This window comes from Haliotis asinina, chromosome 10, assembly GCF_037392515.1.
Source record: "Haliotis asinina isolate JCU_RB_2024 chromosome 10, JCU_Hal_asi_v2, whole genome shotgun sequence".
Classification (NCBI taxonomy): domain Eukaryota; kingdom Metazoa; phylum Mollusca; class Gastropoda; order Lepetellida; family Haliotidae; genus Haliotis; species Haliotis asinina.
The window spans coordinates 6,770,938-7,002,845 of record NC_090289.1 but is presented as its reverse complement, the minus strand read 5'-3'; the positions used below and the strand labels follow the sequence as shown (position 1 = coordinate 7,002,845).

Here is a 231,908-nt window from a genome sequence, read left to right as displayed (position 1 = left end):
CTTCAAAACACGAAATTTGACATGCTGTTTTGGAGTTTATTTTGTGAGTACATATAACTCATTCAAACATAACATCGTTGCTCCATTGCCCCATCAATTTTCAAGTTCCTAAAACACGATTATCCAGAAAGAAACTGCAGAGGACTATGAAAGTCACTTGGTCAGAGTGCAATGTGAGTAAGTCTGTGATCACCATGAGCATCGATAACAGCTCGGTAGCAGCAGGGAGACTATATATAGATGGAGAAGAAACTACCCGAAAAGCCCCTGAACGTATGTCTCGGGTCGTTACGTAACAAGTGTGAAATGTGAGTATCTGTGTGATCACCATGAGCATCGATAACAGCTTGGTAGCAGCAGGGAGACTATATATAGAGGGAGAAGAAACTACCCGAAAAGCCCCTGAACATATGTCTCGGGTCGTTACGTAACAAGTGTAGCCAACATGGCGGAAACTTAGTATTTATGATTGAGTCCGGTTTATTTTCAGCAGCTGATTAAGTTTGCTGAGTGTTGTGACAACTGAAATCTTACAAGTAGAGGATACGTTAACTATTTTGTCACTTCAGTTTAAGTCAAATAATTGGTATTAGTGTCCGTGTTAGGACAGTAGATTTGTAGTAAAGTTTCAAGTCGGTATGTTATAGCTCACTGGCTTCTATTCTCGATTCACCGTGAGGATAGACTGAATTGTGCCGGTAAAACCGTTGTTTGAGTATTCCTCGTTATCTCCTCAAAACATCTTTCACATACACCTTTAATTCTTATGAGGGGAATATACTTTCAGGTGAAATGTGTTTGCAAGTAATAGTGATAGTTGCATAATCTAAAACAAAGTGTTAGGGTGTGTTTGAGGTGTGTGAAAAATATGACATATCGCCGATCTGAGCTGATCCGCCATTGATGCTTGTGATGCTTGAGGGTTATAGTTCCATGACTTCTTTCTTTCTTGTTGATCTTATTATTTGACAAAATTGGAAAGGTGTTTAGGACGCTTTGTGACAGTTTAACACTTTCTGTTTTGATGGGTCTGCGACAGTGTCAGTTAACATTTTGTTAATGCCCATTCCATTATCCACATGCAATAAGATATCTGAATCAATTATTAATGTAAACAAAAATGCCACGAAGTAGATTTTTTTTACTTTTGCGTTCTTTAATATGTTTTGGGAGAGAAGGCTGCGATGTATCATTTATTCTTTCATTCATTCACATATGTACTTCTTTCTTTTATTGTGTTTCTTTCTTTCATTCATTCATATAATACTTGCTCTTAATTCTTACTATAATTCATTCATTCATTGTAAAATTCCGACTGATACAATAAACTGGCTGAAGTTCTGTTAATCACAGCTGAAGTAGCGCAAGGAACGAGCCAAGTCACTGTGAGCGTTGGAGCACGACGAGGCACACGTTAATTAGTACAAATGGTAAAGAAAGCGAGCGAGTGACCTATCCCTGTTGTAGATTATCCCTGGTAGCAGTGACCCACAGAAGAAGGAGATTCGGAATGCATTGAAGCGCTGTGTGCTGTCCTTGTAGTATCTGAGGTGGGGGAATACGCTGGCGCAAACGTTGATCAAGAGTATGCCATAGATGTTCAATAGGGGACAAATCGAGTGATCGAGTAGACCAAGGTAACACCTGAACATTGTTTTGCCGGAGAAGTCCTGTCAAACAAGTGCAACGTGAGGTCGAGCATTGTTTTGCTCCAAAGATCAACCGTTGATGAAGGGACCGAGGTGACACTGAACTGGTCTTCTCGAAAACATGCTGACTTCCCATAACCGACTGCTCACTGTCTGTCATTCGGCACATTCCAGGGATTTAGATTTTTATGAAATATGCGGCTCTGGTGTTTGAAAGAAGATGTCTCAACCGAATGTAGCGATCTTGGGTGGAGGAGGTAACTCTAGGTCGCCCTGACCTGGATCTGTCATTAGCACTTCCGGTATTGTTGTATCGGGTCCATAGGTTTGAACTGGCCTGTCTGGACACCATGAAATGCCTTGCCACTTCCTGTCGTCCTTGTAAACACCTATGGCGTTGTGGTGTTTAAGTTTCCTTTTCTGTGATATCCTTTCGGATGTCAAGTCCGCTCTTTACTTGGGGGTGAACAAGATGGTATCTAATATATTCTATGTAGCTTCTCACGTGTATGTTAGCATCTCATTAACCTGCTATCAACCTTAATACACCGCTCTTCTGACAAAAAGGATCAGTCGTAAATCTTCAGACAAAACTGGAACAGACAAAATCGACTTACGAGCACAGATGTTTCGAATCCAAAGCGGATTGTCTACTGCCTTTAGGTTCATTTTGACTTGGTGTCGAAATCGAATAGCAGAAAAAATAAGAATGATCGATTGATTCAGGCTAAAAGCATTATGATAACTCTACATGGAATACACAATAGTTACTTTCCTATTATTTCCACTTTAGTAGTGTTTCATTCTTAAATCCAGTTCTGTTTTAAAACTGCCACCTCTAATCGACATGCATCCCAACCACACATCACGTATCTCGCTGTTTAACATCCACTTGTAATCGTTAGTACGGTGTTTGTTATACAACGTTGCATCTCACTACGTCTTCAACAAAGACATGCACGTACAGGCAACGGACTCATACTGAACTACTCACCCCAAAAGTGGCCACGGAGCTTGATCAAACCGTCCTCCACTGTCTGGGAGTGGACCACATGAGCTTCATCACGTCATGACTGCACTGCTTCTGTACCTGCAGAGTACAGTCCACTGTCTGCTTGTAGTCCTTCAGATGGCTGTATGACATAATATTTTACACCTGTGCCACAACTTGTTCACATTGTGATCATTATTTAGCATCCAAAACTGTGTTTCACAGGAGATATCGTTTGTGTGAGATCAGAAGATATCTCCTAGGACATGTTGCTTTTGATAGTAGATACCCTGACATTGCTATGACGTCATTAACGTGAGGACCTCACAATGCTATGGCAGCGTTGCACTGCAAATGTAATGCCAGTTCTGCGTTCAGAGATGTACATTTTTCATTGAACACTAATGAAGAATGATTTTGAATAAATATAATCTCACCCTCGTGTCTACTCATATCAGTTATATCAATACGCGTTGATAAAGGTAAGAATATCCCCGGCAAGCCTCGGATATTTGTTACTTTATCAAGTCGTGTTGATATATTTGACAAATGTGGACACTTGGGTGAGATTCTCTATATATTCTGTGTGTGCAGCACTTACTATAAACATTCTGAGTGGAGTTCTTATGAAATAATTTACATTGTAGTTCGTGTTTCAGTTTGTGTGCACTTTTCGAAAATCATTGGATATGTGTCGCATGCAGGTGGTGTAAAAATATTCATAGCTGGTTGTGTAATAGTGTCGTTCACTTGCTCTGGAATTGTTGGAATGCTTGCATCGGTTATAAGCAGAGAGAAATATCGCATATTGAAAATGAAAACATACATATATGGCTGGTTGATAAAAGAGATGTATTGTCACTACAGGATCACGAGGAGAGAGTAAGGGATTGCTAAAAATGTATATACCTGCACATATTGGCATCCACTGTAATAGCGTGCATTATGTGCTGACTTCATTGGTTAGGTTTTCCATGAAGTAGAACATAACCCATTGTAGATTAAGTATTCATGGTGAATCTTTCGGTGGATCTTATCATTTGTGGAACAGTTCACGGTGGGTGTGTCTAAGCTGTTTGGTGTTAGGTCTAACGAAAGTCATCACATGGATGTTAAATTCGCAGGAGCATGAAGACTGGGATACAATGCCTATACATCTAGTTACATTTATTATCGCTTTTTATAACAGGTATGGGCTAGTGATTATCAATTCTAACCCCAGTATCACCGGGTAGTTTAAAATATTGCTTGGTACAAAACGATAAAGACAAAAAGCTAAATCCAACCCCCAAGGAACATGATTTCAAACCAAGATACAACTGATTTTCGGTTTTGAGAGCTGTGTGCTTGTACTTTTTCTGGCAGTACCACACTGTAGTAAAAGGTAAAGTAGGGACATGCCCTTAAAACACCACTACTGCCCTTTATATGGCTGCTATAAAACAGATATGTACGCATATGTTTGTCAGTCATGACGCCACAAGCCTATAGATACTGACGTCCATTCTGTGCTCTTTGGATTGGGCATTTCGTAGCTATGGCGTGTAACCATAGGTTGGCAGGTACTTGTGGGCACTTTTCTTACTTGATTATAATGCATACATGTATACTGGCAATATGAAGTATGAAATCAACCTTTTATTCACATTAACATTACAATTTGATGAATCAGGATAAATTATGTTTTCCACATTACTGAATGCGATGGTCATGTTCCATATGCCAAGATATGTGGGACTTTTAAGAGGGAAAGGCCTCAAACACTCATTTAATCAGGTCTATGGTAACGTGAATTGCAGTCATCCTTTTCAACACCGAACCCTTTTTGTGAATCAGAAGCTAAAGATACAATTTGATTTTTGATTTCGTAAGATTATGGTAAAAAAGTTGAAGCTTCTCCTATATAGTTTCCATGCCGACAATGATTTTCTTTGTTCTGGTAGCTACCAATGGACTGTAGATGAGTGCACTTAAGTTGCTTGGAGAGAGTGGTCACATCCAGTGTCACATCATTATCTGGAATTCAATGAGATCACTAAACACGTATGTACTATAATTTACGAGCATCTTGTTTATTGGGTATTCTAGAACTTGGTGAGTCAAAAATGAAACATACAACTTTATGGATTTCAACTTCTTGTTTATTACTTTGAGCGACGTTTTGATGTAGATTCTTACATCTTTATCAAGCTAAATGTGAATACAACCACATCGAGAGAAACTTTATATACATGGTATTTTGTGACAAACAGTGGATAAACATTAACAACATCATGTAATAAAATAAACAACTGGTACATAATTGGAAGAGGCCAGTAGGGAATTAAAACAACAAATAGCACTAGTGATGAAGCCAATGACGAGGAAGATTAAGTAGTAACTACAAATAGACACAATGCTTAGATAGTCAATGGTTTTCCATAGGCTGATGGTATGTAGTATCCTTGATCTCTAATGATCTAAGGTTTGTGACAGTGGATTTCGATGGCTTTCAACAGTCCTGGGTTTTGGTTGACAGGACATCGAGTTCGTCGAACTTGATTCGATGAGTGGGGAATGTTTGTGTTAGGTCTGAGATGGCTGATTTGTTGTTTGCCTTGGCAACGGGTTGGAGGTTTGTCAACCTTGCGGAATACACGATATTGCGAAATATTCTTGAAATTATTCTTTACAGAGCACAAGTTTCAGATTACGTATTGTTACCTGTGATGGATGTTGTTGAATGCATTTGCATCGGGTGCATTGCTGACCTTGCATGTACTGTGCGTAATGTACGGAATTGCCCAATCCCGAATTACGCAAAGATATTGCCCCATTCCCATTGCACACATGCACACACGTATCAGACATCGTTACAGATGTGAAGAATAACAGCCGGTAAGCTATGCCGCACAACGTTATTAATTTCTGGAATGAGGCAAAAATAATAATTATCAAAAATACACTTCATCTCATATTATTTATAACATCACATTGAAAGCCAAATAGTTGACTGTTCCTTTTAATGATAAGGGACAGTAATTATATAATTAAATGTTTTTCCACAATTGCTATACGAAAACAAACTAAAAATTTCAAATGTCATATTTCTGAGTAAGTGGGTGTGTGAGTGAGTTTAGTTTTACGCCGCACTCGCCAATATTCCAGCTATATGGCGGCGGTCTATAAACAATCGAGTCTGGACCAGACAATCATGTGACCAACAGCATAGCATCGGTCTGCGAAATTGGGAATCGATGACATGTGTCAACCAAGTCATCGAGCCTGACCACCCGATCCCCTTACTCGCCTCTTACGACATGCATAGTCGCCTTTAATGGCAAGCATGGTTTGTGTGAAGGCCTATTGTACCTCGAGACCTTCACGGGTCGTCATATTTATTAATCTAATCTTAACATTTACTTTAAATATTCAGACTCTTCAGTTCTCGAACCAGGTTTTCGCCACTGGCACTTACACTCTCACTGGATTCATATCAAAACTAAATACACAATTTGTTTCATTTCTTGCTTTCCCATACACATGACACTGACTTGTAGGCAGTTTGAACGTGGTACTGAGGGCCGAGTTGAAAAAATTGAAAGTGAAGTGGGTCACGTAATCATCTTAGTGATCACAAGTGCGTTGGTTTGCAGCCACGCAGACATTGTCAACAGGAAAACGAATCAACATTGCAAGCGTTTAATCAGAAGCCTTCCATGAGTTGGCTCAATGCTGGACAGTGCGGCCATCCATGAGTTGGCTCAATGCTGGACAGTGCGGTTTTCTGTGAGTTTCCTCAATGGTGGACAGTGCGGCCTTCCATGAGTTGGCTCAATGCTGGACAGCGCGGCCTTCCATGAGTTTGCTCAATGCTGGACAGCGCGGCCTTCCATGAGTTGGCTCAATGCTGAACAGCGCGGCCTTCCATGAGTTGGCTCAATGATGGACCGTCAGTTACAGCAGTTGCGCGAGCTCATGAGACAATGAACTTTCTGGAGACCCGTGAGCACCAAATGGGCACCTCTGCATATCGACCAAGCCCTTTGTCACTGCATGTGATGTCACACCAATATGATATCCAGATCAAGTCACGTCATCTCCAGAACAGATTTGCGACATCCACTTGCAACAAGTTGTTCAGATGTAGAGAACGATAGCCAAAATGCAAATGCCAAAGTAAAATAATTAGTAAAAGTACATTCTTGCAAAGAGGTTACAGCATTACATGTGTTAGTTATGACATCACATTGAAAGCCAAATACATGTTGGTTGTTCTCCTTAATCATAGCTGGGCAACAGTTAATCCTTAACTGGTCCGTTAATGTAAAGCCCTTTCCGCCTACATTCCCAACATAGCATTAACAAACGTAAGTAGTCTCTGTTTGCTAAAGTCAACATAAGCGGCAGAGATGTAGCTTGTAATGCGTTATATCTAGGCATACAAAAAAATATTATATATAAACTAGTGTCCAAAAGAAACGATACCAACTTTTCACATTAGTTTATTACTAGGTGAGTTTTTTACAAAACCATGCCAATCCGTATTGCATATCCCAAACAAAGCGTATTTGATGAAAAATACCGGGAACACTTTACCACTTCCGGGGAAAACATAAATTTCGTGAAAGTGACGTTTCTCGCTCTAGCATGTTCTCCACGTGCATAAAAACTGTACAAAACGGATGGGTCTACCAATTGATATCTCAGCAACAAAAAGAGCACAAGACATTCCACGTTTGACAGCCAGAGAGAGAGAGAGAGAGAGAGAGAGAGAGAGAGAGCCGTTGGAATGATCCATCAAGGAGGGACACACGTCGACGTCGCCAGAAGGTTGGACTGCGCACGCATCACCATCACCATCACCAGATTGATGCAGCGGCTACGACAGACAAGTCACACGTCAGACAGGCCTAAGAGTGGAAGACCGCGAGTAAACACACACAGATCGTTACATCCGGGTAATTCACCTGAGGAACGGCACCGCAACAGCGACGCCCATGGCCGCTACAGCACTGGGTCACCGGATCAGTCGACAGACTCTCTACAGGAGACTACGGCAGTATGGTATCCGGTCCCTACTGCGGACCGCACCTTGCGCCTCGACATCGGCACGACAGATTGATGGCTGGCAACGTCGTGACTAGGCACGTGTTCTGTTCTCGGATGAAAGCAGATTCCTCATCTTCAGAATCGATGGACGGCAGCTTGTTTACCGAAGAGTTGGTGAACGTTTGGCGCCTAACTGTGTTCACCAAGTCCGGCCGTTTGGAGGTGGAGGGCTAATGGTTTCGGGTGGCATATTTGGTGACGTCAAGACACGGCTTGTCGTAATTTGTGGAAATCTGAATGCGCAACGTTATCAAGATGACATCTTAAGACCTGAAGCGGTGCCCTTTCTTCAGCAAAAACCTCGTGGAATCATTTTCCAACAGGACAATGCAAGGCCACACACACACAGCAAGATTGACACAGGACTTCCTTAACAACGCCAACATACAGGTTTTGCCATGGCCCGCATGTTCACCGGACATGAATCCCATCGAACACTTATGGGACCATCTGGATCGGCAAATCCGACGTCGTCCTGTACCTCCAGTCAACGTTCAGGACTTGAAACGATTATCTTCTCGAGGAATGGCAACGCATCACTCCCAACGTCATCAGACGTTTGACGTCATCAGTCCGCAGGCGTGTTCTGGCGTGTACTGAGGCTGACGGTGGACATACCCGCTACTGACTTTACTTTGAGACATTTCAGTTGACATTTCATATTGTCTCTCTGATTAGTGCTCTAAGGAAATGTTCATTTTTCGACCCCACTCATCTTTAAAGTCTTGTCAAATTCCGTGTTCAAATGTGACTGAAATGAATTCTTTTACATATATTGAGAAATGATTTATCAAAAGAATAACACCAATGATCTTACTGATTGTTCTGTTTTCATGTTATGTCGTTGCAAACAAGTGGTATGGTTTCTTCTGGACACTAGTTTAGTAAATATCACGTTATAGTGTCTCAAAGCGAAGAAGTTTAAGCACGCGTGTTGCTGTAAGTGATGACCAGTTTTCAATCTGACTTACCCGGGTTAATTAAATAAATTAATAACTGTATGCAGCTTATCTCATTGGCCCTTGTATAATTGCAATGAAGTAAGTGTTGTATTTCAATCAAACCATTGCAGGACTAATGGCCTTCAGGAGCCCTGTCAGGAGTAAAAAAGTTTCCTTGTTAACTTGTTTCACAGATACGCATTTGATGACTGAGTATCGAAAAGCATTATAAGTGATACACTGAGAGAAATTATAACGCGTGATCATTTATTAAATAATCTGATATTTTTATATAGAGACGGAAAAACATAACACTAATTTGCCCCACTCAGAATCAAGAGAAATTTGTTTAACTTTGAAAACGTTGTCAGAAAGTGTCTACTGGGAGATTTCCTTCGCGATGTGGTAAACTCCAACAGTCTCAGGCGATCCTGTTTTCTTAAACGCAAAGACAAGGAACAATGAAAGCTGAGTAAGACGCTTTTCCTTAAATCAAGCGACCAACTTTCTGAACTTTAAGGTATGAACACAGCTGTCAGGTTCACCCTCACTTATCATGAATATGTCAACATTTGCTGGACACCTTCGTCCTAGTGGTGTTGTCCGAGCTTAGATATTTCCGGATGCTCTAGTCACTAGTAATTACTATATTTCCTTCATGTAGACGGTGTTAAGAGTTGATTTTTATCAAAGACGATATCTACATATGCAGATCAACACGTTGTGATATTCTGTCACCCGTATCATTTGAAATAATTCCTCTAAATTTGGTGCGTTATGTATTACAATTACCTAAATATAACATAGAGTAACTTTTCACAGTACCTCTATAAACCAGGAAACAATGGAATAAAAATCTGATACACATTTTCATGTTTACACTTAAATGCATTTAATGACACTCAATAGCAATCCAATCGCGATAGTATGACGATGTAGATTAACCAATCAGCGGTGACCCTGTTGCCTGTTTCAGACACATAGCCGGGGATTGGCTAAGCAGGATGTCCTTGTACATGTTGACGGTCGTCTTGCTGCAGCTGCTAATAGCTGACACCAGACAGTTCTGAGTAGCTGTAGTGGCGCTGAAAACAAGCATACACACTTACGGAGCTGCTACAACAGACAAATTTGAGTGTCTGTTTTGAGTATTGTCATATTCCACAGTTGTATAAGGCAAAAGTAAAACTGATTTGAAATGATAGTACAAAATAGGACGACTCCAGATGTCCGGAGAAGAAGACACGCATCTTGCTCCACCGTCAAAACACGTGTCACAGGAGTGGTCTGTCTCCTCTGCGGAAACATTTCCCAAAGCCTCATATAGTGTTTCCTCGTGGTTAGAACATTCGTGGCCTCAGTAACGCCTGATTGGGGTTGTTGGGGATATTTATAAAAGAACATGCGGACACCCAACGTGCCTTTGCACGTGTTTGTGACGTGTCACAGGAGCGGTCTATCTCGTCGTCAAGAACATTTCCAAAAGCTCAATGTCCCCATGCACGCTAGTATGGTGATCTACCTTCAGTTGTTGGCAGTGGCAGTCTAAAGCCCGTTTTCATACTGCATTGTCCTCTATCGTTAAACGGTTTTAGATCTAATTACTAATTTTAAATGGATGTCTGTGATATACTAGTGGTTTTACTGTTCTTCGTCAACAGGCCGAATGATGACAAACAGATGATGAGGTAGACAGGCGTATACAGGCCGAATGATGACAACTCCAGTAAATCCGTGTGTGTGCGTGTGTGGTCAACACAACAATGAGCCTTTATATACACAGTCACCAATTCTTGAATATTAGGGCACTTTGCGACCAGATCCAATCTTAGAACTTTCTCGCAGACTCCCGGAATAATACACAACTAGTCAAGGGCGGCAACTCTAGAGCACTACCTTAAAGGACTGCCGTTCAAATAATAATAGCACTGAACATTTATGATGTGACCCTGAAACCCTAAATATTGTGACCCCAATAATAACTATCACTTAATCAGTAATACAATTCACAGAAAATACACTCTCGTAACAGACTCATATTTTGTTCCCGCGCTGTTAGAACATTTGCAGCCCCAAATATAGTTTTCAAAGCTACGCTTTGTTGGTACTATTTTTTAAAACAGGCGGACACTTGCATGCCTTTGTGCGTGTTTGTAATGTGTGTTTCAGCGGGACTACTTTTCCATTTGACCATGATCAAGTTTCGCTCTATAATCTTGTGATATCCTATCAGAATATCAAGCGGATCTTTATTTTGTTGTGAGCAAAATGGTTTCTAGTACATTCTTCGCAGCCTCCGATGTATATGTTGGTAACTCATTTACCTGTTGTCGCCCTCAATACACATTTTATCTGACAAACACTAACAGTCCAAAATACCCCAACCGACTTGGAACAGAAAGAATCGACTTACGCGCACAGATGTTTCGAATCCAAAGCTGGGTGTCTACTGTCGCAAGTTCCTTTGGGCGAAGTTTGAAGGCACTTGGTGTCGAAATCTAATAACAAAATATAATAAGAATGATTCACTGTACCTGTGTAAATGCAAAAACATAAAAGAACAAAGAATACAAACTAAAAGCATAATACTATTATAAACGTTAGTAGTTTTCTTTTTAGGTCTATTTCCGGTCGTTTAAACTCCCAACGACATGCATCCCATATACATATCTCATATCTCGCCTGCGTTTCAGTTTTCCCTTAATAAAACATAGAAGTATAGACAACGAGCTCATTCTAATCTACTCGCCCCCAATGTGGCCGCAGAGGTTGGCCAAGCCGTCCTGCACTGTCTGGGAATCGGGCACCGTGGGCTTCATTGCGTCATCACTGCACTGCTTCTGTACATGCAGAGTACAGTTCACTGCCTGCTGGTAGTTCTTCAGATTACTGTGCGACATAGAACGTTACACCTGTTCAACAGCGCGTTCATATAAAATCTGGGTATGTAGCACTTATTATTAAGTAATTTCCCCAATCTTCCCTCATTCTGAAAGGAGTTTGTTTTGAAATAACTTTCATTGTGATTCCTGTTTCAGTTTATGTGCACTTTCCTAAAATCCTTTGATATCAATCGCATGCCGGTAGTGTAAACATTCTCATAGCTGGTTGTGTCACAAGGTCGGTCACATGCTTAATTCGAGACACAAACTCTGGAATTGATCTAATGTTATGCATCAGTTATGCACTTAAAGAAACACTGAATACTGAAAATGAACGCATGTAACAGGTTGATAAAAGATAGAGAGATGTGTTCGTCTCTTTGGGTAAAATTAATTATAAGTTTTGGAGACTTTACTATCCATGTTCCGGTACATTTCTGTCCACATATGGAAATTAGCAATGCCCCACATTCATGGCACGGTGACTGAAGCTATGTTATGGAGGAATATAGGATAATGCTGACGCATTACAGACGTCTACAGACGCCAGAGAGATACTACTGCACTATGTATTGTCACATAACATCGAGACTTCTTATGAAGCCCATTACTTAGATTGCATATTTGCAATTTCCAGTTCTTTTAATAATGAGACGTTGTCGGTGTAGACACTTGTCACTACAGGATCACAAGGAGACACTGAGGGATTGCTAAAGCTGTATATACCTGCACATATTGTCATCCATTATAATAGCGTGCATAATGTAATGACTAGTGTCTTCACTGGTTAAGTTTTCCGGGAACTGGAACAGTATCCCATTGTAGATAAAGCATTGATGGTAGCTCTTTCGGATGTCGTCAGCAGTGAAACAGTCCACGGTGGGTGTGTCTAAGCTGTTTGGTGTCAAGCCTAACGAAAATCAACACATGAATGTTGAAGTCGCAGGAAAATGAAAACTGGAATAAAATGGTGCATGAATACTTTTACATTCATAATCGCTTATTGTGACAGCTAGGTATGGATTCCTGAAAATCACTTCTAACCCCAGTATTAACGGATATTTTTTAATATTGTTTGGTACAAAACAGTTGTTATGCCAATATTTTTCGATATGTAAATGACATATTTTACAGCCAAACTTCACTCAAGAGATATTGATGTTTGGATTTGAGAAATGTCTGCACGTATAATGCTCTGGCCGCAGCACACCCTTGAGTGTCACTATGGATGTACATGTAGATGATTTCAGGTGTGGCTAAAGATCGTGGCATTGTGCTCCTGTTACTTCATTCACATGCTGACATATTTTACAATATAAAACACAGGTAAAGTAAAGTTTAGAAATGCCATTGAAACACCACTACATTCCCTTTATATGACTCCGACAAATCAGATATGTATACATATGTTTGTCAGTCGTGATGCAACAAGCTTATAGAAACCGACGTACATTCTGTCTTGATTGGATTGGCCATTTCGTAGATATGGCGTGTGATTTCGCCACAGGTTGGCAGGTACTTGTGGGCACAGACGGGTGATAACTTTTCTGACCTGACAGAATACACACATATACATATAGCAGTAATAAGAAGCATGAAATCAACTTTTTAATCGCATTGAGATTACTCGATTACATGTACCTGATGGCAGGAAAGCATGAGTCAAAAACAAATTACAGTTTTCACATTACTGAATATGATGGCCATATTCCTTATGCCAGGATATTTTAGAATATCTTTAAATGCGGTTCATGGATATCAACAGGCCGTTCTGAATAACATATACTACTAGAGGTTGAAGGATGCAAACAAGTAAAGCATCATTTAATCAAATATATGACAATGAGAACTGCAGTAACGCTTTTCAGCACCGAACCCTAATTGTGCATTTCCATCAAGACTTCGATCGTCATGACATACATATATGGATGCACACGAGTCATAATGAAACAGAAGGTGAATTTATTGTGAAGATACTCACATACAAGTTTCCTTGTGGTCCATTTCTGTAAAGTTGTTGTTAATATAATCGCTGGTGGTCATGTAGCTGAAGGTAGAGCTGCAATCCACTATTTTGGACGTCATTTCAAACATGCAGGTTATGTTGAATTCTTCAGAAACAAAGATGTAATGTTTAGTTTAATGCAAAACATCAACAAATTCCGTTTGGTATAAAGGACACAATAGCTGCAAAAATTAAATGAATGAATCACTGAAAATCAGTGATGACACCAGGTTTTCGAGAAAACAGTAAAAGTGTCCTGCCCTACCATTATCGGAAACCATTTACATTTCCTTACAACGTAGTTTGTGCTTGATGTCGCAAAGCATAACAGCCAAGGGTTACATTAACAGTGCCAGAAATGTGAATCTGAGGCAGGAGACATATATTTCATTTTGATGTAATATTTTCAAACCTCTTCCCTAGAAGTCTTACTCTGGAAAGTCAGCTTTCTGTTCATATCGAGCAATAGTCATTGGTTGGTGTATACCCGCTATCTTACGCAAAAGTGATGAGCCTGCATTGTTTCGTGAGCTAAAAAAATGTTAAAATGCCCTTGCATTTGTTTGTTCCTAGGAGGAACAGGATACATTCACGTTTCGCTGGTCACCGTGGACGTCAACCTTGACAGTGATTCATAAGGAGAAAACGGCAGTGCAAAGACTATCCATTGAAAAAGGGCTAAAGAATACAATCTGATTCTAGATGTCAGTTATAGTATAACACCGACATGTCTCTAGTAATGATTACACAATGTCATTTAGCAAGCGATCAAATATAACATGTTATATTTGGGATTACACTTTTTAGTGAAGTAGAATTTCTAGTACTTTTGTTGAGTTGAGTCCCATGTGTGATTCGAATCCACTTCCTCGCAGTCTGGATCCCTAATCTCCAGCACTCAAAGTCAGCTGTCTAACCCGCTCAGTCACTGCGACTTCCACAAAAAAACATTATACATGTACTTTAATAAGGAAGCCTAATCCCAAATGTAACATCTGTAACATCTCCCTGGCTATACTACATTAATGACTATCTTTGTTCTTGTAGCTACTAATAGGAAAGTGCAGTGTCTAATTTTGAAGGTTAACATTAGGGGAGACATAACATGTAGGAAATCTTACTTTCAAATTTGTCATAATCAATTCACTTTCAGCATTTTCAGCATTTTCAGCATTTTCAGCATTTTCATATTTTCAGTTTACTGGACTTGCTTAATTGATTGTCTTACTTCCTTGAACTGCCGATGCTTTGTGACACCTGTGATGTTCACTTCGAGTAAATATTTATGTTGTGTTCCACCTGGAAATGAAACCTAATATTTATGTTGTGTTCCACCTGGAAATGAAACCTAATATTTATGTTGTGTTCCACCTGGAAATGAAACCTAATATTTATGTTGTGTTCCACCTGGAAATGAAACCTAATATTTATGTTGTGTTCCACCTGGAAATGAAACCTAATATTTATGTTGTGTTCCACCTGGAAATGAAACCTAATATTTATGTTGTGTTCCACCTGGAAATGAAACCTAATATTTATGTTGTGTTCCACCTGGAAATGAAACCTAATATTTATGTTGTGTTCCACCTGGAAATGAAACCTAATATTTATGTTGTGTTCCACCTGGAAATGAAACCTAATATTTATGTTGTGTTCCACCTGGAAATGAAACCTAATATTTATGTTGTGTTCCACCTGGAAATGAAACCTAATATTTATGTTGTGTTCCACCTGGAAATGAAACCTAATATTTATGTTGTGTTCCACCTGGAAATGAAACCTAATATTTATGTTGTGTTCCACCTGGAAATGAAACCTAATATTTATGTTGTGTTCCACCTGGAAATGAAACCTAATATTTATGTTGTGTTCCACCTGGAAATGAAACCTAATATTTATGTTGTGTTCCACCTGGAAATGAAACCTAATATTTATGTTGGCTGGGTCCATTAAGGATGCGAAAAAATAATTTCAACTGAATCCATAGAAGTGGTACATACATATATACTCTGTACTCACTGTCCAAGTTGGCGCAGGCATAGTTTTGTATCTTCTTTATCATCTCTGTGTCAAGCACCGCAGCCTGGGTACATTTAGAGAGTATGTTTTGCACACACACTTGCGATTTCTGATATGCATCTAGATTCCTGGAAGAAGGTGTATTAAATGACCATGCTATACCACAGACCATATGAAAACAATGCACGAGTATCACGCATTTACTGTTTGCCACATCTTTATGAAATACTCTTTATAATAATGCAGAAGTCCAGAAACATAGCCCCAGTATAACCATATTATTGGTCGAGGAGGATAACTTTCCAGTACCACTCAAAGCAATATTCCAATTTAAATAAACGTCTCACTTCTTGCTGTCGATCAAGTACACGTAATGCTGTTTAAGGTGAGAGGAACGTTTTGTCAACAGTGATTGACAAGACAGGACGAACAAAAAGTGGACATTAGGAGTGAAACACTTGGGAGAAAAACATCAATAGTTCCAAATTGATTTCCATTCCAAATTAAACCTTGAAAACTACTTTGCCTCCTAAGTTAAGTTATCGCCTCTAAACTTTTGAAACGTTAAAACTAGAACTTCTGTAATGTCCGCAGAGTGTTGATTGAGATTACAAGTGCAGCTTTATATGATTAAGTCAGGGTTTACTTTCACTGATTGATATCTTGAAAACGTGCCTCTGCAGTTTGGGATGCGGTGATATGCATGCATAAGTCAGTTAGAAGACACCCTTGTGGTACAGATAAAAGTTGAAAGCCATCGACTGCGAAGTTCTCACTCCCACTCGAGTCCTCATTACAATCGGTAGTATTTTAAATATCAAACTTATCGTTTTATCTTCTATGTCGTTATCAAACACTAGTCGCCGTTCTTGGTAGGATAAGAATATATTGTTACACATATAAGTAGTATTGTAGGCCAGGCCCATACTAACCTACACATATCTGCTAAATACGACGGGGTTATCAGATGTGATAGAAATGAAGGATTTGACGAGTTGGCAAGTTCTTCCACGGTAGGCATTTTGAAGGGGATATTGTATGCATCAAGGCACTTCTGTGAAGCTACGAGCATGGACTGTGGATCGGTGCAGTTGACTTGTTGGGAGAGGGCGGTCACATCCAACGTCCCATCATTACCTGGAATAATATTCAGTGAGTTTTTCTAAACACGCACGTACTGACGTATTTGGAATGTACTGTGTTGAACTGGCGCTTCGCAAACTTATTAAGCATAATATGTCTCTGTTTATAACCGAAACATAGGCAGGAAAAGAAGCAGTGACAGATTAAGTAAAGGTATATTAGTTCTTGGGCGATTTGGAATTAAATGAGATTACTAAACACGTGTGTTCTGGTATGCCTAATGCTGAAGCTAAAATTCATCTGGCTCTTTGCAAAATTATTTCGCGCAGTCCGTCCTGTCAGGGTCATTTGTCTTGGTTTATCACCGAAAGGTTGGCTTACATTACAATACAAACTTTCACAGAATGAAACAGATTTATTAGTTCGACAAATTTGCAAACTGTAAGTAGAACTTGCAGGAGATACCATCAAGTGAGTGAGCAAGATATCGGTTATAGCTTAATGGCTGATTAGCAATTTGGGAACTGTTTGCGGTAGACACAAACAGGACAAATATGATGTTGATTTGATTTCAAGCTTCCAGTAACGACAACTAGGAAATATATTTTATTTTACAAACGCTTCCAGATATGAAAATTATGAAAATTCAACCAGCCCAAACGTTCCAGTAATACTAGAAGTCACTAGGTTGCCAATATTAAGAATACAGTGGAAGCTGTCAAAACCGGCATCTGCCCAATCCGGCAAGTTGTAAACGCCGTCACAAAATCTCATTCCCATCGGTGGCTTGTACATTTATCGTCAGCTCTACAATCCAGCACATTGTCCACACCGGATCATTTCTTTAGTCCCAATGGGTGCCGGCTTTGACAGCTTCCACTGTGGTTACAAGTTGGGATAACTGGTGAACCCAGTTCAGATGAGTATTTGGAATGAACAATATGTAAGCCCATTTTACATTTCAAGAGACACATATATATGTGAAAATACTTACCCGAGGCTAACGAAAACAACACGAACAGGTAAAAGAGTCTCATGATTCCAACCGTTTCTTGACAACTGATTCTTCTGAATGATCATGGTGCTGATTTATACATTGGACTTGATACACTCCCACACTGGTATCTTTGTAGGTTGTAACACCTGGGCTGATCACACAAACACAAAAGATAAAATTGTTGCGAAATATTCATCATAAAACACGTCGATGGAAATTCCCAGATTTTGACTCTTGCTGTATGTTGGTGAATGTATGGGAGTCGGATGCATCTCTGATCATGCATATGTTGTGCGTACTATACGGAATTGCCCAATCCGCCAGTTACACAATGGTAGTAGCCTATTCCACTCAATGCTTGTTTAATCTGCACACACACGCACTCTTTCTCTCACACAAACGTATCAGTCATCGACACAGATATGAATAGTAATAGATTATCTGTGTCTGAACAATGAGAATGAGAAATTAAAAGTGAGATAATTATCTAAAATACAGTACGTCTCATGTTATTTATGACATCACATTGAGAGCCAAGTAGTTGACTGTTCTTTTTCACAATAAATGGACTGTAATTATCTACTATTAACAGCTTGTCCACAATTACTATACGAAAACAAATAAAAAAATTCAAGTGTCAGGCTTTCTTAATCTGACCTTCCTTTAACATTCAATTTAAATATTCAGACTGTTCCGGTCTTCAATCTCGTGTTCGTCACATGCACTTTCACTCTCACCGTATCAAAACTCAAGACACAATGTTGTTGTTTTTTTATTTCTTGTTTTGCAGTACACGTGGCGATGACTTGTACGCAGTTTGAATATGGTATCGACGCCCGAGGCGGATAATCGGAACGTGAAGCGTAAAACACAACATTCACATCCATCGGGTCAAGTAATCATCGGGTCAAGTAATCATCGCCCGTGTTTGGAATACAACCACGCGGATATTGCCCAAAGGAAAACTGATCAACATTTCGAGCCATTTATCAAAACTCTACCATCAGTAGGCTCAATGTTGGACAGTGCTGGGCCGTATGTTGCAGCAAATGCACGAGCTCCTGAGACAATATACTGTCGGATCATGCCCGCCAGCACAAAACTGACTCTAACTACTCTGTTGTGTAAAGAAACACGTTGGGCTGTGTGGGAATGGTTATATCTTTAGTGCTCAGGGATTAGTCGTACTAAGTAAACACAGACTTCAATACAGAATGATATAGTCTGTTTCAGTTTGATATCTTAACCTACACTTCAGACCCCTTTACTTTTAGCCTTTAAACAATAATTTACAAGTGGACATTTATTGAATAGGAAGCAGTATCAGCAAAGACGAAAACGACATTTTCGCCACATCTGTATCTGGTCTTCAGGGTCGGAAGTTGAGTCTGCAAATCTTCTACTTCCTGTACTTTAGTCTACCTGTGGCCTGGAGTCGGATAACTGAAATTTCATTCTTGACCTGCATGGTCTTTGTGACACTGATGAACTTGTACGAATTAGAATGGGGTGTCTTGGTGGCGTTATTGAATTTATGGTGCCACCCTTCAAGATGGGGTCATGGGTGTCAAAGTGGATCCAAGTCTGGCGACCTTCTTCTGCACCCACTGGTTAGTCACACAGTCTGCAAACTTATCTATGTCGGTCACTTCTAAAGCCTGAAACATCATATCGCCTAGTCTGTCTACTAGCACTAATGGTAAATATGCTGCACGTTTTGATGAATTTGCCGGGAATGAAAAGGAAACCCAGACATATGTGTCCTTATGCACTTTCTTAAAGGTCACATGCAACCAAAAGATCAAACATAATTAAAATACAATTATCAATTATTCCTGACATATGATATACATCGCTGCTGGTAAAAAAATAAATAAACAAAATTATATCTGTACAATCGCGATTCAAAAGTGCAATATTTTGTACTTGGGCTTACTTCCCTCGAAACAAGCCTTCGGGAGACCGAACCCAGTCAGAGCGGGTGGGGGTGCACTCAAGTGTAACGACGGCTTCCGATTGGCCGGTTCGTTTGCTGATACGCTGAGGGCTCATTGTGTGTACAGAAAAATGATCAGTTTGAGAGCATTTTAGAAGTATTGCGAGTCACAAGAAAGCAACATTTTTCATAGATAACAACTTCTTTCATTGTACTTGCCTCGTCGTTTCAGTATGGATTCATACAGTGTTGTCAAACAAAATCATATGCACTAGAAGAAGCTGTTATCCATAAAGAATGTATATAGAGATGTTGGGTTTTGTAGATACATGTCATGAGTACAACTATCACACCTGTCTAATTACATAATGTGGCACAGACAGGCCTCGAGTGCACGAGTCATAAATCAATTTATTTTGTTTATGGCGTATGACCTGATAGATAGGTGTTAAGTTCAAATTGTGTGTGGTCAATGGTTGAAGCTGTGTATTGCATATTGTCGTTAGCAGACATGCAGGCAGACATATAGGTGTCAATAAACCAGACATTGAGCTTACTCTGTGACAGAGGTTGCTTCCCACGGTCAACAGGATTTTTTTATGTAACGAGTAGATTATTTACTTGTTTGTGTACACATCCAAGACTAGACTACTACTCACGGCCTCATACTCCAGGCAGGCATACTGTTTCAAGCTCCGCGAACCTATTCACTGCGCATGCGTTATGGGCGCAGCGCAGCACAGCTGTTGAAACACCTTTTCCCCCCCAATGCTGGGGGAAATTTAGTGAATCGTTTGAACACCTATTTCCGGGGCTTTTTTTCATCGCGTTTTTTTTTCAACTTTATAGGTTGAAATGGCATTTTTGATTATTTGTTTCGGTAAGTGCATGCCGAAAGGTATCAGAATCTACAAAATTGTATTTTACGTTGCATGTGACCTTTAACACTTAACTAAAAGCCAGTGTAGACTAAACATTGTCCACCTTTATGGCTATCAGTATATTCAACTTGTACGTTTGCTATTTAGACTGTACCTTTTTATGACAGTGATTGAACACAATAGTGTTCACTCCAGCGAAACAGGCTGTAACTCAGAGCTTTAATCGCTTGTAACAACTTCACAGTTTTGGCTTTGGGCTTGTGCGTTTGTCGTTTTGACTATTTTTTATAATGGTTGATTGAACGCAATAGTGTGGCGGGAATAGGGGTAATTCAATTTTGGGCTAGGAGGCAGGACACCATCATGTCTGGGGACCTGTGAGCAGCACCTGGGCACCACTGCACATCTATCAAACCCTTTGTCAATGCATTTTTCGTCACACCAAGATGGCGCGGTCACGCCATGGTGATTTGCGACTTCCACTTGCAACCAGCTTTTCAGATGTAGAGTATGATAGACATTTATTTTGATCCGCCATACATACATACTTCTTGCAAAGTGGTTAAAGTATTTCATGTGTTTCATCGTAGCTAGACAGCAAATAATCATTTGCATGCTTTACCCACAGTTCAGACACAAAAACAAATTAGAATTTCAGATCTTAATTTCTCTTAATCTCAGCTTTATTTATCACCCACTCCAAATAATCATACTGTTCAGGGACCAAGTGTCTGTAACATTTACAATATATCACATGTGAAGTTAACTGCTCCGTTAACATAGCCTTAAACAAACGTGCTTTATCTGTTTGACAACATAATCGTCATAGTTATAGCTTGTAATGTGTCTAAGTAAAGAGACCCTTAAAGGCCCCGGGGTAGAATAGGCCTTCAGCAACCCATGGTTGCCATGAAAGGCGACTATGCTTGTCGTAAGAGGCGACTAACAGGAGCGGGTGGTCAGGCTCGCTGACTTGTCATCGGTTCGCAATTGCGCAGATCGATGTTCATGTTGTTGATCACTGGATTGTCTGGTCCAGACTCGATTATTTACAGACCGCCGCCATATAGCTGGAATAGTGGTGAGTGCGGCGTAAAACTAAACTCACTCACTCACTCACTCTAAGCATAGAAGAGTTTCATATTTACCTAAATACCACTTTACAGAGTCACAAGGCGAGGTATTTTAAGCACACACGCGTTGCTGTAAATGAAGCCCAGTATTCAGTCTTAATTGATCCGGGCTAATTAAATTAATAGCCAATTACTACTTTATGCAGCTTGACTCATTGCTCTCTATATAAGAGTTAGCGCTGTTTCAACTGTTGAACAACGTTGATAACTTGTTTCACGGAAAACGCATGAACACAACAGTTACATTCAGCCTCAGTAATCTTGAATATGTCAACGTTTGCTGGGCGGCAGTGTCCTAGTGGTGTTGTCCGAACTTACACATTTCCTGGTGGTCTAGTCACTAGTAAATATTCTATTTCCGCTGTGCTGAAGTTGTTAACAGTTGGGTTTTTTCCAAAAACGATATCTACATGTGCATGAGGTCCGGATCAACACGTTGTGATGTTCTATCTCTTGTATCATTTGAAACAAATCCTATAAATCTGGTTCGTAATGTATTACAATTACCTAAACATATAAGAGATAAACATACTGTACATTTTCACATTACCTTTACAGCCAGGAAAGAATGGAATTAGATCTTGTATAAATTTTCATGTATTTACTTTTATTGCATTTATTGTCACTCAACAGCAATACAATCGCGACTGTGTGACGATGTACATCAGCCAATGACGGCTGGCCCTGTGGCCTGTTTCAGAACACACAGTCGGGGATTGGCTAAGTAGGACGTCCTTGTACATACTGCCGGTCGTCTTGCCGCAACTGCTGACCGCTGACACCAGACAGTTCTGGGTGGCTCCAGTGGTGCTGAGAACAAGCATAAACCTTGTCAGAAAGCTACAACATGCGATTTTGAGTAGCAATTTTGAGTAGCAATAATATACCAGTATTAAGTTCTTGGGGAGTTCAAAAACGTCAGACAATAACCAATCTATTTGGAGTATTGACATATTCCACAGTCGTATAAGGCAAAAGTAAAACCGATTTGAAATGATAGTACAAAATCAAATGACTCCAGATGTCCGGAGAAGAAGATACGCATCTTGCTCCACCATCAAAACAAATGTCACAGGAGTGGTCTGTCTCCTCTGCGGAAACATTTCACAAAGCCTTTTGTTTCCTTTTGTTTCCTCGTGTTAGAACATTCGTGGCCTCAGTAAAGCCTTCAAAACAGTGATTTGTTAGGGATATTTATGAAACAACATGCGGTCACCCAACGTGCGTTTGCACGTGTTTGTGACATGTATTTCTGATTTGACCATGATCAAGTTTCATTCTATCATCCCTTGACATCCCGTCAGAATGTCAAGTGAGCTCCAGCTTTCATTGTGAACAAGATGGTGTCTAGTACATTTTATGTAGCGTCTCATATGAATGTTAGTACTTCATTTACCTGTTATCAGTCTCAATGCGCCTTTGACAAAGGCCAACAGACGTTAATACCCCAACCGACTTGGAACAGAAACAATCGACTTACGCGCACAGATGTTTCAAATCCAAAGCTGGGTGTATACTGCTGCAGGTTCCTTTGGCTGCATTTTGAAGGCACTTGGTGTCGAAATCTAACAACAGGTTCATTATTGTATCTATCGTAAAGGAAAGGCATAAAAATATACCAGAACCAGAATATATAATACAGACGTTGGTGGTTTTCTTCTAAGGTCTAATTCTGGTCGTTTAATTTCCCATCGACATGCATCCCATATACATATCTCATATCCACCCTGCGTTTTAATACTCCCTTAATAAAGACATATAAGTATAGACAACGAACCAGTTCTAACCTTCTCACTCCCAATGTGGCCACAGAGTTTGGCCAAGCCGTCCTGCACTGTCTGGGAATCGGGCACCGTGGGCTTCATTGCGTCATTACTGCACTGCTTCTGTACCTGCAGAGTACAGTTTACCGCCTGCTGGTAGTTCTTCGGATTACTGTGCGACATAAAACGTTACACCTCTTCAACAATGTGTTTATATATTCCATGTATCTAGCTCTTAAATATTATTCAGTCACGATCTCCGTCATTCTGAGACGAGTTCTTTTGGAATAATTTTCACTGTAGTCCGTGTTTCAGTTTATGTGCACTTTCCGAAAATAACAGTGACATGCGACTGATGTAAACATATTCATAGCTAGTTGTGTCATAATATCGTTCATCTGCTCTGAATTCTCTGAAATTGTTGGAGTACGTGCATCAGTGATACACACAAAGAAATACTGAATACTGAAAATGAAAGCATGTAACTGGTTGATAAAAGATGGGTGAAAGTAGTAACATGTTTTGGAGACTTTATTATTAATGTTCCGGTACATTTCTGTACACATTTGGAAATTAGCTTGATTTACAAACTGGCTAACAATGCCCCTCATCCCAGGTACACTGACTGTGGCGATTGAAGCAGTATTATAGCGGAGTAGTGGATAATGATGAAACGGTCTACAGGCGCCAGAGAGACACTACTGCAACACTGTGTATTGTCACATATTTGCAATTTCCAGTTCTTTTAACAATGGACGTTGTCGGTGTAGTCACTTGTCACAGGGTCACAAGGAGACACTGAGGGATTGCTAAAGCTGTGTATACCTGCACATATTGTCATCCATTGTAATAGCGTGCATAATGTGCTGACTAGTGTCTTCACTGGTTAGGTTTTCCGGGAACTGGAACAGTATCCCATTGTAGATTAAGCATTGATAGTAGCTCCTTCGCATGTCTTTATCGGTGGAACAGTCCACGGTGGGTGTGTCTGAACTGTTGGATGTTAGGCCTAACGAAAACCAAGACATGAATGGAGGAACATGAAACCTTGAATAAAATGTTGCATGAATGTATGTAGATTCATAATCACTTCGTGTGACACTAATGGGTTCCTGAACATCAAGTCTAACACCAGTATTAACGGATATTTCAAAATACTGCTTGGTATAAAACGATAACGAAATAAAACTAATGGAATTCCCAAATAAGATTTTTTACAAGAAACTACTACTGAGAGAGACATTGATTTTAGGTTTTAAGAAATGCATTCACTTCAGAGTGACTGTGGATATAGATGGTGTAAGCTTGTGGCTAAAGATCGTGACATGAAGCACCTGGTACTGCATTCACCTGCTTACAAAGGTTACAATACAGAGAAGAGGTAAAGTATGGAAATGAAACACTACTACAGCTACTACGTACGGTTGCTATGAATCGGATGTGTACGCTTATGTGTTTGTCAGTCGTGAAGCGACAAGCCGATAGAAACTGACGTACATTCTGTGTTGGATGGGCCATTTCGTAGATATGGCGTGTGGCCTCGCCACAGCTTGGCAGGTACTTGTGGACACAGACGGGTGATAACTTTTCTGACCTGACAGAATACACACATATACATATAGCAGTTATAAGAAGCATGAAATCAACTTTTTAATCGCATTGAGATTACTCGATTACGTGCACCTGATGGCAGGAAAGCATGAGTCAAAAACAAACTACAGTTTTCACATTACTGAATATGATAGTCGTGATGCTTACGGAAGGAATATTTGGGAAATGTGAATATCTTTATAACCTATTCATGATTATTAGTATGCCATTCTAAATAACATACACGACTGGAGGATGCAAACAACCAAACACTCTTTTGATCAGGTCTGTGGCAATGTGAATTACAGAAGTGCTTGTGTCAATCAAGTCAGCGAGTCTAACCACCCAATCCCGTTAGTCACCTCGTATGACAAGCATAGCAGCATGGGTTTGCTGAAGACCTATTCTACCCCGGATCTTCACTGGTCGACAGATATCCGAACGCACACGAGTTGTTTAATTAAGAGGGATATGTTATAACAGGAATACTCACATACAAGTTGTCTTATAGTAAAACTCTGCGTAGTTGAGGTTAAAATCGATGGTTGTCAGATATCTGACGGAAGAGCTGCAATCCACTATTTTGGACGTCATTTCAAACATGCATGTTATGTTGAATCCTTCAGGAACAAAGACGTAATGTTTAGTTAAATGCAGAACATCAACACAACCCGTTTGGTACAAAGGGCACAATAGCTATGAACATCAAATAATTCAATGCTTGAAAATCAATGATGACACCAGGTGTTCGAGAAAACAGTAAAAGTGTCCTGCATTACCATTAGTACCAACCATTTACAATATTTACCTATTTGTATTTGACGCTCCAAAGCATGACAGTCAAGGGTAACATTAACAGTGCCAGAAATGTATTCATTCGGTGGCTATGTTAAAAATGTACCATTGATATGAGCATAATTTGCAAAAACCAAACAGTTATGTAGATAATACTGACGTTATACCTTGAAACCTCTTATCGAGAAAATTTACTGTAAACCCAGCTTTCTTTTCATGTCGAGCAATATTTATGCTTTGGTGTATACCCTCTATGTTACTGTATGTGCCTATATTCTTTGTCGCGAACTGTTTAAATGTCTTTGCATTTGTCAGCAGTGGAACAGCATCCATTCACGTTACGACTGTGGTCGTAAATGGTATTTTACCCAAAATGTTGCGTACAATCGGTTTACGTTTAAAGTTAATAATAATCTTTAAGAAACATTTATATGTGGTTTGGGCTTAAGGCAGGGGTGTATCATGAGCCCGTTTTTATTCAGCCTCTTTGTTAATAATTTAGCTCTCGAAATTGAATCGAGTTGTGAACCAGGTATCCAGTTCCACCCAGATATAATTCAGATTTTCCTTCTGTTATTTTCGGATGATGACATACGTATCAAAGACACAATATTTGGACTTCAGAAAGATATTAATTACCTTGAAACATATTGTGATAATTATAACATATCTGTTAATATGGGAACAAAAAACCAAGGTCGTCGTCTTCAAGAGAGGTGAATTACTATGTAAACATGAAAAGTGGTATAAAAAAGGTCGTAATTTGCAATGTGGTACACATTATACATATTTAGGAGTTGTCTTCTCAAAAAATCTGTCCTGGTCAAAGCATGATGATAATGTATTAATACAAGATTTATTTACTATTTTGAGCTCAATGTCACAAAATAAGCCACTACCTTTGAAACTATTCTTTAATATAATTGATTCTAAGGTTGTGCCGATTTTAACGTATGCGGCGGAGATCTGGGGAATGTCATATTGTAAGCATATTGAATCAGTACACATTCGTTCGTGTAAACGCTTTTTGAGTGTTAAGTCTGCATCTTCCAACCATGCTGTGCGAGGAGAATGTGGTAGATACCAACTTTATATAACCATCTATACAAAGTGTATAAAGTATTGGATAAAGCCCGACTACCGATTTCCCATCAAAATGTATGATATATTGTTGCAATTGTCAGTTAATGGAAAATGTAACTGGACTTCAGCCATAAGATCCGTTCTGTACAAATATGGTTTGGGATATATTTGGGGAAAACAAAAAGTAGATTGTGCTGAAGCTTTTCTTTCACAGTTTGGTTTTCGTCTGAAATGTTCATATGAACAAGAATGGCGTACGTGTCTGGTTAATAATCCCAAATCTATCTCGTATATGGTGTACAGACAGCTTTTTGAAGCAGAATTTTATCTTTCAGCAAGTACGGTCAATAAGTTTCGACTGGCTACTGAAGCTCAAATTCTCTAGCCACTGAGGAAAGTAGATGTCTTAATGTGCCAAGGAATGAAAGACTTTGTAAAATTTGTAACTGTGGCTACATTGACGCAGAATATCACTTTCTATTGCTCTGTACAGGTTTTGACAAGCTACGTCAAATATATATATTGCCACGAAATATCATGAATATTCTACTGTATCACGATTGTATATACTTATGTCTTCTAACCAAACATCTGTTGTCAGAAATTCAACCTGTTTTACTTACCATGACTCGCAGCTCAGATATGCCGTGGCAAAGTGAAATAACTATTTCATACCTCATTTACATCTCTGTAATACATATACATGAATTCTCTGAATAAGACAGATATCTCAATATACAGAGCGAAGAAAGATTACGTAAAGTCTCTGTAACTGATTTATAATTGAAAGAGAGTATCATTTATATTGATCTTACAGTTTTGATAATTTACGGCAATGATATATAAAGAAATATTACAAATATCCTACTGTGAGAAAAGTTGATATACATATGTCTTGTTACCAAACATCTGTTATTAGAAACTCAGCCTACTTTATTTATCATACCTTGCAGTCTAGATATGTTGTTGTAAAGTGAACTGACCTATACCTCGTGTACATCTCTGTAGCACATTTACATGTATTTAGCCACTGACGAAAGCAGTTATCTTAATGTACAAAAGAATGAAAGAATTTGTAAAGTCTTTAATTATGGTGATATTAAGGCAGAATATCATCTTTAACTGTTTTGTACAACAGTAACCTATGTCAACGATATATGGCCACGGAAAACCACAAGTATTCTTACGTGATAGAATTTAACATGCTCATGTCACTTAACCAAATAATTCTTGATAAGAAGATAACCTGTTATATTCACCATTCCCCGTAAGTGAGACATCCTCTAGTAAAGCATGTAATACTTATATGTGATGGACCAATCAATGTTGTACCAGGGGCCGTTGGCCCACATCTGTACTGAAAAAGAGGAAGAGAAACTGTGTTCGTCATGCGTGACAGCGGTCCATGAATAGAAACGTTCAGTGCAAAAGAATGACTGTTTAGTGTTGAAAAAATTATAAAGAATACTATTTGATTCTAGTTTCCATACGATTTTGGAAAGGACGTTTACACTTATCCTATATCGGTTCCATGGCTTCAACGAAAAGAATTTAAGAGTATATTTTCTGAGCTCCGTATGTTTTACTGTATGTAACATGGATATCTCTCTAGTTTGGCGACACTAATGGTTTTCTATGTTCTTTTAGCTACTAATAGGAATGAACAGTTACTAATTTTGAATGTTTAAAGTACGAAAAACGTAGCACACATGAAGTAGTAAAGCTTACATCCACAGTTTCAAAAATAAGTTACTGATGTGTTTGAATTAAAGTATTTTTCATAGACTCGATCTGGTACATGGTCTATGGGACTTGTCTACTTGATTGTCTTACTTCCTGGAACTGTCGACGCGTTGTGACACCTGTGATGTTCCCCTCGTGTATATATTTATGTTCTGTTCCAACTGGAAATAAAACTTGATATTTATGATGGTGGAGAACGATTGAGTATGTGGAAAAATCTATCGAAATGGTACATAAATATATATTCTGTACTCACTGTCCAAGTTGGCGCAGGCATAGTCTTGTATCTTCTTTATCTTTTCTGAATCAAGCACCGCAGTCTGGGTACATTTAGAGAGTACGGTTTGCAAACACACATGCGATTTCTGATAAGCATCCAAATTCCTGGAACAAGGTGTGTTAACTGACAATGCTGTACCACTGATCACATAAAAACGATGCACGAGTATAATATATTCACTGCTTTGCCACACCGTTATGAAACACTCTGCAAGATAATGCATAATTCCTGGCAAATAGCCCAGAAACAACCATACAGTTGGTCGAGGAGTATAACTTTCCATTATTAATCTTTAACACTAAACGATATTCCAAACTTGATATCACATCTCACGTCTCGCTACCGCTCAACAATGATCTCAGCTCATCCCATTTAGGATCAGAGCGACCTTTCGTCAACAGTCATCGACAGAAGACAGGACTAACTAGAAATTATTTCCAGCATTAGTTCAAAACTCATTCCCATTCCAGAATTCTCTTTGAAAACTAGTTTGCAAAGTCCTTGATTCTAAAAATCTAAAACGTAAGATATAATACTTCTGCATTGTCCAGATTGCGCCAGAGAGATCTGAGATTACTGTACCTTATAAAGAGATTTGGAACAAGCCCAGCGGTATAACGGAGTCTTTACATAATTGAGTTGGAACCTACTGGCCATTGATTGGGACGTGGTGATGTGCATGCACAAGTCAGTGAGATGTCAGCCTTTTGATACAGATGAAATGAAATGCCAGAGGCGTAACAAGCCATTTTGTTTCGGGTAAACCCGATATGAAGAATAACATGATTACTGTACATGGTCATCGTATTGATAATGCTTTGTTATTAACGACTCTCGTAGTCAGTATAATTCGTAGAGGCATTGTCATTTCCTACAGTGTTCTGATAACGTGTTTGCAGGTACTTTGGGCAAGAATTAGAAGGAAAAAAACCTTGGCAAAAGTCACTTTAGGTAGGTGGGTAGGTGAGTCTTTGAATGCCGTCCAAAGCCTTCTATACAGTTTGGGATGTGATGACATGCATGTATAAGTCAGTTAGAAAACACCCTTGTGATACAGATTAAAGTGGAATTCCATCGATAGCTAAGTTCTCACTCCACCCAAGTCATTTTTATGTATCAAGATTATCAGTATATGAAATATTGGATTATCGTTATACCTTCTTCATCGCCATCAAACTCTAACCACCGTGGTCATTGGTAGGGTAAGAATATATTGTTGCTACAGTTAGAAGTACTATTGTAGGCAATGTCCATACTAACCTACAGATGTCTGCTAAATACGCCGGGCTTATCAGATGTTATAGAAATGAAGGATTTGGCGAGTTGGCAAGTTCTTCGACGCTAGGCATTTTGAAGGGGGTATTGTATGCATCAAGGCACTTCTGTGAAGCCACGAGCATGGACTGTGGATCAGTGCAGTTGACTTGTTGGGAGAGGGCGGTCGCATCCAGCGTCCCATCATTACCTGGAATTCAATGAGATCACTAAACACGCATGTACAGGTATGTCTTATGCTGAAGCTAAAGCTCAACTGGGTCTTCGCGAATGTATTTAGCACAGTCCGTCCAGGGTCATTTGTCTTCGTTTATAGCGGAAAATTATGCTTACATTAAAATGTAGGTTTACAAAGAAGAATGAAATAGATTTAATGGTTCGCCCAATGCAAACTGGAAGTAGAGTTTATATTTGTGCTGGATGTCGTGGAAATACCATCAAGTGAATGAGTGAGAGAGTGGTTAATGCTTAACGGCTCATCAGCAGTTAGGCAACTATTTGACACCATCCAGACAAACATGTTGAGTTAGGTTCAAGTTTCCTGGAACGTAAAGTGGGAAATATGTTTTATGTTATAAACGTTTCAAAAGTTTGAACACTTCCGTGTTTCATGTATCATTCATCCATAAGCAATCAAAATTCCAACCGGTCTATAAATTCCAGTTCCCCTTGTACCCAGTAGGTTGCGAATATTAACAATACTTAAAATTCGGGTGAACAGATTAACTCAGGTCAGATGAACATCTCGTAAACCTGGTTTTCATTTGAAGAGGCGTACTGTGAAAGTAAAATATGACAGCATGTAAAAATACTTACCTGAAGCCCCCCAAAACAAAGCGAACAGGTACAAGAGCCCCATGATTCCTACCGATTCGTGGCAAAAATACACGTTCGTCTGCGTGATTAATGTGCTCAATTATATACGGGACTTGATACACTCCTTCATTGGTATGTGTGTAGGTTGTAATACATGGCTGATCACATGAAACCAGAAAAGATAACGGTGTTGCGAAATATTGAATTTATTCTTTAGAGATCACGCGGATGTCAATTCCCAGATTACCTATTTTGGCCCGTGCTGTATGTTGCTGAATGTGTTTGCGTCGGGTGCATTTCCGATCATGCAGGTATACATACTCACTCACTCACGCACGCACGCACGCACGCACGCACGCACGCACGCAAACACAAACACTCACACACACATATAATCAGATATCGCTACAGGCCACCTCTAGTCGGTAATCTCTGCCTGATCAATGTTACTAATTTCTGGAATGAGGCAAAACTAAAAGTAAAATATTTATCCAAAATACAGTACGTCTTATCTTATTTATGACATCACACTGAAGGTGCAGTTGATGCATAAAAGAACTAATTTTCTTCCTTGCACACAAATGGTAATATACACAACAAAGTTAGGAACTGAACACTAATTTTGAAGTGGAAGGGAGGTGAAAAGCGAAACACAACAGTCACATAAAGCTGGTCATATAATCATCTACGAGATTGCACGCACACAAGAATAGAAAAACGCAATCACACTGCACGCCACGTTATTATATATATATACACTTCTTTATTTCCTCCAGTAATGAAGATTTACAACAAAGAATGAATCATGAATATGAATTATGTACACCAAACACAAACATTTTGAAAGGGAATGGACGGACAGCTAGAGTAGATGGGTGGATAGGTGTTGTAATTCTGTTGGGAATCAAACCGACGCACCGAGCGAGCAACCTAATCCATAGCCCACCTGACAACTCAGTGAGACAGAGACAGTAAAGAATGGCGTTTATGACAGGCAGATATCAACGTATAGAAGAGGGAAGTTAGACACACACAGTAACTATTCAGGTGTGCTTTACGCGAGTATCATCATGCAATATTCACATTGTAATAGTCGGATATGTCGATGTACCGTCGACGTATGGCTGTCACAAATTTGACAGCTGTTTAGGAGAACTGTTCTTTTTCTTCAGGACATAGTAGGTCACCGTTTTCTCTGGCAGCTAGGAGTGTGCACGGAATGTCCATGTCTGATTTATTGTGCAGATACACACTAAACTCCAGGCTTCCTACATTGGCTAGAGATTATCGCGGAGTGACATTGTGGATTGACAGCCTGTTACTGCATTTACAATCACGTTGTTGAAGAACAGTCCATAGTTATGGCACAGGATATCTGATGTCGAACTCTTCACAGAGGAGCACAATAGAACATGGAACTGTGCAGTGCCTGTAATATGGGGGTACAACTTACACAGTTTCCATGCAGACTGTGTCTCTATTCTTGGATGAATCAGTCTGAATATGTCGAAGTCTCTTTCGTTTGATACTCTATCAGCCCACATCTTGAATTGCACGGAATGGGTAGTTTTTCCTGTTAGCGTCTTCCATGATGGGTGAGTTTGGAAAATAGTTGACTGTTCCTTTTAGTCATAAATGGACTGTAATTATTTATTTGATTGCTTTTCAACAATTACTATACGAAAACAAATTTTGAAATTTTCAAGTGTCAACTTTTCGTAATCTGACCTTTCTTCATTGACAAATATTCAGACTGTTCCGGTCTCCAATCACGTGTTCGTCACATGCACTTTCACTCTCACTGAATCAAAACTCAAGACACAAAAATTAATGTTTTTCATTTCTTGTTTTACAATACATGTGTCAATTACTTGTACGCGGTGTGAACATGGTGTCGACGACCGAGGCGAAGAATCGGGACGTGAAGCGTGAAACACAACAGTCACAGACAGTGGGTCAAATAACCATCGTGGTGATCGCACGTGCTTTGGTAAGCATTCTTGCGTAGATTGCCAAAAGGAAAACTGATTAACATTGCAAGCTTTTTATCAAAACTCTACCATGAGTTGGCTCAGTGCTGGACAGTGCGTTGCAGCAATAGCACGAGACAAACAGAATACTAAACTCGCTTCCGTGAAATACCATTTTCATTAAACTCGTGAAAGATTTAGTATCAAACTCGTTTTCGCTCGTTTGATGCCAAAGCATTCAGTCGTTTAATAAAAATGTTATTGCACGGAAGGTCGTATAGAATCCTTTGTTTACTCTAGGGACACGTGTGCAGCAAACGGGCACTGTTGCAGTTCGACCAAGCCCTTTGCCATTGCAGTGTGACGTCACACAGATTTCTCCACAAGCAGATAGTTGTTCAGATGTAGAGTAAGACAAGCATTTACATTTACAAGAGGCTGTAGAGTGTAAGCAGAGACCATCAGGGTAAGTGAGTTTAGTTTTACGCCGCACTCAGCAATCTTCCAGCTACATGGCGGCGGAGGCCGTCAGGAATCGACAAGGTCACAATGTGTAACCAAATAGGTCATGCACTCAATCACATGTGTAATCATATATTCCGCCAGATGTTAGATTCTCTTGATAATGACTATTTTCATTGTGGGATTAAGTTCAAAACCTGTAAAGATTTGTTTGGTGGTTGGTATTTACTATATATATATAATATGTGTGTGTGTGTGTGTGTGTGTGTGTGTGTGTGTGTGTGTGTGTGTGTGTTAGAAAGAAAGCATAGAACATTCTTGACGGTTACAAACTATCTCATATGTCTAAAGCTATTTATGTTACGTTATAATTCAGTATAAATTGTTTCAGCACAACAGATTCATTGACACAGTGACAGTTTTGACCTGTCTCTTCAGTTGTGTTTGATATCGAAATACTGTCTGAACATACATTTGCTGCACTGAATTAATGTCATTAATTCAGCACTTCATTACAATTCCTATGTTTGAGCCTGTTAATGTCGCAGCTCTTGTGTAATGCGCGGAAACGTTTGTCATACAAAATGAAAACGATACATGTATATGAAAAGTGCGTGGTGAAAAAGTTTGTTGAAAACACTCATTAGTTCATTTCGAAATTAACGACGTAATCGAACATGCAAAACGCCAAGATTGAATGGTCCTGACCGAAATATTGTCATTTGATATTTCGAAGCAGGGTAGTTCCAATCTGTCGTAGCAAGACATGTCAACGTCAACCACAGCGCCAAATCTCGATTATGATGTCAATATAACCACTTCAGTCCGACCAAAGATCGTCATAAAAGTGGAAGACCAAGCCAAGGGGGACCACTGCGGCTCTGGACCGTTTCACCTAAGTCACCGATTTACCACAGCAACGGACACAGCACGACAAGTGCCATGTCATGGATGAATTTCCGACCAATATCACAAATCTTCTGATGAAAGTGGGAGTTCGCGCATATTGATGAAGGGTTGGACCTGTATTGACAAGACTACACCGACAATGACGGATCCGATGGTGGAACAGGGTACTGGCATTGGGAATCGGAGCTATGCTTGGACCGCGTTTGGTTCAGCGATGAAACGCGTTTCCTCCTGTAACGACGGGATTGAGGACAACATGTCTATCGACGTCCACGCGAGCGTTTTGCGCCGAACTGCGTTCGGTAGGTGGACAGATTTGGGTGAGGGAGAATCGTGGTGTGAAGAGCCATGTCCTACATTGGTAGATCAGAGCTGGTCATTACAGCAAATCCCTACATAGACAAAATCCTGCGACTTCACCTCCTCTTAATAGACTGAAGGAGCTGTTTCAACACGATAACGCTCGACCCCATACAGCTTATGAAACAGGTGCCTATCTCACAAATGCAAACGTTAATGTCCTTCCCTGGTCTTTCAAATCGCCTAATCTGAAGCCGATCGACCATCTGCAGGACGAACTTGATGGACGCGTCTGTATGCGTCACCATCGTCCTCAGACACTTGTAGAATTTGCCAACGCGCATACTGGAGGAATGTGGAATCCAGCCTGGGTCTCTTTTTCTCCAGTGTCATTTGTTGCATTTGACCTGGGTTCGATCCCCACTTTTAAGCAATAAAAACTAATTTATTTATTTACAAACTTACACGAATGAACATGACAGTCAATGGATTCCCATCACACTCGCTCCTTCCTCAATCGCATTCACTAATCAGTTATAACGGGTTTGACATACGTCACACTAATGGTTAGGACAAATCATTCCGCAGTTATCTTAGAATGAGTGAGTGAGTTTAGTTTTACGCCGCACTCACCAATATTCCAGCTATATGGCGGCGGCCTGTAAATAATCGAGTCTGGACCAGACAATCATGTGACCAACAACATGAGCATCGATCTGCGCAACTGGGATCCGATGACATGTGTCAACCAAGTCAGCGAGCCTGACCACCCGGTCCAGTTAGTCGCCTCTTACGACAAGCATAGTCGCCTTTCATGGCAAGCATGGGTTGCTGAGGGCCTATTCTACCCCGGGACCTTAACGGGCCAGTTATCTTAGATGAGTCATGGGTTTTGTTTATACTCCAAAAGCTACCCATGATTTTGTTGGTCGTTCTGTACTGCCCGACAGAAACCTCAGAAACTGTAATCAAAGAGGTGAAGTGCCATGTCGAGTTGAGACCTGTCCGGCTGTGCATGGGAAAGCTCTTTTAACGATATACACACGATTTGTCACAGAGAATATCGCAAACCTGCTTTTATTGTCTTCAATAAACCAATTGAAGTCAATTAGAGATTTCCACAGATTCCGTTCTTATGGATTCTCGATTTATTTTTCATGTTACCCCAAATTTGACTTGCTTTAGTACACCAACTTCAAAATGCCTTGAAGACTTTCAGGAACTAATTGAAGGATAAAAGGATGACTTTGCTGACGAATAATCATGCTGGTTTCTTTGTTTCGTTGTGTTTTGTTCTGTTTTGTTTTGTTTGTTTTGTTTTTGTTGGGTTTTTTTTGTTGTTGTTGTTGTTGCTTTGGGTTTTTGTTTGTTTTTGTTTTGTTTTGTTTTTTGTTGTTGTTTTTTCTGTTTTTTTATTACTATTATTGTTTTTATTCAATTATTTTTTTTGCTATAGATTCAAATCTCTTTACGGGCATTGGGACAAGATCTTGGTTTGCTGCCCTCCCTCATATGAATGTCTTTTCATAAAAGATAGACTTGACAGTTTCTCTTCAATCCGGTCTAAAAGTCCCCTGCTTTGGTGATTGCGCGAAGCAGATTCATATTGAAACCATACATTCTCACCTGGTTGTGGAACCATTCTAACCACGGTTTTATGTCGGCAACACCTCCCTTATAACTGCCCGAATGCGTATGTGGCGGATGCCGTGATCAAGCAGCTTTCCATTCGCTGTTATAAACTCATGGACAAAAGAAAATGAATTCTTTGCATTTTGAATGTTTGGCAAAGTTGTTCAAGTTCGTAAAATCTTTTTTTGCGTGCAGAAACGGTTCGCCTACACAGTGACTAATCATGTGCCAAAAGGCAGCATGTTGACTGTGTAGAAGCACGTGAAAAAATGGCAAAACGTGCTTCTCGGAGATTTTGCAAAATACTTGTCGAAAACTGGTATAAAAAGGCAGTGAATCGGTGACCATACATCTCTTCATCTGCGCAATCAGGGCATCACGGCAACGGAAACGGCGGCAACGGCTCTATGTCAACAGTCCACGTACCGTACTAGGACGTTTACGTGCAACGGGCATCACAGCTCTGCGTGGAATGGCTTTCACCCAGGAACATGCTCATAGTAGGTTAAAGTGGGACAGGGGCAGTCGCTGGTTAGTGCGGAATTGGCAGCGAATGATCTTTATAGATGAAAGTCGATTCACCATGTTTCACAACAATGGCTGGGTGCGAGTATACCGTCGCAGGGGAGAAAGAAGTGCATCCTTTTTTAGGAGACGGTGTGATGGTGTTAGGAGGAATTTGTGGGAATCAGCGTACACGTAAGGTCGTAATACCTGGAAACGTTAACTAAGAACTCATCAATAAACTCATTGAAGAAGAGTTTTCTGGCCCTGAAGAATTGGCTGAGTTGAATAAAAGTGACATAGAAAGTCTTAACCTCGAACTCGCTCAGTATAAGCTGCCCGAGAAGACGATGGCGACACTGAGGAGATTCCCAGAGCGAGACGACACTCACCACCCGTGAGCCGGCTAGCAACACAGAGTTCAACATTCTCCTCGATGTTATCAGCTCGTCTACAATGACCGACATCCCACAAACCAACCCAGAACACTATGACCCGGCTCGGCAACAACGAACTGGTGACAGTGTAAAACCACTGTATATCAACAACATTATAACCTAACTAAAATGTTTAGTGGAGGATATTGAAGATTTTCTACATTTACCAGACTGGGGAAGGAAAGTATCAATTCGTTCCGCTGGGTCTAGGATGAAACCAGAAGAAGTCTCGGTTTCGCAGTGGGTATCTGCAAATTCTAGAATACTAATTCATTACAGAGAAGGGCATGAGTCAGTCCAATATTCTCGACTACATGACCTACACGTCCTACATTGGTGACTACCTCCAGCAACACACAACCCCCTCAGTTATGCTATTTGATCACATGCACAGGGGAAGTCAAGCAGAGTTTGCAAAACGCTGGTCGGATATAGACTACCACACAATGTTTTACCATCTAGAAAAGAAAGACATGAATAGGCGAACGTGTGAACCTCATAGAAAACCAGTGTCGGTCGAAGGCAGAGAAATTTGCCCAAATTACCAGAATCAATCCGGGTGTCGATTCATCAAGTGTAAATTTGTTTATGTGTGTATACCGTGTAAGGAACCCCCCACCCGAAGTTCATCGACCACACCCCTACTGTTACTCAAGCAAACAAGTTCGTGCGATGGTAGTATTTAGTGCCAAAATCTCTAACTAATACCGACCGTGTCTTGGACAAAGAGCTACAGGGATTTCATTCTCAGCGATATTCGCAATGGCTTTAGGATAGTAGACGAAGATGTAGATCTCGTTAATGTCGCTTATGAGAACTCCAAATCTGGCTTCCATGTCGACAATGTGCTAAGATACGAGCGAAATTCGCGAAGAACACACAAATGGAAAAGAACTAGCGGTAGTGGGTGGTGCGGCGGAGCGGTGGGCATCTGCATGGAATGGTCGACACGTAGTCGTCTACACGGATAATACTACCACTATATATGTTTGCTAGCAGTGATACTCTTCGCAAACCGTTGTGGTTGTTTGCATCGTATGGGTTCTATTTGACAACTAGACATATACCTGGAGTACAAAATGTTACAAGTGACAAAATCTCTCGATTACATATGCTTGAGAACTGATAGCGGTTGCATAAACGAGGAATTAACGTATTCTGTGATCACATGTTCCTAAAATCCACGCTGTTTCCGGCTACAGCCCCTGTGGGCGAAGGGCTTGTAGGACTAGACAACGAAGTGACTCTGTACAAGCAATCTGCGTATGCCATCTCAGCTATGAAACCATACATGTCTATGGCCATGACCTACTTCCGCTTCTGTCTATACTTCTCCCTAACTTCTTCCGGTGCCAGCGAGCGGAACTACTGTACTGTGCCATTTTGGCGCCTTCTCTCAGCGCAAGCAGTATCCCGGAATATCTCAACATGGTGAGAATGTTCCACCTGGAGGCGGGACTCGACAACCCACTCACGGACTGGACACTCGGGCTAGTTCGGAAGGGTATTTTCCGGCTTAAAGGAAAACCACAAAGTACCTATCATACCGGAGATTTTAGGACAAATATATCAAAAACTTGATATGAGATGAATCTCCACTATACCCTCGATATTACCTCCCTTGGGTGGCTTTTTAGCCAATCATGTGTCACTTTCGCTTTTTGAATTATCTGACTAATCAAACTTGGCAACACAAACCATGCAGAGGTTATCTGAAAGAGGTGAAAAGAATTGTTCTTGGATATATGTTTCCTACGTTTCGGAGCTGACAGTTTGTGTGCATGATTTCCCCCAAATCTGAGTCAAACCTTCGCAGATGCGACTGCTATCTTTGTTGACACTGGCAAGCTCGTTTGTAACGGCGCCTCAGCTGATTGACTACTGTGAGAATGCCGACCCGTAGATGCATCCAGGGCATAATAGAGATTCACCGGCACGTATAATGTGGAGATATCGAAGATGGGGTAAGCTCCAACAGGGATTATCACGTGACGATCATCTGGTCTCATTCTGTGAGGCGGAAAACGTTAACTGTCTCACATACTCAACCTTTGTGAAAGCTCTGAAAAGTGTCTTGAACGGGTGCCGATACCGCCCAGCAGTCTATATAGTGGACTCTCCTTCAGGCGAGGGCGTTATTCTTTTACACTTGAGAGATATGTAACTATCAAAAACAAGGTGCATCATAATTTCATAAGGCGTTCGATTCGGTTAGTAGAGATCTTCACTGAGTTGTTCTGTTAACTGATAGTATCCCAGGTTCTGTGTGCAATATTATTAGAGATATGTATTTTAGTGACAAAGTCCAGTCTTAAGCTATTTGATTTAAACGTTTCGGAATAGTTTGACGGTTTGATTAGGGTTGGAAAAGGGTGTATTGTAAGTCCTCTTTTATGTGCATTGTCTGTTAATGAGTTATATGTGATAATAATTACTTGTGGTGACAGGCGTATTTATTGATCCAGAATTTAGGGAATTGTATCTGCTACTGTACGATGATTTATGTTTCTTTGCAAATTCTGTCGTTTGTCTTAAATGTATTTTTAGAGGATTTTTGTAAGAAACTATGTTTGTAAATGTTGAGAAATCAGAGGTGTTAGCCTTCAGAAATGGTACTTTGGTGATCATAAGTAAAACGTTTCTACATATATGAATTATTTAGATTTATTGTTTCAAATTGGTCTAAATCGGCTCAAAATCACTTACATGAAGCGAATAAGACTTTGACCTGAATTACTGCTTTTGGTGGGAGACTGAAAAATGTTTCCCCAGCCATCTTGTTCGAAATCTTTGACGGTCTGATAAAGCCGACAAATTTGTACGAATCGGAAATGTGGGGATTTCAGAAATGGCATGTTATTGAACAGAGTCATATTAGGCTATGTAAGTATGTACTGAGTGTAAGCTATGAATGCTCTAGCGCTACCTTTTTGGTGTACTGTGGTAGAAAAAATATGTATAATGATAGTCTATTACATGTTATGAAGTATTGGCTGAAACTGTTATATTTACCAAGATGGGAATCCACAGTAGTGTTGAATTATGATACATAATTATTTTGACAAATTTGGTAGGAAAACATGGGTATATTTTGTCTGAAATATTTTGTTCAGTTATGGTTTTGGTTTCGTGTGGGACGCTGAAGGAGTTGACAACGATACACATGGTTTGAAAACTTTTCATGCAAGAGCTGGTGATTGTCAAAAGCAATAAATATTTTCAGATATGCACATCGTCGCATGATGTTTAATCCAGTATCCAATGTGAATTTTGCACTGGCGTAGAATAACAATGTCACGAACCGGTGCACTTCCAGCAGATAAGATACCGGTAGATTTGATGTTGTTCCGTGGCACCAAAGACTTTAAATGTTTGTCATGATAACTTTGTACAAAATTAATTCCATCTCCTACTTGAATGTAACGTTTATCATCATTGCGCTGTAAGTATTTAAAGTATTATCTAATTACACAGATCAGAACCTGAAGTGGTGCCTTTTGCTATTTATAGGATTTTGTGATTTATTTTTTTCTCAGCTTCCATGGAAACGTTTCAGCCTTTGTCTCAAAAATGAGAGGTGTGTTTCGTTTCCGGAGCAGAACTCAAAAACTACTTAATATCTGTCAGTAAAACTTGGTAGATATGTGTTGCAGACTCCAAAGTGGTGCCTTTTGGTATTTTCAGCTTTTTGTTATTTTATTACTTTCTTGGTTTCCATGGACACGTTTCAGACCTAGTCTCATAATGGAGGGATGGGCTTCGTTTCCGGAGCAGAACTCAAAAACCATTCAATATTTTTCTGCAAAACTTGGTAGATACATCAATCAGAACCTAAAGTGGAGTCTTTTGCTATGTCCGGGTTTTGTGATTTATTATTTTCTCGGTTTCCATAGAAACGTTTCGGACGTGAAAGGTGTGTTTCGTTTCCGGAGCAGAACTCAAGAACTTCTTATTATCTTTCAACAAAATTTGGCAGATATTTGAGGCAGACCCCAAAGTGGTTATTCTTGCCATTTTCAAAGTTTTGGTATTGTTATTTTTCCCGGTTTCCATGGAAACAATTCGGACGGTCTCAAAATGGAGGAATGGGCTTCGTTTCCGGAGCACAACTTGAAAACCATTTGTTATCTTTCCACAGATCTTGACAGATATATGAGACAGATCTTGAAATGTTGACTTTTGCTGATTACAGATATATGGCATTTATATTTTTCATGAATTGCATGGACATAATTCAAACTTAGTCTAAAAAAATAAGTAACTGTCAGATGATTCGTCCTTTCCAACATGTAGGGGCCGGTGGGATATGTCATCTTCTGATGACTCTTGTTTTGTATTGCATGTGAACTTTAGATCTCTTTACGAAAAAACCTGTTTGACTGACATTGACATACATAGAGAGACTATTGACAGCAACAAATATACATTCACTGCAATGAGAAAAGACAAAAGCAAAAGAAAATTAAAAGCAAAAATTAATGTTTATTCATAAGTTGGATCGTTTTCAGCCAACGGGATTTGACGTTAATACCTGCTTTGGCTTTAGACACATAGCCGGGGACTGGCTAAGTAGGAGGTCGTTGTACATGCTGACGGTCGTCTTGCTGCAGCTGCTCACAGCGGACAACATACAGTTCTGCGTGGCACGAGTGTCTCTGAAAACAAGCATACACGCGTACAGTGATGAAATATGCAATTTTGAGAACAAATGCTTCATAATGTCCTCTCTGTCATGTATTTGCTCTCAATGGAAAGATACAACATGGATGTCCGTCGTATTACATTTCATTAAATTGAGATATCTGTGATGTCACCTCACACGACGTCATAGGTTTAGGCTATTTACAGATCGATGTTTACATTAATAATATCACAATCTAAGAAACATTGTTCGACATAGTTGCCGTATTGAGCAATATGCAATTCTGAGAAGTCCAACAAATCATACATAACATCATCTCCGAAATTGTTACAAATAGCTCCCGTTCCTCATTCTTCTTTGGTGTATTTCCTTGGTTGATTCAACTGGACAGATCGTGGTTACAACGTCATACATTGTGGATCGTTGATGATGACATACCTCGACTTAATTTCTAAGTATATCTTAGATGGATTACTGCATAATGTAACTGTAATAACCTTGTACTACATGTTATAGGATCATGGCTTGTACTGCGTTATATAGGTATAGGTTATCCTGATACAGGATTTAACACTGCAGTTTGAATACTTCCAATGAAATTAACCCACTCGTACAGATGCCTCATGATTGTTGAAGCCACAGAGCGGCGTCTACTATCGCAAGCTGCTTTAGGTGCCTTCTGAAATCTGGAAACATATCAGCAGAAAGATTCTAAAAAATGTATCGGAGTACCATCAACATACAAGTTCAAATGAACAAGGGTTTCTGCTCAGATATACACGGCTTTTGTTTCTGAATGAGTGAGAATGAGTGAGTGGGTGAGTTTAGTATTACGCCGCACTCCGCAATATAACAGCTATATGGTGGCGGTCTGTTATAAAATAGAATTCTCCACTGTTTTTTAAAAGATAAAAAAAAACAATGTCATGCTTAATACGGCCGATCTGCGAAAACGAACCGATCTGCGAAAACGAACTCATCCTGAACTACTCACCCTCAATGTGGCCACAGAGTTTGGGGGTCGGGCACCCTAGGATTCATAACGTTATCACTACACTGCTTCTGTACCTGCAGAGTACAGTTCACTGCCTGCTGGTAGGCCTTCAGATTACTGTACGACATAAAATGTTACGCTGTACACAGTTATTTTGGCCCTTGGTGATGATGTCTACTTTTACAGAGCTTAATTCTATACAAGTGCATTCTCAAAGAGCATACAAATCACAGTTCATTATTACCCCGCCGGTGAGGGGCAAGAAGGTTCTTCCACCGGGTACCCATTTTCTGCACGCTGAATAGAAGCAATTATGAGCAAATTTGCTTGACTAAGGTGAGGCCGGATATACAACGTGCTGGCCATCGCTACTGTAGAAAGTAATGCGTCAAGAAGTGCACATCTGTTCCACTCTTCAGTAAAATCGTTGCCGAGTTCAAATAGAGTTGCCAAGAGAACAGGCGTCGTAAGATCGTTATATACAGCTCGTTGCAAATATCGTGGATATGGATCAGATCAAGTGAAGGGTTGCGGACAGTGGTCTGGTTGGTTAAGTTCGGCAACAGCGATGAGTTCGTAGGGTACCATCACATAGCCATGTAAACATTCACCATGTAATCCCTGCAGCCACACGGTTGAACGTTTGCAGCTTGACAGTGGTTCAAGCAGGTCCGTACATGCCAAACTCCTGAGTCGTCACGCCGATGGTTTCGTATCACTGACAGTGATAATTAACAAACTACGCGTATCAAATAGCAGTGTTAGATCATTGTTTCCGTAAATCCTGTTTCCGTATAATTTGTGTGCATTTAATTAATTCCTTGTAATAGTTCACCGACCATGTGAATGAAACAATTTCATCTACGAAACATGCAAGAAATACAAAGTTTTCTCAAAATACTTGGTTTGCAAGTAATATGAAATGATGGGTTAAAACATCAAATGCCATCATATTGCTCAGAATGTGTTGTAAAAAGAAAAGGGGAAACGTCATTGCATTTGGAACGAGTCAAATCAAACACAAGCTATGAAAAACAAAAGTTCTCCAAAATGTAGTACCTGCATATTTCTTATCCTGTACAACGAAGGACGGTTAATAATGTGTCACATGTTAGTTACATACTATGAACAACAAACAGAACACATTGTGACATCACAAGTTTTCTAAACTATATACAACATTCATAACAATGTTGTATGATCATTCAACATTAGGTTTTGGTTTATTGTCACTAACATTTAACATTGTTACCAGGAAGTATGTACCTGCACATATTCTTGTTTTGGTCCAGTGTCATAATGTCTAAGATATACTGACTTGTGGCATCGCTGGTTGGTTGTTGCGGAACTGTAAGCGTGATCCGATTGGCCATTAAGCATTGAAGGTATTCCGATCTGATGGTTTGATCGATGGAACAGTCCACGTGGGTTCTGTCAACACTGGTGGCGGCGGAAGAAGGTAAAGTGGGCGTTCCACAATCACAATCAAACATCATGCCACCTTCAATACCCACATTCAAACAGGTATGTGTTCAACAAATTAATGCAAACTGTATTTAAAGTATTTTGTGGAGCTATAGTATTTCGGAATATGACAGTATCATTTATGATGTGACGTAGTGAGTGAGTGAGTGAGTGAGTGAGTGAGTGAGGCGATATTTAAGTTCACATCGGCAATATTTGAGCCATTTTGTGACGAGAACCATTAATATAATACACAATAGTGAATGGTAAATAATCTGTCTACGAAGGACAGTAAAACAACTAGATTATCACAGATACATATTTAAAACTAGTAATTAAATCTAAAACAGATTAACTACAGAGGACGATACAATATAAAAGCAGGCTATAGTCCGCCAACACCTGACGGTAGACCACCTTACCAGGGTCCAAGGCGACTTACAGTACCTTTTCTACCTGCATGAACCCTAGTTGGATTCTCACCATTCCCTCAGGCGCTGGCGATTGTAGGAAAGTTTAGCCAAAATTTTAAAAGAACTGCGTTTAAAGTGAGGTAAGCAAAACTTAAACTGAATGACTTACTTACCTTCTCAGGAAAACGACTTAGTTGAGATCTAGCTTGACAAAACATTCAAACAAACCATATTATATTAATCTAAATTTATATCAATTTTCAGTCATCAATCTCACACCATAAGCCTATGATCTTGATATAAATCTGAGTTTTACCATTCGTTTTCTGGTTTGTCAGCACCAAACCCGTGTCGTGGGAAGCAACAAAGTGGCGAGAGTTTGAGGCCCGCAGCAACTCCGGCTCTTCTCCCCAATAAAGTTGATATGTCGGGATATAACTTAGATGCTGCTAAAGACAGAACCTGTAAAGACAGGACAGCTGCTCGTGTCTGGCAGTGATGATTCAAACATCTGCAGACTGATCTGACCACAGGCCGGCATCAGTCGTCGACCGCACGGTACGGCAAGCTGTGTTGACCTGTCATTATACAACAGCAGATCAATTCATTATACAACAGCAGATCAATTCAAGTGTAAGCTTATGTTTTGTTTGTTGTTTAACGTCGCACTTAGCATATCTCTAACTAAATGGCAGCGGTGTGATGATAATCTGGTCTACCCAGACAACACAGAGACTGACATAAAAAGCACCCATCTTCGCAAGTGGGGTCACTGGTGTCACTGGTGTGACATGACCAAACCAGTGACACTAACCACCACGTCCTTCTAATCAATCGCCTCTTGCCGAAAACCAATTTGGTGGTGGTAATCGTCACTGTATAATGCGCTACAATGGCTGCATTTTGGTGAAGCCTTGGGCTAAGAAAAACAGCTATCCGTTCCTGTAACTGGGTTATAACTGACGTCCAGCAACTGATGCTTGGTGTAAGAGGCGACTGAACGGGTAGTCAGACTGGCTAACTTGGCTGACATTTGTCATAGTTTTCCAATTGCTTGAATCGATGCTCCAGATGTTAGTCACTGCGTTGTCCTGTCCAGACTTGATTATTTACATACCGCCGACATGTAGCTAGAGCCGCGGTAAGCTCGTGATATCTTCCGACCTTGGATTTGTTGTTCCCACATGCAATTTCATGATCTAATTCATTTTGGTTTGGAACTGAAATGAAATTTTCTGGCTCTCAAAGAATAGACAAGAAACTTCTATCGTTACAGTTGTCGATATTTTGTAAATTGGTAATGTCATGACACAACTTTGACAAAACGTTATTATTATATCATTTATAACGTTATGTCACAACGTAATAACGTTGTAGATTTACGTTGAGGAAACGTTATGCTTTGGGTTTCCCACAACGTTATAACAATGTTATAACAACGTTTCGTAAAACTTTATATCACGATAGCATTTTCTACTAAACCTTCCTCTTTGAGATTCTTTCTTCACTATTCAGCAACAGCTTCAGAAACTGCTTTGTTTCTTATGTACTGTTCACTCCCAGGAAAACTATTCAACTATTAACGTTAAATTAAGACAAATGAACGTGAAATAATTGTAACTTGTGACGTAAAAGGACGTATTACTACGTCAATGTGGATCCACATAATAACGTTGTAGCCACGAAAGCATAACGTTGTGACAACGTTGTGACAACGTTGGGGCAACGTGAAACTGTTAGCTACGATCTCTTTGTCACGTACAACGGGAATCGATAGAGGCAAATGTCGGTAGGGAATGGATATGTATAAGGATGTCTGAGTGAAGACAATTCTCATGGCAGAGCAGCATTTGAATGCCGAACCAAGCAGGGTAATAGATTTATTCCCAAGGACCATATATTCTGGCGTTTTGTCCAAACATCAGTTCGTCTACGAGATTGTCCACCAAGCGCTCACCCATATCCGTATAACCTGGAGTACAGACTAGCTATTATCGCAACTTTCGTAACCCTGCGAACTTCTTAAACCAATTCGTAACACATTGGCTACGATCAAAGTTAAGAATTCTCAGGGCTACGAACGTTTCAAGAATAAGAACTCAGGTGTTTTGTGGAAGTACTAGTAACTCACGTGCAGAACACTTCTTGCATTAAAACTGATGTATCGTCTCTGGTGCTGATGAGGCCGGTGACGTTGGCACAGTCGACGAGTTTCCGCAAAACGGCCTTTATACAGGTTTGGTTGACCTCTTCAGCAGCAGTCAAGGAAATTCAGCATAGTTAAGCAACACACTAACAAAGGGCAGTACCGATCGATAGGTCACCTTCAATACTCATCTTTTCCGACATTTTGTCTTGAGAACAACAAGGGGTTATGGGTGCGAAGCCACAAATAGACTTCACACATGTATCCTCATTACTTGGCATTTCAGAAACATTTCCATATTTTCCCCCAGGGAAGCTAAAAGTTAACAAAGAAAACAAAGTTAAAGTAAATATAGTGATTGCCCATATTGAAGTATTGTTGATGTCCCGCGGTTGGTCGTGCCTACTATTATGGAGTTACAATCTATTTAAGAAATCATACATACTGTCGAAGTTAACGCAAGAATTCTCCTCTGTCTTCCGTATTTTGTCTGCGGATGGAAACATATCCTTCACGAAGGGAGCAGGCGGTAGACACTTTTTGGACACACGGTTGCTACAGGCTGTTGATTTCAAGTAGCTGTCAATATCCCTGAAATATGCATTTGTAATGATATTTTTGGGTAGTTTGTTCGGTGCCGGTCTGTAAATAATCGAGTCTGGAGCAGACAATCCAGTGATCAACAGCATGGGCACAGAGCTTCGCAAGTGCGATACGAAGCCACCCACGGTCTGACCACCCGTTAGTCGCCTCTTAGGACAACTCACGAAAGTAATTGGTTGACGAAGACCAGTTCAAAACCGCAAATTCAATGAGTGTATGAACAATCTGGAAATTATTTCAGCATATACTTGCTTTACTATATCGATGATTTGAAATGACTGTGAATCATACTCAGGTTAATCATGATCGTAATAGTTGGGAATGCACGGTGTCACCGGTATATCGCAAAGCATCCTTTAAAAGATATGTATTGCAATATTTTTTTTCGGAGAACCGGTATATCGGATAAAGAACATATATGAACTTTTTGTGATTATCTTATCTTAATATATGCTTTAAATTAAAATCTGCACATTCATCCACTCATAACAGATACTTCCCTTTGTTATTCAATTGCAAAACGGCATACTGTAATGCTATAAATGGTATGAAACAGAAAACTGAATCCATGACTCTGCAACTTAATGTTGGGATTGCTGATATCAGAACCTTAACATACATATATATTTAGGGGCTTATAATGTAGAAAATACATGCACAATTTGTGTCACGCACTGGTAAACGTTTACGCTCCCGTTATATCACAGTGTGTGGGGGTACCTTAAGCGCAATATACATTGAAAGACAATTTATTTGCCACTACTGAGCCCTAGTAATAGTTTTCAGAACTTCATGTGCCCCATACGACCGTGTCAAAGTTGTTTCATTGTACTAGGTGCTTTCCAACTATTAAATACCTTCCGTTAGTTTAAAATAGATGGACTTAGACAATTCAGAAATATGACATTTATGGACTTAGACCATTCAGAAATATAACAGAAACCCTTAAATTTTAATTTGATAAAAAATACAAATTGCAGAAAAGGGTCATGAATTATTTCTGGCCCCAAGTTAATGCTGACCCGATATTCCCTTTCAATGGCATTCAGACCTGTGAAGGTCCGGGGTAGAACAGGCAACCCATACTTTTGCTATAGAAAACGACTACGCTTGTCATAAGAGGCGAGTAATGCAATCGATCGGGTGATCAGGCTCGCTGACTTGGTTGACACATTGACATCGGGTTCCAAATGGGCAGATTGCTCATGTTGTTGATCACTGGAGTGTCTGGTCCAGACTCGATTATTTACAGGCCGCCGCCATATAGTTGGAATATTGTTGAGTGCGGCATAAAACTAAACTCACTCACTCATTCAATGGTATTCAAATTTACTTATATGTGTGCATCAATGATATTTTCTTTTTATTCTCATTTTGAATTGCACGTTTAGGTTCCTTTTCAAGATTTCCGAACTCGGATATGCTTCTCTCACTGTTCTGTTCGTTTGTACTGAGAATCTAAAGACTTGATGACTTACAAACTCAATAACTTGGTAGTTTCCAGTTACGGGTCTAAATAGAGCAAGATAAATATTGTTGGCAACAGGATATTCCCTGCAGTGTCACGCTTTGGCATTGAATACGTTATTCCCAATTTTGAGTCATTTCGCAGCCCTTCGTTCTCATTTGGGAAAAAACGGACTGTATCAGTATGTTTGTCATCACCAACTGCCTCAGTAGTAGACGAGAACAAAGTTGTAGTTAAACACGTTAGGCACTTCCTACATTGTCCATACATACCTACAAATTTTAGCCCTTGAATGTGTACAAGATGTTATTTATGAATTCAGAAGCTGATCTGGACTTCTTGGTGAACACGCTGCTGTCTGTCACTGTCACTGATACATTATACATATCCATACACATCTGAGTCAAGTTAAGCAAAGAAGATGGATCGCTGCAGTTCACGAAACTGGAAAGATCAATGATATTTGTGTCTCCAGTATCCCCTGAAACAGTATGTTATATTACGAGATTAGTAAAGACGGCAAGTAGCAGAGTGTAGCTATTAACGACGGACCTAAGGTTGGCTGTACCGTTGGGTTAAGCAAGCTGTTTCCAAATTTAGAAAAATAAGCAAGAAAACGTTCTTGGTGGTGACCGATTGACTTCATATGTATAGCATAGGACGGTGGATAGAATGGTGGTAATACCGAAGACCTGGATTCGATTCACCACATGGTTGCAACCTGTGGAGCATATGCTTAACATGTCTAACCTTAACATTTGTGCAAGTATAAAACAAAATCCAGAATGCCCATGCGAGGACAAATCTGGAGCAAAAAACAACACCAGACATAAGAATCAAAATCTGGAGTTCAGCGCACGCAATAAAGCTGAAGCCACAAATATTCGTGCTGTGCTCTTGAGTTCTTATTTTTATGATGTTAATAATGAGAATAAGTGAAGTTCTATGGAAACTGTCCCAAAAGACCTGATGCAGCTGGATGCCTCACCACCCATCTTGAATTGGACCAACAAGATGGGTAACTCCTCGATCCCACCGCCACTTAAAGTCTTTGCAGCGTTCAGCAATAATGACGACCTCTTACCTTAATTAGGCGTGTTTAGTCTCTTGATTGAGTCAACAATTGCGTCGGCGTTTTAGTGACGTTGTGACACAAAAACCTACCTGAAACTGCAGAAAGAAACAGGAACAAGAAAAAGTAAAACAGCGGCATGGCTCCTTCTGTCTCCTGACAATGAAAGATGTTGTAAGTAAATAATTTTTATTTACATAGACACGGCTATCTGAAGTGAAATTAACATCTTGCAGACTTTATATTCTCTTAATACATGTCCCTGTACTTACAGATTGTAACCTTAGCAAAAGATTACTGAATTGGGAATCATGACAGCATTTAGAAAACACAATTAAATTCAAAGACATGCTATTTGGAAAAATGAAATCTACAAGCCGTATTTGCATCATCATGGGCAATCTATGAGTATTAAACTGCTGTCGTCCAGGACACAATATAAAGGATGGAAATTAGATTGAACATAATTTTGTTGAAAAATATCGGGTGACAGTCCATTACCAGGATGAGAAATGACAGGCGGTGTGTATGACTGTTGGACAGATTCAGTGCTCAGTCTATTCCTGATACTACTTTTTGCTGTGTGTTAGGACATAACGCGCAAATACTTAAGTGTATGATACCAAATAAATATAGACGAGGGGAAAATGTATCTTCTTGAAAAAAGAATCTGGTGTTCTTGAAAGAAAATCTGAAATAGAACGAATATTTTAACCTTCAATATTCTGCTTAGTTATCAAATAAAAACATTATTCATAACGGCAGTTGAATTCTAACAACATAACATACCGAATTGAAAATAAATAAGTTATGTATTGACCAAAATAAATTTCTTAATGTTACCTGCATGTTAAAAACCACTAAACCAAATTATGAAAAAGGATAAATATTCTCGAATAAATAAATATATTTGCCCTATTTCTTAAGGATGATAACAATTGTCACAATCAGATATGGTCACCTGGACCATGGCAAATGTGATGAAGCACGGCACCTTACAGATGATCACCATGTCAAATAGAATGGGGCACTGTGTCGCATACGATCAAGTTGAAGTCATATACACTTGTCCTGCCGAGGAAATCATTGCCAAATCTGAGGCGTATGGTGCTGCTCCATCCAACCACGTACCTGGTGTCTTTGTTCAAGTAGCTTCAGATGTCTCAAGTGTGGAGACTTGGATGATTGGCCTGACAATGTCGCACTTCAGCAGTCAAGTCAAATTATTTACTTATGTCTTTCGGCGTTAACTAATGTACATGTACATTGCAATGCACAAATCATGCATAATATTTACACTAGTTACATACTCTCCCAAAAAAGAAAGCGTGCATTGAAGAAATTGATCAAACTAAAAAAAATCGTATGTGTAAACAATGTTAACCTGTTCATGAATAAGTGATATTGAACACAAAAACGGTTTTCCCCGTTAAAATTGCGGTAATGTTAAATGACGTGCTGCACGTTTGTGAAAAGGCATGTTTTGCACGTGGAGACTGAAAATTCATGCAGCAATGTGAAACCTTGGGTATTTAAACACAAAAGTAAGGTCTTCCTATCGTTCACATTGAAGCTTGCGCAGCTGTTAAAACGACTCCAATTTAGCATGCCAAGATTGACAACAGATCAACGTCTCCTCGCCCTGGGTATGATTAGAGCTGGCAGAACACGCAGAGAGGTTGCCACCGTAACACTGTAGACAGGCTAGTCCAATGACATGCACAACATGCTGACGTTCGAGACCGACACCGCTCCGGGAGACCCCGAGTTACCACCACTGCACAAGACCGGTATATCCGTGTCACCATCTCGGCAACAAACGGCAACGACGACAGCCAGGAACATCCATAAGCTGAGACGGATACATCCACAAACAGTAATCAACCGGCTGAGAGAATACGACTTACGTCCTCGGAGACCTGCAATACGTCCGATTTTGACGTTACGTCATTGTCGTGCTCGTCTGCAGTGGTGTAGACAACATCATCACGCATCCCTTACACTGATGGCGACGTGTTTTATTCACAGATGAATGTCGTTTCCATCTTTCATCATCAGATGGCCGACAGAGAGTGTACAGACGTCGAAACGAACGCTACGCAGATCCATGTGTCGTGGAGCGAAACCGATATGGGAGAGGATCTCTCATGGTGTGGGATGGCATCACTGCCCGTAACAGAACAGAGCTGGTCATTATTGATGGCAACCTCAATGCAGCCAGATATCGTGATGAAGTGCTTGCACCTGTTGTTGTCCCGTTTCTGCAACGCCCCGGCCCCGGCGTCATTCTACAGCAGGACAACGAACGACTCCTCGCAGCTCGTGTTGTTCAACAGTATCTGCAGCAACAACAAGTGGATGTTCTTCCCTGGCCTGCAAATTCGCCCGCTATCTCGCCCATTGACCACGTATGGGACGAAATGAAACGTCAGCTACTCCGGCTTCCCCATGCATCGTCAACACTTATGGAACTCCAAAGACAGCTTATCCGAATATGGAACAACATCCCACAACACTTCCATTCCATGAGACGTAGATGCACAGCAGTAGTCGAAGCAGACGGAGGTCATACCAGATATTGAGTGTGTGACTTTTGTGTTTGACCCCTAGTGTCTTTGACTCTCAATGGCACCAAGAGTATTCCTCGTAGCGTAATGAAATTTCTCGTGTTGATCACAAATTGATTGATCTTGATTTTATGAAATTTCCATGAAAAAAAATGATACATAATATTTTTTAAGTGTTATTTTTTAGCTTGCACACTTTCTATTTTGGGAGAGTATATATTTAAGGACGTTTGCCTACTTTTAAGACTATGAAACATACATTTACATACATTGAGTATTAGTATATCATTTCCCATCATCATGGGGCGCTTAAACCTGAAGATATTTGGGGGTTTTGGGTATAATTTTCGTAGGTCATTATAATGTTCTGACACAGGTAGAAAATGATATTCTTTTTCTCGTCATATTCACAAAGTGGACATATTGTTAAACGATAATCAATATTAGACTATCCGCCTTCATTTACTTTTAACCTCAGTAAACCAGATCTGAATATTGTGTACAAATTACGATATTTCTTTAAAGTGATGGCAGTTAAGTGATTTTCTAAAAAAATACTCCATATATAATCTATTTTGTGCTATTTTGCAAAACACTTTTACAGAGTCATCAATCTATGTAAAAGCCAGCGAAATCCAGTGACACCTTCCAGAAGGCGTGTTTCACATTGCAACCAAGTCGCTACCACTTTTGCGTTAGACAAGGTCGAATCAAGTATTGAAGATCTTCTCATTGAAAGTGGTGTTTATGCAAGTGGTTCAGTCACTGCACTTCGGAATGACACGTTCTGCAATGAGGGAGTTCAATGTCACAGCTTATGATGGAAGCCCTTTTTCATTAACAAAGGCAATCATTTGTAAACTGGTTAGTAACTAGGTGGTTATTGAACAATTCATTGTTGACAAAATTATATCCGTCGAAGATGTTGCAAAGAAGGCCATGAAGCTTTTAGATGAAACCCAAACAGGCATACTTTACTCACTTTTTATTACAGTGGTTCAGCTAACGCTTCACTTCATCAAGCAGCGAGGACAGGTATTTGCGCACAACACTTATCATCCACAGCTGCACTCACTGAATCGATATTTGCTTTCTGTGAACAGACAGAACTACTCAAGATGGTCACCAGTATTTCGGACATAAACCTCTATCAGAGAGACATCCAAATTTGCATAAAGAGTTCATAAATGGTACCACACAATCAGCCGATCTTGTCAGCCGTTTGCGCAGATATGAAGAGACATGGCACTTGAAGAAACTGTGGGTTTGAATACACAGTACATTGGAGGCATAGTTGGAATAACTGAAAAAAACAAGAGCACTTCGACGACAGTTTCTAATATGAACATGCAACCATCTCAACAGCTATGAAACAAACGTGTGGCATATGTGAATCCGCGACTATGGACACGAGCAGGTAGCTCCAAACAGATTTAAACGGGATGAAGAAGATGTTTTGCCTGCTTGACATCAGTTGTGATGACAAATGAGTGATCATATTGATGATGTTTTTGGTGACGCAATGTCTCTTATCAACATTGCTACAGGAGTTGTGATGCCTCAGGACGCTTCAGCCCATTTGATACAAGTATGCATCTGTTCATCAACTTCAATCCCAAGCCAGTGGCAGAAGCACATCAACAACCCTAAAACCAAAGAGAACCTCTATGATTTCTTGTCAGAAACCTGGATACGTATAGGCAAGACAACCTCAAAGCCACTGAGCAAATAGTTTTCGGTAGGGACATCAGTGATGGAGATAGAGCTGTACTGATAAGAAAGAGTCATTATGAGGATGTCCAGTGTGTAACATCAGACGATGATGAGGCAGACACCCGACTTCTCTTACATGCCAATCATGATGCTTCTGAAAACCAGAGGATTGTGATTCAGTCACCAGATGCAGATGTCGCTATGGTTTTTACGTTTCTCTTTACTGATCTCGAGTGTCAATAACTTTGGTTCCAGACAGGCATCCAGACAAGCTGAGGTTTGTACCAACTCATTCTCTTGCTCAAGAATCAAACCTTTGCAAAGCTCTACCATCACTGCATAGCCTCAACCAGTTCCCTGTCAGGACTAGGAAAGAAAAGCCTGAGCAGTAACGTTAACCAAGTCAGATCATCACAGCTTGGTGAATCCATTGGCTTAGAGGAACAATTAGATATGTGAGGAATTCACTTACGGTCTCCATACAGATTATGACAGAACTGGCAGATGGTGTTAGTATTTTTGCAGCAGGCCTTTTGGGTTGCACCCCAGTCGCCTGTCCTTGGCAATCTAATGTTTATTTCCTGTTCATGAAAGTTCCTATCAGAGTATATAAGGGGCGGTGGGGTAGAGTAGTGGTTAAAGCGTTCGCTCGTCACGCCGAAGTACCGGGTTCGATTCACCACATGGGTACAATGTGTGAGGCCCATTTTCTGGTGTCCCCCGCCGTGATATCGCTGGAATATTGCTAAAAGCGGCGTAAAACCGAACTCACTCACTCAGAGTATATAAAGGATGGTTGTTGTGTTGACGAGCACAGACGGACTCGGAATTACTGGAGTATGTACATCATTCTGCCTACCTTCATTATCTGTAGGCTTCCTGTCTGACCACTGACTTTGTAAACTACCTTCAGTTAGTATATCAGGTCTCTCATGCAAAACTTCTGGTGAGTTAATCCAGCGAGTTTGGAGGCGACGGGGTCGAGCCCACCCGTGACCAGGTGTAAAAAAACTGGGAGTCAACTTTGTGTGCAGACTCTTTCAGTGTTGTCATAACCCCTAGTGCGCAGTACACGAACAACGAATCCGCTGGGAGAAGACCAGATGGCGACCACAGACACACCTAGTTGCGGGTACAGCAACGTGCAGTAAACATAGACAAAGTGCTGTGACTATGTGCCCCAGTCCACCCAGCTGTGAATGGATACCACGTAATGATGGAAAAGCCACATTAACTCAGTACGCCTAGTAGACTGTAAGAGTTGTATGATCTCCAGGGAGTTGAGATTAAAAATACGATGTGCCATTGTCATGAGCATCCAATAATCGGGAAAAAACAAAGGGTCCTTGAGCAGTTTAACTGGCGAACTGGATGCCGGCGCTATACAAATGTCTAGAATAACAATCAGCATGTACCATTTCCACTTCAGAATGGTTAATTTGCCAAATGTCATTCATTTAAAAAAATAGTCGCCATGGCTGCCTTTTGTCTTATATAGAACCATTTCTATTACGAGAAATCTTTCTTGGTCACTGAAGTAATTCTGTGCTTTCATAATACCGTGACACATGTAACAGTTATTACAGATGATGTATCTATCTCACTATGCAGGTATATCTATTATATGGACATAGTTTTTACAATGGGTACCTTCAAGTAAAATGCTTCTAACGTTTTACCTACCCAATACTTTGGGATTACCTAGAACTGTTCCATGTTCAATAGGTTCTCCTGGAACAAATTGTGTAGTCAGACCTGATGAGCAATATTATTTTTTCCTGGCTTAGCCCCTGTATATCTAGCCTCTACATTATTACCTACCAGCAGGTGTTTTCTTTCATTTGTCTGTACGTAAAGACAGACAAACAATATAGGATTCGATGAACTTTCTTAACAGTATGGAAAAACGCATCATGCCATGGAAATGTCATTATCCTTTAACGTACGATACATTCTGTTAAATATTTCACATTTCTTTTATTCGGATTGTCATTATGGAGATCCATCTGCCACTTAATGTCAACGATTTGCACGAGCACGTGGCAGGGATAACTCCTACTGGGCGGGGGTCTCTACAACTGATGTTTCCTAGTGTCTGTATATCATGATGTGTCACCGTTGTTGCCAACACATCAAACATCATGGTGACACTTACTTCTATTACTTCTGAGAAACGTTTCTTTTCATGTGCTTTATATTTTTTTACCCTTTATCAATGACCCCAATTATACGTTGTTTCGGTTTAGAAATTACTGAGTGGAAGGGCCTGTGAGTCCCTTTTATACCAGCAAATTAATCACACACAAATTTGTTATTATTTATTGAATAAACAAGGTTACAATGAATGTCAGTCCTGATTTCTAAAACAATACTATTGGATCATAAATTTAAAATATTCGGTCATAAACCTCAGATATTTACTCAAGCCTCTTACGACAAGCATGGGTTACTGAAGAACTGAAGACAAATTTTAACCCCGACCTTCACATCCTCATAATACTCTCACACTTGAGGATCAATCATCCTGAGATAACTAATATGATAACATGACTAACATGAAAGTACAATAACAGGAAGTACAATAATATAATACAGATACAACCATACAGCATCATGAAGTCATTATGCATTCCAATCTGGAAAGTGCATCAGCACAAACATTGTCTTTGCTTTTTGTCTATGTGTGGATCACAATACAATCTACAACGTGTATCTGAAGAGTAAAGAAAATTCACATTCAGTCAATTAGATTTGGGGTTAATCCCAGGTAAGACCCCCAGATGTTTCTTGTAGGTATTACTATTCCTCTGTTTTTCGAAAGACGATACTTTAGGTAAATGAAATCCGGATTGAAACGTGTGATGCTCCTTCATTTGTACTATGTAAACCAATATTCTAAATCTCATGCATAATTCAACACAATTTCTCAAACATAGTGTCAAATAGAATCGAAAGAATTCACGCATGTGGGTTCACTTCTGTTGGAAAATATTACACTTCTATATACACTGTTAATTAGATAAACAGTGTAACTTTCCAAAATATCTATACACATCGGCAAAGAATGGAAAAATCACCCATATACATTTCGTGTATTTGCTTCAATGTATTTACTATAACGCAACAGCAATGCAATCGCCATTGTGTGACGATGTAGATTATTCAATCAAAGGGGGTCAAGTGGTCTGTCTCATATAGGTCATTTTTTCGAAATATACTAGATTGATCGATATTGACATACATAAACAGAATACTGATTGCAACAAACAAGCAATCACTGCAATGAGACAAGATAAACACAAAAGAAAGTGAAAAGCCAATATTTATTTATAGGCTGGGTCATCTTTAGCCAATGAGATTTGACGTTAATGCCTGCTTAGGCTTTAGACACATAGCCGGCGATTGGCTAAGTAGGACGTCCTTGTACATGCTGACGGTTGTTTTGCTGCAGCTGCTCACCGCTGACACCAGACAGTTCTGGGTGGCATGAGTGTCTCTGAAAACAAGCATACACACTTACAGTGATGAAATGTGCAATTTTGAGAAGAAATACTTCCCGTTTAAAGATACAAAATGCAAATCATCAGAATTCCAGGAAATGTTACATACAATGATCTCCAAAAGACTGTAGGAAATTGTTCCCGTTTACATCTACAATACAATATGTAGATTCTGAGAATTTAAAGAAATATTACATACAATGATCTCTCAAACACCTAAAAATATATTTCTCTTTAACAACTGCACATTCATTGTCTGATAAAGTACTGTCGGCGCGTGATATAGGATTTGACACTGTAGTTTGAATACTTCCAGTGAAGTATACTTACTCGCACAGATGCCGTAGTATAATCGATGCCAAAGAGCGGCGTCTACTGCCACAAACTGCTTTAGATGCCTTCTGAACACATGTGCTGTCGAAATCTGGAAACATATCGGCATAAAAATTCTTAAAAATGTATCGGAGTACAATCAACATACAGATTCAAATGAACAAGAGGCTCTGCCCAAATATGTATGACTTGTAAGTAAAACCTGGTTGCACCGATAGTCAACGTCAGTGTAGTGAGTGCGACGTTTCGGTGTAGGACAAACCTATTACTGTGTAGTCAACCCACTCTCTTCCACTTACTAACTACCACCTCGGTGTACATAGAAATTACTAAACGAGTGTCTGTCAGATACCATTCATCTTACAACGAAATGTTTCAAAAAGTATTAAACGAGCGAAAGCGAGTCTCACTCTTTGCAATATAGAAGTTGACCATCGATAGAACCTCGAACCTACAACTTCGTAAATGCCTCTGCAACAAGTTATGCATGGCTGATCTTCTATTATGTTACGAAATAAAATTCTCGATTCTCGTAAGAAAAAAAATATCATGTTCAATATCGACGGTATGCGACAATCTGTGTCTCCACTGTCAAAGACATACATGTGTACACAACGAGCTCATTCTAATCTACTCACCCCCAATGTGGCCGCAGAGTTTGGCCAAGCCGTCCTGCACTGTCTGGGAATCGGGCACCGTAAGCTTCATGGCGTCATCACTGCATTGCTTTTGTACCTGCAGAGTACAGTTCACTGCCTGCTGGTAGGTCTTCAGATTACTGTACCACATAAACGTTACATTGTATGACATTGATTATGATGTGTATCTTTATAGAGCTAAATTCCATACATCAGGTGCATGCTCAAAGAGCATACAAATAACAGTTAATTGTTATCCGGGGTGACCGAAGCTGCCTGTTAGTCGCTAGAAGGATATAGTCACATAACTTATCTCATCGGCTACCCATATTCTGAAGAGTGAACAGAAACAATTATGAACCAACTCACTTGCCTAAGGTGAGACCATATATGCTTCGTTGTGTGACAGGACTGAAGCCCTAGAAAATCTCACGAGGGAACCTGTCTTACATGGTCACCCATCCAAGAACTCTCAAGTACAAAGAAAGGAACAGCCAGCGGGGATGTTTCAATCTGCATTTGTTCGATTATGTTTTCGTATCATCGGACGTGATAATTAACAAACCGTGAGTAATAAACATGCAGTATTAGATCGCTGTTTCCATACATTCTTTTCCGGAGAATTTGTTAACATTACATTTACATAATTTATTGTGGGTCAGGTCAGTTTTTCATCGACCATGTGAATGAAAAGTATTTATAAAACATGCAAGAAATACACAGTTTTCTCACAACTTGACAAGTTCATATGTATGGTTTGCAAGTAATGTGAAACAGTGGGTTAAACGGGATAGCTTCTATACCATCACACTGCTAAAATTGAGAAAACAAAGAAATGAGGAAACGTCCAAGCCCAGAGAAAGGGCAAGTCAATGTCGAAATTCATTAACAACCACAACAAAGGTTACCAAAAATAAGGTTATCAAAAATTACAACCTGCGTATTTCTTGTCTTGTATATCAAAGTATGAATAATAATGAATCAGATATTATGAATAGTGAACCAAAATAGGAACCTTCACGTAACTAGACATAACAGCGTGATAGGGCCATTCAACATTAGGTATTTACAAGCTGTTAAATTGGTAACATTTTACCAGGAAGTATGTACCTGCACATATTCTTGTTTTGGTCCAGTGTCATAGCGTCTAAGATATACTGACTTGTGGCATCGCTGGTTGGTTGTTCCGGGACTATAAGCGTGATCCCATTGTTTATTAAGCATTGAAGGTATCCCTTTCTGATGGTTTGATCGGTGGAACAGTCTACGTGGGTGCTGTCAACACTGGTGGCGGCTGAAGAAGGTAAAGCTGGCGTTTCACAATCACAATCAAACATTGTGCCACCTTTAATGCCCAAGTCCCTAGTATGGTGATCTAACTTTGGTTGGTGGTGATTTCTAGCCTGTTCTGTACTTTCTCTAGAGATTATAGTACTAGTTTTAAATCTTTATAGCTGTGGTAGTTTTTTACTGTCCTTCGATGACAGGCTTTGATGTTCTAACTTTATTGATTTTCTCAATCAATATAAACTATCGATCTCGTCACGATATGACTGAAATATTGTCTATATGACGCTAAATAATAACTCACTCACTTACTTTAATGCCCAAATCCAAGCAGGTATATGGTTAAAATTATTTAAACAAGTTAATTCAAATTGTTTCTTTTGAAAGAAGTATCTTGTAGAGTTATAGTATTTCTCAAAAGGACAATATAATTAATGATGTGACTTAGTTGAGTGGATCTAGGTCGCCAAAACATTCAAACAAATCATATCATATTAATCTATATCAATTTTCAGTCATCAGTCAATAAGTACATTGCTCACGCCAATATCTCATGATCGTGATATAAATCTGAGTTTTCTCATTTGTTTTCTGCCTTTTCAGCACCAATCCCGTATCGTGGATGGTTTACATGTGGTAAACGTTTGAGGCCCGCAGCAATTCGTTTGTATCTTGTATCATACGGACCTGTAGAGACAGTGCAGCTGCTTGTGTCTGGCAGTGATGCTTCAAACATCTGAAGACTGATCGGACCACAGGGCGGCATCAGTCGTCGACCGCATGTTGCCAGAAGCTGTGATGACCTGTCAGAAATACATCAGCAGATCAAAATCTGGGTGTCGCCTCTGTGCTTGCTTGTCGCAAACAGCGAATCTCTAGCTAAAGGGCAGCGGTCTGAAAATAATCAAATCTGGACTAGGCAATCCGGAGACTTCAAGAGCACTGATCTATGCAATTGGGATACAAGTCAGCAACATTGACCAACAGATCCTCATAATCCTCTTGCTGAAGACCAATTTGGACCCGGATCGTCAGTGGTATACGCTACAAGGACTGCATTTTATTAAAGCTTTGGCCTCAAATAAGGCTGTCTGTTCCTGTAAGATTCACCATAGGACCATCTACAACAGCCCATGCTTGTCGTAAGAGGCGATATGCTTGTCACCTACAACGCGAATAGATAAAGGCAAATGTAGTTTAGGATATGGATACGGATATGGAGTGAAGACAATTTTCAGAGCAAAATTTGAATGCTGAATCAAGCAGGGTATTTGATGTATTCCCAATGACGTTTTGAGCAAAATTATTTTTCTCTGGAGCACAGGTATTTTATGGAAGTATAGTAACTCAAAGTTAAGAATTCTCAGGGCTTCGAACGTTTCAAGAAGAAGAACTCAGGTGTTTTATGGAAGTACTAGTAACTCACGCGCAGAACACTTCTTGCATTAAAGCTGTCGTGTTGATGCTGAGTGGATCGCTGATGCTGATGAGGCCGGTGACGTTGGCACATTCGGCGAGTTTCGGTAAGATGTCCTTGAGGCAGGTTTGGTTGACCTCTTTAGCAACAATCAATCAAATTCAGCATAGCTATGCAACACAATAACAAAGGGTAGTACTAACAGGTCACTTTCAATAGTCATCTGTACCGATATTATGTCTTGAAGAGATGAGAACAAAATGGGTGTATAGGTGAAGGACACAATCAGGCCTCAGACATGTTTAGACACATTTCCATAGTTTATTCTCCAGGGACGCGAAATTGTACGTTACAAAACATAGTTAAAGTAAATATAGTCCACATTCAAGTATTGTTGATGTCCCGCGGTTGGTCGTGCCTACTGTTATGGTGTTACAATCTATTTACGAAACCATACATACTGTCCAAGTTAGCGCAAGAATACTCCTCTGTCTTCCGTATTTTGTCTGCGGGTGGAAACATATCCTTCAAGAAGGGAGCAGGCGGTAGACACTTTTTGGACACACGACTGCTACACACTGTCGCTTTCACGTAGCTGTCAATGTCCCTGAAATAATGATATGATATGATTGTGTGGTTTGTTGTTTCACGTGGGACTCAGCAATATTCCAGATATATGTAAATAATCGAGTCTGGACCAGATAATCCAGTGATCAACAGCATGAGCATCAATCTAGGTAATTTGGATATGAAGGAATGTGTCTATGTGTACATGAAGCTATACACAGTAACAGGTTAATAAACACAGAGGTCATGTAATCCTAACAGGCACTTCATGTGTATTGGGCAAACGTTACAGATATTAAACCTCAAGCACGTTGGGTTTTATATTATCTTTAGTGAGGTGAGTCTACTTTTACGTTTTAATTATCCCACACGTTTTGTATTGTCAAGAATATTCATGTAGCCTTGAATTGTATTGGAAACACAATGCCATTTAGAAAGTGGTCAAATGTAACACGTGTTATATTGGGTCTTACACGTTCTTAGTAAAATATATATTCTAGTACTTTTGTTGGACTGAGTCACATCATTCTTAAAGTTTGTGTGCTGGCGATGGGACTAAATCTAACAAAGGTGCTAGAACCTGTATTTTACTGAGAAAGTTAATCCCAAATACAACATTGAAGTGTTTTGATTATATTTTTAGGATAAATTATCTTTGGTACTTTAAACGTTAAAAGAAACGTTACCCTCCTACCTTTATAAATATATATGTTAGAAGGTATTCGTTTAATCGTCACATTTCTGACAATGATGAAATAAACCAATAACAGTGATTTAAGATGTCCAAAAGAAAGGTTGAAGTAAAATTCTGCTTGGAGACAAAGATAAAACATTCAAAGTCACCATTTTTCAACCATTAAAACAAGAAACAAATGTTGTAGAGTGTGTAAAATTGTAACAGAATCATACCTATGATGTCAGACATTTTCAGCTGATTTGCACTTGTGAAAACAGACCAAACGTGATATTGTGTATAAGTGTTTAGCAACAGCCGAAAGCAATGATTACACAATACCATTTAGAAAGTGGTCAAAGGCAACACATGTCATATTTGGGATTTCACTTTGTCAGCGCCGCTAACTTTGTGTGCTGGCAATTGAGTGCCTGACTCTGAGGGTGCGGTTTCGAATCCCGGATGGGACTCAACCAAAAAACATTAGAATTTGTACTTTACTAAGAAACAAAATATCAAACTGAACATAAGGTCCATGAATTAAGCTATATCTGGCCACAAGTGAACGCTGACCCTATCTTCTCTGTAATTGACGTTCCAATCTATTTATCACTGTGCATCAATGATATATGTTTTAAATTAATTTTCATTCGAAATTGCTCATTTAGGTCCCTTTCCAAGATTCCGAACTTGGATATGCTTCTCCCAATGTTCTCTTCTTTCGTACTGAGAATCTAAAGCGTTGATGGTGATCAGCTGTTCACTTGATGCTGATGCCACCTCCTATGGAAGGTCCATAAGGTCTGTATCGTATCACTTGTGGCTTGCAAACAAACTCAATAACTTGGTAATTTCTTTAACATAACAGTTTGTTTCCAGTCACATGTCTAGAAATAGTAAACAGTAAATATTGTTGGGTACAACAGTCGCTGTCCCCAGTTCTCACACCAACAAATATGTTCGTTGTCACCGTCTACCTAGATGAAAACGCCAGTGAAGCCGTAGTTAAACACTTTAGTGCGTTATCGTGCATTATGCATTGTACATACATACCTACAGATTTTAGCTGCTGCAGTTGGATCGAAGGTCTTCATGATGTTTTCAATCATTTCAGATGCAGATTTCGAATGGTTGCTTAACACGCTGGCGTTTGGCATTTTGAGAGGCACATTATACACATCCATACACTTCTGATTCGTGTTAAGTATTGAAGATGAATCGTTGCAGTTTACGAGGCCGGAGAGATCAATGATATCTGTGTCTGCATTATCCCCTGAAACAGTACATAACGAGATTAGTAAGAACACCGTGCAGCAGAGTGTAGCTGTTAAAGATGAGTCTGGAGGTAGAGGATACTCTTGGCTTAAACGATTTGTTTCACAAGTTAACCAAACAGAAAAATAAGTGAGAAAACGCCCCTGGTGATTATCGAACAAACTTCAGAATAACACGTCACCAGCAGTGTTAAAGCGGTGAAAAATTCACTCACTTATGTCTTACAATTGTGACTCTCTGTCTTAGTTTCGGGGATGCTGGTGCCTCTGTCAACTAGGGTGCCTTCATTTGATTTGCAGAGTTGTGTCCCTTGTATCAAAAACCTCACTCAGATATTCAGTCAGCGCTGCTGATAATGCGCGAGGAAAACCACAGGGTCCTGGGCAACATTACTGGCCTTAGACAAGCGTGCGTCACCCATCAGTCCCCGTATCTGGTTCGCTGGGTTACAGACAGGTAAGTAATATTTCCACATGAATTGGTGAACACACTAGTCATACTGTAGATATGACTCATCCAAGAGGGAGGCCCAGAGCCCGGACAAGAATATCTTGAATACACGCATGAGGTGTCTAAAACGTTCACATATTTGTGGGAGTGAGTGAATATTGCTTACGCTGCATCAGCAATGTTGTATGTTCGCGGGGAGAGATATGTAGGCTCACTGGTTTAAATAGAACTTTTCACATTCGTTTCTTCGTAAAGGTCACATGCAGATTCTGATACCTTTCGGTATGCACTTACCGAAAGAAATCATCAAAAACTCAACCTATAAAGTTGAAAAAAAAAACCGCGATGCGATGAAATCGGAGTTCAAACAATTCACTAATCACGACGCATCAAGTACAATAAAAGAAGCTGTTAACATAAAGTATCTTACTTTCTTGTCACTCGCCATACATCTAAAATGCCCATCAAACAGATCGTCTTTATGTACACACAATGAACCCTCAGTGTATCAGCAAATGAACCAGCCCATCGGAAGCCGTCGTTGCACTTGAATGCACATCTACCTGCTGTGACTGGGTTCGGTCTCCCGAGGCCTTCGTTTCGAGGAAAGTAAGCCCAAGCACAAAATATTGCACTTTTGAATCGCGATTGTACGCTTATAGTTTTGTTTATTTGTTTTTTACACGCAGCAGTGTATATTATATGTCATGAATAAGTGATGATTGTGTTTTAATTATTTTTGATGTTTTGGTTGCATATGACCTTTAAGTCTTGAGTGTCCGAACTCTGTGGCGAGAAATTCCATGGGAGGACCTATTGGTCATCATGTGGAAGGTCGGGTTTATACGTACTGAGGATTCGTTATTCGTTTATTCGTTATAGCAGCTTTCTAGCTATATGACGGCAGTCCGTAAATAATAGCGTCTGGACCACACAATCCAGTGATCAACAGCATCGGCATCGACTCATGTATTGAGGATTGCAGGTTAGAAACCAAGTCCTGAATGCTTATCTAAGATTGAGCCCATATTATTGTTTAAGATTGAGCCCGGTATATTTTCATCAGCTGATTGAATTCGTTGAGTGTTGTGACAACTGAAAACCTATGTGCAGAAGAAAAGTTAACTATTTTGTCACTTCAGGCAAATAATTGTTATTAGTGTTAGTATTGGGGCAGTAGATTTGTAGTTAAGTTTCAAGTCGGTATGTTATAGCTCACTGGCTTCCATTTTCGATTCAATGCGAAGACAGACTGAATTAACTTCTGTCACACATTCGTTTAATTTTTAGACGGGAGACATACCTTTAGTTGAAAGGCATTTCAAGCAATAGTAATAGTTTTATGACTTAAGAATGGTTACGGTGTATTTGAGGTGTGTGATAAATGTGACATATCGCATGACATTTGTCCTGATCAGCCCTTGAAATACTACACAACGTTGTTTGAGTGTTCCTAGTTATTGCTTCAAAAACATCTTTCACATACACCTTCTATTCTTTTGAGGAGAATGCACTATCAGGTGTAATGTGTCTGCATGTAACAGTGACAGTTTCATCATCTAAAAAAACATGTTAGGGTATATTTGAGGTGTGTGAAAAATGTGATATATCGCAGACTTGATCTGATCAGCCATTGAAAAAAATAATACACTGCGTTGTTCCTAGTTATTATTGTAAAACATCTTTCACATACACCTATAATTTCTATTAAGGGAATATACCATCAGGTGAAAGGTGTTTGCAAGTAATAGTTCTAGTTTTATGAATGTAGAAAAATTGTTAGGGCGTATGTGATGTGTGTGAAAAATATGACGATCTGGTTTGATCCGCCACTGGTGCTGGTGATGCTTGAGGATTATAGTTCTGTAACTTCTTTCTTTCTTGTTGATCTTATTGTTTGACAAAACTGGAAAGATGTTTATAACGCTTGTGATAGTTTTAAACTGTCTGTTTTTGAGTGGTGTGTGACAGTGTCGGTTAACATTTTGTCAATGTCCATTCCATGCCATTCCACACATGCAGTAAGATATTTGAATTAGTTATTAATGTAAACAAAAATGTCTCTAAGTCGATTTTGTAAAAAGGCAGCTGATGTTAACACATGTGTTCTAGCGATACGTTTGCATTCTTAAACATGTTTTGGGAGGGAAGGCCGTGGTTGTGTATCATTTGCTATTTCATTCATTCACATAGGTACGTCTTTCTTTTTTTTATTTCTTTCATTCATTCACTTATAATTCTTGCTCTTAATTCTTACTATAATTCATCCATTCTCCCGTTGTAAATTTCTGACTGTGTTACGATTAAATATTTGCGGTGACAAGGGTGTAAGAAATCCCCTTTGAACCAGCACAACAGAACAAAGACAACTCTAAAACATCTCTAAAATCAAAGGCAATGGGTCACACAGTATAACATAGCAAACTCACCAAAGTCTTAGTGCGAGAGAGAAAGTTATACAGAATGTAACACAGCGAGCGGTCTGTCAGCAGTTTCAGACGTTGACGGATATGTTGGCTATGATGTATATACTCCAGCGCCCTTATTCTCGAAACGTTCGCATCCCTAAGAATTCTTAACTTTGATCGTAGCCAATGTATTAAGAATGGGCTTAAGCAGTTCGGAAGGCTACGAACGTTTCAAGAATAGCTAGCCAGAATGTGTCCGTGTCCCCCCTCCAACACGGCAACTAGCATTTATATATACACTCAGTCATTTCCCGAAAGTTCGAGCACATAACCATCGCCACTAACGTGGAGAGATCTAGAATGTCGTCGCCTCGTGTTGTTGTTTACAAAGGGAGATAACTCTAAAGTACTGCCTTAGAGGCGTGCCGCTTCCATACTTTTCTGTAGGAAATGTGATCCATTATAATAATTATTCAAAACATTAAACGTTCTGACCCAAAAATAATAATACTTACTTACTTACAAAATATACAGAAAATACACACTCGTAACAACAGCTACAATAAACTGAAGTTCTGTTAGAAACCGCTGAAGTTGGGCTGGGAACGAGCCAAGTCACTGTGTGCGTTGGAGCTTGACGAGGCACACGTTAATTAGTACAAAAGGTAATGAAAGCAAGGGAGTCATCTATCCCTGTTGCAGATTATCCCTGGTTTGCTGTGTAACGCCGCATTCGGCAATGTTTCAGCAATATGGCGGCGGTATTAATCGAACAATTGTCATGTTGTAGATTATTACCAATAATGTGAGTGTGGATGCTTTTTCAGTGTACAAGTATGAATATAAAACTAAACTGGATTCGTGTATAATTATACCATCAAATCTACACCTTTTGTCACGTAATGTAGGTATGCATCGACATTTTTGGCTTTGGAAAAAACGTATCAAATTTGCTGTTTGTATTATGCCGATACGCAGACGGCATATTGCCCGCAAAACATTTTCTGAACAAGGCGTAAGTACGTACATGTTGCATAATTGTGCACCAGACAATGCAAAGATTGTCATCATCAGCACTGACCTACGATAAGATTGTATGTATGAAACAAACCAGCGAGCTTGACTCCCGGAACCTGCCACTCTAATCTTACGACAAGCATTTGTTGCCATAGGAATGCAGGTTGGAGACAAACTCCAGAATGGACATTCTGGACAAAAGACAATCCTAGGGCAGAATACAAAACCTGACGTAGAAACAAAATCTGCAGTTCAGCGCACGTAATAAAGTGGAAGCCATAAATACCTGTGATGTGCCCTTGCTCTCTTATTCATATCTTATTGACGAGAAAGAAATGTTTTGTTTTATTCCATTGATTATTCGGCTATTTCCCGAAACACTTGGGAGCAGTTATGGTCACATGCTTTATAACCCTGCTTGATTTGGACAAATAAGATGGGCAACTCCTGGACACTACCGCCGCAAATGGCTGTAATATAGCTTATACATGAAGTCCCTCTTTGGCATGCATTGGTCTCTTGTTTGTGTAGACAAATAACGAGGCATTTTAATGACTATGTGACTAGTAAACCTACCTGAAACTGTAGAAAAGAAGAGGAGCAAGAAAAAGTAAAACAGCATGGCTCCTTCTTTCTCCTGACAACAAAAGATCCTGTACATAAGTACATTGTCTTAAATAGACACGGCTATCTGAAGAAAGATTAACACCTGTCAGACCTTATACTGATTGAAAATACTTGACCCAGTGGTTACAAATTCTAACCTTAAGAAAAGATAACGGAATTGTGAATTGGCGTTCATGACAATATCTAGCAAATACAACATATGTTTTTAAATGAAATCTAAAAGGAAGTGAGTGAGGTCAGTTTTACGCCGCTTGTATTCCAGCTGTATGACGACAGGGTGCACCAGAAATGGGCTTCAGTTCCAGTCATGTGGGGAATCGAACCCGGTTCTTCGGCGTGAACGCCTTAACCATTAGGCTACCCCACAGACCCAAATGTGCAAGGGAAGTGGTGATTGCATTATTATGGACAATTCATGTGTATTATACTGTTATTTTGGAGGATACAAGAAGGACGGTGGATCTTGGATTGAAACATTATTATGGACAATTCATGTGTATTATACTGTTATTTTGGAGGATACAAGAAGGACGGTGGATCTTGGATTGAAACATTATTATGGACAATTCATGTGTATTATACTGTTATTTTGGAGGATACAAGAAGGACGGTGGATCTTGGATTGAAACATTATTATGGACAATTCATGTGTATTATACTGTTATTTTGGAGAATACAAGAAGGACGGTGGATCTTGGATTGAAACATTATTATGGACAATTCATGTGTAGTATACTGTTATTTTGGAGGATACAAGAAGGACGGTGGATCTTGGATTGAAACATTATTATGGACAATTCATGTGTATTATACTGTTATTTTGGAGAATACAAGAAGGACGGTGGATCTTGGATTGAAACATTATTATGGACAATTCATGTGTATTATACTGTTATTTTGGAGGATACAAGAAGGACGGTGGATCTTGGATTGAAACATTATTATGGACAATTCATGTGTATTATACTGTTATTTTGGAGAATACAAGAAGGACGGTGGATCTTGGATCGAAACATTATTATGGACAATTCATGTGTATTATACTGTTATTTTGGAGAATACAAGAAGGACGGTGGATCTTGGATTGAAACATTATTATGGACAATTCATGTGTATTATACTGTTATTTTGGAGGATACAAGAAGGACGGTGGATCTTGGATTGAAACATTATTATCATGGGAAAATATCGGTGATGTTCCATGACCGCGTGTGTCTGTGTGTGTGCGAGTCTGTGTGAGTATGTGTCTGTGAGAGTGCGTGTCAGTGTGTGAGAGAGAGAGAGAGAGAACGAGAGAGAGTGTGTGTGTGTGTGTGTGTGTGTGTCTGTGTGTGTGCGAGTCTGTGTGTGAGTATGTGTCTGTGAGAGTGCGTGTCAGTGTGTGAGAGAGAGAGAGAGAACGAGAGAGAGAGAGAGAGAGTGTGTGTGTGTGTGTGTGTGTGTGTGTGTGTGTGTGTGCTATTTTAGGCCGTACCTTTTTCTAGTAATATTGCGACGGAGAACACCAGAAACGGGGAGTCAAATCCGGGTGATCGGTGTGACGAGCGGACGCTTTTAACTATTGGGTTGCCCCGCCGATCCGAACGATTTATGTCTTACTGAACGTGCCGTTACGGTATTAACCAGTTGGTCCTTACAAGCTGATTGAAAGTATACGTAGGGGTAATAATTGAAGTAACAAAAGAAATCTGACAACCGTAATTTTAAAAAAAATAAACACATAAATTAAACTTGAAACCTGTGGTAGGTACTGTGCGACGCTGGCCACTACGATCGGTTGTGGGTGCTCTTCAGTGACGACAGTAGATTGAATCTGTTCCACGCCGATGGTAGAGTCAGGGGTTGTCGGTCCAGATTTGAAGAGGTCATTATGCGACGATGTCGCACTGGTCATACCAGATACATTCATCAGTATTTGTTAAAAGGCGAAGATCCTCCATTGTGTATCCCTTATGATGAGAAAATCACGGCCAAGCATGTCTTGCTTGACTGCATTGATTTTGCCATCACAAGTGATAAATATTTCAGTTTCAAAACAATTACGGATCGTTTTCTTACAATTGTTGGATACATTTTGAATGATATGTTTCGTATATGGACAAATGTTAATATTATTTTGTTAATGGTAGCGTAAATTAGCAACTGCGGTTGTTAGTGGCGGTGTCCTAAAAGGGGGTTAAAATATCGTAAAACTATTGTCCCCCTGAGAGGGTACGTAAGCCCCACAACTTTCAAAGTAAAATTTTCACGTACCAAGTTTTTAAACGTAGTATATTTGTTATTTTAAATTTTGGCTAAATTGTCTCACAGTCGCTGAAGTTATGGCGTAAATCCAGATACGCTCCATGCAGGTAGCAAAAGTAATGTAAGTGCCCATTGTCCCTAGTATGGTGATCTACCTTCAGTTGTTGGTGATCTATAGTCAGTGTTTTATATTATATTGTCTTCTCTGATTACAATGTTATAGTTATATATGTTTAGTTTAATGTTCAGATCTGTGATAGTCTAGTGTTTCTACTGTCCATTGTCGACAGGTTTTACTCTTCCAAATGTTTTCATTTTATTAAATGAATTGTTCTCGTAACGATATAGCTGCAATATTGCCTATGAGACGGTAAATATTAACACACTCACTCACTGGTAGAGTCAGGGTATACAGGCGTAGAGGCGAGCGCCTTGCACCAGCTTGTGTACAAGAGCGTCATACCCTTGGCGGCGGAATAACGGTATGGAGAGGAATTTGTGGCGAACAGAAGACTCCTCTGATTGCAATATAAGGAAACCTGCAGCTCATGAGTAACGAGAACAAGTGCTCACTCCGGCAGTGCTGTCTTTCCTTTGACAACTGGCACATGGGACCAGTTTCAGCAAGATAGCGCTACACTCCATACAGCTACATTAACCAGAGACTTCCTCTTGCAAAACCGTGTTCCATCTGTGTCACAACCACACGCAAACCTAGCCATCAGTCCATCTAAACGCAGTAAATACGTACAATAATCGTAAACGGGGGGTTTTACTGCTGTTCAGTTTGATTGCACCGACAATGCTTCTTAATAAGGAAATGACACTGACACCACTGTCCATTTTATTAATAAATGTTAACCAGGTGTGAAATGCCCCTGTGTCAATACTAAATGCAGGCTGTCACCATTTCAATGTCTAGCACATACTTTCTAATATACTGTGCAAAATAAGTAGGGGATATTCGGGAAAAAATTGAAGTAACCAAAATTGTGGCGAATATATTTGATTACTAATAGGTCGGGACCAGTAATAGACAAGTCTAAAACTAGATGATACGGTGAATAACGGTTCCATGTATGCGCCATTTCCACAAACGGTATGAAGAGGTGAGAAGGGTCCATAAACTGAATTTGACGTTTTTTACAGAAAAGTCAATAACGTGTGAAACCTCCGCGATTGGCCAAACAAGCACGAATCCTCCTTGGCATACTACTTATCAGCCGACCAAGCATGAATTGGGGTATGGCATTCCATTCCTCTTGCAGCGCTGCGCCCAGTTCTTGTACCGTAGCTGGTTGACGTTGACGCTGTCTCACACGTCTCCCGAGTATGTCCCAAACGTGTTTTATGGGGGAAAGGTCGGGGCTGAGAGCCGGCCAGGGCAGGGTAAAGATGTTTTGCCTCTGCATGCAGTCGATGACGATTCTGGCACGATGTGCTCGGGCGTTGTCATCTTGGTAAACAAAATGTCGACCAGCTTGGCGCGCAAAGGGGATAACAATGGCGTCAAGGATGATGTCACGATAGTACTGGCCTGTGACTTTCCTTGGACGATGTGAAGTGCTGTTCTGCCATTCACAGTGATTCCTCCGAACACCATAACAGAACCATCACCAAATCGGTCATGTTGATGAACGTTGGGGTTAGCGTAACGCTCATCCTGTCGCCGCCAGACCCGAGAACGCCTATCCCGGAAGTCTATAGGGAACCTCGACTCATCAGAGAACATAACCCTTGCCCATCAACGATTCCCCCAGCGGTGATAATGTTCACACCATTGACGTCTGTCTCTGATGTGTCTGGCCGTCAATACTGGCGTAACGAGCCCTAATACCACGTGCATGTAATCTGTTTCGAATCGTCTGACCCGAGACTCGAACTCCAGCTGCAGTTTCAAGATGGGAGGCGATCTGACGAGCTGTTTTGCTTCGATTCCGAAGAACATAAGTTCTGACAAGTCTGTCTTGTCCCGCAGTTGTTGACCTTGGGCGACCGGAACGAGTAAGATCATCGACATTTTGGGTTCGACGATACCGGGCCCACAATCTACTGATGAAAGATTGGGAAACATTTAGAGTTTGGGCGACTATTCTCTGTTTTGTTCCGATCTGTAACATGCCGACGGCCCTTAGACGTTCCGCTCGCTGCAGACGTCGCATTGGGGGACCCCCATTCTTGGGGTCACACTAATCAAGAAATGAATGCTAATGTAAAGTGTAAAATCACCAGTTGCACCCCTACCACGTGCAACACACTGTCATGTGACATGCACAGGTGACATGAGGGCTTAAAACATAAGCACACACAATAAAGATGAAACTTCATATTTGTCACCATTTTCCAAGTCATTCAAAATCATATTTCAATATCCCCTACTTATTTTGAACAGTATATAATGGTGCCGTAAATGTGTGCCTGTGTGTGTGCGTGCGTGTGTCTGTGAGCGTTTGTGAATGTGCAAAACTCATACTTGAAATAATGCTGAACATTTAATCATACTTGATCAATAATACTGAATATTTAATTAATCCCACTTCATTACATTACCATCAAACTTCTAAGGGTCCAATAGGTAAAGGCTGGTTTATAAAAAGATCCAAAATGACCCATAACATACATTTCTTAAGTAAAGCGTATTGACACACATGAGTAATGCATCGGCAATTTACCACATTGTTCGACAAACCTGGAAACATAATCAGAGCAAAACGGGATTCAAACCCAATAGTATAGATTTCGAGCACGCCTGAGGGATGATACTTTCCCCAGCGAACTGATCGCCTGACGCGACTGAGCCAAAGATGATGTTTCTAAGACAACATACAACTTAGCTGTCTTAAATATCTGTGAAGGACATAAAACATACGAGAAATAGTGCTCCAGGACCTGGCATCAAAACACATCGTCATTCCACACTCTAATGAAACCTGAACCACTTGACGTGCCATTTCTCACACATTGGATTACTGGCAGAAGAATTAAGTGGAATCTATTTCTTGCAATCCATCTTGTGAACTGGCCAATCCTTTCGCTGGCATTCTCTATTGCAGTAGGCCACTTTCAAACATCCCAGGCATCTTTTGCACTGACTAGATACCTTTCCACAGCTGTTGCAACTATTGTCTGCCACTGTGGTTTTCTGCCTGGGCGTTGCTGAAATGGGACTTCCTGCCTTTGAGTATCCACTATAACCAGGTAGGTGCTTCTTTAAGTTTTCGTACAAGTCGTCAACATTTTCCTTTGAGCTTTCTTTATTGTGCATATCGCTCAGCATCCTATGAATCTGTCGTTTTGCATCTGAACAACAATGAAAGAAGGTGACACTATTTAGCATCTGCATCATAATGAACTGTGATCACTTGATGTTACAAATCTATCAAATGTGATCATTTTATGAAGAAGTAATCTATGTGATCCTACAGTTACGAACTATAAAACTATGAAATACGTTATGCAAAGTCCCTGCATTTCTGTCTATCACTATGTGCTATTTGATTTTTAAAGGAATCAGATTCCTTGCAGCCTTGTAAAGCTTACCTTCTGGGTCTGATGGGAAATCTCCATATTTGGCACTTAGATTCACCTCATTAACCAATATCCGAAATGAGAGGTAGCTGAAGCGAGGTCGGACATAGGTTCTGAGCTTCCAGCGGACCTGGTTGGAGTCTTCCTGTTGCAGACGTGAACTGTTCAGCCTCAGTATCTTGGCCAACATTTGATAACCCTGGGAACAAACATATAACATGCAGCCGGACCCAGATGCACAGCAGTACAACCCTAGCAAGATCGCTGGGAGTAATTGATAGTTCGCCTTTACTAGTATGTGATGGAACATGACTGTGTGGTCTTTTTCTTTCAGTATATTCAATTGGACAGAAATACAATTTTGGACACTGCCTCCAACTTCCATGGCAACACATTGTTGTGTTAATCATGACATTAAAAGCACGTCCTCAGCACAATGAATCTTGCAACGTGTCAGTTAAGCAACAAGAGTAACCAATCAGAAAGTCTGACGTGATAACGAAGCTGCCATTTTGTCATCATCAAAACTGTCCGACGTGATACTTATATTGAGAATGTCACTTAATAACACCAGTATCTGAACAGCCGGGTTAGATTTAGTCTGTGCATCACTAGACTGTCTGGGCCAGACAGGAATATTCACAGACCACTGCTAAATAGTTGGAATATTGCGGAGTGCATCGCTAAACAGCAAAGGTCATCCTGCATTGAAAATACTATGACCCGATCTTCCTTGAAATGGTCAACAACTCATTCTCCATTTGCATTCACTTAAACTAAACTTAAACTACAAACAAACAAGCTATCTCAGTATACACTTACCTGCATGTACTTGTCCACGCGAGGGAGCAATTCGTCCGGTAGCACATCAACTACAACTTTCAATATTTCATCCCGAGTTATCTTCCCTGCTTTCAATAACATCCAAGCTGTTTCAAAGTCATACCATGTGACAAACAAAGCTAGCTTCTCCTCCCATACTTTCATCCCCTCCACACGAAAAACACCTGCCCACTTGTAGATTTGGTCTGCACTCTGGAGATACATGGGGACACCAAGGACTTTAGTCTGGAGAGAGAAAGGTCCCTGGTAATTGGTAGAACAAGCTCTTCTTTGCTTCAAGACATTCATCAATGTGACAGAATATTTTGTGGAAAATCATACTTCATTAAAAGTGATTTAAAAATGAGCCTTCTCTTCCAATTACGTAAATGACGCCAAGCTGTACCAGTTTGTACCTCATCTGTACGTTTAACACCTATGATTTATGAATGTATTTGAATGTATTAATATAACGATATCATACCTGTACATCATCTCGCGGCATTACTGTAACCCCTACGCATCACAGCTTTGTATACCTGTCACATTTTAATCTTAGGAAGCAATTAAAAAAATAAAATATTTATCACACAACCTGATAATTATGCAAATGAGGTCACCGACAGAAACTACTTTTAATTACCACAATGCTTCGATGCAGTTCCTTCAGGTTACAAACAATGCCAATGATCTATAACAATGTTTTGATTCAGGCATCTTAATGTTACCACACTGTTACCATTCGTTTGCACCGGCACTCTGTCCCTGTTGTTGGTTACCTACAGACTAAGCCTGCTCCTGCTGTTGTTTACCTCAAGGCATACCCTGCTCCTGTTCTTGGTTACTACCTCAAGGCGTACTCTGCTCCTGTTTTTGTTTACCTCAGGGCGTACCCTGCTCCTGTTCTTGGCTACTACCTCAAGGCTTACCCTCCTTCTGTTGTTGGTCACCTAGAGACTAAGCCTGCTCCTGTTGAAGGTTACTACATCAAGACTAAGCCTGCTCTTCTTGTGGCATACCTAAGGCTTAACCTGCTCCTGCTGGTGTTTACTTCCTTAAGACTAAGCCTTCTCCTGTTGGTGTTCACTACCTCAAGACTATGCCTGCCCGTGTTGTTGGTTACCTAAAGACTATGCTTGCCCTTGTTGGTTACCTAACGAATAAGCCTGCTCCTGTTGTTGGTCACTACCTCAAGGCTTACATGGCCCCTGGTGTTGGTTACCTCAAGACTAAGCCTGTCCCTGTTGTTGGTTACTAAAGAGTAAGCCTGCTCCTGTTGTTGGTTGCTGCTTGAAGGTTTACCTTCCTGCTGTTGTTGGTTACTACCTCAAGGCATACCCCTGCTCCTGCTGTTGGTTACCTCAAGGCTTACCCTGCTCCTATTGTTGGTTGTCTGAAAACTAAGCCTGCTCCTGTTGATAGTTACTACTTCAAGGCTTACAATGCTTCCGGTCTTGGTTACTACCTCTAGGCTTACCCTGCTCCTGTCGTTAGCAATAACATCAACGTTTAGCGTTACCCTTTCTTGGTGACTTCATCAGCACTTACCCTGTTTCTGTTCTTGGCAACACTCTGCAGGAGGAACTGAATGACACCTTGAAACTGATGTTGTATTTTAGGATTATCCACCTTCAAGATAGACTTGTCTTTGTTGATTGGGTAGATACGGTAAAGGTACGTGTGAATCAGTTGCCTTCCAAAGGTGGAATCTGGGAATTCAGGCAGTCCGGTTACATCAGCAAGGGAGAGGGCCTGTTTCGTGAGTATTCGGTCTCCAAATGTCAGCTCCTCATCTTTGAAGAATGTGCTCGTAATGAAACTACGTTTCCTTGATATTTGGGTCTTGCTTGTGTTCAAGGAAACAGCGCACGAAAAGTTGATAACAGTCTTAAACACAACAATGCTGAAAGAACACATAATTAGTTTATTACACTTACAAGTACAGTGTCTGATTATTGTCACAGGCATGTTAACTTTGAATGCATAGTTTGAGGAGCATCTTCAAAAAAAAACAGTTTGTTCAGCAACGCGACCAAATCATTAATAGTCTGTTAGCAGGGCTTAGCCATCTATAAATGCGATATTTCACAGTTAGTAATATATTCATTTATAATTTGATTTCAAGGAAATACGAATGTGTACAGCATATACCGATGGACAGTCCCTTTACTGGTGAGTGAACAATCCATTTTAACTCTAGTAGTATGACCTTGAAGTATTGTTCCTCGGATGTGTATTATCACTAAGGGAATTCCATACGGACAAACAAAGAATCTTAATTGGGGCCAATGCAAAATCAGTGGTTCTGGTACTCTACGCATGAGATTCTAAGGCGACCCAGTGCCATCCCTAACTTTCACATAATCACGTACGTGTGTCTTATATATATGGTACATGTATATTAAATGGAAGTAACACAATCCTTTCCATTATCATGAGATAAAGTTAACTCTAACAAAGTAATGAGCATGTGACCATACCATGTTACAGTTCTTGGACTATAATATTGCAAAGGGAGATATCCTACTGTGGATCCCTACCCGGAATCTTGGAATGTGTACACGATGGCGAAGTGGTTGTCGCTATTGTAGTCACAGGTGAACTGTCCTTTCATCTGGTCAAGACTGGCATTGACCTCCACTTCATAACGATCCATGTACTCAGTTACGCTCTGGGTCCAAGATATAAGGTAATAAAATATTAGTCAATGAGTCTTCAGTAGATTCACATTAAGAGCATTTTCAAAACTCAGTTTATTAAAACGTTCGTACTGGCAATTCCACAGGCAAGTATACCTGGAATTATCGGTTTAAATGTACAAGGAACAACTCTGGGACGGAAAATCGATTAGAAGGAACAAAGTTTGCTTCACAACAGTTGAAGTGCACGAGAGGCGTGTGTGCCTCCGGCGCTTGTAACAGTAAAAGAATATATAAAGACCTTTTGATCTGACACACTCAACGCCTCCATCGCCCTGTCCACCGTAGCATCAGCAGCAGCGGCCTTCAGGAACCCTAACAACATACCAGAATACGGTCACTTCTCCTAAAACTAATTACTTTCCAACACTTCAGTTACTTCCGGATTTTATTTATTGAGACATTTCACATGAAAACGCAAAATTTACAACTTGACATATCTATTCCCTGAACTCTTAGAAGTTAACTATGCTTTCACGCTTCAATGTATCGAACATACATACCAAATGAAGCAGGAAGTTGTCCCATGAGAAAGTCTTCAATGATCTTTGCAATCTGTTGCCCTGTAAGCATGTTTTACACTTATCAACCAAACAGAGTAAACATTGGACACGAGTGTAAACGAAATCATTGTACTTTTCAAGATAAAGATTCACCCTCCGCTTAGGTGATTCCAAAGCTAAATCCAAAAGAGATGCGATAATAAAACGGATGTTGCAAAGAATGGGATAATGCAACCCGTCAAATCTTTTTAATAATTTTATTACTATGCAAATCTAATCATACAGTGCACAGTCCTGAGTTACACATCTGTGCCATGACTACAGTCGGTTTGATTTCATTTGAGACCGATGGATAGCTCACTAACACAAAAGCTAATAATTACAATGTTTCCAAAGTCACATGAGATCGAGAGATCGACTCCGATGACTTGTCGTAATAAATAATCGTTATTTTGTTGTCACTCTCGCTTCTTTTACGACGGGGGATCACCGGTGTGACTGCACACGCGTGTTGATTATCAGAGTTCGTCTGTCGATCTTCGGTCAAACGACTGTACTTGCTAAATAACGGCAATGGTTAATTCGGTTCTGTTCTTAATATTTTACTGTTCTTAATGAGTTTCACTATACAAAGTAAAACCTGATCCTTTGTAGCAGATTGTTTAACCATAATCTGAGTGACGTTTGTGAGCTACAAGTTCTATCCGAACTGTGGATGGGCCTGCTGGTTGATAAATAATATACACCTCCTCCCTCCACAAACTGTGCCAGCCTTTGCACAAGTCGTATCACTGTAGGGGTGTCAATCATTGTAAAGTCGGCACCCCTGAATTTCATTGGGCCCATGGTCGCCTTGCTATCAGTGTTTGGGCGAATAATTGCGCGAAGACACTTGGACACTTCGTCAGATCCTGAAACAATATTTAATAGTTCTGTAGTCTAATCTAATATTAAATTTCTTAAACTCACTACCATTAAAGCAAAAAAAAATGTTTGATTAAGTTATCCACTTGATATAGGATATACACAAATCGAGTTCTCCTTCAAATTCTTCAAAAAGCGATACATATTCATGCAATAGTCTATGTAAATATAAAGCTTGTAAATAATGGAGTCTCGACTTGAAAATCTATAAGATGATGACTGTGACAAGAATGCCAAATTATGCCTCAATGTTTACCTGTGAGTGTCAACTTCGACGGTTCAGGAGCCGCTTTCCAGTTCAGAATTAAACGTCCACAACCCACGAAGAATCCACTCTCTAGAGGGCGCCTAATCCATAACATAGAAGCTATTTGGCACGGGTTTTATGGTCATGTAAATGTATATGTTTTGCTGGACAGTCTGGATGCCCGTTTGGTGTGTGGCATCCTTCTCAGACAAACGATCATCTAAAGCAACGATCGATAAATATTGTATCATAAAGAAAAATCTAATTCAACCACTGCCGCTGATGAATGTGGACATCAATCTACCAGCTATAATAAACTTCGATGTATTAACTGTCTAAAAAGCTCTGAATGAAATGGCCAAGAAAAAGAAGTAACAAAACTATGTTATGAGTATTTGTGTATGAATCACGTAGCCAAAATGTTTTGAGTGTCAAGATCCAGCTATAGCAAGACAGGCTGACAAGTCAGTTCTTAAACTTGAGAAAATAATAACGGATGATACAAGTAAAACTAGGGAAGTGAATTCGACCTCATGTTGTAACCTCTAGTCATGCAGGTATCACAGGCATAAACATGGGCAAAACAGAAAGGCACGGAAAAAACAAAGTTCTTAAAAATCATTTGTTTTCAGATTCAGTACAGTCATTCGTGGACAAAGTGCAAATCCTCTGCCAGCTGTAAATCTCATAATAAATCAGCAAATCATGACATCCGTACTCACTCGTGACCAAGGTTCAAGTCCTCTGCCAGCTGTACTCCTATAATGGTAGGGTACATGGTGAGCGGAATGTTCAAGCACATGCTCAGTGTGTCCGGCACAACGCTGTAGGACTGGCTGCAGTGGTAACTCTCAATGGCGACTACACCATTGTCTCTGCAACCAAAACAACACACTGAACAAAAAGACAGAAATTACCTCATGGTGTTTCGCGTCTTGATGAAAACTTCATCAGTAATTGTTCGAACAACGCGGGCGATTCGTGGCGGCCTGATGCGTACCTCTTGAGTCGGCTTACAGACGTAACAAGCAGTGGGATAATCCCTACGTTGTCGGCTGTGTTGCTTGTATGGATGAAGTCAAACTTCAGACTCTCTGGTAGGTCATCACTACACACATCTGCACAGTGGCCAAGCCACAGATGGATCTAAAACGGAGTGGGTGAGTCGACGCTATCTCGGCGCTTTGCAAATAGGTCAATCTGGACCAGGTAAACGAGTTATTCACAAAGTACAATATCATATAATCTTACACAAGCACAATTAAGTGGATTTGAATCATTTAATGTCCATCTGTTCTTTTGCATGCAGGCATACGCTCTCGTTTGTACTTTGAAAATGTACTAAAATATAAGCACCCACTCTGCACTCACACGCTTTTATATTCTGAAAAGACCTAAGACAGCAGCACAAAGAAAAGCTATATACACTACGATGTGGTGACGTTACAATATCCGTGTGAGTATGTTTTTACGCCGCGTTTAGCAGTAATTCAGCAATATCACGGCGTGGAAAACAGAAATGGGTTCACACATCATGCACCTGTGGGCACTCGAAACCGAGTGTTCGGTATGACGATTAACCACTAGACTATTCCACCACCCCTAAGAATATCTGAAACGTACGTATCACGATGTTTGGGGTACGGTACCACACATACGGGTATTGTCACCAATATCCTCAGGGCAAAATGGCTTTTACATTTAGATTCCATCCGTCACGCCTGATGCGTTGGTACGTCTGCACCCACTTCCTCAGCGTCTCCAGGAACAGCGCCGACATCGAGATTGTAGTGCTGCCATACCTAACACACACAAAAAGAGTGGAAAGGATGTCCACTTATACCGGACAGCTAAATTCTATGGAAACTAGATTTGCCACCCAGCACGTTATCTCAGTGTCGCTATTGAAGAGTCACGTATATTTAACAGAAATTTAAAGTATTACAAGAGTGCAGTCTAGTTACATATGGTGCAGTGTAGTTACTAAACATTATATACCACCTCTCCAGTTACCTGTCATGTATTACACGTGCATAAGCTAAACCACGTTCAAACGTTTAATTTAGGTAGAGTTTTCCATCACCTTAAGCCTACCATTCCCATCGGGTTTTTTTAGTTTTTCTCTTTTAAATATATTGCAATACGCAATATATCTATATATATTCTGTAGTAACAACACTGGTGGTGCGAACTGACACGAAACCAGTGTGCTAGGGGCATAAACAACATATACTGTTAATCACATTGTCATCATAGTCAGACCAATAGCAGCAGACGTAAATCAGAGAGTTTTTACACAGCCTGGTACTATCCGTTCCAGCTCAGTCAGACAAGTCACAAAGATCAGGTAGGTGTTACAGAGCGCGGTACTAACCGTTCCAGCTCAGTCACAAGTATCAGGGAGGTTTTATAGAGAGCGGTAATAAACTTCCACTAAGACCAGGGAGATTTTAGAGTGCGGGGTACTCACCGTTCCAGCTCAGTCACAAGTATCAGGGAGGTTTTATAGAGTGCGGTAATAAACTTCCACTAAGACCAGGGAGATTTTAGAGTGCGGGGTACTCACCGTTCCAGCTCAGTCACAAGTATCAGGGAGGTTTTATAGAGTGCGGTAATAAACTTCCACTAAGACCAGGGAGATTTTAGAGTGCGGGGTACTCACCGTTCCAGCTCAGTCACAAGTATCAGGGAGGTTTTATAGAGTGCGGTAATAAACTTCCACTAAGACCAGGGAGATTTTAGAGAGCGGGGTACTCACCGTTCCAGCTTGTAGTCAACATTGTAGCACATGAACGGACTGCAGTTGTCCTGGACCTTCCACACGGTCTCCTGTGGGCGATAGAACGTAGGGTTGACGTGGAAAGACTTGAGGATTTCCGGCATGTTCTTTGATCCTAAGTTGACTCTGGTCACTCCACCCAGTATGTATTCGCAGATTTCCATGTGTAGTCTGCGACATATAATACGGTCAGTAAAAACACCTAATCTCATTATAAACAAGAATAGCGTCCTGAGTATCACTATTTATTGAGGGGACGGTATCCAAGGGGCGTCTGTTTCAGCGTAGGAAGAAGGCAGTGGCAAACCACTGGAAACGGGATACAATGCCACTACTAACGTTAGAGGACATAACTATAACGTCCGACCTGATCCAGAACAATTGTGTCTGGAATGTTAAGGGTATCCATTTCCACCTACAAGACCATTCATTCATGCGGCTTTGTGAACAATTTGATATATTTCGCTTAGTAGAAACCATGAAACATGATATGAGCAAACTTGATTTGAACTGGATATGCAGCATACGTCATATTTGGGATTTCACTTTCTTAGTAATGAACTGGTCATGTTTGTCAAACCTCCTCTGTGAGAAGACTGGGCAATTTCGGACGATATTCTGGCGAAGTTGCCATCTATACGTAGTCAAAAAAGACACTTCACAAAATGTATTTTTTAAAAATAATGAATAATTTTTCTCTCATGATACATCTATGTATCCGAAATGGGATCCCTATCTTTCGACTCTGGAAAAATGATAGCTAAATCCACTCAAACCCATTCATTCGTCGTGCAAATGACGTTAGTGCCAAATCAGGTTTTGCACGTGCAGTCAATCACGAGATCTTCGCATCGAAGTTTTCTTCATTTGCACCTGTTTGCGTTGGCCTCAAAAATTGAAAAGAAACACACTTCTAAACCACAGTTCTAACGGTACTTGACTTGCATGACTTGCGAGGTCGTCTACAACAAACTGGCACCACTTCTGATCGCCCAAGGTCGGGTCGTCCACGTGTGACGTCACGAGCAGAAGACTGTCAAATACGTGACACATTTCTACACGAACCAGGGCTGAGATGTTTAGAGGTCGTCTGTCCTCACAGACCATTCGAAATGGGTTGCCAATCTCCATTCTCAACGTCCATATCGACGGCCAATATTGACGCCATTTCATCAACGTCAACGTCTGCTGTGGGTCCAACGTCACCTCCGATTGACCCAGAGAGACTGGAATCGAGTCGTCTTTAGCGATGAATCCAGGTTTACCCTCAGATTTGAGGACGACAGGCATAGAGTCTGGAGACGACGTCGTGAACGGTATGCCCAATGTTGTGTACAGGAAGTCGACAGTTTCGGGGGCGGACGTTGCATGGTGTGTGGTGCTTTCCGTTTCATAACGGCCCAGGTTTTTTAGTTCCAGCATAATAAAGCTCGATCGCATACTGCGATGTTGACACGAAATTCCTTCAAAACGCTGGAATCAACGTCATGGATTGGCCCCTGATCTTAATCCAATACAGCACGTTTGGGATGCACTTGGGAGAAGGCGCCGTGGTCCTAGGAACCAACCTCAGAATTTGCAGGAACTTGGCGCTGCATTGCAAGAGCAATGGAGCAGAATCCCAAACCACGTGTTCACAAGCATCGGGCAGACAGTGTTTGGCAGTGGTGAATCCGCGGGCCGGCAATACGCAATATTGAATTGAGAAATTTCAAATTGTTATTCTTGTGACTTGACATTCTGTATACCCATGTTTTGTACGGCGGTGTAGTCTAATGGAACTGATTGTGGCACTGTCAGTGTATCGAGTACGCAGATCTCAGCAATGAAACAATAACAATGTAACCATCTTACCATCTCTTGTTCTTTTATAGTGCCCTGAAGAAAGAATGTGAAGTTTCTCTTTTGGCGTTTAGCCATTTACACAGGAGAATCTTTTTTCCCTCTAGCTAGCAAAATTGTGTACTTATTAATATTAATAATATTGGCATTGTTGGTTCCGTCTATATTCTCCATGAAAGTTCCCCGCTCTACAATGACCCATATTCAGATGATATGAATGAACTAGAATCAAAACTGGCATCCATTAGAGAAAATAATAATGATGACATACCTACAGTACTCTTCGAAGATTTTAACGTTCGGGTTGGTTCAAATAACGAATACTTGATTAAAAATGATAATGCCACTACTTATCTCCCTTTAGCAGACTCCTACTTACCTGACTATTTAAAGGAATCTAGAACAACTGAAGACAGTGTAAGTAATAAGTTTGGTGTGTCGGTCTCCAAGAACTACGCAAGCTGTGAGGAATATACATTAAAAAGGCAGAAAGCAAGGGGACGGGGGGGGGGGGGGGGGCGACACTTCTATTACCCATAATGGATCGAGTCTTGAAGACTACACACTAGTTTCAACAAATTGATTAGTGCTATTCGAGACATGATTATGCATTCTTGAACAATAAATCTCGGTGTTGTTCCAATGGTAGACGACGACAACATTGATAATGAAGGAAGAGGGGAGCGTTATCAAATTGACAAACACAAGGCACACAAGAGCAAAGACTGTCAATTTGGTGTCAATATCACATCTGATATCGCATCTAATATTGTAGATGACTTTCAACAAGTGGTCAGCGTAAATGTCAGTGCTGCAGCGCTCAAGCTGGTAGAACTACTGCAGCATGTACCAAGCCATTTACGTGTAGATGACGTGCATAAAGTAGCTAAACAAATCCCTATACAACCTGACTAGCTTGATCAAGACTGAGCCTACTAAGAGTAAAAGGTTCTTCCTCGTTTTCGTAGGTGTCGATACAGTGAAAATCTCAACTGTTATATTGACGCAAAGAGAAATTCAGAAGAGCATCTCGACAGTTTAACAGCATGATTGTTGATGAGATATGTGCAGCAACCGCAGATGTGACTGAAAAACGTTTAGGTCAATGAACTGGGTCTGGAGGAAGTAACTGTTTTCCCATTGGTAAATGTGTTACATATTTGAAGGAATTACTTAATCCTGCAACTAATGTAAATGATGAAGGTTTTGAGACAGTGACAATGAAAACTTCTTATCAGATCCAATACCTAGACGTGAATTAGAACAGGCAATCAAATCCCTATGTTTATAAAAAGCACAAATTTCATAATTCAACGCAGTATTAGACACAGGTGTATTTCCAGGCAACTGGAACAACATATGATTATACCACTGTATATACAAGGCAATAAGCACGACCCGAACAGTTATCGTGGCATATCATTTTTGAATATTATGGGTAAATTTTTCACTTCTAACCTTGACTCCAGAATTGGTATCCCGGTGAAAATACATGAGGTTTCATCAAGCAGGATTTACAGCTGACTATTCAACAGTCAGTAACATACATGTCCTTCAATATCTATGCCACAAATATGTAAGAAAACGCTGACATCGACTATGCAGCTTTTACAGACTATAGACTATGGTTTTGTAAATAAACATTTTGTAAATATCCACGGTTTTGAGATGGAAATAAGAGATCTGAAACCTTCAACGCATCATCTGGGGCAAAGCGAGGTTGCATGCCTAGCCCAGCTCTGTCCATATGTTTTATCAGTGAGTTTATGAATGAAATGAATACTTGTGGAGTACGAGGAATATTTCTCAAAGATGGTTTAAATAAGACCTTATTACTGCTTTGGGCACATGACGTCACCTTGCTTGATAGCACTGATATTGGTATTCAAAGAAACCTTGACACACTGTCACGCTTTGATCAAAAGCTTTAGAAGTCAATCTTGACTAATCATGCACAGTAGTATTTAGAAATGGTGGTTGTCTTTAAGAACAATGGTGCCACAATGGAAACGAAATTAATGTTGCATCACACTATAAATATCTAGGTGTTTTTTTTACCAAAAACTGATATGGTCGAAGACGTGAAACACAAAATCTTCAAGCCAAAACTCTTGTTCCCTATATTTAAAATGCTTAAAAGTTTTCCATATATATCTCTTTAATCTGCTTCACAACATTTCATAGTAAAATGACCTCAAAAATATCGTGACATCTGGGGGCATTCACACCGTTCTCATACTTTTCACCTTTTCATAAATTAACTTCTGACTGAAATATAAGACAAATGTGGTCACGGTATATTCGTTACACAAAATCTTACAATGCTACTTTTGTTTGCCGATGACGTCACAATGTTCTCTTATACTGCTTCGTGGTTGCCAAAGCAATTACATGTGCTCCAGTCTTTCCGTGAAAGATGGTAATTTCAAGCCAATTTAGATATAACCAATGTTATTGTATTCAGAAATGGCGGCATTGTTACTTAACGTGAAAACTGGGTTCTAAACTACATAAATCTAAAACATTGTACATATCGTAGGAATTTAGGTATTCTACTTTCATCGACGGTACACTGGGTACAAGCATTCGCGTGCAATATCTCTGTTCACATTGTTTCGAACAAATAGTTGTATATCCTTTCCAGGGGCATGAAAAATACTTGATAGCTAAGCTTCGCCAGTTTAACTGTCTGGACCTGAAATATTGGGGTAAGATACTTTGAAGCCATGAAGCAAGTTCACGATCGGGGTTTAAAAAGTTTCTTACAGGTTGGCGAATAAGTTTCTGCTTGGTGAAACAGAGCGCCATACGATATATGTTCCAACACAGATAAGGGTTATAAAATAGTGGATAAAAATGCTTCCTATGAATTGTTCTAGATATCCATACCGATGCTATATAATGTTAAGAAACAGATGATTCTGGACAGCAACGTTTACCCACGGTTATCTCGGAGTGTGGGTGATTCTATGATGTTTATAATTATATGTTTGGTAATTAAATAAAATCATGTGTGAATGGTGAGTGAATGGTTTGTCTTGTTTCGTAATAAATACACCTGTACCCCACAGATTGCTGCATGTATTCTGACTGAGTGGTTCCCATACTGTTGAGTCTTCACTATAACAGGAATTCAGAAATAAAATTTAAATTACAGAAAATAATAGATCAATCTCAGCAAGTTACGCACAAATCACCTTAGGAAATCCCGCGAGTTTGAAACTATCACTCTTCGTCCTCATGTTACTGCTCCGTATCTGGTTGAAGGAATACTACTATCCAACGCATCACACATGGCCTGAATGGTGGAATGAAGCAGTCTGGATACGCTTAACTAATTATTATATTATAAGACATCCCATAAAGATTTTCCAGTTCAACAAAAAAAATCCACCCAAGAAATCTTAGTAGTAGGTATTTGTAGAACTTATGTCTTGAAAATGAAAACGTTGAGGAACAAAAATATCATTAAAATATTGACACAGTTCGAGAAGCGCGTGCACAAGTTCCTCAGTACACATAGTCTAAGTGTTATTCGTTACACTCCCCCACTGAGTGTAACAAACCCTAGTAGAAGGTCGGGTCAGGTAACCTTTGAGCGACCTATGACCGTCCAATCACACGCGAGACGGTTAAACAGATTTAACTAATCAGACAACGACGACTATTTAGGTATCGGAGGGAAAATATTCTGGTCAATGACACAGATCTCTCCACAAACACAAATCCGCATAAGACACAGTTATTTGAGCTGCAGTATATACGCTTTGGGGTTTCTGTTGACTTGGTTACCATTAGCTAATATTTCCGCAAGATGGTAGTCTTGAATATTGCCAAAAACACTATTTTCTGCGAATATTTACTCACCGTTGTCATGGTTGTAACGTGTGCCGTGTGCATCACCTGGAAGCAAGCGTACGCTAAATACGATTCGGTACGAACCTTTTCGAAATAGTTCAGAAGGTATGTGCGAATGCCCACTATCGCGACTTGATAAGCTGTGTTCTGATTAGTCAATCTCAAAGGTTACCTCCCATAAGGCTTTGTTAGACTCAGTCGTGGCGTGTGTAACGAGAAGTATTGAGGCTAAGTTTACTTATGCTGACAAGTTCCTACAAAGTCATTGATTCATTAACTTGTGCTGTACTGTCTCCATCCTTTCGCATATCTGGTTGTCCCTTTCTTTGCACTCTTCTCGCGTAACAAACAGTGAAGTATGTCAATATCTTGATATTAGTTTGTTAAGCAACTTTTATATTTTCAGGAGGTCATGAAAGTGAGTGAATTACGTTTTACACCGCACTCGGCACTATTCCAGGTATATGGCGGCGGTCTGTAAATAAATGTCTCTGGACCAGACATCAACAACATGAACATCGATCGGCGCAAATGAGAACCGCTGACATGTGTCAACCAAGTTAGCGAGCCTGACCACCCGATCCCGTTAGTCGCCTCTTACGACACGCATAGTCGCCTTCTGTGGCAAGCATGGGTTGCTGAAGACCTATTATACCCCAGGTCTTCGGGACATAAAAACCTCACAGAGCTGGTCAGATGTTTTGATGTTTCGAGATAGATTGTGATTCATCTGTTCACTTTTGAGCCAAACGGACTACTGTAGGAAATTACCTCTGACTAAGCTTCTTGTCACTAAACATCTCGTGCTGTTCTGTAAATCTGGATCCCACACGTCGAGTAGGTGTCTGCGGATATTGGTCTGGGCTATAGCCACCGAAACTAAAGTCCTTTCTTTCACTAATTACTCCTTCAGGGTGGAATTTCTTTCCTGCCCAACACTTCAGTGCTTGAACGATCTTTTCTTGTGTTGTAGAAGAGCCAAACCAGACTCCATGATCCCCAGAACTGACCATCTCGAGATCCTTCATAACCCTCTTCAGTCGTGTCATATGGGTTTTACTTAGGAGTACATCATACCAAACTGCCCACAGGAACTTCAGATCGTTCAAATTGTCCACATCGATAGTGTCAACCAGATATAGTGTAATCAGTGCCCTGGCCAGTATTCCTTCCTCGATGTCATTCAGGTGGAAGTTGAGGGTAGGTTTGGGTCCCGTGTTATGCAGGCGCCCGTGCAGTGCGTCAAGGGTGTGAAGGAGGAACCTCACATCCCCGCACCCCAGCAGTAGGATGTTACAGGGGCTGGGGATGCAACATCCGTGGGTCACATCGCCTGATGGACAGTTCCCAACTGGGTAGTAGTACTGGTACTTGTCGGGAACCACTGGAGTGGATTTACCTTTTTCACAGGTGATCTGTATTGGGCAACCTGTGGAAAATATTGTACAGTTATATTGCAGCTTATGCAGTGTATTGAGTACTATAACCTAGCTTTAAAATGACGTGTTGGTTAAATTCGCCAAGAACCAGGGCCCCCTTTCCACAAAGCGATCTTAGCGCTTCCATGACCGTACGCCTATGTCAAAGCATAACGCGGCGCTGAGATCGCTTTGTGTGTCTTTCAGCCATGTGCGTTATACATTAGTGCCGAGTCTTTGACAAATGTCAAAAGAGTTAAATTCACATTGGTTGATTCATTGATGTATTGACTGATTCATTCCCTCATTCATTTATCACCCTGATGCTCAGCAGGCCGTAATCCATCAGTCATACGCCCATTTCCCATAAGCATATATTTCAGCATATACATAAGCGGAGAGGGATGGGTGCAGGGGTGCACAGGTCCCGTTTTGTCCAGAACGTTTATTAAATGACCATATAAACGTGAAAACGTGAGTATACACCCCTCTTTCTCAAATGGGTGCATCCCCTTTCTAATAAAGACTCATCCGCCCCTGATATAGCGGACACAAAGCCAGGACAAATAAACGTTCACAGCAGGGCTGTCGTTAACTTTTCTCAATAGAGGGGCACTATCAACGTTAAAAGAGCGTTATATCAGTACTTTGATGCATAGAAACTAATCTGTACAAACATTCTAGGGGGCAGCTGCCCCTCTGCCCCCTGGTCTACCTACGGCCATGGACAGCATACTTTCAGAGGAGTATTGATGTTAACACTATAATAATATTTAAATATAATATAATATAATATAATATAATATAATATAATATAATATAATATAATGTAATTTTTGAGTATTTACAAGACTTTGTATACTAACAAGTACTCTCTGAAATAAAAATAATTTACAGAAAGAAATGTTCATGGTCAATAAAATATAGTGAAAAGGAGCCCTGAGACTTTCTTCATTTGAAATCTAGAAACATTTTTGTACTTGCGTGGGCTTTCTTGGATATTCTGTCTTCAGTGTCTATATGACGGACTAATGGCACTGATGCCAGTGGCAATATGTACGTGACGTTGTACGGTTACTTCCGGGATGGTAAAACTGACTATATCGACAAATGTGCCGACACAAATATGGTCCAATACGGGTGAAGAATTGGTAGAAACACTAGCAAGTATCAGTTCAGTGCCATCGACATTAAGTCTATCCGATAGACTAGATCTATCGTGTTGATCATATTGATAAATTAATGCGATTCAAATGTACTGTCCACAAAAGGGCTTCCACTACCCGTGATAGCTATTTTACATTTAGAACACTTACCTAGCAATGACTCAACATCCACAGCTATGTTTGACGATAAAGGTTCCATGATATTCACCCCGTGGGACGACCTGACCGGCTGTCTCGATCCAGTGTCAAGAAAGCGAAACCGAAAGTACGTCTGTCAAAATAACGGTCAAAGGGAGATAACTCTTCACTACTTCTTTCTTTCTAGACTGGTAACCTGACCGTCGACTCCTAGACTGGTTCCCGAATTCTCCTCGTGGTATCACTGCCGCGAACCAGCTTGTAAACAAATGTGATAATTCCAAATTTAAAGAGTTCCCTGTTTCAAGCTTTTCGGTGCGCTTTACTCATAATACTAATTTAGTAATTGTATACGATTTAAACATTGCACCCAAATGTATACATATGCAGCTTCTTCTACGACAGTGTGCACAGTGCATGACATCAAAGCGACCTTTTCGATAGTAATCCTAAAGAGTTTCGAGCGAGTTTAATATTGCGCACCTTTGAGCAATATCCCACCAGTATCACGGTGGGGAACACCAGTCATGAGCTTCATATATTGTAGCCGTGTGGGAATAAAACCCGGGTCTTCGGCGTGACGACCGACAGCGGTAACCACTAGGCTACTCTTCTGTCCCCTAAAGGGTTCGATTACGGCAAGTGGAACCATACACAAACAATATATATATTCTATACACAACTAGGAATGGTAATTTACTCATAACATAATTTCTAATTTACTCATTCTATGACATACGCTTATCTATATGTGTTCATTCTTCAGAATTTATACTGATTGAAACGTTTACTATATCCGATCGATATCGGATTGTATGAGACATGTGACCAATCGCCGCTTGTCGCTCGTGGCATAAATGTCAGACTGGTTTGTATTGAACTCTGGGAAGGAAAGAGAACAACTTCAAACCCAAGCTCCTCATATCTATAGTCTGTTGTTAGAGCTCTCTAAACTCTACCATATAATCCTGTTAAGAGCATAAACTTTTAGCACCCTCCACCGAAACAAGCATAGGGAATTTAGATTGTCATAATACACATAACAGCTTGATCAATACAGAGGAAAGCTGATGGTTCATATCCAACCGTTCCCACATACTGTTGGGCCATTTGCAGCGGCATGCATGAGTTTACATATAAAGCCTATTAGCTGAAATAACTAATTGTCGACAAACGCTCACACAAGCTTATGACGTCTGGACTTCAAGTCTAAATAGATGGATGAATCGACAGAGAGAAGAGTGGGCCGTTGAATGTGATATGATATTGATTTTTTAAATGTTTGATGATCAAGTCGCTGTGTCGATTATTAACTAACATCCTCCAGTGACATACTCCATAGTCATCCCATGTACAACATCAGAGGGTAGCCTACATAGGATATTCTCCTCGTCACTCGCCATGGTTCATTGGGCGCTGCGTTACCTTCCCTTAGGGATGGTACTCGCTGTTCTTGTTGCAACAGGTAAGTCATCTTATGTTATATATACATACCTGTGGAAGGCGTCAAGTGATACTGGATCCAGATATTCGTTCGACCTGGTTTCACCGTGTAGAGACGCTCGATCCGTGAACTGACTCTCCATTAATAATTATGATTATCTGAACCATGCCCATGGACTATGAGGTTTGACTGAATATGTTTGTGTTGTTGGGGATAATGTGCATCATATTACTTATGACAACCGACAATCATGTATCTTTGGATTAGACTTATATATTCATAAGTAATTTTACAACTCGTCGCATTACCTCAGAACTGTTTGTGTGGCCGTTTGGGGGACCTTGGAGCAAATACCTTTGAAATTCAGATATGAACCTTATCGGATATGTTTGTATGTGTTATATATTCATTTTTGTTTCTTCCTCGAGTTATTTGGTAGACCTAAAGGTTGTTACTGTGTGTCGCGCAAAGACAAATATGTCGTTGAAAATTAGACTTTATAAAAATGATAAATGTTATCACACGTATGTAGGCTGAAGTTAGTGTTCTATCGGAAGGAACACACAGATAGGATGTATGTATTGAATAAAAATGAGGAAGAGTGCAGTCAAAATCAGAATTTTACTCGTAAGCTAGAAAACGTAATTATATGTATCTACGCTGATATCAGTTGCCGAAACCCCGCAAGTTGAGTTTTTATCTTCGAATAACCTTTTTTTTTCATTATCCCACATGGTTGCATGTATACTTTCTTTAGTACGACATTATACAATTCATGCTTATCCAGCGTCAACATCCAAACAGGTCCTTGTCTACTAAACTTCAAAAGTGTGGGGGACAAGAAATTTACAACCTCCGACATTTCAGTTCTGATGATTTGTGAAATACCGTAACGTGGCAAAAGTGAGAGTCTTGGCTTCGTTTGCAAACATCTCCAGAGTGAGTGAGTGAGTTTGTATTTACACTGCGTTAGCAATATTCCAGTAATATCTCGGCAGTGGACACCAAATAAGGGTTTCATACTTTGCACACATGTGGGAAATCGAACCCACGTCCTTGGCATGACGACCGAATGCTACGCCACAGCTCCTCGTCAGATTGAGTGAGTACCTGGTGTTAAATGTCGTCTATGCTCTGGTTCTGTCTCGACGCGTCAGCTTTAATGTCAGAAGTAATACATGTCTCAGACAGTTGCAAATGGCGAAACCTCCTCATACGGATTGGATGTTCACAAACATGACCAGATTGAGCCAGAATTCGGTCACCGGTTCCTGGCATGTTCAGGGGACTCGACTCTGCTCGACTTACATCAACGTAGACGACTTGACTGTCTCCGCCACCAATTAAACAGTGTAATTCTGAAATGGCAAAAAGAGCATAGTGAGCCCTATATTCTTACGAATTGTGTTCAGTGCCGCAGAAAAACACTACCCCAGCTATATGATAGAGGTCTGTAAGTAAGAGAAAAAACTAGTGACTGCAGCAACGATCTACAACATCAGTCAGCCAAATACATTGGAGCAAACATTGCTGTTATATTGAAAGACAAAAGAAACGTCGCTGGGCATTGTGTAGACGTACGTCCAATAGCTTGTTGACGTTGATCTCGTTAACCTCGCCATAGCTGCCGTGTTCAGAAATCACGTGCACGATTGCCATTCCAGCCGCCAGTTTGTGCCTGAATGCATGATCCGCATGCATCCCGATTCCTATGTTGCGAACTCTCCCCTTTCCACAAACAAAAACGTTTCTAATTTCAATTCTCAAACAATACTTTATCGGGAAAACAGACTATACGACCACGACTCATGACTTCCGGTGAATAATTTAAACACATGGGAGTTTGTTCACGATTATTATATAAATGGACCTGATTGGTTTTCACATGATATTTTTGCAAGAATCTATCTTGCAGTGTTATATTTCATGAGCCCATGTATCGCTTAAACCTTTGTTCAATACACCAGCCCCCTTGTTGAAATGAAGCACTTGTGTGGTATGCCTACTTGTTAGAATGATGTGCCAGAATGAGTGTTGAAATGATATGATGCATGGACCATGAATCTTGCGTTGAAATTATAGATAGTATAATGTTGTGTCCAGAGATACATATGTGATCTTATGATAAGAGGTAGCTTTAACTTTGTGATTGCAACCATTTGATAGGCTGAAGCAATGAGACAATTAAAACACCGGTTTCATTAACAACAACAGCCAAAAACAACGGAATAGAACTCAAAAACAAACATGTGGATATCGATTCTAAATCTGTCAAGAGTAGTAACTCATACCTTTAGTATTTAATGACTACCGACCGCATAGACAACGTGGAAAACGTGAAAAGTTAAACCAGTGAAGATTCGGGCTATAACTGATCTTCTGCAGACCATGCTTAATATGCGACTAACGGGATTGGGTGGTCAGGGGCGCTGACTTCGTTGACACATGTCATCTATCCCAATGGCGTAGATTGATGCTCATTATGGTGATCACTGGGTTGTCTCGTGACCCGATCATTTACACACAGTAGCCATATAGCTGGAAGACGGTTGAGTGCGTCTTTAAACTTATAGAAATTCACTCACTCACTCACTCACATTTAGCACAGTATTGCCATATGAGCCCGTCAATCTCTGAATCGGCCACTGAGGAAGCAGTAGTCCATAGGGTGATGTGCTCAGACCTTGCTTGGTTAGCTAGTTACACGACATCACTTCAACGAAGCTATTCTTGTATAAATGTCCGGAGTGGAGAGCATGATATATACATTCCTTACAAACTGTTGTGTGTCAAATACAAGAGCGCACGCATACGCACGCACACGCACGCACATGCACACTCACAGTCCGACACATATACAAAAGCGCCCATTTGCACACTCACTCGCTAATATGTTAAGATGACTTTGGATAAGATATTTCATGTGTTAAAATATGTAGTGTTGAAGTAACCGAAATGACTAAACTGACCCTTAAATCGGATCTGGCTATAACATCGTAACCATACTGAATAGCTAAAGAATCGCACGCTTTGGAAAATGTACGCGTTCATGTTTATGTCTATTACGTTCTATTTAAAAACTGACAAAAAGTCAGAGTTGTGTTTCTCTTCTTGTTCAGTATGTATTCATACGTTGTCGTGTGGGGGCGCGGATTGGAGAGGATCTGTCTGAGACTATGCACTTTTCTCATCAGTATTGATTCTGAAGCATGTTCCTTCATCTTTATATGCCACATGTTACGAAGCGATACTCATAAAACCAGGCACACCATTGATCCGTATCCCTCCTTCAATGAGGCTCAGTTCAAGTGTTCTATGTGCTTAGTTTTGCATATGCCATGAACAAATGGACATGACAGCTAGGAAGGGCCATCTGTCACAGACATACTGGAATGAAATGATAATTATTGGAGTGTTTCCTCTTATTTCAAAAGAAACACAGTTCTCTCTGCCCCTATGTATGCTGAAATACAAATGAATACCTTGGAACTCTGACATGTAAGTAAGGCGTAATTCATTTGCTGTAACAACTTCAGAGAGATAATTTACTCACTATCTCGCAGAAAACAACGGAAAGTCTCCCTTTTTGTGCTATCACAATTAATCGCGCTAACATTCAGACCATGTAACCATAGGAACTCTACCTGGGGGGTAACGTACTAATTTGCCCAGACCAAGTGATTTCACTTAACTGAATTAATAAGGTAATTGTGTCCCCATCAAACTCAGCTTGCGTTTAAAGATAAGTAAGTACATTACTTGCTACGTTCATATCGAACAATAACGTATTGTTGAAATTACTTGCAATATATTTTACGTGTTTTTTGTTATTCAGTATAGGTTTCCTTCCTCATAACATCTCAGGAACCAGCACAGAAATGTCAGGCTGCAGCTGAACGACATTTCATAGGACTGCACAGAATATAAGTGTGTCGGAGATTCAGGGCCGTAGGTTATACTTGCAGCACAACGATAATTAGACGTGCTGTTCCTGTTTGGCCCAACATAGCAATGTAATATAACAAACTCTCATTAGAAATGTGACAAAAAATAATGATAATGATAATGATAATGATTATAATCAAGATAGTAACACTTCAGTGTGTTGTAATGACGACAGAAAGGCGTATGGTTTTGTGCCTCACGAATGATCCTTAAGGTCACTCTAGAATGTTTTGGCCTCACAAATGACCCTTGAGGTCACTCTAGAATGTCTTGGCCTCACGTATCGATTACTCGTTTCACTCGTCTCTTCCATTAATTGCTGGTCAGCTCAGCTTGTAATGTATTCGCAAAGGCAGATGCGTACCTCATGACCATTTCCATCTGAAGAGGAATATGTCAGGGCGATTCGTTCAGTCCTTTGCTTTTTCTGATTGTCACGACATTCTTTTACTAAACAAAGCGGAGGGTTTTCATCCTGGACCTTCTCTGCACAGATGCCCATGATCAGGGTGGAATCCTTGACCATCTTATGGAAGGTCAGACCTTTACATACTAAGAGAGGATGTTAAGAGAAAAAACTCCAGACTGCCCTACCTCACGGCAGAATATGATTGTAGACTTATACAATCAGTTATAATCTGTAGTTTAGAGTTCGTTTCAAGGACAGAGCCACAAGTGCCTGTGTCCGTCCTCTCATATTCCTTTAATGTTGTTGATTAGATGACCACTGGCACTCTGATCAGAATTGTCATATCAGACAACAGCGACCACCACCCTTGTTCTCCCCCGATCGTTTCGAATTGTCAATTCTCTTGGGTGGTTTGATAAACTCGGACACTTTTCATGACAGAAATGTATTATACACATTTGCAGGCATCTTTTCGTTTGATTATTTTCATACGACGCATGTACGAATTCAGGAAGAAAATACAGCATTCCGCGGTGATCTAAAACGAGCCAAGGATGTTGGGCAGAATGTCAATGTCAATGTCAATGTTGATGGCTCTGTATTGCTGAGAGGGGCGGAAGTGAGTGTCAACCAAGCAAAGTGCCATGTCACATCGGCAAAGACCCAGTTTTTCAATGGAAAGCATTCTGAACGACCGCTGCCTCCAGTTTACGTGTAGTGTGTTGCGGAGAAAAGCGCCACTGCAGAGTTCTTCCGATGGATAAAGCAATTTGGCCTGAAAAGTGAAACAGAAGGCTATTATGAAAGGAACTATGCTACAACAATTCAAGGAGAAAACTGACTGGGCGTATACACTACTTGCCTCTGGTGATGCTATGCTTTCCAAGTTCAGTAAGCAAAGGGTATAAACGTATATTGGTCAATCACTGGGTGAAACTGTAAAACATGAATGAACCGGTTTTATTCAGTATGTTTTCAACATGTCTGAGTTGATATAACATTGAGAGAAACTTGTTTTATTGTTCATTGTATTCGTTTGGTCTGGTAAAAAGACATGATACGGTGATACCACCGTGTCCTCTTAGCGGCAAGATCGCTTTGTGGAACTTTATTGCTCCCAGTCAATAATTCGGCTGCGATTTGTACAGTACAGTTTCGGACAGATCAGCTAAGATCAACGGTACATTTGAAATTGACAATTTAGTTTTATCATGTTCGTCTTGATTCACTACTAATGCCAGTCTTTATTTACTTCAGTTGTTTACGTTGAGGTCATCCGGGGCAAGGCTGACGGCGGCTCATCTCACCTGGATAGGTCCAAGAGGCGCACGACTGCCCATGGCAGCTCCAATACCAACAAGATACCGCTGGCTGGTTACTCGGGTGGCATCAGCGGCGGGTAGGTGCACACACCAGTTGCAGCTGTATCACACGTGATTAATGCGTCGCTTTCCCCAGTTAGGTTTTACTCCATTTGTCAACATGCTTCAGGAAAGTTCTTCGTACTTTCGGATACCCTAGGACAATAATTCATATTTACTGACGCCCTACTAGGACAATAGCAGTTAATTACTGATGACCTAGGACAGCATTTCCCTGTGCCTCAGCACAATATATGTAGTGACGCCCTACTAACGTACTGTCAGAAATAGGAAAAAACTGGGGTTTTTTCACATTTATCTTTACTTTAGGACTATAGTTAATAGTTACTGACGCCCTTGGACAATAGGTCTAGGTAACTGATACCCAAGGAAAATAGTTCCTAGTTTCCTGCCCTTTAGGACAATGGTTCCTGTATACTGACGTCCGGCTAGAACAATGTTTCCCAGATACGGAAAGGCCTATGGCACGAACAGCACATGGTGCCGGGTCACTGACGGACGCTGTCACTTGTCACGTGGAAGACATTTTAATGAACAAACTGTGTTTTACAGAGGAGCACAGCTGTGGGCGACCCTCGGCGTCGTCTTTGCCTGCGTGGGTTTCATCGTTTTCATAGTGTGTTGTATTAAGGCTTGCACACCCAGCGATAACATCTCGCCGTCTGTATCAGACAAGAAAGAACCAGTCAGCGAAGAAAGGTACGTCCACTTGTTTATCTGAAAAGAGCATTAGGTTTACTTCCTGTATTCTGTATTCAGCATTAGTTCAGCTATTTCATTGCGCCATAAAACCAATCCAGACAGTGACTGATATCATGAGCATCAATCCATGCCACTGAGACAGGTCCATTAAGACACTCATTACGACTATTGCCACCTGGAGTTTCCAACCTAGAACCTGAGAAAGTGAATCGTCCAGAGACTTTTGACCTACTGACATTTGCATGGTTCACGCATAACGGATTCTAGATATATGTTTATCCTAAGCATGGTGTTGGAGAGCCGATGTTCGAATCTGCCTTTCAGGTGGGGTAACGTCGCAAGCCGAATGGACTGATGCACAATTTTCAAAAATAAATCAAACTATCTTGACAACATGTAGCCCAGATTTTCTGTTAGAAGCAAGTATTGTTCTCTTGACGTGTCGTAAAAGTGTTTGTGTAAAATAATATATTAATTTGGCTGGCTCCTCAAAGAAAACTGTCCCCGAAAACATATCTGAGAAAACAAATCATGTTCGGCTGACGATGGTTGATCGTATCATCAGACAGAAATGACTTTCTCCCTGGCTCGACTGACGGAATCTGGTCACCAATCAGGCGCTGTATGTTAAGCAAATGTCAATCATAATTTCCATTGTTGCCAGATGAGGTAAGGAGAAACAATGCTGATAATTACATGTGGCATTTACATTACGTTTTCAGATCGACAACATTTGTTACTGCAGTCAGGTTTGATCCCACATTCCTTGGCTCGGCATGCTTGCACTCGACTTAGATGCTCTTACTTAATGGGTCATGATAATTCCGATATGCACAGTGTCATATATCTTTCTACCATGTCTTTAATAGTACCATCATAGAGGTAAACATGATTAGGTCATTACTATTGGAAATGAAAATGGCAAATCGACCTTTCATTTCATATTCTTACTTTTCAAATGAAAATGTATATAACTAAAATGTCTGTTTAAAAGACAATATATGATACACCAAAATAATGAAAGCCCAACAAATCTGTTAAAAGGGTGTTTTGTATATGTGGTCAGTGTGTACTTTTAATCATTGTGCTTTTATAAGAATCGGAAAAAATCCAGAAACTTTTATTTCCGCGCAAAGCTGTAGTCATCAGAGCGCTTAGGTGAGTAAACTGATACGTAAATGGCGATAAATGGCGTTGTCTAGCAATATTGAATTTGGGAAAATATATCAACAAACAAGTATACTTGGTTCTGACACAAGAAAAAGAAATGTTCAGGGGTAGTCATAGAATCGATGAAATGTGCACAGAGAATCGAAGAATATACGCCAAAGAAAGTACACATATTACAGGTATTTCTTGTATTGAACCTGTTACAGATACAACGCTAGTTGACTGCACGTTCCTCACCCGCCTGCTCTTATGTCACCCTGTCAGTGCACAAACTCTCACAGTAGCACATCAATGCACCAAAATAACGGATTAATTTCCACTAAATCCTGCAATAAGATGTATACCGATGCACTAAATTATGTAATAACATATGCCTCTGTATACCCGATTATGTATTAACGTACGGGACAACGGTAGCTTATCCCAGTCTTCTTGATTGTGTTGAAACGAAGGACACGTCAGGCCAATGACTACCGTGTGTGCCGTCATAAACAATGGATGACGTCATTTTTAATTCTTTATGAAAATGTGCTTATCATTTAACTGTTTCACAAACAATGAAAACAATAGAACAAAAGGAGATAACTAACGGGTTAGAATGGAGCCAAAATCATTACTGAAAAACGGTTACGACAGCCTGCGTGTCATAGAGCATTCCTTCACTGCAACGTGTACGTCTATCTCTTTGTTGGTATCCTAGATGGGACTGAAATGTGAGTGAAAGCGATGTCAGTTGTAGACATCTCTTTTGGTACCACAGAGCAGTCTACCTGGTCTCATTTGTATCATGTGACGAATGACTGAATACTGGTTTACACCCAACCAAGAAATGGCTCATCTGCATATTACAGCATTTTATGGAGTAGGTGGCAGGGTTACCTAACACCTATTAACAATGCGATGTGCCATTTACTCATATAATATTGATCACAACTGCAAACGAGATGACACGCATGTCGACGGTCTGGATTATATAGCTGGCAGTGAAATCATACGTGAACAATCCATGGAGCTTCACATCACTGCCTGGTCGCAGTAGTCGAATGACAACAGCAGTCACTACGGCCGCTACTGAGAAGCAACGGTCCAATAAGCAGTCTGCCTTGACAACTGATATCCTGACCTGTCACAATAGGTTATCCATATCCGCGATGTTTGGAATGCAATCATAAATCATACACAGATATACCATGGCATTAACGTATGCTCACATATTGTATTTCTTAGAAACAGTGAGGGAACTAGTTTCCGTGGTATTTCTTATTCTCATTTTCTTGTGGAACTTTTAATAAGGTTTCTTTACATCACGGGTGAGCTCTTGATGTTGCACGTCATGTATATGTGATTGTAAATTCTACCCACTTGCTTCTTTCAGGCACATCATTGGTCCAGCAGACGGTCGAAAAGAGTACACTCAATGAACATTGTCTTTGTAGACACGTTTTTGTGTAATGTATGACATGTTTACGAAGTATTTTGTATAGTTATTACTTGTTTCACCATTTTATTCTCACCAAACGTCAGCTATTTGAGTAATGACGTGGTTGTCCTGTACATTGTGTTATTATTGTTGACAGTACCCTTGTGTTTACTAAACGTTTGTATGCTGTGCATTGCCGTCTTATTGAACTTTTCTGCATAGAATGCATTTCAAAGCTCTGTATATAGTTGAGTTATGAGACTTATATGTTGTACTGATACTCTAACAATACCGCCGGTAGATTCGTTTCCTTGTCTAGTTAATTGCCTTGGAAACATGGAAAGCCAAGGCCTAAATACTGAGGTGCCTTCTTCGCTGTACTAATTTGTAATTAGCTGTTCAATAAACTGTTCTGATTTGTAGGGGGTTTCGTTTATGGTTTCTCTGCCAAGAGTAGTATTATAGTTAAAGCGTAAGGTGTTAATACATATCAGTTTGATATGGTAAAGACTGGCGGACGAGGGACTACGCCTCGGTAATGACATCTGTATTTGTTGTTTCTCGTCAAAACTTTTATTATTTCATTATTTCAGGGCGAACTGGAGACGGAAAACAAAAAATATATAAACTGACGAAAACAGCCTTAACCAAAATTGTAAACCAAAAGTCACTGTGTTCTGTAATCTGATTGGTTGAAAAACATGATCAAATGGTATTAGATTCCCGGAAACTGCAAGACTATTCACTGCGTACTTACAGGTAAACAATTGTTTTATTGTGTCATCAACAGTGGTGACGTCATTCAAATCATATTGTGACGTGAAGTTAGAATGACGTCACAAATGAGGAACTCCAGATGCTACCATGGGAACCAGCTGAAACGGCCAGCTGATGACACTTTACTGCTGTACTCATACTCGATGTAAACGAGTACAGACAGTAAAACCCCTTTGGTTTACCTTTTTGTTTACAATGTCGATAAACATCATGTGTTGGCCAATTTCCGGGTGTTATTGAGTATTTGAAGCACGGGAATATTTCATTTGAAACCTCCGGCTGACGCCGTCGGTTCCAAATGCATTCCCGTGACGCCGTCGGTTCCAAATGCATTCCCGTGCTTCAAATACTCAATAACACCCGGAAATTGGCCAACACATGATGTTTATCTCCTAAATATATACACGCACTGCTTTAATGGAATACGATTGTATTATTGCAATATTACATAGTGCTCACCCACTATACTCGGGCAAAATATACTGACTACTTTGAAGTAGACAAGTCTGGTTTTATGCCGTTAGTTCCGGGCGCAAGGCAAAGATACAACATATTGCATCTTCCAAGTCTTTTGGTATAAGAGACTGGAACGAACCGCTGACACATCCTCTGCTAGAAAAAGACACCCCACAACAGAATTACATTCAAGCAGTCGTATTGGAATTTCGTCAAAGAACTAAACGTGTGACAGTAGTCAGTAATAGTCTTTAAACGTGCATCGTTATGTTTTCTAAAACGTGTATTACCAAACGATCAACATGATAATATTGTTTAATTCCTCAACAGCGTAAATAGGGTAAAGGTAAATGTTAAAATTGTTGGCATGCTGACTCGTTACTGGTAAAAGAGCCGACCCCCAACTGTTGACAAATGAGTCATATTGTCCGTAACATCCAATATTCACGACATGTTATTAATCACAAGTGCAGCAGTTACAGTTCATTTAGACCACCACGTCATTTTTACCTTGTAACTACCAACATAATTTGTTGTACACACCCTCAAACAAATAAACCCAATGAAGCCCATGCAAGTTTAGAGTGTGTGTCAATATCCAGAGTTTCTGGCTGAAAATGAAGTAAGTCTCTGGGCCCCTTTTTATTGGATTTCATTTTAATGTTGAAACTATTTTCTGTAAAACACGTTTATTTTAAAGACTAGCTGTTATACCAGTGCTTGACAAGCATTGTTACTAAGGTGGCATAATCCCCCGCCGCACATTATCAAATCAAACAAAAGAAATGAAAGTGAAAGTCGTAGTTTACGATGAAGTAAAATATCAACAAAAGCATTACTCTCAAACCCTCGATATCTTGCACTGTAGTTGTTCAAACACAAATTTATTTTCAAAAGTCACTTAGACCTCGCCCAGCGTATGAAACTCCTAAAAGACACAGTCGCCGTGACCTTGAAATTTAACTGAAGGTCACCTGCACTTTCCCAAGATAAAGCTAGGTGTCGAATATGAACAAAATCCAGTGAACGGTTCTTGAGATATCTCGCTGATAAGGTAAAACGCTAAAGTCCCCTTGTGACCTTGAGATGAAAGTCAAGGTCACCAAACCTAAGTGAGACCTTTCTTTTACTGTAATAAACCCAGATACCAAATATGAAAAGAACCTAGTCAACGGTTCCAATTCGTATGTACGGATGACCCTGAAAATTAACTGAAGGTCACCAAAATTGACTGGGCCCTGCACCTTCCCTGGAAAAAACTTGGTGTTGAATATGAAAATACAGTGAACGGTAGTTGAGATATCTCGCTGACAAGCTTAACATGCAGTTTACCATGCTGAAATCTTCAAAGTGTTTCCGTGACCTTGAAATTCAACAGAAGGTCACCAAAATTGACTGGGTTCTGTACCTTCCCTAGATAAAGCTTGGTGTTGAATATGAAGAAAAACAGTGAACGGTTCTTGAGATATCTTGCTGACATGGTAAAACGCTAAAGTCCCCTTGTGACCTTGAGATGAAGGTCAAGGTTCAGCTTGGTTCCAATCAGATACAACCAAATCCATTTCCTCACCTGCCAAGAACACGACTTATCGTTTACTGTGACTGAAACAAATACATGTAGTAGCAGAAAATCAGTTTCAGTATATTTTTAGGCAATTGTTCAAAGCTGATGTCCTCAAAACACACACATACACACACACACATATCAAATAAACAAAATAACAAACAAACAAAACAAAAACAGAAAAGGATTTGGTAAAAAAATATATTTAATGGCCATGATCTGTCTACATTTTCCACTCTGATATAAAAAATATGATTTGTTCAATATGTGCAGTTTTCTGTTCACACAGCAGTATTCAAATCCAAACAATTTACCTTTTTTCAATGTACTTGCTTCATAAGTAACAATATATTTTTGACACTGAATTGTGTAACAACTCATAGGACTAATGAAGAAAACGATGATTGATAACATACAGAGTCACCTAAAGCAGGTAATGTTGATACAACTGTTTATCTGTTTATACACACTCAATCCATGAGCAAACATTTATGACAGTGGAACTATACTGCTAGTTGTAACTGTCTCGATCACTAAACACACACCTTGAAAAGTAATATAATAATATGCACGTTCCTGGAAAACATTCAATGTTCATCTTGGGAGAGAGATATTCTTTACAAAGGAGTTTAAACATGACATAACACTATCAAACATGCTAATGCTTGTGGAAAGATTAAATTAACTAAACACAAAGTATTTCCTTGTATCGCATATCTACCATAAAAACAGACAGGATAACTTTTATTTATTAAGAGTATTTTGTTCACAGGGGTTTTCTTGAACATTCTGAGGACTTAACACAGAATCAACCTGAAACTAATTTGATGCGTACAATTTGGCTCTGTGCACACTGAACAGGAAAACAACACACTAATACAGCGTAAGTGCAATAAACTGACCACAAAAGTACCAGTAGTAACTGGAGTTAAGATGAAGTTATATGTCATTATTTAAATGATAATCACCCTCCTCACATGCTAATATCAACAGAGAGAACATTTGAAAAACAGAATGGAAATATCTGAATGTATAACTTCAGGGAACAGAAGACTCACTGCACCAACAGGACTTTTCAACACTTAACAGGAAGCAACTGATACTCTTCTCTAAAAGTTAGAGCATCAAGTGTGTTCCTATGACTATAGTTATTCTGGCACGACCAGTCCTTATTGTTTGTTAACATGTTTTGGGCAGTATATAAGATAGTAACAGGAACTGTGCAACAAAAGAACAAAACAACTTCCAACGTACCCAAAGACTTTACAACAATGTAAAAGGGATGGTGAGATGCTAGATATGTATGACCTAAGTTTGATCTTCAGTTGGTACAATCAGTCTAGCACCCTGATCAACTTTACAAGGTTGCTTGGGTGTTTGTCAAAGTTTAGCTCCAAGATAATATACAAAAGGACCACAGACCATTAGGATGATCAGGCCAACTGAGCCTTTGTGCATGATTTTGTAGTTTTACACAACATGTACAAAAACATTGTCATCAGACTTTGGGGACTGAGGATCCTGTCTCTTGTACTTGAGGAATTTTTCACCCTCCATTAGACCTTAATCATTAAGTAGTGTCTTGATAAAACGAATTCTCCAAAATTAAAAGTGACCATTTGAAGAAAGTTTTGTTTATTGTATGCCAGCTTCAGTATATCATGGCAACCTCTCAGACAAAGCCACGAAGTTCAAGTGTCAAGTCAATAATCTTACAACAAGCAATAAATAAGGTACTGGGGGGTCTATTCTATTAATTTCTAGCCCTTGTCCCCAAGAAATGGATTTGTTACAGTTAATATACAACTGTCCTGATGCCTCTAATATATTGCAGTTAAACCCGAAACAGTTGGCTACAACTACACCTGTATATCAGTCCAGCCTCATTGATACACAGGAGTGAGTGAGTGAGTTAATATTTAACGTCACATCGGCAATATGATACACAGGAGTTGACTCAGAAATATGTACATATGTTTAGAGTGAATAAAACACATGATCTCATTAATCACAATCGCTGTTTCACAATAATAATTATGTATATCTGAAGTATCTTCCCATGACAAGATTGTCCATCAGCCAATATCAAGCTAAGCATGGAAACTTCACCTTGGCACAAACTGGTGGACATGCTTACCTTGGAAAGAAAGGTGTTCAGGGCCACTCCAAATTGTTCAGCCTTCCCATCAAAGAAACAAAACCATTCTAAAAAATAGCATCCTCACAATTGATGATCCACTAAACACAGAATGAATGATGACATTTCTGTTTTCAGGTGAAAAATGATATTTTGGCACAAGTGTAGCATATAAAAAGACCATTAACCGCACTCCCTTACTAGCAAATCCATATTGGTTGCATACTTCCATTTACAAGTCACAAACGTCATATAAAAACATTAAAAGAAATATTTTTTATGATCTTTTCGCTGGCGTAAGATACAGATTGTCAAAACAACATGAGGCGTATCCTGTTGAAATCAAGCAATACATGTACTTGATGCAACAGAAACTGACTCACTGACTTCTAACTGTAAATTATTTCTTCTCCAGATACATCATTAGATACTACAACTTCACTCTTTTCAGCCCCTGTAACACTGAACACAAAACATGCCACTCCAGTGGGGAAGATCAGGTAAAGGAGATAGCTTATAGGGACTATTTATAATTTATAGATACTTTGAGGTGTAGCAGTGGGTGTGTGACGATTGGTTATTTTGTTTGCATTTGCTTTTCAACTGCTACATTTATAGGTCCAAGAGAGAACGTAAAACGACTGATAAACATATGGCGAGCATATCCATCCTGACAAGCATATTTTGGCGTAACATACAGATTGTCAAAACAACATGAGGCGTATCCTGCAGAAATCAAGCAATACAAGCACTTGATGCAACAGAAACTGACTTCTAACTGTAACACATGGCGAGCATATCCAGGCAGACAAGCATATTTTGGATCAGGTGTAATGGGACTGAAGACTGAGGGAATTTGCAATATACAGTATGAGGATGCATATACACATCATAATAAATATTCTAATTTATACACATAAAGTTGAACTTGATGATGCATGATACTTACAATGAACATGCTGAAACATGCTGTAATATTATTGCTGAAGCCCATAACTGTCGGGGATGATTCCAAAAAGGATTGCAATAATGTATTTGTTGAAAACACATCAAATCTTCCAGATACTACCCTGAGATATTCATATCAGTCACTTTAATGTATTTTGGGGCTATGAAAATACTTCCATACAAATATCACAAGTAACACTTCATGATACCTGTGAAAGCTTTTTTTCACCTGACTGTGGGACACAAACAACTATAACTAAATAGGGCCACAACTGTCAGCCCAATGTACCAATTAGTGAGTTATCCATTTCAAACATTAAGATGAAACAAACTGTGGTCACAACTACATCAAGGTAATGAACACAAAAGTCATTTACTGGCAAGATCAGTCAGCTGAGGCCTTATTCTTCACCCAATGGTGGTGGACAACAAGCACCATACCGGTACATATATTCGCAAAGTAGCCTGTCTCTCACATAAAGCTGAGATGAAAATATGGTGATGCTGATGACTCTTTTCATGAAAGTGAAAGAAAACAAATTGACCTTTAAGGACATTTTCCTGTTTGTTTTTTTCCCGCATAAGATAAATGAGTGAGTGAGTGAGTTTGGTTTTACGCCGCTTTTAGCAATATTCCAGCAATATCACGGCGGGGGACACCAGAAAATGGGCCTCACACATTTTACCCATGTGGGGAATCGAACCCGGGTCTTCGGCGTGACGAGCGAAAGCTTTAACCACTAGGCTACCCCACCGCCCCCTTAAGATAAATAATCATCCATCAGAAACATTCAGAAGAAAGTAAGAGGCCAATGAATCATCTAGGATCTAGGACAGAAGCAGTGGCAAAGTCAGTGGCAATTCACAGGCCTATTTTTCTTTCATTCTCATTGCATCAAATTAAATGTGAAAAGAAGTGACTTGTTCTTATCTTGTTTGTGTCACATTAAAAATAATTACACATAGTGATTTCATTTAATACCCATTTATCCCATTTACCCATTTATCTTGATGTTTGCTGGAGACCTTGGGTCAAGTATCAGGTTCTGAAAACAACCAGTTAAACCCCTGCAAACCAGAACAATGGAGAATATGACTACATAAGGTACACTTGTTAAGATACGACACAGAACAGAACTCAGTGTAACATAGTATCATGATAAGTGCCTGAATAATTGCACTCAAAATGATCGATCATGCTGTTTGATACAAAAAATATCCCACTCTCCTAATGTTGGCAATCGTTATGGAGTGCTGAGACGGAAGTCTGTCTCTGATTCATTGTCGGAGATATCATCTGATGGAGGTGAGAAGTAATCCACTGAATCATGGTCCAACAGTTCTGAGTCAGATATGTGAGAATCCCCTTCCACAAACTTGGCAAATCTGGAACAGAATCAACAAGTATTCATTTTATGTCTCCTTGGCATGCAGATGTTTTGTTCTACCACTACTGTTTCCAATACTTTACAACACCAGTGAGGCTTCTCTTAATCTTGGGGTGTTACCAAACCTGAGTTTGACAAAAAATTATATTTGTAAACTTATCCTACCTCACGTTGTGCAGCTCTCCTCTTGTATTCGACCATATGTGGAACTTGCTATTGCTAAGTAGAACAAAAGTTGTTGGCTTCTGAAAGCCCGACCTCTGTCCTCTCTCTCGCTATAGACAACTGTCAAACATCCTTCATCTCGTGCAGCATGCTCAAACTTCACGTGAAAACCCACAGCTGCCATTCTCTTACTTGTTGCCTGACAGTGAGGATGTGCTTTTGTATCCAATTTCGACATGGTAAAATCTTTGAAGAAACGGAAACAATATGATGGATGTAATTTGAACTTTTCATCAGCCAATCCGCATTCTTTGTGTACTGACTGGGTCGCTGTGATTGGGACTGTAGGTGTACGTATTGCTAACAGCTGAGTGATGATGCCTTTGCAGAATATGGAAGAGTTGCAGCTCGTCATCTTACTGATCGTAATCGGCGGAAAGCGGATGATGGAAGCTCTTCATCTAAGAAGCCGAAAGTTGACCATCGCAAGAAATTAACAGCTAGATGTTCGTAAACTCCAGCAGCGGATGAAGAATTTTCAGCTGAAGCTTCAGACTCTTACTTGAGTGAGAATTTGCATTAATTATTACAGCCATCATCATGAACTATTCCAGCGGATGATCCATCACCATCAAGAGTGGGTGTGTTATCTTCTACAAGTTCTTCAGATCACTCTACATCAGTCCCGGCACAGTCTCATCTCTCCTCCGTGATTGGTGCTTATAAAACTGGACCGGCGATTATGGTAGTTGAATCATTGCCAAATTCGTCTACAGTACTGCCTGGCGATCTTAGATCACATTTATCACTTCATGGAACTGTGGAGGCATGGAGATCTTTGCGTGTATTAAGTGCACCACTCCCTACTTGTGATGACGTCACACTGGATCTCGTCAATTTTAACCCACACAAGTTCTCAAGTTCGGGTGTCACTTAACTGGCATTCGGCAAATACTACCAGTGCGCCACACACCCTGGGTTCGGTGCATGTGTTCGATACAACGCATAGACCTGTTTCCAGTTTAACGTATTCCTTGAGTTCGGCGCTTACCCCTAGTGCAGCGGTTCTATTTGGTGTTCCAGTTCCCGGATTGGTCTCCGCTTCTGTGGATTCAATATGTATCTTTAAGTGGACACTCTTCACACATTGTGACTTTGGTGTTTTCGTCAGTGCCATTGATGAGTTCTACGATCACATCTCAACCGACTCCTACTGTGGTTCGCCTATGCATCCTATCATCCCGGTCTCTTGGTCACCTTCAGTGGATACCTCAGTGGCTCAACCTGTCGGCTGCGCACATACATGGCTTTCCATTGTTGGTTATTTCACCACAGGTGGATGATGACATTTCTTTGCTTGGATTCTTCTGAAGATACTGGATGTCTTCCTGCCCATATTAACAGCACCAGTGAACTGTTGTCTGTCTTCCGGAGTGTTCCCAGATAATCTTAAACAGGCCGTAATCCATCCACTCTTGAAAAAGCCTAGCCTTGACCCTGAGAAGCTAAAAAACTACAGGCCAGTGTCAAACATCACATTCATTTGCAAGGTTATTGAACGAGCAGTGAACATAAGGCTCAAGTGTCACCTCGACTCCAATGCTTTACTAAATGAATTCCAGTCGGCTTACAGAGTGAACCACAGTACAGAGACAGCAGTCCTCAGTGTGGTTGATGCCCTCAGATTTGGCATTGACAAAGGTCAACTTGGAGCCCTGGTCCTCCTAGATTTGTCAGTGGCTTTTGATACTGTTGATCATGACATGTTGCTTGAAGTGCTTGCCCATGAAATAAGGCTAAGAGGTAGAGCTTTAAGCCTGTTTTCATCTTATCTATCCGGTAGATACCAGTCAGTTGCCATCGATAATCACAAGTCAAGCCCAGTATCCCTATCCTGTGGTGTTCCACAAGGGTCGGTTTTGGGACCAGTACTTTTTATTCTCTACACCAACAGCATTTATTGGGTGGTACAACATCATGATGTCAATTAACACTCCTATGCTGACAACACCCAAATGTTCCAGACTTTTAAAAATGATATTACATCATCTGCTCTTAATAACATCACAGCCATAGTTGGATGATGAACAGGATGCTCAAATTGAATGCTGAAAAAACAGAGGCCATTCTTCTTGGCACGAAACAACAACTCGAATGTGTAGAAGAGACTAGCTTGTCGATCTGCTATTCAGAGATCGATTTCATGCCATGCGTCCAAAGCCTGGGCATTGTGATTGACTCAAATCTGACTATGGAAGATCATGTGAACAATCTATGCAGGTCTGTCTACTTCTATCTTCGATCCATCGGTCAAATTCGGAACAGTCTCACTGTTGATATCAAAATCTTCATTGAAGAAACTCCAACTGATACAGAACACCGCCAGCAGGATTGTGACACTTGTTTCAAGGATGAGCCACATCAGTCCATTTCTGAAGGCCCTACACTGGCTTCCTATAGAAGCCAGGATCAAGCATATGATTCTCTGCTTGATGTTCAGGTGCCGTGAGGGCACAGCTCCTCCATACCTTAATAAACTGCTGTGTGAACATCGGCCAGCAAGAAATCGGTGCTCTGGGAGCCTACAACTTCTGAAAGTCCCACCTTACAGACTGAAAAGAGATGGACTTAGGGCTTCTAGAACTGCTGAAACACTGCTTTGGAATGACCTTCCCTTAGAACTGAGAGCAATGAAATTATTTGGCTATTTTAAATTGCAGCTGAAAACTCATCTATTCACCATCTACTATGCATCTAACTGGTTCAAGCAATCTTCGATCAACTGGCTCAATTCCTGGCATACATGACAGCTTTGAGATGGAGGGGTCCCTTGAATTTGTTGTTGTGGGAAGACAGATTCAAAACTGACTTGTTTAGACAACCGTGGTCTGGGAGATGGTTGTTCTCTGGTGCAATTACAGAAGTGGCAGACAAGGTTTGGAGAGATGCTCACATGCAAGTATCAGTGGAATTATTATGTGTTCAGCGTATGCAGGTGGACGATTCACTAAAACGACCTCGGCCTTCTCGTTACACCCCGATGAACCCCGATCTGCACTCTGGTTCATCTGAGCCCTTTTGTAGAAGCGGTTCAAGAGGTTGTGGAGGTAAGCAATGACGTTCTTCCACAGAGCAGTCAGCTGTCAAGTCCACATCCTAGGGGTTTCACAAGGAGGATAGACAATGACTCGAAGGTAATAGTATCAGACTTAGTGCTTCCAGTTCCATCAGATCCTGTTTGCTTATCACCAGTTGAGGGACGTCTTGGCGTCTATGCCCCGAATTGGACAATCTTGGACCAGTACATTCAAGACATCTTAGCCTTGAGATTTCCTCTTCCAGTGATAGGCAATCCTCTGCTTACTTGTTCAGCTGTACTTCAAACTTATCCCATTCAGCAGATGAAGGTCCTGCGCTCTACTAGAGCGTCGCTTCTGGAGAAACTGGCCATACAGTCTCTGGGTCCGTCTCCACTCAAAGAGGGGTTTTATTCGCCGATTTTCTTTGTACCCAAGAAGGACTCAGACAGGCTCAGACTCAGTTTCAACATGAAACTGTTCAACAAACTCTACCTTCCACCTCCACCACACTTTCGAATGATTTCTGTAGCCATCCTTCAGTCAATGATCAAGCCCAGAGATTTTGTGATCAGTTTCGATCTGCAGGATGCGTACCTGCAAATTCCAATCTTGCCAGACCACCGGAAGTTTCTTTGGTTTGTCTTCGACGGGATTCATTATCAGTGGAGAGTCCTTCCATTGGGAATTTCCTTGGCCCCATGGCTATTTATACAGGTAACTAAACCCATAGTCAGATTCCTTCATCGCAGGGGGATTGTGCTCGAGGCACACATAGACGATTGCATTCAAGCTCAGAGTGACTGGTCACTACTTATTCACCATATGGAATTCACCATGCGGTTACTTCACCAGTTGGGATGGTTTGTGAAACATCAGCAGTCGGAACTGGTCCCATCTCAATGGCTATAATTCATCGGAACAGTTTTTGACACGAAAGCCAATAAACTATTTGTTCTAAGAGACTGATTTCTCAAGATGCTTCAGTTCATTCCCCTTGCCTTGAACCAACCAAGATCCCTTCGTTGATTGCAGGAACCATTAGGACTTCTGTCATCTGCACAAGCACTGACACTTTGAGGACAGCTTCAGTTGTGTCCGCTTCAACTGTTCTTGGCACCACATATCAGAGAAGGGGCTGCAGAGAAATGCATTTCACTGCTGATGGAGTTGTATCCTTGTCTCCTTTGGTGGAGTTGAACGTTTGCAGCGGCATTTGTTTAGAGCTGTTCGCTCCAGTGCACAATCTCTACGTGGATGCTTCAGGTCTGGGTTGGGGAGCACAAGTGTCGGGTGTGTGGTCCCTCCGAGATTAAGCAATTCATATCAACATTTTGGGGCTGAAGGCAGTCATTCTGGCCATCTCACATTTGCGGAACATTCTACGTTCAACGTCTCTGATGATTCATTTGGACAACGTAGCAGTCGCGTGGTACATCAATCAGATGGGATAAACAGGGTCATCTCAACTGCTCAAATGGACTCAGCAGTTATGCGATCAAGTAGACTCTCTCAAGATTACAGTGCATGCCAATCACATTCCAGGAGTGAAGAATGTCATCACACACTCACTATCTCAGTCAGTTCATCCGTCCCCAACAGAATGGAAACTACATACAGAAGTGTTCCAATAGCAATAGTTTCACTGGTGGTGGTTGCAATAATTTTCGTACATCCACACTATTTTGAAAGACGGTAATAGAGGTATTTCCCCCACATTTTCCAAATCACTCCTCTTTTTTTCGTGAGGGGGAGAGAAATCCCCTCAAGATTTTCAGTTCTAGAACAGACACTGCTCGAGCGTTGTTTCTGGCGTTCAGAGACAGTCCTCACCTAACACTATCTACAGGATCTATCGGTGGTGGATGTTGAGAGACTTGAGCCCTTTGTCTTGGCACAGCAAGTTTCTTCCTCCAAGAATCGCAGATAAGCGTTTGTTCGCAAGATCGAATAGCTATACATTTAATAAAAGATGTCAATGTTATCTACGTCTTAAGTACTATTTCAACAGGCAAGATCAACTCACCTAGGGAACTAGGGCATGGACATACCATCATGCAGGAGTATGACAGACTGTGGGCTAGTCTGGTATTACATGCTGAGATCAACATTCCACTTGCTCACCTCTACTCTCTGAGGCTGGGGTTTCCTGACAAATCTGCAGGGCGGTGGGGATTACTTGCCAAACTACGTCCAATTGCTTGTCAAAAGAAAGCTTGGCAGAAAAACACAGGTACTCGGGAGCGCCCACTCAATGGAGTTCTGTGCTGTGTAGAGTTAGTATCAAAGGACGGATACTTTTCTTGGCCTAATTGTGACATGCATACTCCTCTTGATGTGAGTTGTCAGGGTAATATGTGGCTCTCCTGCCAATTGTGGGATACTGTAAAACCTGAGATAGGATAAGTTTGAAAATTTGTAAATTTTACGATAAATTGTATGCAGTCGTGCACCATTTATCCGAACACTTGTGTTTTTATTGAAAGTGTCCGGATAAGTGAATTTTAAGACATCTGAACCACGGACCAAATGTACAAAGAAACATACAAAGAAACAAACATAGTACATAATCTTTATTGATTACACATAAACAAATATCACAGCATATATAAAATGTCTCTTGCCTGTTCATGCAGTTATGCTCGCTTGAAGAAATATGTCATAGCTTTTTGCAATGGTTGTGCAGAAAAGCGAGAGAACTTTTCCCAGTCAGTTCGTCACTGTCAACATTCACAAGATCATCAGCAGTAACAGTCACATTTGCAACTTGTACATAGGATTGTAGTGCATCGCGAAGTTCCAACAAGGCCATGTCTTCTTGCGGGTCCTCATTTGATTGGATAATATCCACATGACGAAAGCAGTTAGCAATTATCTTTTCCCTCACAGCTGTCCAGGCTTGCTTCATCATCCGGACTAATTAATTATAGTGACCCACAAATTGACACACCTCAAAATTAACACAGTGTCACCTTGCTACTTAGAGGTAATTAATCTCCTCACTCTTCAAAGACTACCAACTTCTTTCATGTTACGACACGAGAGGCCCTCAGTGATCGTGTGTGTAAACATACAGGTGTTTAGCCATCCAGATATACGAGACAAAAAATGCACATAATTTAGTGTTTTGTAAGTGAAAATGACCATACGGTTATGGAAAACAGATTTCTGGATAGGTGAGTAATTTTACAACATCGTGAATTCATCTTAAGGAATTTTCATTCGGAAGGTGAGTTTTCCGGATATCTGAGGTTCAGATAAACGGGTCATGACTGTATTTGTACACTTATCCTATCCTTATTCCCACCTGACATGTCCTCACTGTTAGGCCACAAGTAAAAGAATGACAGCTGTGGGTTGTCACGTGAGGCTTGAGCATGCTGCACGAGATGAAGGATGTTTCACAGGTGTCGATAGCAAGAGAGAGGGCAGAGGTCGGGCGATCAGAGCCCAACAACTTTCGTTCTACTTAGCAAAAGCATGTTCCACATATGGTCGAATACAAGAAGAGAACTGCATAAAGTGAGATAGGATAAGTATATAAATATACAATTTATTGTAAAATTTACAAGTTTCTCTGATTTATTTTTATTCTTCGGGTGCAGACTTGCAGCTTCAATGAGTTTATATTTTAACTCTGTGTTTAATTGATTGTGGTTTCAAGTTTCTTATCAGTTAACAAAACTGAAACTACTTCAACTTATTTTCACTGCATACAAACCATACATTCATTTGAGAACAGACTTCAAATGAGACAATTCAAGGAGAGAAATGGTATGTTGCGATAGACTACTGCCATCACAATAGTTGTTTCCCCATTGATAGTCATCCGTGCTATCAAGACCTTTAGACATCTAAATCGCTAAGACTTCACACGCCAGTCATGAGGAGCTGATTCCACTTGAATCATATATTACAAGGAACACACGTCCTGGACTATATTCATGAATCAGCACTGACACCATGGTTACCTGGATGGGTTTTTCAAGCGACTGATGACTCTCCAAGAATCACATTCAGGGCTCTGACAGAAGGACCGCAGTTCCTCCAGGGCCTTCTCTGTTTCCACCTGTCCCTGCATAATAAACTCTTCCTCTGTAAGCAGACGAATCTTTGGCCGGAAGAACCTGTACCTTTAAAACAAACATCACATGTCAAGGAATTGGATCACGTTAGATTGTATGGTAACAGTACGAACATGCTGAACTAACTTAATCAAAAGAAACCAATGTTTGCACATGAATGTACAGACTGCAATTCTGTCATTCTTAATTGACCAAATACAATGACGCTATTTATGACCACAACAAATTATTTGATTTGCCAAAACTAGAAAGCCCATATGGAATTGACAGTCTAGTGATCTTGGAGCTGGTCTAATAATCTCAGAAACTGAAAAATCCCAGACTGTAGCAAGAGCAGGGTCAACAGGTTCTAATCAAAAAGATGTGTAGTCTTGTAGTCAACCATATCACAAAACATGCACGAATATGTCTTTACATGTGGATTAAGTTGTCATTGTGCTGTCCTGGTTTATACGTGATACTATTTATATTTATTGCTCTGCTTTGTAATGATATTCGAGGAATAATGGATAACATGTATCACACAATGTTCAACAACAGTTACAGAAGTGTTCACTGTACACAACTTTCTTGTAACAGAACAACTAAACATTGAACACATCACTCATTGTTTCTGAACGGTCCAAAACATGCACATAACATAAACAAATAAAAAAATACATGAGAACATGTTTCTTTGTCAAATAAAGACTTACATCTACCCATTGGTCATTGTTTGTTGTTTAACATTACTCACAGCATTATTCCCTCTAAGTAAATGACAGCAGTCTGTAAATAATCAGGTCTGGACTGAACAATCAAAGGACTTACACTATAAGCATTAACTCATGAAAATGGGACATGATGACCTGAATCACCCAAGTCAGTGAGTCTGACCAGCTAATCCCATTAAGCCTACAAAACTGTTGTGGTTTCAGTTACACAAATGACTCTGGTGCTGACCCTACTGTTTTTAAGCAGTATGAATACAATAAGATTTCAGATAACATTGCTTTTCTTTTCACCAATGGACATTAAATATTCTGAAAATGAAAGCTGACACGATGGCTGCAAGCTTGATTGAAGAAACAATTACACATTAATAAATGTTTTATGAGTTCAGACTTTGCTTTTAAGCAACGGTAAAAAGAAGAAATCCTATCTACCTACCGTCAGATTTTAAAGGTGTAATCGGAACCACAACATTTCTTTTTTTGTGTTATCCTTCTCTTACAACAAGGATTTATTGCCTGATAACACACGAGTCACTGATAAAAACTCAGACAGTCATCTGAAAGGTACAGTCGAACCCCGTTTACTCAGACCCCACATATCCGGAATTCCCGCCTTCCGGATGGTTTTTATGTAAAACAAAACTTGCGACTATTAATTGTACTTGCTTAACCAAGGTGATTCTGGACCCGGACAGCAAATTTTCAAACCATTCCAATTGATTTCCACTAAAAGAGATCTGTGCAACGTGCATGTGTATGTGTCACGTCAATACCGTTTACAGCATGACTATGTGATTTCATTCTTAATCTATCAGAAGGCATTTGGTGTGAGTTGCTTAATTAGCCACCAAAACACTAGTGACGTGTGTCACTTGGCTTGTTCATTAGGATTTGGCGCATGTGAGAACATCTCATCAGTAACGAAAACACATACTACGGATTAAGGTAAACTACACTATAATTGTACTGTATACAACACTTACAAATTGACCACTGCTATCTTTCGCGATGCAAGTTAAAAATAGCTTGCCACATGATCTAAGACATGTGATCCCGTCTGGAAGTTTACTTTCTGCAGACAGTACAAGTTCGACGCAATGTCATTTGTTTACAGGGCATTTAAAATTAAAAAAAAAAGAATATGCAGTTGGCAAAATAGATATGTATTCTCGGTACACATATATCTTAAGATGATTCACTATTACTATTGACTGTTGACTTATTGATATACATACATGAAATTGTTTGCTTTCACTTTATTTGCACGTTTTACTTGCTTGATCCAGTCAATTGGATGTCTCGCTATCCAGACGATTTTCGAGTGAAACCAAAACGTCCGGATAAACAGGGTTCGACTGTAATTGTATGATGCAGCTGGAGAACCTACCTGAAGGATGTGAATTTTGTGACAACCCTCCTCGGGAAGTTATACACAGAGAGCACAATAATGATGATTGCAATAGAAGCTTCTGGAATCTGTGTTCCAATGTAAATAAACAACAGTCCTACAAGTTGCAGCGTCCATCTCACTAAGTTGAGAGTTCTTTGATCTTTGACAGGGCCATATCTGTACACAACTGCAAAGCTTAAGAGCCCTGTGACTAAGATGTAACCTAGTGCAAGATGCCAGTGATTCTGAAGAATTTCATTGAACTTGTGGGTCACTGTTTGAAGGATGAACATGGATGCTGAGCCACTCACAAGCATGAATGCATACCCAATGGTCTTCAATCGCTGAAACAAGTACAAAATATGTCCACTGAATTCTTCAACATGTTCAAGTAGTTCTAAAGACATTAAGAAATACTTTTGCAAAATCACAAATTGACCGGAATTGAGATGCCATGAAGAAAACTGAAACTATATGAACTCATCACCTATTCATAATTTCTTCATTATGGTAATTTTGGTTTGTGCACAAGCACTTAAGCAAAAAAAATATCAAACATATAAATCCAGATACATAATATGAAAAAAATTCAGTAAACTTCCTAGCTTTCTAGAGTGGCAAGGTTGATTATATCAGAACTGGGTCTGTACCCTGTACTACTTTGACAGGCAGCTCTGTACCCGCATGACTCTAATCCCATATGGACAGTTCTAAGTAGACTACCAATCATGTATGGACAGTGCTGTGTGAACTACAATCCTGTATGGACAGTGCAAAGTAGACTACAATCCTGTATGGACAGTACTATGTGGACTACAAAAGTACAATCCCATATGGACAATGCTATGTTACACTACAATCCTGTATGGACAGTACTATGTGGACTACAAAAGTACAATCCCATATGGACAGTGCTATGTACACTACAATCCTGTATGGACAGTACTATGTGGACTACAAAAGTACAATCCCATATGGAAAATGCTATGTACACTACAATCCTGTATGGACAGTACTATGTGGACTACATAAGTACAATCCCATATTGACAGTGCTATGTACACTACAATCCTGTATGGACAGTACTATGTGGACTACAAAAGTACAATCCCATATGGACAGTGCTATGTACACTACAATCCTGTATGGACAGTACTGTGTGGACTACAAAAGTACAATCCCATATGGACAGTGCAATGTACACTACAATCCTGTATGGACAGTACTATGTGGACTACAAAAGTACAATCCCATATGGACAGTGCTATGTACACTACAATCCTGTATGGACAGTACTATGTGGACTACAAAAGTACAATCCCATATGGAAAATGCTATGTTACACTACAATCCTGTATGGACAGTACTATGTGGACTACAAAAGTACAATCCCATATGGACAATGCTATGTTACACTACAATCCTGTATGGACAGTACTATGTGGACTACAAAAGTACAATCCCATATGGACAGTGCTATGTACACTACAATCCTGTATGGACAGTACTATGTGGACTACAAAAGTACAATCCCATATGGAAAATGCTATGTACACTACAATCCTGTATGGACAGTACTATGTGGACTACAAAAGTACAATCCCATATTGACAGTGCAATGTACACTACAATCCTGTATGGACAGTACTGTGTGGACTACAAAAGTACAATCCCATATGGACAGTGCTATGTACACTACAATCCTGTATGGACAGTACTGTGTGGACTACAAAAGTACAATCCCATATGGACAGTGCAATGTACACTACAATCCTGTATGGACACTACTTTGTAGACTACCAACCTTTCTCGACATTACTATGTAGACTACCAATTCTGTCTGAACAGTATTATGCAGACAAAGCCTGCCTCTGCAGTACTATGCAGACTTGAAACAGGGTTGTACAGTACTGACACTCTGGCACACTAACCTGTGGCATAAGCTTGTTAAGGATGAAGACAACTATGAGAAGCGAGGCAAACACGCCCACCGATATACCTGTGCCATAGTGAAGAGCAACATTTCTGGAAATTATGAAAAGGATACCTGTAAATTTATTATATATTAAAGGAAAATATTCTAAAATAAGTTAGACACTGCAACAGTGTACAGTAGTTACACAATAATTTACAATAAACATCCTTATTTATTTTCAACAAACCAGTGGCACAATCAGGTGTGATATGGCACTAGACCATACTGTTATTCCTTACAATTGTTATTGTGTTGGAAGAATAATAGATAATCTGGTTGTTGAATGGAACACATCATCATGACATCCTGCTGGAGTAGACAAAATTCATTCTGAGTTTGATTGTGTTAATAAAATGAAAATCAAACTGGGTAAAATTTCACAATACCTGCTCCAAGATTTAGCATAGAAGAAGATGACAATGCCCAGGACAACAAAGAAGACATACCATAATTCAGGATCTGGATAGAATGAAAAAGACAACTGAACTTGAAACTCATTTACTGGTAACTGATAAGTAAGTGACAGAATAGGCATCAACATGCTTTGAACAGTATTTCACTTAGAATTCTGCACTTCAAAGGTAGCAGATGTCTGTTTGAAAACTGTAACCAGAGGTAGGGAGCTAACATGAGAATCATCACCGATTTATCTTGAGTCCTACATTTGAGGGTCCCTGGTCCTGGGCCCACTTGCACAAAGCGATTTTAGTGCAACAGTGATTGTAACTCCCATTCTCCAACAAAGGCTTAAGATTGTCTTAGTACTAAGATTGCTTTGTGCAAGTGGTGACTGGCTACAAAATACAAGCTGAGAAAATGAGGGGGGTGCCCAGACACTTAAATATGATTATTAATGCTATATTGTAATATTGTTGCAATTCCGATACGGTTATTGTATTGTGTATCATGATCATCACATTGCTACAGTAATTAAATAGCAAACAATACCATACCCCGGGCAGTAGCAGATGCAGTGATAACTAACTGTTACTAGATTGAAATTCTTACAAAAAACATTCAGATTTTTTCTGTTTCCTTGTAGATACGCTAATAAATATTGCTGCATTTATTGTTCATTTTTATGAGTTTTAGACACAGGAATCTGTGTCCCATAAATCCCTGATCATATACTGAATAAATCCAGAAATACAACCCACATCCAACAGAGCCTGGCCTTACAATAAAGGGAGGCAACTCTGCAATGACTCCTTAAAGGACACTCAACAGCTTCTGGCGCCTATGGTCTCACAGTGAAAACTACTACATAAATCATAGACAGAACTGTTCCAGAAATACTAAATTCTGATAACTTGTTAAACATAAGAGAGTTACGGAATCATCAATCTTGACAAATTCACATAGAAACACGCAAGAGGAAAACCATGTGTTTGCTCTTTTGATGACAACCAAGCTAGAGAATACACATTGTCCTTTAAAAAGTGGTCACATGTAACATGTTGTATTTGGGATTACACTCTGAGCAAGGCACCTAATCGCCAGCAACATTAGCCATTTGACCAACTAAAGAACAGCAACTCCCACAAATAAGAAAGTCACAACTTGTAGTCTACATCACAGACTCTGTGTATAGCTCTGACAAAATTGAAATGAGTTCCCTGGATGGAACTCAACCTAGCAAAAGCAGTACGATTTGTACTTTACTGAAAACGTGTAATCCTAAATACATGTATATCATGTAACACAACTGGTGATTATGAAGGTATTAAAGCATACTAACTCTTTATTTTGAACTCAACAGTGTAATTTTTGCTTGAGGCAATACCAAGACAGCTAGTATTGAAAGGTAAGAAAGAAAACTCTTCTTTCATTCTCCACCAGTTCCACAGGCTGACGTAGCTGGACTTAAAGTGCTCCTTCACATCAGTAAGGTTTTCACCATACACATAGTTAAAGTCCTGGTGAAGCTCAGATTCCAAAACCCGGATCTGGAATCACAACAACAGTTATGAACATACATTCTTTTCAAAAGATCTTCATCCACAACATAACTTTAAGAATCTTGCTTCGGGTCTGTGTAAATTTTCATTATTTTGCCCCCAATTCTTAATGTTTGAATGAAGGTTTATTAGCTGGGCAGTATGTTTCACTCAAGTGCTCAAAAATCTTAAGGAAATATATGGATCTCATCAGCCATCACACTATGATTCTACCACGACTCAAGAAAATACTGGATTCTGATTGGTTGTTCAGAAAAATCAGATGGCATCAATTCTGGATTGACACTATCTGATTTTAGGCCGTTTCACCGTGCATTAACAAGTCTTATAGTGAGAACTACTTCCATTTGACCACAATGATGGCGGGTCATAACAACATCAACTCCATGGATTTTGACGCTGACTCAGGAATTTGCCACATATGCAGTTCGAAATTTTTGGATTGAATATGCATCTGATTTCACGGCGCTTCACTATGCATGTATATACAACATTGTCGCGCTACTTCAGCTTGACCACCAACATGACTGACATCAACACAACAGACGTGATGGAAATGCTGATAAGATACATTTATTCAAACTCTAAAAATACAATTACATGACATTTCCTCCACAGTTATATGGGAATTTCACTATCATATTACCCTCTATTATAAAAACATTCAATTACAATACACATCAAACTAACATAAACAATATCTAACACATAAATCAGAATGCCTTGTCAAAATACACCACTATCTATACAAAATTGTGCATCAAAATGATAGTAAACATTTACCTACCCGGAAAATGGTATATAAGTAGTATAGGGAATGACAGTTCTAAAACACTTTCAAGAAAAGTCTCTACAAAGCCTTATTTACTAAATAAGGCTTTGGTTGGGCCCTTAGCTCTTGCTACTATTACCCCTACTACTTAACGTGTGTTGGAGGTAACACTGTGCCGTACAGTACGATCAATAATTCTTCTCTTACAAAACCCCTACCCGGCCCATCCCTCAAGTAGTACAAGTTAGGTTCGTCGGCTTTCATATCCACTTTATCTATGTTGTAAGTTTTGACTGACCATATAGGATCGGTGGCCCGCTTACGACTATCACCCTCGTGTTCCCCCGGCTGGTATAGATACATTACCCCTACTACTTAACGTGTGTTGGAGGTAACACTGTGCCTATGTCACGTTTATATCGATGAAACAGTTTAATGTGAACCGCCTACGATCACTTTGGTGTTCGTAATAAAGGCTTGCTGGGCTTTTTGTATCCCCTGTTCTATGTACTTTTTTTTCTCGTCCTCGCTGATAGCAGACTTACGAGACTTGGACCGAATATCTTGTTTCATTCCGTTATATTTTGTGAGTTCAGAGAGGATTGAACGAAACTCCTCTTCTGAGATCTTACTATCAGAGAGTGCCGTGGAAATACGCTCACTCACTGTGTTGAGCTTTGCTTCGGCCAGAACCCTGATCTCGTCGTGTTTCAATGCCTTACGATGCAGTCTGCGTGATACTAACTTAAGCGCCAACCCTGCCAACCCTGCCACCCCTGCCGTTATTTCAATACCTAGCACTATAGGTGCAGCCACGATGGTAGCTAACAACCCAACGCCTGCCGCCCCTAGTCCCATGCTGGTTGCCATAAGGGTAGTGTCAGCCCCGTCCACGATATTGAAAGCTCTATTATACTTTTTACATAGTGCTTTCCGCGTGTCACGGTCTTGTTCTAGTTGACGTTTCACATCACATAACTGCCTCAAGCGGAACCCATCTACGGTTTCCAGCGTCTTCGCTACTTCCTCTACGACTGGGTACAGACCCATCCTATAATGTATATTTTGAAAGATATTTTAATTGGGTTTCAGTTAAAAGTCTATCAATGAATTTGAAGTCTACAAGTTCTAGACTACTAGTCAGGGCAATAGGTGAGAGGCTAATAGAATTTCCTGTTGTAATAGAAACCCCACGGAGGCTTATTAAGTGGTTTATAGGACCCGTGGTATCCCGTTGTATAACAATACGACAATATTGGTCTATGTAAGACCAGCGTATTGACACCCCGGGTAAAATTTGGTGTACTATTGGGGAGGTTCCATGGAATAAAGACGTAAAGAAGACTTCTATGATGAGGGTGAAAGGGGAGGATATTCTATCAAGATTACTGCTAAATGTTAATTTATTGTTTGGATAAGCACTTAACCCCTTTTTTTCATAACCAGTAGATGCTATGTGTACTAATGCCCTCTCCGGAATGAAATCCCCGGCCCAGATACCGTTGTTCTTAATCTTAGAGACAACCCCATTATTTAATGTGATATAAGGTGAGGTGAATGTTAAGTTGATCAGCCATTTAGGTTCTTTTAAATCTGGTAACGGCACCCGTCTGTACACGTTGTCTTTGAAGTGCAGGATATATAATTCATCTTCCTCACCAGGCTGATCGAATCCCTCCGTATCTCCTAGGTCGTTAAGTGTAGTGTTGGGACGATGACTGGTCATTATTATACTATTACGATATAATTTCCAACTGGTTTTCTGATAATAGTTCAGGGGTGAACTTCATACCCATGAAGTGTATGTTGTTAGGCAGGAAGATATTGATTAGTGATATCTTGTTTTCCACGATCACGTTGACCCCCTGCAGACTGGTCTTGGAGCCGACACCCACCCGCACGTAAACATTGCAAACTTGATACTGATGTTGTTTACCCCACCCGAGTTTGATCCCCTTCACGATCTCGACATCATTCCCCGATGGTTCCCCTAGGTAGACTTTGATGATCAGTGTTGAGTTTGCCGGTAGATCCTCTAGTATAGTGACCACACCTTCGAATTCAGACACCAACTGCAATTTCACGTTTTGTATGGTCGGTTTACTCGATAGCATGTGGGCTGCTATAGTGTTGACTGGGCTGACGACTACGCTACATCTCTGAGTTGGGACGTAAGCCACGAGCAGGGTTCCATTGTTCACAACTTTGTTTAGGTGGTTGTCTTTGTTATCCGTGAACACGTAGGGAGAGACGAGTCTAATATTGAGAAACCAGTCGTCGTTATCGGGTAACAACACCCACTTGTCATCTTCGGTGAAGACGAGCATATATGGTTTGTTTCGGGCGACGGTAGTGCTTTCAACATCGTCTAAGTCGAACAGTTTACCCCCGAACGATGGGTATATTATCCAATTATTATTACCGGTGTTGACAAGGGCGTACTTAGTGTTGATTTTTGCTCTTGTGGTATCTACTATATCACTTAGGGTTCCACCGGAGACTTCAACGCGTTTGTAAATGTTGTTTTTCAGTTGCAAGGCGTATGATTTACCATCTACTCCGGGAGTGTCGAAACCGCGTGTGTCTCCGAGGTCGGAGATCCCGATATTGACGCATTTTTTCACTCCGGGCCCTTGTGCGCTGGTCATTTTACATGAAGCGTTAAGCTGAGGTATCCTATATTTACAGGATTATGATTTATATCTAACACCGATATTGTCAGCTCAGGTATGTTGCCCTGGGTTAATCTCTTATACTGCCGTGGTGAAAACGACTCGGTTCTACCGTCGTTGTATTTCTCAGTTTTCACCGGCACTGCTCTCAGTATAGTGGAAGGGTGACCTCCTTGAATGTTGTACGTTGTGCTCACCTGACCGAGATGAATGTACAGCTCTCGGTACGGTACTAGGTCGGGTAACTTCGTGCCTGTGACGGTTGTTGTTGGTTTTATCTCGTCAGGAGACATACCGAGTATCCTCGCTAATGGTCGGCCGAGCCTCAAGGAGGTTCTTCCGTTGTTGATTAACACCACTGTGCCGTTTGAGTCGTTCATCTTGAGTTCGGCTCCCAGGGGTTTGAAGACCTCGTCGTTTAGAGAGCACACGCTGTAGTAGCCGTCAGTTATCTGACTGCGAGCCCCACTGACGAACAGCTTATTGTTGCTGGCGTTGATGTTAGTCCATTGCGGTAGGTAGGTGATATCGCAGAGTGCGACTTCAAGTTGGCCTGACGTGTTATCGATCGCGTGCGTCAGCTGAACGGCCTCACCGCTCGTTATTCCTGGAAGTATTATGTACATATTATAATATATAAATTATATATTATAATATGGATTTAGCACACTTGAAAATCGTGGTGGAAGGTAGTACGGGGTTTAAAACAACCTTTATTAATATCTTTGAAAACTATGTCGTGTCCGTTAATAACGCGCAGGCGGTGGTAAACTGGAATCAAAACCCAATGCAGTTTTGGCAGAACCAACTAAACTTTGCTGTGTGGTGTGCGACGACAGGGTCGGGTGTGACACCAGACTACGGTATAGACGAACTGAGTAAGGCGGTTATTTTGTTTCATATTTATTATCAAACGAGACGAATATTGAAGGAAATAAGTGCTCCTCTTCCCCAAGATAAAGCGTGGAGTATGACGAATAACCCCTATGATAAACGCGCTTATGAACGTGTTTGTGGGGAGTTTGAGATTCCAACGAATAAAGACTTTCGCCTTCCTGGTGTGAACCATGGTCTCGGTATAGTTCTCGTGTACTTCTACAGGTCCGGAACATATCAGGCCGGTTCTAAAGATGGTTCATACAACCCACACCGTCATACATTTACAGGCCCCACAACGAATGAAAAGATCCATGTCAGCTGTATAAAGCAAACCAATCCTGATGCAGCCACAGCCTGGACTAAAATGATCTCAAAAACATCGAAAGAATTCACTCGTGCTGGTACAATACGCTTGAACGACTCGATTCTAACGTACGTGTGGGCGCTGTTGGGTGCGCAGTCGATGACGCGTTCCAACATCCTAGGTAAGGGAACTGCTTACGACGCTCAGAAACAGTTCGTTTCCAACGTTGAGGATGCTATCAATTCTCCAGTTGATCTCCCGCGGGCCATCGACCGTTACCAAAACGTGTTAGAATATGCCAGATCGAAAGTCAATTACGTGTTTGGCGTGGGGCTGTACATGGCTCCGAGTGATATGCAACTGAGAGTAAAAAAAGTGGTGGGTTATAACAACAAAATAGTCATAGCCACGGCGGATCAAAAGTTGGGTATCAACCCCGATATTAACACCCCCTATATCCCACACATCCCACCACGTGAAACGGGTATAGTGGCGCCACCCCCGGAGTCTAAAGTTCATGTGCACCCCACACACCCCCATATTCATGTGGGGGTACCCCCCTATCAGCAGCATATTGATAATAAAACGGCCCTGGCGGTTGGTGGGGTAGCTTTGGGACTTATTTGGTTAAAAATTTCTTAGCCGCTACGTACACCAGACCCGCCACGGCGACGATGGCTGCCCACATGTTTTGACGGAGCCACATGGTAGTTTTAGCCAGAGCGCCCAACAACCACGAGACGATGCTACCCAGGATACCGGGAAGGGCTTCGGCGGCTTTACCAGCTAGTTTAGCTAGGTGTTCCCCTAGTTTTTTTATCCAGTCTTTAACCCCACCGCCTGTGGGAGTTCCGCCGCCGCCTGCAGGTCCCACAGTACCCCCTGTCAGTGACACCACCAGGGTTGATATGATGAAACCCAATGCAGTCAGAATGCTGGCGATGGTGATCCCTTGCTCCCGGAACAATATCCGAATCCTGTTGGCTAAAGTTGTATCCTCGTTCAGTATTCTATCGATTGTTTCCCGAATGCGACTGATCTGGGATCGAAGCTGTTCACGATTCAAGGAAGCGGCTTCCAATCGTGTACGTCTATCGTCTTCTAAACCACGTAGTCGTTCATTGATACGACGCTTCATATCATCGTTTTTAGCTTCGGTGAGTTTGGTTTTTTCCTTAGCGATGTGCTCGTCGATTTCGTTCAGTTTCCCCATGTTGTTCACGAGTTCTCCACGCACGCGTTTCACGGCTTCGTCTAAGCCGTGCAGTTCCCTTACCGGAAAGTCAAACCCCGGTAACGGTTTGTCCCAGTAGGTGCTCAACAGTTTTTCTATGCTGTCCGAGGCTTCTGTAGCACGCTGTGGTGTCATTTCATCTCTAGTGGTGAGGTGGGATCTGGTAGCTTGCAGATCTTCTTTAACGGCCTTAGGTATTGCACCACCGTAATCATGCATGTTTAGATGTTCACGGATAAATTCGACACCATGGCGTCTGGCTAGAGTTGACAAGGCCAGTGGTTTTTTATTGCTCTTGTTAAAGAGGTCAACCCCGGGTTAGACTTAAGGCGTAGAACACCCTTTGTATCAATAAAAAAATTCTTATGGTATCGACCCTGTGGTTCAACGTAGTTTTTATCTCTTCTTAAACTTTCGTAATAATCATTTACCGTTGTTTCCAAAAGTTCTTGGTTCAATGGTGAACTAGTAAATGAGGTCTCCTGCTCATCAGATGCCTGGGCACTAGCGCCCGGCATCTCCGTCATATCTATGTCTTCATCCATTAGTATTAAAAATATATTTCATTTATATAACAATGTACGGCAGAAAATTAGATCCTTTCAGAAGATTGAGAGAGCCATTAGGAGCCAGAGCCGTGCGCCAGTCGGTGACCATCACCAACAATCCCAGCAAGATTCTGCGTGCCGCTCGACTTCGAGTTGCTCACGGGACACGCGCCGTTTTACCAGGCCGCGCTGGGTGATAGGCTCGAATACGAGCTCACGTTTAACGACTATAGCAAAGTAGTGCGTACGCCGAACGGTGATGAGGCCAGTTATACCATAGACAACATCTCTCTGGAGTTCGACATGGTCACTAGCCCGGAGCTGGCCAGGCAGGTTCGAAGCCAGTACTCTGGGAAGATGGCTATCCTGTACGATCGCGTACTAAGGCATAGATCAGTCGTGCGAGATAAGAGCGACACTGTGTGGAATATCAACCTGAACGTGCCGGCGCGATCGATGAAAGGTATCCTGGTCGTCCCCGTGGAGGATTACGAGCCATTCCGGAGGGACAGCGAGAAGTTTTTCAACCCCGAGATTGAAAAGGTGGAAGTGACCATCGAGGGCGTGCCCAACCAGCTGTTCAGTCATGGTATGAGACCACACCAGCAGTGGGATGAGATAAAAAAGCTACCAGTGGGGACCCAACATTATATAACAAAGGACCTGGACCTAGGCTCCGTGCAGATCGGTGAATACCTGTCCACCAAGTACGCCCTATGGTTGGACATGCGATCCACGGATGATGATAAACTGCACGGTAGCGGGCGCCGTATAGATAACGGCAGCGAAGGGATAACCATCCAGATTACTAAGAAGGCTCAACCCGCTGGTAAGTTGAAATTATATCTGTACGTTATTATGGACGCGCAACTTAATATAGACAATGGGAGATTCGTGCAAGCCATCTACTAGTGGGGGAGACCCCCACACCCCCCAGGGGTACCCACAACTACCCACTGACCCACACTGCGCCATAGTGTGCGGGCAGACTGGCTGTGGGAAGACCGTTTTCGTCTTGGATATGTTGGAGGGTTACTACAAGGATGTGTTCGATAACATCGTTATCATGTGCCCTACTCTGAGCATGAATAAAACGTACGCGCGACCTTGGGTGATGACGGACCCGGACGTACACAAAATCGACCCTGGAACACGCCTGCAGGACTGGTTGAAAGCTCTTCACGAGAAATTTAAAGGGGAACCGACGCTGTTTATACTGGACGACTGCAGCGCTAATCGCGAGATAACAAAAAAGAGAGACATGCTATCGTACCTGGCCTTCTCCGGCCGGCATGCAAATCACAGCGTCTGGGTGCTAACGCAGAAGTTCAACTCGGTGTTGAAAGACCTCAGGGAGCAGACGCGATGGGTGGCCTTATTTCACTGCAAGGACAGGGATTCGTTCGAGGAGTGTTTGAGAGAGAACGATGTGATGAGCAAATTAGAACGGGAACGGGTGAAGAAACAGCTCGCTGAAACTAAACACGCTAAGCTCGTTCTAAAAACCGACCAACCAGTAGCATATATAGTATGCTAAGCAAAGCTAAGCAAAGCTAAGCAAAGCTAAGCAAAGCTAAGCATATAGCTATGATATTTGAAGTGTTTGTTGTGTGCAACTTAACTTTCATTTCTCTGTGTTTTTTCTGCATCGGGTATTATATAGTTAAAACTAAATCTTACTTGTTATATTATAAGATGGAGTGTGAGGAATTGCTCGAACAGTTGGGGGTCTCCCCCACGCCGCCGGCAGGCCCCACTGATGACAAGCGAGAGAAACTGGTGGCGTTGGCTGTTGGCGGCAAAGCCAAACATTACTTTGGAGACTACACTCCGGATAAAATTCACAAAATGTCAGCCGAAGAAATCGATAAGCTGTACGCTAGATATGAGTCCCGGCTCGGAGCAGAAATGACAAAGACAATAGGATCGGCTATGACCCAGATATACACCGGTATTGTGTCATACTTCCTTCCCATTCCACCAGAGCGCCGACTTTACCTGTGGGAGGACCTCGAGAAAGACCCCTTTATCGAACACGCCGTGAGTTCTATCAGCTGCGGGCTGTACCACAAATATGGCATGTTGTTGGCTCCAGTGACGGCGGCGATTATCACGGCAAAGCATTGTCAATTTGAGAGAAAAAATAATAATAATAGTATAAATGGATGCTGCACAGGAAACCCCAGTGGGGGAACTGAGGGAAACCCCTCCCGAGGTGACGGTGGAGACGCCTTCACAGGAACCAGTGACCCCAGTGGGGGTACCCCCAACAGTAACCAGGCAGAAGAATCCTAAGAGAGTAGCTGCCGGTAAAAAACGGTGGTGTAACCAACATAAAGTGACCAACCCCCGACTGTTGTTGGTTGTAGGCGTAACTGCTGCCGTGGTTATAACATGGTTATACGTGGGGGTACCCTCCCACAGTGAGGAAAACCCTGGGGGTGTGGGGGGTACCCCCACGCCGCCGGCAGGCCCCACTGTCGACCCGCATATCATGTTATAATTTAAAATATTTTTATATATACATAATGTCTGAGGGGAAAACGTTCGTCAACGACGCATACCACGCCACAGTGGTCGCCAGTCTAGCAGTAGGGTACGCTCGGTTGACTAAAATGGTGCTTAAACAACCAACTATCAAGCTAGATTTCAACCTGCAGGATATGGGTATGCTCATAATGAACCTTGGTATGGCGATGGCCACAAAAGACATCCTAGTAAAACAAGGGATCATACCTGATAATATAATGAAATAAATATAGGGATGGCCACGATAGCTATGATGGTCGGTGGGGCGTTAGTGAATGCCCTGGCATTTTCCGGGAGTAATTTCCTCTTCTCGAAACTACGAGATGATCACGCGGCTGAAATACAGGAAGAAAGGAAGCGACACGATCTCGCTACTGAGAACTTACAAAAGGCACAGGCCGAGTACGCTAAAAAACGCCTCCAGAGGATCGATTTTATTAACGAACAACTCCAGCGTGAAAACCATGCCGTTCAAACATTCAACGATGTCGATGAAGCAATGAAAGAATACTACCTACTAACTGGTAAACGATTGGAACCGCTCAATAAACCCACACTCACTCAGTACTACACACCATCCAAGGGACAAATGAATCGTGAACTGGGCTTCATAGTGTTGGGTATAGCAGCTACTGCGTTGGTTGCGAAGCAATTAAATTAAATACCTATATAAGTAAACATGAGACCCGCTCCATACCGATGCGAATACATACTTATGGGGAAGACCGAGGCCTGTGGTAGGAAATGCAGGAATCAGGGGTTCTGTTGTTTCCATATGGGAAGTCCTAACTACACGTGTTCTGTGTGTGGTATCGGGGTTAAAGGGCACTACTGTCTATGTAAAGCTCACGGAGCGAATGTAGTCAGACATCAACTCATCTACGAGAATAAAAAGGGCTACATAAAAGAACGTAGGCGACTGCTCAAGATAGACTCCAAACTCAATACCAAATAAATGTTTTACTCATATACAGGAATACATGCACAAGGAACACTATATCCAACAGTGTGTGAAACAGCCACTTAAGGGTTACCTCCCTTTACTGTGAACCAATTAGACATTGGTTCTCTTAGGTGTAAACACTATGACTACTGTGCGCGAGCTGAAGCGGGTCGCAAAACAGAGAGGTGTGATCGGGTATTCTCGAATGCGGAAGTCAGCATTGTTGAGATTACTAGGTTTAGAAGCCCCTCCTACGGTAACACAATTAAAAGCTCAAGCAAAACAGCTTGGATACACGGGTTATTCAAACCTGGGGAGAGCCGGGTTAACAGCATTGTTATCACATGCCCCCGTAGCACGTCCCACTGTAAAACAACTGAAAGCCGAGGCACACGATTTGGGTTTAGGCGGGTATTCCCGTATGAGAAAACCACAGCTTGTAGAATTATTACGACAGAATAGAGCTATTGACCTACAGTTCGTGCGCACTGAGCGCGCTGTAGGCAACTATTTGAGAGGTTGGCGCATGCACGTTGATAGAAACATAGACATTGCAGATATCAAGCCTCTGATAGCTGATAAGGTCAACCAGGAACTAAATAACCTAGGAAGTATCAAGTTTCAGATCACAGTGAAAATGTCGCTCGATAAGCAGGTTGGGGGTCCCACTGAATATGTTCAGCCTTACTTCCGAGGTAAACAAGAGGTTGTCACACATACAGAGACCATTGACACATCAATCGATACCAGTTTTCAGCAGATACGAGAATACCTAGAACGCTACACACACTTGGGGTCCGGGTGGGCTGTAGATAAAATCGATAATGTCTATCTAGACATAGCTAACTACGTGCCGTTCAGAGGCGGGTCATACCTAGCCTTGCCTCCCTACTATAGGAACAAACATGCCATAGTAAGCGTTAAGAATAGAGGAAACGATTGCCTGAGGTTAGCTATCAGGTCAGCCTTATTTCCAGCTGACACTAATCCGAACAGGCCTTCTAATTATCCTCAGGATGATGGGCTCAACTGGGATGGTATAGATGAACCCACCCCCATATCCCAGATCACTAAAGTAGAAAAACAGAATAATATGGCTATAAATGTCTTTGGGCACGAAGGTAACAAAACAATAGTACACAGGGTCAGCCCGGTGAAGGATCGCCAAGTTATCAATATATTCATGATCCAACGAGGTGACAAGTATCACTACACGTGGATAAAACATCTCAGCCGGTTGTTGCACGACCAGTCGAAACACGATGGGGAAAAACACTTTTGTGTACGATGCCTACACGGTTTCAGTCGAGCTGATTTATTAGAATCCCACCGGGATGATTGCCAAGGTGTGGGGCAGACGGCCATACGAGTCGACATGCCTAAGGAAGATAACAAAATCCTAAAATTCTGTAACCACAAGAACCAAATGTCTGTGCCTTATATCATATACGCCGACTTCGAAGCCTTAGTTGTGGGGGATTCCCCCACACCCCCCAGTGGTAGCTTCACCCACAAGACACACGAGCATAAAGCCTGTGGGTTTGGATACATTGTAGTCCGTTGTGACGGGGAAACGAAAGCTCCGGTAGTGTATAGGGGCCCTGACGCGGCTGAAAGGTTTCTAAAGTGTTTGCAGGAGGAAGAAAAAATTATTAGGAATGCATTGTATAAAATCGCTCCCATGCGTCTGACCCAAGACGACAAGCTAGCTCACAAGCGTAGCACTAACTGTCACGTGTGTGACTCACCACTTAACGGTGATTCAGTGAGAGATCACTGCCACATAACTGGTAAGTATAGAGGCGCCGCTCACAGCGCGTGCAACCTCAAGCTTAAAATCAACCCTAAGACAATAAACATCCCCGTTGTCTTTCACAACTTGAGAGGGTACGACTCACACTTGATCATGCAGGCCATCGCGAAAATCGATGGTAATATAACGTGCATCCCCAACAACATGGAGAGATACATCTCCTTCAGCTTAAACGGACTTAGGTTCATTGACTCGTTTCAGTTCCTCCTGTCGTCACTCGACAGTCTGGTCAAGGCCAACAATACCTTCCCTATCACCGATCGATACACAGACGCCGAGACTAGACCCCTGCTTATGAGGAAGGGTGTGTACCCCTATGAGTACATGGATAGTTGGGTCAAGTTCACCGAGACCAGACTACCCCCTATTGACTGCTTTTATAGCAAGCTGAATGAGGCGTCCGTCTCACAAGATGATTACTCGCACGCGACTAACGTATGGAATAAACTGGGTTGTAAGAACCTGGGTGATTATCACGACCTGTACTTGAGGACAGATGTACTGCTGTTAGCCGACGTGTTTGAGACGTTTAGGTGGACGTGTTTCAAGCAGTATAAACTCGACCCCGCATGGTATTACACCAGCCCAGGTCTGTCGTGGGACGCCTTGCTTAAAAAGACCGGAGTTAATTTGGAATTGCTCACAGATTACGACATGCACCTATTCATTGAGAAAGGCTTGCGAGGTGGGATTTCCATGGCATCCAAACAATACGCGAAAGCAAATAATCAATACGTGAAAGGTTACGATCCTAACAAGCCAACCAATCACATTCTCTACCTCGACACAAACAACCTGCTGATGGAGATTCGAACCGAGGACGTGTACGAGGACATGAAAAAACACCTCGATTTATACGACACCAGCGACTACCCTAAGACCCATGCCATACACAGTACGGTAAATAAAAAGGTCCTAGGTAAGATGAAGGACGAGTGTGCTGGCACGCCCATAGCCGAGTACATAGGTTTGAGACCTAAGATGTACTCCATACTGAAAGCCGACAATAGTGAGATCCGGAAGGCTAAGGGGGTTAAGAAGTATGTGGTGAAACAAACACATCAAACACGCCAGATTCAAGGAAGCCCTGTTCAAGACCCGTACCTTTAGACATAAAATGAACACACTTAGAAGTGATGGACATAAGATATACGGACTGACTATAAACAAGACATCCCTGTCGCCTATGGACACGAAACGTTGGATAGCTATTGATGGGATAAACACATACGCGTATGGACATGAAAAAATTTGAGGCTATTTACTACAGCCCGCGTGGGTACTGGAAAGGAGCTAGCGCAGTAGATAAGCTAGCTAAAATAGCGCGAGTACCCCCGGAGGAAGCCAAAGCGTGGCTTGAAAAACAAGCCCTGTGGCAGATCTATTTGCCGGCACCACGCTACGTGCCTAGAAGGAGGTTCGGTATTAACATACCTAATAGCGTTCACCAGGCAGACCTACTGTTCCTACCCCACAACAAGAGGTACAAGTATGCCTTAACCATAGTGGACGTAGCCAGTCGTTACAAGGAAGCCGAACCCTTGACCACGAAAGATTCGGCCCAGGTAGCCAGAGGATTCGAACGCATATACAAACGCAGCCCGCTGACGTGGCCAACAGAGCTGCAAGTTGACCCCGGACGGGAGTTCATGGGTGCCGTGTCACAACTGCTAGCCAAACACGATACAAAGGTCAGGCGTGGCACGGCCGGAGCCCATCGCAGCCAAGCCATAGTTGAGAGATTTAATAGGACTTTGGCTGAGCGCTTGTTCGGCCATCAGTATGATAGGGAGATGGTCACCCCTGGAAAACGATCGACTGAATGGGTCACGAGGTTACCCAAGGTGGTGTCGGCAATCAACCATGAAGTCACCCGTCTCACCGGTAAGAAACCGGCAGACTCTATCAAACTAAAATCAATAGTTGCAGAGTCAGCCGCTCCATTGCGTGGGAAGGAGAAACAGATACCAGATAGGGCCCTAGTGAGGTATCTATACCAGCCGGGGGAACACGAGGGTGATAGCCGTAAGCGGGCCACCGATCCTATATGGTCAGTCAAAACTTACAACATAGATAAAGTGGATATGAAAGCCGACGAACCTAACTTGTACTACTTGAGGGATGGGCCGGGTAGGGGTTTTGTAAGAGAAGAATTATTGATCGTACCGTACGGCACAGTGTTACCTCCAACACACGTTAAGTAGTAGGGGTAATAGTAGCAAGAGCTAAGGGCCCAACCAAAGCCTTATTTAGTAAATAAGGCTTTGTAGAGACTTTTCTTGAAAGTGTTTTAGAACTGTCATTCCCTATACTACTTATATATGTTTCCATTTAGAATGGGAAATTCGCAAGAAAACAGTCTGGCGAATACCAAATTTATGCTACTCATACTCCATCATGTCTCATGCATCATTCACAATAATATATGTAAAAAATTGAACCACCAGGGTTCTGTTCTGCCATCCTCCCTGCAAGGCAGTACACTTTGAGAAAAGCTTGGCCTCAATCCATCCCCAAATGATGAGAACAAAGTTAGTTGCATGTACACACATTTTGACAAAACGGCACTGTAACTCTTTTGCCATATGCAGGGGTGGAGGCAAGTACATGAAAGCACAATCGACACTAGAGATGTGACGATACGCCCATGCCACGATACGATATGTATCACGATACTGGCACTGTGGTAGTCCGATACATAGGATACAATATGTATCACGATAGTTTGTCCCTGTATACAGAAAAATAAAAGTACTGGGAATAATGTGCTGTTATGTTATCATTTCAAGGAAGGTATTCTTCTCCCAAGAAAAATAAACATGTCATCATGAAAAACATTTTATTAAAAATGTTTAGCATGTGTCAGTAAAGTAGTGTTTTCCCAAAAAATGGAACAGCAGGATTCAACATTGGCACAACTGGCTTTTTTGCACAGATAACTAAATAGATTTGTGAAAATTATCTCGGTCGGAGACTGTCCATGGCAATATTTGCCACGAAAATCTAAATAGAAGGGGAGACAGTGTTTTCACAGACTGCTAAGTATGTAAGTATCGTGTTGAATCGATACACGACAATCATATCAATGTATAGTATCGTGCAGCTCTTGAATCGCTGTAACTTGCGTATCCCTTAATCGTTACAACTCTAATCGACAATCGCTGAGCGTAAAAAATCAACAGATTTTGATGAGTTACAGATCGTAGGTCTATCAGAAAAGGATCTATTCTTTGATTCTGGGGGGTTCTGATTCAACATCCAGTCAAGTATTTTCCACTTTCAGTCAAATTTCAAACTTTCGCAAAATGTAAACATTGTCTTGTCCGCCATTTCAAACTGTTGCATAACCCTACTTCCACAAAAATAAGTAGGTCAGACGATTCCATCATTGTGTAACCATGGGGATAGAGTATCATGGCAAACAAAACAATAGACTGGTTTCAGTCGTGTAGAGTTGGGATAATGAAACAAGCTCTTAGGCATTACATTATTTTATGGACAAAAATAGTTGTTTCTTTCCTTTAGACAGAATATTTTTTTATGTTGAAATGTTTAAAAAATACGAAAGGCATGACCTACTCCCTTCACAAACGAGTTTAACTCACCTCTCATCCCTTGCCGGATCACTCAGTGTCCTCCACAGAGCAAGAAAGTTCGATTTTAAATGGGTCATGGTAGAATGGAGATAAACCTAGTGTGTTTGAAAATCAGAGACATGCTGTACTGAATTGATGGCAACTAAATAATACAACTGAAACCTCACGCTGCGAATTCAGTACAGCATGTCTCTGATTTTCAAACACACTAGGTTTATCCCTTAAATTGATCACACAATGGAAACGTCTTTCATCCTGCTTACCTTAGGGTTCAGCCACAGTCTGTACCACTCCTTCTCATAGCCTTGATGACAAAAGACAAACAGTCGATCTTCCAATTCATTCCTACTCTTCTCAACTTTGAATTTAGCATCTTGTTGTCCCAGAACATAACCTGGAAAAATCGTACATCTTATAAGCATGAAAATTCTACATACGTAATTTCATCACCTTCACTGATATTTAACAAATGACTTTTAAAACCTTTCAATTTCGTGTGGCAAGAAAACGTTAACATAATGTTTCCCAGTAATTTGTGAATGTCCTGTTTGATCTACTGTGCTATGTTAATCAAGTAAATATGAATCAGAAATTAGATTAGGTCAACTGTTTTGAAAAAAAATCTGTTTCCAAGAATATTTTGGGCGGAACAAGACCCCTGAAAGTAGATTCATACTCCACCATAACCAGTGTACATGAATAGAAATAAACCATCTCATAACCACTAGCATAGGAACTTGTCAGATAGAGAGATTTTTTTTCAGAGTTTTGTCACACACTGTAAGATTGATACATACTATATGGGTCGTTCAACCTTGTTTAATAGTTTCAGGTTATACATTGTGGCCCGCTCTGGATGCGGCCATGCTGGGCAGACAACTGTTAGGCTTGGTGCCTACTATATAATACTTGATGTGTGTAAATACAAAACATGGAATGTTGTTTGAATAGAATGTGGACTCTACACACATGACAAACAGGAATGGTAATGACAGATCAAAAAGATATACTGATTGCTAATGTAGGACCAGAAAACTTCAATATTTTGTGAATGAATAATGCTGCCAATAAATGGTTTGGAGACTGCTGAATATGATTATTATTTTAATAAATGACAAACATTTGGTTGTTGTTTATACAGTCTATATGATTATCAGTTGATACAATCCAGTTTTCTTCATGAAGTACATGAGTACTTGTTATCTAATTTGGGAACGAATCATACAAAAATTTGGGCACTCATACAAATCTGACGTGATGTTTTAGGTAGTAGTCAGTCATTCTCGTTGGCTACGACTCCTCTACTAGGCTCTAGTATCACTATCAGTACACGTAGTCGTGCACTACTGCATGCCTCTACATGATGCTACAGCCAACTAGAGATAACAATGTTCAAGTCTAACAAAAAGCGCCCCAGACAGAAATGAGGCGGCTTTAAATTGCTACAACTGTTTTAAGCGATTTTATATGGTTTGGGTGTTAGACTGAATTCTCAGTCTGACTTGTAAACACAAGTTCCTGTCCGTTGTGGAAATCCGTCATTCTTACATTCCCTTTGTCCATTGTACGTCGCCGTTTGACACTCCTTTGAAACCTCTGACCAGCCCTGGCTTTGCACACCAATTGTAAAGGTACTTTCCATGCTTAATAGAAATACAAGAAGAAATTTCACCGCATCTACACTCGAGTTGAGCGCCATTATTGATAATCTCTAAGCCCAACCTTATGACATTTTCAATCAAAGAACCGCAAATGAAAGAATGCAGCATTAGTGTGTGTCCCACTGAAACATTAAATTGTATTTCTGGTTTTTGCCATCACAAAACGTTTGGGAAACAATGAACTATAAAGAAAGAGCACATTCTGACATTATTTTAGAGGCTACAGATAATTTGTCTTCCTCCAACGAAAGAGTTCGACTTCCGGCATCAAAAATCCAGTCAGAGACAGTATTGGGTTATTTTCACTGTTTTCTTGACTTTGAACGGATGGTTTAGTACAAAAGGCCTGACATAATGCCCCCCAAGCAGAGACGAATAGCCATTATGGGCTACAGATCTGTTGGTAATTGTCATTTAATAAGCTTTATTAATGCTGGCCACTTTGTTTACAAGTGCTATAAGATCATGCTGTTTTTCTGACCTGGATTCTGTAGTAGTGAATCTACACATCACACTTAACATATCTGTTTAGGAAAATGGTTGGAGTGAACCTAAGGAAGGAACGTAGCATACGTTCATCGATATATGCAGTTTTGTTAAATCGGCATGGACAATTATTTGAACCATGGTACATGTTGACGGTCATGGTATTGGGGTGAGATGCTGGACACGAGGTGGCAGTGTTGGCATTCATCCAGCATGATGGTTTACATGCCTGAAATGTGAACAAGCAGTTTATTTTTGTGAGGGTTACAACACAAAGCATATCATTAATCAGAATTAATGATAAAATAGCCAAGGTCATTTTCAAAGGTGTGTTTGCCTTTTGAGATAAACAGAAAACTGTATGGGATGGATAGCAACCTTAGGTGTAATATGTAGTGATGTTTTGATGTATATTCTTTCATCATTATAAGCTGGTGTGATTCATCAACTTTTAGGATGCCAGTCAACAATTGTGTATTTTGTTTTTGATGCTTTGGTCTATCTTTAGAATTCACCTTTACAAAATTTACATCACCATACCCTTCTGTATGACCTATTTGGTTATGTTTTGTTAATTTTGTCAATACAGTACCAGATGTCAGCATATGGCCACAGGCTTATTTTGGTATTCATCTCCACAGGGAATGTTTTTGTAATGTTGACATATTTACTAAATATAAAGTGCAGTAGTGCAATGTTCAGTGAAGAACCATGGTGCCTATTTTCAAAAAGAAATGTCAGTTTCAGAATTTATTTATGGAGCTAAGGGTGTTTAATCTTTTAAGACCACATTCTCTTTTAGGAAAGGTTGTCCTTGGTACATATATGCATTTTCTGCTGCTGAAAATATCATATAACATTAATAGCAGTGTTAAAAAAAATGTTATGATGCCCCCCCCTGGAATTACCATCTCTACCACACTTGTTCTGTTAACCAGGAGTACTGTGACATGTATTGCAGTGTACGGATGATTCTTTGTTATACTGGTAATAGTTGGCTGTTGGCATAAGGCTCCACCTGGATAGACAGAACACAACCCAGATGTATGTCAACTGTCTACATGGTGTATGGATTTCACTCACAAGGTGCTCTATCTGCATGCAGGCCCTGTGACATTCTCTAGGGGATTCTGGGATGTGGGCGGTGATGTTAGAGTTGAAGTCCCACCTTCCCATCCCGTTAAATCGAAATAATAAAATAATGCTTAATCAAAATCTAAAGGTGGTGAGGCTCTTGATGCGATGGTTATTAGTGCATTTTCATTTATTATGTTGTCAGAAATACACAAATATACAAATCTCTTCCAGCAAGATATGGCATCAATAATGTCTCCACTTCATGATTTGGTTGAAGGCCTGTATCAGGAGTTCATTGCAAAGTAATGAGAAGGGGGGTTTAGGTAGGGTGTGGGGTACCCTTGGCTCTGAATTCCCAGTCCTCTTGATGTCTTAGCCCAAGAGCCAATGTCTTTCCTTAGTTTGCCTCAGGTGACCTTGAGGTCATGGAGCCAACTGTTATCTGAGTACAGGCTTAGATGTTCTGTTGCTGCTAGTTTCAAGAGGTTAGCATTTCCTGGAGCCTTTCCTTCCGATGACAGCCTCAGTTTAGTCTGTTATACAGGTCTGAAACATGGCTTGCCACATGCACCAACTGTGAGCATGAGTCGGCAAGATCTGCTGCATCTCAGGTTGTGGGCGCTCTCATTCGCATGCACCAGCTGTAGGTAACGTCATCCTTTCCTTTTCAGTAAAGCATGACTTTCCACATCCTCGATAATCTCCAGGGTATATGTTACAATAAATCCCCAGTATACCCTGGATGCATCTACAATGATTTTATTACCACCTTTATTTATCCAGTCAAGTGTGTTTGCATGGACCAATCAAAGCTCACTTTTACTTCTTAAATTATGTAACCGATTAACCTTGACAACACAAAGTATGCATAGGTACTCTCAAATATGTAGAAGCAGTTCTTGCATATATTTTTTCAGACTTGTGAATTTGTCTGCATGATTTTCCCAAAATCTGAGTCAAACTGCGAACAAACCTTAGCGACTGCATCCACTATCTTTTTTGAGACTGGCAAGATTGGCAGCTTAGCTGATTGGCTACTGTGATGCATCCAGGGTATAGTGGAGATTGTGGAGACTTATCATAACATATACCCTGGAGATTAGTGAGGATGGACTTTCCAATAACTGCTCTCTTGAAAGATTGTAAGTCCTTTTTGGAGCAGCAACTGCTCCAGTGGTTGGTTTACACCCTCACTGCTGTGTACGGTTCTTCTACAATCAGCTCTGCTGGCTGGTTACAACCTCTCTGTAAAATTAGGAGGCAGAGCCATGGGTAGCTGGAGCAAGGAGCTAATGGAACCCATCAACCTTTACGCAGCAGGGATGGAGTTGACTTTCCTGGGTATTTGTCACAGGGATTCCTACTCTAATTTACCCAGCATCCCCATGGATGGTCACATATCTGTTTACAGCAGAGTGGGAAAAGGTAACAACCAAGTGTTGGGTGCTATCTACCCTTACAGAAGGTCATTTATGACAGCGGAAGCTTGCCTGTATTCTGAGGGATCAAGTGAGCTATGGTGCCACCCTGCTTGGACAAGGCAAGGTGTTTTCACAATTCCTATAGAGCCTGTGCATGTACTTCATTATGCCCAAGAATGATGGGCGCTTCTGTCTCATACCGAGCCTTAAATTGTCCAATCACATGGTAGAGTTTCCATCCTTCAAGATAAAGACACTATGCTTTGTGATCTGATCAGTTCAGCCCAGCTGTTGTTTCACATCAGTCATACATATCTTCATGTGCCAATACACCTCTCATGACCTTTTCTAACCTGGTCTTTCACATTGGGAACCACTGCTTCTACTGATCACCCTTTGGATGTCAGTAATGAATGACAAAAAGGGAACGATAATGGTAGCCAGTTGTTGTGGTAGTGGGAAAGTTGGTGAATCTGCTAGCAAGCAGAATATTTTTCGAAGACTTGTTTCTGTAATTTGTGTGACTTCCATTTTCAAAGGTAAGCCTCCCACTGAGGGGATCAGTGCAGTTGCCACTTTTAAAACAAAATAGGTGGCACTGCCCAAAGAAGATACTTTTATGTCATTTTTTGAGCCAGCCAAGCCTCATCATTCACTGTTACCAACTCATTCTCGTGCTTGGTCAGTTTGTTCACTTCAGCTGGGAAGGGGTTTTATTTGAACAATCCTTTTAATGACAAGGGTTTTATTTGCACAATACTTTTATTAACTGCTGTTACAACTATCACAAGACATTTTCATGAGCAGAAGATGCATATATGTACCAAAAGCAAGAATTTCATATTTGGCAAAATTTTCATTGTCATGCACAGGAACGCAGTTTGTGGATATTATTATTTAACAGGGTAAATAGGCCTTAAGCAATCCATGCTTGCTGAAAAAGGGCGACTATGCTTGTCGTAAGAGGCAACTAACGGGATCAGGTGGTCAGACTCACTGACTTGGTGGACATGTCATTGGTTCCCAATGGTGCAAATCGATGGTCATGCTGTTGATCACAGGTTTATCTCGGCTTATGGTCCAGACTCGATTATTTACAGACTGCCAACATATAACTGGAATATTGCTGTGTCCGGCTTAAATTTGAACTCACTCACCCACTATTTACTGACGCTGCACACATCCAAAGTTGCCACTCTTGTAATGACTATTCATCAAGATGGAATGTCTTTTGAAATAAATCAATTCAATTTTGTCATTGTATTGACAAATAGGCATGCTACACCTGTATGTTATTGTACTACAGTCAGCTAGCAATGTCCAGTTAGGGTTAGTGTCCTTAACAATACAGAGCAACTTCAAATTATTAAGTGAAATGTATAGTGCAAATCACTGATGTTTGTTTCAGGTAAATCGTCATTAACAATTCAGTTTGTGGAGAACCATTTTGTCGACTCATATGACCCAACTATTGAAAACAGTAAGTAAAGTATGAAACTTGTATTTGCTTTTTGTCTTTCTCTATTAATGATTTACATTACCTGTTGTGCATCATTCATACATGCTTCACATGTATAAGGAATAGCGTGCTTGTTAAGCATGGGGATGACCTTTACTGGTTGTGAAGAAATAGCCATGCCAAGGCCCTATATGTGTTAAATACGTTAAACCTGCATAGATCTATCTTGGATTCCAGTCAATATGCTGTGGGTATTTAAAATGGGAAAAATCATTATTTTGTTCATATTTTTGGATTAATTTTAAAGTTCTCATTTTCCAAATTTCAATGATGTTTAAAAATTTTATGTTTATATATATGCATTTAATAAATGATGCTCTACTAAGCAGAGCAAAGTCTCTTTACGTTGGTCCTGTTTATGAGCAAAGTACAAATCATCTATAGAAAACAAATATTGACATCCACTAGGAAATGTTCAGTTTCAGTTTGGGACTTGTTACTGACATTTCCTGCAGGTTAGGACCTGAATATTGGACTCTAAGCAGTGTTTCCAATACTTTACCTTGCCAGTTTGCCATCAGGGCCTGGTTTTGCCTACAGATGAACCTACAGCCCCTGAATGAAATCCACATTCCCATTTTCTTAAATTCAGAAAATGAAGTAGACTACACTGTCCAAAGGTTCACACTGTTTTACAAAATCAATTAGCGAACCCTGTGGCACACAGAGAAGTTTTTGTTTGATAAAGACTGGTGTTAAGATTCCTACGTGCAGAGCACTGAAATACCAGGAAGTGCAGCTGTGAGTTTTTTTCATGTGATAAAAATGTATCTCCAGCTTAAATGTCAAAAGTATTTAAAATGTTTACAGGATGTCGGGGACAGGTACTTGGGTACTCAAGTCTAGGTGGGGTACAGGCAGAATAGAGTCCTACTTCAAGGAATCAAGTACCCGGAAAGGGAGAGAACCCTGTAATGACAAGTGCAGATGACTGTTTGTCTTTTTCAGTATTGATGGAAGACACATTTATATCATTTGTATTGTCTGATTAATAGAGATTATTATTAATGACTAATTTATCTGTGCTTTTGCAGTGAGTAGGCAAGTTACAGTAACAGCAGGAATGAAAAGTTCTGTTTTAATGAGGAATATCAATATTGGTGTTACTCTTTATATTAGTTAAACATTAAATTAAATAGCCTGAGATCAGTTTCAGTGTCTTGTTGCCATGCTTTCAGGTTTTCTATAATAATCTCTGTCAAACTGTGACTAAATATTCAGAAAGTTGACCAAAACGTTATATTTCTTACATTTCCGGGCACTCTGTTCCAATTCGGGTATTCAATTCCATATTACCTGACCTGACCCAGCCCTAGTTTACAGAAAGATAAGGCAACCTGTCTCAATACAATGTGGAAGCTATATTTATAACAAATGTCTGATGCAGAAAGCCCTGATGTTGATTAGATGCATGATAAGGGAAATATTAGATGGGAATGCAAGTTCTAACGGGATTGATTGGTCAGCATCGGTAACTTTGTTGACAAATGTCATTGTGTGCCAACTGCATAGATTGATGTGATGGTCACTGGATTATCAGGTTCTGATTCAGTTATTTAGACACTACTGCCGTATAGCTGGAATATTGCTGAATCTGGCATTTAACAACAAAGAAACACAAATAGATTTGAATTTAATATAAGTAGATTTCAGACCTACAAGTGTCATGATTTGTTGTTGTGCATAACATTGTAATGAATTGAAGAAAGGATTTGGCCAATACCATGAGTTTACTCATTGTCTTTATTCCAGTACTCAGACGCCACAGGCCTATAGTACAAAGTCTGATAACAATAATGGCGTACAATCACAATGTTTGCACATGTTTTCTATGTGCAAAAGCATGGCTGATATGCTTAACTTCCCCTTTCTAGATCCATATGACCAGTGTTTAACATTGTGGCACTACATATAACACTGCCTCATAAATGTAATTTTCTGAATAAAATTGATATTTTATGCTTATCCTGACTCATGCTTATTATGATTATCTCCCTCTTTACGAAAACTATCAACTATCCGGAGCCTCCCCTTCCCACCAATACGATCACATGATCCTCCATACTTCGTCTACTTGGGCACTTTCATAAAGGGCTCCATCTGAAGACGTAGGAATCAACAAGCGATGGAGGCTGGGATGTGTTGTTGCTGATATTTAGTCACTGTGTGAAAGTCTGTAGACAAAAGATGGTACATATTGGTGCATATGTACTGAGACACCTATGGCAGTATTCCGCAACACTATCTCAGTATGGATGAGAGCCTACAAAGCAGCAGGACTCAAGTCCCCGCTAGCCTCCAATCCACACAAAATGAGAACCTTGGCATCAACACATGGTTTATGCAAAAGAAACTGCTCATTATCAACTATAATGGAGGGCTGCTTTTGAAATCGAATGCAGTGTTTGCCAATCACTACCTACAGGACATCACCTTGGAGGACATCTCGGGCATTCACCAGTTTTGGCCACTTGTTGCACATGGCGGAAACGTCAAAGTGTTGATGTCCTCATTATTCATCATATGAAATCCTTCAATCAGGAAACTAAATCCAAACCGTTAATGATCCACGATGTACTCTCCGTTGAGGGAGGTGGACGATGTCCATCTCTAGTGGAGTGCATGCGTAAGTGGGGAGCAATGTCCATGCAGCAAGTGTCATCATGGTCCTCTTGTCTCTGTGTATCCCTGGAATGACTACCATTCCATGAATGCCTTCACTCTTTTCTATCTGAGGCGTATCTGATGAAAACGACGAATGATGACAGCATCTCCAATGAACGAGGGATGTAGATAGTGAATGCTTGCAGCTGTAGCAGGATCTATGAGTGTGAGCACTCGGCAACTTGATGGAAGAAATATCATCCATACTGCAACGTTAGGATACAGACGGTGATGATGTCCATGAACAAGAGCATGCATATGATGCAAATACCCCACCCCCCAAAAATATGACATAATTTAGATTGTAGGACCAAAAGTAAAGCAAAAACTTATCGCCGTATCAGGACCCAAAGTTCCTCCAACCAACCTCGTCGGGCGATGAAGGAGAGAGTGACAAGCATGGCGACTCATATGACCATATTGGTGGGATGGGATGGGAGGTTTCTGATGGGTGAGTGTATTGTACGTCTGCTTCAATTAGAAGGGCACTTCAAGGATTTCAAGTGTTCCACAATCTTCGCATAGAGGGAGGAGATAAGCATAATAAGCGTGAGTCAGGATAAAGAAAAACTGATATACTCTTAGAACTGCACCACCTTACTCATCTTTCAGTGGTACAAATCTTTGCCGAAATTTATTGCATCCATTTTGTTTCAGCTTTTCAGAAAATGATTACTATTCGAGGCCAGGAGTTTGCCCTTCAGCTTGTGGACACTGCTGGCCAGGTACATCATTGTTCTGGTGACAAATGTCATTACATTATGGGTGGATTGTGGCATGCTTTTATATCATTAATAGCTTTGAATTCATGTCTGGATGTTTTCGATGAACAATGTTGAAGTGTCTCGATAATATCAGTGCAATGTCTGAAAGAGATATGAAGCCAACATTTAAAACTCAATTTTAGGAACGGTTCATAAAGGTTGGGCAAGCTATGTAATGCCTTGCTAAGGAATTAAGAATATACATGAAACAGTAAATATAGTGATGATCCAAATGGTTTTATTCCTACGGCAGAGCAAATATTTTAAAGAGATATGAATAAAACAGCCTTATTGTAGAAGCCTTAACTTCAGACTTATGTTACTGGGATCTATTGTCTTCTGTTTACAGGATGAATACTCTCTACCTCCACAGTCTTACTATGTCAACATTGATGGTTATGTTCTGGTTTACTCAACAAACTCCCAGAAGAGGTGAGTGCTCCAAATGCCTGTGTTATAATGCTTTCAGTGCCCCTCTATTATATACTGGAATCAAGATGATTGGTGAAGAAGGGTCCTTGCTTTATCCACATCAGCTTTCCATCCCCCGCAACATGTTTTGGAGGGGTATTAAAATGTGCTCTGTTCATCCGTCTGTGCACATTTAAAACCGTTCAATATGTCTTCACCAAAATTGGCACATAGATGGATCTGATGGTGTACTGGTGCCTTTTGATAGTTTGGGAATTTGAGTTTCCATGGCAACAAGTTTGACAGAAATTGGTGGTAGTGCTCTTTTCTGGAGCAAAACTCTTAAGACCATTCATTATTTCTTCACCAGACCTGACACCTAGATTGTTCTAGTGGTGTACTGGTGCCTTATGATAGTTTTAAAATTCTGAATAATATATTTTTTGCTTTTCCATGGCAACTAGTTAGACTTTGACTAAAATTGATTTTCCAGAGGAGAACTCTTAAAACCATTGAATGTTTCTTCACCAAACTTGGCACATAGATAGATGTGGTGGTTTCCTGGTGCCTGTTGGTAGTTTTGGAATTCTTAATAAAATATTTTAGGCATCTCCATGGCAACAACTTTGACTTAGACTGAAATTGGTAGTAGTGCTCTTTTCCAGAGCAGAGCTCTTCAGACCTGTGCAGAATTTTACTTTGAATTTATATCTCATAATCATATATCTCTAATTACAAATCACAGTACCTGTCAGTGTTTTGCCTGAATATGTTCAGGACTATATGATCATGTGGCTGTGTTACTGTTTGAATTGTCCAACTGTATTTGACAGTGTTGTTAATTATTTTCAGCTTTGAAGTGGTGAAGTTTGTGTATGACAGAATCCTGGACATGAAGGGAACAAACATGTATGTATAGAATTGCGTGCATGCATGCATGCGGAACCTTTCTTTTGAATGACTATTGAAAATGAAGTGTGCACCCCTACTTTTTGTGAATATTGTCCATCCCCTCTCTCAAAAAGCTGTATCTGAGCCTGTGTACTGTGGTACACTCTGTGTAAAACATTGTTGTACCTTCTGTGTAACTAGCAAAGTTGGTACTTTTGGGTACTCTAAACACTATCTTGATCTTTGAGGAAAACACAGCATTCCTATATTTATTCTTATCCTATCTCATGACGTGCACTTCTCTCACTTCCTCACCCATGTGATTACCTTGTTTACTCATTCTCTTTCTTGTCACTTGACGAAGTGGACATGATTTTCTTTTGTTTGAGATATGCTTTTCAAGCTAAGAAACGAATATTTTGGACTCAATTGAATTTGAGACTCTGGAGAGTCACCTCCTCACTTACTGTCCTCTGCTCTTTAGAGCAATTATGTCAGAGAAGTAAGTCATTCCTGAAGTATTACGCTTTGTAGCGTTCATGCTCCTAAGTACCTGTACACATCTATGTGATCTTACTGTGGTAAGAAGTGAAAGTCATAAAGTGATGTTGTGGTACTAAGCGTTCAAACAAATTGTGAGTATTTGCTTCAGTTACCTTTTTTACCCTCCACATGACAGTGTCTTAGAGGTTGCCTGGAAGCAGGGGCTGGCCCAATACATTTCATTAGATTTTTGAGAGAGGTGCAAGTCGTGAGATAGGATAAGTATATAGTCAAAATTTCCACTTTGTTCATATACTACCAAAGATATATGAGGGATGAGCTAACCTCCATGTATGGAGAATGAAGGAAAGTCAAGGAGTAAATGATATGAACTGATCTGGAGATTTTTATTGTTGACATTCTATTGTGTTGTTGATGTTTCAGTGTTCCAGTGGTTTTGGTTGGAAACAAAAGTGACCTTAGAATGGAAAGGTAGGTGTTAAACAGAGTATTATAGGTCCAAACAATTGTAATTTCAACACAGATTTTCTTTGTGTTTTTTTTTTCTAACTTTCCAAAGATTGGTGATTTTGGTTTTGTTTTTTGGTATATTTTTTTATTACAATAGGAAAGAGAAAACTGATACAATATTCGTGCGACTGATTAATATGTATAGGAGAAAACACGCCTCCAAGGTTATGGTAGACAATGTAAAATTGGAGGGGAAGGGATTTCCTGGCCCTGATGGTTTTATATTGTCAACTAAAACTGAGGAGAAGTGTTTTCTCTAACATATATGCCGTCAATGATGGTAATTTCAAAGTAGATGATGATTTAATGAAGCTACATAACAGTAACAGAAGCGTGCATAAAATCAATTAAATGACAGAGACTATAAGTACTCACTTCATGAGTGAGACGTGTTAATTTGCGTCACAGTCAGTACTCATCTGTCCAGTCTGTCAAGGAAGGCATGATGACACACAGTCTATACCAACTCATGTTCAGCATATCCCAGTACCACAGAAATGAGAAAACAGCAGTGAATATGTACATGTCCATCCTGGATCTTCTCGGTCTTCAGTAACCCATGCTTCACATGAGAGGCGACTAATGGGATTGGTTGATCAGACTCACTGACTTGGTTTACAGATGTCATCTTATCCCTATTGTGTAGAGTGATGCTCATGCTGTTGACCACTGGATTGTCTGTTCAATTATTGTTGTAGAGCAGAAACCTGTAGGCTAGAGTGTACTGTGAATGTTATTGGTGTGCTATTTATAGCCGGTTGGAAAATACTGGAAAATATGCGATCTTGATTTTCTGGCATTTTTTTACACCATTATGATCATATGGAAGGGTGGTAGCCTAGTTGTTAAAGCATTTACTCATCATACCAGCTCGTTTTCATATATGGATACAATGTGTGAAGCCCATTTCTGGTATCCCTCACGGTGGCATTGCTAAAAGCAGAGTTAGCTACACTCACTCACTCACTCACTCACTCGTATGGATCAAACACCCTATCAGTGCACAACATCATGAGCCTCACGTCAGGATAGATTGCTCTAGTGCTGTATCATTAAACACTTACCAGGGGAGGCACATGGATTTTTGTCAACTTATATTGAATGAATCACACATTGCACAGGCTAAATAATCGTTATTAGTTATTCTGCTGCAGACAGTAATTACAAACATTCTTTTCTAAGCAGTATGCAAAATCACTACTGGCTGCTGACTGTGGCTAGAAATGATCCAGTCAGACCAGTAAATCACCAGTCACTGGCCCAACTGCCACTTGTTAAGTTAATACACTTTTAAGTCATGTAAGATATGAAACCTGTGTCTACTTTCAAATTTGGGGCCAGTGAATTATGATGTGGATCAGTAACAGGTATAGCTAGTCCGACTGTTTAGCAACATTTTGCGCCCTGTTTCAAAGACACACAATTGTCTGTTTAGTGAAGATTTTTTAAAGAAACTAATATCACATTCATTTGAGTGAAATCAGCATGATGTACATTCTAAATAGAAAAGTTACCTTTACATGTAATGATATTCATGTAATGGTGTCCAGTTGTATGCGAAAAATGGGAAACATATGTATATTCTTGCTGCAGAGAGGTGTCCTTTGAAAAAGGTAAAGAATTAGCAGATTCCTGGAAGGCACCATTTCTGGAATCTTCAGCAAAAGAAAATCAGGTGGGATATTAAATCTGTACATAATCTCATCATGAATGATACTATTAACAGGAAAATATGACAGTTATTGATGCTTTTCATCAAGTAAAACAGTATTAGCCATGTTTTAACTCAAGATTATTCATATTGTTATGGATGATGCCTTTTAGGGGAAAACGACACATGCATGCACCAGTGCTTCATGAGTTTTCATGAGACAATATGTTACCAAGTGTTATTTACTGTACAAGAGGCTACACTTGCTACAATTTAAAAGACTAGGTTTTGTCAGATAAATATTGAAAAATATACTGCAGTTAGCATTTCAGTATCCCCACATATGTAGTGGTCATCTGACATAGTGACAAAGTTTTCAATGCACATCAAAGTATTTGAAGGAAGCTTTCAATGCTACGTATTTTTCATTGTAAGACAAGGTTGACTACAATCATAATTTATCATGTCTAGCACTAGAATAATAGACTCGTTCATTGTAACATAATGTATTGCATTGTTCCATGATGTGCAGAGATGTGACAATAAACCCCTGCATATCCAGATAAATATGTTTCACTTAGTCCAGGATATGCTTGCAGTTTTGTCACTAATTTTAAACTATTCATACGTTTTATGCTCTATGTTTGCACTGAATCATCATATTGCTTTTGGTATTTTTAATGGATGAGATCTGTGAATGTGTCTGGGGTAGAATAGGCCTTCAGCAACTCATGCTTGCTATAAATGACTATGCTTGTCGCAAGAGGCGACTAATGGGATTGGGCGGTCAGACTCACTGACTTGGTTGACCCACATGTCATCGGTTCCCAGTTGCGCAGATCAGTTCTCCTGTTGTTGATCACTGGATTGTCTGGTCCAGACTTGATCATTTACAGACCACTCCCTCACTCCCTCACTCACTTTACTGGATAATGTTTTGAGTTGACATAGAGGATATATTTTGCTTACCATTTCAGAGAGTGGAAGAAATATTCAAGTGCATCATTTCAAGAATGGAGCGTTCCGAAAACATAGGGCAACAGAAGAGTGGATGTGTGTTATCATAGACTACTGGTAGTAATACATTTTACATCATATCACATGCTTCTGCAAAAGACAAGGACGGTCAGAACCAAGGAGGGTCTACAGTTACCATGGCAACATATGTCTCATATACACTATCTTGTCATTTCTTATGGTGTTATATATATATAAAAGAGTATGTAATTTTTCTCCTTTACATTTGTCTGATATGATATTACTCTCTTATTAAATATTTTGATGAAAATAATTGACTTTAAACTCATTGCTATCTTTTGTCTAAGTATAATGTATTTTAATATAATTTTAGTGTGATTTTAATTGTATCTCTTTCATTTTGTAATGAAAAGTGTATAAACATGATACTGAAATGCTAGTTCCATCTTTCATTGAATCCTAAGTAATTATGCTACCTGTGTGTTGATTTGTGAATATCTTTGATTGTATATAACATTTTGTCATCAATTATGCACAGCGCTTCTATTATTGCCTTAGTAATGACAAAATCTTTTTCATGATTGGAAATCCAGAGTGACTTTGTAACTTTTTCAGATACCTTTTCTGAATTGACTTATGTATGAAGGGTTTAATATATCAAACCTTTATCTTCCTAGGTGTTAAGAGATCAAAACATCTTTTATCAAAATCATGAACAAAAACTTTTTTGTTAGGTTTTTCTTAGTCACTGTCAGTGCCAGCTGGATCTCAATAGAGCAAGTTGCTTATGCAAATGTGATGTATCTTATTCAGTATCTAAGACAGTGGGGTAACCTAGTGGTTAAAGCATTTCACTTATCAAGCTGAAGACGGAGGTTCGATTCCTCACATGGGTACAATGCGTGAAACCCATTTCTGGTATCCCTCGCCATGATATTGTTGGAATATTGCTAAAAGATACATGAAATCATACTCACTCATACTATTCATGGTCTAGAGAACAGCAATTTTGGACTACTTTTTTAATTGGGTTCACATTATGTATACTGCTTTATGTCAGATGTAATTCTTGGTTTTCAAATACACTGAGACCCCCAGATATCTGGACACATTCATTATTGCAGAAATCGTCCTAATAACTGAATATCCGGATGTCTGGATATCTGTCTCCCAAGCTTCATTGTTGAAACCATTTACAAGCCTGCTGATAGGTCATGAATTAGGATGAGCAGAGTTTGTCTCATGTCAAATCATGTGGACACTCGCACTTCACTTCACATGGTCAGGCGTATATCAAAGCTTCATGTGGATAACTGAGTCAGATAAGTCCAGAAACAGAAAACAAATATCTAGTAAAGACAGTCACTTATATGACTTAAGAGATTGGTTTTTCAGGAGAATTGACTGGAGGGTGAAGGTGAATTCTTAATATTTGGGGTCCAGGTATCTGGGGGCTCACTGTACATTATTTAAAGAATTTGATCAATAGGCAGTTGATCCTTTGGGGGAAAAGGGGGATGGATGTGAAAATGTCTCTTTGAAAATTCTGTGGACATTGAATTGGTTTGAATTTGTGGAATTGGGAAAAACTTCAATAGAAAATGTTTATGTGTGAGATGGAGAGGCTATGCTTATTAAACAGGAGCTTAGTTCATTGAATAGAACCACTACAAGTTAGATGTTGTGCAGTGGTTGCCATGTGAGAAATGTATATTGTGTTTCGAGCCATTAGCAAGTGATAACTATGCAGAATGGAGGCACACAGCCTGCTGAGTGAACTGCTGACTGAAGCATCATGGGGCATTGGCAGAGATTTCATCAAGGATGATAACTAAATTGTATTTTGTATCAAGGATAATAACGTTGAAATTGTCTGTTGATCAGACTCAATACACGGTGCAGAATTGCTGCCCCTGTGTGATGCACCACAAGGATATGATGTGTGACATTCCATTTCTGGTGAACACAACCAGGATATTGCTGGAATATTGCTAAAAGTGTTGCAAACCCACTCACTCACCCTCTTAAAACATTGTTAACATAAAACACTGTTAATATAACCTGAGCAGTAGTGGTGGTAACCAATGTTTGATCATGCCAGGTAGTGCTAAAGATTGCAAAATATTGTGTATCACTGTAACAGTCCAGGAATGCTACTTTTAAGAAGGTATCACTGTTTCACAATTTGAATATGTAATACTGCATGTTATTGAAGGTCCTTATTATCTATTATCAGTCACATTGTTTGACTTTAATTGAAAAGTGCGCTTCCTTTGAGTTTCATCTTTGACATTCACAGAAGTCTATCATGTTTTCTGCTGTTTGTGACATTAATAACTGATTCAAGTCAAATCAACTGGATATCTTTAATATAACCAGAGGTTTGTCCTTATTAGTGATATTGTACTCCAGATTCCAGTATTCAGTTTCAGAGTGTATGCACCTTCCTGAGGCAAGGGAAGTAACTGACTGTGACTACATTGAATGTCCAGTTTCCTATGCACCTTCCTGAGGCAAGGGAAGTAAATGCCTGTGACTACATTGAATGTCCAGTTTCCACCCTTGCTAAACAAGGCTGAAATTTCAGTTGTATTTTGTCTGTACAAGGCTAACACAGTCCAATCAGAATCATGGCGTTGAATCAACATCTTGTTTGGAAACTATATGGCAGCTGTTGTGTAGATTTTACAGCCAGTTAACTCCCTTACCTCAGGATGATGATGATATTGATGTGGTTTATGGGACCTTTTTTGTGCCCAGACATATGTATGGAAATGTATCATTATTTTTAATGCTCTTTGAAAAGTGTATCAGTTAATGGTTTGTAATAAAGAGCTATGCTGGTTTGTAATAAAGAGCTATGCTAACATAGCAACATAACTCTTCCAGAAAAGATGATTACATGTTTACAAAGTATCAATTTAGAAATGCAAAGACACGTGTTGATTTCATCACTAGTAATAGTTATACACGTAACTATTCTTTTGTTACATTGGTGCTCTGTCATGTGACGTAATTGTCCTTTGTTTAATCTAGTCCTAGAAGGTATTGCAAATTACAGTGCTAAGTTGCCTCCCTTGGGCACGCCAGGAAACTATTATCATGGGTTCATTGTTTCCAGTTTTGTCTGTAGTCTCTCCCAGACAGTTTCACTAAAAGATAGGTCAGCATCACTGGGAGAATTCCTCTCAACATCAACGACCCATGAAGATCCAGATTAGAATTTATCTTCAATAACCCATGCTTGTCGTGAGAGGGATGGGGTTTTCATGGGGTATTTACATGTCATCATGTCCCAATAAGGTGTTTACCTATGGTAAATGGAGTACAACATGACAAGGGTACACTGTAGTGGATGTGGCTTAGAATTGTACTGTGGTTGTGGAGCTGATGATAAAGGATCCTTTCATTGGCTGATACAGTTACCTTCTTTCTTTCATGGATATCCTGCAAGAACAAAGCAAAGGGTCACCCAGTACTTTCGTAAGCCCCCAGTAAATCTTATCTCCAATGACAGATTCACTTCAGTGATGTGAAAAAAGTGGGTGTTCCTTATTTTCAGTAGTATATATCAGTGTGTAAATACTTATGTTATAGAATATAATAATAGATCATGATACATCAAGTGTAGGGTTTGACTCTACTAATCAAATATATAACAGTTAACATGTCTCCAGTTTGCAACGTAAAACAGCTTTGCAGATTCTGATACCTTTCAGTATGCACTTAACGGAACAAAACTGTAAAAATGCAAATTCAACCTATAAAGTTGACAAAAATTGCAATGAAATAAAGCCCTTGAAATCAAATGATTCACTAATTTTCCACCAGTGCTGGGGTAAAAAGTGGTTTCAGCATCTGTGCTCTGCTGCACCCATACGTAGACGCTGCGAACAGGTTCGCAGAGCTTGAAACATTATGCATGCCCGGAGTAAGAGGTCGTGAGCAGTCGTCTAATCTTGGTTGTGAACACAAACAAGTATATAATCTACTTGTTCCATGAAAAAACATGTTGATTGTGATAAGCAGCCTCTGTCAGAGAGAAAACTTAATGCCTGGTTTATTGACACCAATATGTCGGCCTGCTTGTTGACCACATGCAATTTGAAATTAACACCTATCGGGCTCATGCACCATAAACAGAGTGCAGGCTAAGTTTATCGGCAAATGAGCCAGCCAATGAAAAGATTTCATTATACTTGAGTGCACACACAACAGAGTTTTTGGGTTTGATATCCCGGGTCCTTTGTTTCAAGCGTAGTAGATCCAAGTACAAAATATTGCACTTTGATTTGTGATTGTACCCTTATAATTTTGTTTATTAGGTTTTTCATAATTGGCAATGCATATTATATGTCATAAATAAGTGATAACTGTGTTTAATTCATGTTTGATTTTTTGGTTGCATGTGACCTTTAAGTTAATGAAGTTAAGATGGCCTGAGGCATGAATGAACTTCTGTATTATCTTAAAATTTTAGCGGAAGAAAGAGAACTGCTGAAATTTTTTTCTAAGGAAAGATATGTGTGAAATAAAATGTCCCTCACATAAAACTCTGCCACTGTGATATAATATTACCAAATGTGACACAAAACAAGAAACAGTGGAAAGTCAACCGTCAGGACATGGTATGATACATTGTTCATCAGGATTACTAATATTCCATTATTACATTTCTGTATGTGTTACACTATGGGTGAGCACCAGGTAACTGTGGAAGCCATATTTGTGGCTAGTGAATGCTTGTCTGTTGGTCATGACGCCTTGTGTTTCATTCACTAAATTGTTTTTGCGTATATCATATCTAACATTCAATTAAATACATTACGGTTTTCCCACATTGATTAGGAGGAGACCAACCTGAAAGCCATCAAACTGCATTCTTTGTGTGATAGTGCAGTCCAGTGGGAACCAGGAAATGTTCAACAGTTATATGAATGCCAGTATTTCAATGAAGTGATTTATTGTTCATATGTTGATCTTTCAAAGAGTGAAAGCATAGGTTATTTGAAATTCACAGTCTAAATTGCTTGTGGTGCCAGACTTTAAAGTGGAATGCTTGATGCTGAAGTTTGGAGTTGGCCACCAAACATACACTTCTAGGTGATGTGAAACGTTGATGATGAATCACTGGCTTTCCCCAAACATCAGTGTGTCACAGATGGAAGGCCGAACCTATCCAATGAATGTATTAAGGTACCTTACACTTAAGACAAATCATTCAGTGATAATATATGGAGCTATTACAAATTTATACTAGAATTCACTGAAGTAATACAATGTGAATATGTCATGAATAATTATGACCTATTTTTCACACATTTGAAAATTTAGCCACTATATTTCAGGCAAAGATACTTAAAGCCTTGACCTTAAGGGTTTAAATGAGAGTAGCCTCCCCCATTACACAATGGCTGCCACAGAACTATGCATTTTCTGATTTCATTGCTTCATTGTTTTACAAAAATGTTTTGACAAAGAAAAGAGTGTTCCTATCTGAAAGATTTTCTGGTTCCATGAAAAAATTGGGTTACTGTTATATGGCTTGGACTGACTAACTTGACTTTATGACGCTGGTTTTATAAGGCCATCAGATGTTTTCTTAATTGGAAATAATCAAGTGCTATTTTGTCAAATAGTTTTGAAATGGGACATGAACACACCATTCATTGATAGGAATACTACGCATTTGGTTTTATTTTAGATGTTTTGCAAGGGAGAACCGTTAATGCTCAAGTTCCTATTTTTTGTCAAAAGTTCAAATGTATTTGATAGGTAACCATTCTTGCTTTTGTAAATAGAACTCTGGAAAACAAGAAGGATATGCCTCAATACAGTAATCAGCAAGTATGTTTAATTACCTACAGATATTTTGCTTTTATTTTACCTCTGTTAACTCAGTGGCCTTGATGCCATTTCAGTGGGCATGTTTCTAGTGTGCATACATTTTAACCAAAAAAAGATATCCCAATCATAGATGGTTTATCAGCTACCATGTTAATACATATTAACAAACTCTTATCTTTTATTTGAATATAATCCTTTGAAACAAATATCACTTAATAGAATTTAGTGTTCATTTTACACTGTGCAGATTGTGTTTTTGGTTAATTATGTTTCCATGTCATATTTGACAAGTGTAATGATTTGAAAATTGTTTTATTTTCATATGAATGCTTCTATCACTGAGTCAAGTGTTAGAGTAACAGCTGTTGTCAGGATTTGTGAAAAAAAAGAATAGATTAGGATTTACCAGGTTTAATGTGTACCACCAACCCTGTGGTGAAACATTGTTATTAATACCCAAATTATCAACAGACATGCAACATAATGATATATAATGTAAAAGAACTTCGGTACAACATTGTGAATCATTTTGTTTGCTGGTGGATTTTTGCTGATACTAATCATAGTATGTGTGACTCACAGTTTGTTGTAGCAAAGTCACTGACTCTGACATACAACCTATAGGTATCTGTGGTTGGCCAGTTAACTAGGCTGTGTGACTCTACACAGATGGCTTGATGTGATGCTCAAGCTTTCAACCACTGGCTTGACTGGTCAGAAGCTGATTAATTACAAGCTGCAGTGATATGTGGGAATATTGCTGTTTTTGGCTTCAATCAACATTCATTCATTAACTTGAAGTTTGGCAAAAGCGACTTTTGCTTGTTTTCTTCAGGTTGATTGGCAGAATATTGGTGCATGTAGGTCTTAATAAATATATATAATGAACAAGTTAATGTTTTGATGATTTTACCAGTTCTAAAAATGGTGTTGGTGGAATTCCTGAAAGACATACAGTTATGTTATACCTTTCCTGTGATGAATCTAGTATGTACCTAAATCCAAGACTTTGATATCTGTCATAGTGGCTTTTATTGATTGAAGAGAAACCTTGCTTGTGTATGATACACTGATTCATCATAATCCTTGTAAAATTTCCTGTACATAAATTTATGTAGAAGACTTTGTCTTTAGGATTAGTAATAAATGTTCTGAAAGGTGGTCTACTGTGTCCTTGTTCCCTCTCTCTGTTGAATATGGTGGCCAAAGGTGGTTTAAATTTTAATGACAAAGTCTCTGGCTCTATTAGTGCAGTTAAATGAAACCGGTGTTATAATACCAGAGTGTAAAAGCATATTTTTTATGAGACAAGAGCTATTGTCCTTTTGAAGAATTTGTTCACTTAATACTAAAAGATATGAACTTGACAACGCAACCACAGAAAGAAAAGACAGATGTCACAAGGATACAAATAAGGTAATAAGTTGTTAGTAATAAGTGCACATATCCATGCAACTAGGGTTTTCTCAAGGCACTGGTATTTGTTTCCCTCAAAACCATCGGATACTATTATCAATCTCAACTCCCTGGGGAGTATACAACACTTGCTGCCACTAGGCACACTGAGTTTATTGAGGCTCTCTCATCCTATCGAAGTACCCAATTCACAGCTTGGTGGACTGGGACAAAGCACATTGTCCAGGTTTACTGCAAGTTGCTGTACCCACAACTGGGTGGATGCAGGTAAGCATGTGGCCACCATATGGTCATATACCAACGGATTCCTGGGTTCTTTTTGGTGCACAGGGTTGTGTGCTGCACACTAGGGGTTGTGACACAGGGGTTGTTGTCAAAGGGGGGGCTTGATCCGAAACCTTAACATCGCTGGATCACTAGCCTGGCGCTTTAGCCAGCTTGACCACCAGACCCCTGAAAGGCCAATCACCACACACGGAGTCCCATTCAAACCTACTGTACATCAGTGAACGTGGGTGGAGTGTATCTGGTTGTGTAAAGTGTGTCATTTAGTGAAAGATGTTTCTTCATAGCTGCTGCTGGGTGTCTCAGTGTCTGCATTTTACATCCACATAACATACTCCTCCTTATCCTTTGTACATATTGTGCTTGGAAGCAGTGTTTGCAATACTTCAATTTGCCAGTTGGACATCAGGGCCTGCGGCCGCAGGCAAGCATTAAAATCAGCAGGCCCTGAATGAAATCTGCTGACCCATTTTGTCAAACCAGTAAAAACAAAATAGACTACACTGTAGAGTTTCCCACTGTTTCTACATAATCAATTAGCAAACCCTATGGCCCCTGTTTTTATTCGTTACAACCGGTCAAAGATGCACCTATGCGCAAAGCGTTGAAAAACAGTATTTGACACTAAGTTATCGTGACATGATGGATCATGGATCATTCCCGAACGTTCGTAAAGGGAAAAAACAAGGGAAAGATTCCAGTTCAGAAAAAGACAGATAACTTACTAAAGGCAACAAGGACCTGCAGATATTTGAAACTGCCGGCCCGATACAATAACCACCAGCACTGGTCCTCCGGGCCGGCGATTATTTCGAACGACAGCATTGTATCAGGGTCTGTCAATCATTCTGATTTATGACGTCGCCTCGTCAACGTAGGATGTCACCTGTACGTTAGGCACGAGACATTTAAAGTTGACAGTTCTGATCTGACAACGTGTGATTTACTTGAGAGCAGGTTCCAGTTGTTCAGAGCCTACAGCGGAGCAAGGAATTACCAAGATCTGGGAGGAACAACAATTCCCTGGGAGGAGATCAAAATTTGTCAGTGGCAGCTTTATAATGATATGTAGGCTAGCAGAGCACATAGTCTGTTATCATTGATGAATACCCAGTCTTACACTGCCTACATGCACCATATCCCCATTTTGCAAGACTTGTTTGCTACAAACAACGGCAATGTTATGTCATGCACAACCCTTTCAACAGACATGTCATCCATAGACCATCTCTGGGATCATGTGCTCCAGTCACCATATCTTCCAATTAACAGAAAGCAAATGGTACTAACAATGAGAAAGGTGGATATTGGTTCGTGATGCCACCAATACGTGTACCAACAAACCCTTCTCGATGGTAATCCTGTGAAGCCAACATTACCTATCTTTGCAAATTGACGTTCCATGTCGTCATCGTCAACGTAAGTCATGACAATCAGATTCAGATTTCCGGAGACGTCGCTTGATCAAAGAGTGATGGGTTGTCGACTAACCACTGACGACCGCGACTCCTAACGTCAGACCTGTGAAGATCGAGGTTAGAATTGGTTTTGGGATCGGATGGTCAGGTTCGCTGACTTGATTGACGTATCTCTTCGTATCCCAATTGCATAGATCAGTGGTCTTCATGTTGGTCACAGGATTGTCTGGTCCAGAGTCGATTATTTACAGATACTTATTATACGTATTTCCATGTAAGTGCAATACGTCTTTGCGCGGCGTTCAGCAGCAACCAGACAACCAAACGACGGCATTGCATTCATGTACCACCGCATATAAGATCCCACCAGCATATGGTCCCTGGTTTGGAGAATGCCATTTTCAGATTTTAACAACACCACCATCATGTCATCCTGAGATCTGTCTGTTTAGTCGTCATTTACCTCACATGCAGACTGGATGTCCTTGAAGTTCCGGGTTAGAACTGTTCTTCAGCAACCCATGCTCGTCGGAGCTGGAACATTGCAGTGCAGCGCAAAACTGAACTCACTCACTCACTCACTCATACTCACCGGGAGCTGTGGTCGATATATATTCACCAAAGTTGATTATGCCTTCAATTTTTGTAAGAAAGAAAAAACACTTTTGAAACATGATCAGTACACTATCTTATTTGACTTAGTTTGTGTCCATGCTTAATGTAATGTAATGTCTCCACTGATTGTGATGCATGGTTCGCCTACTCCGTTTCGCACAATTGTTTCCCAAAAGAGGTTAACATTTACAAAGTCACGGGACCTATTTGACTTTGGGCCTGAATAATCCACAACAACCTGAGTTGCTCGTTAAAGACGACCGAATGGATACCACGGTCACTTGGTCGATGGTCATTGTACACGTGAATAGTTGTTCTCAATATCATCCACTGGATTATCTGGTCCAGACTCGAGTTTTAATGGGTCTCGGACATATAGCTGTAATATTGCTAAGAACGACGCTGAACTAACATAGTAATGAGCGCAAGTGTTCACGCTAGACTAATGCTTAGCTCTGAATACATAACTTTGATAGTAACAAGCTAACCTACATAAATTGAAAAGGGGACTAGAGTTTCGCTGAGGAAATCTAGACTTCATTTAGGACTTTAGCACTGCAATGAGGACTTGCAAGTTTTGAAAATAATGTGGTTCAGGCACTGGGAGGCAGATGCACTCTTTCCACCCACTGCACAGTCACTGACTAGATGCGGTATAGCTGATATCTCTATAATTGTTTAGGAGTTAGTAAATGGGCTAGTCACCTCTGTAAATGAAGGTCTCCATGGTGTTGTTAGTGTTTGAGTGACTAAGGAATTTACGCAACTTTCACCGGAAGCTGAACCAAGTGGGGACTTACGTTCGAGTACTTGGATACACGCCTTACATTCAGTGGGTAGTGTTTCATAATATTAACCATTGTTTGATGCAGTGCTTGTACGGTGCTATCATACACAGACCCGTATCAGTTATATTCGCACACTTGGGGTAATTTCCATAGTGTTACATGCCGAGCAGAGCACCCCTATTCTATTCCCTACATGGGTAAAATGTGTGAAGCCCATTCTTGGTGTCCATTGCCGTGATGTTGTGGAATATTGCTATAAGCGGCGTAAAGTCATACGTACACACTACTCATGCTAACTTAACCTGGTCAGATGTACGCACACAAATGAAGACCACCCAGCCACACTGTATAATACATAGTAAGTGTCAAAAACTCACAAGTTAACATTTTATTGCATGTATTAACGAAACGATATCCAGTAAAAAGCAAAACATTTTATTTAATAAATAAAAACAAATATTTTCTATATAATAACCAGAAAAGGTAACTGTAGTAAGCAAAGACGGAGAAATTCTGCAGACGAATGTTAGAAGTTCTCTTAAAACTTTGAATGTTCTCTCTAGACAGTCACATAAACGCTGTTTTCAACACAGGTGCGAAGTTCTGATGCCAAATGACTCAACACCAAGAGAATATCACTGACAAAGTTTGTTGTTTTCATGGTCGCCCGTGAATGCTCCAGAATTCTTTGAGAGTAATGTTACTAGCAAGTTGAAATACAACAAGGTCACCTGTGTATAAAGATTATTTGTCTGGCATATGTCACGAATTAAACAATATCTAAGAAAATGTGCAATTGCAGATCATTGGCTCAATGAGAGAATCTTTTGTATTGGTAGATTGAAGCAAGTGGGCGGTGCTGCCATTCCTTTCAGCCAATAACCAGCCGCTATCCCATTAACCGCGGGAGTTTTGGTGCCCAGTGTGTTAACTACAATATCGCACCCTTGCGGGAGACTGGATAGTTCCGTGTCCAGTGTGTGACAGTCCTCTTTATGCAGCTGTTCCAGGTAGATAGTAATTTGGAGACACTCTCCCAATGATGGTGGGTAAGATGGGAAAGAAATTACTTCATTTTTCTGTAAGAACGATGAGAATGAGAGGACATTCTTTAAAAAAAACTCGGCAAATACTAGTTCAGCTAGCTAAACTAGGCAAATACATACTCCCAAATCGCGTGACATGGTCTGCGCATGGTAGAGTGAATGTCGTAGTCACGACTCGCGGTCGATAATATTACAACATCGTGGTAGTCTGAGTACAAATCAGGATCCATGAAATAATATCGGTCCATGCCGTTTGGATTTCGTGAATCGGAATCAATTTGCGGACACAGTGTAATCAAATAGCAGGGACCGACCAGATTGACCTTTTTACTCATCAGTGGCAAGGATTGAGTACCGCACCATGACGTTATCTGGCTTGAATCAACACCGTGACAATTCATCAGTACTGATGCGTGTCTTTCATTTTTCTTCAGATCCACACTGTAGCATTTAGTTAAAGAGCATAATATTGTTAATGTCAAATCTAACTTGTTATATTTGGGATTACACTTTCTTAGTAAAGTACAAATTCTAGAACTTTTATGAGTTAAGTCCTATCCAGGATTCGAACCCACACCCTTAGAGTCAGGCACCTAATCGCCAGCACGCAGAAATCAGCCTCATAATCTGGTCCCTTTGTGTACGTCATGGCCAAGCTATATATACCAATCGTGCACAGCAGCCATTGTGTTCTGATCCTCTTTTGACTGCCTAACCCTGTGCCTACTATGGACAGGGATACTCTACAACAGGGATAGGGCACTCGCTTCCTTTCTTTCCCAATTGTACTAATTAACATGTGCCTCGTCATGCTCCAAGAGCAAGAATTTTGTGAATGAATGAAAGAAATAAAGAAAAAGTTTTTATCACCACAATTTAGTCCATCTTCGAGGTGAATCAAGAATAGAAGCCAGTGAGCTATAACATACCGACTTGAAACTTTACTACAAATCTACTGTCCTAATACGGACACTAATACCAATTTTCTGACTTAAAATGAAGTGTCAAAATAGTTAGCCTATCGTCTACATGTAGGATTACTGTTGTTACAACACTCAGCGAACTTAATCAGCTGTTGAAAACAAACCGGGCTCAGTCTTAAATACTATGCTGCCACCATATTGGCTACACTTTTGCGTAATGACCTGAGACATATGTTCAGCGGCTTTTCAAGGAGTTTCTTCTCCCCCTCTTTATAGGTTCCCTGCTATGGAACGCTTTAGCAGAATGTACTGCATTCCAAAAGATGCATTTTGATTCATGCGAGTAGATGAGTAACTAGGTCAAAGCAAATCCAAGAAGCAAACCAGGTCTAGAGTGACGTAATTGTCTTGTCTGCCTAGAACAGGATTTGCGTAGTCAGTTTTTCAGATCTGTCTCATGTGATGGTGTCATGCATTGTGTTGTCTGAGCTGTAGATGGGACAGCTCCTTATGACAGTTTAAAAATGGTGGGTAGATTTCAGCCCATAACCCACACTGTTTATCATTAGTATTAGTGTGTTTGTAGCTGATGCATACTAAGCCAACCTAGCCCAAACCAGAAAGATTTCCACCTGTAACCCTCACTTAAATTTTGCAGTAATTGGTGTTGGAGGGGTAAGTGTTCCACCCGTAACGCTCACTTGAATTGTCAGTGAATTGGTGTTGTAGGGGTAGATGTTCCACCCGTACTACCCACTTAAATTGTCAGTAAATTGGTGTTGCAGGGTATGAGTTCCGCCAGTAACCTCTATTTAAAATGTCAGAAAATTTGTGGTGTAAGTGTAGGGCTAGAGCTTAGAGTTCCGCCTGTAACCCTGTTCTTGGATTGTCAGGAAAATTGGTGTTATAGGGGTCCAGATAAGAGTCCCGCCCCCAACCCCCTCTTAAATTGGTGTTGTAGAGATGAGTGTTCCACCTGTACTCCCCACTTGAAGTATCAGTGAATTGGTGGTGCAGGGGAAGGGATAAGAGTTCTGCCGTTTACCCCCACTTAGATTGTCAGTAAATTAAACTGGTATTGTAAGGGTAGGGGTAGGTACTAATACAATTCTTCAGTTTTCTGACAATTTAAGTGTTAGTTACGGATGGAACTCTTACTGAAATGACTATTATTCCCTTTCTGTATATGCTGGCCCTAGTTACTTCAGGCAGGACCTTGGAAAATCATTCACTTTTGGAAAACATAAATCACTCCAGTAAATTGTCGAGGGAAAGGGATATCCATTTGATCCTTTGAACATACTGTACCAGAAAATCTTATAACATTGCTATTTGAATATTCAGAGCCCTTTGGTAGAATTCTTCATCTGCTGATACAACCTAACAATGGTAAGAAAGGTAATGGTGTGATTTCATGCTGCTAAGGTAAATGTTTCTATGTGGGATCAAAAGCAATGAAGACTTTACTACTTACACACCAAACATGTTCAAAGTGTCTGCATAAATGGCTGACAAACAGTTAAGGAAAGTTGTGATATCCTGATTCAGATTCAGATAATATTCTGAGACAGTTGGTACGTTTAGATTTGCATGGCTCAGTACTGTTGAGGGGGCGGTGGGGTAGGCTAGTGGTTAAAGCGTTCACTCGTCACGCGGAACACTCGGGTTCGATTCCCCACGTGGGAACAATGTGTGAAGCCCTTTTTCTGGTGTCCCCTGCCATGTTATTGCTGGAATATTGCTAAAAAGCAGCATGAAACAAAACTCACTCACTCAGTATTGTTGGGAAGATTACTGCTTTGTGAAAAACCTTGTTTTCTCAAAAACTGTTTTGCAACCCAACACCATGATGGAGGTAAGCATCTTCCTGATTGACTCCTGGCATTACTTGCTGGGATACTGTACACTGATACATGATGCATGGTACTTCCCTGGAACAAGTCATACTACTGCAGTTTTGCAACCTTTTATGTGTAACTGGTTAGAACACTTATTTCACCATTTCCTTGTATTTGTTAAAAGAGCAGCTATTCGCCCCCAACGGTTTGTCGTTTCTACTGGACCCCTGGAGGTTGCTGGTATGGAGAAAGATGTCGATATTCCCACATAGAGAACACACTACAGGACACAGAGTCTAGGCCCTACTGTAGTTACTTCATGTGAGTAAACATGAATTAATCTCATAGAGTTTTCAATTTCCAATGTCATTGTTCAGACCAATCCTTCATGGACCAGAGTTTTTTAGCTTGCAGAGTTGTGTTGAAGAAAGAGTTCCTTCCATACACTCATGTAATATTACCGTTCCTGGACCCCTATCATACAAAGTGGTTCGACCCTATATGGAGTTATCTATTTCTGGTCTATTTCTAGTTACTTTGTGAGTTCTCTAGTAATGGTTGCATTAGGTTTTGTTAATATTTTTGGTATATGTATTGATTTATGCATATTGTTATTCCCACGCAACGCGTTTTGTGTGTCTGTGCATCCATCCATCTGTTCACATTTATCTTTTCCAGAGCAGAACTCTAAAACCGTTCAATATTTCTTCACCAAACTTCACACATAGATTGGTCTAGTGGTGTTGGTGCCTTTTGATAGTTTTGGAATTCTGAATAAAATATTTTTGGCGTTTCCATGGCAACAAGTGAAGTAGACTGAAATTGGAGGTAATGCGGGTGATATTGATGACTGTGTCTTCTTGTTATTATTTTCGATGGGAAAGGTTAGGAATGTGTTTGTTGATACAGGCCCACAATCTGCTGTTTGATTGAACTGTCTTTGAGCATTTGGTTCCAAGAAGACAAACGTGTCTTTCTAGGTCTGCTTTATGACTGTGACAGTGTTTTGTTTGGAAGCTTGAGTTCTTCACATGTTTTTGCTTCAGAAATCTTTTGTTTTCATAACCAAACAGTGGGGTATGTTCATGAAGCCAAATATCAACTAGGTTGTTTTTGTTGAAAAGTATGAATCGATAATACATTGCTATAGATCCGTGAAATTTGGTTGTTATCTCAAATACAGCTTCCATAGAGTGAAACATATCCTCAAAGTCACTCATCAGAAGTAGCTGCACTTGAACTACTTCCTCAGTGCAAAAGATATTTTCATGTGTAGTGCATATGTATCTACTTCTTTAGTGTTCATCTTAAATTCAATACTTCTTTTATTTTTATGCGCATATTTTGCAACAGTGTGTCCACTTCCTTGGCATGTAGTTTCCTCACACTGTTACAGAATGGTCAGTTGTGCTTTTTCCTTATGTCATTTATTTTAGGCCAGACCAGGTTTGTTTCTTGTTATAAGGATTTACCAGTCATAGTTTCTCAAGAATAAGGAAACAAAATATAGATTAATTTTCACTGCTCAAAAAATAAAATCCTTTTGTTTTGATTGGCCAAAAATGTAAACTTACAAGATTTTTTTTTTTTTTTTAATAAAATTTCCTTCATAACTGGCCAAAACGAATATTACTTCGAGTGGTAATTTTATGTTTACTTTTTTCCCCATCCTGCCGTTAGGTTTTCTCAGGAGAAAAATGTGTAAAACAAGAAATAAAATTGGTCTGGCCTTAAGTATGCTATTACATTGATCTGGGGTTTAGGTAAGAGGTCTTCATGTCATGCTGACCCATGAAGGTACCGGGGTAGAATAGGCCTTCAGCAACCCATGCTTGCCATAGAAGGCGACTAAGCTTGTCGTAAGAGGCGACTAACGGGATCGGGTGGTCAGACTTGCTGACTTGGTTGACACATGTCATCGGTTCCCAGTTGTGCAGATCGATGCTCATGTTGTTGATCACTGGATTTACTGCTGAGTGCGGCGTAAAACTAAACTCACTCACTCACTCATGTCATGCTCACCTGCTCATCTCCCCTAGAATATTGTCTGGTACCCTTACTGCAGCCTGGCAAAAAAGTGTTGCTCCATGTCTGATTGTGCTGTGAGGTGCAGGCCACCTACTCCTGCAGTGACTCTGTCTTCATGTGCAACAGGGTCAATGGGGAAGCTTAGTGTTTTGAAACTTTTGCTTGTTGTGCTTGAATATCCAGTTGAGTACAAAGTGTATATGGAGTGTTAAACCCATTTCTGATGTCCGCTGTGGGTCTGATATTGCTTGGATATTACTGACTCCTGAAACCATACTCACTCACATGTAGCAACTAGGGCAAGGTTTAAACCCATTGTGCCAGTCTTCATACTTCTCCCTCTAACATTGTTGTCTGTGATGAAGAAACCCTGCACACACTCACACCAGCTTTGTCATTGTCTGATGGTATGTTTCGGAGATCACTCTGTTGATCTATGATTCTGACATCCTACTTTTCCTCTGTTTCCAGATGTTTGTCATCCTATTATAGAATATTCCATTGTCATCAGGTTCATTATCTGATGAGATCAGTGTCACACTGTTCATCTACAACAAACATCCTACTTTTCCCTCTTCTTTCAAGATGTTTGTCAATCCATAATCAAAAAATGATTCATACAAACTGGAGGATTATCCTTCCAGCTACAAAGATCATGAGTTACTGTATTGGATCAGTAATGGACTGCCAATTCTCCTTGATTTCTTTTTTCTGCTGATACTCATTGTGTTAAAGGGAAAGATATCAATACTTTCACCATACAACTACTTTATCCAATCTCTCAAAATGGAAAGAGACCCGTGAAGGTCCCGGGGTAGAATAGGCCTTCAGCAACCCATGCTTGCCATAAAAGGCGACTCAGCTTGTCGTAAGAGGCGACTAACGGGATCGGGTGGTCAGACTCGCTGACTTGGTTGACACATGTCATCGGTTCCCAATTGCGCAGATCGATGCTCATGTTGTTGATCACTGGATTGTCTGGTCCAGACTCGATTATGGGAAAGAACATAGATAATTCTGCATTTTGTTCATATTTCTATGTTTTAACTTCAATACAACTAATTATGGAAATAAACATAGTTCTCGTCAGAGCAGAAGGTCCCAAACTATTTCACATTCTCAGGTAAAATGTGTTGTATACAACAGAATAGCAATGAACTGGTGCCTTTTGGTGATTTGGCATGTTTAAAATGCAGCACAGCAATGTTTTCCCCCTTTAAACTGAAGGTAACAGGTGGCAATGAGCCCAAAGTGTGATTACAATGGTCAAAACTCTGAATTACACCAAGCTGTTGACATGTCATCTCCTTATAACTCTTGCTGACCCTTATCATGTTCCTCACTTTGTAAACATCATCTGACACTAACAGAACTCTTGACAGTACAGCTGGAAATTCATGAGCTTGATTCTAATGAATGTTGACATCTGACTTATTTCAAGAAGTTTGAATTCAATGTTCAAATTGACAAGCCCATTCAAGGCTGCTGTTCAGAATGTAATGTAATGTTCAGACATTCTGTGTATTCCTTAGGCCTCAGTATACAAAGAGAAAATGCTTATGTTGTTACAAATTTGTATTTGAATATTCCAACTAGGTGGTTTATCTTCCATAGTAAAGCTTGGTGACATATTTCTGAAGTATAACTTGATGTATTTTCTTTTCAAGGTCTGGTAACTGCAGATTTGGCACATCCTGCTTCAACAGACATGGCCCTTTGGACTATCAAATGAAAACTCAGGTGAAGTATTGGTTACCATATCTGGTTGTCATCGATGCCATCATTTGGTCATAGTTATATGCATGTAATCTCAAACTGCTGCTTTAAATTTAGTGAATGGTTATTGTCCTGTCATTTGGGAAATTTGGAGTCTGGTTCTGTGCTATGATACTTTCAGGATCTCTCTGACCTGGATACTTCCTCATCGAATCCGACCACATCAGAGTCAGATCAGTCCATGCTGTCGAATACAACTCCGTCAACCGATGTCACTGAAGCATCTTCCGATTTCAGCCTCTTGGATGCTGACTTGAGTCGCAGCAGTGAGGAATGTGTGAAACCGAGGCGAAAACCTAAAGACATTACATGTGGTGAGAGCTTTGTTAGGTATTCCCAAAGACATTACATGTGGTGAGAATTTTGTCCCAGGTATTTCCAAAGACATCACATGTGGTGAGAGCATTGTCCTTGGTACACCCAAAGACATTGCATGTGGTGAGAGCAGTGTTTCAGGTATTCCCAAAGACATTACATGTGATGAGATCATTGTCCCTGGTATTCCCAAAGACATTACATGTGGTGACAGCATTGTCCCTGGTGCACCCAGACATTACATATGATGAGAGCATTGTCCCAGGTGTAGCCAAAGGCTGTACATGTGACTGTCCTTTAACCTCAAGACTACCCCACCACCCCAAGTATTTATGAAGACAGTATTTCAATTTCAATCGCTCAGCAATTTTGTTGAGTCTTTGTTGACTATGTTGAGCTTGGAGTCCATGGATGAGTGACTCCTGAGAGTTTCTAGGACTTCTATCCTGCCCCACAAACATGTGATACATGTAGTCTCACCTTAGGCAAGTGAGCATGTTCAAGATTGTCTCCATTCACCCAGCAGAAAATGGGTACCCAGTGGGATAGATCATGTGACTGTAACTTTTCCTGGTTGTCCGAGCTAATAATGTTGAGGGCCATGCACACTTTGAGCATGGCCCTTTGTAGTGTTGAGTATTGTGTGGTACAAGAACTTTCATTATTATTGGTATTATTGTTTTAGATAACATTCAGACATACTTAAGCTTATACCCACCTGTTAAGCCACCTAACATAAGTTGAGTGGAAACAAGGTGTAAACACAAACAACCCCTCCTTTGCAATTACCTCCCCTTTCCTGTTGTCATTGATTTCCAACTTCAGGGACAGCATGGTGTTTTCAGCTTGGAACACCCCAGGCTGTCTCAGGTGTCCACCACCTGCGGCTTTTGCAAAACTTCTTACAGGGATGAACGAGTCATCTTGACCATTTGCTACACCAGGAGTGCACCATCTTTCCCATTAATGGGGAAGACTATGCTGCCCGTCTCTAAAGATCTTGACTGGGCATTACTGTTTCCCACCACTAGTTCTTACATGACTGAAGACAAGTTTTGTGAATCTGTAGACTCTGTGACATGGCATCAACCTTAACCATTAGTCATGGTTTCCACTGCAATGGATTGTCTCAGTGGATTTTACAATTATGAAGATGACCTGATGATGATCGGATGCCGATGGTTACTCAGTCTTGTGTATATAAGTGGGCTTAATGGACACACAAGCACATTCTCATTGATCTTATACAACATCTTTTCCGTTGCCCTCATTGGGGACTCCAATAACGACCATCAACACGTTAGTAGAGAAGTCACCTGGGATCATTGGTGACATAAGCCTCTTTCACACCCCTATCTTCCTTGCTCCGAAGAAGAATTCATCAAATATGTGCCTCATCTTCAGTCTGAAGCATTTCAATGCCATGTATCTCATGCTGTCAGACAAGTACACCATGATTCTCTCAGTTCTCTCTGTTGGATGACTTTGGAAAATGAATTTCTCATATTGATAGACCTGCAGCATCCCTATTTCCATTTCACAATTCACCCAGGGTATCAGAAATATATCAGTTTCATCTATCAAGGCATTCATTTCCTATGGGCAGCCTTGCCATTTCCCATTCTTTTTCATAGAGATCCTCCTTGGGGTACTTATAAGCATTTAAATGTTCTTTAAATTCTCGCGACAGATGTAACTATATTTTTTCAATAAAATATATACAAAACAAAAAACATCGTTTTTGTCTTGTGAGACCACCCCTACAGGGCCCCTGGCCCCGTGACAGCCAAGAGCAGGTAACTCTTCAGACTATAGCCTCCAGCAAAACACTTCCTTTTCTGTCGCCCGCCTATGCAGACGTGCTTCAGCGTTCACAGAGATTCTTGCTTACCAAAGACAAAGACAAGTACTAAGATGAGTACCACAGAGACTCAAACTGTATGTATGGTTTCTTTATTAGACGCATGGGCGCATTAGGAATCATTTTTTACAGTTTACTTGTCAAAATGTTGTAACTTTTGCCGTCCCTGTTGGTAGCCACGTGGTTAGCATAATGGTGGAAGGCAACCCTTTTTTCCCGCCAAAACTTTTCAGTGTTATGGCGGTCTTTTTTAAAGTAAGCTTGTGTTAGCTATACTTTTATGTACTTTATTCATATTATCTCCATATTTACTACTATTTTTATAAAAAATATGTCGTAAACTATGGTGTAGTGGCACTTAGCTTTTACCTTAACTACGTAGGTAGTTTTAGTTTTAGCTTTGCGCCCATGCGTGTCTTGTTTTATTTGTTGTTTACTACGCAACACTAGGAGGTTATTTGTTGCCTTGCAGTTTAAATCCTGCTCAACATGCAAATCCTCCATTCCGGCTAAAGACCTGCATGATGTATGTCTAAGGTGCCTAGTGGAATGTCATCACGACGATCAGTCTTGTGATGTGTGCGCGGGTTTTACCCCTCAGACCAGAAAGTCTAGACACACGGACTTCTTGTTCTATTCCAACCTACTTAAGGCGGGGGGGATATCTGGGCTCAGGACCCTCCATCTAAGCACCCCCACAAAAAGAAAGGCGCAGCTTCCTCTTCGGAGGGGTCGGTTAAGAAGGCCAGGGTGTCTAGGGACCCTTCCCCTTCTGCCGCTGTATCCTCAGCACCTACCCCTACTTCGCAAGCACCATTAATCTCTGTTGATTCAATTAATGCCTTGTTTCAGCAACAGATGTCTTCAGTACAATCAATGATAGATTCGGCGCTGTCTGGTTTCCGAAAGGAACTGGACGCCCGATCTTCATTGAGCGGCCATGGTGGTTCAGTTGAGGGAGGCCGCGGCCCGGGCTTAGACTCGGAGAACGCTCCTCCCTCTGGGTAGCCGTCCTGCGCTTCGGGCGTTCAGGTGGATATGCCTAGGGCAGTCGGCCCCAGCTTGTCCCCAGCTTGCTCCCATCGCTGGTCGGGGAGGTAGTGAATCCGCTCCTTTCGGGTACCCGGTCGTGCTTCGATCTCCCGGAGATTAGCCGCCGTTATCAACTGGATGAGGATTTGCTGTTCGAACCGCCGGTGGTGGACGAGTGTGTGTACGTCTCGGTCACCCTGGGGGGGGTCCTCCTCCTCTTCCTTAGCCTCGGCCAGACAGGGCCGGCGGCTGCCGCCCTTCTCCACGGCCGCTCCAGCGCTAAGGTCCGCCTATCGTTCCTTTGAGGAGCAATATAGGTGTGCGGCCCAGCAGCTGAGAGTAGTGGTCCATTCGGCTTACCTTTCTGCTTTGCAGGGGCAGCTGTTGGATCATGGGAGCACTGCTGACGACTCTCCGTCGGCAGTGTTGGGCCGGCAGCTTACGGACGTGCACTCTCATCTGGCGAGGGACAGCATAAGGTGCTGTGGGGTTGCGTCGGCTATGGCTATCCGTAGCCAGGTACTTCCCCGCTACCCAGCAGGCACTCCTGGCTCTGCCCTACAGGTTGGGATCTTCCCTCTTCCCTGGGGCACTACAGGTTGTGCGGGAGGCCGCGGAGGCTGTTAGCACTTTCAAGGACTCTAAGCCCTTGTTAGAGCAACCCTCCTCGTCTCGCCAACGGCCTCCCACTCTTGCTTCAGCTTACCCTTGGGCGCCGGCAAAGGAAGGTGCTAAGTGGACTGCTCCGCTGCAGCACAAACGTAGCAAGAGGGCGAAAGGCAAAGGCAAGGGGCCTGCGTTGCAGCAGTCGCAGCAACAGCAGCCTTTTCGGGGCAAAGGGAAGCCTGCCCCGGCTTCCCGTTAAACATTTGCCCAGAGCCTTTGGTGTCCCCAACACAAGCAGGCGGAGAACTGCCGAATGTGGGGGTACATTGCCTTGCGCCAGAAGTCCCTGTAGGCGGCAGACTGTCACTATTCCTTTCGGAATGGCAGGCAGCCACTTCAAATCCCTGGGTCCTGTCCACAGTCAGGGATGGCCATATGCCACAGTGGAAGCGAGACCCTCCACGCTTCTCAGGGATTCGGCACACGTCGGTGCCGTTCTCCCGGGAAAAAGCAGAGGTCCTCCGTGCCGAGGTCCAGTCGTTACTGGACAAGGCTGCCATCAAGTTGGTTCCGGAAGGTCAACAAGAAGACAGGTTTTATTCCACGTACTTCCTTGTGACCAAGAAGGACAGAGGGTTCAGACCTATCTTGAATCTCAAGGGGCTGAACAAGTTCATAGAGGTTCCGTCCTTCAGGTTGGAGACACTGCGGTCAGTGATCTCTTCCGTAGAGACAGGGGATTGGCTCACGTCAATCGATCTCAAGGACGCTTACCTCCATGTTCCGATACACTCCGAGTTCAAGAAATACCTTCGGTTTTCCTTCGACGGGAAGTGTTATCAGTTTCGGGTTCTACCCTTCGGCATCTCCACAGCGCCAAGGGTGTTCACCAAACTTATGTTGGTTCCGGCTCAGCTAGCCAGGTCACAGGGCAGGTGTTGTCATCCGTACCTGGACAATTGGCTTTTGAGGGCCCTCGGGCTCCTGTTATCACACAATGCCACACACCAAGTGATGAAGCTCGGCTGGATCATCAATCTCAAGAAATCAGACCTGACCCCCACGCAGGATCTGGTCTTCTTGGGGGCACAGTTCAATACGGCTCAGGGGATTGTTTCCCTAGCCCCAGACCGCATCGTCAAAGTTCAGAGAAATGTTTTTCAGTTTCTCGAGTTCCCCAGAGCCACAGCAAGAACTTGGCTTCATTTGCTGGGCACTATGGCGGCTACAGTGGACGTGGTCTGACGTGCGAGGTTGAGGATGCGACCCATTCAACAGCCGTTAGCCCAGTTGTGGTCCCATTCGGAGAGCTATGAGACTATTCTCGAGACTCCCGCTTGGTTGATTCCTCACCTGCGGTGGTGGACGGAAGTCGGAAATCTGTCCAGGGGGATCCCCTTAGAGACACCGACACCTTCCCTCTCGATTCAGACGGACGCCTCCCTCACAGGCTGGGGGGGCGTCCTGGGCGAACTATCGGTCTCGGGTCGTTGGGCTGAGGACGAAGTTACCCTACACATCAATGTGTTCGAATTGAGAGCAGTCCGCCGGGTGTTCGAGAGCTTTGTGGAGTCAGTGCGGGGTCAAGTGGTTCGCCTAGAGATGGACAACCAGACCGCTATGACGTATATCCTGAAGCAGTGTCTCCGTCCCTCCTTCAGGAGGCGTGGCAGTTTCTGATTTGGTGCGACCAGTTCGACATTCGGGTACTCCCCGTTTATCTACCGGGCATAGACAACGTCCGCGCACGTGCGCTATCGAGACATATACTAGCCCCACACGAGTGGATGCTGCATCGGGGGATATTCGGGATTATTTCCCAGTTGTTCGGGTCGTTCCAGGTAGATCTGTTTGCCTCTGGGGCGACGAACCAGATTCCTGTGTTTTGCTCAAGGATACCGGATCCGAGAACGATAGCCAACGACGCCTTTCTGCTCGATTGGACAGACAATCGACACAGTGTCCTCTCGCACAACCGGCTCGGCTACTTGTGCTTCTAGCACCGCTTTGGTCGGCTCAAAGCTGGTTTCCGGTAATTCTCAGGTTTCTGGCTCAGCCTCCTGTACTATTACCCTTTCGACCGGACTTACTATCCCAGAACTGAGCGCCACACCCCAATCCCAGGATTCAGTGGGTGGCTTGGCCACTGTCCGGAGTCGCCTCCATGTGAGAGGAATTCCTGCACCAGTTGCAGACACAATTCTGGCTTCGCGGAGGGATTCGACGAATGTTCAATATGAGGATAGATGGGCCTTTTATGCGCGCTGGTGTGTCGACAGGGGGATTCTCGATCCCTTTTATGCAGATCTAGTATCTGTGTTGGAGTTTCTGCAATCTAAACTGGAAGCCGGTCTGGCCGCTTCTACAGTTAGAGGTTACTCCACGGCAATCTCTGCCTTCCACATTCCTGTCGATGGTGCATTATTGGGGCAGCACCCTCTAGTTCAGCGCTTCCTTGCAGGCGTGGACAGAATCCGTCCATCTGTCCGGCGGATTTGTCCCCCGTGGGACTTGCCAGTCGTTCATGATTGGCTGTCCGGTCCTCTTTTTCACAACCTGTCGGCTCTGTCCCTCCAGCAGTTGACATGGAAGACTGCTTTTCTTGTGGCGGTAACCTCTGGCAGGCGGGTAGGCGACATACGCTATGTCCGCCAACCCTGAATTAACAGTGTTTCACAAAGACAGAGTGAGCATTCGATTGCCAGATACTTACCGTCCTAAGAGAGATAGCACCTTTCACGTTACAGCGCCTATTGAGCTTCCTGCTTTCACGCAGCCTTCGCCGCCCGGTACCTCTCTTCAACGTGCTTACGTCTTAGAACAAACAAAAGACATTAGGAAGAATGATCAATTGTTCTGCTGTTATGGTGGCGGCAAGAATGGCCTTCCGGCGAACAAGCAGACCATATCTAGGTGGCTTGTCTCTGCCATTTGTATGGGATACACCTCAAAAGGTCGTACGCCCCCTGAGGGTTTGAAAGCTCATTCGGTTAGGGCTGTGGCAACGTCTAAGGCATATGCGTCTGCCTTGCCCATTGAGGAGATCTGCTCCGCGGCTATCTGGAGCCGACCGAGCACGTTCATCCGTCATTATCAGTTAGACAGACTGTCAAGCGAGCGTGCTCGGTTTGGCCAGTCAGTTCTCACCAGTGGGCAGGGCACGAGTGCCCTAGCCCATTGAGCTGCCTTTGCATTTGACGAACGATCATTTGACATTGTAGCTGCAACAAGTAGACTGGGGGTGGTGTCTTACTGTATACTTTCCATCTTTTATCCCGGTGGTGGGCTCTATTATGGTGGTGGTATTTTTTGCTTTACCGGTCTAGACTGTTTCAGTCCTTCCCTAGCACCTTGGCCAGTGTATGAGAATGGACCCTGATATGAATGAAAAAAAAGGGGAGGGCTTTTTATAAGCACCCTACGACTTTCTCATAGAAATGTAGGGTTAGACCGTGTAATAGCCTGGCCCTGGTCCGCACCCCCGTCGCAAGGCATAGAAGGTCACGTGACCAGGTAAGTTTGATTCCTTGTTACTTTCAGTTAAACATAATAAAGGTTATCATCTTATGTCAGGTTTATGAGCACCCGTGGCAAGCCACCTCCTCGTGGTGGGTGCTGGGTAACGCCAAGAGCTCGCCAACATCCCCGTAGTGGACCCGGGGGGATATTTGGTCCACCAACCCGTTTGCCATGGGTTGCAGCCCTGTGTCGGCGGAGGAGGGGATCCTGGTGGTTGAGAGCAATAGGAGCTTGCAACCGTGTTCCTGTTGCTCAATACACCACTTCGGCCCTGACTTCTCCTAGACGGCTGGTCGAATAGGCCCGGTTCGACCAATCAGCTGATCATGCCAAGCCCTGTGCATGGGGCATTATTATATTTATCAATGCACATATATCATTTGGAATCATTGTAAATTTGGACTTGGCTTTATAATCTAAAACATTTTTAGTTTGAAGTATGTTGTTCTGTAATTTGCCTAGAGTCCTATGCCAGAAGGCGGTGGCTCATGGGCCAATCTGGTAGAATTATTAATCTCTTAATTCTTCTGCTGGAGTATATCATCCGGGTATCCTTGGTGCTGCAAGCTGGAGGCCCGCTTGCTTTAGCATTGTCCTTGTGATACTCCGTGGTGGGTGGGGAGCTCGGATGATGAACCATATGACACCAATCATGGCTTATGAAATACCCCCCAAAAAAACCAAACGTCCACTTGAAATTGATCCCATTGATACTTCTCATAGACCGTCTCCATCGATTGAGTATTGGCCACGTTTCCTCGTTATTGAGACTCCGGACAAGACACCATTGAAGTTGAACCCTTTCGCAGTATCTAAGGGCATTCAAGGTATTGCTGGGGATGTCAAGAACATTAGACGCTTGCGTTCGGGTGCATTGCTAATAGAGTGTGGCAAGAAACAGCAGACAACCAATCTGATGAACACTGAATCTTTTGTGGGCATTCCGGTCACGGTCTCTGCTCACAAGACTTTGAACACAAGCAAAGGTATCGTCAGAGATCGTGATCGGTTGTTTGCTGACATGTCCGAGCTTGATATAGCATGCGAAATGAAGGATCAAGGTGTGCTGTATGTGAAGCGCTTTTCCACCCGAAGAAACAATGAAACAATCCAAACAAATACCTATCTGTTTTCTTTTTCATTGCCGAATGCTCCCAAATCAGTAAAGGCGGGTTACTGCAATATCCAAGTTGAAACCTACATCCCCAACCCGCTCAGGTGTTTTAAATGTCAGAAATATGGACACGGTGTATCTACCTGCACATTGACTGTTGTGTGTGCTCACTGTGGTGAGAAGACACACACAACAGAAGATTGTGACAGTGACTTTAAAAAATGCACTAACTGCTCTGGCGACCATTCATCTTCGTCAAAACAGTGTCCAATATGGAAAGAGCAAATGGCCATTAACAAAATAAAGTTCACCCAAAATATCTCTTTTTCTGAGGCAAAGAAACTGGTGAAGAGATCTGACCTTCTAGAAAGTTATGCTACAGTAGCAAAATCATCATCTGAATCCAGCTCTAAAATAACAAAATCATCCACAGGATGCCAACTACCTTGACTTGGGTCAGTTCCGACTCCCCACAGGTTTTATACCCTGCTATATCATCCCAGACTGAGGAATCACTTCCTACTACATCAAAGTCATCTTCACAGTCACGCTCTGAGTCTCATTCAACAGCTGATAGACAACAAATTGTTAAAACTAAACCCAAACCTAAGTCTGATGCTTCAAAACAACAAAGTGGCAGAGCTCCTAAGGGGTCACAAAATAAAATTCAATTGTTTAATAAATATGGGTCTCTTGAAGATATGGACGTTTCTGAAAACGTCCATTCTAGGGCACATAGCTTGTCGCCCTCCAAAAGAGTGCGGGGTAGATCCCCAAAAAATCCCCCCCAAAGATAGTTTATTCCAATAATATTGTACAATGGAACTGCAGAGGTTTGAGGACTAATTTACATGAATTACAGCTATTAGTCCAAGATTTCACACCTTCAGCGTTATGTCTCCAAGAGACATATTTAAAACAAACAGATGCATTTGACCTTCGTCATTTTAATGCATATCATTGTTTTTCACCTCTGGGTGATAGGGCCACTGGCGGATCATCCATTCTAGTCAAACAAAACGTTATTCAAAGCCCTGTTTCACTTAATACTAATATGCAGGCTGTTGCAGTGAGAATTATTTTACATGTAGCGTTTACGCTATGCTCTCTTTATATTTCACCATCTTCGGCTTTTGCCAAAACCGATCTTCAAGCTCTATATGATCAGCTCCCGAAGCCCTGTATTATAATGGGAGATTTAAATGGCCACAACCCACTCTGGGGTAGTGTAAATACAAACACTAGAGGTAAATTGTTGGAGGACTTTTGTTCTGACAATGATTTATGTATTTATAATGATGGTTCCAACACATATTTACACCCTGGAACAGGGACTTATTCTGCTCTCGACTTGTCGCTTACAAATTCAGACCTATTAAAAGAATTTGAATGGTTAGTCCACGATGACCTCTGTGGAAGTGACCATTTTCCTACTATATTAAAAGCTGTAACTCCATCTGATGTTCCTCCATCATCAAGGCGGAATTTTACAAAGGCTAACTGGACTTTATATGAAACACTGTGTGCTGAAAAACTTAAACCCGAACTTTTTATTGACGTTCCTGATGCTATTAAATGTTTTACTGATGAACTGAATTCCATAGCTGATGTGTGTATGCCAAATTCCTCTGTAGTTCCACACATAAGAAAACCATGGTTCAACGATGAGTGCAAACAAGCTAGGAAGGCAAGGAAAAAGGCAGAACATTATTTCCGTCGCCATCCTATGGTACATAATTTAAATAAATTTAAAATTTTAAATGCTAAAGCGCGGCGTACTTTTAAACAAAACGAACGCCAATCTTGGCAAAATTATGTGTCCAAAATAAATTCTCGGACACCCATGTCCAAGGTATGGAACATGGTCCAGAAAATCAAAGGTAAAGGTACTAAATCTACTGTCCATAATCTCAAACATGGAGATCAATTGCTTACTGATAAATCAGATATTGCTAATAAACTAGGTGAAACCCTTGCTAAACACTCTTCCTCTTCAAATTATGTACCAAAATTCCAGCAATATCAAAAACAACAAGAAAAGAAAACTATTAATTTCAATTCTGATAATGGGGAAGATTATAATGAAATGTTTTCTATTCATGAACTCCATACTGCTCTTGATCAAGCTCATGACACTGCTACTGGAGCTGATAACATACATTATCAACTCCTGAAGCACTTACCAGAATCCTGCCTAGAAACTCTTCTCAATATTTTTGATGATATTTGGACATCGGGTAACTTTCCTCCCTCATGGCGTGACGCCATAGTAGTACCCATACCTAAACCTGGACGTGATCATACGGATCCATCCAATTATCGTCCGATTTCATTAACTAGCTGTGTTTGCAAGACCATGGAACGCATGATAAACAATCGACTAGTTTGGTACTTGGAAACAAATAACCTTATAACTGATATACAGTGTGGTTTCCGTAAAAACAGAAGTACTGTCGATCACTTAGTGCGCTTAGAATCATTTGTTAAAAATGCACTAATTTATAAACAACATGCTGTGTCTATCTTTTTTGATCTAGAAAAAGCATATGACACAACCTGGAAATATGGTATTTTAAGAGACCTACATGACTACGGCTTGCGAGGTCGTTTACCTCAATTTATAGCAAATTTTTTAAAGGACAGACAGTTTCAAGTTCGAGTAGGTTCTACCCTGTCTGATCATTACAATCAGGATCAGGGTGTTCCACAAGGCAGTATTTTGTCTGTCACACTTTTTAGCATAAAGATAAACAGTTTATCAAAAGTTTTAAACGATTCAATTGATGGATCGTTATTTGTGGATGATTTTAATATTTCTTGCCCGGGGAAAAATATGCATACTATTGAACGACAACTGCAGTTGTGTTTAAACAAAATAAATAAATGGTGTCTTGAAAACGGCTTTAAATTTTCTAAATCCAAAACTAACTGTATACATTTTTGCAGAAAATATAAACCACATAAGGACCTTGAACTATCTCTAGATGGCACTCCCATCAAAGTTGTAAAGGAGGCCAAGTTCTTGGGCCTAATCTTTGACTCCCATTTAACATTTCTGCCTCATATCAAGTCCCTTAAAACTAAATGCTTGAAGGCTGTTGACTTGTTGAAAGTTGTTTCCAACTCAAAGTGGGGAGGGGATCAAGCAACCCTCTTACACCTGTATCGATCACTCATACGTTCGAAACTCGATTATGGTTCCATCGTATATGGTGGAGCCTGCAACAGCAACCTTAAACTTCTTGATTCTGTCCACCATCAAGGCTTAAGACTTTGCCTTGGGTCTTTCAGAACTTCACCTATTGATAGTCTCTACGTTGAGGCCAATGAACCATCTCTTACTCAACGTCGTATAAAATTGTCTTTACAATACATTACTAAATTATATTCTAATGAATCTAACCCTGCCTATAACTGTGTGTTCAATCCCCTTTATGAGGATTTGTATAACAAAAAGTCTTCTCTTGTTCCACCTCTTGGGCACAGAATTAAACCATTTATTTCTTCTGCCGGTATTGAGCTGGAAAGTATATCGCCTTCCCGTCTTCTTTCTTCCTAACATTAACATTTTTTAAAAAATCAGAAACAAATGACTTACAATATAAACAAGAATATCATCAATTAAAGCATAAATATAGCAATTACAAACCTTTATTTACAGATGGGTCCAAGGACGGTGGAGCAGTGGCTTGTGCCACTGTCATTGGATCCAGAACAATATCTTCTAGATTACCAGATAATAGTTCTATTTTAACAGCTGAAGCTAACGCCATATTAACAGCTCTCAAATATATTCAAAGACACCCGAAACGTAAACAATATATAATCTATTCCGATTCTCTTTCTTGCCTTCAGGCTATTAAAAATATTTCTTGCAAACATCCACTTTTAATAGAAATTATTGAATTGTATAATGATCTTGCTACTGGCCAATACGACATCGTCTTTTGTTGGTTACCCAGCCATGTAGGCATTTCTGGTAACACACTGGCTGACCTTGCTGCTAAAGCAGCACTCAACAAATCTGTGACACCACTTCTTATTCCTTATCGTGATTACAAAGCCACCATTAGATCTTATATCCGTGATCTGATGCAAAAGAAGTGGGACACCCAAGTGGGTATCAATAAATTACATGAGACAAAACCTTACATTGGTTATACCCACTTGGGTTGTCAGTCCAGATTTGAAGAGGTTATTTTGCGACGATGTCGTGTTGGCCACACTAATACACTCATGCGTACCTGTTAAAAGGTGAAGATCCTCCATTTTGTATCCCTTGTGATGAGAGAGTCACGGTCAAGCATATTCTGCTTGACTGTGTTGAATTCTCCATCACAAGGGATAAGTATTTTACAGTTAAAACAATTAAGAATCTTTTTACCAGCGTTAATTCTCATTTAATTATAGGTTTTTTAAAAGAAATTGATTTTTTGGTTGAATTTTGAATAATATGTTTCTGTAAATAGATGTATTTTAATGACTGGTAGTTTGAATTAGTAACTTGAATTGTTGGTGGCTGTACCCTCAAAGGGGGTTGAAGTATTGTAAAATTATTGTCCTCCTGAGAGGGTACGTAAGTCCACAAACATGCAAAGTAAATTCTAAATTTCCACGTTTTTAATGGTAGTATAAGTGTATTTTTATTGTATGGCTAGATTTCTGAAATTGCTGACGGCTGAGGGGATGATGTAAATCCAGCTAGGGTCCATGCAGGTAGCAAAAGTACTGTAAGTCCCCATGGTCCCTAGAATGGTGATCTACCTTCAGTTGTTGGCAATCTATAGCCCGGTTTTATATTGTATTGTCCTCTATAGATAAATTGTTTTAGGCATAGCTACTAGTTTTACATTCATTTCTGTGATGTTCTAGTTTTTTACTGTCCTTCGTCGACTGATTGTTATAATACTCATATATTCCATTTTAATGTTCCGTTCCCGTCACGATATGGCTGAAATATTGCCAATGTGACATTAAATTTTAACTCACTCACTCACTTTGAATAGAGTCCTCCTTGGGGTAAGGCCACCCACCTCCCCACATTCTGTCTGTATTGCTTACAGAACGGAAGTGTTTTGCTGGAGGCTATAGTCTGAAGAGTTACCTGCTCTTGGCTGTGACGGGGCCAGGGGCCCTGTAGGGGTGGTCTCACAAGACAAAAACTATGTTTTTTGTTTTGTATATATTTTATTGAAAAAATATAGTTACAACTGTCGCGAGAATTTAAAGAACATTTAAATGCTTATAAGTACCCCAAGGAGGACTCTATTTAAAGAATCTGCAACCTCTACAGGTTTGTTCGAATATATTTCTACCTAGATGCAGTGTATGAAATAACGTCTGCCTGGCGGCCCACTGCGTGTTAGTTACATGGCTGGCTATAGCCAGCCCTGTGTGCCAATAAATTTTCCAAGGGTATATATTTGACCATGTCATTTCGAAAATAATTTACAACTGTGGTAACAAGATGATGCCTGTATAGTCCATGATCAATCAAACTGTAACTTCCACAGATGAATCTACCCATTTATCTAACACTAAATGTTACTGGTCTAGAGAATGCTTTCAGCCAGTGAATAGTATTGTTCTTTTCTGCTTTTCTAATTCAGATGGCAGTGACAATGAATCAACAGTGACCATCAAGTCATGGTTTTATTAAATTTGCTTTTGCACATGTTTAAGTTTACCTCACTACAAGTATTTTATTTATTACTTTATTTTAACTCCATATCTCAGTTTCCTACCTTCTCAGTTTAATATAGGCTACATGATAACAGGGCCGGTAACATTTTTCAGTTATCAGCCATGTGGGCTTCCTGTCTTTTTGTAGGAGTTTCAATCACTGCTAGATGTCTTGCAATGTGTAGTTATTGTTCTTTCTTTAAGTCTTAGGTAAACATAACCTTCCTAGTGAGGACTGTTGATTTGTTGACGAAAAAAGCATGAGTACAGCTAATTGTAAGCTAAAGCATGGTATTTTTTGGATTAAAAGCATTGTTTTAAGAAGCTTACATTCAGACACACAGTTTACTCACCCATCCTCTCCTCTGGACTTTGGCCTTTTTTGTCGCCCTTATGCAGCTTTCTGTCCTTTAGCTCAAGAAAGACAGACGACAGGGATGGGGAGGTGGTTGCACAGGTGTGGTTGTTTGTGTTTACACCTCGTTACTACTTGACTTACAGTAGGGGACTTAACAGGTTGGTGTAAGCATGATGTGGAATGTTAGCTTGTTAAAACAATGTTGTTAATCTAAGAAACACTTACTATGTGCATGTGAGCTCCACAGGTCACTATTTCACATGCTGCTTCTTCCCAGGCTCAGATTTATTTTCCATTCATATTTCATGTGGCCACAATACTGCTGCCTGCTTTGCACATGTAATCATCTACTCCATTTTGTGTTTTCAGGGCAGTGCAATGTCTACTATGAGGGTTCCGATGCTTACGACAACTTGAAGGAGCATTACTTAGAGAACCTGCGTCGTATGGATGGCAGACATACATCATTCCTTGCTAAGGGCATTTTTCGTAGATTTGCTGTCTGCACAGAATGTGACCGCCATTTCAAAAATGCTCATGCTTTTCTCCAGCATATTGTAGCCAAAGCAAAGGTGACAGGTTCTGCACAGAAGGAACATGCCAATGACTTGGATTGTGTGGCCCAGATGTTTGTTGGTAAAAAATGTTTTTTTGTGGTTGTGATCGTGTGAACATTCTGAAGGAGAGTAGGTTAGGACTATGAATGAGGTGGTTGCAATGTGTTGCAGTCATTCTACCGTGACAAAGATCTTTCCTTAGTCCATTAACCTGTGGTTTACCAGGCAAAACACGGCTTAACACTGTGGAGACTGAAATGGTTGTATGTTGTAGGCCTATAACCACAATAAGTTTATGATTACATAATGATATGGCCGATTCTGTTTCTTAGAATTCATCATATCTCCCTGGTCTCTGAAAAGATTATACAAACTATTATTAAAGCAATAAAAAGGTTAGGATTTCCAGTACATGTATAACAGTGACTATTGCTTCTGTAATGTAGCTGGAATATTTTTGACTGAATGAAAAAGTTTCACAAATTAGGATTGGATTCATTGTATGCGGCAACATCACCGGGACCCTCGATGTGAGGTATAACTGACTTCATTAAGTTATAACAGGCATGTTACATAGTCATATGGAACCTACTGCAGTGCTGCAGTTAGGTCAGTGCACAGGCAATTGTATTCAATAAGTACACTGTGTTGATTTTTTGCTCTCATGTTTTTCTTTGATATCACTATTAATTCAGGTCTTATAATAAGAAGTTGATGACCCACTTTCCAGTAAAGAAAAGACTATCAGTGCCTGTACTATTTAACATTAACTTGACTTTAACATTAACATTCTTAGTGGCTTACTGTCAAGTGCCGACCAGACGTCAAACCAAATTCAACTGATGCTGGCTGAGAACTATTGCAGTGTCAGCGTTTCATTTATAATATGCATGGGTTAGATTCGCTACACAGGTTCAATAAGCTTTGCATTGCCTGGATTTGGCCAGAATATTGGTGGCAAATCCAGCTTCTTCACTCTCTTGTGTTCGCTTTCTTTTGTCATAAGAATCTGAAATTTGAAAAATATTCCTGAGTATTTGGAAACAATGACATGACTGAATATTTTGGTATATTTCTGTGTATTTCTTTGACTGTAACAAACAAAAGCCAGAGGTCCTTTCATTATAACTTCATATTTAATTTTGTCTTGAGTGGAATTACTACATGTGGAGACATCAGCTGCTACTTGACGGTCTTCAGTCTATTGTGATCATGCACCGATATGACATGCTAACAAGCAAGAATAGATAATTGGGGGAAAAGCAGCCAATCAGCAGGAAGTATTATGCCCTGTGACTATTACTGACAGTAACTGTTGCACCAGGAACTAATGGCCGGTGTTTGTACAGATCGCGATGCTGGCAATGACACAGAGAAGGACTTCACCCAGTTCATGTGTGACTACCTGACTGCAGAGGGAGCTGACTCAACAGAGGGGGAGGTGGACCTGGAAGATGAAGATATGAAGTATCTGGGGTGAGTTGCCTCCCTTCTGTCAATCCTGTTAACTGATACCCTGTTCAGCACAAAAACTATATTCAGCTTTCTGTATTTTTACTGAAATAATGTCCAGTAATCACTTATCAAAGCAGTCTTCCTACAAACAATATTTAAAGCACCCTCTTGCCAGAGTTGACATGGATTGGTGTGTAGTTGCTGTTCAACGCAGCACTCAGCTGTATTCCAGCTATATGGTGCCAGTTATTAAATAATCAAGTCTGCACCAGACAATCAATAATCGTCAGCATCAGCATCAATCTGCACATTGGGGATACGATGATGGGTCAACCAAGTCAGTGAGTCTGACCACCTTATCCCTTAAGGAATACTCAAGTAATATTATCTGTGAAGTAGTCCATTAGGAACTGACTGTAAACAGTTTCAGTGAATGAAAGGTAACTTAGTGGATTGTGTCATTCAGCACAGACTCAATGCAATGTGTAATGTTTTTCTCTGGTTTGTCTGGTCCAGGCTGGAACAATACATCATGTACATACCCCAGGGAGCCAATGGCTGTAGGGCCCTGTCTGTAGTTTACCCAACATATATATATTCACATCAAAGAATGTTTCATTTCAGTCGGGAGTTGTCTCTCATGAATCCATTTGATATTGACGAGTGTGAGGATTCCGATGACAATTATGGTGTGCTGGGATTTGATGAAGATGAGGTGTACGAGCTGTTGTGTCAGGGCATAAAGCCTTGGGATCCTGAAGCTGGGGCTGCCTTAGCTGTGCTCAGTGGATATGATGACTTCTACTGACCAACAAACAGCATCAACATCCATATTTTGTGATATAATTTGAATAGAGGACATGGCCCCATTTCAGAAAGCTCTTTCAACTGTTGCAGGCCAGTGTTAGGTATATGATTTACTACAATCAGGTAGTGTTATCATGCTTTGTGAAATAAGGCCCTGATCTTGATTTGAAACTGTGATACCAGTTTTGTCAGTGCTAATTTATTATGTTTGCTAATACAGACTGTATTTGTGGAATTGTAGTAATATGTTGCGCATAGTATCAGTGTTGCTAGCTTTCAAACCTCACCTCTTTTTCAAACCTGTCTGTCAATACACTTTAGTCATTCAGCTTATCTTACCTTGAGGATATCACCAGGCTCCATGATGAAGAAATGTTTGTCAACACTTTTGATAGACTTTATGAAATTAATAAATAAAACCCATTGTTCTGGTAATTAACAAGTGTTGGTATGTCTTTTAGCGGCACTTAAAAGTTGTTATAGATTACTGAGATTTTATAGATGAATCTTTTCCACACATTTTTCAGGATCATTCGGGTGAACTGACATTTGATAGGCTTTTGATAGTTCACCTGATGAAGGGATCTGTGGAAAAGATTAAAGAAGATTAATCCATAAAATATCTTAGTCAAGTTTAGTAATGTTTTTGTTGTATAGCTCTATACCTTGGGACATCACAAAGTTGTGTGTCATTCCGAAGGTCCAGATTCAAATTCCCAACATGGGTACAATGTGTGAAGCCCATTTCTGGTTTTGCCCACAGTGATACTGCTGTGATACTGCTACAAGCAGTGTTTATTTTTAAGGTCTGAATGATATCTACTTACTAAGAGGGTCAGTCATTTTGCACCACTGTGTGTAACAACAGACACTGTACTACAGTCATTTCATTTTATTAAGTTGTGGTGGATAGGGGTTTGTGAGATGTGGCTGCCAAACTGAAGTGCAACAGTCGCTGCCACAATAGTTTTAACTGTTAGTGGATCACTCCTTGTAGAAATTTAAGTGAAATTAATCAGTCATTTCATTTTAATCTGCTTTGAAAAGTATTCTTTCGGGTTTGCTTTTGCCAGGTTCCATCATTAGCTTTAGAATACTGGACCTGTGTATATTGGCACTGTTGCTGAACTAGCCTCCATGACAGAATTGAAGGAAGAAAACACAACCACTGCTCCATCATTTAATACAACACTGTACAACAGCAATAAATAACAATACAGGTACATACAAGGAGTAAGTTAAAGGTTGTAAAAGTCTTGCTGGGAGAAAGATAATTAACAAAAAGCTCAAACTGTCCTAGAATAACAAAACTGATTCAAAGAGCATGATCCCAAAAGATAAGCAATTTTCCTTTATTTTATCTGTACCACAGGTTTCAAAACACATGGTATCTGAATCACAAACAAGCAATCAGCCATTAAAGTGGTTTAATGCTATATTTTTGCGTAAGACAGCAGTTGGTAAATTTTCCAGTCAAGATCAAGGATTTTTGGAAATACAGAGATGCATCAACTAGGTGTCCTGAAATAATAATAATGAAGGATGGGTAGAAGATCTAAAAAGAAAAAAAAACTCCAAAACTCAACATTCCCAGAGACAAATTTAAAACTGGGTTTGAACGTTGACGGTACATCTGATTATGTAATATTCTGTAGTTATAACCATGACAGTACAGACAGATGTCAGATCATGTGTTCAACAGTCATGAAGTAAATTTTAACCATACAAACACCTTTTATATGCACTGAGAGGTATATCTGACATAATACGATTTTACAGTATCACTGCTCTGCTCTGTTCATGCCACCACATAGCTGGAATACTGCTAAATGCAGCAGTTAATTCTTGACATTTCATGCAGTAACCAACAAAAGCAATGTGTAAGCTGTGTGATCACCTTGTATACATAGTGCCAAATTTAGCATATCTGTTTATCCACAAACCAATAGACATTTACAAATATCAGTGTCTGATTATCACTATCATCACAAACTGAGTTTTCAGATCTCACACACAACCTAATGACAACAACAAAAGTCTAATGAACATCAGTTAGAACTCGTTAGTCATTGTTAGCACTGACTCCATGGATAAAGTGATGTAATTAAAACTGTCACCAGACATCTACTCTTCGCCGCCATGGTCAAGGATGTGTTCAAAGGAGAAGGGCTGGAACTTGTAACCTTCACCTTTGTAGAACTTGGACTGGAACTCAACCCTGGGGAAGAGAAAGTGGGTTGTATCACTGTATCATGTCATCAATGAGGCGCGGTGGGGTTAGCCTAATGGTTAAAGTGTCTGCATGTGACTCTGAAGACCAAGAATTCCTAACATGAGTACAATGTGTGAAGCACATTTTGGGTGTCACCAGCCGTGATACTGCTTAAAAGTGGAAAAACTTGACTCTCAGGGTGTTCAAAAGATCATAATATGGGACATCAATGTGAATGACTTTGTATTAATGTAGTCCAGTTACATCAAAATATGTCAGCTTTGTGGAGAGGAAAGTTTAAGGGATCCAGGAATGCAACTCTGCACAAAAAATTGCACAACTGGGCCACCCATGCCCACAGGGCACCACAATATACAAATGATGGGTGCATGGTCTAGTTGCTCAAAATACATTGTTTACCTATCTGTCACAGTAAGTTTCCATTAATGTTTCCGAATGTGTGGGTGTTTCTACACACAACTGTTTACAGTCAGGAGGAAGGAATTTACTAATGATTCTAACGCTTAACTCAAAGCTGCTTAGATCACAGGCATTTTTTACCTGAACTTTCATGATTCTCTACAGTGAAAACAAGGAGTATGTATTTACCATATCTGTATATGTGAGCAAATGACTGCTTCTTACCAGTGGAGACGTAGAGCATGCAGGAAGGCAGACAGTCCCTCCATGACCACCAGCACTGCTACAGTTAGGCTGGACCAGGCCATGAACACAAAGAACATCATGATGCTTCCGAAGTAGCCATTGATAGACAGAGGGATTCGCAGAACCATGGTCCACAGCACTTCAGACAACTCTGTTCATCAGTAGGAAAGTAATATTATTTATGATGGGTTCTTAGGTGGAAATAATATTTCAGCACTGATGAGATAAATAGAGAATACTAAACCATGTAATACCATATTTATGAAACGAATGAATGGTTTGGTATCTAACGAGCAAAAGCGAGTTAGATACAGATACCAATCCCAAGTTTCACAAATGTGGTGTTGCATGGGACATAGTTTAGTACTTTATTTATTACACACCCAACATTAGCAAAATAATATCGAGCAAAGTACTTCTTTCCTAAGAATTCAACGAGTTTGGTGACTCTTAGCTTTCCGTGAATCAAGCAAGGTCTAATACTACTGTGACAGATATTAGGAGAAATAAAAATCCTTTTGAAGGACTTACGAGCATGAGCCAGACTGAGAGCCCAGAGTCGCAGGTAGGATGCAGTGTGCGAGATGCAGCCAAGGCAGTACTCAATGGTGTGGATGGCCTGGTTGATGAACACCTCGGCAAAGTCAAACACCTGTCAAACAAACACATCCTATGCAAGTCAGTAGTTAACAGATCCCTCTTCAAAATCAAAAGCTTTCAGTGCAAGTCACTAGTCAAACAGATCATTCTTCAAAGTCAAACATTTTCAGTGTAAGGACCTAGTCAAACATACAACAAACATATCTTCGTATGACACCTGACAAAAGTCAAACACAAACCCTTTGTCACAAGTATCTGTATATCTTTGTTAACACAGGGTTTGTATATATTTATCTTTGTACTGACAGATACAAACCTTACCCATACTGTGTGCAAGCTCAAAGCTACATACATTTTCACATAAAATACAAGTTACTTTTCAGGGCATTATTAGCATATATATAAATGGAAATTGAAACTTGCAGAAACAGAAGCTGATTGGCTCTTTACAGAAGTATAACCATGCTTGATAGAGTAATATACATACAATATGTGACTAGGACTAAAGGACATGCATATAAACAGCAAGATATCATGCACATACCAGTATGTATATTTAAGTCATACTGAAGGCTAATGTCTCTGATACACTTTGGCAGCCAAAAACTATATCACAAGTGGCTCTCACAGTCCATTTCTACGAAATATCTATATACCTTCAGGAACAATTATGGCAATGAAATAGATAAAAATAAACAGAATAACCCTTCTTCTTGGCAGAGCTTAATCTCATCATGGGTCATTAAATGACAGCAATTAAGATCTCCATTCAGGAAGTTAACGTAGACCTTACCCTTTTTTTCAACCCAACTTTGTTGAAAGACTGAAAGTCCTGGCAGGAAAATCACAGACAATGTATGTGGGCAAAAGAATAATGAGACAATTTATATAGACATTGTTTCCATTTCACGATGGTGTAACAGGCAACTCCATCACCTTGTAGAAAACTGCTAATTCATATTCCCTTGGAGAGTACCGCCTTTTTGTCCCTACAGCTCCATAATACTTTGGGCAAGCCTATTCACCTTTTCTTCCTCCTCCTCATGATGAAGTCCGGACCCCACTTCATTATGTACAACTTCCTGGTCATGGTTGAGAAGGTCGCCGCTGTTGACGGAGAGCTGCTGGTGTTTGAACTGGAAGCAAGACACGACTAAGTCAGCCACAGGACATGCACCAGACACAGGACAGAAAATGGATGCTAGATTTCTGCAAACTACAACCTTACAATCAGATTTTCAGAGGAACATTCTTGAACAATCGATGAAAAGAGTGACAATCCAAGTCCATTCATGCCATGCTGTCACCAAAAGGGAGAGAACTCTCCAATATGTCAAAAAAAAATTTCAAACTTTAGTTTTGCCTATTCTGTTCAAAATATAAAAGGATTAGACAGGGAATTAAGAAATGAATGCACTAATATTCCTGTGTCTAATTTACAAACTGAAATACATGTATCACATAAAAATCTCAAGAATTGTCAATTCAAACCTGTCAAATTTCACAAATCAACCAAAACCACTACCTAAATGCAGTTAATATGGTTAAATTTTGTTCAGTTGACAGATTGATTAGGGAAAGAATCATATGCAAAAACTGAGCAACATACAATTGAGTAAATCTTGTGTAGCAACATGCCAAAAACAACAGTGAGTGAAAAATTGAGTATCAGTTATCCCTCTTCCCATGCAAAAACAGTGTCAAAGTTTGCAGAAACCTCCAAATGCTTAATGCAAATGCAAATCAACATACACTGACCGAATCTAACACATACAGTACTGCTATGAGATAACTCTCGATCGTGCCACAAAATTCACTTGACAAGAAGCAATTAGCAAAAGATTGAATATTTCATGACCTAAGTTGTGGAAAATGCTAGCAGGGGAGCACACAACATCCAGAATGACATCATGCTGTTCAAGGAACTATCACAGTTGATTCTTCGAGTTAATCCTCAGTGACAATCTGTTCTCAAAACTCCAGCCAACAAGATTTGAAAGAGATAATTGCAGACGCGCAATTGTGTGTGGCATGACATGACTGTAAGTACAGTAATGGATACTTTGTGAGAGAATATTTCCTTCATTTTTATTTTGCTTTTTGTTTGATGTCATGAAAAAAAATCTTTAAATGCAAATTATTAAATCATAAAAAAATGTCAGAAATCATACAGTGATGTTGATTTGCAGTCATTAAACACATCTTGATATTCTTCCAGCATAAAACATTAACAATATTCCTGGCCAAAATCCAGAATCAATACACCCTCTCAGTTTAACACATGGTTACCTATTCACACGTATGATCTTAAGGCTGAAACACATCAAACCTTCAACAAAAACAGGGGTTACCTTGAAAGTACATGTACATAAAAACCTTTGGAAGGTTTTCAATATTTACATCCATCTTTCGAACTAGATATGTATATTTACCTCCATGTACAACCACCAAGTTCACACACACTATAATCTGATCTTGCTAAATCTTATCAAATACATATTACATAATTTTTCTGAAGAAAATATGATAGAAAACCATGTAGATACATGTATCATAGCACCTTGTGTGTGGATGTCTACATAGCTGGCTCTGCATGTTAGGGCTTACAAGTTAGACAGTCTGACAGTTAGACAGCTGCTCACCACACAGCCACGAATCCTACATACTGCAGAATAAAACTTGCATATGATTGTTCCAGGCATCCATCCATAAACAGATCTGTGTAAATACTCCAATACTACATAGGATGGTAAATAAGAACTCAACTCCTTGAGAAAAGCTTTAGTTAGCAGGGAGTACAATGATGTTAGCTTGACTTGACTGAGCTAGTCTAGTATTCTTTACATATTAATTAACTACAAGAAGAAACACAAATGTGACCATGTGTTTTAAAACATCTCAAATACATTTATAATTTTTTAAACAAAAATAACCTCCATTCTTATAACCATCCTTGACAGAAACTGTAAATATGTAATAGATGATCAAAAAGTAATACCTACAGAAAATATCTGTCAGTTGTTGAACAGAAGTAAGGTAAAGATAGAGAGGAACCTGCACCTAGAATAGGTAAAGAAAGCCTCCAGGCATTGATCCAGCTGCATCCACAAGCTCAGTCAAGCTATCCACCCTCACCAAGTCACAAAGGACCAAGGATTAACTCGAGAATCACCTGCTGGCTAGGGTTAGTACTTTCCCCTGGTGAATTAAGAAATGACACAAATGCTACCTCGGTGTCATCGGTCTGGCTGCCATTCAGGAATGTTAAACTCTTCAACTGAAATGGGCATAGAGAGCTTGTGCCGAATGTTGACTAATGAAATAATGTTTATTGTCCATGGAACATTGTAGAAGATCAGCAGTGCCTAAGGGCTGGTAAGTCCAACAGAACATTTACAATTCATGATCAATAGTTTCTAAACACACTGCTACTAAAGCTCACAAAGTGGTATATCAAAACTGTACAGGAACAAAATGAGAGTTTGTTTAGTGTGCTTAGCAATATTCCAGCAATATCATAGTAGGGGTCACTAGCAATGGGCTTCACACATTGTACCCATTTGGGGTCTTCGGTATGAAGAGAAAATTCTGTAAACACTAGACTAGCTCACCACCCCATATAAAAACAAAAGGATGTTATAATGTTACAAGAAAACAATTTTCCTGCTACACTGACAATGTCCATAGCTTTCTTACAGCATTATCATCAGCATAGTATAGAAACATGCAGAAACTACTTTTTGAGTTGCTGCACCAACTACTCAAGATAGAAGGCTAGAAGAGAACATTATTCATCAAGAATAAGCAAAGCCATACTGAAAGAGGAAGTAAATTAAGAAAACATGTGAGTGAGTGAGTGAGTTTATAAGTAACTTTTAGCACTATCCCAGCCATATTGTATTAGCTAACAAGAAATGCCTTCACACATGGAACCATGTAGGGAATCCAACCCAAGACTCTGGTTTGACAAGACAATACTTTACACCATGTGGCTGCCCACTCTTAAGTTGTGAACTAACACTTCACTAGAAAGTACATTCTTCCAAAATTAGTTTCCTCTTGCCAGCTACCATACATCACCGCTTATAAAAAGATTGCAGATATAAGGTGACCCCTAGTAAAATACTTCCTAAGTAATGCTAATTATATGTCTGATCCATAACACGACCATGAACAAAGCACATCATCAGGGGACACACAATCCCTACACTTGTAATAAAAATGTGTCTGTATCCAAATTATTTTTGACATAAACCTTCCAACTCAAGGTCATAAACTGAACACAATATACAGATACTGGCCCTGAAGTGTTGGTAATCATGCTTCTGTACTCCTGACTCATTAATTCACAAACTCTGTAATAAGGCTACAGGTAAAAGTGGGCTGTCAGTGGTCACCATGACTACAGGCATGTCAAGGAAGGGAGACCCATGACACATGTATAATGTTTTCAGGACAGATATGAGGACATAACCTGATCACCTTCCATCCCAAAACATGTTGACAGTCGCAGTTTCCAAACACATGCACCCTTTATGCAGTTACTCTTCAAGAAGACTGGACACTTTCAAGGGTAGGCTTTCCATACCACCAAGACACAGACTAAGATTGTGTAGATCTAAGATCACTAAGAGAATGGCATAGGCAATCACGACAATACCTACTGGTATCATCAACACATGCCAGCCATCACTAATGGCATGGACCACAGGAAATTACTTCAGTTTGATAAAAGATGCGGTACATATATACAAACTAACATCTTACAGTTTGCATGGACCACATGAGTCATACCACCTGGTCTATGATTTGGCACTCTATGACGAACTAAACTGTCAAAAGCAGTATTGATCATGTGATAGTGATACCATCTGGGCTACAATGTGGTATACACAGACGAACTAAAACACATCACCAACAGCATGGACCACATGACAGTGATATCGCCCGGTCTACCATGTTGTACACACTGACGAACTACCATATTACAGATGACATGGATCACGTGACAGTGATATCACCCGGTCTACCATGTTGTACACACTGACGAACAAGAATGGCACTAACAGCATTGATCATGCCATCATGATAGCATGTGGTCAACCATGTGCTACATATTGATGAACTACCATATTACAGATGACATGGATCACGATACAGTGATACCATATTGTCTATGATGTGGTACACATTGACACCCTAGAACATCACTGACAGCAAGGATCATGAGACACCAGAAAGGCATGGTACACACTGCAGTATTTACTTCTGTAAGAAGCACACGTGTGGAATATGTTATTCTTGTAGTGTCCATGAGTTCTCACATGTTCTAAGCTATTCACATAAACTGACAAAACGGTTCCATACCTGTCCGTATCGATGCTCGTAGCGGAGGAAGAATGGTTTCACCAACAGCATCCAGGGAATGCATAGTATTGCAACCACAACAAGGAACCCTTGGAATTCTTTCTGTAAACAAATAATAACATAACTCTAGTGCAGGCTGTGTCAGGTTTCTGTGAAAAGCAATACAAACATGATTTTGGAAAGTGTTGTTACACTTCAGGTATGTCAATGAACCATGTTAACATGTTAGCGTATGTTCAAACATATATGCATAAAGATAATATCATACCTGTCCATTGTACAGTGCTATAGTACCATCAGGGTAGTTGAACAGAAACATATTGATTGCTCCTGCAAAACAAACAAAACCTCAATGAAGACAAGAGTCATCAGAAGATGACATATACCCCTGGCCCCTACATATTTGAAAGGGGAAATCATCTGACGGCTCCTTGATGTCCTTTTAGACTAAGTTTGAATCATTTCCATGTAAGTCATGAAAAATATAAATGTCACATATCTGCATACAGCAAAAGGCACCACTTCAAGATCTGTCTCATATATATCTGTCAAGATCTGTTGAAAGATATGAAATGGTTTTCGAATTAAGCTCCGAGAACGAAGCCATTCCTCCATTCTGAGACTAAGTCCGCATGGTTTCCATGGAAAGCAGGAAAATGATAAATCACAAAAGGCTGTAAATGACAAAAGGCACCACTCTGGGGTCTGCCACACATATCTGCCAACTTTTGCTGGCAGATATTAAAAGGTCTTTGGGTTGTGCTCCAGAACACACCTCTCACTCTTGAGACTAAATCCGAAACGTTTCCATGGAAACCGAGAAAATAATAAATCACAAAAACCTGTAAATAGCAAAAGGCACCACTTTAGGTTCTGACTGGTATATCTACCAAGTTTTGCAGAAAAATACTGAACGGTTTTGAGTTCTGCTCCGGAAACGAATCCCTTCCCACCACTAGACTGAGATCAAAACGTTCCATGGAAAGATAAAAAAATAAAAATACCCAAAATCTGTAAATAGTAAAAGGCACAACCACAGGTTCAGATTATTATATCTATCAATTTTCATCCAAAAATATTAAACAGTTTTTAAGATATGGTCCAGAAACAAAATGATTATGGACAGACAGACAAGGCGTCAACTATATCCCTCCGCATTACATCCCTGGGTAATAATAATCAAAGATTGGCCATAGTGGCCAAATGACCAAGCATTCGAACACATTTTCTCATAATCTAACACTAACGATTTTCAAACTACTGTTTTAGTCTTTGAAAAAACACTTGGCCACAAAATATATCTTCAAAGTTGTGTGGGTCTGAAAACTTATTTCTTAGAAAACTGACTTCACTAACTGAAAAGTCATGACTGATCTTGAAGACTCCAGAATGTTTATGTTCATGAAAACATCACCTTAAAGTAGTAAGTTGCATCATGTTATATCTGCAATATCAACCTGGATAGGAAAATCTGAAAAATGATGCTATCCAATTGTTTTTTGATGACTGTTCATTAGTAATGAAGCAATCATCAACTGTGAGACTTCAACTAATTCCCAACACAAGTCGATGGAACAAGATCAAAAGTTTATATGTGCTCTAATTAGAGAAATATATCCTAGGTGGGGAATACAGACTGACCAATGAGCAGGCTTGGTGCTGTGATGGTGGAGTTGTAGTGAATCCACTTGTAGAAGATGAGGATGATGAGATAGCCAAACATACAGAAGAGGAACACAACCTGGGGGATGAACTCACAGAAGATGTTGATGGGTCGTTGAAAGTACCTGATAAGAGAACACGTTTATGATGACTTCACATAATTACTGGATTCAAACAGTCATCAAGATTCTGTCCCACCCACATCACTCCCCAGCTAAAAAAAAATAAAGTGTGAAGAAATTGTTTCGAACATGAAAAAAGTTTTCTTTCTGTGATTTATGAAGTTGTTCCATAGTGAGTCTTATCCCAAAAAGTGAAGGAATGACACTTGTTTTTTGTTTGTGCTGCCTTATAGCTGGAATATTGCTGAGGGCAGCATGAAAGTAAACCCACACCCACACCCACACCCACACCCACACCCACCCACCCACACACACACACACACCCACACACACACCCACACCCACACCCACACACACACACACACACACACACTGAGGTGGTTCCTAAATATTTGAGCATCTAAACACTTCATGATTACTTGGTGGAAAATCCGATTTCTTGTGACCTAACAAAACAGGTGTTTTATCTTGTTACTTAAGTAAACAGGTTTTACATTCAGCTTTTCCTCAAATTATATGTGAAGACATTTGTAGCTGACTGTCATACATACCTGTGGTTGAACAGACTAAGTGTTACCCCAAAAAACATCTGTGACACTCCTAGAATCACAGAGGTTTTCATCTTGAAGGAGTTGGTAAATGCAATCTTGTTTGAGGCCATCTGCCATATCTGAAAAACACAAAAATCAGGACTCAGGAAATTACAAATAACAAATGAAATCTACCAATCTTGACTGTTCAAGAACTTGCAAAAAGAAATACACGAACTTTGCAGGATCGGTTGTGTCATTATGACTTCATAACAGAAACAGGAGATGGATGCAGATGGATATTATGTCAGAACAAACTGTCACATCAAAATTCATTTGAGCAAAACATATATTGTTAAACACTGACTTTAATATCAACACAAATTCACGAACAGTTATAGAAGGAGATTCCACTCTCCATCAGAATATCCTACATTGCATCCTGTCCCATACATGTAAGGCAGACTGACTGGAACTTACAGGATCTATTCCAATGGCATAAGGGTCTCCATTGACAGTTGTGTTTACTGGGTTCAACTGTAGTGAACCTTCACCCCTGACTGTGTATGGTCTGGAACAAAACAACATCCAAATAGTTATCCAGTAGAGGTGTGACGATACAGAAAATTCACAATATTATATGTATCATGGTATCTTGGAGTGAGACGATACAAAATGAAACAATTCAATTCACATCACATCACATACAGTCATTGTCATCAAAAACTTATGTTTTGATATTAAATAACAGTGTAAATGTTGACACTTAAGAAAATTAACAATTTTAAGCTCAACGATAAGTATCACAACATGAAAAAAGTATCGATATATTTATCGTCTGGTAAAGTATCATGATTATTGATGCTACGATATATTGTCACAGCTCTATTATCCAACTGTCTGATTCTTTACGGTGCTGAAAGGGGCCATGAAATTTAACATGCATTATTGCTACTCTTTATAGTAAATACACATGCTTATGCAACTGTTTCTACCAGTTCAGACTTTTTAGTGCCAGTCCTTTGATATCCCTGTCCGGGTTTTATGCCAGACACCAGGCAGGGTAATAGTAAATATCTCCTTTCATTTTCTGTGAGTACGGAAAGACAGGTGAATGGAGCCACCAATCATTACTCCCTGTGCTCCCTCCACTCATTATGGAGGCAGTCCCTGGTTCCTTGGCAGTCAAAGACATGCCATGCAATAAGTAGCTTGTGTTTAACAGTGCTCTGAACATCTTTAAGAATATGATCTCATGGCATGTCAGCTTTTTATTTTATCACCTGGTGAAACCAGCAAGTAGTGTAATGGATGTAGTAAAATTAGTAGCAGGATCAGGATGATTCTGGTAAAATGCACCAGATCCCTGCACATGTAAGGGACACAACTCTTATTAACAAATTGCTGCAATTATTCAAACCAAATGCATTATTCAAACTGATTTGACTCTAACTGAGTTCTGGCAAAACTATCAAAGCATCTCACTTTGGTGGTGGATACCACTTGGATCCAAAGATGTTGAGTGACTTGGAGAAGACATCATTGTAAATAAACCCAGTGTAGATGGAGAAGAGACCCATCAACAATATTATGTACCGACCTCCAAACATTGTGGTCCAAATCTGAAAGAAATTGTAAAGTTCATAAAGGATTTTGTTTGTTGTTTATTGCAGCACTCATCAATGAGGCAGTAATATGGAAACAGTTGGGCCTGGATCAGGCAGTAATAAACAGTGTAACTGTATGAGTAGTACATAATTGGGATACAATGACATGTGTCAACCAAGTCAGCGAACTTGACCACCAATCCTGCTTTTTATGACAAGCACGGGTTGCTGAAGATATATTTTGAACTAGATCTCCACAGCTTTCATAAAGGTACCAATTTGTAGAGATATGAGATTTGGGCCTAATTATACACATGAGCATTAATTAAGCACAACCCATTTTCATGCAATAAGATTGTGTTTAACACAACACACTAGTCATTCATGATATGAAAACCAAAACATGGTTATTATTTCGTTAACTGAACCATCTACAGTCTCAATCCATCAACTACCAACACTGCTACAACTTTCGGCTGTAATTTATTGACGGTCATATGGGGCACTAAAAACGTTATCAATAATCATGTCCAAAACTATGGTCACACAGACAATGTCACAAAGTTCTCAAAAAACGTTCACTGTTCATTCCTGTTCATCCCCAGATGGTCCCACAAAGGCTCAATTGGGTTGAGGTCATGGCTCCTCACAGGCCAAGGTAATCTGTCAACTGCCTTGTTCTGCAAGTATGCGATAACAGCTCTGGAACGATGGGACCGAGCATTATCATTTATAAATACTGGCCAACTGGCGAACGGGTGATTATCAAAATGCAGGACAACAGCAGCTTCCATTACTTTCTGTTGGTATCTCTGACCATTGAGTGTCACTTGAATGGTGATAAGATTCAGCTTACAGTTATCCACTGTTGATAAGACAACCCTTATTACTCCTTCTCCAAGCTCGCCAACAGCCATCAGTAACACAAAGTAGAAAATGACTCATCGGACCAATGGATCTTGTGCCATGTCCTCAGATTGTGGTTTTGCCATTGATTATACCACGTCAAACGTCGAGCCTTGTGTCTATCAGTGAGTAAGGGACATCTGATTGGACAATGTGCACGGAGTCCAGCAGACCTGAGCCTCCTTCAGATGGTACTGGTTGAGAGACAAATACCCTTTCTCCATTGTTCTCTGAGATCTTTGGCATTGGTCATGGGCCTGCATCTCACTAGGCGAACTAGGGCACGGTCATCACGGGGAGTGGTCTTTCTCGGCTTTCCTGATCGTGCACGATCCTTGACGTAACCAGTGGCTGCATGTTTCCTTACAAGCCGACTAATGACAGTGTGATTGATATTCAATCTGGACCCAATGCTGCGAAAATACAAACCAGCTTCATGCATACCAATAATCTGCCATCTGGTATTTTCAGAAAGCCTACGCCTCAACATGTCCCAAAAAGTTCAACTTCAGCACTGTTCACTTATTGATGCGTTGATAAGAAAGCAATGAGAATACTTCATTTCACCTTTTCATAGCCCTCAGTCGCTTGTACCATGACAGAACTTTAGCAAGAAAAGCATGCATTTGAGTCAGCACATGAATTTCATGCTAACTGCACGTGTATTTAGACATAACTGGTTGATCCCTTTTTGTTACAATCGACAATCATTTTTGGTGGTGCTTAATTAATGCTCATGTGTATATTTTAAAAAGAGGCAGGGAGTGAAATGTAAAACAAGGGATCTGTGAACAATGATTAATGACACACATTGACCATATCACTCACTGACAGACATACCTCATTGTCGATCTTCCTGGCCATCAGCTGTTTCTCTCTGACCACTAACCACAAAGCAAATGAGAACATAATCACTCCATGACCCATGTCGCCAAACATCACAGCAAACAAGAATGGGAAGGTGATGATGGTGAACGGTGCTGAAAAGAAACGCACAATGCACCTCAGCAACACAGGTGGTTTGCAATTCCTTGAGTATCATCATAATGGGATAGCTGAGGCCAGCTTAAAGTTACTGGTTTCTCATACAATGTTCTCCATGCAAGCTCAAAGAGCTAACATATTATCAAACCACCCAAACATCTGTATGGACTTGATATTCATTCTCAGCTCAGTATACAACAGCAGCAACTCTCATCCGACCAGTGGGTGAACAGAGGCATAAGGGAAATAGTACTTCATCAATAATAATGAAAAGGAAAAGATGAAAAGCTTTCTGAACTTTCTGCCAATTACACAGCAGAAAGTGAGATTAACATCTTTCTAATACGGATGAAAAATATTCCTGTGTTGGCCCCTCAAATTCAAATGATAGCACACATGGCACACTTGAAAACAAACATTTCAGACGTCTCTTTCTCCTAAGACAGCCACCGAATCCTCACAACAAACTCTACTGCAGCAAAGTCACTGACCTGGGTTCATTTCTCGGTAGCTAGCAACACCATAGGCATCGACAATGGCCTGGAAGCCGGAGGTGAACTTGTTGGTGCGGTTGTACGTCGGTGGTTCTTGTTTGGTGGTCATGCGGTTCAGGATGGACGGCACACTACTTCCACTTCTCTCCTTTCAATACACAATCAACATACAACATATACAATCAAAGATTGACACCTCACTAGGATAAGGATCAGCGTTTGTCTCTGTGATTCAGGTGTTGCTTCAAGGGGGGCAATGTTCCAATGTCTGCTACTCAGTTCTAGTGAATCTCAAAACATCTCACAGATAAGCATACATCAGACTGAGTAACTGTCCATACATGTGTGTTGCCCTTATATTCCAAAACATATACAATTAACCTACCCTTTAATGCACTGACAATTCTGTGATATTTCTACTATATCACTACTGGCAGCCAGGATTTATGTGTGACATAAGCCTAACTCCCATATATCCAGGGTGCCTGATGTTGAGAATTAACTCTATGTACTATAACTGTGCTTTTTGTAAGTGTTTGCAAAGGGTACTCACCCAAACAATCCCCCTCTGAACTGTAGTTCAGTTCATAAAGCATGAGATAAGCCCTAAGACCACCCCTCTCTTGTAATTTTTCAACAATCAATTAATTCCACACAATCTTACCGTGCCTCTCCTGAGAGCCTGTTGGATTCGGTCCAGGTCAACGACTGGACACCAACATTCCGCAATCAGACACTTCTGGGTGACATCCAGATTGAACATGTTGAGTGTGTGGTATATGGCCTTGATCTTCCTGACCTTGATGAACCACACCTTGATGTTCTTGGCTGCTGCCACTAAGACCCGGTGCCGGTGGTCCTGCGTTTGACCCAGCACGGTGTTGAGATCTTCGATCCTCGTCATCACTCCGATAGCCATCTCTCTCCTCTCTGCCTGGGTCTCGGGACAGGGATACAAGGTCGCTCTGAATCTGTGTATCAATATTCAACATCACTGACATACTTGTCATGACATCATATTTACCATACAGGTATGAAGGATGTTCATTTATGACAGTGAAAATAGGCCGAAGCCAGTCAAAAAGTATTCTTCCTAAAACATCTCACTTCCTTCTAATTAAGGTGAGCATAAAATATAAATGTCACTACGATCACTGCATGGATTCTGCTTGGTTCTCAGAGTAATTTCTGGCTATTTTACATCCCATAATCTAAAATTCCTAATAGACAAAGACTTGAATATTCACATACAATCTAAGGGGCCAATAAACGGTCAACATTTGCTATTTCCAGAGAAAATGTTCTCTTCAGTTCAGATTTATATTCTTCTATCAAAACCAAACAATTCAACTCTGTTTTCATCCATGTAATGTCTTCAACATTTTTTTTGTCCGTCACTTAAGAAAAACAAGGTCTTACCCTTCACAAATCTTCTTTACACGACTCTTCAGTTGGTCTCCTTGGAAAAAGATAATGAAGACGGACTTGTACACCTGGTCCCCCTGTAAATGCAGTAAGACACTGTTGTTCTACATAGACCAAACCAGTACACTCAAGGGACAACAAGCTGTCCTATATTGCCCATACTTGTACAGGAAAACATTTTAAGACCTTCTTCCAGACAGTGATGGAGACTAAATATGTCTGTAATACTTCAGTATCAAAGACAATCTAAACAGGATTGATCCTGCAAAATATGAACACATTTCACACCATTTCTATGATCAAACAGTGCTAATATAGTAGTGAACATGGATGACTTGAACTGCTTCCTGATAGCTATCAGACAATAATATGTGTACTTGAATACCTGGCACATCAGATGATGGAAAAGCAATAAAGGGATATGTGTCTTAATCAATCCTGCGATTCACAAAACAAATCGGACCACCAAATCCCGCAAGTCAACTCTAACATCAGGTAAATGCTGCTTAAGACCAATTATAACCAAGGGCCCACTTGCACAAAGAGATCTTAGTGCTACGACTATCTTAAGCCTACATTGGAGAATGGGAGTTACAATCATTGTAGCACTTTGATTGTTTTGTGCAAGTGAGCCCAATTCACAAAGTCTGTGAAACTAGTATATCACCTGAATATTTGGATTTGAAAATTCCCATATAATGATGTGATGGTGACTCTGAGAAACATACCGTGACAGGGTCCTCGAGAGGGGCTTCTATCTCAGCCTGTCGCAGGAATACATTACCGCGGCACGCTCGCCACAGCATCCTCTCAAATGCAGGAATTCTCTCGCGCAGAATCACACCCGCAACAAACCTGCCAAAGTTCAGAGTTATTGTGGAATACTGACATTTTATCAGAGATCCCATATTGCTGTAGAACAGGGTTGGCCTCAAGAATATCCCCTTGGCTCTCATTATATATACAGTCTCAATAGCTCAGAAGTCATCAGGGCCTAGAGTTTCAAAGCTCTCTTAAGACAGTGGTTATTTAATGTTAATGTATGGCAGCTAAGACTATCACAGGCCTAAGAGAGCTTCGAAAATCTAAGTTGGCCCTGATAGTTGAATATCATATAAAAGCCAATTATTTAGCCTACAAATAGTTTAGAATGTGCTCTGGTGACTAAGCCCTTTAAAGATATTCTGGGAATATTCCCACCTTAAGATGTAGTATCTGGCCTCACATGCACAAAGAGATCTTAGCACCACAACTATGTTATGCCTATGCTGGAGAATGGGAGTTACATTCACTGTAGGACTAAGACTGCTTTGTGCAAGTGAGCCCTGGCCTGAAAGGTGCATGAATAACACAACTTAATTTCAGCAGCAGATTATAAAAAATAGAGCATCTATCACTATGAATGGGATCAAAGGAAAACATCTTCAGTACTGTGCTGAATAGTGTCTTTTGTATATCCCCGGTTAACATGACCCTGACTAATGCTGGAAGATAGGTTGAGCTGATAATGTAACATTGTCTTGACAGACATACATATTTTTCATCATAATACACATGCCTGTGTTTCTTCCTATCCTGTCAATGTAAACCAAACACCTACAACAGTACAGTACAATTTGATATGAGCAATGAAACTCAAAATTCATAACTGAGACCAAAAGAATTATTCTCAGTGTTAGCCTTACATCCATTCATACTGATGCACACCTTAGTAGTTAAACTAATACAAACAGAGATCAAAGTGATCTAAAATCGAAATTCCTGAAGTTTGAAGAGCTTGAGAAGTGAAGATTTCAGTTTAAAAATGAAGATTACAACCACAATGAACCACCGTGTTCTGCCGTCTCACCCAAGTCGAAGTGCCTGTCCAGCACGATGTGCTTCCTCGCCCAGCAGACCCATGTTTTCTTCCGCCAAGTAGGGATCATGCATTGCCTGATGGTGATGAGATTCAGCCTAGTACAAGATGAGTACAAAACAATATAATGGTCCCTCCCTGCTACTGTAGCACAACACAACACACAGGCACAAACAACAGGCAACTGTCAAAAAGAAAGTCTTCTGTGGAACTTGAATAAATTTACTGAATTCATTTCAAAATCTACTTTCACAACTTTCTTTCCAAATTGTAACAGTACTGACATAAAGATTAGTACGACTCCACAGAAAACTTTGCTGAAAAGAATGTATATACTTGCATGGCTTTGTAGATCAAATGCCTGAAACACTGCTCAAGACATTTGATGAGAAAACATCACCTCTTATACATGTAATCCTGTCTGCTTTAGTATTTTATACAAGTTCAGTAATTTCCTTTGTGGTCACACTTGCTAATACTTGAAGAAGATAAAAGTTATTTATTAATTATGTGGTAACGCCAAAGACAATAACACAGGAGGCACAGGATGGCAGGTCAATTGTTTCTCTTTCTGTTTGTATAGTATTGCTGAAAAATGAGTTCTGACATCTATACACTATACTTGCATGTTCAGTTTTCAGAACATAAATAACTGGGAATCATAAAAAAATAATAATTACAATTTTATGACTAATATTTGACACAAATTCAACATGGATTGAGTATTTAATTAAGTTGAAAAACTGAGATATCATTCATGGTGCAGATACATTCAAGTTATAACTGAGAAGAATATAAACTTACTTTAAATGAACAATATCTCAGCGTACATTTGGATAGGTTGTATCAAAGACTATTTACTTCACTCATGAGTCATAATTCTGCTGGGTTGTAAAATTAATCATAAAACTAGCAAGCATTGTGTCTACAGTAACTGAACTTGATCATACAGAGCTTTACTGTATGTAAACATTCATCCACATACCATGACAGCTTCCTGTTTTGCTACATATACCTATACAACACAATTTACTGACATATAGACAACAACCTATGGATACTATCATGCAATAACAACTGATGATTTAAGAGTACAGAAAAAACAAATCAATTCAATACAAATCAACTAGTAACACATCAATGCCTCAAAACTCAAATGGCCAAACATTCCTTGAAAGTGCAACATGCTATAGAGCCACATACACATTCTAATCTACACCCGTCATATATGATATATTGTAGCATTACTAACCAAGCCATTTGTTTTTACATTATAATCAACTCAAAAATTCATGTGCCAAACCCACTAAGATACTTCTGTTTTCTGCTTAACTAAGAACAATCTACAGGCTTGTGTTACTTTATTGAGCTGAATGTCTCTTATTTCGTGTAGATGGCAACAGCTCCTATGGTACTGAGTAAATACATTCACCCTTCAAATGTATTTTCACAAGCTTTACTTTAACTTTTTTCCAGGTTTCAGACGTGGAAACAGCATACAGAATACAGTGGGAAAGTCTGAGTTACTATACAAGGTGAGAAGTCGTCAGTGTTTGTGGAGTCACATATTAACAACAGCTTTCATAGCAAGCAAAACAATTGTAATTTTGAAACAAAATCTCAGTAGTCAGAGGGTAGCCAATGTGACCCTGAAAACAGCTTTCTATTGACAAACATTAAGATGCAGAAGTAAGTGACTTCTCAGACCCAGACAAGGAAAGGAACTTCTCACATTTCAACACAAACTACATGTTTAATAAATATGCATCACCTGCTCAACAACTAATGGCATGGATTATGATTTTTTACCAATTATCTATACTATTTTTGATAGAAAATGAAACACTGCAGGATTTATATCTCTTCTTTGATTAATAGACTCTTAATGTCATGAATATTGCTAAGAACAAATTTCTTAACAGAGAACACAAACTTACTGTCAATCAGTTGTCAGTTATATTCCAGCTTTATCATTATTAAATGATTAATCTAACTACAGTCAGAAATAATGAGCTTCCCATAAGTGTATAATGCAATGCAATCCAGCCAACTATTAGAATCAGACCACCATCTTCCCAGTAGTCAGCTCTTGGTACAAGCATAAGGCACATGGGACCTGTCTCTTATAATGGCAGTGCCTTCAAATTGCACAAAACTGCAAAACTCAGATGTTGCCAATCCATCATAAAAGCTGCCTTTCAAAAGCTTGAAGCATGGAATCTGATTTGGAATAATTCAGAACAGAAACAGACAGGTATGTCTAATCACAATATCTAGGTAAACAACAGCCATGCAGGAAAGGAACTCATTCAAATGAAAAATAAAACACCCATCCCTCTAAATCCCCTTTGCCCAATGATATCATAACAAAGACATCAATAAAAGTTATTATTCATGTTATCATTTAAAACATCATTGCATAAGTTTACTGAAAAACTTTAAATACAAAAAAATCCTTAAGATAATGTACAATTACGTAAAGATGCAATATACATTACAGTTACTTGGACTGTATATATTGGAAACTATTGTTGTTACTGCTAAAAAAAATACTGCAAAAACCTATTTACAAAACAACCGATAAGGAGGTGCCCAGTCACATTGGATTGTGTCAACTAACTTTAAGGTACATTGTAACATGTTGTAAAAGAAATTCTCATGTTGCCATGGGAGATTCCCCTCAAAGTCGAAAGCTGCTTAAAATTTCAGTGATAAACCTTAAACTTTAAAACTAATTAACTAACAATAACACCTCAACACCTAATGAACTAGTATGGGGTGAGACAAGTCTGAATGATGTCATCACAAACATTACTTCAACTGCTTGTGATCTAACTGCCATGAAATCAGATTCTAACTGTTGTTACCTGAGTTAAATCTTCTAAACGTATAAGAACAGAGTTACATATTCATCACAACTGTTACTCTAAAGGAGCAGAGATTCACAGCACAGGTGAGTAGTGTTCTGTTGGTACCTATAAAACTGTCTCATGTGATTACCAGGAACTAATGTGTGTTTCAACAGGGGAATGGTGGAATGAAACCAGAATAAACAAGACGAATATGGTTACTATAATAATTGTTTGATACACTTGTGTCAAAAAACTGATTGACCATTGCCTATTTGGAAACGTGTCATGGTTGTCTGGCTCCTCCAATGTGGGGTAAACATGGCATTACGACTGATTTTTTTGCATGCAACTATAGCCATTTTGAGAAGTAGGTATCATGATATAATTGTGCTAACCAACTTTGTGTCATGACTGGGACCTCTTTACTTTCCTGACAACTTTTCTTACCTCTTCAAAGAACGTCTGTGTTTTACGGAGGATGTGTTTCAGCTCAGTCAACTCTAGGAAATTCCGCTTAAGAGCTTCTGAGTTGGCATTGACTTCCTTCATCTCATTCTCAAGCTTCTCAAACGTGGCCTGGAAAACCAGTCATTATCAATATTTGCAGTATTTACAAAAAAATTTTATTGTCATTACAAACACTTAAAAATATCAAAGATAGGATTTCAATTAATTAACTGCAGTTTTATATTCATAGCAAGCACTGATCAAACTGAAGGTCTAAATATGTATTGACAAAGCAATGAAATTTGTAAGAGGGGAGGTACGTCTCACCTCCAGGTCTATCATCTCCCTGGGAGCTGGGGCATCTGGGTTGTCCCCGGTGTCCAACATTGGAATCCCGTCTTTCTTGATCTCCTTCTCCAAGAAGCCTAAACAAGGTGTGTTTGTATAATAGCCTTTGGCCTGACTATGTTGTTGGAAATCTCAGTAAATATGAGGTCATGTGTACTTGACAACTATATACATGAACACATTCCTAGTCACCGTCTTGCTCAAAGAAATTAAGCATATGCCTTCATTAAAGGAACATTAATTGTAAAAAACAGACCATTACACACTGTGAAGGATGAAAAGATGTTATCAAAATGATGAGGGCTACCTCAACACCCTCTCCCATTTTGTTGACCAATGGTACAAAATGTTGTCTTGTCATTAAGTAGTTTGTTTTTGCTCAGGTATCTTAAACTATCAGTTAACAGATCACATATGTTTAATGTTGACAAGCTTACTTGTAATATAAGACAGTTCCTCGATTCATGTGGAAAATAATGCTGTCCGTAAGTATTTTTTCAAGTCATGAGCCATATGACACACTGAATCAGGTCAAGGTCAGGAACTATGGTAAACATAGTTGCGGGTCCTATGATAAAACAAGTTTAGCATAAACACTGAAGAGCACTGAAGATCTATTTCTTCCCAGGACTTCTTAGGTAGACACTGATGTGACAATACTGACACTTCTGAAGACTTACGTAGTTTCCTTTCCATTTCTTCACATCTTCTTATTTCATTGACAAACTTTCTTTGGAAAGCATTCACATCTGGATTCAGCTGTACAGAAAAACATCATAAGAATAACAAAATGTTGCAGGAAACAAACCAATGCAAGCAGGCAGTATCTAGACATGGACTGACATGGGAGCATCAATTTCAGGGTCCATCAGAGTTTGAGTTCTACATTTTGTGTAAATATTTATACAACATTTGAATGTAGTGATACATTAACAGTAAATTGTAAACCAAAAGTCACTGTGTTCTGTAATGTGATTGGTTGAAAAACATGATCAAATGGTATTAGATTCCCAGAAACCGAAAGACTATTCACCGCGTATTGACACGTAAACAATTGTTTTGTTGTGTCATCAACAGTGGTGACGTCATTCAAATCATATTGTGACGTAAAGTTAGAATGACGTCACAAATGAGCAACTCCAGATGCTACCATGAGAACCAGCTGAAACAGCCAACTGATGACACTTCACGTCCGTATTCGATGTAAACGAGTGCAGACACTAAAATCCCTTTGGTTTACTTTTGTGTTTACAATGTCGATAAACATCATGTGTTGGCCAATTTCCGGGTGTTATTGAGTATTTGAAGCACGGGAATGCATTTGGAACCGACGGCATCAGCCGGAGGTTTCAAATGAAATATTCCTGTGCTTCAAATACTCAATAACACCCGGAAATTGGCCAACACATGATGTTTATCACCTAAATATCCAGTGAGTCATAATTCTTAATGACAGCCGAGGGAATGCAAATGGAACAAACTGGGAGAATTACATGCAAGTGGCCGGTGTAAACAACACTGTCTGAACAGTAGCCCAGAGCAATACATACAATACATGCATGTTAGTCACAAATTTATCAGCATGATCAGAGCTGTGATGTTGGAATGTAGATACTGCTTTGTCTATTTCTTTCTTTTAAAACTGCACTTTCAATACCAACGCTATACTATGGCAGAACACATATAATCTAGTCTGGACAACACAGTCCAAGATTAAACATGAGATTTGGTCACTGCAATAGTGATGTGACGACATGTATCCCGTCAGTCTATAAATCTGATAGTTGATCGCCTCTCAAGTATGGCATCTGCTGCTGAAGACTAACTCTAGCCAGCACCTTGACGCTTGAGCCAGCACCTTAGATAGAACACTGGGCAAAGCAGCTCAGACACTCTACTGCAATGCCATTAGCATATTATATTACAACATAACCAGGAAAGTTCCCAAGACATATAAAGGTACTTACATCTCTGAACTGTACGAGACCCAGCTCACCAAGTTCTGACACACAAGCGTAAGCTGCTTCTGACTGCAGAAACAGCTGACACAGTGTCATCTCCTCGCTCCGCAGTAGCGAACCCATTGTGGCTGCGGTCAGGTGACTTCAATTCTGAAATACAGAGTGTTCCATTAAGTCATGTTGGTAAAAATCAGATTAAACACTAGATAAATGACAATGATGACCACCAAAATTCAATTAGTAATTCAGAGGTTTAACAATGAAGGGGTTTCCAGAGAACAAAGAAAATCTCATATTCCTTAGCAAGAGGACTGGTATAAGAGCAAAAACATTACATAAGCATAACTTAGAAAAATTGATTACAGTTCTGTTTTTATCTTAGACCTCAAACATGTGTAAGAAGAAAACATTTGGTCCAGAGGACCCAATCCATAAACATTTTTAAGGTCATCAATATTCCCCGCATTACCTCCAACTCCAGTCTATGTCACACTTGTTGCCATGGAAACGCCAAAAATGTTTTATTCAGAATTCCAAAACTATGAAAGGGCACCAGTACACCACTAGACCAATCTATGTGTCAAGTTTGGTGAAGAAATATTGAATGATTTTAGAGTTCTGCTCCGGAAAATATTGCATTTTACTAACCCCAACAAAAGGTGTTGTGGGGGGATAACAATGAATGAGTTTCCAGAGAACAAAGATAATCTCATATTCCTTAGCAAGAGGACTGGTATAAGAGCATAAATATTTTATAAGCATAAATTAGAAACACTGATTACAGTTCTGTTTTCATCTTAAACCTCAAACGTGTAAGAAGAAAACATTTGGTCCAGAGGACCCAATCCATAAACATGATAAAGGCATAATTGTGTAACTTCAATACTTGAACATTAACTTAAAACATTCGTCACACAATAGAGCAATATAATCACTGTTTTTAACTACTGTAATATTTTCCTGTTTAACTGACAATCAACAATAGCATAATCAATAGAAATGAACAGGCTTCATACATAACTTTACATTGTTCACTGGTTCAAACACTGCATCACCTGACGGCCGGAAACGTCAGTTTTCATTTTGGGCAATGAAATAATGGTATCTTACTTGTCAGAGGATTACTAGATAATTTCCACTTATGGTTTCAAACTGCAAATAAACTTGATTTCATTTCATATCTGCTCATAATATAGCTATTACATTTTGCAATAAATAATAATAATAATAATTCAGAGCTATCATTCTTTGAAATGCATCACTCTTCGATAAATAGTTGAGTAAACATTAACATCAAACACTGAGTCATAAAATCAGCACAGGTTGAAAATTAGTCAGGACAAATTACATTCTTCAAATCACTTGCCCTGTGGCAAAATACTTTTATATGTATATATGTATATATGAATGTGAATAGATGAAATGCTAAAACAACTACAAATAATGAAAGGAAATCTCAACATAGTTCCAGTCTCTCACAAACTGATTGCCTTTCACTGTTTCAGTGCTGCTTATTAATTCCTAAAACAAAATCACCATGACCATCCACTGCATCATAGTGCATATGACGGGCCCTGGCATGTGTGTTGCTGCCACCCTAACCTACAAATGTGCTCCTTCACACATGATCAACGTATTGTCCCATATATCATACAATTTACAGCATATAGCTATTTATGTCAAACATGTCCACTTACTATCAACTGTAATTCATCATCTTATTCTACACACAGAGAGGAATTTTTTATGTAACACATGTTCATGCTTATATTACTTGTGTAAGCTGTTGTTAATGTTAATTTTAGAGCTATGGAAATTAGTTCTCAAAACAAAAATACATCAGGACCAGAGATAAATGTGAATGGATGATCTGTCAAAACAGGTTTCATTGGGAGGTAATGGCATAACAGTGGCAAAAATCACAGAAATGGCTGACTGAAAATCAGTAATGATCCATGTTCCTGTAAGTTGGGCTAGCATGGCCTCAACTACCAGCAAGCAGGTATAACAGGTGATGGATATTGACCTGCCTATTCATGCTGTTCCTGTAACCTAGCTGGGGCCCATAATTATCACCCATTGTCAATCAGTTGTCTCTCACTCAGTCCCAGAACAAGGCAATCAAATTTGGGCGAACAAACACACTTAGTGAGATAGGAAAGTCGATCCCAGACTCAGTTATATCATCCTTGCTATGAATGTAACTTACTCTACAGTTTACAATGCTCTTATGATGCATAGAACAAGAGCTTAAACTGGAAGGATTATCTCAATAATTGATCTTAATTATACAATTAGAACTTTTGCTTTTGACATAATTACTCTGAATTTCAGAAGACTCTAACCTCAACATATGCAGAGATCAGCTGAGCTTATATACAGTATCAAGCAAAGATACATTTTTACTACATTAGAACTTCAGCTAAAAGCATAGGTGACACACACTGTTTCTGTACATCGTGACAAGTACCATATGACTTCACTAAACCTTTGAGTTCACTTCTTAATCAGGCTTTCATGTGACTCAGAAATCTGCTTATTGAAACCACATATGTACAGAATAAAGTCGTGCCTAATTGCAAAGCTGATGTCTTTACTGACAAAGATGTCTTCTCTTTTCACACGAAAAGACAGAATACTGTTTTCTTACCTTCTGACAAAAAGTTTGATGAAAGTGTCATCTACATATAAGCTGTGGTAACAATCATAATATATTTTAGGTACCATCTGATGCACAGTAAAATTCATTGTACCAAGTTTTTGTAAAAAAGTTAATAATTACATCTTAATGTGATCAATTTCCTTCTTTTAAAGATTCACAGATTTCCAGTAAGGGCCCCTGTATTGGGGGTCCTCCTACTTTCGTAGGGCAAGGTAAAATCCTGTGTAAATTACTGGACTTATATAGATCACTCAGTTACAATAAATCTTACCATGTGCCTATGCAAACCCATAACACTCAAACATGAAACGTGACCCCCACAACCTGTCAAGGATATATTTTAATTCATTTTATAGCATGACATGTCTTTCAGCTTGCATCATACTGACATAGATGAACTTCCTTGTCAAACTGCCTAGTGAAGACACATCCTCAACACACTTCAATCAATGATCACACCTATTCAACAACAAACAAAACAATTCATATGCCAATGATTTTGCTCTGACATTTCCAGTTCAAATAGCCTAAATATGTCTTCTTGAACACTTGTCATTGATCAGAAATTTAAAAGGGACATCACTTATTCCACTAAGCATTTTTAATCCTAAAATCAGTTGTATAAGTTCCTTTTAGAAGCCTTGAATTATGATAAAAAAGTGTGAAGCTAATATTAAAGGATCATTAATATTACATCAGCCACAAAAATTGTTACTGTGAAATAATTAACAGACATCAAACACGTAAGAGATCTTTAGTAGATCACAATTCATATTTGACTCTGCTTTAACTGTCATTGTATGATGACATGAGGTAAAGTAGTAATAATAAGGCAAAGAACATACCAGTTGTCCTGTTTGTATCAAAGCAATGTCCCTTAATAGCTGACTAGTGTGATTGAGTCTCTCCGTACAACAAGCTGTGATCAGTTGAGTGTTCCCAGTTCTATTATATAAACACTAACTCTGATTCATAACAGTGACACCGATTACTTTCAACAAAGACAGCTAATTAGTCAAATGATCATTCGAGTCTTGATTGACACCAGTTAAATGCAAATTACAATGAATGACAGTCTGACACTCACCATAGAAGCCATAAACTCACACATGTACAAAACAATATGCCCCATGGCAATTACTTTATTCCTCATCTGATCAATGACAGTGAGCTACATAGAGATGGTAACAATGTACACTACATGATAGTGATTGGTACACTGGAGAAATACCCTAAGGTCACATGACTGTACTGCATGATAGGCACACACTGTTAGCAAAGGTGAACATTCAGCCTAAAGAGAATATAGGGTAATGAAGAAAATCAACACTTAGCAAATCTAAACACTACTTTTCCATTAATACCTATCTCATTGAGTTGAGAAATAACAAGTTTGCACACACATCCTTCCATGATGCATACTTAAAAAGCTCATGACCTTGACACACACACCCTTCACACAATTACTACTTAGCCAAATCAGTTAAGATTGGTCATCTCCATGTCCCTCACCATGCCAACAAATGAAACATGTTTCTTGATGAATTCATATTCTCACATTAGCACAACCCAGCCAGAAACAAGCTCAGTAGTGTGGTAAGTTTCAACATTCTCTCCTGCAAAAAGGGGACTGTTCACATATTGGGAAGATAGAAACTGAATCAAATTCAACATTTATCTGCGGAACATTTCCCCATGAGCATGACAGTGGAAATTATCTATTTGTTTGCCACCATGAGCCTCAGCCATACTTGAATTTATTAACTTAACACATTGCCTACAGCAGCATACATGCCATATTACAAGGCATCATGCATTACTACCCTGGCAAATTTTTATGACATTAAAATTTGGTTGTTTTGTTTGAGACATGATGCTGCACAGAGGGCTAAGTTATCTAATGCCCTGTTTACTTCTGCCGTTCTGGGCATCTGCCAGATGAAAAGGAATGACAGTGAATCATTCCAAAAATAGTTAGTCACATGTCTCTCCATACATAACTGTGAAAAGGTGTCATTTCATTGCTCAAATAATATATAGACTACTTGTCTCAGTGTAAAAGTTAGTTTCGAGAGGAACTATACAGCCCACATTTGTGCTTATCATAATTTACCTACAAATGCCAGCATGAAAATCGATCAATTAAGCCATATTTGCTGGACTAAGCTGATCTCTTTAGAGTCATAGCTTCACGTCCGAAACGTTTTATAGACATTACTGTAAATAGCGAATTGCCTAAGTACAACATGACGGTGCCTGGCGCATACACGACATAGATCTAATGTCAGTAATGATCAATTATGTTGATCAATTCTAGACTTGCGTTGCATGTGTCAAATCAGAACATTCTAAACACGTCACAAAGCAACGATCGCATCGTCCGCACTTTTAAAATTATGATGGCACAGGAAAGCGAATATACATCTCTCTAACAATGACATACCGTTGGAAATTGATACTGTTGTCCACAAACTCTGAACGGCCGAGCTCAGCCAGTAGCTAATAATTAGGTCTTACGATAAGTGAGCGGCAATCATGTGACGTGACATCACAACCGAAGGGAGGTAATTCATTATTTAACTTCCGTGTATACGACTTTCGTAACTACTATTTAACATTACTCAGAATATGTGAAACATCTGCTGAAATATTAAAGACTATGAGCTCTAAACTTTACTCTGAATGCAGTGAACAGATATACACATAGTACTGCACATGAGCGCTGCTTTTAATAATATTTTGCTTCAGTTACTTCAATGCTATCATATATGTTATATTTTAGTACCGTTTCAAATATCTGCCTTAATTGTTTCGTCTCTTTTCACACAGAAATGCTAGTACAGGTATTATAACTGATGACTGTAGAAATGAGCGTAACAGAAATGGCAGCTGATTTCACCTTACTTTGCATGAACTTACACCAATGCCTGCAATGTACACATCAATAAATGGTTTTCATATCTTAGCATCATTTAGAAGAACAGCAAATGTAATTTCAAAATATTAATATCCTGTAAATTTTCTCTCACAAATTCGTACATATTTCTGGAAATATTCACAATCATTTTTGGAATATAGTTAAAAGCAGTGTAAATGTCAAGTCGCAGCCCGTAGCTGACTCACGAACTGGTTGTGGAATGTTTATACAGCCTATGTGTGGCATGGAGTAATATGAAATCGGACTTAATTTTATAATGTAAATAGTTTATATCATACGTAAGCTTTGATGGAGCCTCAAAATATAAACTGATCCCTGGCTATCAGTAAAGAAAGTGGAGATCATTCATTCAACGCGAGTATTATATGGTACATGTCGGATACAAGTAAAGTATGATTAATTTCTTATTATATGTAACGATTATACTACATAGCTTATTGATAGAGCACCCGTCTCCAAGCATTTGTGCATGCTCAATGCGCTGACACATTGTTATCCCGGATAACCCAAGCTGCCTGTAAGGCGCGACAAAATCAACAGTAGTTATCCCACCGGGAACATAAATGGAACATAATATTTTAAATATCAATAATTAGTCCACATATATTGCGCTAAATGCTGACAGCCCACTGACAGTTGATTAAGAGCGAGGTTATATTCACATGACGGGTACCCATTTTCTGCTGGGTGATCAGAGGCAATTGTGACCAAACTCACTTGCCTAACATGAAACCACATGTGTCACGTGTGCTTCGTTGTGGGACAGGACTGAAGTCTCGAAAACTCTCGAGAGTCGAGCTGCTAGACACGGTAAACCAACTTAGGACTCTCCGCTGGATTATGTACTTTACTGAGACCATGAAAATCCCAAATGTATCGTATGATTGATTTGTTACCGACAGCGTCATTGTGGTATATTTATAACCAAATAGATTGTATATTATTATAGTAGGGGACATTTAAAAAGGGCTTGCCATTCTGTCATGACTTTTTGGCACAAACGTAGGCAGGTACGCACTCACACACACCACAGGTTATATTGTAAGATGTTGTGCCTTTAAATGCTCAATGGTCCACCACACGTCATCTGCTTATTACAATAACGAATGACTCAAAAACAAAAGCCACCGACCATTTTAACTTTTATATAAATCAAAATCTGAAACTTACTTACTTACTTGTTACGCAGAAATTTAAATATATAGTTATGATTAATAAATAATCAAACATCTTCAGGAAATTAGCCAAGATAAAAGTACAATTTATTTGAGGTTTTACAAGATTTAAAAAACGGCTTTTGAGTAATGTTTCTAAAAAATTAAAAAATGAGAAATCATATTGTTTCTACGTTTCTGTTCGTTGGCAAAACATAAATCGGCATGACATAAATTTCAAAGAACATTATGATTGTGGGCGGCATGGGGAGATTCTCCCATCCAAATACTTCCGATCCTCATTTGTATATTATCAAAATGTTTGAACATCTTTGAAACTGTTAAAATGGACAGAGTGGTCTTTTACCGCCCCAGCACCTATGTGTTGGGTTGTTTTCTCCAACCTTCAGGGTTTTGTTTCTCAGTTATGTGATAATTATTCTTCTTGCAAGTAGTACTACAGTAAATGTCCAATACTTCCGGTATCATTTGGAAACGTGCTGGTAACGCAAATGTTGAACGTAGTCCCTGCGATATTACTGCGGTAACTTTCCAAAAGAAAGCATCGTTAGTGGTAGTTTAGTTGCTGCAGTGTAGACCGTAAAAATGGACATAAGCGAGCAGCTTGACAGAGAACTTGCACGGGCAGATAAAGATGGCGAAAAGCGAAAAGAGAAAGACGCAAAGGAGAAGAAAAGAGACCGGGAACGGTCCAAGTCTCGAGAAAGGAAACCAAAATCTCGTCATAGATCTAGAAGTAAGGAGAGGCGTAGGAGTAGATCTCGGAGTAAAGAACGCTCAAAACACCGAAGCAGAAGCCGTGAAAGACGCCGCAGCCGAGAACGCCACAAGAAGAAGTCGCGCTCTCGATCTAGAGACAAGGACAGTAAGAAAAGCACAAAGAGTAAAAGAGATGATGACAAGTTCAAGAAAGAGGTAACGCCAAAAGATAAAGTTGTACCTCTGTCCCTTGAAGAGTTGCTCGCCAAAAAGAAGGCAGAGGAAGAAGCACTAAGTAAACCCAAGTTTTTGACGAAGGAGGAAAGGGCAGCCGAAGCTTTGAAGAAAAGACAGTTGGAAGTAGCAGAACAGAGGAAAAAGGCAGAAGAAGAAAGAAAGAAGCAGATAGAATTTATCAAGACTGGTAAAATGGCTCAGGAGAGTGCTTATGAGAGAGAAAGAAGAGAACGCCGTGAGAGAAGAGAAAGGGAGATGGATGGGGAAGATCGGAATAATGTAAGAGAGAACAAAGATAAGGAAAAAGAAGTAATGGCAATTAAGGAAAGGTATCTTGGACTTATAAAGAAGAAGAAGCGGGTGAGAAGATTAAATGACCGAAAGTTTGTATTTGATTGGGATGCTGGAGATGATACATCCACAGACTATAATATTTTGTACAAGGAACGTCATGCTGTTCAATTTTTTGGCAGAGGAAACATTGCTGGTATTGACATCAAGGCCCAGAAGAAAGATCAGTCTAAATTTTATGGTGATCTTTTGGAAAGGAGACGAACAGAAGCAGAAAAAGATCAGGAAAAGAGAAGACTGAAAAATGTTGCAAAGAAAGAGGCTAAGCAGAAATGGGATGACCGTCATTGGTCTGAAAAGTCATTGGATGAGATGACAGAGAGAGATTGGCGTATCTTTAAAGAGGACTATAACATTAGCTGTAAAGGTGGAAGAATTCCTCCTCCTCTGAGATCTTGGACTGACCCAAGAATGCCCAAATCAATCATTGAAGTAATTGATAAGGTTGGATACAAAGAACCAACTCCAATCCAGATGCAAGCAATTCCTATTGGTCTACAGAACAGGGACATTATTGGTGTTGCTGAAACTGGTAGCGGTAAGACTGCTGCTTTCCTCATTCCACTGTTGGTATGGATTCAAGGTTTGCCCAAGTTGGAGAGAATGGAGGATGCCGACCAAGGACCATATGCTATTATCCTTGCTCCCACGCGTGAGTTGGCGCAGCAGATTGAAGAAGAATGTGTCAAATTTGGAGAAACCCTAGGAATCAGAACTGTCACAGTCATTGGAGGTATATCTCGTGAGGAGCAAGGTTTCAAGCTACGTTTGGGTTGTGAGATTGTCATTGCTACCCCAGGTCGTCTCATTGATGTTCTTGAAAACCGTTACCTTGTTCTCAATCAGTGCACCTATGTTGTGATGGATGAAGCTGATCGTATGATAGATATGGGTTTTGAACCTGAAGTTCGTAAAATCCTTGACTTCCTGCCGGTGACGAATGAAAAACCAGACACAGAGGATGCGGAAGATGATGAAAAGATGTTGATGAATTTCCACTCTAAAAAGAAATACCGTCAAACAGTAATGTTTACAGCTACCATGCCTCCCACCGTGGAGCGTCTTGCCCGTACCTTCTTGCGTCGTCCAACAGTGGTGTACATCGGTACCGTTGGTAAACCTGTCGAGCGTGTGGAACAGATCACATACATGGTGACTGAACAACAGAAGAGGAAGAAGTTGCTGGAGATTCTCTCAGCAGGAATTGATCCACCAATCATCATCTTCGTCAATCAAAAGAAGGGAGCTGATGTTCTGGCAAAGTCCTTAGAAAAGATGGGCTTCAATGCAGCCACACTTCATGGAGGCAAGGGCCAAGAACAGCGAGAATTTGCCTTGGCAAGTTTGAAAGGGGGATCCAAAGACATTCTGGTTGCAACTGATGTGGCTGGCAGAGGTATTGATATTAAAGATGTGTCGCTGGTTGTCAATTACGACATGGCAAAGAATATTGAGGACTATACACATCGTATTGGTCGAACAGGTAGAGCTGGTAAGAATGGAATCGCAATTTCCTTCCTCACCAAAGAGGACTCCAACCTCTTCTATGATCTGAAGCAGGTCATACTGAGCAGCCCAGTGTCAACCTGTTCCCCTGAGCTGGCCAATCATCCTGAATCACAGCACAAGCCTGGACACATTGTACAGAAGAAAAGGAAAGATGAAACACTCTTTATCAAATAAATAGTGAAAGTATTGGTGAAGACCTTAGTCAAACGTTGTTACAGAAGTTCTTAAGGTGTATTTTTCAAGAACAGGTAGAAAATCTGAAAGATACATGTTGTACAAGCTTTTAAATGTTGTACAATGCATCTGAGTTGACTCCATGCAAATACTACGGTGATCAATGAGAAAAGACCAATAAGTACATTACATTTTGGACAGAAGCATTGTCAGATAAGATTTCATTGTCATATACAAAAGTAATTATCACCAAACTTTGAGATCATTTATCACAATCGTTGAAAAGAAAAACACACATTTGGGTCAAGCTTTTTAACAAGAGCATTTATATATTTTAATTTCCGTCAAGAATAAGTAGAGCTGTAAGTTCTTCTTTTCTCTTCATGGCTTGTGAAAAGACAATCAAGTTCCAATACATTGATCAGATATTTTGTTTTTGACAGGGTTTCCTTGATTGTCCATTTTTGGATTGACTTATGATTCCATACCAAGTGCCTTTGGTGGGAATGTTAGTAACTATGAAAAAGAAAAGATATTTTTTCAGAATTCTATTTGTTTCAATGTTTTTATTTTAATTTATTAAAAGTAAAAATTGGAAAATGATTATTTGAAATTGGGAATCTATAATGTCATTTACTGCAGACTTGTGCTAAAGTGCAACTGAGCTGGCAAAGAAATATCCTTGCAGTTAGATAAATTAGTGTTGATAAATGTAATCATTTTATAATAAGATGATAATGTAATCATTTTATCATAAGATGATTGTGCATCAACGATTTCCTGCTGAAGTTACCCAGCTCATTGATCAAGCCATTTGTAAATGGTAATCTGAAATGTAAATATTTGTTAGTGGCATGAGTGTGTACTACTTGGTCTCCATGTTGTCTGTCTTTGTGAACCATTGGTTTGGGCTAGAAGAGTGTTATAAGTGGTGGTCTCACAATGAAAGTTTATCTTGTTATGTTTATAGCTGTTAAGTCTGTTCATGTATTCAAATTTTTGAGAGTTTTGTTAGTGCTGTTTCTGATTCAGAAATACCAACAGGCAAGACACAAAGTTATTGTGGTTTTGCATGATTCTACATATGATGACAGTGCTACCAGTGTCAGGGTTATTTACAGCCTCATCATAGGTTTATTTTTTCCGTGGGGCCAACTTAAGATAGCCTCACCATACGGTTCCCTGTGCTTAGTACATTCTCAGCTTGAAAGTAGTCCTTCAGTGTAAATACTACTAGCATCTTCTGTTGTTGTGTAACTAGGTGACGTTCAGTAAAGTAAATCCATATAGAAAATGTTTCATTAGTTGTTTCTTTGATATAGTGAATTAATCAGATCTGATGGTGCAGTGGGGATTTCTGACTCATTAACCATTGTCAGAAACTTCCTTACAAAGATTTACACTGTATACTGTCACTGGAAATGAATTACACAAGAATATCAGTGTAACACCAGTGTGAAGTAATTAAGTGGTGATGAGGTGTGACAGGGCTTCTTATATTGAGTAATGCATAGTGTGTAGGTGTTCATGGTGCAAATCCAAGATACCAAGCTACAATTTGACATAAATGCCATACTGACTCTGAAGGCAATTAGACGACTCAGCTTGTCGTAAGTGGCGACTAACAGGATCAGGTGGTCAGGCTTGCTGACTTGATTGACACGTCATTGGTTCCCAGTTGCACAGATCGGTGCTCATGTTGTTGGTCACTGGATTGTCTGGTCCAGACTCTATCATTAGAGACCACTAATAATAGCTGGAATATTGCTGAGTGCGGCGTAAAACTAAACTCATTTGCAGTGAGCGAGCAAGTATAGTTTTATGCCACAATCAGCAATATTCCAGCCATATGGTGGCAGTCAGTGGTTATTAAAGTCTGGACCAGACAGTCCTGTGATAAACAGCATGAGCATTGATCTGGGCAATTGGGGAACGATGATGTGTCAACCAAGTCTGAAAGCCTGACCACCCGATCCCATTAGTCACCCTTTATGGCAAGCATGGGTTGCAGAAGACCTATTCCATTACTTCCATGTCATAATTAAATTTATGTTCCTAACATACTAGTAATCATTTAATGTGTGAAATTTATAAATGCATTGTGTGCAATTTGCAAAGGGACCAAAGACCAACATGTTTTTCTTATTTTTGTGTGTGCATTGACAAAGGTAATATGTACATTTCATAAATGATTCTAACCAGTTATTTTTGATGATTGATCTGTATATTGGACAAATTATGATATGTTAACTAATTCCCAACACTAATCTTTCGTAACCCATGCTTGTCAAAAGAGATGACTAACTCCCTGACTTGGTTGACATGTCAGCATATCCCAGTTGCATAGATCTATGCTCATATCTTTAATCACTGGATTGTCTGGTCCAGACACGATTATTTAGAGACTGCCCGTATATAGCTTGAATATTGCTGAATGCAGCATAAAACTAAACTCAGTCACTTTGAGGATCCATAGTTTTTTACCTGTGTCATCCTGGAGAAATATGATCTTTCCTACAAGTGTCATAAAGTAATAAAACTATTTCACGAACGCTTAAATGTTTACTGGCCGGTGTTATCAAACAGCAACAGCATTCACTCACTCACTATCCACTATAACAAACCAGGGCACACCACACCCTAACCCCATACACACCAGACCCTAATCCAATACACACCACACCATAACCCAATACATACCAGACACTTAATCAATACACGCCACATCCTAACCTCAATGCACATATCTTAACCTTGTACACACCACAACCTGACCCAATATGCACCACACCCTTACCCAATACGCACCCTAACTCAATATGCACCATACCCTAAACCAATACACACCACATCCTAACCCAATGCACACCTCACACTAGCCCAATAAACACTGGCTGCATGTAATAACTGGCTGACTCTGCTGAGCCAAGGGGTAATCAAATGTATTACATGGTTGAATAAGTTCACAGAGCTTGATTACTAGGTTATAAAATGCCCAAGTGAGAAGGATCATTGCTTGTAACAGCAGATGTTTTTTTTCCATTATAGCCGAAATATTGACGTGAATTCAAAAAACAACAAAACCGGGATCGGTGGTCAGGCTTGCTGACTTAGTTGACTCCTATCCCAAATGTGTAGATTAATGCTGTTTGTCACTGGATTGTCATGTGTAGACTCGATAGATAGACCACTGTCATGGGCATAGGGGTCCTTTCACGAAGCAGCCTTTCTAAGGCCAAACTGAACTCCCATTCCTTAACATGGTATTTAAGGTTACCATAGAGACTTACGATCAGCTTAGTGTTGTCTGGGGAATATTGCTGCAACCAGCCAATCCAGAAAAAGAATAACATACAGTAGAAACTTTGAGACTTGTGTTCCAACACAATGTGTTTTTCACATACACCGAATGAACCAGATGTAGGTAGACTGAATCGGCCCCAGCCCCATGTCCCCACTTATTGATGACATAACACACCACAGCTCTTAGGAGGAGGGTTCCCAGACCTTGACGCTTGTATTCAGCAGAATAAGATTTGGTCGGGTGGTCTAACTCGGTGATTGGTTGTCAGCATCAGCATACTCACGTGGTGATACACTACAGATGGCTTCATGTATTAAATATGTTCAAGTACAATATTACAAAGAATGAAGCTGTGCCAGATTATGTTATAACTTATATGCCGCAACGTTTAGTTAGAGTTACCTCCCCTGCACTGTCACTCAGGAAGGGCCACTTCAATTTTAGTTGAGCTTAATCTACAGCTCATACTGTAAACTGCTGGTTTGTCTAGCCCAGACTTGATTCTTCACAGATCTCTTAAAATAATTAATAACGCTTACATGTGGTTAATATGCACAAATTTTCATGGGAAAAATTGCTTGCAATCATTTCATGTTGTTGAACAAGACATGCAATACTAGTATGTACATGTATGTAATCTTTCCCTAAATGTAACAGAGTACCAATCAGACAAGGTCATGGGGTGCGTCGCCGCTTACGAACCACTCTCACATTAACATATCTCTACATTTGTTGTGGATAGGATATCAACTGCAGGGTTCGTCTTAAATCCCCAAAACACATTGTACGGAATAAATTAATTGGGTTATGTAATGCTGCATCCATTCCAGAACTGAATCCGAACTGAACCATCGCACTGGCTCGTTGCCAGCGTACACGTTCAGATTCAGGTTGTAGAGCTCGCGTCATCTCAATCCTGGTTAGTGGACTTGTGTACACGTAGATTGCCTCGTTTTGATCTAGATGCTTGGCCAAGTACATGCACAGTATCTCTGTTGCAACAGAGATGCCGGTCAACTGGTTATTTTCGGACCACGGTGGACCAGACTGAATATCAGATTGAAACTAAAATACATATGTTGGTGATATACAATATAAGAGCGAATATACATTTGTGTAATTCGGGATAATATGCGCAATGCGTTTATATTTTATTATCAGTTTAATATGAGAGTTGGCAATGCACACCATTACAGAATAATTCAAAATTGAACTTATGAAGTGAGTATAGAGCTAATAAGCTGGTCCGTTCTAACTGACAGTAGTTGGACCAGAAAATCTAGGGTTATTGATCAGATTTTCAGATCTATACTACCGTTTGTTCGTTTTGACTGATATCGATTGTTGAGTCGGCCACAGTAGGCGCAAATGAGTAGACGCAGTCACCCATGACTGCGGAAAAATCGAATACGGAAACATTATGCTGATGACATTATGCCAACATATACATACGAGTCAGAACGAGGAGACGCTATTGTGCTGTATAGAAAGCGTTCATTGTCAGGGTGTAACTCCGACAAATACAAACAGAATTCTGTCTTACAGTCTCTGAACCATATTATTTTTCCCTTCTGCCCAGCCCTTTTTGCCATGCCAAAGCAAATCTAGATTTCTTCAGGTTTTGAATCTCACTTCTCACTTGGGCTCAGTTTGAATATAAATGGAACTCAGTCACTGTTTGTTGCTGTCAAGACATTTCATGTTATTCAGATCAATGAATGCAATTACGCGAGACGAAACCCGAACCAATCAGTCATGAATTACTTGCTAAATTTCAGCAGGCGCCATTGAGCCGAACTGACACTGGATGAGATGACTGAAAAAGATAGATGTAAGTTTAATGAGGAATACTTGGTCTACAGTAAAGGTGGAGGTATTCTACATCGAGTGACTTTTTCTCAGGATTCCTAAATCAATAAGGAAGGAATAAAAACACCCACCACTACCCAGATGAAGTGACCCTCATTTCAATCCTCACGGGGTACGAGCTGGCACGAGTAGGGCAACAGCAAGTTTGCAAGGATCCTATAATTCCCTCGGACTGAGATGGTACAATGAAGTCAATGATGCATGTCATTCAAGACCTTTCACCGACAACAGTTTCTACCGATAGCAGAGGAATGCGTGATCTGAGTGGTTGGTTTGAGACCAAATCCTGAAACCGTGTTTGGCTCTTGGGTCGCTGTAACAGCCCCAGCTCGCCTCCTTGATTAACTGGAACAACGTGCTGTTGCTTTCAGGTAGGGCACCTAATTTGTGATGGAGAAATTTGTGGCAGAGATGAGGGGTTTGGGTTCGTCCTACAGATCACAGCAACTTGTTCATTAGAATCGCGAGAGATGTAAGGTACTGAATGTGCCGATATATTTAGCAAGAATGGTGTTGTTGTTGAATATGATGCCTTTTAGGTCGCCTTCTCCTGCTGGCATTTCGGTAGACCTGTCCCGCCTTAGGATGCGTGAGGTGTACCTCTTTGGGAAGCGTGGTTGTAAGTCCAGGTTTTTTTTAATTAGTAGCCTGGCCACCATGCTCTTATGTCTCATATGTTGGTGCTAGTCTTGCACATACGAGTACCTTCAGTAATGCTCGTGTGTGGTACAAATTGATTCGGTTCAGAAAACAAGATCTCGCTGATGAAATCTCTTAGGTCGAGGCTGTATAAAAGAGTTATTTTTCCTTCCTGACAAACACAGACTCTGATCTTTCAGGACAGGAAGCAGGTGTTCCTTGTGCATCCATGCAAACCCACGTGTCTAGTGCATCGACGCGTCCTCGAGAGCTGACGGTCATTCTGATGCCCTGCAATGCGGTCACGCAGTTACTGGTCACATGGAGGGCTCAGTTTCGACTATTTATTTATTTCGACCATTTGCACGGTACAACAATCTAAATGCAAAACTTTAATGGTATTACTGCCACTGTCAATTTTGAAGCCGTGCATGAAGTGAAACTTTGCAGAAGGCTCTTTCAAGTCTCGACATTTTCCAGATACGTGTATCCCAGTACACAAGGAGCAAACTGTTTCTATGTTCAAGACAAGGAATAGCTTATTCCTGGGTTCAATACGAAGAACAGCTTGTTCCTAAATCCAAGAAGGGGCACAGCTTGGTCCTGAGTTCAAGATACAAAGCAGCTCGTCCCTCGGTTCAAGGCGAGGAGCAGCTTGCTCCCTTGTTACCCTGTTTATACGTTGTCCTTAAAACGCTCAAGACAGTCGTTTGTCAGTACCATATATCTCGTAGGTATTCACACAGCAGCAAACGTCCATGGCCTTTTTAGCACCTGTTACTCAAGTGCAAGTTGCAGTGTATTGAGTTTGGGAAGTTTGAGTTTGTTATTCGCCCTTGTATAACTGAAATACTCCCTAACTCGCTCATTCACTTACTCACACTCGGGACAGCGGGCGAATTCCATTCCCCATGTGGGTACAATGTGTAAAATCTTTTATGGTGTCCCTTCACAGGAATATTGCTGGAATATTGCTAGAAGCGGCACAAACCTTTAGTTCTGGATTTACGGTGGGTTTCATGAAACCTTACTATAATGAGCCACGTGAAGATCCTGGTTAAAACTGATCTTCATCAGCCCATGCTTGTCCTTAGAAGCTACATACTGAAACGGGAATATAAACGACTGCTCATGTCATCAATCACTAGATGGTATCACTAGATTTACAAGCAACCGCGCTCCAGCTAGAACATTACAGCGGGTGGCAAACGGCGATCCCACACACCCGCAAACGGCAATCCCACACATACCAGTGAGGAAGTTGGATGTTGGGGTACCCTGTAGTGCTAGTGTTGAGACATTGCACAAATTGGTCTTCAACCGTCACTTGAGTGAGTAAAGCAGTGTTCTACGAGTTGTTTGAACCATGGCTCACTACTGTAACTACGACAACTACATCTTCTACATCGACCATATTGTATCGAGTTTTGAATTTGCCCAAACCCTGAACGGCATGGTTTGGTCATCTTATCTCCTGCACGAACAATTTTTAAACCGTATGCAACGTTAGAATTATCATTTCATGATATAGTTAATAATACGTGAATGTTGTTTTACCACACCATCCCATGTATGTAAATCAAGGCGGTCTGTGAATTAAGTCAGACAAAGTGGTTAATATTGTGAGCATCAGATGAGACTTCCAGGATGACATGCAATAGGGTCAAACATTGTAAGACCCTGTTACCTTGTTTGTCACCTATTAGGAAAGAATTGGCTGGGGATCTGTGCTTTCAACCGAAATTCATACGACAATGTAGAAGTGAGAGAATGGCGCGAAGCCAAACGAGTTTTTTTTTTTTTTTTTTTTTTTTTTGCACAAGCAGGAGTATGTATCAGTGCAACTTACAACTTGAGCCAAGAAGGAATATTGTAGAAGCGCTTTGATTTAGGGTGAGCTTGGGCCATTATACGAGTGCTGTATTCAGTGCCACTATATGAGTGCTGTATTTGGTGCTATTTGCCCCCAACGGGATTGAGACCATCCTCGATATCTCCAGGGTAAACGTTCCGATAACTCTCCACTACACCTAATTATAACGTTCCGATAACTCCCCACTATAGTGGAGAGTTATCGGAACGTTTACCCTGGAGATGTCGAGGATGGATTTAGACAGACCTGTAAGTTATCTCCCTTGCACCGCACGTCCACTTGATACGAAACACATTTACACTCTTTGCTGGTGGTGTTCTGGTGTCCCTTGTGGTAGATTCTGTCTATGCAGGCCTCTTACTAATGCGAATCTCAGATTTATAAAAAAAGTGATCAGAATAAATGTTAAATTTGAATACTTTTTTTAATAACACTGTGCATTTCTTCAAAGTGAAATTTATCATATGGATTTCGACTAAACGTGTCGAAAGGACCATGATTACACGATGCCATTTAGAAAGTGGTCAAATGCAACATAAGTCATATTTGGGGTTTCACTTTCTCAGTAAAGTACAAATTCTAGTACTTTTTGGTTGAGTCCCATCCGGGATTCGAGCCCACACCCTCAGAGTCAGGCACCTAATTGCCAGCACGCAAAGTCAGCCGCCAAAACCGCTCAGGACCAGTTTATCATCTCATCGTTATCCAGATTACTAGGTTTTCTAATATACCTAACATTGTCATCGCCAAATAAGAAACCATACGCTCAACCGCGTCTGGCAGATCGGTGTTGTCCTATATAATACAACAGGTGTCAGTTCCTCCAGCATACGTCCGTCACTCTATACAAGTTACAGTTGTTGCCACGTGTAAACCGAGACACTGTCGCTGATCAACGCGAAATATACAATTTCTGCTAGATTGAAACTGACAATGCGTCTGGCTTGACTTAGCACACAGTGTGGTCTGACCTAATTCACTGCAGTAGTTATAATGGGTGGATTTCACTTTATTTACACCCCACCCCCCACCCCTGGCGTAATCCAAGCTATTATCTCCATTTACATTCTCCTGCGTTTAAATCCACGATACAATGGAGATATAATTGGCTGTATAATTATAGGTGTATTTGAGCCGAGTGTGACAGGATCTAGACTATATCTCGGGTAAACAGAGTTAAACGTGACGATTTCTTTTTCTCTCTTTCGTTAAATATAACAGGGCTGGGGTGGGGTAGCCTAGTGGTTAAACGCCGAAGACCCGGGTTCGGTTCCACACATGGGCACAATGTGTGAAGCCCACTTCAAGTGTCCCATGCCGTGATACTGCTGGAATATTGCTAAAAGCGGCACAAAACTAAACTCACTCAATTAAATATAACAGTGTAAATAATAATAACTACTCCACATATATTACTTTAAATCCACACCGACAGCATGCTCACAACGCAACGCAGAAAGTTAATTAAATTAAATTTCCTCGGGTAACCCAAGCTCCCTGTGAGGTGTTGATATTTATAGTGACATAGCTTATCCCACCGGGTACCCATTTTCTGCTGAGTGAACAGAGGCATTTTTTAACAAACTCACTTTCCTAAGGTGAAACCATATGTATTACGTGTTCATCATTGAAGGACAGGACAAACGTCCAAGAAACTCTCAGGAGTCAAGCTGCCAAACACGGACACCTGTTCAAAACCTCTCCGCGCCCTGGCGTGGGAACCAGTAGTTCATGACCGCTTGGTCAGCATATATGTGCAAGCAAGTTCATCACGTATTCAGTATAAATATCCTAACAAAGATCATTTGATGAGGCATAAATGCGTCTTTGTTAACAAATTTTGACGTGAAACTGTTCCAATACCACATGTAATTATAGTCTTTATATATAACGTCCTCCCCGAATCGCAATACTCACTGACACCTAATTATAACTACTTGCATGTACCTCAGGATTAACAACACGGGACAAGTGTTCTTGTCCACTCGATGCACACGCTCGCATTCCTTAAGCCGAGTCAGTTGCAACAACATTAATAGGATTACAGCAGACAAAAGATCTACTAACAATAGGACTAATACATGGTCATCTTTAAACGTACCTGTCTACATTACACCCTTTTGTATTTAGAACGCGTTAAGGACCTACAAGAATGACAAGTGCTGTTTAATGGAGAGTATTGGATTACATTAGCGATACGTCATAAACCTCACAAATGTTAGCCCAAAAGAATACGATACGTTAGTGGGTCTGGAGTAGCACAACACCCTCCTGTAATATCGACCTGAAGTGGACGACGTAGTTCCTGTACACGACATGTCCTGGTGTGAAAAATTATGTGCATAAATCGCATTACTAGTACGCTGAAATATAGGTAAGATATCTTCCAGACAACAATCGTCAAGGACAACAGCTGTCCCCACCAAGCATGGTATAGGGTGAATAGAAAGTGAATCAGCCTTGTATACAATGGTCATAAAATATTTCATTCTCATGTATCTGCACATATGGCGCGTTTAGGGAGGGGATCGTGGACCGAAGGGGATTCATTGTAACACATGTCCAAGCAATCTGCATCTATGCATTAACCATTCACCTTTGTGCATTATGAAATAGCTGAACGCATACAGCCCTCGTGGTAGGTAGGTAGGTAGGTAGGTAGGTTAAATGTAGGTGTGAAGAGAAACATAACTATAGCAATATTTCGTTGTATTTATGACTGACACGTTTTTAAAAAGGAGACATTGCACATAAAATAACACCGAAAACGTATATATATACAACATCTGTGTGGCTTTTAATATTTGCAAAGTTAGACTATGTTTCACATGAACTATTTATATATTCCATTCTAACGTCTTACGTCATATTAAGGAAAATGAAATTTGGGCAATTATTGTACATTTTCGCCATTAAAAAACCCTAACCTCATAGGAATATGCCAGATAACCGGCTGTAGCAACCAATATTGTTCCTACAAATGTCGGCGGAATAACTTTGTTATTATGAACTGTACTTATTCACATACGACCACGTGGCTGTATCTTAGTACTGATCGAAGCTCCTTGAGGTAATAGCCAGTGAGCAGGTGTCTGGAGTCCCAAGCTTGAGGGACACATACCTAACTACAGCAAAAGAAGAGACCAAGTCTCACTTATGAATACATTCATGTATACAAAGTTTCATAGTGTAAATCCATTTTAAATTGCTGACAGCCTAACAAAGAAGTATCGAAAGCAGGGCGTACGTGTTTTGTGTGAATACTTGTCGTGAATAAACCAAACCACCTTGATAAAGGGAACGTGCGCAGGTCCAAACGCGTGAATGCAGACAACGTGGATATCAGGAAACCGCGTGTTGTTGTAAACCAGTAATATTATGTTTAAATGTGTCATTATATGGCTTGTTTAGACCCACTGGTCAGAAAACAAAACAACGAAAAAAGGCTTCTCCACAAATCTTGCAGTACTAAATATATCTTCTCGTTTCAAATAGAACTATACGTTGATTCTTTACGTGAAATTAACTTTGGCGATTTCAACAATGAATGCCACTGCCCAGACAATATTTTTCACTCAAAGGACATTGTTGTGTGCCATGTAGATTATTC

General features: G+C 40.3%; 9 protein-coding genes across 14 annotated transcripts; 4 read left to right on the top strand and 5 right to left on the bottom strand.

Annotated features, from left to right (window-relative positions):
- Positions 1–9,539: 9,539 nt before the first annotated feature.
- Positions 9,540–17,776, bottom strand: LOC137298272 (uncharacterized). Its single transcript, XM_067830453.1, has 9 exons — positions 17,656–17,776; positions 16,511–16,715; positions 15,579–15,706; positions 13,536–13,665; positions 13,006–13,106; positions 12,281–12,464; positions 11,422–11,561; positions 11,086–11,170; positions 9,540–9,757 (listed from the first exon to the last, which is right to left on the bottom strand). Exons 1-9 carry the CDS (start codon positions 17,696–17,698, stop codon positions 9,613–9,615), a joined length of 1,161 nt encoding a protein of 386 aa, XP_067686554.1. The 5' UTR covers positions 17,699–17,776; the 3' UTR covers positions 9,540–9,612.
- A 39,777-nt stretch (positions 17,777–57,553) lies between these two features.
- LOC137297992 (uncharacterized) lies at positions 57,554–68,499 on the bottom strand. Its single transcript, XM_067830008.1, has 9 exons — positions 68,391–68,499; positions 63,718–63,937; positions 61,886–62,031; positions 61,434–61,563; positions 60,695–60,810; positions 59,831–60,014; positions 58,721–58,860; positions 58,080–58,173; positions 57,554–57,745 (listed from the first exon to the last, which is right to left on the bottom strand). Exons 1-9 carry the CDS (start codon positions 68,473–68,475, stop codon positions 57,595–57,597), a joined length of 1,266 nt encoding a protein of 421 aa, XP_067686109.1. The 5' UTR covers positions 68,476–68,499; the 3' UTR covers positions 57,554–57,594.
- Positions 68,500–73,184: 4,685 nt separating this feature from the next.
- On the bottom strand, positions 73,185–90,774 carry LOC137298239 (uncharacterized). The gene is made up of 15 exons (XM_067830412.1): positions 90,622–90,774; positions 88,659–89,316; positions 82,167–82,358; positions 81,108–81,210; positions 80,409–80,554; positions 80,131–80,283; positions 79,418–79,509; positions 78,984–79,148; positions 78,238–78,297; positions 77,976–78,049; positions 77,576–77,706; positions 76,584–76,938; positions 75,036–75,281; positions 74,226–74,412; positions 73,185–73,985 (listed from the first exon to the last, which is right to left on the bottom strand). Exons 1-15 carry the CDS (start codon positions 90,668–90,670, stop codon positions 73,678–73,680), a joined length of 2,919 nt encoding a protein of 972 aa, XP_067686513.1. The 5' UTR covers positions 90,671–90,774; the 3' UTR covers positions 73,185–73,677.
- Positions 90,775–91,712: 938 nt separating this feature from the next.
- On the top strand, positions 91,713–101,503 carry LOC137298435 (uncharacterized). Of its 2 annotated transcripts, XM_067830700.1 has the most exons (5): positions 91,713–92,074; positions 97,665–97,806; positions 98,342–98,488; positions 99,214–99,240; positions 101,037–101,503. In XM_067830700.1, the coding sequence occupies exons 1-5, from the start codon at positions 92,011–92,013 to the stop codon at positions 101,080–101,082; spliced, it is 426 nt and encodes a 141-aa protein (XP_067686801.1). In that variant the 5' UTR covers positions 91,713–92,010; the 3' UTR covers positions 101,083–101,503. The 2 variants fall into 2 exon arrangements, with proteins under 2 accessions (XP_067686801.1, XP_067686802.1); XM_067830701.1 differs by lacking the exon at positions 99,214–99,240 and having other exon boundaries at positions 91,799–92,074.
- A 2,562-nt stretch (positions 101,504–104,065) lies between these two features.
- Positions 104,066–138,726, bottom strand: LOC137297991 (nuclear envelope integral membrane protein 1-like). The gene is made up of 8 exons (XM_067830007.1): positions 138,553–138,726; positions 137,268–137,398; positions 121,495–121,702; positions 120,143–120,215; positions 119,713–119,806; positions 117,779–118,125; positions 115,565–115,726; positions 104,066–108,349 (listed from the first exon to the last, which is right to left on the bottom strand). The coding sequence occupies exons 1-8, from the start codon at positions 138,701–138,703 to the stop codon at positions 108,208–108,210; spliced, it is 1,308 nt and encodes a 435-aa protein (XP_067686108.1). The 5' UTR covers positions 138,704–138,726; the 3' UTR covers positions 104,066–108,207.
- A 172-nt stretch (positions 138,727–138,898) lies between these two features.
- Positions 138,899–154,434, top strand: LOC137297993 (GTP-binding protein Rheb-like). Its single transcript, XM_067830010.1, has 8 exons — positions 138,899–139,068; positions 143,058–143,129; positions 146,490–146,557; positions 146,946–147,028; positions 147,860–147,916; positions 148,826–148,873; positions 150,506–150,587; positions 151,541–154,434. The coding sequence occupies exons 1-8, from the start codon at positions 139,020–139,022 to the stop codon at positions 151,628–151,630; spliced, it is 549 nt and encodes a 182-aa protein (XP_067686111.1). The 5' UTR covers positions 138,899–139,019; the 3' UTR covers positions 151,631–154,434.
- Positions 154,435–162,806: 8,372 nt separating this feature from the next.
- On the top strand, positions 162,807–187,266 carry LOC137298268 (uncharacterized). 2 transcript variants are annotated; one of them, XM_067830448.1, is made up of 7 exons: positions 162,807–162,955; positions 165,902–166,038; positions 169,413–169,485; positions 169,643–169,835; positions 184,378–184,644; positions 185,915–186,041; positions 186,645–187,266. In XM_067830448.1, the coding sequence occupies exons 1-7, from the start codon at positions 162,950–162,952 to the stop codon at positions 186,826–186,828; spliced, it is 987 nt and encodes a 328-aa protein (XP_067686549.1). In that variant the 5' UTR covers positions 162,807–162,949; the 3' UTR covers positions 186,829–187,266. The 2 variants fall into 2 exon arrangements, with proteins under 2 accessions (XP_067686549.1, XP_067686548.1); XM_067830447.1 differs by having other exon boundaries at positions 162,810–162,920.
- Positions 187,267–187,993: 727 nt separating this feature from the next.
- On the bottom strand, positions 187,994–216,108 carry LOC137298265 (V-type proton ATPase 116 kDa subunit a 1-like). 4 transcript variants are annotated; one of them, XM_067830442.1, is made up of 22 exons: positions 215,974–216,108; positions 210,875–211,018; positions 209,588–209,666; positions 208,887–208,984; positions 208,560–208,688; positions 205,252–205,358; positions 204,131–204,257; positions 203,397–203,479; positions 202,642–202,948; positions 201,975–202,125; positions 201,340–201,479; positions 199,472–199,608; positions 198,467–198,557; positions 198,008–198,126; positions 197,314–197,459; positions 195,941–196,002; positions 195,673–195,774; positions 193,535–193,582; positions 191,331–191,441; positions 190,237–190,357; positions 189,685–189,856; positions 187,994–189,045 (listed from the first exon to the last, which is right to left on the bottom strand). In XM_067830442.1, the coding sequence occupies exons 2-22, from the start codon at positions 210,989–210,991 to the stop codon at positions 188,952–188,954; spliced, it is 2,541 nt and encodes an 846-aa protein (XP_067686543.1). In that variant the 5' UTR covers positions 210,992–211,018; positions 215,974–216,108; the 3' UTR covers positions 187,994–188,951. The 4 variants fall into 4 exon arrangements, with proteins under 4 accessions (XP_067686543.1, XP_067686544.1, XP_067686545.1 ...); XM_067830443.1 differs by having other exon boundaries at positions 205,252–205,337; positions 215,974–216,097; XM_067830444.1 differs by lacking the exon at positions 193,535–193,582.
- Positions 216,109–218,077: 1,969 nt separating this feature from the next.
- Positions 218,078–223,164, top strand: LOC137297971 (probable ATP-dependent RNA helicase DDX23). Its single transcript, XM_067829978.1, has one exon. The coding sequence runs from the start codon at positions 218,229–218,231 to the stop codon at positions 220,611–220,613; it is 2,385 nt and encodes a 794-aa protein (XP_067686079.1). The 5' UTR covers positions 218,078–218,228; the 3' UTR covers positions 220,614–223,164.
- The last annotated feature ends 8,744 nt before the right edge of the window (positions 223,165–231,908 follow it).

Excerpts from the sequence above, each read along its gene's own strand:
- LOC137298272 (XM_067830453.1), bottom strand. The coding sequence starts at position 17,698 with ATGAGACTCTTTTACCTGTTCGTGTTGTTTTCGTTAGCCTCGG. Across the intron at positions 16,716-17,655 it reads GTTGTTTTCGTTAGCCTCGG|GTAATGATGGGACGTTGGAT; the intron begins GTAAGTATTTTC and ends ATATTATTCCAG. Across the intron at positions 12,465-13,005 it reads CAATCCAATCAAGACAGAAT|GCTTGACACCAAACAGCTTA; the intron begins GTACGTCGGTTT and ends GATTTTCGTTAG.
- LOC137297992 (XM_067830008.1), bottom strand. The coding sequence starts at position 68,475 with ATGTACAGGATCTTTTGTTGTCAGGAGAAAGAAGGAGCCATGCTGTTT. Across the intron at positions 62,032-63,717 it reads GCAGCAGCTAAAATCTGTAG|GGACATTGACAGCTACGTGA; the intron begins GTATGTATGTAC and ends TCATTATTTCAG. Across the intron at positions 58,861-59,830 it reads CAAAACAAGAATATGTGCAG|TAATCTGAAGACCTACCAGC; the intron begins GTACATACTTCC and ends TATGTGGTACAG.
- LOC137298239 (XM_067830412.1), bottom strand. The coding sequence starts at position 90,670 with ATGGAACCTTTATCGTCAAACATAGCTGTGGATGTTGAGTCATTGCTA. Across the intron at positions 89,317-90,621 it reads GGATGTTGAGTCATTGCTAG|GTTGCCCAATACAGATCACC; the intron begins GTAAGTGTTCTA and ends TATTTTCCACAG. Across the intron at positions 78,298-78,983 it reads ACAGTTTGTGGAGGGAGGAG|GGCAACAGATTGCAAAGATC; the intron begins GTGTATATTATT and ends ACATGCTTACAG.
- LOC137298435 (XM_067830700.1), top strand. The coding sequence starts at position 92,011 with ATGGTTCATTGGGCGCTGCGTTACCTTCCCTTAGGGATGGTACTCGCT. Across the intron at positions 98,489-99,213 it reads GAACCAGTCAGCGAAGAAAG|ATCGACAACATTTGTTACTG; the intron begins GTACGTCCACTT and ends TTACGTTTTCAG. Across the intron at positions 99,241-101,036 it reads ACATTTGTTACTGCAGTCAG|GCACATCATTGGTCCAGCAG; the intron begins GTTTGATCCCAC and ends TGCTTCTTTCAG.
- LOC137297991 (XM_067830007.1), bottom strand. The coding sequence starts at position 138,703 with ATGGCGCTCAACTCGAGTGTAGATGCGGTGAAATTTCTTCTTGTATTT. Across the intron at positions 119,807-120,142 it reads TATGCTAAATCTTGGAGCAG|AAATGTTGCTCTTCACTATG; the intron begins GTATTGTGAAAT and ends CATAATTTCCAG. Across the intron at positions 108,350-115,564 it reads CGCTTGAAAAACCCATCCAG|ATTTGCCAAGTTTGTGGAAG; the intron begins GTAACCATGGTG and ends ATTCTGTTCCAG.
- LOC137297993 (XM_067830010.1), top strand. The coding sequence starts at position 139,020 with ATGCCCCCCAAGCAGAGACGAATAGCCATTATGGGCTACAGATCTGTT. Across the intron at positions 147,029-147,859 it reads TCAACAAACTCCCAGAAGAG|CTTTGAAGTGGTGAAGTTTG; the intron begins GTGAGTGCTCCA and ends AATTATTTTCAG. Across the intron at positions 150,588-151,540 it reads CTTCAGCAAAAGAAAATCAG|AGAGTGGAAGAAATATTCAA; the intron begins GTGGGATATTAA and ends TTACCATTTCAG.
- LOC137298268 (XM_067830447.1), top strand. Across the intron at positions 169,486-169,642 it reads ACTATCAAATGAAAACTCAG|GATCTCTCTGACCTGGATAC; the intron begins GTGAAGTATTGG and ends TGATACTTTCAG. Across the intron at positions 186,042-186,644 it reads GAAGATATGAAGTATCTGGG|TCGGGAGTTGTCTCTCATGA; the intron begins GTGAGTTGCCTC and ends GTTTCATTTCAG.
- LOC137298265 (XM_067830442.1), bottom strand. The coding sequence starts at position 210,991 with ATGGGTTCGCTACTGCGGAGCGAGGAGATGACACTGTGTCAGCTGTTT. Across the intron at positions 208,985-209,587 it reads AGAAATGGAAAGGAAACTAC|GCTTCTTGGAGAAGGAGATC; the intron begins GTAAGTCTTCAG and ends CACCTTGTTTAG. Across the intron at positions 198,127-198,466 it reads ATGCCATTGGAATAGATCCT|ATATGGCAGATGGCCTCAAA; the intron begins GTAAGTTCCAGT and ends TGTGTTTTTCAG.
- LOC137297971 (XM_067829978.1), top strand. The coding sequence starts at position 218,229 with ATGGACATAAGCGAGCAGCTTGACAGAGAACTTGCACGGGCAGATAAA.